Source organism: Clavelina lepadiformis, chromosome 1, assembly GCF_947623445.1.
Source record: "Clavelina lepadiformis chromosome 1, kaClaLepa1.1, whole genome shotgun sequence".
Classification (NCBI taxonomy): Eukaryota; Metazoa; Chordata; class Ascidiacea; order Aplousobranchia; family Clavelinidae; genus Clavelina; species Clavelina lepadiformis.
In genome coordinates this window covers 13,818,044-14,101,196 of record NC_135240.1, presented here as the reverse complement: position 1 = coordinate 14,101,196, position 283,153 = coordinate 13,818,044, and the positions used below count along the sequence as shown (strand labels likewise).

The window sequence follows — 283,153 nt, the reverse complement described above, 5'->3', positions numbered from 1 at the left end:
TCTTTTCAGACCAATCTGGCGATGATGCTGGAAACTGAATACATCAATCGACAAGCAAGTGTTGTGGAAGCTGTGAAGAGAAAGTTGGACTACCAGGTTAGACATCTGGCTAATCATTCGTTGCATTCATATTTCGCTTTCTGTTCCCTTCAGTTCGTTTTCTAAGACTTTTACTTTGACCAGGTTACTGTCCAAAAAGTTGACACCGAACTTACACAGGGACATATGGTGAAGTGGATCGAGAAGAAAGTAATGGAAACCATAACACCAGAAACGGTAACTTGTTCTGTAAAAAGCATAGTGACATATTGATATTTTTGCCATATACTAGCTATTATATACGATCAAGATATAAAATGTATCATCATATTTCTGTTTCTAAACTTACTAAAAATTAGCTCAAATCTTTTTGTTTTTAAAGGCTTTGTTAACGTTTTGTTTTTGCAGCAAAAAGCAACATTGAACGCCTGCATAGCTCAATTAAACACGATTGCATCAAAATAATGGAAAGGATTTTTAATTTCTGTATATTTGAGTTAAATAAAACAAGTTTACCATAAACAAGTCATTTCCTTGTTTCTGTTTATTTGGGGAAGTACTTTTATAATTTTGCAGTCTTTTTAGCCCACTTTACAACTATATTTGAAATCAAAAGATGGTGTTCTCCAATTTATTTATTTTAACATGTGTAGAATAATATAAATATTGATGTGCACATTGCTTTGAGCGTGTGGAGAACTTTTTCAAATAACTAAATCTTAGATAAATAGTATGGAATCTTATAGCGTTACCGTTAAACCGTTGACGCCGTTTGAAATAAATAAACATTTACCAAAACAGCCTCAACGGATAAGCTTGGTAGCAAATTACACCACCCTAATATAACTTGATGAAACTTTTTTCTTGTACCATACCCTGTTTGCGACTTGATTGGTGCGAAGTGTATTTTTCTGATTTATATTCTTGAGGTTGGAAGCTTCCATCCACTTTACGACTCATGACGGCTTATTGAACTGAAGCAAGATGTTCTTTTGTAATAGGGGCAAGATAGGTAATTTGGCACAAATTACAAGGACTTTATGCGTATGGATTAACTAAAATATGCTTCCACTACACCACAGACTACCTGGAGAACTTCTCTGTAATAGAAATAAGTTTTGATAACAAGTGGGAGCAGCAGAAAGAAAGATTAAAACTTTTAATTACTACAAACTGCTAACTATAGATTTGTCGCTATACATTGGGCTAGTTACGGAGTTAGCTGTCAGCACTTCCTAGTATCTGTGAAGTTGAACATATCTTGAACAGCGTCGCTCTTGGGTAATGGAAGATAACTTCCACAGAGTACATATCGACTGGGCCGTTGTTTACAATAATACGCAATTCTGAGAGTTTCACGGTAGAAAACAGAGAAGTGAGGAAATGATGCCTATCGCGAACGCTTTGTTGTTTTTTTTTAACCAAGTGGCAAGAGACCTTTTTCTCTCCAGTTCTGTGGAAACCACCATGATAGTTTAAAAAAACATAAACGAACGAAATACTTTTACAGGAAGGTTTAAATTTTAATCAATAAGAGCACACACGTAAAACTATTTGTGATGCGTATCAGTTCATGTAACAGTTATTGGAACCTGCAAATTATTATCATCGTTACCGTTTTAATGATCTAACAGACCCATAGACAAAAATGATTGAGTTATAAATAGGGCAACCAAAAGTCAATATGGTCAATTTTTTTTTACCTGCTCAGAATGCTATGAAACAAGCACAAAACAAGTTTCAGCTTTGTACGACATGTGGTATAGAAGTTATTAGGTCAGATAAAGTCAAAATGTTACGTTAGGTCAAAATACGGTCAAATTGTTTCGTTAGGTCTTTTTTTTAGGTCAAAATCTATTAAACTTGTAATTTTGTAACCATTTTGTAATATTATTCTTCCGTTTTTCTCTTTTCTTGTACCGCAAACAATTCCAGTCCCGCAAATTTTACTTAGAACCAAAGCCACAAAGAGAGGGAAGGCTTTTCAGCGCGTTTGGTGACGTCACGATGTGACGGCATTGCATTTGAAACTGCAAGTTGTCAATCTTAATACGCAGAAACGAAAAAAAGTCAACACTAGAAAAGCATTTTGTCATTTTTAAATGCAGCTTTAGATTAGAAAGTTGCTGTAGACAGTGTAGAGACTATCAGTATAGCGTTTTTCAAAATGAGGTCAAAATTTAAACGTTTTAGGTCAAAATAAGGTCAAAATTTAAACTTTTTAGGTCAAAATAAGGTCAATATTTAAACTTTTTAGGTCAAAATGAGGTCAAAATTTACAAATTTTAAGGTCAAAATTTAAAATTTTTAGGTCAAAAAACTGGTTGCCCTAAGTTATAAACTACCAACATGACAAGGAGTAAATTCAATCATTCATTTAAAACTTTCAGGGTGATTTGTCACGATAGATGACAAACTGGCTCCAAATATTTTACCAGAATTTGGAAATGAGACCATTTGTCACGACTTTTAGTATGGCACCTCGCAATCAATGTCTTTTCATAGACCTGTCGCAGTTAACATATTTCACTTCATTGCATCACTTTTGTATTGAGCTATTATTACGTTCATTTTGACCTGACAAAATAGGCTATATATATTGGAAAGATTGTAAATACTTAGAATAAACATTAAACAACCCTTTGTACAAAGTCGTTTTTAAGCCACAACAATTCTTCGTATTATACTGAAAACAATACTTGGGTAAGGTGGAAGGAGAAGCTTACAGCAGATCTTCATCGGTTTGTGTTATTGTTACATTGTTCTAGTGCGTGTTGACAAACTGCTGCATTATGCATGCAGGCTATATAAAGCTATTAGTTCAGCTACCACAAATGGTAACATTATGTTGTAGTTTAAGCTACAAGCACTAACGTTTTTGCACTCGAACATTTAAGGATTATAAAATATGTAATGTCGAAAGCCACGTGCACCAAGATTTGATCAAAGTGAGTTTAATTGCCAAGTTGGACTTGCTTTTTACTTTGACTAGTGTAACAATAGTAGCAGATAACGATTACAAAGCCCCGCAACGAATTAAAGATACGTTTGCACAGAATACTGTCTTGCCGATGGTTAGCCTATATAAATTTATAAAACATTGAGAAGAAAAATATTTCCGAAATGAAAATCTACAAACTTGTAAAAACTTTTAATATTTAACAAAGAATCATTACACTGGGAAACAATTTTGAAAAAAAAATTGTTGACTTTGATTTAGGCTAATTCCGGTGTGCTGATTTAAAAAATGCCGCCAGTTTTCTTCTATCACGTCAAGTTTTTGCTCTACAGCATACATCCAAAATATGCAAATTTTCACAACTTTAGCCGTATTGCTTTTCCATACGTAATAGGAATGCACAAGCTAATCATATAGTAAGTTATATACAAGAATGGTTAACTGAATTATTAACCAAAAAAGGCACAGGCATCGATCTAGGTCGATGCTTTTTCCCCCATTTTTGGTTGGAGGATGGAATCATCCAACAAAACTAGATAAGAATGGTAAAATTGAAGTTAGTTGCTTTCCACTTTCAAAAACAGACAAACAATAAAATAATATCTGTTCCTATCCCTGCAGAGTGATGAGTGGTGGCTCCAGGTTCATAAAATTTCACACTATTGTGCAATTTTGCATCAGTAACCGTCAAATGCCTTAAAAAGATGACGACTCTGTTACACCACACGTTTAAAAGCTTGTCAACTGCGCTGACTCAAAACACGTGTTGCCTCGCTTTGAAGTTGTAGTTTCATAAAAGCTTGAAATGTAATTGCTTGATTCAAGAAATATGTCAATAATGTAAATATGGAATCGACAACAGAAAGCAGAAAAGCCTTCGTGTATTGCCATGATATACAGGGTTTACTGGAGGAGTTGGGAATTCCGATCTACAACTCAACTGAATGGCAAATGCAGTACCAATTGCACACTCAGTTAGTCTTCGTGAAGAATACGGACACATAAAAAGAGTCATTGAATTGTTGCAATATCACAAGCACAATTGGATCATATGTGGTGACCTTAAAATGGTATGTTTTCTTCTTGGTCAGCAACACGGATACACAAAGTACCCCTGCTATTTGTGTATGTGGGACAGCAGAGCTCGAGATTTGACCTTAAACCTGGTGATCCCAATATTCTACATAAGCCACTTGTTGACAGAGAGAAAATTATTTTCCCACCTCTGCATATAAAGCTCGACTTAATGAAGCAATTCGTTAAAGCATTGTCAACTGAAAGCAACTGTTTCAATTACCTCGTTTTGGCTTTTCCTGGCCTGTCAATACAAAAAATTAAGGCTGGTTTATTTGATGGTCCACAAATTCGGCAACTCAAAGATGAACGTTTCAGTGGTTCAATGTCAGAATTGGAAGAAAATTCCTGGTTATCATTTAAAAACCTTGTCAAGGGATTTCTTGGGTATGCACAGGCAGAGAATTATATCGAAATTGTTCAGAAGCTATTGGAAAGCTACAAAGAACTCGTAGTTAACTCGCTAGCTCAAAGAACATAGCCATCTTGCTAATTTCCCGGAAAACCTTGGTGCGGTCAGCGATGAGCAAGGAGAAAGATTCCACCAAGATCTGAAGGTGATGGAGGAAAGACATCAGGGAAGATGAAACTTACATATGGTGGCTGACTATTGTTGGAGTATTAAGCGAAACTGCCCACAGCTTGAACATGCCAGGAAAAGCTACAAGCGTTAATTTTTGCCTTAAAACTCACACTTTTTTTGTCCTGCAGAAGCAATATCCGTTTTAAGGAACAGAATAGAGCTGTACAAAGGTTTATTTGAAAACCATTGAGTTACTTTCGGTTGCTTGTAGTTCTTAAAACGTTTTATACAATAAACGAAGATGTCTTAAAAGTTGTACTTTTTTGTGGGTTACGAGACAAAGTGGTGGGTGCCTATAGCTCAAAAACTTGACGTGATAGAAAAAAACTGATGTCATTTTTGGATTCAGCGCCCAAAAGTTAGTCAAAAACAATTGTTAGATCGAAGTCAACAAAATTGTGTTCCCTTGTGTTATTATTGTTTTTACCTTGTTTGAAAATGTTCAAAACTCTCCTTACTGTATATTATATACCACCGGATAATAAATACAGCAGTGTATACAAAATGTGAATGCAGATTAGTGGAATGCAGCATATTTAGCAGCATCGTAAAGAAAAAGAAAATTGTTATTTAATTGTTTTCCATACGCGTTTACCTGGTTTTTCAGTACAGTGGATGTGCTAATTGAGATAACATTGCATGGACAAAAAATATCGTCATAAAAGGCCATAGTAAAGCTCTAGGAAAATCTTTTACTTGCACTATAGAGTAAGAACTTTTTTTATGTATGTCAGTGCTTTGTCGCAGGAATTTTTTAAAATATACCTTTTATAATTTTTTTGGCATTAGTACTTTTATGTTTTCTTCTTAAAAGTACCATTTCTTTGATATGATGAATTTATAATTATATAAAGTACGTTTCTAAATCATTTATCACCATACTTGACTGAGCTGTGGTATTTTTATTAGTTTCTAATTTTCATTCAAGCCAAAGATCTACGTAGTCGATACATAACACTTGGTGTACAACACCACAAAATGTAACAGTGAGGAAAATATTTCTGCCCCGGTTGTGATATCAAACGATTTTACCAATGATTTTAATCACAGCACATGGTAAGTATCAATGATTAGCAAACTTTTGTTATCATCACGGAGATTATATTTTAAACAGAAATTTCAGTGGACCTAAATCTCATTTCATACAGTCTACTTCCAGGTCTATTACAAGTTGCAAACTAAAACTGCTGGATAATTATATTTATGACACATTTGCACTTCAAGACAATGACATTTTTTGAGCGCCCTTTTTGGATTCCATTAACTCATTGCAAGGCGGCTAAGTAAACTCAAATCTTTGAAATTGTCAAAGGCAGTGGAAATTTTTGGTACTCATTTGACGAACAAGTGGATTGCATACGACTAAAGGAAATCAAACTCGATAGGGTTATTGGATTCTGGATAAACATAAAAGATAACCCGGAAAAATGTTGTTCTTGGAACAATGGCGACGCTATTATTACGCTCTACGACAATTACTCCAACCGACCATACTTGCAAGGCGCGTATTGAAAAGCGCAAAGGTTTTGAAGCATATATATAGTTACCTTAGTTGTTTATTATAAATACGATTTGCACATGCTGTAAAAATAAATCTCGTTAAAATCTTAACACTGATGAAGCAAGTTGATGCTTGCAGAGCTGTGTCAAGAAAATAAAAATGAAATGTAACTCTTGAGTGCTATCAAATACTGTATTCTACTGTTTAGTTAATTACATGGTATGCTGAAAGAGTTGTATACCCAGGTCCCGCCGATGAATATTGACGCATGCCTTTATGGTCGCGAATGCAAGCCTTTGTCATACGTTGCTATGACAACCCATCCTTAAAAGGAAGCGCGGTTATTTCTACCAAAAAGTGGATGAACTTGCAGCTAAACATAAACCCGTGTCAGACGAAGTATCGATTTGGTAAGTTGATTGCTTGAACACGTTTCAGCGAAAAGTTACTCACAACTTCGATCGCATGTAATTGATAAAGTAGATTAAAGCAATTGTGCATAATGAATACATATCGACAAAACGGGACGTTTGTGCAAATGTTGTATGTGACGTTATCTGTATTTTTTCCAATTGTGTCAGCTAGGGATGGGCCGATACGAACCCAATCCCGAATAGATTCGCCGAATATCGTCTTTGTAGAAGATTCGGAAGAACACGAATACCAACAATGCCGAACCCGAATACAATATTACTTATAAATCAGCTGACTTTGTTAAAAAATGATGATCTAGTTTCCCGACGAAGCTAAAATAAAGACAACAATACTTACAATGAAGGTCGTTTTCCTAACGATTTTGCTTTTTCAATAGTTTTTTAAACACTGTTTTTTTGAAAGAAAGCAACTTTTTTATCGATTACGTCATGTTACAAGCAAGACTTGACAACTTTTGTTTGAAATTTTATTGTTTGGTTCTAATGCGAATAGATTCGGGATTCGTTCCTGTCGATCTTCATGATATTCGGGTTCGCACGAACCCGAATAATCTTCCTCGTGGCACATCCCTAGTGTCAGCACGTCCAACGTAGAGAATATAGTCGATATTTTATTATCGTGCGGAGCGCTTTTGCTTGACCACTAATAAGTAATAACACTGTCCGCAACGTTTGTGAATGATACGTGTTACCATGTTCTAAAAGGCCCTTTAACGAATGCAAATTGCTATGTTTGATTTTTTTAGGTACATATTAATTTACGCTGCTGCAAAAATATCATATTGTATAGATTTCTGTGTTTCGCATGCTATGTGCAATGATCTCGTCGGTAATGTGTTTTAATGATTGAAATGTATACTTTTGTAAAGTGACATTGCGTGTTTATAAGGTTACATTATATAATAAAAACAAAAATAAGCTAAGTGGGGCATGTTATCTGTAATATTTATCGGATCGTGTTTATCGGACATTTATTGGTCTGTAATTAGCTATCTATTAACCACTTATATAGAATTACTTTCAAACGTTTGCAGTATGAAAGACAGAACTTTTATAAAGGAATAAAATGTATAACTTAGCTCGACAATTACTTAGCAATTTTGCAGACATGTTTTATCTTAAGTCACGACAGAATATATTAATGTGAAGTAATTTTTTAATGGCAGGGCTAAACATAAACTAAAGATTACGAGAAGTGTATTCCCTCAAAGCAGAAACTCTTAATTGGCTTTCTTTGGTCTACCGCCTACTCTAAACGTGAGTTGCAATTACGTTATATGTAATTATATTGTTACTTCAAAGGATTGAGCACATGTCACAGTTTATAAACTTTCGCAACGAAATTCTTATATAAAGGCCAACAATGGCAATGTCGACAACAAAGTTTTTCGACTCAATTTCTTACACAGTTTAGGTAGGTGAAATAGAAATTTAGGGTAGAATAAAACTCTTACGCATATATAATGCATTATTTAGCCTACAAACATCAAGTTGTGTTACACCATAAAACTTTGTCTATAAAATTTAGTAAGAGCATATTTTTACAATTTTATAAAATAGTTTAAAAGGTTTTAGGAAAATGAAGACTTTTGGAATAATTTTATCTGTCCTACTGCTTGGAGTTTTGACCGCAAACGGGCAAGATGAACAAAATGCTGGTGAAATAAGTGGATCAGTTGCAGCAAGAGCGGTCGTACTTACCTGGAACCATGTTGAAGGCGCAACGCATTATCTGGTGCGTAGCCTATGTGGTTCCTTTTTAAAGCGTGTTTTAGTTAGTGTGGTACTTAAAACGACCCTTCATCAATGTTTAGGTTGTACTAGACGGTCAAAGCCAAAACACTACTGACACGACTGCATCATTTGGCGGGTTGGAACCAAACACCCCATACACAGCCGAGGCCTCCGCCTTCGACGCCAACGGAAGCATAATTTTTGTTTTCCCCGACTTTACTTTTGAAACAGGTATATACTGCAGATATAAATTGCTTCAACTTTTCTATATGTAGAAGAGTTCTCTCAAAACTTGCGCACTATCACATATAGTCTATCATACTGTGAACTGTATGGAGTGTGTAGGCCCTATAGCCTACCCTGGCACTATAGTGTAATTGACTACAGTAGTTTACAAGTGTATAGGTTAAATTAAGAAAAAGAGTTTTGAATAAGCCAATAAAATATATTTATTTAACGTACTTGAGCAGTTTTGGAAAGAATTACAAACTTACGCGCAAAAGATATCACTGAAATTTCAATTGAAATCACTTGGGATGAAAGAAATGACACCACAGTGTTCTCAGTTATGGTCAAAGACGATGAAGACGAACTTCTTGGTACTATCAATTAAAAATAAATATATAATGTTTATGATTGGATTTTTTTACATTCTTTATCGTTTTCTATTAGAACCATTTGTCCGCTTAAGCGAAAACACTGCTTTCATTTCCGGGCTGCAACGCTTGACCTTTTACAACATTTACGTAGCACCAGTTGGCGCCGATGGTGTCGGTGAAACTTCAGTTATCAGGTAATTATTTTTTCGGTTGGTACACTTCTTGTTGCTTTTATTAAATATTGTAACTATCTGAATTTTATGAAAGTTTTTTGTTATGATAGACTTCGCACTGACGGAGAAGGCGTGAGAATAGTAAACAGCTGGAAAAACTCGGAAGGATTGTCCGGAGGACAAGTAATGATTTACAGGTGAGCAAACCTTTATATTTCTTCATGTGCTCATAAAACGCTCTCGTGGAATAATTTTGGCACTGACAAAACTAACTGAAACTTTTAGATCTATCAACATCCCAAGAGGACCGTACATGATGAGAGTTTTTCTTCCATGTCCTGCAACAAACATTAAAGTAGGTTATGTCGGAAAAATATTGCCGTATCCGTCGTATCCGTCTTTATAGGAAAAACGAAATAGGAAGTATCTGTATATACGACTTCAATTTTTTTTATAGCCAAGAGCCGACATAGGTCACATAACTTCAATTTTAAGTATATCGAGGATTGTTAGGAGTACTTTAAAACCTTGTTCTTATTAGGTATGGAACGCGGATATTGACGAAGAATTATCCAGCCAAGATGACGGAATATATATCCTCGTACAAAATAAAATTTGGCAAAAGCGAAAAGCTGATATCGGAATGAACTTTTATTCTCTGGGCGACGAAACGTAAGGTTTATGTAAACAAGTGACCAAAAAGATTTTCCCTATACATGAAAGTTACGACGTGTGACTTTTGTACGAACAGCAAACAAACCATAAACACAAATAGACTGTACATATAATTGTTTACGGAACTTAGATTCAACTGTTCAATTGAAGAAGGCAGTGTGAATGTGGAATTTAGTTACAGTGAACCCTCCGCTAGAAACGTCCTTTCATCAAATCAAGGTAAAAACGACAGACTTTTTTTTTAATTGCGCCAACATTGATATCAATTACCAACATACTCGTATAGTCGAATATATAGATAAAACAAGTTTCCACGAGCGGCAGATAAGTTTTCAGTTTGATATAATATGTTTGCTTTTTTATAGCTATACCTGTTTCTATTCTTGAATGGGCTACTATTGACACTGGCATTGTGTCATTGGCTGGAAAGATGAATGTGCGTTTGGATGAAGTATACGACAACGTTAACGCAGTATGTACCACCATACATGACCTGAATACAAAAACTATAGCATGTGTGAGAGTTGAAGGATGAACTACGTACTGTAATTATTCCAGTTATACTTCAAGCATTTTGTATTTCAAGCCGCTGTCAGCAGCACAAAGCAACCAAACCTTCAACATGAAACCCTATCACGGTCAGTTCATTATTGCACTGCATTCTGGTGAAGACTGTCCTGGTGGAATAAGCATAGGGGTAAGCAAAGATTTTCTCATCGTAAGCGTTTTGCCACACGCATATCATAAAACATTGTGCAAACCCACATGAGTCCACATGCGTAATAATAACTAAACCTTGCCGCTTGGGCTGCTTTCACATTTTTAGGCCGTCTGGGGCATGACTCAGAAATCTTCTACTGGCATGGAAGGAGCGCTGCCATCAACAATGTATTTTGTTCAGACTGAGGCTCAGTGGCCATCTAATGAAATTGGTTCGTATTTTTATTCGAAGTATTATGCCTTATTGTTTATAGTGCATTGGTATAGTACCAATAGGCCGTTATCAGATTCTCCGCTATAAACTTTATCAACGCTAAACACTTGAATAAAAACATTCTAATGTATTAGGTTTAATCTACGGATATGATGCCGACAACTGCAGCTCAAGAAATGGAGTTACAACGGAACTTATTGAAGGAGGACCAATTGTTGACGCAGTGTTTGATGCAGAAGATGTTTAAAAAATTTTTATGGTTTAACGTTTATCGCCTATAGCTTAGGAGTATATATTGAAATCGCAGATAACTCTCTTTGTTCATATAATATTTGTTTTCTGATTTGCCTTGTGTACAGCTTATTTCCAAAGAATTGTTTGTTATTTAATTTCTGACCGAAAGTCAGATTTCCAAAACTAAATTACATGTGTCATAAATTAATTTAGGCTGGCTTGCCTTGTAATTTACCCGTAAAATAATTCTGCTGCGAGGACTACATTAACTTATATGTTTTCTGTGCATTTTATATATATATTCAACATATATTCAATTATTACACTCAATAAAACATTCAAAGGAGCGTGGTGAGAGAATATTTTTTGATACAAACTCAGTTGTACCGCACTTTAAGAGTTTCCTTTTTCATTTCTTCATTTTATCTTCGAAAGCCCCTTATTGTACAGGAGCACAGGGAAGTTCAACTCAGAGTTTATAGCATCATCGTATATTTGAGAGACCGTACTTACAAGCTTTTTAACGGGACAAATAAGTTTAACAATTTTTATCCCATTGATTAAAGTATTATCGATAAATGAGTTCTCGGTAAAGTTATAACTTATTGGAATTTTTATGTATTGACGGTTCTATATCAATTTATCTCGTGAAATACGGTCAATTAATTTTAGGTCATCAGGGTCAAAAATTTTAAACTGACTTTGGTGTAGTGGACAAACTTCTACTTTAACAAACAATTTGGCAACCAACATTTTTTATTTTCGGGACACATGATCTTACAATGTTACTTTATAAACATCGCCCAAAAATTATTTCCTTTTCGCTACTATGTACACCACAATTGTCAATGTATAAAACTTGGGAACAAAGTTTTTGTTGCATTGATACTAACAGCTGTCCTCGCGCAATATGATTGTGCGGAATTCAACTCTGACGTTACGTTTTTCGCAAAGCTACAGTATTTTTGCAATTTCAATTTTTCATTTTAGCAGCCAGTTGCGCAAGGTCCACCAAACCATGAGAACAGCAAATGTCTGTCTCTTGTTTTCTCCTTCGTCGAACTACAAAACATTCTTCAATGTTATGACACAAAATGATGAAATGTGTAGTTACCATTTTTGTTTTCTTCACCATGCAAACAGAATACGAAAATATGCTTTATAAGCATATTTCACAAGTGAAGTAACATTTTGCTTTTGACGAAGTAACGCATAGCTGCTATAAGTATGATATACAAAACTAGACTAATTTTTACAGTTACGTCACCACTATTACAGAAAAATATTCTCATAACTAAAACTATGCAGAAAATATCAAGGTTTGGTTTAGAATGCTGGCTACTAAAAACCGTACGCAATTAACGAAACAAAATTGCAATTTTTCAATTGTGAGAAAACTAGAATGTGCAGACAAAAATAAATGTCAGATTTAAAATCAACATCAAAAAGCATCAAGGATCAGTGAAAAATTCTATGCAAGAAAAAATGAGCAAAATTTATTCGCAGTGTTATAACCTACAGTACATATATATTCATAAATCAAAATTTACTGAAAAAATTTTTTCTTATAGATATATTTTCTTTGAGATTCTTATGGTAAAATAGTCCGAAAAATTGTTGTCTAACATTAGAAAAGCAAAATAATTAATTGCAATAGATACTAAAACAGGTTTCACACGTTTTTGAGATCTTGGAGACTGAAGCTTACTGAGTTTAAAATGGAAAATCCATGCCCATGGCGTTGTTTGAATGTAAATACATAAACTTATAACAGTTAAGCAGCAAGTTATTTTAACTATAGCATGGGTAAAACTAATATATCATACTGCATTATGATATCAAAATGGATTTTGTAAAAACTTTAGCGTGATGTGCTTTTCCTATAAATACCTCCGGGTGAAGTTTAATGTAGGCTACATGTAGCAATTAACCGGAGCATTATTGCAATGGTTTAAATTTTATGTGAACATGAACATATTTGAACATGTTTATTTATAGTTACAGGTCGAAAAAAGGAAAAAAAAAATTTGCTGTGCCACTCCCGGCTGCCTACATCGCTCTATTGCAGTCTTGTTCTGTATCCGCCCAAGGGAGCTCAACACGTTTTTACCCATGATCGATAGCGGTTTACAAATTTTGCGTATTAGGTAAAACTAACATGACTAAATATATCTTCCTAAAACATTTTGAAACAAACAGGACATTAGAGCATAAAAATTGCATTCATTTATGTCAGTTTTCGTGATCGTTCCACAATGAGGCTTATTGCCAGAATATGTTTACAAATCTTAAATTATTGCTATTCTAATGAACCACATATGTATAAACTACGCCATGATTTCGAGTTTGGTTTAATGTTTAGCGCTTCCTGGCAGAAAAAAACTATTAGAGCTTCGAGAGGAAGAGCAAGAAAGAGAGAGCTTTGAAAGAGAGAGCCCTGAAACTGATAGCAATAACCACAAAACTAAATCAGCCGGAAAATCAAGTTAAACTGAGTTTGCCCAGCCCTTGTGACGCAAATTGTGAACTCATACTATCGCTGGAAGCATATTTGTGAATCAGCTCATAATGTCATGTACACCGGTGATGTCGAGTCAATTCACTTGCCCTTAGGGCTCAAAGTTGGCAAAATATATGACAACAAAAACATTGCTTTTTGTTAACAATTCGTCGCTTTATCTCGTACAGGTGATTGATTCGACAGTGCTCAAGGAAGAAGACTATACAGATCAGAACAAACAACAACAAATTCAAAGTTGACGACCTGCAAAGATTCAGCAACCACGTTTATCTAGTTTAGAAATTTAACCATGAATCTTAATGCAAATTTAGTTTTTTTGGTTATTTGTTCAACCTCTGTGGCACAGGAATTTGTAGATTTGCCTGCCCCAAAAAATGTCTCCTATATGGTAACGTCGAACGCAGTTACTTTAACATGGAATGCTGTGGAAAACGCCACGTCGTATATTGTAAGTATAAATTACTTCTCCACAGGCAACCGGACTGACTATGTTTCTATATAAAAAAAAGTAAATGAAATTAACTCTTATCGTAGATCAATTTGAGCGGCACTCAAACTAAGGCAACTGAAAACACCAGAGTTGTATTCGGAGGACTTGATGCCAACAGTAAGTACAATGCCACTGTTGCAGCTGCTGATATAAATGGAACCTCATCAACTCAGACGTCATCCGTTACGTTCACTACGCGTAAGGAAAATGTAAAATCTAAACTTCGATATATTGATTTTTCTTTATTGTTGAATCTAGAAATTTCTGGAGCCTTTTTTAAGAATTTCTGAGATAAAAATGAAATAACTTAAACGTAATTAAGCTATTTCAACAGTTCTTAGCCAAGTAAAAAACCTGAAAATAACTGATGCCACCGCTTCTTCTATGGAGCTAACTTGGGACGAGAGTCCGGGCGCTATAAGTCACAAAGTTATGGTTTCGTCCGATGGTGATCAGATGACAGGTGAATAATTGTAATGGTTTGTATGCCTAAAATATTTCATTATAATAAATGACTATTTCACCACATAGATTTTAAGTCAATTCAATCCACGGTCGAGTAAACCCAGGACAACCCATCCAACGTCCTTGGCTTGAATTGTCCTGGGTTGAATTATATACTCGGGTTGAATTGACCGCCCACTCACCGCAAGAAGGTCAGGCAACCAATAGTTAAATCGACTTTGGCTAAGTTTATAGGTTACTGTATGCTGTAACATTTAAATTAGGTCAGCAAGAAATTGTGTAAAATACCTTCAAACCCATGATTTTTTCCAGTGAATATAGTCACAGCTTAAAAATCATGCATTACAAGTTGCTTACTCGTTGTTTGTGCGAAATATAGATACGCTCAATGCGTATATACGCATAACTATTTTCCTGTAATAAACGATTTTGTTTGCAGGTGCAGATGTGTTTGTCGAAGATAACGTGGTGTTTATTTCCAATTTAACGAGCATGACATTTTATAAGATAAATGTTGTTCCCGTTAGCTCTGCTGGCGATGGAGACATAGCGACTATCAGGTAGAACAAGTGCAAAAATCTTGTATTCTTGTAAGTTAGTTTTAATAAAAATGATTTTTACTATTTCATCGGAAAGAAATTGCTATATACCGGCATTAAAAGGAAACGGAATTATCGGAAAACACAGTCTACGTTGCTATTTTTCACAGTTTGTGGTTAGAAATTGACTATATGTTTCACCGCGTAGTCACGCAGCACGTTGTATATAAGCGGTTTAGTTAGTTATAAGAGAATGGGTCTGCAAATAGTCAATTTTAGTAATTCGGGGTTAAATTGAGGTTAGATTTGGATAGATTACTCTGGAATATAATATTTATAGGTTAGGTTAAAAAAAAACTGTGAAAAATAGCATCCAACGTAACCTATGTTTTTCCTGCAGAATATTGACAGCCTCCTCGCTAACTATCAATTTTTCATCGGAAAAAAATTATACCTTCAAAGATATTTTTCACAAATTCTCCTTAACCTAATTTAATTACTAAACTTAATAACCTAAACTTAACGTAAATATACCTAAAATCACCGTACTATTTATAACGCTAGTCAATCACTATCTAGAACTATCATTTTATCTATCAATCACTATCTCGAGTCTAATTTAGCCTAACCGTCTATTCTTAACAAGGGACTGTGTGACCTACTTACCTTGAAATAGTCACTTCAATGTGATATCATAGTAACTTAATTCTAGCCAAAATTTACCTTTTATCTTTACAATTATAAGAGTTGCATGATGATGAGCTCTACCTTCAGTGAAATATAGCAACGTTTTTCCAAGTAGAACTTTTCCAACAGTTTGTTAATGCTTTGTTGCAAGGGGTCGTACGGACGGTTCTGGCGTGACTTTAGTTGCTCGTTGGTCAGGAGTCATGGGTCCTATCGGTGGCGAAGCTCAAATATATCGGTGGGAATTATGTAAATCTCCCGTTGTGATTAGTTACAGCACGTAAAACTATTTGCCCCTATACTAAAACACTGTTGGTAACAAATGTTATTAAAGTACTTTTTCTTGTCTTGTTTTTTTTTACCATGCCAAGAGCTTTCATCTTCTTTCAGACCTTTAACCATTCCTGCGGGACCATTTAGGATGAGAGTGCTTCTTCCTTGTCCGATTGTTCATATCAATGTAAGTACAGTCTGTACAGAGCATACAAGGACAGCATACACAAACAGTGTTACAAGCACTACAAATAAGTATGCTATTACCACAAATAGTGCATATCCATACATAAAGCCCAGAGAGCTCTAGCACTTTTAAATTTTATAAATATTTCAAAAGTTAACACTTCATGATTTGCAAACATGCATTCATCTTTCGCGGTGGAAATAATTTTACGCTAGACATAACTTTTTTAAGTTTTGGAATGCTGACTTAAATCAAGACGCTTCCAGAGCAGAACAAGGGATGTTTGTCATTGAACAAACGGAACTGTGGCAGAGAAACAAGCCTGAAGTTGGTATGACTTTTTACTTTCGAGAAAATGCAGAAAATGGAGAAAGGTGTGTTAAAATAGTTTATGCCTATGGAGGTTTTTGTGGAAGATAAAAATTAATTAATTATAATTAAGTAGTTTACACTCTACACACTACAGTATGGTATATATCTTATCTAAGCTCATAAACAAACGTTTGAATGATATGGTCTTTTAACGGAGAACTATTTTTTGTGTTAAATCTATCTTGATATTGCAATATTGTCTTATTTATTTATGTACAGAACAGCTTGTGAATTTTTCGATGATGACAGCATTACAGTAGATTTTGATTTTGGACAAAACGCGGACCTAATTCCAAGATCTCTTTCCCAAAACACTAGTTTGTTACTTTTTTTTCTTAATGGTTACTGACTATAGCCGTTACAGCCGTTGTAAAATCCTGATTTTGGCGTATCGGCGTATATCTTAATCGGTATATAGGCTATGTCTCACAATGACCGTATTCAAGACTAGTTTATTCTGTAATATAATTAAACTGTTTTAGATTCGTAGCTTATAGTAGGCCTGTATACAGGCTAGCAGTTATACTATAAAGTTTATCTCATTACTCATCGTCATAGCAAAGTGATTAAAACATTGAATGTATAGCAAGACTAACCGTGTAATGCATCACACAAGAAAAATAAAGTAAAAAATTTTCAGAAATTCCCGTCGTTATTCAGGAATGGTGGTCGACTACTGACCAAATTGTCAACACCGGTGGTTCGGTAATCCTAAAACTATCCGATGTTTACAGTGAAACGAACGAAGTGAGTCAGGCTGTATAGTTTGCATTTACACGTATATATTGTGCTATTCAGGATACATTTTATTGTACCGGAAATTCAGTAAACAAAACTTAATATCCTATCTAATTACAAAGACATGTTTTTTTGCAGCGCCTAAACTCTCCTGAAAACTCTACAATCAATCCTAAACCGTTATTTGGAAAATTTGCCATATCGATCGACTCTGGAGCAAATTGTTCCGGCGGAATTACTATCAATGTCGGAAAACCGATTTGTAAAATTTTTAAGTTAGCAATTATATCATACAACGACTACACTCATGTTTTTAGTTACAGCGTAATTTCTTATTATCATTAAAATATAAACCAATATTTTTATTTTATTTTAGTCAGTTTGGGGCATGACTCAAAAATCTGCAGAAGGCATGAAAGAAGTTCCACGCACGGTGTTCTACTTTGTTCAAACCGAAATGCAATGGCCATCCAATGATTTGGGTAAGATCATAGAACAAGCATTAATGTCAGAAAAGTGTTAAATAAATCTGTTCTAGCATAGTTGCCATCTTTTATACTATGCAGTAACATAAGGTTTCTTGAATATTAAGTTCCCTTTGCATTAAAATAATATTATTATTTAATTGTCCTACTACCAACAGTATGGAATTATTTTAAACTCACTGAGCTTGTTTTATAGGTTTCATATATGGATATGATCCTGCTGTTTGTGAAGACAGGGATGGAGTTACGGCAGAGATAATAGAAGGAGGATCGATTGTCGACATTTTGTTTTCTGCTAATAATATATCTTAAAACAACACTTAGTATGAAATTTAAGCTGCTAGTTTTACTAAACAGTTTGGTGTATTAATAACTCTTAATGTTAACGACGTTTTTGTAACTGACTGTCGTCTCTTCGAACTACTTATCTTAAGTATGCGCGAAACCATAATTCCACCACAAGCGTATACTTTTTTGCAATAAATTTATTACGCAAAACGTGAGTTTGGTTATCTTTGATGTGATTTTTTCTGTTGCATATTTGTAGATGAAGTCGGTTATATCTCACATAGTTATTGATTTATCTTTTTACTCATATAGACAAAGTTATTTATTGAGAATTGACCAGTAACTAATTAAGTATAGCCCTAATAAGCAGGTATCCGGCAACCAATTTGACACAAGCAGTTGCGTCTACTGGTGCTTTTAGCTGAAATTTATCCTATTAGTAAGTTCAAATTATGCTTTAAACATCTATTTCAATTTTTAATTAAAAAATAATCTTCGAATACAAACAAAGAATTGCCTCTTGTGAACAGACAGTTAATGCCATGACTGTGGCTGATTTTAAAATGTTTTGGCTTGTAAACAAATAATAACCATGTTTACACCAACGATCTCATTATTGCACGTGACAGTTTGGTGCTGTTTTCATTGAACTACATGCGTTTCTCCCTAACAGAAAATGCTTGTCAATATGTCAGTTATAAAGTAACAAGAAAAAATACAAGAAGTTGTGTGTTGCATGATATTGGAGCCCTTACAAAAACATGTAAATAAATGAAACTATCTAAAACATGGATGAAGTCTTCCTAATTTGGCATTCCTCTATGCGCTTAGGTCAAGAAAAAAATGGGATGTGCTTGCGCTGGCCATGTCGAGGAGCTTCGGTGTTATCTTGCAATACCATTAAATTCAATAGCTAAATTTATACAACAAAATTTAACAGCAAATTACAAACCAACTACTACAAGTTTTAATTTTAACTAAGTTAGTAAAATAAAAAACTAAAATTCCAAATTCTGATACATCGAAAACAACGCTTTTTGAAATAAATAATTATACAGATATACCCAGAAATTTGACGCGAACATGTTTTAGGCTAATCCTTTACAAACTTTTCGATAACAGTTCGCATTTTTTAGCGTCATGAAAATCTTATCAGCACGTGATACAGTACAAATTGTAAACCCTTACCCTAACTCACCCACTCATTATTTCAAATTTTATGTCGGTACAAGAAAAGCTTATGTCCATAACAGCACCCGACAACTTTTCGACAAATATAAAGTAGCAACATAAGCCATCGCCTTATTATGATGTACATCCTATTATCACCAAGCTCCGTTGCTCTACTGTTCTTTTTTCTTTGCCACTTCAACATTCTATTGTTCTTTTTAACAACAGTCTTGTTCATAAAAGCTAGATATTAACAAAACTGGATTTGCTTAGTTTTCATTGCGCAACGTAGGCGGAGCTGGACGCGCTCGTTTTTTTGCAGGTGATCGCGTGAGCAACCTTCATTTTCCAAAATTAACTACGTTCGCGTAAACAAAATAAAAATAGAAACGAATAGAAATAGTAAAAAGTAGAAACAAAATAAAAAGAAATTCCAAAAAAATTATAATAATTTCTATGGAACGTACTGAACATATAGGAGAATTTACTGCCGTGTCAGCTATTAATCTATTTTGCGCGCCCCTAGAGATATCAAATTTGTTTTTAAACGTTATGATGACAACTTACAAATGGAAACTAATTCTGCATTACAACAACATGCAAATGCAATTGTTTATAGATAATGTCCAGAAAAGAGAAAAATAGTTTTTCCTTATTTAATTAGCGCGAGCGACTCAATCAGTTATATTTATTCAAGAACGTGAGTAAAAGCCGCGCACGATTTTTCTTCGACGAGCGTCAGCGTCATTGCCCAGCTCTGAACTTACGCTACGTTATGGATGAGTTTGCCATTACGGTTCATGGCCTAACATGAGGGAGAGCGTGAAAACGTCAAACTTACACAACCAATCACCGTTGCTTAACAATAACTGAAAATCAGAAAGACGAATTTCATCCGCACTACATTTTTTCTGTGCGCACTACTGCTTACTGTCTCACAGGATGGAAAGCATTGTTTTACGCTCAACCGAACTAGCGATTTCATAGAAATTTTGCTTATTGCAAGTTTTTCTTCGTTAGAGGGAGATCCCCAGATAAGATAAACTTGAATGATAAACATATGTTAATATCCATCCTCTATCTATCGAGGACCATGAGCTAATTGTTGTTCATGGTAGGCTAGCTAGGCGGGGTTGGGGTAGTCGTAACGTAATCGTTATTCACAATTAAATGTCAGACGTTAGCATGTACAACGGCTCACGGGTCATGTACAAAAGTGCACAATCACAGGATGCCTTTGTATATTAGACCGCAGCTACTAAAATTATGACGTCCTCTGGTTGTGCACTTGTATACTAGACCATGGCTCGCTACTTAATGAAAAGAGTAGGGTCCCCACTCAGCAGCACTAGCTCTTTATTGCAATCGATACTGGTAGCCTACTCAGAATATTAGCAAGCTTTTATTGCTCTTTTGTTTTTGCAACTTTTCCTTGGGCATAGCCATACCGACTCGCACATTTTGCAAGCAGTCAATGACTTGCCAAGGTGCGGGTGCAATTGCAGTTTCTAAAAATAAAATACACAGTGCTCTTTTTTGTCTAGCAAAGTGAATTAGCCATGGTTGCGCCAAGAGGTGAATTGTCTTAAACTGTTGCTCATGTCCAAGATCTTCGGTATAACTGTCTTGGAATACACGCTGGCAAGAATGATAGTCTAATGTGGCCCCTTCAAAGCGTTACAAATATTAGTCTAGAAATATACTGGAAAGAGATTAATTAAGTAAGTTTTTTAAGTCAGCACCCCTGAGATCTCGGCGAATCCTGCCATGAAATACAGACCGGGTCTAATGAACAACGTGCAAATTTAAGTAAAATCAAAGTAGCTGATGAGCATGAGAATCATGGTTAAAGTTGTTTCTTCGTTGTTAAGTAATAGAAATCAACCTGTTTTTTTTTGCACAAATAAAATTGCAAAAAACATATCAAAAATGACAGTTTTATATTGTGTTATTTGCGGAGATCCTTAACTATAACTTTACTAAAGGACATCCTTAACTAAAACTGAAAAGACTGTACACAAAAGTTATCTCAGTGCGTGATGCCAGCCTGCTCGTACACCGGTCTGGTCATACCCATTAGAGATCGAGAAAAAAGCGCGGTGCCAGGGGCTATTGTTCGTACTGTAATTGATTACGATCATGTAAAGTCTTTAAAGTAACACATTTAAGTAGTGCATGTAAATTCTTTTGTCACATTTTTAATGCATTCTGTAAAAAATAATATTGCTTGTGGCCAATAGTGATTAGTCTTGCTCAACTCTGCAGCCATTGCCATAAAACAAAACTAAGGGGCCACAAAATATCCCCGTATTCTTAAATAAGTTTGAAAAGAATATTGATATTGCAAGTGTAGGTTAGACGACAAATATTAATACAGGCATCATATAAAATTGGCTACCACTATTTTACTGGTAAAATCATCCATTTAAAGCTTGTTTTAACAGTTTTTTTTGTTAACATAACTTAAATTTTACAGCATAGTAACCTAAGCCTAACTCAAAGCTTCATTTTAATCCAAATCTAACTTCAATTAAACCTTAAATACTAAAATCAAGTTTTTGCATACCAATTCGCCTAACCTAACAGCCTATCTTTAACTATGAGCTGCATGACCTATTTTCATTGAAATAGTTACTCTCTATAAAATTGATATGTTTACAGGCCTCATTCTGGATACATAATCGTGACAGGGGTTTGTCGTATTAATTCTATTCAAAGTTAACAGCAAAGGAACGACTTTGTTTGATGCGTATGACTCCTGAGGAACAGTACAATACTTAAAAATGTGTAAGATTCAAATAAAAAAACATTTAAATTGTTGTTTTATTGGATAACTGTATTGATTTTTGATTAGGTTGGCCTTTAATTTATGACATCATGAAGTTTGACTTAGTATTAGACTCCCCTAAGCACTAAAGACATTTGCAGCAGATTTATTTTTTTCCCATAGCAAGCAATTTATTTTAAGCAATGTGTTGTAAACATCTAAAAGAACATTGCAAAATATTTCAGCTTACATACATCATAGAATTGAAAGGAGGCCAGATATTTCAGAAACTGCCAAATGAAATTTTCAAAAAGATCATGAAACTAGAAACATGTCATGGGCCACATGTGCTGGCTGCAAGTTTATTCCTGATGGAGTTGATGCAATTTATTGTACAAATTACATAATCACTTTGCTGGCATGTAATGCTACTGCAAAACTTTTGTAGGCTATAGTTTTCTAACACTTGTATCCAGAAAAGGAAAAAAATTGTTTATTTCTTTTTATCTGTGGTTTTATGGCGAGCAGAACGTTTTTAAATCAGAGAAATTCAATGTAAATGTAAGGTATTTATATATAGGATACATATAATAAAAGTTTAAGTGCCATCATCTTATTTTATTTATTTCACAAGAGTCGCAACAGACAAAAAGTGCATTAATAAACCATCAGTTAGTATAACTATTATCACTAAACTTATTGCTTGTTCAATGGAAAACGATAAACGATGTCAGTTGATAATGGAACTGTATAATGGAACTTTTTCAGTTATACAGACTAAATATAAGCGCTCTTGATGGTGTGTGTAGTTTGCAGAGTAATGATGATGATGATGATGATGATGGTTATTCATTTGAGTTTTGTATTAAACTATGGCAAGAAATATTTTAACTGGATGAAAAACTTGCAGAGTCTAAATTTTGTTAGGCGTGATAAATGTGAAGTGTGTTTTATATATTTGGAATCTTCTTTAGCTTCTTCTTATTATGAGTTTACTTCTATCCAATCTATTGGGAAGAAAAATACCAAAATCCCTATTCATCAGTTCCATGGTTGTTGAAGGAAAAAATAGGTGGATTTCTGTGATATTGAACATTTCTCTTCAACAGAGGGGATATCGTGCAAAAGAACAGAAATGGTGATGTGAACCCAGCCCCAATTTACAATTTCAATAATATATCAACATTTAACAGCTTAGGATTAATTGTCACAGGTTCACTTTAACTTATGCTTAGTACAGGGGTTCTTAAACTTTTTGGCACACGCCCCCCTTGACGGTACCTAAAAATTTCGCGCCCCCCCTCATTGCAAAATAAAAAAGCATTAAACAAAACAACAATTTATTTTCAATTAACTTTCATTAATGTGAAGGATGTAGTTGTTTTTGGGAAACCAAACGTTTAATTCGAGGCTTTGTAGAAGATAATGCACATCTTAGGTCAGCTTCACAGTCAAGTTTGTTCCTATTCCTAGGTTTTGTCTTTATATTCATGAAGATGACGCTGCAAACGACTTGGTCTCAAAGCGTCGTTGCTTAGCTTTTCTAAGCATATCACGCATTGCGGTACGACTCTTCTGTTCACTGTGGTATCTATAAAGCCATACTTCAGATAATTTTGGTCATACTTTCTCTTTTTTCCACTCATTTTGTGTCAATACAATTAGTTTAATTACTAAAATACCAGGTTATTAAATCAATACTAGAATTAAGTTTTACTTCATTTTACGGTTTTAATATTGGCTGACGTTGGTTTTACCCTATTTAAACCAGGTGCGCGACATTACTATTTTTATTATGTGTGGCCGGACACTGCACACAAATTTTCAATCGATAAATTTTCAATCGTTAATGACTCGAAAATTATACGTCGTAAACTGATCGGATATTTACAGGTTAGTAGCAAAAACATCTGGCTTCCTATATACATCATAATTGTAAAACTAAAGAAAGTGCATTTAGTGTAAATTAAGTATTTCTACAAGTGATACATTTGTAAAAGTTTTTCTTGTTATGCCGCCCCCCGCTGTGAGAAAAAAACAGGTCACCGCAAAAAGAGAACACAAGAGAACAGCAAGTCGAGCTAGGAGTGCGTGAATGAGTAAACGAAAACAATACGCTTCAATGCGGAGAGACACCAAATATTATGACGTAACCATCGACGTATTTCAGAATCCAAATTTCAAAAATACAATTTCCATCGTGAACACACTTTAAAATTTTAGTAAAAATGTACCTATAGCGAAAATCAAGAAAGCATGTTTAGACATAGCTCATATAAATTATAATAGACAGTTTGTGATCTCTTGCGCCCCCCTTATGAATGTTACACGCCCCCCAAGGGGGGCGCGCCCCCCAGTTTAAGAACCACTGGCTTAGTAGCTTATACTCATACACATCAGCCTGCACTTCTGAATTTGTTGGAACACGAATCATATCATGCTCTGTGCTCATGGTTATGCTGTGATGTCACATCATACAATCTTGTATTTTACCCCCAATCTTAATGTTTTTTGTTATAAATATCATGTTGGCAATACAGCGTTAAACAAATCTCAAGATATTTTCACTGGTTTAACGATTTAGATTATGTCATTATTAAGTAAAGTATTTTCAAAGGTATTCAACTTCTTGATAAATTTTTGGTTTTAGTGTGGAAAAGACCATAGCCAAAATGCTAGTAGAGAGAGAAAGACGTTGGAAAAAAATGTCAGATGTTTCCATTACTTTTTCATCTCCTACATCACAATACAAGCATAAGAAGAAAGTGGATGTTGGTCGACATATTGTTATCAGAGACCGAAATATTTCAAGTCTTATGCTTACTGAACTTCAGGTACATCTGTTTAAAACACATGATATGGTAGAGTTAGCAATTTCACTGTCTTTTGAAAAATGATTGTATTAGCAACTTTATGTTTATTAATATCGATCATTAATTTAAAAGCAAGCAAAAGTCCAAACTATTTGAAATCGTCGTTGGTGATACAATTGAAATAATGGTAGTATACGAAAATAAGCTGAAAGTGACAGGTTGCATATTGTCAACAGAGCAATAACCTATAGCAATGGATCTCAACCTTTTTAGTCTTATGTCACTCTTCAGAAGAGATGAATATTTTGCATTCCCCAGTGGCAAACCCCACCCCAAAGATGTTCAAAATGTTTTAAAGACATTTATTTCACCAATGGGTTCAAAAATAGCTTAAAATTAACATTTAAGGTTTCCTTTCAACATTTTACCATTTGTGAATTTACCAAGTCAATTAACACAAAAAAGTAATAGCATTTCTTTGTTCAAAAATTATTCATAGATGTTGAAAGGTGAACATGAATAATGCCTTTAAAAACTTGAAGTTGAATAAACAAAGTCGAGGCAGACTGCTTTTCAGAAGCCCCAGTCGAGAAAGGCATAAGTTATAATTTTTTACAAGATTAAGGTATTTCTTTTACGTATTAAGGTGTGTGACACCAAATGCTAAAAGAATTAAAGTGTTTATCTCATCTTCTGCACCTCCTTGTGACAGTCAAGACTAAAGGAAATCTAAACACAATGAGACATCTAATGTATGAACTATAGCAACATTTTTCGGTGCTCACTTTTTTTTAAGACCTATAATGTAGTTTTTTATTTTTTATTTTTTAGAACACGATTGACTCAGGTGCAGCAGGAGAAGAGTTAGTTGAGTTGGGAGTTCGTTTTAAATCTGCTGTTATGAAGGGTAAACATGTTTGCGTTGTCCAGTGGGAAAGTGAAGGGATTGAACGGGACATGGACATTTGCAGAACTCTAAGATTGTAAGTCTGTTAGGATCTTTGGTGTTCAATCAAGGCTTTATTTGTTATTTATACTGCTACTTTCCAAACTAAAAAAATGTTGTTTTCTTGTAACCTCAGGGATTAATTACTAATAGCAGATGACGGGTGACGAAAAGTGAGCGATTTTTTCCAGATATTGCTTCCCACGAGCTGTCCCAAGTGTACAGTTAGATTATGCTGCTCATGTAATCCAACTTGTATTGTTGTTTCATGACATTACCAGTACTCACACCAAACAGGCAGAAATATAAAAAAGGTGGAGCGCACAACTCACATAGAACAGAGTCAATCCAAGCAATAAACAAATGCTGGTTGTTTCAAGTGTAATGTCCAATAAGTCATGTGAACTTACCACAGATGAAGCTTAACCTTTTGCCATGTGAAATGACACAATGGCAAAAAATTTTTATCTTCTTTTAACATTGCAGCCTTTCACTGTCCAGTATCGAACATGCTTGGCTACTGTTCCCTAATGGTTATGTTACCCATACTAATTAAAGGCAAAAAATAAATGAAACAGTTCAAGCTTTAGCACTGTGACAAACAATATGGTTTCAGAGTCCAAGTGTTTACAAAGAACTTTTGCACACTTCTGCACTTCTGGGCTTTGTCTGTACAAAATTGAAATATATATGTATGATATATTATGTGTATATATTAAATTCTAAATTTTTTTTAAAGTAAATTTGAAGTTCCATTGTCACTATGGTTAGTTCAGATATGAATAATTATAAACAAGTTTAAAGGATAGATCTGGATATTTGTTTTTTAACTAATCAGTTAATCGGATTATAAATGGTAAGGATAATGCAACATTTTCTCGAACTACTAATAAAAGAGAATAATAATAAGCTAACTATGATGCAGTTTTGTAACAAAAAGATTACACATGTATATGAAAAATTTACAAATTCTAAATGTTAATTTCGTGCTTTCAGTCTATTTTTAAATTTAATAAATTCAGAAGCGTACACTCAATCTCAAACTTTTCAGCTGATTCCTTTGTAAACTGCATAGATCTCACCTTACACTGCAAATGTTAATACTAAAGTGTCAATGCGCGGAGGTTAACTTGTAATTTTACTGCTTGCATTTCAGTCACTTTGTGTATTATTTGTGCTATAATGGAACAGATTCTCAACAAGTATTTTAGGTCTTGTAGACAAAAAGATGCGAATAAAAGGGAATCAATCATCATTTCTATTACTACAACTTAACTGCGCAGTTGTAGGTTGCCCGTATCTGAAAACAAAGGAATTTCAAACTTGTTGAAATTGAATAAAATTGCATTAACAATTAATGGCACTCCTCTGTTATTCGGTAAACCAAAAAAATTTATCTGGATATGAGAGAGCTAAAATTGCCTCAGTTAATAGATATCCAGATAGCTTAACCCTAGTTGTCACTATGCTAAATGAAGTTCACTTATTATGTAAACGGCAATTTCAATTATTTCCTTTTAGTTATGCACCCAGGATTCGACATAGAGTCATACACAGCCATGTGCTTGGAATAGTGCCCAAATTTTTCTTCCAGATTGATCAAAATGTAGAAAAATTATCAGAGTTGAAAGATATTTTTGATTCTCTTGATTTTGACATGGATCAAGTAGAAATGGAGGATTGGAATATAGATGATAACGCTCAAGGTATTATTGAATTAATTATTTTACTATGTGTGATTTGTAAGCAGAGCTGAGCTCGCTCCTGCTCCTTGATGAAAAAAGCGCGTCGCTCTTCTATATAATGAAGCTTGCTCGTTTTGCTGCTCTCTCTCTTTTCAGCAAAACATTTGAAAGATACTTTCATTCTGGCAAATTTTCAAAAACTGATTGCATTCAAATCTTGTGAATATGTGTTGCAAACAGGAGAATGCAATAAACGAAAAAGAATGACAACAGAAAAAGACTTATGGATTAAAAAGTTAGGTTCATGAGGGGCTATGGCTATGCCCCCTCGCTAAATACGCTAGCGATAGCATAATATGTTATTTGGGAGAGTAAACAACAGACTCTCTGAAAATGTTTTGAGATTTTGACGTTTTCTGAACGGTATTTTTACACCAATCTGCTGAAATAGAATGGTCCCAAAAAAATTTAGAAACAACCCATACAATTCAGTAGTAGTAGGTTTAGCACCACGTTTAGTGACATCAGTGAAATTTTAGTGCTTTCTTGACCACTTGCATTTTATCAAACAAATCTTGGCATATGTCTCAGCGAAGCTTGTATTGGGTAGTCACAGTAGCCATACTCACTTCGCAATAAGTTTGGTAATACCATTCTCTTTCAACATCTACTTTGGGCATTGTGGATAACCTTATTTTACCTTTGCAACTTCATCAAACAGTGAACAACTCCGTACCAGTATGCATCTGGAATGCTTATTTTACATTTTAGGGAGTAGGCTCTTCAGAAAAATTCTCTTGATGCTTGATAACCAGAATAACAAGCAATCTGTCGTGTTTCACGATCAGCCAATTATTTTCTTGACTTTGGTTATTGTTTTATAACAATGCTGTCTTGAGCTTTCACATCATAGTATCGTACTTAATATACAGTACAGTACCGCACTGGTTCTATAGCAATTTAATGTAGCCGATGATGAGTGGCAGAGGAAAAAGCAATGAACGAAAAGATGTGGAAACACCTATCGTCCCCTAAAAACTTAGTCCATTATAGGTGGGCCATGTCCCAATTATGGACAACTGCGTAAATATGTTAGCCTTAGCAAGTCCTTTTTGAATCATCGACGTGTGCAGACGGCTTTCAATTAGTTTTAGTTAATAAAAATAACATTCTTCACTGCGGTTTGAAACTATTAAAACGAAATAAACACGCAATGCATATTAAATGTTGGGAAAATTAAATTTAGACAAAACTTTATTTGATGAATATATTTGCTCATTTGTGACATAATGCAGCTGGCCAAAAAATGGGTGCGGAGGGGGAGGTTAAATCCAGTCAATCCAACACAAGTAAGGAGTAGAGTATGAGGAACGTTTTAGAATTAGCTGATGTTCATTAATTTTGTATCATTAACTTTCAAAGCATATATTGCTTTCGTTGTAAAAATAGTAGTGAATAATATAATCCTTGTAGCAAATCAGTCTCAATGTGAGTAAAAAACTCAAATTTTGTTTTATCCAACCGCTTTTATCCATTACGTGTGTCCATGGCGTTGTTTGTGCAAAAAAAGGATGACAAGCAAGTAACCTTAAGAAAAAAGAGCGCCTGTGGCTCTACCTCTAATTTGAAAAAAAATCTTCTAAAAAAGGAACGCGCTCAGCTTATATCCAACTCTATTTGTAAGTTTTAAATTAACATTTTTATTCTCTTAGCTTTTTGTATAGATTAGCTCGTTAAACTGTTTCCCGCAAATCAATGTAGTACAGTAATACATGCCTTCAGGAAAAGTACCTAACTCAAAATTTAGGTATAAATGATTTCATGGAGCTACTTTGTTTTTGCAATATAATGCAATTAGCCTTTCTGATTTTGAAATTATTTTGTTAATTTCAGCCGATGATACAAGTTTAGCACCAACAATGGCAACAGCTGGGACTAAGAAGTCTAAAATGTCTTCATCAGGAGTGTTTAGTGTTGATCATAGCGCCATGATGGAAAAAATACATCAAAAGAAAAAACTAGGATATAATGGCAACGACAAAGCAGTGGAAAACACCACATGATGATTTTTGACCAGTTGTTGCTTCATGACATTAGATAGACAGCACTTCAACAGTGTACTGTACTACAATATTACTGTCGCTAAACAAGAACATATCAGCTACTCAATTCTGTATCAAATAAATACGATTTTATTTTTACATATGATATAACAGTAGCTTTTAGAAACTTTACAAAATGCGCCTAGAAAGTATTTTGCTTTTCTCAAAAGTTTATAGCACTCATTCTTTCTGTGTTAGATCAAAATTTTTTTCTTGGTTATTTTAAATTATTTTGTTTTCCACGTGTTTATTGTACATTGAAATTCATGGTTTGTTTCCTTTTTTTTATGACACACTGAAATTCTCAAGTGTTATCGTTATTTATATATTTTTGCAACCAACCGAAACATCACGAAAGTTTATTGAAAATTGTTATGCTGATTGGATTTATATAACTTATTGTTGTGAGATATTCTATGGTTTGAATTTTTTAATAGCATTTCTCAGTCTTTGGGCTATATCGTTTGAGTGGTCAAACAATATTTCAAAGTTTGGATTAAACAAATGTTAAAATTAAACCAGCAATTTGCTGTAGCCTGAACCCTGAATTTCATCTGAAATTGTTTCACTGTGAAAAAATTTCGCAATTACTTAACATCTTTTGAAATTGGTACAGTAGGAGTCTAATTGAGACGATCCCTATAATAACGCCACAATAAAATTTCATGTGATAGAATTTGGTCTTTCGTTCATATCAGCAGTAGAAAAGCTTCTTCCCTTTAAAGTTTGTGATTGGAATTTTAGTGCATTAAATAGGCAAAATATTTGTACAACACTTTTCTTCTAAACATTTTTGATTTAATACTTAATTTGGAAATACTTTGCTACCACTTGCTAAATTCCAAAAAAGTTAATACTTTGAACATTCTTAGATACACCAAAAATGGCGGTTAACAGATCTACTCCTGTAAAATATGCACACAACTCAACATACTTCTACCCAGAAATACAACAGAATAAAACTTCAGCTGAGGATACACACTACAGTAATGTTAAAGTTACCAGCGCTGCTAACGTGATAATTTCCCTTGTGTTGCCTTTGAGAGACCTACTGTTCTTACTCTGATACCGAACATGGTAACCTGCTCCCAGTTTCAATGATGAAGCCTTTCTTGCAACAGGTATCATGCAAATTTTTAAAAAAGTAACCACTGTATATAACCCTTGCATTGTGTCCTTCCATGCTCTCTGTGAGGGTATACTTTTTGCAACATTGACAACTATGGCACATATCAGAAGTTTATTAGATTTGCTTCAGTGATTTTAAATTCCAAAAAAAGAGTATGAAACGATGAAATATTTTAATACTGCAATACATGTATCGAAGAATGTTAAATAACTGAAAAAATAAGCATGTATGAACAATTGCACATAGCACTATGTGGTATGAGAACAATATAATTTTATAGTAGATTGCCCTTAAGTTGATGGGCACTCTCAGACTTTTAAAGATAAAAAAAATAAGAATAACATACTATGTGATTGCGAAACATTTGTAAATGGGCTGCATTTTTGAAACCATGATGATCGCCTTGCTTGCCTTTTTGCATGAACATACTAAAGAGTCATTGTATAACATATACTAACAGTTACACAGCAAGGGTGGAATGCAACAAAGCTTGTGATGCTTGAGCATCATTTCCAACCATGAACCAATAGTTAGACAGACATTTTCGTTTTCTTTGTATTTGTGCAACAGTATTTCTAATCATATACCGTATTTTACGGACCATAAGGCGCACTGTCAATAAATTGCTTTAATTAGTTTTTTGTTCATACATAAGGCGCACCCGATTATAAGGAGCATGGGTTACCGTATAAAGCTCATTAAAATACGTTGAGCGCATGCGCATACGGGTTATGATCCATACATTAGGCGCACCGGCTTATAAGGCGCACGATCAATTTATGAGAGAAAAAAAGGATTTAAATTGCGCCTTATCGTCCGTAAAATACGGTACTTTATTGTATACTATATAACAGTGCCGTGCAGCTCTCCATTCATAAATTAATAGAGTTACAAATGCCGCTTGGGATGTACTGATTTTCAAGTCTGGGACTAATCTTAAATAATTTAATTGCTTCAAATATTCAACGGCAGCCGTTTTTAAAAATTAATGGAAAGTAAAATATTAAACCTCTAATACAAATCTTCAGACTGAGCTTATTGAGGAATGGTATCGTAAGAAGTCGCATTGGATTGGGGAAACACAAGACTCACAATTGGTTGCATCCATGTCTGAGATTTTTACATGCAATACCGAAAACAATTCTTCAAAAGGTTACACAAAAATTTCTTTACATTGCACATCAACTTATATAAATTGACTAAATATCATACTAATTTGGCAAAATGTACTACAAATATATTGTGTATTATTATACCATGCACCATCCTTTGATTTAAAAAAAGCAATACAATAGTCCATTTTCTTATTTGGCACCAAACATTCCAATTATAATGAAGACCATACAAAAATCGGTCTCATCATAAACTAATTAACATTAACTGATTTTCATCTTAATTTGTTGATACAACTGAACGTGCTTTTGTGATACTTAATCTATCGGGAAACTTTTAGAGTTCCTCTTTTGTCTGCTGTTCTGCTTGTTGCTCTGCATGCTTCAAGACAAATTGCTTCAAATCATCTTTGGTTCTACTACCAGAGTATTTCTCAATTACATTCCCATCTTTGAAGAGCAGCAAAGTCGGATAACCTTTAACCTGGTAGAAAAAATTGGCCAGGATATAGAAACTGTTTTAATAATAAAATATGCCCAAAATAATATATTTTGTTAACTTTATCTCCAACCTCTACCTCATATTTCTTGCACAAAGCGTTGTTTTCAGTGCAATCCACTTTAGCGATTTTCACTCCCAGTTTCACTAATGAAAAATCTTCATTTGCCAGCTCCTCCCATATAGGTGCTAAGCGTTGACAAAAACCACACCAGGGAGCATAAAATTTCACAAAAGTCACGTCCACTGCTGTGTTGAAGTCAAAATTACTTTCATCTAGATGAAGTAATGACTGATCATCTTCCTGAAATAACATTGTTATACAATACTTTAGTTTGTAAGTATAATGATGTACACAAAAAAAAAATTTTAAGCAACCTTTACCTGTTCGTCTTGTTTGTCTTGGAATGCAACCACTGGTTTTGGGGTTGGTTTCTTCACATTGTCAACTAGCTTAGGTTCAGTTTTTTCTCCAGACATCTCCTTTATAAAACTCTCAAAGCTTTCAATGCTTCTTGAACTCTACACATGAGGGCAAACAGAACAAAATTTATAATGATGAAACTTATCATGCTTTCTTACAGGTATCGTAACTACAGTTGTAAATGCAAGATATACTTGTAAATTAGATAAAGCATGTAAATCTCTGATGATGGCAAATTTGTTTCAACTTTGTAAGTTAAGTTCTGTTTGTTAAAATGAGCTTTTTACAAGCTTGAGCTTGGTTTACCAGGTGTAACTGAAAGATGGCAGGACAATTTCAGACAATAAAACATATAGTAAAGTTATATCATACTGAAAATGAATCATGGTAATGATACTTAATTAATGGACTACATGATGTAATAAACCATAGCACAGAAACGAGCTAAAATTAAAAGGCTTTAATAAAACATTATTTAAAAAGTTCCATAAAACCAGCATCTCTGTTGAGGCATCCTTAATGTAAGCCTTCCTGTGATAATATATGTGAAGCTGTGAAGACATGACATTGTTGGCAAGGAAATGGCTACACTCTTTCAGAGATTTTGGGTAATTTTCTTAATATCAGGAGATTTTTTAAGTTGAGAAGTTGGTGGTAAAGGTTGAGAATCACTGCTTTAGACAGCTGCATACACGTCCACCTTTATAATCCCAATTAAATGCTAACAAATACAAGAAAGAAAGGTATAAGCCCACTAAACCTGATATTTTTTAGTCATTCTGCCTTCTTCAAACCAAAGCAATGTTGGATAACCTTGGATTTTATGCTCTGTACAAATCGTTTTATGAGCAGTGCAGTCCACCTACAAAAACATACGTTTTCAAAATCAAATTTTTATAAGGAAACATTAAAATATAGCTTAGCCTAAAAAATGTCTTGATGTACCCGAGCAATTTTTACGCTGCTTGTGTCATCATCAGAAGGAATATGAGCTTTTGCCAATTCCAACCAAGCAGGCTCTAGTCTACGACAGTGACCACACCATGGAGCATAAAACTTAATGAAGTGAGATCCTTTTTCAATATGTTCATTAAAACTTTCATCTGTTAGGTCAAACAGGCCATCCTTATGTTCAGCAATGTCTGCATCATCCGACGGGTTGATACTTGATGTTATAAACTTTTTCAAAGATTCTATATCTCGTCCTCCAGTGTACCTGACAGGATCTTTGTCCGGAATGTAGAGTTTTAATCTGCAAAATCACGTTTTAAATTGGTTAATAAACCGTTATATAAAGCAGAGCATATAAAAATAAAAACTTCATTCATTGTGGCTGTTGTTTCATGAAACCTCATGCACATGTATTAAGCTTTATACATACAGTGAAAATCTGTTAACTTGAAGCTGGGGAGACTGATTAAATTACTTTGAATTATCCGACCATCGCTAAATTAGTTACTGCAAATTGTTGCAAGTCGGTCGAGGTTGCAAATTTTCATGTCAAGCAAAATCGAGTTAACTTTCAGTCTTCCACTGCATATACAATATATTACTCAACATTAGTGTTGTACATAAGATGAAAAATAATTAAAGCATTTACATGACACTCAGTTGAACATGTGGTTTCAGGGTAAGTAATGATATTGAGTGATATTGCAGTACTGCATGATTTACAACTCTTTCACGGGAGCCATAAGAATTTCACAAAAAAAAATTGACAACTGCAATGAAACAATTTTACATCTAAACTACGATCCTTGTTTTATGTTATATATTAGCGGCAATGTAAATTATCTACTAACGTTAAACTGCTATCAATCAGACTTCTTTTACAAACAACTATTTTACCAAACTTAATTGCTGAATGTGCATGTTTAATGACGCAGTGTGTGACCAAATTTTCAAATATTATTTCTCATGGTCTCATGGTAGTATGATATCACTTTCACGGTGTCACTGTCTTATTTTCCATATATATATGTGATTTACAGTAAAAAGAACATCGTGACAACAAAGCTACAAGTTCTACCAGTTGTGAGTGCGACTGTGCCGTATAATTTTACTGCAATAATTAAGATGCATGACTAAATGCATTCATACCGCTGGTGATTATCCTTGCTTATTCAATCGAGCAATAGTTTTTATCGAAGACATTTATCAATTCACAACGCTAATGTTTCTTTCCGGTTTCGAAAAAAGTCAATGTGGGTCAGGAGCTGTGTACAGATATCACACACACTTCGAATGAGTTACATTCTGAATGCAAACAGGTTAAAGAGGAAGGAAGTGACGCTTTGTGTAGATGTAATTGAACAATGTAATTTGTGACGAACGTTTATAACACTAGTTATGTTAAGAAATTATGAAAGCTTGATAATTATTTATTAGTGAGAGATATGTGCAGCACTACCCAAAACAGATAATATGCAGGTAATATGGATTACTTGCAACTCACGTGGGATATCCAGCTACGCCTTCATCAGAGCAAAGTTTCGTTTCTTTAGTACAATCCACCTTAAAATATTTAAGTCCGGTATAGCCATTAACAGAGTGTTTTGAAACAGTTGAAATATAGCTTTAGTTGTGGATTTTTCTAAATATCATGCATTTATGCATTCAGTTTTTGATCTGACCAATTTTCCAACATTATGCCTGTTGTCTCATATCCTTTAATTGTAATGGTAATGACAACATGTGCAATACAACACCTGCACCAAAGAAGTTGATAGCAAAATGTTTTAGTAAGAACTGAACTTATAATAAGAACTTTGGTTTCAAATCCTCATCTGGTTATTCATCCTTATCAGTATAAATTTTCTTTTACCAGTAATCAAATGGGCTTACCTACCGTAGCGTATTAAGTAAATAATTTCGTATGTAATAAGTAAAAATCTAAAACTGTACTTAATTTTCTTTTGATATTTTTATTTGATACAACATTTTACAAACCTATATCCCTGTCATACCAAGTTTGTGTTGCAATCTTTTATAACTTCTATCTTAATGGAATTTGTTACTTACGAAATTTTCTTGGAGCTTTATAGTTAATTTATATTTTAGGTTGACTTTATTGCTAAAATGTTACATAAGAATTATGACTGGTAATTCCCATAAATATTTCTTTGTCTTGTATTCACAGTTAATGCCCATCATAAAACATATTTGGGGGGTGCGAACATCAAAATTTTGTTGTGCTAGTTAGCTTTTTAGTGGTGCTCAAACGACAAATACATAATATTTATACAACCTTAATGACAGTCACATCACTGTTTTCATCATCATTGATTTCCTTTGATAACTTTTCCCACACAGGTTTCAACTTTTTGCAGTGTCCGCACCTTAAAGTAAAAAGTAGATTGTTGACTGGTTACGCACAGCTGCAGCAAGCATTTGAGGAAACAACGTTGATCATGGAAGATAAATTAATTTTCATTCTAGTATCTAGATTCTAGAACCTGACTGGATATATATACCAATTAGTAGATATTGTCACCTATCAGTCAACATCACGTAAATCATATCGGTAATGTTTATTAAAATCTAGGTTGCCAAAGGAGATAGGAAAGTTACAGATACTTACAAATTTCACCTTGAATTTTAAAAACAATTATGCTCACTATCATCACAACATCTTCTTCATCACACTATCATCACATCATCTCACTTAGTGCTTTGGACAAATAAGGTAAAACGATTTCAAAAAAGGGAACTGCCTACTTTAATTGGTGACAAATAGCCGTGAAAAAAAAGTAATCCAAGTTTATCGTAAACAGTGAACACCGTCCTTTTTCACCATATAAAAACTCAAGATTTGAAGATGCTAATCCTTCTCTAAGATGTAGGTAATCGCTTGGTACAAGTACAAGTTGAATTGTTTTCTGTAATAATCCATTCTTTACCAAAAACAGGTGCTGGTTTTGAACCAAGATTAGTACAGACACTGCATCTGGGTTCGGTTGATGACGATGTGGACGGAAGTGCAGAAACAGAGTGTGAAGTTGATGGAGAAGAAGTGGCTATAGGCCAAGAGGTGTCTATATTTTCTTTGGCGCTTGATGCAGAGAAGCAGGTTTCTTTGGTGTTGACAGAGCAAGAAGGTTTGGCGTCTTTCACCCATGCATGGTGTCTTTTCATAAGACAAGGGTAAAGTCTGATCCAATGGAAGGATCCAATGGAAATATTCCTGTAGCCTGAAACCCAGCTTTGACGTTCTGTTTGGACAAACCATTTCTCTGAATCTCGCATAATTTACACACAAAAAGGCTTTTGCGAAGTGGAACTTTGGGTCCCCAAATGTTTATCCACCCGTTTAGCATACTCTCCCACTCCCATAGCAAGCTACATCCAAAGGCTGTAATTTATCTGTGACGTGAGGTGGCAACTTCACCAGATTAATATGCTCTTCTATTGCTTTTTGTACCATATCAATTGAAACGTGAGTTAAATGGTCATCAAAAATGAAGAGTGGTCTGTCTTTCACCTGGTAGGAAAACCTTTCAAACCATTTGTAAAATATTTCTGTGGTCATCCAATCGTTTTCACTGATGCCATAAAATGTGTCAGGCAAAGCATTTGTTCTGACGACTCTTTCCGGCAAAAATCACCAAAGGATCCAGAATTTTTCCTGCTGCAATGCAAACTGCTAGCGTACTTGTGCAGTCACGACCTGTTCCGCATGTCACATTATAAGCTGTTTGCCCACAAACGCTCACTACTTAGCACTTTTGTGGATCACTGGGAAAACCACTCTCATCATTGTTCCACATTTGCTCCGGTCCACGATTTTTTTCTTTTCTTTTATTATTTTGTCGATGCATTCGTAAAAAAATGTTAAGGACTCAAGATAGCTGACTTTCGTGCTGCGCTAATGAAGTTTGTCCCTCTGCAGCGAGATTCTGTTTTGCTGCATAAACAAGTTTACCCACAGTCTACCTGGCAAATTGTCCTTGAACTGGGTGACTATATTGCGGTCACGCACATATCTCTTGCACCATAGAATAACTGCGCAAAGGATGGGCTAAACCCGAGATTGCAAAGCTTTCCAATACATTGCACTAACTCATGAACTTCCTGATTTAGAGCAGGTTTTTGACCTCTGCTAATAATTGGCTGGTTTTCTTTAAATCATTTCACCTTTTTGTGTAAAACGCTTTCATTCATGTTATATTTGGTATTAAGCTTTCAAAATCAATAAAGAAAAATAAAACATACCATGGTGCAAAAAACATTATAAAATGTGTTTTCTTGGGAACATTTCCCCTGAAATCATCACCAGAATAGGCATAAAGATCGTCAGCTGTTGCATCTGGTGTTGGTATTTCAGAACTGTCATCAGAAAACACAAATTGAATTAAACAAAACAGAAAAGCCAAATGTGCAAGTTTCATTTTTGTTCTTAGATGTTTTTACAGTTACAGTTCTGAAATAAAAGTAAAATAGTTTTAATACAATAGTAATCATCTGTACTTCAAATGCAACATAATGGATAGATAAATATTTGCAATTAAAATAAATATGGCATATAAAACTATAGATGTGTTCAGATATAATAAAGTGCCAATTGTTACCATAACAATTCGATTTGATCACTTAGATATTACGAAGTAACAATGCCATTAATAATGTCACTTAATCATACTACAGATATGCTAGAACAGAGGTCACCAAACTACGGCTCGCGGGCCGGAACCGGCCCGCCACGTCATGTGGAAATAACAGCTGCCCTACAACTGTTAAAGAAAAAAAGTTACCAAACTTTTTGTAAAGAACTGACGTCGCTGTTGAGCTACATGCAACCTGCTAATGATTTTTCCACATTGTTTCTTCTCATGATATCACAAATTTTGTTGCTCAAAACACCAATGTTTCATCAGTGCGATATCTCTGTTTAGGCAAATCATACCAGCCATACTAGACATCATAAGCAGAAGGATTTGGACAGTACCAGTGCTAAATAATTAACTTTTAGGTTGTGTTGTATACTTTACTCTTTAAAATGACTACTAAAAAAAGAAAAGTAGATTCTGAGTGTCGGGTGTTTAAAGAAAAATGGGAAGAAGAGTATTTTTTTGTGGAAGCCAATAATGGTGCAGCTAGTTGCCTGATATGTAACGAAAGTGTTGCTGTTCTGAAAGAGTATAATCTTCGTCGACACTATGAAACCAAGCATCTGCCAAAATATTCGAAGTTAAAGGGGAATGTACGTACTGAAAAGTTTCAATCAATGAAGCGTAGTTTGCAGTGCCAAAGAGATATATTCACTCAACAATTTGCTGAAAATGAAATGGTCACTCGTACTTGACCGCCGGTAGCTTTTGGAGTTCTGTTTTCTTATCATTAGGCCACCACAAATGGGGACAGCCTATGCCAAATTTGGAAAGATGCAATGTTGCAAGAGCACGATGCCCTGTAGTGTATCACAGCAAGGGATAACTTTTCCAGCAACCTTTCCATTTTCATCACAACTTTGCTATTCCACCGCTGACTTTGTTATTTATTGTGCTCAATTCAAGTCAATGGAGATTCTAAATAGTTGTATATCTTTTCGCAATTTGCATCCGGCCCGCAGTTGTTAATCTCGCAGCAATCTGGCCCTCACAGAAAAAAGTTTGGTGACCCCTGTGCTAGAAGATTGTATTCTGTCAATGAAAAGTAATCTAACATTGAGAGCCGATACAAAGATTGTGAGAGTATCATAATAACGCTGAAAAGAAACACTTGAGAAAGCAACTTATTGCTATTGTGAAACTATACGTAACACTAAGCTAATCCTTGTCGTTCGCTTTTCATTTAACATAACAAAATTGGTGATTGTCTTTCTGTTGAACTTAATTAAAAGCTTAAGTCACAGCTTTCAATCAACTATTCTCTGCAAAAATGCAAACAGCTAGAGACAATCTATTTTATTATGTTCCAAACAATACACAAAGTGATTGAAATGCGCCAGCAATATTAAATTAACCTTTGGGCATTTACACTTCCGTACATGCGATGAAGGTAAAGACTGGGCAGCTTTCGAGGGAGGTCATGCCATACCAAATCAACTAACCGTGTAACCAAAAGTCTCATATTTTGCTGAGCTTAAAAGTTAAAGAAAATCTAATTCTAAGCACAGCAAAACTTTTTTATTAAAATTGGACAAGCGGTTTTGAAGTTATAGTATTTTAAAAATGACGAGCAGTGCTTTTTCAGGCAGTAACACTAAAAGTGTAATAACTTTGGTTATGTTTGGAGATAAGACTTGAAACCAAGTTCTTTGGATAGCTTTTTCACTTACTTCCACCTTAAACCAATTTTGAGATTAAATTACTCAAATTTACATGACTCAATTTTTTCAAGTAAGGTATCAAATGAAAGGTCTTTTCATGTAGAATGTCTGTAAAGAAACCACGTAGGTGGTATTAAGTGATATCACCTTCATCAAACAATAACAAGAAAAACCATCTCAAAACTGCGTATTAGAAAAAAACTTAGTTAATAAACAAGATCTTAGAGTTAAATAAAATACCATATATAATCTCCATCCTTCAGACAACCTCATATCACAAGCAGCCAAGCTAAACCAGTATTGTAAGTTTGTAACCCGCATTAGATATGGGCATAGGCATTGATTTTTCAAAAGAAAATAGAAAAGGTGGGACAGAGTGAAAGATTGGCACAACATTATCGTTGTTGTATAGATATGTAAAGCATTATCACAATGTGTTTTATGAAGTGACCTGGCCTGCTTTTCCAAATTGTCCCTAGAAAAACAAAATGCATACTTTTATTTAAATTGTAAATGAAAACAAATTTCTCAAAATAGTCAAAGCAAGAGAAAAAGTTTATCAGCCATTTTGTATTGGTCTACTGCCAAACTGACTGTTCATCATCACCAACAGGTTGAGTAATGCTACAATGGTAAAATACGACACATTCATAGCTTTGCAATTGCTACAAAGAATGAATACCAAGAGCAAAAAATACTTCAGACGTTTCAATTGATACTACGACCGCGCAACATTTGTTATTGATGTTGTTTAAAAGCTGTCAACAAATTTTCAAATATCGCTAAAACTAATTTCGTTATGTTTTTTTAACATCACCCATTATTGCGACGCTTCATTTCTCAAAAGGTGAATGAATTGATAGATTTACGCATTGTCATCCATCACTATTGTATTTTTGAGTTACAACACAAAACAATCTATCAAGAACGTCATGTAAGTTGAACTAGGAAGCACTGTACAATGTAATAGACAGACCATTCCACCTAAAATAGAATGACTTCTCACGCAGAAAGGCCTTCTTATATATTTATATAAGGTAGATTGGCAAAATATGTTTTCATGTAAAAATTTTTTGTCCCCACCACAACAATGACAAAAAAATAAAATGACAGAATGAATTTGTTCACTCACAGGTAAAAATATTAGTTTTTTTCCTTGAAACAAGCTCAATTAAAATAACCAAAAATAAAAATTCATGATTAATCGAAAGCAAATAACATTTGATGTAATTCCCTCGCTCCCGACTCTATAACAAGCATTGTACAATCCTTTAATAAATATTGCTAGTGTATTTCAAAAAACCTGTGTTTTCAAGAAATGTAATTAAAGTAAGTATCTTCCAGTATCATTTTAACCACTTCATAATAACTACTTGATGTTAAAAACAATTGAATTTACAGTCACAAACTCACATTCATTCAACCAAATCAAGTGGTACTTACAACAATTGGTATAACGGAACATGACTGCTATCTTGTCTAAAGTCATCATAAAAATTATTAATATACAAGAAAATATTACTAAGTACATATTAACTAAATACAAGTACTAGAAGACAAATTTACATGGTGTTACTTATTTTTTAAACTTCCCTCAAACTGCGAAAATCAGTGTTGAAACTTCATTTTTTCATTGGTGTAAGATTTCTGACATACTCACATAATACTGACTGATACTAACTGATACTGACTATTTTTGCCATCGATGTCTCTGTTTGACCATCGATATTTGTTGCCATCCCAATCCACTACAAAGCATCATATTTGCATGCAATGTACTCCATAGATCTAACTGATTTTACTGCAAGTTATAACCATCAAACAACTGAAAATACTCCTGAAAAATCAATCTTTATTAATACACTTGTAACCTATCTTGTGGTCCGAAATGCTGGAAACTCCAAATACCAAGGATTGTTCGGCATTCGATTGTTTGCTATAGAAAAGCATTCTGCTAAAAATAAATGAATATTATGCATTGTTTCCTTTGAAATAAAACAGAATTTGATCTGCTCGATAGCAGTTGAGCAATATCTTATCATGGTCTCAACATCTAAGATCTGATCAACAAATGATCTTTGCAAGCTTATTACGAGTTACCAATCTTTTCACAGTATCACCAATATCATCACATGTCGATTTTCTATGTGAAATAGAAAAAAATGACCAATCGGTATCCAAAATGAAATAGTTCTGGTGCATACAGAAGTTCATAAAATTTTTGTAGTTTTTATACCGGGCTGCACAACCATCAAAGAAATATGAGCAGGTTTTAATGAAAGGTAGGCTCTACTTAAGAAAAAAATTGTTGTTTGTTTTTGAACTTCATAGACAAAACTGGTGTTACAGACGAAATCGGTTAATCGCATAGTCAATTTGCCAAGCTTTTTTATGCAATTAACCGATGTATGCGATTAACCGATGTATGCGTTTCCTACATTTTCTCCGCTATTCTCTTTTTTAAACACCGGCGCACGCATTCTTGCATTATGACGCAACAAGTGAGTTTCCTTCTTTTTATTTCGACACGTGAAAAAACGAAAAAAACAAACAAAAAAAACACGAAACAAAAACGAAAATCAATTTTCAATTTTTCAATAACAAGGATTCTATCGGACAGACATAACTCTTTTCGCTTTGCTGGCTGACTACTTCCTGGCATTTTATATCGTACCGTATACGTAGGCTACAGTACAGTACTGTACAGGTATGCTATGTTTCTGCAGTGGTTTGCGCTTTGCGACGTAACAATCCTTTTGACAACAATTAGTCTTGTTGTCCTATTGCGATGTAACAATCCCTAAATGAAACGTAGTTTTGTGGTTCATAATCACTGTAGAGAAGGCCTTTTTTCGTGAAGTTTCACTTTATTGTTCAAATCATTTACGTGCCACTTAACACTTCATCAAAGGAAATATGCGGTTAAGTGATACAAGTCTACAAATCAATCCAGAATTTCTATTCGATTAACTGATTTATGCGATTAACCGTTATGCGATTAACCGTTGAATTTTCTTCACAAGTGAATGGGAATGGTTTGGGATTATGCAATGCTATGCGATTAACCGATATATGCGATTAACCGATTTCGACTGTATATATTAAGTCATCTGGTATGAAACATATTGATTGTTTTTTATCTCAAAATCATTGTCTGCTCTTTTGTAATATATTACAACTGGGTGTAAAGTGCACTGGTTAATGTTCCAATGTCTGCTTTGAATGTCATCCTGAATAAAGAAATTAAAATTTTCAGCAAAATCCAATAGTATGGTTGCAGTGAAGGAATTCATTTCTTGTTTAGTTAGTTTTAAAAAATTTGCTTGTGCTTTTGCAATATATGAATACCTATAGTGAGTTGATCAATTTGGTGGCTAAAAACTTCAGTGAATTCATCAGCCAGTCTGGTTTATGTAATTAAATCTACTCCATATCTTTTCCACTGAAACTAAACACAAAATTGATGAGTGCCCAAAGAAGATGCTCTTACACAGCATTTTGGACACAATTTACAAAATTTAGAGAAGCCAACTTATAAATTGGGTATCTGCTCTAAATGATATATACATTTTACAAATGTTAGCGAAAAGAAGGCGCTTTTGTTCACGTTCATTTCAACTGATGCTCGCTGCTTGTTTTGCTCCTGGCATGTGTCTTAAAAATTCTGCTTCTTTGTAAAACTTAATAACTTTTTCTACTGTACACTGTTTAATTAAACTTATACATTCATATTCCATTTTAGCCAGCATTCCTTTTTCTCTTTTCAAATTTAATGCAGCTCTAACTGTGTAGTCATAAACATCAAACTAGGCCTATACTACTATCTTCTTTCATGCCCAAGAATCTGATACAAATGTCGAGTATTGAATTCTGTCTTTATTTGAGATATTTGGAAGATGAATTCTGTTCTTCAGCTTTTTTTTCTAATGTTTTCATGGGGTTGTTTTTTGGTTGCCTGCAATTTAAATCATGAACTGATACTTCACTTACTTAATCAAAGTTATTTTTTATGCTTTAAACAACAGATGTCATTTTACAATTTACTTCTAATACTTTCTGCTAATTCGACATACCATGACAATTAATAACATATGTAACAGGTCTATACAAATTTTAGTTTTTGGCCGATATGTTTTTCCAAATTAACTTTCATGATAGAAACAAATTTGGTTAACACCGGAAGCTAAATCTATACATTCAAATCTAAGCTAGCCCGCCAAAGAAGAAGTTCTCTGTAATCATCTGTAAAAGTCTGAAAGTTTTTTATTTCTGTTTTCTTTTCGAAGTATGACTGAATGCATGTACTAGGCTATTTAAATTTTTTTGTAAATTAATTTTAAAAATTAATTTTTTGGAAATTATTACCGGGTTAAAGTCGTGCAAAATACTTTCCTCCGTCTGGGGATAAAGATTACCGATATCATACAAGCGTAACGTTATGCTGCGATACTGGTACTGGTACCAATAAATCACTGATTCAATAAATTCGACAGAATTTTGTTAGGGGAATCCCCTTTTTAATTCTTTTTTTTTTTGAACAAACTGAATACATGATACCAGGATCACTCATGCCTAAGAAATTTTACATTAACAAGGACGTAGATTTTAAATCTTCCACTGCATCTGTACAAGATGTTTAGAGTTTAGAGGTATGTTTATAATAACCATTAACGTAGCACCTGAATAAACAGAGTAAAATGGGCTCAGTTTGAACCAATATGAATAAAGCCAAATGGAAATCACAATTTTACTCAAATACACTTTTCCAAACTCCTAATTTTAGAATTGTCCATGAACCCATAGAAGCATAGACAGTTATATTTAATCTCACCGTTCTGTATATAAATTGATTATAAGATATCTGGGTGCAAACCAAGTTTCTAAGTAACAAATTATAATCTTATAAACGTAATATCTCTATAAATAGTCCCTAATAATCTCTAAAAAATGAATGTCGGAAATCATATGCAAGAGGTCTAACCACGGCTCACAAGTTGTTATCCCATAAAGCTGACGCTACCAAGCAGCGAGCTCTTCGATTACAGATTTAGGGAACATTTAGCCTGCCAGGTATAATTTTTATACGAATGTTATTCAATTGATGTTTGTCGACATATGAATTACGTTTATTCCACCGGTAATGTAAATGTTCCTTTTAAGGAGGTGTATGCGTCCGAATTTCTGTGACTTCGTTAGATGTTTTATACGTAGACCCTACTTCGTATGAACTTAAAAACCTTTTTAGATCATGCAACCAGAGGGCAGCATAGTTGTTGTTGTGTTTTAGGCTGGGAATTACGTTTTCAAGTCTAGGTCGCGTGTAGGAATGGAGATAAAATTCGTATGAAAAATAGGAACATATGCTTTTTTAGGCTAAAAAATCCACTATACACTTTAAACCTTGTAATGAAATGGTTGTATGTCGTACCTTAACCTGTAAGGTTGAACCACTTTACTACAATGTTTGTCCGTTGAATTGTTTATTGCGCTCGATGATATAGGCTATGAGTCTCGTAAGGTCGTTGTATGCTTTTCTCAATCTTAGAATTAGTTGTTCAGCTAAAAGCTAATTGTCTTGAAGATGATGACAAATTTGTCTATCTAGATACTGAAGTTCTTCAAGTTGAATTCAACAATGATTGCACAGAAATGACAACTGTATATTCTGATTATATTGAAGCTTCTTTAAGCTAATAAGTTACGTTTAGATAAAACATTGGTACAGCAAAAACATAAAGACTTACATGTTGCGGCGTTGATCGTAATAATAAGAAAACTGATAACTCATAATGCGTACACAATAAGAATGAAGTAATCGATTACGTCACGCAGTGTTATGCTTCGCTGATTCGATGGACGAGAATTCTATGTCTTACACAATCTTATAAACTTATTACATTAATTTATAATATTATCACAACCTATATAAGATGAGCTATGTGAAATATTTAATATTCTAGTAAGAGGTAATCTTACGCATGCGGGTCTACGTGCAAAATTTCCTTGAGCCCTATGACGCTGTTTTCGAATATTTGGATTTTTGATAAATTTACTACAAAAAATAAGATAAGACACTGGCCCTGTTTTCAAACAAATAAGCCTCCTTAAAACAAACTCCTTATGCAACTTCCGCGTAAAAGGTTAATGTTGCGGAAAGTATTTAGGTAAATTTTACAGCATGTAAAAATGTTTGATTTTTAATCTTTGAAAATTTTATTTCTCTCCAGAATTAATGCATGTAATCTTGACACGTTTTGCAAAATGCCGTTCAATTTGACGTGTGCAGATCCGTCAAACAAGCATTGATCTTTGAACCACCTAAAGTTGAAATTTGTGATGTGGCGTTTAATAGTATAGTAAATTATATATACTGTGATCATTTAACCAGTTTTAATCTTCACCAGGCCTCGCCGATTAGCCTCTAGTCCAGTGATTCCCAAACTGTGTGCCGCCACAGATTCTCAGGTGTGCCGCGAATCTTTTTGGAATTTTGGAAAAGAACTGTATAAATATTTAAAATAAGGCATGCAGACAAGCATATGCGACTTAAAAGCTTTCTAGCTGCTTCAATAGCTGAGAAATAAGCACATGTGACGATGAAACCAATTATAGCATTGTCGATAGAGTAGGGTAATTTTTTAAAGCAACATTTCTTCTCTTGTAAGTGTGCCGCGAGCGTTTTCTAATTTTTCTAGTGTGCCACAAGCTGAAAAAGTTTGGGAACCACTGCTCTAGTCTATAGTCACTAGCTGGCCTAATACGTAGCTTGCCGGCTGTAACGCAATAACGCGACCAACGTCATCAATTTATTGAAGATTGGCTAACAGTTTACTAGAACACATCTTCAAAATATACAGGCATACGCAAATAAACATTCATATAGCTTTAAAAGTCACCAATCAGACTTTAAGATTCCTATTACTGTTACATGATTGCGTTTCTGCACTTTAACCTTAAACTGATAACAGGTTATATACAGAACCTCCATGGAAAAATGATACCAGTTCAAGACGGTATGATGACCCAACTTACACTCATATTTCGCTAAATATCTCTATATATCTGATATTCACCGCGCTATTTTTGCATAACGTCATACTTGTCATAAGTTCATTCTCAGTTCACGACAGAATTGTTATCCAATAGGAGAATAATTGTTTGACAACCTGTCCGGTATCATGTTATCCGCCTGACAGTATGAACTCGCAGTATTCGAAATTACGCCTGTGTGATTGACAACTTAAACGTAAGCATGTCTTCAGCTCGATTAATAACCAATAGTCAGCGGTTGATAAATACTTATTTCGTTTCATTAATAATTAAGCAATTGTTAGAACTGACACCCAAACTATAAATCTTCAAGTTCACAAGTCCAAACAATTTCCGGTTTTGATAAGCGCATTGTGCCACAAGATGAAACTTTATTTCTTTAATGCGCTCCTTCAGTGTATATATGTACTGTTGCATGTTATAGTTTTAGAGGGAGTGTTTGGTGATAAAGAAGTATGAGTGATTGAGAAGGAAGTGGATCATAACTGCTCTTAGATAATCTCCTTAAGTGATCGTGAATAAAGAAATGCGCTGTGATGGCAATTAGGAGTCTTAAAATCCTTTTTTTATGGACAGAAATATTGTTATTATTTCTCTTGTTTTTCTGAAGTAACAATGAGAAGCATAAAAGTGAATTAATTAATTAATTATTAATTAATAAGACTCATTGTTTTTGACATTAAATAATCTATTCAACTGAAGTTTAGGAAATTCTAGACAGGATACGCAACCTGCTAATTGTTCTTAAGAGTCGGATTGCAAATTAATAAAATAATTGTGGTATACGCTAATATTATTGTGTCATCAATATATGAAATTGATAGTCAAAATGCTATCCCTGTGCTATCATCTGCAGCAGTGTTTCCAAAGTGGGTTCCATGAACGACGGTTAAAAATCGAAATTTAGTACAGAAATGTGGTGTAATAGCCTACCTAAATTTATTATTAAACAGCACTAACTTATCTATCGGCGAATGGAACATTTTTTCTGTGGGCAACTGTACCCACGCCTTGCCCCTCCTTGACCACGTCATTGTCACTTAAGTTACGATAGTCGTACATCTACTGGACAGGCTGCATTTTTTGTCAATATTCCAGCCGCACCCGCACACAACCAGGCTGACATCTTAGCAGCGCATATCGTATGGGTCGCGGTGGTTTTGTTCTGATTAGTTTTTTTTCTGATGCTATTCAACTGAAACTTGGGGAAATATTGAAAAAAGTTAGCCTACAAGAAATATATCTGGAGTAGACAAAGTTGTCGAGAAACTTCTGACTGATGGAAATTGACCAAAAACGGACCGTTTTTTCAGTTGACCGGATTTGAGTTGATCGGGGTTGAGTTGTCCGAGTTGAATCGTCCGGGGTTGAGTTGACCGGCATTAAGTTTACCGGGGTTGAGTTGACATGAAACCAGGCAAAAACGACAAACATCAAAGCGTTGTAATCAAGAAAACCTAAAAAAGTACAAATTTGAGTACATTACACGCAGATAACAGTGTGCAAAACTGAAAAAATACTTGCCTTGATAAACCAAGCACAAAGCAACAAAAACAAAAACAAATAATTCATTTTGAAAAAATAAACATATAGATTATAGACAGTAAATGAGTAAAGGGAAAATCATACTATACGATTTAAACAAAAACCCTTTAATTGAGACAAGGGCTTAAGAAAAGAAAATATTAAATTACAATGTTATGGTTTAATTCAGTGGTTTTTAACCTTTTTCATCTGTTTCCCCATTTACGCCAACTACTTAACTCAAATTTCCCTCTTTGGTTTTAACAGTTTTGTCGTTAAAGCTTAACTAAACCTCAGTTCTAAACACAATTGAGTGTAGCCAAGCAAACACTTCAATTTGACGAGTTTGTTGTAATGAAATCATTACATTTCTTATACGTATCACAGTCTACGCATTTTAGGAATATATAATACTCCACAACATTAGTTCAAATGTAAGTTGGCCACACCTTTTTGAACGTGTAAGGCTGTAAGCGAATTAGGTAATGGAGAGTGATTACACTGTAAAATGCGTATTAAACAGTAAGCTGTAGCGCACAATATATGTTCATTTACAATACAACTTCTTTCGTGAGCATGATTTTTGTGTACAAAAGATATATAATTTAATTTAGTGCTTTTCAGCCTGTGAGACTGTGCTCAATAGTGTGTATAGAAAAAAATCTAGTGCGGATGACAAACACGGTGCGGAAATCCGTCTTTCTGATTTTCTTTTATTCTTAAGCAACATAATAACAAGGCGATGCTATATCTCATTGCTTTACATTTAGTTGAAAAGTAGTCATCTGGTGCTTTTATGAACACAAGAATGTGCGTCTTTCTTGTATCGACTTATAGAAGTGGAGATTTTTGAGTATTTTAAATGGTTTTGCGCGATTCAACCGTTGACTTTGTATCGTATTAAAAACGGTTTGAGTTAAGAGGATTCTTGCATATTTTTTACTGTGCATATTTAATTTAACTTTACTGCCCACTTTCAGCTCTCGATGTTTCTTTTTTATGCACACATCGCTAATAAAATCTTAAAGATGGATGTTACTGGTGCATGGGATAATTTTACCTGGAGTAACCTGTAGATATATAGCCTACATTCGCGTATTCGCACTATTATGAGGTAGATAATAGATAGGAAAAAGTTTTTTGTTAATACATTCAACCGTATTAGCTATGTACCACTCCATTCACTTGTATATGGAGCATTGCACAAGCCCGTAAAATTGGCAAAGAAATCTTTAACTATTCGATAGGCCTAATTATGGTAACGTGAATGGCATAAAAAAGTTGCACGACAAACTAGTATGGTATCAAAAACTTGATTCTCGAACTGAGGGAAGTTTTTCCACAATTTAAACTTGGTGATGATTTCTCATCGCGGGAGCCTCGGCTACCGATCTTGTCTTCGGGGAAGTTTAGACAGATACACACATTATTTATTATTTTTTTAGTTTTTTCGTTCTATGCGAATTTGGAACTGTTGATCAAGACCCCTGAACAAAAGCAAGCGTTGTTCATACCTTGCTCAAGGAAATTGCAATCGGTTACGCAACTAAAAATCGAATCCGGTTCGCATTGAGACTTCGGTAGTTTAACCCGGACGTAACGTACGTTTAAAGCAAAGTAAAACTCTCAAACAAGTGTGTGTTGCAATTTGTTTCCGTACGGGTCGAATTTGGGTTACAAATACTGACACATATACGGATGTTAGTATGGATTGTTTTATAAAATGTTTAGTTTCAATAAGTAATACCAAGAAAAATTGAACGAATGGCGAATCGCCAGCCTGCCAAACGTTTTACACTTTTACAACTTGGACTGTATCACGTGCGGATGAGATTTTCGTGACACTAAAAAGTGAGAACCGTCTCAAAAAAGGATGAAAAGCCCTGGTTTAATAGTTTTCCCAAGAGAACTTGCAAAATTTCCCACTGCTTAAGAACCGCTGGTTTAGTTAATGATGATCTTGAAGTGTCTCGTTCGGTTGATTTCTTATCTCGTTTAAAACATCGCTTTGTTGTCGCAAACAATGCGTCTACGGGAAACGCAGTTAATCTTTTCTGACACAAAACGCTCTCTGCTCGCGCGGTTATCACGCGTTGCAACATCACCTCACAAAAGACTTATTGGGGAAAAAATCATATCACCGCTTGAGGTCAGAAAGCACAAAAGCTCCAGACGGCTTACATCCTCGTGACACACATAGAAACGTGTAAGATTTCGACCACAACACTGTACGAGTTAAAGATTTGCAACGATGTCAAATTACCACGTCATTCAAAGTTGAACAAAACAAACGAAAGAAACGGTAAGACGTATTTGGTCGGTTCGCCCGAACTAAAAGTTTAAGAATAATTTAATATAGTGAATCGGTTTCAGTTCGGCTGATGCGTTGTTAACTGCAAATAATACAATCGAAATTCTTCTAATTGCCACCTTCAGCTGTGGCTTGTTTGAGCCATGTGTTGCACAATTGACATCAAATTAGGGCGTGCCCTTAATCTTTTACGCAGACGGTTGTGGGCAAGTCTTCTAATTGCTTTTCTAGTGCTAATGCGAGAGAAAAATGGTTTGACCTAAATGACTTAATGAACAATTCGGTTAAGAAATGATTTGAATAAGTAAGAAGACATTTTGATTTCTTTAAGATTATCTTTTCGTAATGTGGTAATTACAATACAGAAACAACAATGCAATGGGATAATTAACTACTTTTAAGACTTTAAAGTCAGCACAAGACTATAGTTTTTGCTGTGGTTTGAGTAAGATGGCACTTTTGTTCGATCTGTTTTTATGTTTCATAGGCCACGTGGTGTTCATTTACTTGTACTGAAATTGGTCACAGTTTTTAGCCTTATACTTAGGCTTATACCAAGTCAAAGTGAGCTAAATTGTTAATTGAAATTCCGAATAATTTTCATCGACATTTCGGTAATTTTCTGAATTCTGGTTTAGAAGCATATTTCCGATATAATGCCTTATAGCGATAGTCTTTGCCAAATTTGCAAAAGTAGTACGTTTTACCGGATCTTTCAGCTTTCTTACAAATTCGCCACGAAAATATATAAAAAGGATTCAAAATTATGCCCACCCTACCATTTGTGAACTGTTTTGAAAAAACAACTGTTTTACATTCTTCTTGTAAGACTATAAATCTAAATATAATGTTGTGTTTTAAGCTGGTATGGTATAGAATAGGTATTCACTTAACTGACGTTAATGAAAGCATATTTTTTAAATGTAATATTGTGTCAACCAAAAATTTATTCTACGAGAGTAAAGTTTATTTAGTTTCCCCTTTTGAAATTAAAAAAAATAGCTTTTATTACGTCATCAACTTTCAGCAGGATGAGGCTGCTACGTGTCAACGATTTGACGCCATATCCGGGTTGCGCAATTTAGGTCATAAAAGAACAAACAAAGAACAGGCGTGCCTTTTACAAGCGATCTTTCGAAGTGTCACGTGCTCACACTCCTGAGGTCCTTTTTCAACAGTGCAAGCTGGTGAGTGGTTGCATTATAAAATCCACTGGAATCTGCCATAAAGTGGCATGTATTTTCGTGATGCTCATTAGAATAATAGTAGTTATTATAGTCCTGGTGTTATTTAAGGCTGGAAGTTTAGTTACTAGGCTGACATTTGTACGTTGATATAGCATAGGTTTTTAGAAGGAATTCGACGTATTTTGCTTGAGTATTTCAGGCGTGTTAGTCAATTGTTAATTTCGCTGTCTAATTTGTTTAAGCTTCTTTAAAAGCATAGTCTACATAATTATAATATTAATTTTCTATGACCAAATGCCGACTCAGTAACTTTAGTCTAAAAACGTTAACCAGCCAATGTTTAGTTGGTATCATAGTGTAGTAAAAACTGTTGGATTGGGAGGTGTTAAGCCTACCCTTTTCACAGTGAAACTGATTTAATATTATCATTTAAATTTGCACTGTTAAAGTTAAATACTTTAGTATAGCATTTGTACTACATTAGCTGCTTTTAATTACCGTACCTTACTAAATGCTATATTCAGGTTAACTTGGTTTCGTGCTTGGGACGTTTAATACAAACAAGACAACATGGTAAAAGAAAAGTCTCATATCAACATTGTTGTCATTGGCCATGTAGACTCTGGAAAGTCCACTACCACTGGTCATTTGATTTACAAATGTGGTGGCATTGATAAAAGAACTATTGAGAAATTCGAGAAAGAAGCTGCTGAGGTAAGTGCCTATTAAAGCAGTTTTTATTAGTCCAGGTATCAACCTCTTAGACTAGCGGCTGGCAAGCTGTTGGCCATGTCCCTTCAAGCAAAATATAATGGACCGCATATGGTATCCTGTTATCAAGTGGATGTGGGCTGAGTGATGGTTTCGGTGTTTTTATTTTATTATCCTGATTAACTTAGTGCTAGCATTCCACTTCTTGTTTTTTTTACCGTCTTAAATAAAGGTTAACTACAGCTATAACGGCAAACTTCTAAAAAACACAACCAATAACCTCCCACTATATTTAGAATACAAGCTTATTTGTATGTAACGTGAATCCTTCACTACCCAACTGTTTAGCAATTGTGACTTGGACAATAGTTAAAAAACTTGGGTTTTCAAAGGGTATTTAAATCACACCCAGCGAAAAGTTATGTACAAAGGTTCAAACGAAACTATAATTTCAAACAATATGTGAAAGCTAAATCCAACTTTCATATCTCATAATGGATTTGTTTAATTTTAAGCACTGAGGACTAAATGCTATAGTGCATACATGTCAAACTCCCGGCACCCTTTACAATAAAACTTGGCCTGCAATGTTATTTTATACATTAAACTATTTCCGGCCCGCAAGATCATTGTACAGTATAGCTTACTTTTTTTCAAGCAAGTAACAAGATTACAACAAATCGTACAATACAGCAGTTGTCCCACCATACGATAGAATAAATTAATTCATTCTAACGCTTAATTTAGGCTGCTTTTTTCATTATTGTTTATTAATTCTTTAATGCTTTTGCGAGGAGATGAATAAAACATAATGATGTAAAAGAAAAATAATCCAAAATATCCCAGTCAAAAATCGTCAAAAACATCAGAAACTTGGTGTTGTTTCGCTGCCTGTTCCAATTCATGTCACAAAACATTCAATTAAGTTTTATCCTTAAGGCTCGCGGCGTTAAATAAGTTTTAATGATGACACCCCTGCTATAGTGTAATCAGCTAGTGGAATTTCAACCCATGCCCCAATAAACGAATGTATATTTTAGATTAAAGGCCGCAATACGACTTGAAATAAATAATGCGAGTTATTTGCAGGTTACTGTATATTGTTGAAACCTGTTAAATGCTTTCACTAGATTAAAAGTTAATTGAAATTGTCCTAATAAGTTTAAACAAACATATGTCTGCTTCGAAAAGAGAACCACATTAAAATTGTTGGTTAGCTAGTAACATTTACTGCATTAAGTATAGTTCAAAGTTTTATGCCGGGCCTTCATTTACTAATAAAGTAAAAATTTGGACGATCTTAATAAAAAAGATGCCTACCACTGTCTGAAATAGCCTATATCAGCTTGCTCAAACAATAAAAAATTATAAGTTTTTAAATGTAACATATTTCTAAAGTCGCATTGTTTTCTCATAAATGCAATCTGACTTAACGGACGTCATATGTGACTTTGCTGGTTAAATAGTAAGAAAGGTTAATGTGCAGTTTTAAGAAAGAAAACTAAGTAGTCACGCAAAAAATACTTGATGACCCAGGTTTGCGTCACAACAAAACGATTTAAGAGACTCAATGAAAGTGCATGCCATCCTAACTCAAGGTTGAGAACTGATAAATTAGCCCATACAACCTGATAACAATGCAGTCTGCGTGTTTAGCGTACTGTATACCCACTTACTGAGCTGTGTTGCACTTAATGACTATGATAGACCTTTTTTGCATTCAATTTTCAATTGATCTGAAGATTAAACAAGTCAAACAGTGTATTTTACTGTGTAATTGCGCACCCAAGTATGCACTTCCATTGGGTCTAAAAAAAATTTGCAAAACACCATTTTTGGTTGTTTGTTGCACCCAAGAGTTTCTCAAACTGCCAATGCTTTGCCGTCGGGATAACAGTTTTTAGTTGCTCGTTTTTTTTCATGTCTTTTTTCACTTCAACTAACTGAATGCATTTTTAATTTCTCAGATGGGTAAAGGCTCTTTCAAGTACGCCTGGGTATTGGACAAGTTGAAGGCTGAGCGTGAACGTGGTATCACCATTGACATTGCTTTGTGGAAGTTTCAAACTAAGAACCATGACATCACCATTATTGATGCTCCAGGTCACAGAGATTTCATTAAGAACATGATCACTGGAACATCACAAGTAAGTTAAGATTGCAGGAGTTAAATTAAAATGTTGCTCCTCACTCGATGCTTGTGAGTTAATAATGCATTGCCGGAGTGTGGTTATTATGTATGCACTTAAACACAACTTGAGTGTATGTATGGAAAATTAGATTCAATTTTACAGCTTGTCTTTTTTAATAATTAAAACCACTTGTTTCTGGTCTTATACTCAAGCTAACTCACCTAAAATGCTCAATCCTTTGTGTTTTTCAGGCTGACTGTGCAGTTTTGATTGTAGCTGCTGGTGTTGGTGAATTTGAAGCTGGTATTTCCAAAAATGGACAAACTCGCGAGCATGCTTTACTTGCTTACACACTTGGAGTAAAACAAATGCTTGTTGCTGTCAACAAGATGGATAACACTGAACCTAAATACAGTGAAAATCGGTGTGTTGAGGCTTTAGCAGTTTAGGGTGATCACTCAAGCTTATATTAAGAAACACTTATTTCATTTTGTGCTTTAGGTTTAATGAAATTGTCAAGGAAGTTACGACATATTTAAAAAAGGTTGGCTATAATCCAAAGACGGTTGCTTTTATTCCAATTTCTGGTTGGCATGGTGATAATATGCTTCCTGCTGATGACGATACTAAGAACAACATGCCTTGGTTTAAGACTTGGGTCAGAGAAGCCAGCAAAGGCAGTGGTAATACTCAAATAGACAACTTAACCAAACTTGATAGAAGTGTTACCCATTTAGGTAAATTAGCGAATAGGGTAAGAAAGTTCTACGATGTTATTTTCTAGCTTGTTTGCAGAGGTCAAAGGCAAGACCTTATTTGAGGCTTTGGATTCAATTGTTCCCCCAAAACGTCCTACAGATAGCCCACTTCGCTTGCCTCTCCAGGATGTGTACAAGATTGGCGGTAAGCTGGTAAATTATTTCTCAAATACCCAACGGCAGTTATAATAATCCTAAAACTGTCCCTTTCATAGGCATTGGAACTGTGCCAGTTGGTAGAATAGAAACTGGAATTTTAAAGCCAGGAATGGTTATTACTTTTGCCCCTGCCAATCTTACCACCGAAGTAAAATCAGTGGAGATGCACCACGAAAACCTGACAGAAGCTACTCCAGGAGATAATGTTGGATTTAATGTGAAGAATGTCTCTGTAAAAGAAATTAAGAGAGGCTTTGTTGCTGGCGATTCCAAAAATGATCCACCAAGAGCTGCTGAAAACTTTACAGCTCAGGTGAAAAACTTAATAAACTTTGTAAAAACAACTCAGAAAAAAAAAAATTTCAAAAACATTTAATGTTCATTGATAATACCTTGCACTAGCCAGTGGGCTTTAACCTGACCTTTCACTTCAAGGTTATCGTCTTGAACCATCCCGGTCAAATTCAGGCTGGGTATTCTCCGGTTCTTGATTGTCATACTGCACACATTGCATGCAAATTTTCTGAGCTGAAAGAGAAGCTTGACCGTCGTAGTGGCAAAAAGATGGAGGATAATCCCAAGTTTATCAAAACCCATGATGCAGCCATTGCAGTTCTGGTACCAAGCAAGCCCATGTGCGTCGAAGCTTTCACGAAGTATCCTCCTCTTGGTAAGTACGCTTATTTTTTATTTAGTTGCTCTCAACGTTAATAAATTACTTTATAATTAGGTCGTTTTGCCGTGCGTGATATGAGACAAACAGTAGCTGTCGGGGTGATCAAGGCTGTGACCAAAAAAGAACAATCTGGCGGTAAAGTAACCAAATCTGCCCAGAAAGCAACGGGCAAGAAGAAGTGACAGACCACGTTGGCCACAACCGTATCACAATTACGTTCTGGAATCGGCAGTTTGTTATTGAACTGTTCACGCATTTACGTTTTTTCTAATCATTCAGTTCGCACGCATGTAGTTGCAGCTGTTTCTTTTGTTACCGAAAAACTTAAGCTAGAAACGCATCGTAAACACTTTCGCAGGAAAAAAGTCCGTTCACCCACTTTTAATCTTTTTGTTGGACAGTGTTTATAACTTCTAGGTGAATTTGCCAATATCGACTGTCGGTTGTGGTGCTTTGTGATGGTATAGATGTGTAAATAAAAGCCTATTACTACGGCAAACTATTCCCCTTCGGGGGAAGTGCAAGAACAAGTTAACTGTATCCAGATTTTCGAGGCCAAGGTCTTTCAGTGCGGAGTTTATCCTAGCTGCTTAGCAAATGGCACGTTAAACTTCCAGGTAACATGTTTTGGTTAGCAAGGATTGTAGGTAAAATTTGGCTTAAACATTCTGTTGCGGAAGATTATTATAAGGCGATGTGCTGAAGTGAAATTCAAAATTTCAGCCAACTTTTTGCTACGGGACTTCGATTACTATAATTGCATTTTTAGTAATTTTACTTCACAATAAAATAAGCTTTTTTACAAGTGCTTAGGTAAGTACTTGTTCGTTGTAGGTCCAAAAAAGTTAACTAAGCAGTTCATAATAATAATTGCTAAAGTGTTCTTGCATGGAAACGCAAAGAGAGATCGACTAAGTTTGCCGATGACAACAAAAATGTAGGAAAATTTCGGCCATCTCAAACCTCCTTGGAAATTATACTGACGCGCCATCAAGGCTGCGTTGCTGCAATGAGACAGGATAAAAAGTGCTTGCACACCTGCTATCATTAATTTTTTGTCAGTGGGGGGATGAGAAATAAAATGCTAACAATTATAACGTAGAAAAGTCACAATTTAGCCAGCAGACAATTACGGGAAAAGCTTAAAAGTGCCAGAATGATGTTAACACATGATAATGACGAATAATGGTTAAATTTTTTTATTAATAAAACATTAGAAATTATTGGAACTGATAAACAAATTTTATATGTAAAAATTAATTTAAAATATAATTCTATTTGGGATAAAATTTCTTCAAATATTTTTTATCATAATAATCAGAAATCGGTGGACAAATATCAACAACCTGGTCATCAGCTATAGCAAGTTCTCTTCTAAAAAACTATCAATATCTCCAGACCTCCAAATATGCTTCTGATACAATTGAAAAGCATGTCTACAAGTTTCAATTTTTTTGTAAAATTCTTTTTTGTTGTTATTGTTTGAATAAGAACACCACTAATACTATCTAAAATATTGGATTTAATGTTATGGAAACAGCATTTACTCCAGTTGTAGTAATACTACGTGATGTTGTTTTTAAGGATAACTCTAAATTTTTATAATATTTAAACATTTTCACATTTAACACCAAAATTGTTTATGATATGAGTTGTATAATTTTTTTAATTCAGAAACTTGTTAAATTATTACTGATTTGATTAAATCCAATGTCACCGGAGGCGCTTTGCATCATCTTTTATATTTTTACAGACATAGTTTACTTTCGGTTACAAATTATTTAATTAAAAAAAAAAACAAATCAATACTGACCAAAAATTCCTTCCATCTCCTTTCCATATTGTTGTAAATTCAACGGTAAATGTTCTGTTGAAGGTAATAATAATTTAATGAATCTCAAAAACGCTTCCGTTCACGAGTAGAACTGGAATGGAAATGGAATACATTTAGTACATATGATAGTGAAAGTATTATAAATATTGCAAATATTAACAGCATAAAAAATTATTGTAGTTTAGTTGAAATGAGTTATAGAAATGAAAGCTCAAGCGATTTATTTTTAATGTTAATCCAAATTTTCTTCCAGGATATTTAATTCAAGTTGAACAAAAACAAAATATTTATATACCAATAAAAAATATAAGTCAAACTGATAGTATTCGATTTTCAATCAAAGACCAAGATAATAATTTTGTTGATATGAACAATGAAAGAGTAACTTGTTATATTCACTTTCGTGAAGCTTGGATATATATATTAGCTATAAAAGATGGTATCACAATAAAAAATCCGATTTAAAAGAAAGAAAATAATCGGGGGAAGTTTTATTAAAAATGTAGACGATAAAGTTACAAATGTTATTAGTGTTGGTTGAAAAATTCTCAACAAAGTACCTGCTGGTGTAAAAAGAGCGGCAATGAAAGCTGTAAAAATGCTGCAATAAAAGCAGTTATGCAAAACAAAGGGGATTCCCCAGAATTACCCATATTATGAGAAAATCCCGACATACGGTTAAATGATAGGTCAAGAGCTATTTTAAGTAATGTATTATCTGGTAATTGTTTTAAAAAACGCATTGATGTGTTTTCGTTTCCGGACGGCTTGTGGAGGAGAATGTCGCTTACTTTTCGATCGAGCCCCACTGCCTAAAACTCAAACGCGTTACTTGTTAACCTGTGTCTACGAACGTATGACTGACATTCTTGTGCGTATTTATGTTTACTTTTTTTGAAAACTTTTAGTCTTACCTCTCAATTTCGACTTGACCTTGTATGGGTATCGCTTAGGAAGCTAAGGTTCTACCAATATTTTCTTGAAAGTTCATCGATGCATTCAAGCTCCTCTGTCGCGACAAAGCAATATTCTTTCGACTAGAGGAAGGGATAGGGTACTAAAAACTTAATTATTCTCTTGAAATTTTTATTTTGTTTATAGTTAAAGAGTAGGCTAGCAATCAGGTGAAATTCGATACCTTTACTCACAGCACTCGCAGTTATGATCTACGAGCAGTGATGCCGTTGAAGCAGTGGTTTCGAAACCTTTTCTACTCGCGTTCTAATCTTTTGTTTCGTGCAGTGTTCTTATGTGATCTTATAAAGCTTATACAGTCTTATAATCTCTCTATATATACCTTACTGAAAGCAAGCTGTAGAACTCACAACTAAACAATAAATGGCAAGAAGGTTTAATGTATACCTCAGGAGATACCAGCTCTCTTAATTGAAACTAAAAATAAACAAAACTCACAAATTTAATACGGCTGTTATACTATTTCACCGGAAAAAAGTACTATTGAAACCATTTTCACAGATTTCTTGTTAACCTAACCTAAATGTTATAACACAGTAGGCTTAACCTAAAGCCCTAAAGCTTAGGGCTGAGGGTTTAATACCTAAATCTACCTTCTGATCTAAATATTATTCTCAACTCATTACAAATAAATAACAACGGACTACTTTACCTGCCAATGCTGTGAAATAGTCACTTCCTTTTTAATGAGATAAATGCACACTGCGCAGTGTGGCAGAAATTCTCCTCCGTATTCTATAGTTTTAATGCAAGCCCGTAGCTAGCCTGCGTTTTCAGACGGGTTTAACAAAATCTAGCAGCAGCATTTGGAGTTCTTTAAACCGTTCAAGTGTTTTCACCGTTTCTGCCAGTTCGGCTAAAGGGATGCCTACAGTGGTCATGTCAAGTTCTTCAGAAGGAGAGTACCTCAGTTTTCTTTGTGCTTATTTTAATTCAAGAATCATTGCAAACAATCAATTAGGGTGTATTACTCCAAAACTCCTCAGCTGCATTTACCACATTTTTGAAACTACTGTACGTTAGAGCATGTTTTATAAATCACACAAAGTGTATAAAAGAAATATGAGTCAACTCCACGAAACAACAAGGATTAAATATAATTAAATTCTGGACTGATATGTATTGCCAGTTGGTTTTTAGTTTGCGTTCTATAAAAACTTTTTATAATAGTATTTTCTAACGTTACGTTGTTTTTGTTTTTTTTCTGAATAATTTTGTAGTGGTGCGAAGTTTTTCTTAAACCTTCAGGTTTAAAACTATAAAACGTACTTAAGAAGAGCGAAGATCTTTGCCCAGGCAGTCCATTTTTACTGAGATAGTCGTTTCATCACAAGTTGTTTTATCCAAATCCATATATGGCATATGACAAAGCACAGAATTCGCAAATGGTATGTCAAATTGTTTGTTGCAATACATTTGGTTGACAGAAAACACGCTGATAAATTCGTTATTATCACAATCCATAGCAGCAGCTTGTCACTGTCAGATCTTTATCATATTTTGCGTTAAGCTTTAGTATCATTTTTAAACAATATTGTTAACAGACAGAAAATCCAATATCATAAACATGTAATTTTCTTAGCAAATTTAAAAAAAATAGAAAGTTTTATTTTGAATATGCAGTTCTTAAGCACAACAGTGTTCAGCGCATGTCTTCTTAAAAAATTAGCTGCAAAATTATCAAAGCTTATAATTTGTCGGCGGACATTTATGCAGAGCTTTGAGAGTCTTCCAATTTGTTAATTTCATGTTTTATTATAGCTGCATAATTGCTATAGGCCTAGTTTGTATTTACCGGTAAATATGTACTGTACAAGTTAATTAAATTGTTGATAATAAAAGTGGCCCACTGCAATATTTGACACGTTGTTTTAGTCCATATCCTGAAAAAGGTTGGGAATCTTCGGTTTCCCAAACATTTATGCATAAAAACCAATTTCGAAAATGCTGTTGAAGTAAAATTTTCGCCCAATCCAGAATTTTTTTGTCTCTCCTGGTGTCCGAAAATAGTTTCGGGACCGTAAACTTTACAAGCGTAAAATATGCGGTTCGTCTTCAAGGTGATAGTTTTTCTTAGTTGGCAATTTCATGTGTTCCGTCTTAAGGATGGGAAATCGATGGCTGGTTGTATCAATTGTTCTTTTGGTTATGTTTTTCTTCGGAAATTACTGTAGTCATGAAATAATCACTTAATAAGAAATTATTAAAACAGATTAACAAAACTTAAAGGTGGAGCTTTGAAATCTACGTTAAAGATTAATACTGTAATTTAATGAAAGCGTTCAAGAAGAATGCCATTAACGTTTCAAGGGTAGACAAAGTCATATAGTATAGAATAAACATAGGATACGGAAAACTTTCCGTTCGCTCACAAAAACTCAGGCACTTCCAAAATTAGCAGTACAGTAGTGCGACACTGACGTATTTATCTCAACTCGCAGATTTCTATACCTTTAATATCGGAACTAACTCAAAACAGTAAACTAAATTACTCTGTTTTAATGTTACAGTTGTTTAGTGGTAACACCTAACAATAATAAACGGTGAAACTAATACAAATGATATAACTTTAAAAGATTATGGCTCGAAGTTGACGATAAAACACCATGCGGGAGATATTCCAACATTTTCGCGATACAAACGGATAAAAATTAACTACAGCAGACTTCAAAATCATAGGTTAAGCCAAGTATACCGGCCAAACTATATTGTGTTAAGCTATGAGTAAACATGCGATATTTAAAAATATTGAACAACTCAAATTCTATTGAAAAGTATTTAAACCCTTGATAAAATATGGTAAAATACAACATAAACGCATACAAATTTTGCTCACTTTAAGAGTACAAGTTTAACTGCCATAAAGAGCTTCTACAACTTGAGGTGAATTGCAATGGACGGTTAAAGGGATAAATCCGATATAAGAAAAAATAACCGGTTAACGGCTCAACATGACATAATTTAACAAAGATTTAAATTTAATGTAACTATTATCAGTGATGGCTATAGCAAGTAGGAAAAGTAAAAGCAAGTTTTGTCATTATTAACCTTTCTTTTGAGGTTTTGTTTGTTTGGTAAGCTCTTTTGGTTAACGTAATATCAATATGATCTCAAAAATACCATTTGTCACAATTAGCTATAAAAATATGCCTTTATAACGCCTTTTTTGAAAATATTTGAATCTTAACTTCATAGATACAAAGAGCGTATGCCGAGTTACCACACTGCTATGAAAACGAAGTAAGAATACTTTTTGTGAATCTCATGCTTTTAAAGGTGATGTAGATTTTGACATCAGTACATTATTGACGAAGTGATTTCGTGAACAAAGAAACTTCTTTAAGTTGTAAGTCATCTTGTAAATAGTCTTCACTTTTCACGTCACTACAACTGCAATTAACCTTCAACAACAATGCAAACAAAAACAAACACTGCGCCCAAAATTTGAGTTGAAACATTCTAAACACTCATCATTTGCAACACTTTGAAATTTTACCCTGTGACTTCATTATAATCGATAAAATGAACAAACATAATGCATAACCTAAAGTTTTTTTTAATTACTTTGCAAAAGCAGTAATTAATGTCCAATGTGTAAAATGTTTCTTTTAGATCAGAGGTAATCTTTTTTGGAGTTTGAAACAAGGATAAGTTGGAGTTTATGACTGGGTTTTATTTACGTCAGCTACGGAACCATTCGGTAGGTTTTCTTTGCTAATGGATTTCCCCAGTTTTTCATGATCTCCATCTACCGTCAAATCTTCGGAGGCTGGCCTGAAGATAAAGTATATTCGTACAAAGCGTTTAAAGCACAAGGTACAGTTTAAAGCATAAGCGCTCGCTTAGATTAGTAACGTACGTAATAATAACGTATAAAGTGAGCCGTTATCAAAATATTAGTTTTCAGAGAACAGAAACATATTTAATTATGCATTTCATCCATATTCAAAAACCTTGGACGTATACCTGGTCGTAACAAATTCCGCAGTAGCACCCTCATCATCTGTATCTTGGTCTTTAGACTCCGAATTTTTACGAGGTTTTGGCTCTGGCGTAAAATTATTTTCTGCCATTGGTGAAGCATCTGAAATGGCAACATTTGCACCATCTGCATCAGATCTATTGTTTGAAAGCTCTGTCTCCGCCGGAGCAAATAAGTCCCTATCATCCTTGTTTTCTTCTCTCGTGAAAACCTTTGTTTCAGGCTCATCCATATCGTTCATAGTTTGATCGTGTAGTTTGTCAACGTCATCTTCATTTCTATCGTAAGACTGTGTGGAGGGGTAAGGAGAAGCTTTGTCGTGCTGGTTTGCTTCTTCTGCATGTTGTTTTTGAGGAATATCATCTTCGACATGCTGATCGTCTACGTTATTAGGAGAAGCCACTTCAGATCTACTGTCAACATCAACATATGCGGTTGTCACTGAGGTATCTGCTAGCAGGGTTCCAACTTCTTCCGCGTCAGCATTATCAGGAGTATCAAAACTTGGCTTATCTGGCTTCTTCTCTAACTGACTTTGTGCAGTCCTTGGAGAACTGCTCTGATCAGGAGTGTTTCCACGCTGCAAGGACTCGTCATCATCTATGTCGTTAACTTCGTATTCTATTTCTTCCTCATCAAACTTTCTTGCGCCACCTTCTTCTGGATCATCAGAAACTTTTACTTTATCTTCTTTTTTATCACTGTTATTATCATCTTCTTTGATTGGCTGTGTAATCTCAGAATCGGTAGTCATATCAGTACGAGCGCTTGTCATCTCTTTTTCGGCTGGTTCGCTCACCACATCATCATCATTGGTTGGAGATGGGGTGTTATTTCCCGTTTCTTCAGCAGGCGTCAGTGAAACTGACAAAGTCGATTCCAAACGATTTTCAGCATCCTTAGAATACAATTTGTATGCATACAGTACAGGTGTTGCAAACCATTATTATCGCTGTAAACATTTTCATACTTAATCAGCCTATACTCTATGCTTATACTACTTTTTTAAGTCTTAACAGCAATAGATCGTTATTATACATACATTTTGAAGCTATGGAAACAAAAACCGGAAAAAACATGAAATCTCTCCTTTAACTTACAATTTATTTTTGCTTAAAACAAACTTCCCGCTTAAATCATTTGCCGTAACAGCAAGATATACGTGTAAAGACAGTTTTATTAGAAATCTCAATATTTCCAGAATTATTAAAATGTATAATTTGGAACGGTATATAAAATTAACTATACTTGAGTAATTTCATTGAAACTGTTTATAAAAAATAAATTTACCAGCTTAGGATCAATCACAAAAAGTTGAAGTTGCAATACAATGCAGATTATTAAACGAATTGCGGCCAACATAACTCAGTTTTTAGACGTTATTGCATGCATTTGTTATGGTAGGAACACTAACTGAAATCAAAACCGGCTCACAAATAATGCAAAAATAAATTTTGTCTAAACTCAAAGATGCTTGAAAACCGAAAAATGCTCTGATTTGAATTATCCAAAAACTTTAAGTTTATTTTTAAAAGACTTAGCGAGAGAATAAATCCAAAATTATAAACAAAACATGTAAAATATCCCAATAACAAGAAGTCCCATTGCGATAGTAGAGAAAATTAGGAAAATAAATTATTTTGTTCCATGCATAGATCATCATCAACATCATCACAAAAAAGCAATTATTTCTACGCCCTGATTAAAACGTATCTAAGTATATCTGGTAAGGATGGCTATATGGAAACACCACTAATCTTTTGCTGTGGTCCATGTCGAGGACTTTTGTTTCAAACGTCACTTCGCATCATCAACCCCACGAGCCTGCGAAGCGTAATAACCAATGTCACACAAGTCTAACTTCACTACCCTCTATTTAAAGCTAAATAAGGAATGTTATTCAACCCTTTTCACCACGGCATCAGTAAGCTAGCTTAAGACATCATCACTTGTAACAGCAGCAAACCGGCACGGCACATTTGTCATCAAGTTCCATATCAAAAGCAAGTTATTGGAATAATAACCTTATATAGCTACTTAATATGTTTTCATGTTCTTAACATGAAACAAAAACCGTTAAAATAAGCGTTAGCTTTGTAAACTGGATCAAACTTTCAAACAAAGTTTGTTAGATTTTATTAGCCAAAGTACCCAACGAGTACAACACTGCTGCAAGCATCGGTAAACATACCAGTTCAGAGATTAATCATGGTAATCATGTAATAATGCAAAAACAAACAAACTCATAAAGACTTCCATGGATAAAGCAAACCGAAACAAAAAACGTCAACAAAGCTTCAATTTAATTTATTCCGTTTGCTACGATATGAATTACTGTGTACAATCTCTTGACAAACTGAATGATAATATACTTTGCAGGCAATAAATAAAAGATATATTTGGAAAATTTATTCTGGATTTGCTGTTAATTGTCTTGAAAGCTTTTTATCAGTCGACAGCTGCTGCATATACTAATATTTAAACAAAAAATAAACTTAAGCTGTCTGATGTGATGCTAAAATGAGGAGATCCAACATTTTCTATTCTGTGTATGGTTTCTCTTTCTACTACGTTTTTGCTCTCTCGCGTTTCTTTCATTCCGTCCTTTATTACAACTCTTTTTCCCCATTACTGGCTGTCTCTCGGAAAACAAAATATAAATTATATGGAGTGTTCAAACTAAACAACAAGTCAATTCAAGAGAAACCAAAATCTTTGCAAAAGCAAGAATAAACACCTACGTTACCTACCAGCGTTTCACTAATTTACGAGCAAAGGCCAACTCTATACTGGAAGAATTTAACCATAAGCATTAAGCAATGGGCGTGACCAGTGACCACTAACACCATTTATCGAGTATTAGTATCGAATAATAAAAAAACAGAACAGAAAAACTATAATAATTCTTACTTCGACATCTGGGGTAGGACTAGATGGTGTCTTTGCTGGGTCTTCTTCCTCACTACTCCTCCCTTCTTCTGGTTGGAAAACAGGAGCACCAGCTGGGACAGGTGCTTCTAGGGCATGGATTGGCGATGAAGCTGTATTGTCTGTTAATAAGTTTATAAGATTTTTTACGAAATAAAGGTGTTTATTGTTATCAAAAATTTTGGTTTAATATGAATGATTTAAAATGTAATGTGGAGTCAAAGATTTTTATATTGTTGTAAGCAGTTAATTACGTAAGCACGTCATTAAATATGACATTTATTTGTGATTTAATTAGCAAAACGAATAAAAATATGCACTAAGGTAGTCTCTTAACTTTACAAAGTTAGCCTACAACCAAAATCAAATAGGCTAGTAATTCCCAAAAACGTATTAGGCGGAAAGGTTTTTATTTTTAAAGTTCGACTTTGGTGACCGCTGAGCAATTTTAAAAGTAGGCAACTTTTAAAAACTAAGTGCTAATTTTTTGCTGTAGTCACAAAGGGAAAATTTTTTGAAGAATTGTTGGATAAATATCAAAGACCATTTCGGTCCCCAAAACGCCTTAAAACACTGGGCAGCAGTACCAAAAGTTAAGCTAATAAATTCGATTGAAATTACAAACTATTAGTATGATGACATGACTTGGCGAACTAATTTATAAATCTTATTGTTTTAAGTCGTATCATCATATCATTAATTCCCTAAAAATCTAAACAAGTTCTGATGATTCAAACAACAAAATGCACAATAATGCACAAACCTTCGGTGACCGGTTGCAAATCACGTGACTCTTCGGTGTTGTCTTCGGTATAGTTGACTTCTACTTCTTGAATGTTGTCATCAGTTGCGAAATTCTCTTTAAAGCGACCAACAATTATTTCCTCATCTTCTACAGTGTCTGCATGGACCTTTTTATAGTTGCAAGGTCGCGATTAAATTTAGAAGCAGTGGAGAACCAGCACAGATCGTAAGTGATCCGGGGCATATAAAATACAAATATGAGGCAAAGATGCGGGATTTTTGCAAAGTGATCCTTCAGTGTCATGATTTTACTCACCTGATCGATAGGAAGATCAACTTTTGTGTCCTCGTTTTCTTGAATTTCCTCGGCTTTAATCTCGTCGGTTTCTGTTCGGAAGACTCCGTCAGCTTCATGTGCGGTAGGAGGGTGAATCTCTTGGTTCGCCTGTGGTGCTTTTCCACCGGATCTTTTCACCTTAACTGGCTTAGCGTGAAAAACGCTGTCTTCACCCGCTTGGGAGGGAGATGTACCTTTAAATTCAAAACAGTTTAAAATGGCTGTCATATGCAAATTTGAACATTTGCTTGCTTCATTGAGGAGAAAAGTTTCTAAACACGTCTGCAAAGTTACAAGCCAAAAGTCTTCAAAAATTCTTCCAGAACACCACTTTTAAAAATTGTCGATGATAACACATGCGACATTGACCTGATGTAACCTAAAGTTAACACGAACAATAACAGACTCATAACCTGCTTTCAAATTAAAGGAAAGTAACTTTAAATTGCAGTTTTAGTATCAACGTCCAGTCTCCGTAAAGCAAGTTATACAGTACGTTGCTTTACATCAAAACAAGCCCACATGTAACTTCACTCACTACAAATTTCTCAGCAAATTTTAGGTAAATAAAGAAACAAGAGCTGAAAGTTGGCAGTAAAGTTTAAGTAAATATGAATTTTTAAATTATGTTTAAAATACATCTCCCAATCATTAGACAGTTACTTTAAAGTCAAGTTTGAAATTTAAGTACAGACTAAACAGCTGAAAGCAGCATGCACTCTATAAAGTACCCACAATGCAAGGTGGTACACACCATACTGCTATCATTGTTTATCTTAACCTGAGGGTCTTTGTGGCTTGTAGTGTTTAGTTCTCAGCGGGCGATACCCTGTAGCAGCGCTTGCACCCATCACAGTGGTTTCCTCTTGCTCTTTGAGCTGTTTTTTGTGTGCATGCTATTTGAAAGAGGTGGCATATAATATAGATTAAACAATTAGTTTGTTGCTGGAATACACCAAGTTGGAAAATATACCGGTAACATTTCCTGCAAATTTACCATTTTTGTGTAAGTTTGTTCGCTCTCTTCTTTCGGGGGTGGTTTAGGCTTATACGGCCTTCTGATAGGAGGCAATGGCTGGTTACTAAAAATATTACCTCTATAAATAACTTAAATTCCTTAAAGTAAATGGCATACTCATTATGTGCATAGTTGTTTTTTTTATCTTTTGTGCAAAGTAAAAAAGATATAAATATGTTTATTACAACGGAAATCGATGCTTACTGTTTTCGGGGCGATAGCTTGTTTTGAATTTGGTAGTCGCCATAAGGAAACTTTTTTAATTTTTCACTTCCTACAGCGACATAGTATTGGCCATTTTCAAGTTCCGATGGATCAAGCAAAAGCTTAAAGTTCATGTCATACAGTCTGCAATGCCAAGCATGAGATTACAGTATATAATACTGCTTAACAATATTGGCAAACTCCTATCGCATGTTTAACTTACTTTCGCACAGCTTGGCCTGTTCTGAGGCTGATTTTTTCAGTAATTTCTCCAAGCACAAGGTCCCAAGTTTTCATGCAACGAGGAATTAAAAGCAAACGCATTGCCGGTGCCCTGGTATCACCGTTGCCATAGACACTACAAATAAATAAAACATTATAATACATTCATAACAATGAATCAATGCGCAACAGAATTTTTTAAGTTCCCTTTTAACCCTTTAACCACTATACGTACTGAAAACTATTCTATAATTTAAGGACAAATTGGTTTTGGACTTGCTCCTTACTTTAACATCAATCAATGACCTTGTTGGTCGTTATGTTTTCCAAATAACTTGTATAGCCCAACGGAATATTACAACATAACATATGAAATCAAGCAAATTTTGTGTAGTACAACAAACTAAAAACAGCAAGTTATTGACACTAACTATATCTGGCAAGGGTCTTTCACATATTTCCGCCATCTTGCTGAAACGTTCATCCTGTTATGGTGATGCTTGAACTACAAAAAAGCAGCTATTTAAAACATGAAGTTAGTTGTAGGTAGCAAATAGTCATGTCAACGTTGAGACAATGCAGCATACATGCGTACATCACAAGCGTCTCAAAGTCTTGACAAGAGATCATTGCTAGTTTTCACCACGTTTGTGGAAGCCATTGTGCTGCTCGCAAGCAAAATGGCAAGGCAGTTTTGTCCTTATGGTTATTATAAAAATCTTATTTTAAAACATGCACCTTCACATCACTTTGCTGCGAAAACAACGACTTACTTTTTCAGACATCTGCAATTTTTGCAACAATAGACGCCTTTTATACAAAATATAAGCATCTGGTTTCCAGTTATCTTTTTTATGAAAAGCCATTTTTTTGCAATTTTTTTACTCAGAAAATGGCAACTAACAAATATTAATAAATTAATAACTCTCCAAACTGACTAATGTGAGCCATAAAAGTAAAAAAACGCAAGCATTCTAAATTGGTAATTTTTCTTGACTTCTTACGGCAGGTCAACAGACAAATGTGGATACAGTAAAAGAGAATCGATTGTTTTCTGGCTTGAAGCCCACGTTATAATCCTGAGTTAAGTTGAACTTAACTGGTAGAAGTGCCACCGAAGTGTACTTCTAGCATGTTCACTTTACTGTTGTTTATTTAATTTTTTAAACCGCTTTTGTATCATGCCAAAGTAATTAACGTTTTTCTTATCCATTGAAAGCCTAAGTTTCAATAGAATAGTGAGATGATACTAGGGGTGATACTACTACAGTACTAGTGAGGTGATATAAAGGGTGGAATGACTTATAAGTGAAAATATCGCGTCGCTTCTTGATTTGGTATAGAAGCAATTATGCTAAGTAATTAATTATCTTGCCATAAAAAACAAAAAAGCCATTTTGAGTTGCTTTATGCAAAATTGTGCCCATGGAGCAACGCACACACCACAACCATAGTTCAAAATGTGCCTAATGCTACCTAAAAACGAAAAGCTTACAAATCTTTGTGTGAAAAGTGTTTAGAAGAACTTGAAAGTCAGGTTACAGACTATCAATCATCACCAATCGCAAAATCTTGATTCAAAGCTTTGAAAAGACTGAGTTTGTTTTCTTCTGCTATCGTCTGTTGTTTGTGCAAGTGACCAATCTTTTCCATTTTGACAGGCTTGGACGTGACAACAAATATAGCTGGTTCAAAATTACAACGATGATAAATCTTTTATTTCGAACGTACAAAAGTTCGAATATTTGTAGAAACAGTTTTCCGTGTACATTCAATTTTTGCCCAATGATATCAAATCATTTTCACTAGAAATGTAAGATGCTGACAAAAGTTTCTTCAGATGAAAAAATACGTTGAAAGAAAATAGCAATGATGCAAACCACTGTTTTAAGACTGCCACAAACAATATGCATATACCATTATAAAATTTGCATTCAAGGACATTTGCATTCAGGCCGTAGCAACGCACTACTATATGTGGTACAGTATACTAAAGACATCATTTCATGGCTCGGTAAGAACCTTAAACTTCGAGTCGAAATAAAAAATGCAACGGAGGCAATGATTCACATTCTTTGTTAAACTCAGCACGCTTCTCGAAGTAAAACAGAACGCACACTTTGAAGGACTCTTGTGAGCTACCCGTGAATGGAACTCGCGGGTAAACACGTCACTGAGTACGGAATGTTTGTAAGTTGCGCAAATGGAATACAATATTTGAACTTCAACAGCGTTGCACATAGCACAATTATCGACAACATTTTCACAAAAAGATTTACCTTACGTTGCTAATTAAAATGCATTTGGCGTTTCTAATCTTGTTTCCAGTGTCGATTCATCAATTCAGTTGAAATACCCGAGTGTCGACAAGGATACTTACAAGAGAAGAATTTTTGAAATGTGATTCGCAAGTTGACAGTGCCACGCCCGTAGTAACATAGCAAAACACGAGAGGTATAGAATTTGCGTTGGTCAGTGGTATTGTGTCAAGCTGTTTACCAAATGTGTGCCATAATAAAAAAAAACGTGGTAATTTAAGCATACATCAAAACCAAACTTAGAACTTTTTGAAAGCACGAACAATCTTTCAACGCCATTAACCTACATCTATGGAATAGGAATGTGTCCAGCTTATAATTGATCGTTTGTTGTGGCTGTGAAACGAGCAAAACGCAGGTACTCATTCGGAACATGACATGGTCGTAATAAACTGCGCACAAGTTTGTCAGCAAGCGTTTAGTTACACAAATTTCCAACTGATCTAACCATAACATGTGCTATTTTCCCAGATTCGAAGACGGAGAGAAGTGGCGCGTTGCAAACAATAACAATCTTTATTTTTGGACCTATAGGTATTCAAGAAGAACAAAAGATTAAACACGCCGTCTCCAAGTCAACTGCTTCTAATATTTCCTATACATCTCACTTTTATAATGCTTACGTACGTGTTGTGAAAACAATGTTGTGTATTGGATACTCGAATTATGTCCACAATTTGTACTAATAACAAAAGAAACAGAAAATACAACCTTTATAATGAGGTCAAATAACTAGAATCTAGTTATTGTTTACAATGTTTAGTTGCTTAACAATACAGTATTAAAAACAGCATGGCACCCGCGAAATTTACTTCTTGATATTGAAAACAGGCTAACAACATAACCCACAATTCAACTCTAAAATGAAGCAACAAAGCTGAGAAGATAAACCACAAAGGGGGTTATAGTAAAACACGACACATGCTCATGCATTATTATCAACTACATGGCTGAAAAACAAAGCTATTTTCACAAGAAATATCAGGCCAAATTTTCATTCCCTGCTGCTTGTGTTTCATTATATTCATTAAATAATAAAGTTGGAGGTAAAATTCACGATAAAAGATACGAATTACGTATATTATTCTACTCAAACTTACCTTTTGTGTCTTCCGATGATGTATAATTAACAAAACAACAAATTTCAAAAACTCTTTTAGAGCTATTTACAGCAGTGATAATAAAAAGCTGTCCTTAAACCAATCAGTTAATGATATGGAAGTGAGTTAAACAAAAACGAAAGTGAATAAACAAGAACATTTTTTAACATGTATAGGCTATTAAAGTTAAAGAGCATCAGAGTGCCATGACGTCCGGAAAGAATTGTTGCTAAACACCATGATGGTCTAACTTTGTATGTACCATAACACTGCAGTCTCAACTTGAGCGAGCTATTTACACTTGATTTTAAATCTTCTTATAAACTATTTACTGGGCTTATTTTGCGAAAAAAGTACGCTGCCATCACTCCATTTCTAAATGTTACTGACCTAGCTCATTTCCGTTTTTTGTGACGGTCAATGTTGAAAGTGACCACACTGAGGGTAATAGTAAATATTCAGTATCAGGCCAAATGGCTGCGATTTTCGGTAAAGCATTTAGCACTTGCACTTGTTTACAACTTATAAATGCTGTCGACTCTTTTTGCTTTGTATACGTTAAAGCTTTTCTAAGCCAAGCTCTGGCTTCCCTAATTACATTTTGCTCGTATTGAACACTTTGTTTTTAATGAATGTCACGTACGAAGCAGCGGGTTCGTAATGGAACATCCTTGGCAAGGTCTGTGGAGTGTCTGGGATAAATAAAATCGATGCAAAAAGCTAAAGATCGACCCATTTTCTAAGTGATTGGTGTTGCAGAAGTCGATGCAATCGAAATGGAAAGCAATTATGGTTGCACAGCACAAGCAGTCTGGCGGCCACGTAGGTCTACAGCTGACATGCTTTTAATTAATAGGAAGCATCTTTGGGTAGAACTGCTTACCAAATGAACAGCCTTTCAACGAAGCAAATACACTCGAACAAAAGCGCTCGAAGCAATAAGCAAACGAGGTTCTGCAAATGTAAGCCGAGTGGCGTAGTAATTAAAAGAGATGGAGCAAATGGATTCAACAGTATAGACACCATGCAGTACACTACAGAAAACATGTTAAATACTATACCTCTTAATATATAATATCTAAAGTTATATTATATATACAGTATAGCGCAATAGAATCTTGACAAACTACTCACATCAATTAAGTTTCTCCGAGGACCAGGCCTCTTTTTATGCCCAATTTCACGATACCTGTAAAGAGAAAAAGAAATCCCTAAAGTCTTCTAATAATGTGGAACGAGAATTTTCTTTAATTTATTTTGCACAACGGTATTGGTGAACTGTTAAAGAACCATTATTTTGTTTGGATGTAAGCGGTAAGCTTATAAGCAGGTAAACTTTTCTCAAAAATATGTGCAATTGCACATTGTACAACACTGCACGTTGTATAGGGTCTAGAAAACTCTCTTGTAGTATAAAACAAAGGGTCGTCAAGTACAGTGGCTGGGTATACCTCCGCTTTTGGGTCGTGAGAAACTTTGTAAACTTGTATAGCGTAAAATTCACTTTAAACTTTTAAATCACAGTTGCTTCCCTTTTTATCAAAGGTCCTTCAAGTAACATAACCCCGTTGTGCAGTGCAAGCTCTGTTCATAACCCCATTTACCCCTACACTATTATGCCGTTAATTTAAACTGTCTTAACACAATTTCGATTTTTCTTCGGTTACGTGGAGTTATTTTCTTGGACAATTTTATGGCTGTTTGATAAGACGTTTGAGGCAAATAAAGTAAATACTTCACGTGTGTCGCCAGACATGACGGAAATTGACGTTAAGTAACTTCTGCAATGAATTTGCAATTATTTGGCGATGAGTTAGACAAATTCCGTTTTATAATGATCATCTTAGTATTTACCAGCACTTAAAAAGCGATAACATGTTGTTTACTATTACATTCTTCCAATAAAGCTTACCAGTTGGCATATATGGTTTGGTAGACCGTTGCCCGTGTTAGTGTTTTGTGCCTTCATTGAAGTGAATTTCAATATTCGATAAACTGGATAATTTAGGTTAGAGTTGCATTGGGTCAAATCTAACATATTGGAATTTTTATTTTGTTCTTCTCCATAGTTGTCACGCATAAAGCAGTTTTTAAAGAGCTTTATATGTAATACGGAAACAGCCTACAGGTCTAATGACCGTAGAAACTTTCACACCCTCATTTTCAAAACTTCTCCTTTGAGAAAACGTCATGTTGTGATTAGTCATGAAATTCGATTTTTATATGAATCTATTAGCGTAATAATTTTGCGAAAGCGTTAGAAACTAAGGATAAATTAAATAAGCTCCGAGCCAAAATTTGTAATAAAATTGATGTACTTATGTTAACAATAATTATTATCCTGTACTACCAGCTTAATGAAGTCAACAAACGCAAACTCAAAATAAGCTCAATACTATGAAACATGTCTGAACATGTCGAGGTTAACTTATTGTCAGTCTTGTTTGCCGAATAACTTTCTCAGGAATAGCTTTATCAATAGCTTACATTGGATTCGACAGAGTTCGTATTAAATTTTTTGTGATGCAGACCATGACTCTTGTAAACCTATTCATGCAAACCTAAATGCAATTTAGTCTATGTATACACAGTTCTTCTGTTTATTCTATGTCAGCTTACATCAATCATATGATTTATGAACTTTAATTGTAATAAAAATAAATTAATGGCGTAATGGCAGCCTCAAGCGCCATGAAAAATATTGATCTATTTCCTAAACGTATATCAGACATCTGTTTACTATTCCCACGTCGGTGACGTTCCTTTACGAACGATATCATAAACAACAAACAATAAAGGTTTCGAAGGTTTCTTTTTTTTAAAACTTTTGTTGGCATATGTTTATTCAGCTTTCCAGCTAAAAAGAGGTATTTTTATAATTCCGTTCAACGTGTTGAGAGGTTCGAGTATGCCAAGCTACATCTCTCGTTTTTATCACTCTTTGGAGGTGTAAGGTGGAAGCTATATGTTTATGAGCATATTTAACTACTTTTGCAATCCTATAAATTTTAAGCTTTGTTACGAAAATTTTGGTTAATATTAAGTGTGTTTGAGTTAAAGGTGACTCACAGCAACTTTGCGCATCATAAGCTTTGGGATATCATGATATCTGTTGCCACAACAGACCTCTGATATTAAACAAAGGGCACTCAATTGAATTCTCTTCCAGCAGGGTATTATCTCTCCTACGTAGAACTAATATTTGACATTTGCCAAAAAGGTTTGGTTCTGTTTGAGAAACAATTTTAAAACTGCTTAAAACGTTTATGCAAGTTTACGTGGTGTGACTTGTGTTTGCCGTCTATCGGATCTAATCACAATAAATTTAGATTTTGAAATAGATTTTCTGAGCTCGAGCAAACGTTTCGAGTTAATATAAAATACTTACTCCAATTTACAAAATCTCCCAACGCCGCCGGCGACTAAGTCCATTCCATTTTGTATTTCTCTTAAATCATTCACTCGATGTCCAGCATTTGGAGTGTAAATATTGCGAACCGCTCCAAATGAAGGTTTGATTCCCATGGTTACCTTCAGAAATTAACGATTTGTTAACAGCCAGCACTAAACGATTTATTATATAAAACAGAGAATTAAGTCCTGATAAAACTAATACTGGATGATATGTTAATGCTATACTAACTACTGCCACGAAACATATAATTATAAGAGTATATTTTTTCTGTCGTTGGAAATTATTAAGATGTTTCATGCCGAAGTGGTCGCACAAGTCTATTTAGTTGCAGTTACAAACAAATCACATACTTGATGGAGAAATCCATTAAAATCTGGAATGTGCTTTCGATTTAGGACGAATTTTCGACCGGCAAAGTAACGGTCGCCATTTACGAAAACATGTATATTCTTTGCAGTTTCCGGTTGCTGCATCTTTATCAAGTTGTGATGTTGTGCTTCCGGGTTGCCAAGATGCTCAACAGTTGTCATTTCGAGTTCAAAGCTCGCCTTTTCGTGACGTAACAATAGATATTGTTACGTATCCCAACTCAACGCTTTGATCAACAGCGAGTCACTAACCCGATTGAAGAAAAGGTTTCTTTTCTACGATATTCGTGCTAACTTTACAGGTCACTGCAAAACAACGATAGGGAATTACTCATCTATACAAACTCACCACCCATTGACGAGAACCTATAAACTACGATAATTCAACCTTTATGAACTACAGATTGTATAGCCTACTTTAATTACGCTTCAAATTTACTGTTTTATAAACAATTTGCCTAGTGTTGGATACGATACAGAACAAATGCAATAACTTGTGCAAGTAACAATGAAGTCCAGACAATGAAAAACGCGGATTACAGGCGGAGACCAAGAAGGCGTGCTGTTATGAATAGTTTATGAACCATAAACAGTCCTTAACCAAAAAATCATTTATTCCCAGTAGTTGACATCAATTAACTAACATTAGCGAGTGGAGAATCCGACAGTACAGTTGTAATTTGGGTAATAGAAAATAAGTTAATTGGTGAAAGCATTGATATATTAACAAACCTGTTCACTCTAGCTAGAGTGATTTGGTGTAATTAGATTGGCATAATTTGAAAAAGACCCAAAGGTCGTAATAAATTTTTAATTTTTGATCGATGTGGGTTGACAGATTTTGCATTAAATTTGTTAGCCGTGAGCAATGCTAAAAAGAAACGTATAAAATCATGAGCTTAAACCTATTTGTATCGTGGTCACCTCGCCGAGTCTACTTACAACACATGATCAAAATATTTAACATCCTTGCTGAAGTACATGGAACTAATGCAAGGTTCAACCAGTTAAAAAAGGTTTAGTAACGCTGATGATAAAAACAGTTAGATAAAACACTTTTGTGTCAGCTTCGATTACTTCACAAAGTTAAAACAATGCAACGAATTAAGCAAACAACCCGTGGTATCGTGTTGCGCTTCTAAAAAGAAAACACTAGACAATGAAAACACCAGCTAAGCAGCCTTTGTTTCATCTAAACCTCTCAGGAAAGCAAACTGTTAAAACAAAGGCGTTCATAGAATAACTAGCTTTTGAATTCATTGGAAGTATGACTGAAGCACAAGTGCCTCATACTTGTCACATCGAATTGATACAAAGCAAATGATGCTTAATAAATTTGTTACACCAACCATAAATAATTTTGGTTTATTAGCTTTTGTAGAACTAATCTTATAACATAAAAATATAGACTGATCGTTTTTTGTAAATCTTAAGGTTAAGTTTATACAAACCGTTGCATTATAAAATTATGCAGTAAACTAATCTAGCTCAATGCCCAATCTAAAAACGTATGGATTACAATACTACTATTATTAGATTGCCGCTATAGGCCTACATACAGTATCAAATATACAAATTTGACATGGAACTGTACGAGTACTAGGCTAAAAACCTGTAAATCTGAAACCGCCGTCATGGGATTATGCCACGAATAGGCTGTATGCCGTTACTGTACTTTACTAACCGAATGAAATACTTATAACTTGTTATCGGGCTGTAATTGCATTTTTATTGACAAAATACACGTAAAACGAATCTAACTGTTGACTCAGTTTTAATAAAGCTCAGCCATTGACCTTTACAACCACGTGTTATGAGCCTTCAGTATCTTCAATGCCACATCATGTGTGGAGGTCAGGCTGTTGCTATCAATGAATGGTTTTATAAAACTTATTGTTAACTTACCTCTGCCATAATCTCACTTCTATAAAAGCTTTGTTTCTATTTTGGATCTAACTACACAAGGATCGATCTGCTACTCAACAAGGCGAACTTAGGTGTAACTTAATTAGTACAACTACGAAAAGTCAAACACACTAGCCTAGACAAACTTTCTCTGAAAGTGCACAAGGACATCAGTCTTTAACCAAACTACCTCCAAATAAGCATTACGACACTTTTTACGTAAAGAATATATTAAGTCACGCTTCAATGACGCATACAAAAGCTCATGTTTTTTTACACCATATATTCACTCGCAAACATATCTGGTTATGTTGGCTGCTCGTTGCCATGACATTTTCCGCTATTAGCGCTACACAACTGAATTTATTTTTACTATGTAGGGTTTTTTTGTTGTTTGGAAAGAACTTAGACGCATTCGTCAAAATTCAGTCTATTGAACGAAATGTATATCAATGATTTTTGACTGATGTTGAATAAAGTTAGTAATATCAGACCTCCTTGGACATAAATTGTTGTCCTCGAACAAAACGATTTGTATTCAAATAGACCATGACCTCGCACCAACTACAACGCTTGGTCTGAAGGAAGACCGCGCCTACGGAATCATATAATACTGAAAAAATTTGCTTACAAAGTATTTTCACCACTATTTTGTTTTAGTTGGCTAAATCGGTTTGTATCAATAAAATATTTCGATGTAATCAAATCAAATATTTTCATATAGGCCTAAACTGTTTATGATTGAAGCAATAGGTTTTAGCATAGAAATCCAACAACAGTAAACAGACGGCCCACGCTTCACAGGTATTTCGTCACGGCTGAGTGTTTCTAATTTTTTTCATCGTATAGTCATTAATCTTGTGCTTCCAAAAGTGACGTTGACTCGTATGTCAATAAGGGGTTTTTGTTGGTTGCTGTTGAGTGTTGATGTCTGGGAAAAGATAGGTGGAGACTATCACAACTCTTTTGTGACGTGGTGGTAACACTAGAGTAGATATGTAGTGTGGTCACTTCTAAGTTTTCAATATCAACACACACTATACATTATAAATAATAAATTCACGAATATCATTAAAAAGATCTCATCAGGGCAAGTCTGAGCAAGCGTGGGGCCCAATGCGAGAACTGATTGCGGGGCCCCTTGCCGAAATTAAATAACTTGATAATAAGGTAAACCAAATTTAAACCTTTTGCAAATAATCTCCCATCAAAGCTTTGCTTTTTGATATACGTTTACCAAAAAATATTTTTTCGACAACAAATTGAGAAATAACGTTGAGATTTGTGCAAAAATAAAATCTAAGTTGTTAACCTATTTTGTGGCGTTAAACAGCGCAGGGCCCAACGCGTACCGCTCGCATTGGCCATGGTCGGCTCAGGAGCCGATTTGGAAACTAACTAGTCTACTTCACATGGTTATAGCGTATTTCTTTGAATACTGTATAAGTCACTAAGTCGCAGTAAATTAGTCATTTTGTAGGCTACGACATATATTCAAGAGCAGCTTACAGCCCTAACAACGGTGGTTTGCTGTTTATAATACTTTTGGCGTCTCACGAGGTAACTCAAGTATAATAAAGAAACTCTGAAATTTTATGTAAACTTATCTTTCAAAGTAGATTACATTTTTCTGCAGTTTGTTTTGCAATTCCTAGTTACAGACTACTACAGGCCTAATAATCTGGCGGGGCTTATTTTAATTTTTTGTTTGACGAAGGCTTACATGCGAATGCAACGCACCAATGTTGTATCTTAATAAGATGACATGATTTACGCTCTACAGGCGTCAATGTTATGCGAAGTCGCGCGTTGTGGCAGCTGTGTCTGAATACTTTTAATACTACGATAAAGGCTTAATTGCAGGTAGCTTAGGATAAGCTCCCAAATGGATATGGTAGCCTACTTTAGTTGTTAACGACTTCAGCTCCTATTCGAGCATTAATTTGGTATTGCATTTGGGCTGCATATATGTAACGAAATTATGTCACGCGTTATTCACAGTGTTTTGTATTTTACCGTTTTTGTGAGTTTGTTCTCTAGTGCGTTGATTGGTTGCAATTACCGTTGTTTGTATCACGTTTTGTGCACTTTTATCTTATCACTAATTTGGCGCCTTGCCTTTTGTACCCTATAAAAGCCGTTCGTTAAGTGATTTGAGTAGGTCGATTTTGGTTTTGGGTCGTAGAGGCTGTTGAATAAAATGAGTTGATTTCTTGGGTTTTACTGGTTGTGTCGCGGTTCACCGTGAATGTGGAAATTGAGCCTGACTGATGATACACGAAAGAAAAAGTTCTGTTACATATACATAGGCTATACTTTCTCTGTTCCTCGTAAATTTGTATGCAGAAAGCATGAGAAATGCCCTTGAAAGACTTTAAAGGGACTGTGCCAATGGCTGGAAGAAACCTAAACAACTTATAAGATATGCTACATGCGATGTTGTTATAATACTCGGCTCCATATATGAACTCTAAAAAACCTGTTGAACAGAGTGAAATCATTTAGCGAGGAATCAGGTCTAAAATTATATTCACAGAAAATAAAACTAATGGCAATCAGCGAGGTCCACACTTTACACTGTAGAGTGTAGACTCACTGTAGAGTCTACACAGCAACGCCAGTACGCTGAAAGTCATTAACACTTCAACTGAAAGGAGACAAAGTTTTTCTTGGAAGTTTTGTCAAACCAACATGACGACAACAAGGAAACTTATAAAAGAATCAGCTTTGCAAAATCAATATCATAAAGACTATATAGTGTTACTTAACAAAATATGGAAATTACGATGCATACGCAACTACGCAAGTGCCCCAAAGTATGTCTGACGCGTTTTTTGTCTTTCCTTTCGCAACATACGGCAGTGAACTATGGATTTGCAAGAAAACGAAGATAACACGAATAAATAGTTTAGAAATGTGTTACAGAAAACTTTTAAACATAGACTGATGGAAAGAAAAGGAAACAAACGTTTCCATTTCCTGTCGTATGTGTTATACGACAGGAAATTAACAAAGACTAGAACCGCAAAGACTTTGCTTTCACGCCTGAAAAACTTCTTATAAATCGTCTCGAAATGAACAGTATAGTCTCATATCTACTTGTACAGTCGATGGCAATGTAGATGGAACTTTCATAGTAGTCCTGCTCCTACTGTATTTAATAAGTTATAGCAATGCTTATAGCCGATAAGGAGTCGCAAACAAGAAAATGCATCAAGCGAAAAGCAATGAAGGCGTAAAACGCCTATACACATAGCTAAAAAACGGGTTCGTGGAGGGGGAGGAGGAGAAGTATGGCCCTCTCCCTAAATATGCTAGTGTTAACAAGTCTTTCTTGAGTCATCGACATGTGCAGCCGGTTTTCGATTAGTTTTAGTAAATAACATTCTCCAGTGCATACTAAATAAATAATAAGTAAATAAACAATGCAATTCCATTAGGCTACTTGGAAAACTAAAGTATAAAAAATACAAATAAAAAATTAAGACAAAACTGTAACTTTGATGAACATTTTTGATTTAAGTATAGCCTATATCACAGTGTTTTTGATCATTTATGGCAAAAGGCAGCTGGCCAAAAAGTGGTGGGTTCCTTGGGACCCGGATTGGAACATTATCTATTGTCCAGCACAATTGCATTAGGATAAAGATCAAGAGGAAGCCTCAAACAGTTAACCAAGGACAAGAAAATAGAATTGAATAGCGTCATATATAATGTATTTAGAGGGGAAGCACCGGACCAGGCTTTCGCCTCACGAACCCAACTTTTTTGGGCCTTAGACATTTTTACGTCTTCTTTCTTTTTCGTTTATCACATTTCTTTGTTTGCGACTACTTATCAGTCAAAACTAATAGATTTTACTCTAAGCTGTGTATGAGTTGGGTGAGATGAGTTATTTGCAATACTAATCAAAGAAAATACTAGAGCTGAAGACGTTAATACATAACAAGATTTGGCCGATGTCAATGCTGTCCAAGTGGAAAAACAGTCCTGAAGCGTAGGAGTATTTTATATTAAACTGCACGTTAAGAAATGTACCGGCTCATTATGGTGATGATTTTCACAAAATTTTATTCAGCTTGCCTTAAATACCCTGTTTAACTGTTGCAAAACTTTATATAATTACAGTCTAACTTTTTATAGAATAGTATTATTATTTCTGTCTGGTACGGGAGATGACCGAGTGTTGTTTATATTGAATAGGCCCATACGTGACGACACATATTTCATAATTTCATAACAAATTCATGTTCTGGATGATTTTTTGTACAGTATTTTATAGTTTGCATATAGATACTGTATTTCGAAGCAATAAAAGTTTTACTAATCAATATGGAGAACTAGCTTGCGAAAAGTATATCGGTGAATCGGCTAATTGACAAGACAAATGAAACCGATAATTGAGAAAACCGTTGCTTAAGGCATGGCATGAACGTTTCCTGCAATACAGACTTCCGGTTTGGTTTTTCTATATGTTATGACTAAAAATATGATACAGTTTCCAGTATAAATTCATTTCAAAATTCACTTTGCGCAGTCCTCGAAAATGAATACGTTAGATGGGTATAGATTTTCAACTGAAGATGCTGCTTGTTTGCTTGACAGTATGTATGGAATTAACAGTGTGAGTATAGAGGAGTTATATAGTTACGAAGACCAAAATTTTCACGTGATTTCAAAAAACTGTGAGAAGAATCCCAAGGTTTTCAGCACACAAGAATTTGTATTGAAAATTCTTAACGAGGAAAACTCTGAGGATGCAGGTTAGGCTTATACTTATTGTTATTAACTTATTAGTTAACATAACAACGGTAAATTCTATACATTTGAAATAGCTAATATATTAGGCTAAGTCATGTAACACAAGTCCGTTATGGCAACATGAAAAGTTTCATTATTTTTGCTGTTTGCTTCAAAATACGCTGGGCAAGAAACCTTTTTGCATTTTATTGGCATATACATTTTTCTGCGATAAATTAAATAATAATTGCTACTTGCTATAAGGTTTAGCGGCTGGTACTAAGCCTTTCGAATTCAATCTTTGTAACTTTTGTAGGCAGTCTTTCCTTTAACCTATAATAAAGCATTTCTTAAACGTCTGATTTAAAGCAAAAAATGGTGTTTAAATTCGGCGGTTGTAACTGAAATTTGATACAAGTTTTGGTGCGGTTTACAGTCGTTCAAGCTTTATAGCCCTTTCATACGGCGCGACTCAGTCGTAGGATTACATTATTGCATTACGTTCAGTGGAGCTTTTCACGTAGTCATGCCTTTGGACGAATGACAAAAGTTTGGGCCACATAGACCTGGGTCTTTCCTTCCGACAAATTAGGTCTTCCAACTCGTGAATGACGTATAATTGTATTGCGCTGTTTATACCGTAACACATTCGACCACACTTCACAAAAGTTGTACATGTTTCAGCACTTTTGAGTTATTACATTTTAATTTATTGTTTTTTGTGTTTCGTTGGCGTATCATAAGTCTGATTTGTTTTATGATTTACATGTGTTTTGCTGTACCCTTTTTTGTATGGTTTGTTGCGTTCCTTAAATATAGATATAGTATTGTTTTGTATTGGTCGCATTTTGTTCTCCGCACCTTCCGATTTTGCTGCCGGCTGCTCTTGTCCTTGCCGATTATATTGAATTCTTGTCGTTTTCCTCATCTGTACATTTAGCTATGTCAGATCATTTCGGCTTTGAGCGTTGGGTCTTGTGTTGGTTCTTGAAGTTGTTACTATTAGTGTGATCCCATATACTGCCAGTTTTTATGGTGAGTCAACGCCTTTTTTTCTGTCTACAGTTTTTGAATACAATAGTACCAAAGCTTGAGGGAAACTTTGGTACCATGGTTCACCGTTAGTGAAGCTATTGATTTTCCAACGCCTGGCTGAACCGCAAAAGTGTTTTGACTAGGAAGAGCAGAAAAATGTTGCCAATAACTGTGTAATCTAGATTCACGTGTAAACCAAATTTATTTTTTTTGGTCATGAATCTGCAAAAAAGTGAAAACGTACAACCATTGATTGCGGTTGTAGGTACCCCTTCCTAAAAATCTATAGTTGTCGGTTTCGGTAAGCATATAAGCCAATTAAAAAGATTTAAAATGAATGAGATTAAACTGGAAAAAATTCTTAAATTTTCAAATACGACCATTGTTCTATTAATATGATTTATTGATTCCAGACAATTCATCCGACATTCAGTTGAGTTATATAAGTTAAAACTAAAATAAGTTAAACTGAACGAAAAAACGTTTCACTAAAGGATAAAGTTTTAACAACTTTAATTTCTCTAATAAAGCTTCCATTTATGTTTGAATCTGAAGTAACCAGTTAATATTTAAGTTATTTTAATGGTAGACGTATTAAACCCTAAGAATATAGTATATATATATAGTGTCTTTAGTTTGTATCCTTCATTTAGTCACATAATTTGAACAGGTATTCAGAAGGACATTGTGCACTATTTGATACAATTGCAACAGGGTGGCTTCAATACTCCTGTCCCTATTCCAGCGGTTGATGGCAAATTAATAAAGATCAAAGAAAAAGGCGAGTTTTTTATATATGAAATTCAAAAAGGATTTTTTAAAGTTTCCTTTAATAGGTTATCACGGGAAAATTACTTACTCGCCGACCTTCTTTATACAGAATATGGTAAAGAATGCCACAAACATGTGGTGATGTTGTTTAGCTTTATACGTGATAAACCACTGCAAGATGTCAAGTTACACGAAGACGAGTTCTATCGCATAGTAAAAAGTATTGCAAAAATAGTAGCAAAAATGAACAAAATGCTTATGGTAAATAAAATTTTAATTCATTGTATTTAAATTGTAAATTAAAACAAATTAAATAATTTGAAGAACATATTAGCCTATAACGGTAAAAATATTGCTTACAAAATTATTTTTTTAGATAAAAAACTTTCAACTTAAACTTGATGTTTTTTCAACTGAAACTTAAGGTTTCTTTATGTAGTCTATATATGGACATATTGCCAACAAAGTGATTTCATTATTAAACCAGAAAACTGTTAACTTCAGCATTTATCTCCATGAATCAATAAACACGCAGGGAGAAAAATCTAACCACCTCAGCAGGACGACCAGTACTTGGTTACTAGAAAATTTAAACGAAGGTAACGTGTTGCCTCGTTTATCTATTGTGAAGAACGACAAAACACGTCGCCTATGCCGCCAGGTTGTGGAGAAATTTACAAAAGAAGTTATACCTCACCTTTCAAAACTGCGTTTTGGTAAGCTTGCGTACTTGCTTGTATTTACAGTACTTTACGGGATATTACGTTTATTCGAGAGAGTTTTTTTGGAAAGCTGTTTGACTCTGCTATTATATACAGGTATCATAAACAACGACATCAACGAAGGAAATATTATCCTTGAGCAAACGAGCGCTTTAAAAAAATTAGATACGAACACATGGAAAGTTTCAGGTAGGCCTACATATATACACAACTATATTGAAGCTATATAGGCTTATTTGTATATATGGGTTCAAGTAATGTTTCAAGCCTAGGTGAAGTGTTTAAAAATATGTTTTTATTTTCAGCTTTATCTCGAGCTCACAGAAATCATTTAAGCGTATTTTGGAAGTTAAAAGAAGTAACAGGCTTGATAAACATCTGTCCATGAAATACCGGTTTATTTTACAGGACTCATAGATTTTGGAGAGCTGGCAGACAGTAAATGCTTGTTTGAGGTTGCCACTCTTTTGGCCCACATGATGAGACACGCCAAAGAACGCCATTTTAGTGCAAACAAAACAGCGTGTCTAATACTAGAAGGATACGAGGAAGTTTTGAAATTAACAAAAGAAGAAAGAGATTGCCTATATCTGTCGGTGAATGCTCGACTGGTGATCCTAATCTGTTCTACTAATTATTATCTGACAAAGATGCAACACGTTTACAAGCGAAGTATAGTGGAAGGCTATCATCGAAACAGTGTGCTCTTGCTGGAACATCTATGGCAAACAAGTAGTGAAGAAATTACTACAGAGTGGTTCAAAAGTGATACGCAGTTGACTAAATAATTAGCAGAAAAGCTGCAGTAAAGTACCCAGAATTCATTTAAAAATTTGAAATAAATTGATATCAGTATGTATAAATTTTCTAATCTATAATAAGTTTAATACTTTGAGCTAAAGATTTTACTTAATGATTGCAACATCGAGAATCTTTATTTGAATTGTTAGATCTGATTTGCATCACTTCATAACATGTTAGACCTACCTTGTCGCGGCAGATATATACGGCCAACGTTCTCCCGCATTTTGAATGTACATTTTTGTACCCTCATTTGATCCAAGAGGTTTAAATGTGGGACCGTATGGCGAAGGGGTCGTGTAAGTGGGGTGGTAGCGTCAGTAGATTTCCGGAAGTATGACGTCACAATTGTACACATTACTGCATTGCTAACATAGCCTAGGACCTGGAGTATATAGAGTGTTTTTGTTTCGTATCTGGTGAATTTCGTGCACATGTTTTGAATCTGGTTCACAGAACCTAGAAGATAGGCTGTATATTTTTCTTTCATAAACAGTTTCAAATCTTTTAAACGTTTTAAAATCAGTTAAAAAACTGTTGAAAAATAAGGAACTGTCGCTGAAAATTCATTTGCAGTATGGGTATGCCATGCAATGCACTAACATGTGTGTGTGTTTCGAGTTTCGAGTTAAAAAGTTTGCGAATTTTTCGATCATTATGGATTAATAGTCATGTTAGGCGGGGTTCAATAAGTTGCTTCGTGCCAACTTTATTGCGGTCGCGGTCTGGATACGGAAGTGGTCGCGTTGGCGAAATAGAATGTTAACATTGCAATGGCAGGATATTGCGTGCCGGTTGAAGTGGTCGTGATAACGGTGTGGTCGCGTTAACGGGGTAGTCCTTAACAGGAGTTCCACCGTATTTCTCGTCTGTAAATCTAATACTATTTGCTATCTGAAACATAAGATGATACTTGTCATTGTTTATATTTGATTTATCTTTCCTACGCACTCATCCGATTTATTTCCTTTTACAGAAAAGATGAAGGTTGTACTACAACACCTACAATACAGTACCGCTAACACAACCTGCAAATCTAGAAGTTTTATTTTTCAATGGAATTAAAATGTTTGCTCGGGCCAACATTTTATGAATTTGCCATACTATTTGTACAATATTTCCTCAAAAATGTTATAGTATTGTATGTAGAGGTGCTTTCTCTCTTATTATTTCTCAATTTATTGCCATTTGAAATCCTTTAACTGTAAGTCAAGGTGTCAAGTGCAGGCATTATCACTTAACAAGTAACTGATTTCGACTGGCAAATCGTGATCACTTTATGTGAAACTTAAGCAAAAGGTTTCTCTATACACCCAATTTACTAACTAACAGTTTCCAAAATTCGTGATTAACACCCAGCCACAATTTATGATCACACTCGAAATCACAATTCTGTGTCAGACAAAACAACAAAATTCTTTAGATAAGTTAAATGTGTACTTTCCGCATTCCTTAACAAACAGAGAACGAATAACTTGTAAATTGATAGGTCATTCTTCATTGTGACGCCTCATAAGTTAATTGATTTTAACATCTATTCATTAATAACAATGGTTGGATTGAGTAACGTGACCACCATGGTAACATCTATTATATTATCACTTTGTGGTTGCCAGATCAGCCAGGGCTGAGCCAAAGTCGATTATATTCTTGTTAGCTTAAGTTCTTGTTGAATGTTGATAAAGAAAAAACATTGTTTTTGATCATTTGAACAAATAACAGAGCAGCTGCCATTAGCTAAAAATTTTCAATCTACAAAGCTGGTTTGAAAATTGTTTTAGGTTCACCCGATGACGTTTGAATTACGTTGCTAGTTTGTTAATTCTTACTGGAAAGCTTATAGGTTGCCCCGGATTTCACTTTGCGCAAAAAGGTGGCTTATGCGTCAATTTATCGCCGCAGAACGGAAATTGTGCCGTAAGGTGTAGTATCATAATCTTTATCTTCGGAATGAGGAAAGTCTTTGCACGACTTGAATTTTACAATTGGCTGGCAATATTGAAAAATGTTTCCAAATGATCGTGAAGTCAGTCGTTCCGAATACAGTCACTCATTCGCAGGATGGGACGCCACACGCATCGTTTTGTGTATCTAACCGCCTATCTCTAACAGCATGTGCCTGCTTGACCTACTTATGATAAAATGGTCACTTTGTTAAGAGAATGCGAGCAATGAGCACGTAATAAGTTGATTTTAGTTTTTTAGGGTTTATTTGAAGTTAGATCTAAATTAGACGGTATATGTAAACTGTTATAAAGTTTAAGTTACGTTAACAAGAAATTGTGGACAATAGGTTTGCAAGCAAGACATATTTCGGTGAAATGGTCACAGCTCTCATCTAAACGTTTACTTGATTTCGGTAAACAATCGAGTAACGTTGATATAATAGAAAAAGTACTGTAACGATAAGAGGCATGCACGTCTAGGCAGGCTGTAATTTAGTTTTGCATGTTATTATATGCAACGACCAACTCCTAATAATCCATTGAAAATGCCAGTATAAAATTTATTTCATTTACTTGTTGTATTGGTCTTTGAAGCATTGCACCCATTTTAAAGGTCAAGGTGAAAAATGTTAATTTTTTTAAACGCAACGTATACATGAGTGTTTATGTGAAAAAATCGTATTTACTAAAATAGTATATCGAAATTGTATGCAATGGTTGGAGTAAACAAACAACTTTTCATGGAAACACAGGCAACCAGAATAAATTGATTAGTACCAAAGTCCACTTATTAGTATTAGTACCACTTCTTTCTATAACTGTACTGCCACAAGTGTTTTTAAGACGTTTTATGAAACTCATGTCATATAATGTTACCCTGAGTAAATAAATTTGACTTTACAAAAAAATGCTTAAATATCATTTATCAAAGCATGCTCCACAACAAACACTGTGAGGGTGGTGATAACAATAGGAAAGGAGTGTATAAAATGTCTGCGTAATCATTGTGAGGCTTTCGTGGAAAGTGATTTGTTATTGAGGACGCTTGTCACAACATTGATAAAAACATTTGTGATTTGAAAGGACAAACAAATCAAAATGAGCCAAGGTAGAAAGGAAGATATGTTTTCAACTATAACAAGAAATCCGGATATCGGTGGGAACTTTCAAGACGAGTCAGTCGAGTCTTCACTTTCATGCGAACCATTTGAGGGTGAATTTTGTGCCAAAGAATTATTAAATCAACCTTGTATGGAAACTTTCGACTTGAGAAAAAGTGTAAGTATTTAAGTTTATTTAAGTGTACCAAATTCTACTACTCTGTTTATGTCGATTTTGAGCAAAAAATATGGAAGTGTGCTGACATAAAGCACGTTTTGTGTACTTTTACTTATATACATGAAACAAGCTAAGAAGGTAAAGATTCCTTAAACCAATTTTCAGAACAAAGAAGACGATAAGAGCGCGGTCGATAATGCGTTGATAGCAAGTGATTTTGAAGAAAGACAAGATAGTATTAACAGTGAAAACAAGGAATTACGTGACGTCGAAAAAATGCCAAAAAGAATCACATCTAGACCGCAAGATCGCGCTATCCAAAAAGGAGGTCATCGGCCAACTGGAAAAAGTAGATTTCTGATTGTTTTTTATGTATTTATTTAGGCTAAACGTTTGTGCTTATTTTTGTTTATTACTCCGGATTAAAAATTTCTCCAGGTCCTAAGTTAAAGACATTTTGGGAACCCCAATCGACTGAACACCGACGTCACTCGTCCGTAAGCGTTACTTCATTTCAAGTCAAACCAACTTATTTTTCTGGCGATGAAGAAAAACTAGTAAGCATTTACCATCATGTTATTACATTTTATGAAAAGCTTTCCTTTCATTATTTGGTTTTATTTTCATTACCATTTTCCTAAGGATAAGGAGCAAATCGACAGGAGTACCAAATCGGGCATGAGACGATATTCATCAACCGGGGATTTACGGAATGCTGGCAGTGATGTAAGTTTCTAATTTCATTTTTGCTTGATATTTGGTTAGTTTTTGCCCTTGTAATTCGGGTAGAAACACTATATTTTTGGCGACGTTAGCAGGCAGTTCTTTATGGATGTAACAATTGTTTTGATTTTAAATCTAAAACCGAAAACCTCAAAACAATTTCAACAAACCTCAAACAGTACCAGCAAAAAAAATTTTGGAATTACAGTTATAAAACATACAAATTTTTGGTTCATGTCGCAAAGTTGTTGATTTATATTATAATATCTTGTACAATTACTTAACTCTTACACTACACATTTTGTTATTTGTAGACATCAGCTAAACGCAGGGTTTTGCCGAATTTATCTTTTTGTAAGGTATGGATCGTACTATGATAAACTTAAAGACAACATACATGTATTGAAAAATGTAACATAGATATTTCATGATATTGTATTTGCCCATGTGAAAGATTGAATATTGTGTTAAAGGTAACAACATAGTTGCGCCATTGCCTTTTCCCAGTAATCTGTTTCATATCATTTAATGCACGTTGGTCAAAAATGACAAACATCTTGCCGCCTGTGTAACCTAGCGGTATGCGCTAGCGTCCCAGAGGAGGTCGTTTTGACGCTACCTCATAGAACACGGCTGTGTTTTGGAAAGGCACTTAAAGACATACCTAAGTGTGTGTAACTGATGGGCATAAAGATTGACTTCGCTCGGCTTCCTAATGACTTAATCCAAATCTTCATCAGCAGGCTTATGCTCCTGCATCAGCAAGTTTAAGTCGGCATACGATAAAAAAACAACATGTTGCATGCATGGTGTTTGAATCTTATAGCATACTTTTAAATGGAGTCGAATAAAATATTTACGACTTTCGATATTTTAAAACCATTTCTATTGTACATTATCTGATTTTTTAAGAGAGTTGCCAGTGAGTCCGACGATGGAGGAGCCTGGTCTGACTCTCAAGAACAAATCAGGATACCCGATGCCCCAATTGACCGACAAACGCTTGAAGCCCAGTTCAAGCTCCTATATCATGAAAACATGAAACTGGATAAGGCTTATGAAGTGTTGCAAGTACATACTAACCACGAAAGCACCTATTTCCTTTATAAAAGTTAACAGAAATGTTGAAAAAAAACGTAATAGAAACACAACCAATCACATCAATTATTTGTCGAAAGTGCTCTTAAATTTATAGGAGAAAGTGCGATCGGAAAGTCCGCATATTCTGTCAAAACAATTTCTTAGTCCAAGAGAAGCTGAATGGCAAAAAGAAAAGATGAGTTTGCAAAGAGAGATACAACAACTGAATGAAACTGCAAGTGATTTTTGATTCTTCCTTAAACTTTCAATATCGACTTTTTGGCTTACTATGCTAAACAACAAAAGGGCAATTTGCGCTAAATCATAATTTTCGTGTAATGGATCAAAACGTTGCAGATAGAGAATTAATTTTACTTGTTGGATTTTACATCATCATCATTTTTTCTAATACTATTTAGATCCTCCTGTTGCGAGAAAACTTGAAAATTGAACAACAACATAAAAAAATATCTAAAGGCGAAACAAACATCACTCTTTCAACAATGGATACAGAAATGTGCTGGCGAGGTCAATTGCAGCAATTGCAAAATGTCAAGGTGTTTGATGTTGTACAGCATGCAACCAAGGCCCAATATGGCAAAAAAATAGATCTTTCCTGCCTAAACTCAGGTTAAACGCATTAAGCATTAGGCATCTTGCATAAATTCTATTTTTTTTGATTTAGGATGAAGAAATTACCCGCTTAAAAGAGCAGGTCTCGTATTGGATGAAACATTCTGCTGGTCAACATGAGAATGCATACGAGTTAAAAAAGGTTAGCACTATTTTTACTGACATTACGATGACACTAATTCTTAAGGAGTTATTGTTTATTAATTATTAAATTTAAACGATATAATGTACCTTATAGTTGCATATGCTTATAAACAACTAAAGGCGTGAAAAGAATTCATTATGTGTCTTGGAGGTTCAGGCTAATATTGCTTTTAAAAGAAGAAAACATTAGTCCGCAGGGTGGCACTTTATACCTCCAATGTTAATTTTTGTTCATCTCTGTAAGAAACCGTTTTGCGTTGGCTGTTTGCTGTACGTGAGCCTTCTGCTAGAGGCAGAAGGTCGTGACAACGGATCGAAAAATTAGCAGTGTGTAAGTTGAATATAAAACAAATGAACATTCGATTGCAACAAATAGTGTAGCCAGCAGTTGATAACTGTATTTGTACAGCCGGTATTAAGGTAGTTTGAGAAAAATGTTTGTACATGCTATAACGAAATGTATTTGTCGCAACGAAAAGTGCACACTTAGCAGTTTTTAAAACGACACTCGACAGTATATTCGTCCTTTAGATGCTATTTGTACAACACATTTAATATCTCTTGTAGTTAGAGTAGCAAGGTTATCGATATTGTGGTAAAAACGCTCGGTGCTTGAACAAAATTGCTAAGTAACAATTACTTAGCTCTGTAACCAAAATAGAAATTCATTAATATGCAGGCTCATGGCGATCAAATACTATACCAGAAAAAACAGTGCAATTTAGGCCTTAAAATTTACGATTTATTAAAGAAACATGTGTGTGAAATTTCAGTTGTTTTGTCGTTGATTTTGTATATCAAAACATGGAGCAAGGAAAATTTGCTTTCCTATCAACAAAACTGAATTATCTTGGTTGATTAGTACATAAAATTTTTATTTAAATCCTTGATAGAAATACATGTCGAGGGAAATAAAGTGAAATACGTTAGTCAGCGTTTTCCTATTCACAGTAATAAAAACAAGTTACTCGACATGGTATCCACGGGACGACCCTTTAGCTTTATTGTTCTTATTAAAGCATATACTGTTTCCATTGTACAACTGTTATGAAAAGGACACTGCTTATCGTCTTAACGGAGCATATAAGAATCAAATGTAGCTACACCTGTACAACAACAAAGTTTGAAAACTTATGTTAGTGTCAGATAAATGCGTTTGGTTAACTGGTCAATGTTGAACCAAAAGGTTATTTCATACTGAATTGTAATGTTTCGAAAACGTCAAAGTGATGTAAGTAGTTACAATATACTTCTGTTTTTCAATAACAATTTCAAATTCGAGTGCTTAAAATCACAATTAATCATGTTAAAACGCTTATATGGACCTATGTGTTTAAACATTTGTTTCTTTAAGGAAAGGGTCGCAGAGCTGGAACAATCGGAAGCTGCCCTTAAATGCCAAATCATAAATTTAGAAAATCAGTTGGTTCAAGCGAAGTCGGATCTTGCTACAGCAAAAACTGAAAATGATGATTTGGGCGAACATTGCAACAGGCTGGAAAACTGCTTAGGTTCTACAAATGGGTTGTCAGTAACGCTGCACGTAGATAGAACCTTTTCTTGAACAGTCCTATTTTTTCAGCTGTACTTGACGCTGAAAAGCTGCTGTTAGACGAGCTAAAGAAAGAAAACGGTCAATTGCGAACAAAACTATCAACTGCAGAATCTGATATAACAACCCTCGCTGGAAAGTTAGCAAGCTTGGCCGATGATAATTCGGCTTTCGAAAAAAAGGTGGGAATGTTTGTGGCTTTTAAACTTTGTTATTTCATGGACAAGGTTTTAATGGCGCTGGATTATAGTTATAAATTCCTGTACTATATTCAGTATGATTTTTTAGATTGCGTCAATGACAAACGAAGCTAGTCAACACAATGACGACAGCAAAAATGCATTGCAAAATGTTATGAAAAACAATAAAAAATGGAAAAGTGAATGCGATGCCTTAAAAGAAAGGCAAGAAAGCACGATATAGAAAAGCTTTATGCGAGTTTTCATTTGCAATTACACTTAACAAACCCATGTTCGCTTTGCTAAGGTGCTCTATTTTGGAAACTGTGAAAGAAAACCTGGTAGAACAAATGAAGTCGTTAGAGGAAGATCATAGCAACGAATCCGATAAGTTTGCCGAAAAGATAAGGAAATTAAACGAAAAAATCATGTAAGCACAAATATTTTTTTATGGTTCTTTATCAAGTTCATTTCAAGAACCACACACTTTTCACATGTCAGCGTTTATTTGCAGATTGATTCAGAATGAACGAGAAAGTTTGAAAGATACCAAGGAGAAATTGGATTTGGATCAGGAACTAAGTCTAAACATGACTGAAAAACTGAATCAGCGAATCAACGACTTGCAAGTAAGCATGTTGAAAGCGTGCGTTTCAAAACAATTCTTTATTTATATTAATAGCGAAGGAGTGCATGATGCAATTGAGCCGTATACGTTAATTCCATTCTGTGCTGATATTCTCCACAAGGTCAGGATAACGTTTTGACTGGTTATATGTTATGTCTTATTTATAAATGCTTTTTGGCAGGATCATATTGAAACATTGAAATCGCAACTTGAAAGCCAGAAGGAAAAACTTTCTGACCTGCAGGATGTCGACAAACGTTTAACATCGGCAACAAAAGATAAGTGCTCATTTGAAGCAGCATATAAGCAAATGGAAGCGGAAAATTATGCCTTGCAAAATCGACTGAAGAACGAACAAGTAAGAAAAGCAGATAAATTGAATAAACACCTAGAAAATGTTAGGTATAATATTTGAAGAAAATCAAAAAACTGAGCTTCATCTCATATGTTGATACTACGACCTGATAATTATTGCTAATCATTACATAATTGTTTAATTTATATAGATATGCAGTGGACGATTTCACCAAAGTTCTTTTATAAACATATTTTTATATCTAGTTCCAAGTACATCAAGGCATAGAATATTCATAGCTGTTCTCCTAGTATTTAATCATCCAAATAGATATAGAACGTACTTGAGCATATTCTGCTTGTTTAGAGAAAATTGATATTTTATCACGGCCACAATATTTTAAATCAGAAACGTTTGGCCGAATCGTTTGAACGCGCCAATATGCAACTCATGGATGAAACTGATGAAATGGGAAAACGACAACGAAATCTGCTGACAGAAAATCAGGCACTGCGTCTTCGGTCAAGCTCAAGAGCTTTTGACGCCATGATAGGGCAAAAACTTCGTGAAAGCCTTCGTCAAACAGTCAGACTGTGTGAAGAAAAACTTCAGGATTTGAAAACGGATGGAGGTCGAGAAGTAATGGAATTTACGCGAAGGCGCACAAAAGTTCAAGATTCTTATTTAGCAGTCGAATTTTCTTTTGAGTTGTTGAACCCGATTGATGTGCATGTGCTATCGGATGAAGATGCGGCCAAATTTTTGAACACTTTTGCCTTGCAGTTGATGGGAACAAATTTTGAAGACCTCCGACAGTTGCAAAATGAAAGTCCACGACTGGATGATATTAAATCCATTTCTCAGTTAACTGATGACGTTAAAGAAAACAGCAGCCTGATGAAATCTATGGATCGAATTCAAAACGTTATCTCAATTCTCGGAGACCAGTGTGTTAAGAGTATTTCTTCAATGTACCAACTCTTAGAAGAGAACAAACGTTTACAAGAGCAATTAGAACAGTCTACAAAGGCTGTCAAAGAAACAACAGCGCTGCAGAAAGACATAAATTTAATTACAAAAAGAGAATCGGTGTTAAACGACGAACTTGGTTCAGTTCAGGTTGCCTTTGAAAAATTATCGGCTAAAACAACAACCTTAGAGCAAGAAAAATTAGAATTAATGAAGGAGGTTGAAAAGTTAAAAGGTAATTCTAATCTGAAGATAATTTTAGATGAAACAACTAAATTACTTGAAGACTCTCAGCTAGAAAACCAAAAGCTGCGTTCTGAAATTAAAACGTGGAAGCACAAAGTTCATGAAACAGAAAAAAGTTTAGAGGAAAAAACTAAATCGCTTAAATCTGACCTCAACTTATCTTTGCAAGCTGAATCGGACCTTCGAGCTCGTTTAGATGCAACTCAGCGTGCTGGAGAAGAACTTATCCTTCGCGTTCATGAAATCAAGGAGGAAAGATCTCGGCTGATTGAAAAACATCGTGATGAAAAAGAAAATTTCACAAAAGAATTAGAAGCTAAAAACAATTTGCTTGATGCCGCCGAGAGAGATAAAGCCAGGGCAAACGAAAGCAACCAAATATTGAAAACCGAAGTAGAAAAACTCAAAGAAGATATACAAGATAGTTTGACCAGACTCTCAAGCAGAGATAATGAGTTTGCAGAAAAACAATCCGCTGTTGATGTTCTAAGCAAACAATACAGCGAACTTGAACTAGAGAATACTGAGTTGAAAATTAAACTTGATTCTGTAAAAACAGAGAAGGAATCGGACCACAGCAATCAGATTAAAATCTTACAAAACGAAAAGAAGGCTCTTTCTGAAAAAGCGGATGATTTGGAAACGTCTGTACAAGAGCAAGCTAAGTGAGTAATACAATAGAACATATTCATATTCACCGCTACAATAGAAGCAGACCATAGATTTTGACATTGCTGCTATCGAGAATTAACAACTAAGTACGATTTATATCGACCAATAAGCTTAATTACTTTTCATTATAGTTGCTTTTTTATCATTAATCTACAGATCAAATTATTTACCTCATTTTGGAGAAGCGCTATTTGTTATTGCATTAATTTTTATGTTACCGCAGAATCATGTCTAATTTGGAATTTAATCTTAAGAATACAAATAATCATCTGTATGAACAGCAGCAAAATACTCAAGAAGAAAGGAATTGTCTGCAACTTGAGATGGAAGAACTCAGGTTCAGTGATTTACCCATTTTCATGCATTTTTACTTTTCTGTATTTGTTCAAATATATTTGCACATTTGTCTTTTTAAATCTTTCTTTTTTTGATGCAGAAAATCAAATACTGAATTGCTGAACAATTTACAAAACACAAAAAATGAACATCAAAAGTGCCAAGTGGAATGCGAAAAAATATTTAAAAATAAAGACGAACTTCAGGTTACTGTTGTTGAACTGAACTCGCTCATAGATGAGCTAAAGAATGAAGCCAGGGAGGAAGCTGAAAAAAAAGACGAGATCTTTTGTAAATGGCAGAAATCAGAATCAGAAAAAACTGAACTTGAGGAAACGGTGAAAAAATGGAAAAACAAAGTGGCCGATTTTGAAATGCTGGCCCAAAAAGAAAAATCGTCAGCCAGTGAAATGAACACAAAAGACACGCAAACACTGATAACTCTGGAGCAACGTTTGGTAGACAGTTCCGCCCTCCTTACACCTAATGTTACTGCAAACTCTACTAAGCAGCATGTTATGTCGCAAACTGAATTAAACGACGAACAAAACAACTTAGATAGCATTACAAAGGAAAACCAGGTGCTACTAGCTGAAATCATAGAGCTTAAACACACTATTGCGGTAATATCGGAAAGTTATTGGTCAAAAAAAGATACATGGAAAATGAATAGAGAAATGCAAACAGAAGCGCACGTGTTGATGGCAAATAGCAGCACATCAAATAAAGCCTCTGGTTGTGAAGGTTGCTCCGAGGCATGTATTTCAAAAGAAAAATCTTCAGTCGACAACACGCTTACAATGGAAAGCATGTCAAGTGAGTTGGAGAGGTTACACAATAAGTGCCTGTTATTGGAATCCAAATTAGCGTATAAAACTAAAAATATATCGATCGACGCAGCCCAAGTTGAAAAACGCAACGAAAACTCGGTACATCGCAAGTCAACGTTTGCCCAAAGGTCAGAACTATCAGAAGACACTGAAAAAACTATGGAAAATCTCGTCGACCTTGAAAGCGACGAAGAAATTTTAGCCAGCGGTGAATTTGCAGTTAAGGCAGCCATAGATCGCGCTGAAAGCTCAGATGCAGAACGAGTAAGCATTAAATCTGCTACAGAGTCTGTTGGAGACCTAAGCATGACTGAGTCTAATCAGGGTCAAGCAATACGAAGTTTGCAGCTCAGCGCGGAAAACTACATTAAAGTGATCGCGGAAAATGCTTTGCTGAAGTCAAAAATACATCAGCTTGAAGAAGATGTAAATAAATGTGCGGGAAATACCGACCTAATCGAAAACATAAGCAAGTTACGCATTGAAAATGGACGACTTCTAAATATGCTGGATCAAGCCGAAATCGAGGCGTGCACCTCGCAGGTACAAAAACAAGTGTATCTTATCAAAACGCGTATGCATTGGGTTGATTGCTACATAAATATCTTTGAGAAATTCAACAAAGCAATAGTCGACGTTTGGGCAGAATTTACCTAGCAGTGTATGGCATTTAACAAACTTCATGTGTGTAGAAGACATTTGACTTTGCCGTGTCTGCTGTTTCAGTACGTTGCAAATTTTTCTCTATTGTTGTTTGGTAGTTGTATAGTGCTTGATTCACCCGTGATGTTATTTTCACTGTGATAGCTCAAAATTGTTTTTTGTTAATACTGTATAGCTATTGCTTAACGCTTGAAGTGGTGTTGTAGTTTCTTTTGACATTGTCTATACTAAAGCGAGTTTAAAGTACTTCAGTACACCAGCAGGCTATTTCACTGTCCTTGTGTACCAACTCAGGATAAACTACAAGAGTTACAAGGAATCATTGATGATCTTCACGCAAAATCTGCTGAGGATGAGGGACGGCATCAAAGCAGTGGAACAGAATCGGAGCTGGATGCAAATTCCTCCGGTCACATAACCGACGATGACAACGTCAAAGAGATAGAGAAGCTCAATGTACAATTACATGTAATCCAGGCACCCACCCTTCGTTGTAAATATCCCGATTCATTTTTATCTTTTTCAGTTACAGCTTAAGGAAACAGAATGCTTGGTCGTGGCTTGTAAAAGTAAAATACAGCACATCGAAAAGCTAAATGAAGATCTTCGTCTTACCAACGGAAAACTAATTCGCGAGCTGGAAGATGTGAAGGCCTCTGTGAAACTTCCGCAACATCCAGTCATTTCCAGTGTTTTGCAGGAGCTTCCTCAGAAAGGGTTAGAGACATATCACTTGTTCATCGATGTGCTTGAAAATGCACGCAAATGCAGTGTGAAGATCAGTTTTACGTATTACTCTATATCTTTTTTATGGGTACAGATTTTCCCAAACTGCCCCTGCTGCGTTTGCGAACGAAGATTGCGTCACTCCAAGGGGAGAAGAGACTGAAAACGAAACGATAGCATTTGATAAAGTGGTGCAAGTATTATGCGATAAAGTGGTTGAAGCCAAAGATGCACTTAATTATGAACAAGTACGTTATTGAAAGAGTTTGTAAGCTTGGTTTGTAAGCTTAATGGACTTCACGGTGTCTAGCTGTTCATTGAATTGCGATGTATTGAAACCCATTAGGGTCAATCTCGTCGTTTGTCAAAAGAGCTCAACAAAACTTCTTCCCTGCTGGTCTCTGTTCGAGATCGAAATGCTGATCTGGAGCAACAGGTGAAGATGTGCGGCTCCATCGTTAAACTTTCAGCATGAAAATTTGTTTTTTCATGTTATGCATTCTCACAGACTTCCTACTTAAATGACCGACTTGAAGAAAAGGCCAAGCAACTTGTAGAAAACCAGAACAAGATCAATTCCCTTGAACAAACTCTCATGGCTAACGAACTTAACTCCAAAGAAACTCTGCGTAGGTTGGTATTTTAGTATCACATTAAACATCTTTCTTTTAACATACAAAATGATTTACGCCGCTATTTTCGTATATTGAAATTTTGCTATAGGTTTGCTGTATTATCTTACTAAGCTATTATTCCATTTCTCTCTTATGCTATACCCAACATATCTTGATACAATTTAATGAAGAATTTTACGTCTTGTAAAAGCAAAGAAGAAGAGCTAGAAAAACTTCAAGAGCAATTATCAACAATGACGGTTGATTTGGAGGCAAAAACGGAAGAGTTTAAAGCTCTGGATGAGGAAAGATTTCGGCATACCAAACATATTCAGTCTGAATTAGATCAGCTCCAAGAAAAATATTTATTATTAAGCAATGAATTCAGCGCCCGTGTAGGTTTTTGAAAGAAAATTTAACCATCTCTTGCACTAAACCGTATATTTTTATGTTAGACACATAACAGCTTGCTGTATGTTTAAGCTACACCAACTAAGTCTGTAAACAAGACAAGACACACGTTTACATAATGTTGCCGATTCTTTGCTGCAGGTCAGCGAAAATGAAGATTTACTTAACAAGACGCAACTTCTTCAAAGCAGAGCAATATCTGCTCAAAAAGAGTTGATGTTAAACGAAGGAAATGTCAATTCTCTAAAAAAAAGTCTTGCTTCATTGGAACATGAAAACGAAGAAAATAATAAAATTCTCGCTGGTAAGTTGTTATTTGCTTTCCACAGAGCAGTTATGTTTTGATTCGCCAAGCCCATGTTTTAATACAATATGTAGATAAATCAAGCGATATCGACAAACTAATCTACAAGGTGCAGGCAGATGAAAGTACAATAATTAAGTTAAAATCCCAAATAAATACAATGGAGGGAACCATATGTCATCTGAGACAAACAATAGAGCAAAGTGGTATGCAAAACACGAGTGTACGAAAGAAACTTGCCGTGCAGGACTAACCCTTTTGAGCAAAGTTTGTCAGTAGCAAACGTTTATTTTTGTTTTTTCCTGTGTGGTGTTGATGTGCGTATATACTTGCATCTCAAAGAGCAAAGCGTTGGTACTTTAAATGTGGAGTTGACGGAAAAAGAAGAGAAAATCGAAGGTTTAAGCGCCAGACTGGAGGAGTTGGTGGAAACAGAAGAAGCACTGAAGATAACGATGGAAAGTGCTGATGATATATTTGCGGAAAAACAAAAACAACATCAAGATGAACTTGAAAAATTAAAGCAAGGATTAAACAGGTGAAACTACATAAAATTTATAAACTTGTCTATAACTGTACTTGAAACCAACATTTACAATTATAGAAAACCAGTCTTCCGTATCCTGAATGTAGTTTATGTTTTTCCGTTTAACATGGTTTTGATTTGTATTGTAACACATGCTGATTGACTGATGAAAAGGAAACCTTATTTCATCAGGTAATGTTTCAGGCGTTTTGATTGTGCAACTTTAATTTAGATCATTATCTGAAGCGAAAAGAGCAGAAATGAGTAACGACGAGTTACAAAACGAAATTAAGTTGTTGGAAAAGGAAAACGTAAAATTAAAATCTGAAATCGAAGGAATTCAAAAAGTAGAGTTTGATGCAGAAGATGAACTGGAAGCGATGCAGGTAACATTCAACAAAACACGTTTAACAGAACATTACTCGTTGCATCCGTAAAAACTTAGCGGGACAAAAGGATAAAATTGCAATATTAAAGAGAATACTTCATCGGTAATATTTTTTGCAGATGGAGCGTGCTTTAATGAATACCAGCTTAGAAAACGCTCGACAGGAAAGTGACGAACTCGAGAAGCAGAATCAATACTTAACGCAGGTCAACGACGACTTAAATGTGGCTGTTGATCAAATGCAACACACCATAGACGAGCTCAATCACTATGTCATAGACTTAAAGGTTCAATGTGAGAACTTCACCCAGGAAGTAGATGAACTGAAAGAGAAGACAAAAGCGTCAGGAAAATCTGATGCACCAAAAACGTTCCATGTCCAAATTGACGAAGAGAAGAAAGTATTCATGCCTGAGCATACCGGACATGCAAACAAAGAAATGGAGAGGTAAAATCGGAGAACCTATTTCTTAATAACTGTATTACATTTATATTTATATTTCTGTTATTTTTGCAAGTAAAACAATTACCTTTTATCACAGACTTCAAACTGAACTGAGTGAGGCGCAAAGTAAACTCGCTCAAGCCCAAAAAGCATTAGAAGAATTTCGCAGAGGTCGAGCAACTTTGGAAGATGAAATCCGAAGAATGTATGACGAACGTGAACACTGGACCTCTAATTTACATTCTCCGCTTGATCCAAGTTTCAGCGAAGGCAGCAAAGATTTTCTCTGTTTTGCTCATCAACTTCAGTATCCGTCGCAGAGGAATATGTTTGTAAATCCTGACGGCGACCCGCGATCTGTAGAACAAATGACAACTGAACGTTTGCAGGTATAGGATGACTTTTTCTCGAATAAATTTTTTTCTTCAGATCTTGAGGTTAAGTTATTTATTACAATATATGCGATTATCAAAAGTTAATAGAGTAGCCTACTTTAAAAAGTTGTATTTGTTTTTAAACTTTCCAGGAGGAGTCGATTTCGCTTCGGTCAGAAAACGAAGCTCTTCGGTCCAAGATAGCCTCTTTGGAAGGAAACATTACCGAAATGACCGAGAGATTGGTTCCTAAGCTCGAGTTGGGTAGTATTGCCGATGAGAGTGAGCACAAACCCAAGGAGGCATACGTAGGTGATGACGACACCGGTCGCTATGTTGACGAGTGTGACGTAGATACGACCAGAGCTTATCAAAGCGATATGGAGAAAATTTTAGAAGAGAAACTTCAGTCCTCTGAAGATGCTGCAGCAAAACTTATCATGCAAGTAAGTTTTAAAGGGAAAATAAAAAGCTTATAGGCAGTAATTTTTACCATGCAATATCAAGAATTTCTTTGTTGCCTTAACGCTATCAATGTTCAATCCAGTCACTTCTAGAATTCAATAATAAGCCAGCCATAAATATTTGTGCTTTCACCTTGTTAAACTATAACTTGCGTAAATTACCACAAGTCGTGTATATCGTTTGTTAACTGGGCTAATAGCCCAAAGTAACTGATTTACTGGCTCTGTTGTACTATGACACTGAGGATGTGTCGCATTCGTTTTAGCAAAGTCTTATCCACAAAATAATAAAATTAATATATCGTGGCTGCCAGAGTTTGATCTCACTGGCTAGAAGTGAAAATTATTTAAATAGATTTTTGTTGACAAGGAGTCATGTCCCGACTTGTAGAGTCAGTGAGATACATGATTGAACCATAAAATCGATGACCTTTATAAAAATTCCAGGTTTTTGTGTGATCAATGTCTCCCGCAGTTACAGTCATCACCACAGTAAATCTTCTCATCCCATTTTGACTGTAAACCTAACCAATGTTCGTCGTTTAAATTTTCGCGCTGTACTCGGTGGAAGTTGCTTTTCGATACAAATTGTTTGAGGCTTTAATTTTGCTCGTTAATATGTGACTAATTTAAGGTACAAGAAATGGAAGAAGAAGCAGAACGCTTGCGTAGCAACTTACAAGACGTTACAAGAAAGAATGAAGATTTACAAAAGGAATTCTTTGGGACCATAAGCGAAAACTTTCAAGCGCAGGTTATAAATAACATGATTAATAGCAAATCATTGCAAGGGACAGTTTATTGTTTGATAGGAATACGCTAAGAATATAAGTTACTACAAGAATATAAGTTTAGTACATGACTAAGTGAAGGAATAAAATGAATTTACTCCAGATCGATGAGCTTAGCCGAGACAATTCTGCTCTCAAAGACGAAGTACAAAGAAAAACTGCAGAAGTGGCTGAAAAAGATGACCAACTGACAAAAACCTCAATGACGGAAACTCAATGGAGGCATAGGTAGAATAATATTGACAGAAATGTGCTTTCGAGTAGTGCGTTGTTCAAATACAATTGAGAACGGCCAAAAGGTGAAACAACTAAACGCGCTTGATTTTGTATTCAGGTATCAGGAGGTACAAAAAATAGCTGACGAGCTACGAGAACGATTACAACGCGCAGAAGCCGACAATCACGACCTGCAAGGCCGACTGATTGATCTTGATCAAGAATGCCAAAGCATGCTCTCACAGGAAGTCGCTTCTGTTGGAGAGGTATACATTTTATATAATATGGCAGCTTTTGTTTGTTTTCTTAACTATTTGTTTGAACAATCGAGTCGCAAAACATGTTCATATTGAACAAAAGCACGTTCTCTATAAGCTGTAAACATTTATTATGTTACAGGGGTACTGATAAGGTGTTGGACAAAATAGGCCCCTAAGCTCGCCATTCAGGGCCCATATATTTACATCTTTAGTGCGCGTTAATCTGCGGTTCCTGTCGTTGATAAACTTCTACTACTGCCGTAAAGCGTATACCACCTTCAAATATTCATCAAACGAACATAAATGGATACTAAGGTGGTACCAAAGTGAAACGGTTTGTTTGACCAGAACCGAAGTGACGCTTTGAAAGCATTGTGATCATAACCCCATTGTGTAATTCCACTAGCGCTTCTAAGTACCACGTATATGTAAAAAATTTTCTCAGTGTTGAAAGATGTTTGGATTTTTATAGATTAGCCATTGCTCTAGTTTATTGTCACGAGGCTTTTAAAAGTATCGCTTACTCGGATGAAAATGTTGTTATCGAACTTATAGCCAGTTGTAAAGCTCAGAATAATCCTGCACTTAGTTTACAAGAAAGTAGCAATATTTCTGCATTTTTTGCTTCGTCTATTATCTTTGAACTGGTGGTTTAGGTCTTTTAGGAAAGGAACTCAAATAATTTGTACAACTTTTATAGGATAGAAAATATTAAACCTAAGAAAACGTACTAATGCATACCGATAGGTGATGGGTGATAGCAATTGTATAGGCCTACTAAGAAAATATCAACGGCAAGTGTTTATCATAACTGCACATTTTTTAGACAGTCAGGTCTACTAGGTTTCCCGACCGCGTTACAATGAGCGTTGCGCTTTGCTATTACATTGGGTTAACTGCAACATCCTATGCTCATATGTTTTTCTAAGTGAAACAACATTTAGATCATACTCGTATGAAACAAATTACGGACTAAAATAAATTCGTCAGATAAGTGAAAGTAAAGAGATGAGGCATCAACCAACATGCGATGCTGAAACCCAGACTATACCGTTGAATGATTTATTGAAAGAGTTAAAAAACGACAAGAAGATCAAAGTTAAAGTTGATTCTTTTACAAGCAATGGTGGTGACACAGGTAAAAATTATGCACTAAAGTTTATTACAAATTGAGTATAATATGCGCTATATGCAGTATTAACTTTTAATTACAATATTAGCTGCAAACAGTAATCATATACATGCAAAAAGCACATCGTTACGTATATGCACACAATCTAATCAACGTGTAACATATAGCAGAAAACTGCATAGGCTATACCAGCTTTTGAGTTATTCAATCGGAACTGTGTCCTTTGTATAGCCTATAGTAAAATTGTAATTTTATATGTACTAACAGAATTCAAAACCGCACGCTGAAAGAATTGAATTTATATAGTGTTGTTGTCGCTAAATTTGTATAGTGTTTATTAAAACGACATAAACGTTCATTTCCTATTGCAGAAAATGATGTATCCGATATTGACAGTTCATCCGATTCCAATCAGCAAATCGCTCCTGCTGCGTCTGCGTCCAGTTCACAAGGAGCTCTTCCGACAGAAAACTTTAACGCAAATCTTGCTGACGACAAACTGCTACAACAAACTATTTTAAATAGTTCATCTACCTGTGAAGGAGAAAAAGAATTTGATTCCGGTACTTTCAATATTAATGTGTTCTAATGCACATGATTCTTTTATTTCTATGTTTTTACAACTTATATTTATCTTATTTTTCAAATAATGACAAACGTGGCGTTTGAAGTCTATCTGTAAAACCACCGTTGTATTTAACGTACATGTCGCTATTTTGAACTACATGTTCGTTATTCTAGTCGCAGTTAATGTTTGCTCTTTTCGCGAAATCGTATTGTTTGCATGTTTACCCAAGAAACTATAAACCGGTTTATTAAACAAATATTTCAAAGGTTTAAAACACAAAGTCTGCTAATTTGAATTAAACCTCACACAGGTTTGACGCATGTGCAAAAAGCGGTAATAAAATTAAAAGAAACGTGCAAATTTTCAACACATCTAATCTTAATAAATCCTAATTTAAAGTTCCTTCAAAACAACATGACTGTATTGCAACGCGTTATATGTATTAGCATACTTACTACTTTCTTTTCAATTTAAAGACTACATTCCACCGCCGTTTACCAATTCTGAGGACGAAGTTACTATTTCCCAAGTAACCGACGCTCAACATCTATCGACTAACACAGTCAAATCGTTGAAGAACGAAATTCTCGGATACCAGCTCATGCTTGAAAAACTGAAACGAAGAAATCAGGTGAGAAATACGTTTTTTTTCCATAAACCTAAAAATATGGAAATATAAAGTTATCATTTACCGCTTTACAATACACACAAGATCGCATCTTGCTATTAACGATTACTAAGCAACATAAATGATTAACTTTGTTTTTTCTTCATTGTTCGAACTGTCCATAGTAACTGCTGTAATTTGAACTGTTCGAGGTTGTGTAATGTTGTGGACTGTTTTGCTGAAGTTTTTGTTATGCAGTGTGCAAGCATAATATATAAGTGTCAGATTACACTTGGTAACTTTTACCAGGCTACACCACACCAACGACGGTTGCTTTTAATAACATAGAACGACTTAATTCCGACCTTCAGTTGTAAGGCAAATTGTGATCGACTGTGACTACTTCGCCATCATAGGTTCAAATCCATTGTAGGTTTGACTAGGCAGGTTTAAATTTCCTTAAACGACAATAAGAAAAGTATTACAACAGGAATTATTGGAAGGATCTGGAGCCGCCATGACTCAAGACGACAAAGAAGCGTTGGAGTGTGAGGTTAATGCACTTCGCGGGCAAGTCGCTTTACTTGAAAGAAACAACCGAATTTTTTCGGACAGGGAACGAAATGAATTGAAGCAGGTATAATGGCACAAACCGGATTTTCAATATTTTTTATTTATGTAGAAAATTCACTGCTTTCATCATTGGTCATAATTATGGTAAATGCCATTTCTTAATTATGACCTGCATGGTTGTCACATAAACCTCACCAGTTTTGTATTAACCTGACACACGAATAAGTGTTTTGAATGGCTCGCTATATACAGTACTGTAGTTTTCCTACCAATCATTAATGGTCATTTGCCTCAATGACAGGACCTTGATTTAGCAAACAAGAGATGTAACAATTACCAAGCTCAACTTCAATCTGTAAAAGAAAGTTTAGAGTTTAGTGAAGTTGAGAAAATTAAAGAGCTTAACAAGAAATTGCTTAAGCAAGTGGGTTTGTGTGGTTGTTTGTTAGTCTTTTGATTTGGTTTGACAGCTGTATTTCATGCTTTAGTTTCATTTTTAGCCTTATTTCGTAACCGGCGCTATCTCACGTATCATCCAAAGAAACACTCTTTTCTTGATTTTGCTTATTGAAATAATAAAATTCAATATGCATGTACAAAAATCATTTAAGCGTTAACATATTCTATGAGGATACGTTGCGATGTAAACCTAGTAATCGCTGCTGCTTTTGGATATGTTGCAAATGATTATTTCTTCAATCTTGCATTATGCATTGACATCGAATGTGAACTACGGTTTTACATAAAGATTGAGGAATTGGAGAAGCAGCTACAAGTATTTCAGTCTGAAGGAGACACCGATGAAAATGATGATTACTCTGATGGGAGCAGCAAATCCAACGGGCAGGAGAAATATGCACGACTTTTAGAACTGGAAGAAGAGGCAGAAGAGTTGAAGCAAAAAATGGAAGACAAAGATGAAGAAATAAAAGGTGATAAACATGTAGCTTACATTTTTAGCAATAAAAAGTAATTATTGTTTTTTTGTATAACAGTTGTAAATTTTTAAAGATCGTGATGTGATGGTGGAAGAGTTGCAGCATCAATTGGAGAACACTAAGAAAAAGCAACGAGACGAAATACAGAAACTTCGAAAGAACAATGAGCAAGAGGAAAGAAAGTTACAAGAGGAAATTGAAGAACTTGTGAGGGATGTGGAAGAAAGCAAAGAAATGATCAAGGTACTTTTACAAAGTCCTATTTTTGTTGCTTTGCCCTCCAGACTTGAATTTATACATTGTTTGGACCTTATGATGCTTTGGGAGTAAGTGCACTTTTGCTCGATTTATTACAAGCTTTTGGTAAATGATCGTTTCGATTTAAATACAGTTGAAGCAAGAGAACTTGAAAAACAAGTGTGACCAGTTAGATAAAAGCGATGATGAGATACAAAAACTAGAAAAAGATATTTTAAAGAAGAATCAAGAAATCGACCGACTTCAGTGGGAAGTGGATGTGCTACGAGTAAGCATAAGCTGCTATTTAACTACGTTAAACGTTTTAAAGTTTTATCAATACGATATTATCTGGTGTTCGCGGTTCTTGTCGATTAAGCCTTGTGTTTTAATATTTGTCACAGAAAGAAAACGATGCATTGCAACAAAGAATTAACAAGTTAAAAGAGGCTATATCTTCTTCACATGATCCAGATATTTTCGATATTACACTTTCTCCAATCCCATCACTTCGCTCACCTTCTAACGTTTCCTTTCACTCACATCCACGATCCGGCTCGGATTCGTCTAGTCCGAAGTTATTGGTGGATGCTCCTGGACGCCAAAACGGTATCAGTAATCGTAGTGCCGATTCAGTTGACTCAGATAGAAATACATCTCTGGAGGGAAGTCCACGACTCGGACGCAGAAGGAAAATATTTTCGCTGAATCATGAGGAGGACACTCCAACTAGCGCTCTTCGGGAAGGTATTGAGGAGGCAAAACAAACGGTTCATCAGATGGGGGATGTTCTTGATACCCCACGAATATCTCCTGCAAGAAGGAGCCGGGTATCCACCCCTGAAAGAAATGTCCAGGAAACAGCCTCTCATCCAGCAGCAACCCAGAAGCATCTAGATGTAACTTCTTCTGCTGGACATAACGGTAGTTTGCAACGCAGTAGAAAGAGAAGTAGCAGCAGTTCAAGCTCTAACAGTTTTTCTGATGAATCTTCATGTACAAATCATGACGAAGAAGACCAAACTTTCGGTGATGCCGCTACTCCTAAAAGCACCAAAGAGACATCTCCAATACACGACACTTTTATTGACGAAGCTAGTTTAAGCCAGCACTCGCAAGCAGATGTTGAAATAGGCCATAATCATGCTAATATGAAAGCAGATATTTTATTAAATAACTCTGCACTACCATTGTCAACGATAACATTTTCTCATGCAACGGAAAACGGCATTACACACAACGAAAGAAACAATCTTGAGCAGAATGAGCTAAGTAGAGCCACCATTCCCTTGAAAAATGAAGTTATTGCTGCAGAAAATATGTTCAACCCAGAGTTGCCTGAAAAGCATGATATTATAAAACTTGGTGAGTCAGCAGATACTCCTGGTGTTTTGACTTCTGAACAAGGTGCTGAAAAGAAAAGGAGAACATCTTCATCTGAATCTGTTACTCCGGTCGCGGAAACAGTGAATCAATCCCAAAACGATTTGATGCAAAAAGTTTCAGAATACTCTTCTTCTGCGGATGTAGCGACTTTGGAAATGCCAGATGTCGGTAGAAACACATTTTCTCCAAATATTGAAGCGATCACCAATGTTGAACCTGATGAAGAGGGGTTTTTTAAATATCCTGCGACAAAAATCGATTCTGGTGTACCAGTAAGTGCCGATACCAAAACAGCTTCACCATTAAAAATTACAACAGAAGTGGACAGCAAAATGGATAACGATCCAGAGGTCGAAAAGAAATTAACTAAACCTCTTCAATCCTCCATTCACGCGCTCCTTGCCAATGATAAATGCCGGTCAAGTGGAAAACAACGGCCAGTCAAGGAAAGAATCAGCAGTACTTCCAGTTCCGAGAGTGACTTTATTGATACTACAGACAGGAGTCTGCTACATTCTTTACCAACAAAGAAAGAATCCAACCTTGATGAAAACGGGAAACATTTGAAACAAATGCCCCAAATTGAGAAAAGTCCGGAATCCACAATTGGTCTACTTCCTGATGATCGGACTGTATTAATGCAGGAAATCTCTAAGGCTCGTGATGAAGCACGGAAGTGGTTTGCTGAAGTTGCGCAATCTGATCGTGACAAGCGACTGTTGGGAAGAAGGCTGGAAGCTTTAGAAAATGAACTTGTTCGTCTTAAATCAATAGAAACCAAGTAAGAAACTTTAATTCGTTTCAGTTTTATCATGTCTAGTTAAGAATAAGAACATTATATTAAAATTTTAAAAGATGGCATTAAAGGTAGAAACAAAGTCTTCTCATATTATATTTACATGAGAATTAATTTAATAATAAATATGGACCATTTCTCATTAGTCTTTACACGTTAATGTATGTTCTTTGAAACTTACGTTTTAACGTGCAGCTACGAGATGCTTAAAAAGTATCAGGAAGAAATGCAGAAAGTATCTCATGATTTGGAGCTTGTTCGTGTACAAGCTGATACTGCCAATAAAAAAGCCGAAGAAGCAAGGGAAAGAAACTCGCTTCTAAAAGCACAACTACTTGACAAGGAAGAGGTGGAAAACCAAAACGACAAGCTGAAACAAAATCTGGAAGCGTTGACAAGGAAGAACGCATCCAAGGTGAGCGTAGATTGAACTTTTAATTTTATCCATACCAACTTTATATGATGTAAGTCATGGTTTTAGAAGCCTTTTTCTTTTCTGAGGTTGCATGTATTTTACAGGGGAAAAATCCAGGATCGCTTCCCTTAAGTGAACTCCAAAAAGTTTCCGCTACACCATCGCACTTAACCGAATCTAAGACCTCTGCTGATCAGAAGCAGCTGCGGGAAATCAAAGATAGTTTTGAATACATTGCTTCAAACGTAAGTAAGCCGTCTAACGTATAACATGTCCTTGTAATAAACGTGATGTTTGACGTAGAAAACTTCATGTAGTTATATGACGTTTGAAAAAATCTTGAAAATATTTTCACAACGTTTTATTACCTCGATTGTTTTTATACCGAGTTCATACTAATCTAAAGTTAACTTCTACTTGTTTTAAAATACTAATAAACTACCTTGTACAACTTTACAGTCTGTATTGTTTTAACAAACAACTACTATTAGCTACTAACCTTTACCCTTATCCCAGTTTGCTGAGCTTGTAGTAAAGAAGCACGATGCAGAGTCGTTGCTTGCACCTAACCAGGTGAGACTGGCTAAAACCTGCTCCTACTAACCTTTTTTAGTGAATTATTTCCTAGTCACCACTCTCATCTAATACATATCGGAATATATTTTCTACAAATAACATGGCAAACTGTAACTTTTTTAGAAGGGACGTTGCTATAATTAACTTATAGTATATGATAAGTGGCATATAGTAACGCTTTGATGTTGTTTCTTTTAGGCCAAGGTTTCCCAGCTAAAACGAAAATGTCTTGAACGGGATCAACTATTGGCAAAACTGTTACTTAAAATACGTAAGCAGAAATCGGAGACCGCCGTAGATGATGCAAGCGACACGCACGACGAATCAATTGCGTCATCTTCTGGACTGGAAAAAGTGTTGGCTGAAGCTGAGCATTACATCCGGTCAGGTGTTGTTCAATCAGATCTAACAACCGACAGTGATGCTTCACCTGAGAAAAAACTTACAATTAGAAGTAAGGATACGGCTGTTGAAGATAACGGTGAGTTTTATAAATTTAAAATATTTTCTTTGTAAGTTTTAACATGGAAATATGATAAACTATATCACAATGAAATTGTTAATAATTTTCTTCAAGTAACTGACAAACCTGTCACCTCAAATTGTAGATTTTCTTCTCCCGCAACGACCTTCATCCCCTTTCCAAAGATACGTGAATCCTCAGTCTTCCAAATCTTTTTTCTCTTCACCGAGTCACAGAATTTATGTTGCCAAGCATGATTACACCCCATCGAAAGCGTCTACTAGTCGTAATGGAGGACACATTCCTACCACACACTCTCTTCTCCAAGATCTTCCACTTCTTTCTGGAGATACCGTGGTGGCTATAGGCAACCCGGATCAACGCAATGATGGCAAAGTATAGCTTCCGTATATGTTTTATTTATCGCATGCATTGCACGTCAAGTATATGTAAAAATGTTTTTTTATGAAATTTACATGCCTTACCACTTTTTGATAGATGTATCAGTTGGCCGAAGTTCGTGGAAAAATTGGCTTTGTTCCACTGGCCCATTTAGTCGCTGCTGAGCAGGTAGAAGGAATGCAAGCTTTTGTTCAAGAAAGAGGAAAAGCCAACAGAAAAAGGGTGAAGTCTTTGTAACTTTTACTGAGTCAAAAATTTCTGATATAGATAATGACGTGGTTTGACTTTTATTTTTGGTTACGATTGTCATGCAGAGCACAACTTCAAGCCCGGAAAAAATCATCAACCTTTATAAAAAACTTGGAAAAGCTCACCTTATGGTGGCAGATAAAATGGACAGGTAAAGGCTAATATAATCTTGCACAGTGCACTATTTCGACAAACTTCATCGTTTTAACGAGGAATTACTGTAGAATAGATAAATTCACGTTGTTGATTTAAAGGAAAGGAAAAATTTCAACCAGGAGCCCGTCCGAAAACGAAAAGTTTCCGATACGCAGACGACATATTTCCTCAAATGATCGTACAACCTCTGATTCATCTAGTCACATCCTTGCAGAAGACAACACAGACATAGCGTCAACGTTGGCATCACCACAACCACGCCCACATATCAAAGAAAAACTATCGCAAAACACAAAAAAGTCGAAACGTTCGAAAGTATTGGACTCCCAAACCAGTTTTACTAGCGAAAGAAGCGACTTTAGTTTAAAACTTTCGAAGAATGAAAAGAGTAGATCTTTCAAAAAAAGAAAATCCTTAGACAGCTCTAAAAGGAAACAGGAACACCATCCGGTGGAAGAACGCTATGTTGCGGACGTGAGAAGAAGCAGCACAAGCCTGGCAGATTCCAGTTTTACATTGTCTTATGATGCACCAGCTACTTCAACTCCAATATTGAAACATCCAAAACACTACAGACCTTCATCACTTCGATCCAAACGCTCCACATCTTCGTGTTCGTTGAAATCCGACATTTTAACTGAAGAACTTCCTAAGGCAACAGTACATAGCGATACGAAAGATCGAAGTTCAACAAAGACCCAATCTCGACGCAGCAATAGCACTTTGAAAGATAGCGGTGTCCGCAATCCATCTGTACTTCCTTTACCCCAACCGCCCACTTTTCTTGTAATAGAAAAAACAATGGGTCAAAAAAGTATGATCATATGCTGGACCCCACCTTTGCTGGATATGGTAAGTAATAATACTCAAGCGTGTGGTGTATCATTGACAGATTTATTTGATGGTGTTGCGTTTTGTCTAGTCTAATGTTATTACATAAATTCACATACAAAATTGATTCATCTATTTTGCAGTATAAATAATACAGAAAATATAAACATATTTAGATATCAAGAAGCAACAATATCCCTGTTGTCGGATACGAAATATCCATCGACAAACAGCGTAAAGTTCAAATTTCTGGGGCTTATACAAACAAGGTGGTTTGGATCTAAATAAAATGTGATTTTTGTAGGGTTCTCAACCGGTCTAATCAATTCACCATTTTCAGGCAATTCTCGGCGACCTGGATCTAACCAAAACATTTGCTATTGAAGTCCGTACAGTTAGTTCGGTTGGAACATTGTCACCAGCTTGTGAAGTGATGTTTTCACCTAACTCTTCCTCTCCGTTAACAACCCCAACATTATCCCACGCATCAATCAATGCTGCCAATTCAGCTCTAAGTGCAAGCGATGTTGAACGACAGCTTGGAGTAAAATTTAACAAACGCGTTTCTGTTTTTTTAGCACTCTAGAGTCATAGAGTAATACATACTTGGCATATACCTTTCAGGATAACCGACGCAGCCCAGTTCGCATGATTCAGCGCGCTACTGTTCTTTACAACTACGACCCTAACGTTGATAGTCCATATAAGTCTCATGAAGATGAGATTTCTCTCAAACAAGGAGATGAAGTGCTGGTTGTGGGTTCACCTAGACCAGATGGATTCTGTAATGTACAGGTGTGTTTCTTGACTAATTTGATGATCGCAATTAAATGTTTTTCAGGGCTTGCCGCACATTTTTAGAATTTTTTTCAATGTTTTTTACTTTTTCCTTGAATACGTATAGTCTCATTCAGTTACGCAAGTTCATGAAGTTACAAACACTGCACATATCATTTTATACCGCTCAAACCTTGAACTACTCGGTCACACTTGATAGTTTTTTTATAATTTCTGAAATTTATGCTATATAAGCAGATTGTTAAAGACGGTACTTAAAACAAAAACGTAACCAGCAGTGAAACGTGACTTAGGGCACCAACCACCATTACCATGCAGCTTCTTCAACAACAACATATAAATTCAAGTGGCACTTTAAAAAATATGAAGTGCTCATCGTATTATGTCAGATTTAAGAAGTTCACTTTCACGAAATTCATTGGAAAGTTCAGTCTAAGTCTAAGATAGCATCTAGTCTAAGATAGCATCTAAGATATTATTTTGCTGTAGATATCTTCTGGACGCATAACCAACTTACAGCAAACATCTTAAAAGGTTTGCTTTTGTACGTTCTGCTGCAGTTTCTAGTTGTGTGTTGAACACTTTGTAGTAATTTCCTGTGAGCTTTACTTGAATTTTGAAAAGTTCCAAAACAGAATGTGTTTTGTTGTTGCATATTGCTTTTACCATTCTTGATAACTTTTTCAACCATTAACTTTGTTAGGTTACGAGATTGATATTGCGATCGTCTCACAACGATTAACTGACAATTACACACAGCCACTCAAGTGTGATACCATAAATGTGGGAGTAGTTTTACAATACTGCTGCCGATTAATATCTAACTTTTTTGTTGTCGATCACGTCTAAAACCAGCATCTTGTATCATTTTAAAAATAAAACGATAACGAAAAGGTATGGTAATTTTTACTTATCACAAATATTAACCATGAATTTTGTTGCTCCCAAAAATGGGGTAAACCACGGATATAATCCGAAAATTGCTTTCAAACAACCGCCAACAGAATGCCATAAGCATTTCGTTGATCGTTGTGAATAACACACTTATAGCTTGAAAGGATGACGCGTTTTCTGATTCACACTTGTTACGTACGTGGGCTGAAGTGATGTTTTTTTCACTAACAACGCTTCTGCTAAAACATTCAACCGAACTACTGGCGTGATTTTTTTCAATACTTCTTTGCATGACGTTTGTATGTATAATGTGTACCATATAAAGTTAGTAATGTTTTTTTGCTTCTCTCATCACTGTAGTAACATTGCTACCATGGAATTTTTAAAACTTTACTAGGTTGGCAGAAGACACGGTTTAGCTCCTGTTGCTTTTTTCCGAAGTGATTGTGACATAACAATGGGCAGCGATGCGTCATCGACCTCAGATGCATACAAAACAAAACGCTACCGAACTGGTAGTCGTCGAACTTCTACAAAGTCGATATCATCACTAAATTCTAGTCTAAGTATACATGAGTAATTTTCGCTATAAATCTTTAGCACTGTGAATTTTTATACTTATTCTACTTGTTCTACCAAGGTTACAAAAAATTGTTATTGTAAAACTTCTATATCGCTTGCTAAGATTATATTTTTACATCTATAACGTATTAGTGCCTTCAAACACAGATTTATTTTACTTTGAAAGTTATTTAACCATCATTTAACTTTCGAATAATTGCATTGCGCAAAGAATTATATCTTTTAAATGAGATGTTTTGTAATGTATATATATATAAGTTGCTTTATAAAAATTTAATATTTTACATAAATACAGTGAAAATATTTATCCGTGGTCCCTAGATACAGTGTCCACCTTTAGGTCATCAGAAAATACTTTTTAAAACTACTTGTAATCATTATTATGGTTTAGTATGGGTTACTATTTCCTGCAATACAAACCACAAATCGGTAATCAAACATGTAGCGAGCCAGCGAGTTTATTACCACCTGGAGCGTAAAAAAGCGCAGACTCTTCACCTTTGATGAAAACAGCTCTCATCGAGGACGCGTTTTCTAATCGAGAACAGAATTATTTCATTACCTGAATATATTCAAAGTAGCCCAAATAATTCCCTTAAACCAATAAGTTTTCGTTTCATTTTCGTTCTTAATTAAATACAACCTGGATCTTATTTTATCGCTTAATGGTCTTCCAGTAACTTTGATTTTATGCTTTTGTTAATCTTACTCTTTTGAGGAATTTAATATGGGCACTGTAATTATTCGAGTTACCAAATGCGAGCATATAACTTGCGTACTGCAAAATTAGTTACCAAAGCTGTCTAACTAGTCTATAACAATTAGGTACTTGCTGATCAAAAGTTAGATATATTTTGTTGGAATCTTTCTCGAGTAGAGAATGTGCCGGTGTGACATCCAAAAGTATTAGAAAGACAAATACTTTGGGTTTTGGATCTTTTGTGTTCAATGTATTTAGCAGTTAGACGCTGTTTGCAGTTAAATGTGAAGAAACCATTTGCTGAAAGGCTAGCAAAGAAAGCCGTGCATTGGTGAGCAAATTGCTAGCTTTTTTCTATTTTCTTCACAAGGGTGTTGTTAGTTGCAAACTTTGCAAATCCCTGCAAGTAAACTATTTAAAATTTGGTCAAATTTTGCATTGATTGTTTTATTACACATTAGATCTTGTAACCAGTTCTCTTGTCACTTCCTAACTTGTTATTGTCATGCTTATAGCGAAGTACTTGCCGTGAACGACATAAGGTAATGTAAATGGTTGTAAGTAACAATGAAATCAATGATATACATCATGGAAAGTTAGTGGTGAGTTTAAACCGAAAAAGAGATGACACAGAGAATTTGCCTGAATCGTTTACTCTGCTTGATAACTGACAGTTGATTGGGATCAGTTTATACTAAAAGCAGCTTTTCCCGGATTTTAGCAGGCCTCTGACAAGTTAAGACCAACAGGATAAGTTTAGGCCTAAGGCTTAAGTGTCAACACTTAAAAGGTTTTTTTAGATTTTTGTGTTATTAACTAACTCTTTAAGTAAGATGACAGCATGTTATCCGATATAAACGGCAAACACAAGGATCTATTAACCTTTTACAACTTACAAATTGAAGCAAATTTTAAGTAACACATATACTGTATACAGTTAGTCTAGTTTTACAACTATTGCAGAGCGGCCCACTATATTTTTTTGCAATAAAAACAGTCAGCTTCGGACTGTCTATCATTTGATTAGTCTAATTTAGACAGTAATGTGGATACTGATTACGGACCGTGACATGCTGTTTCTCTGCGGCAATTTCGTCAGAAAAGCGCACAGCATATGAGGGTTATTTGGTATACAGTGCATGAGAGTTGCTTGAATGTTAAATTACCAATGTTGGAATGATAGGAATTTAAGCCAACATGTAAACAATTTTTGCGCTTTCAAGAAACCTGGTGTCCCTAACGTGCCGCGGTTACGCGTATGTGTCAACCATTGTCGGAATGCAGTGTTGCTGAAACTACAACGATATCGTGTTGAGTTACAGAGATTGTTTGAAGTCTGAGAAAAAATCTGTCTTAGGGGATTTGCTTCGTGGGTGAACAAACACTTAGAACGGCAATCTGAACGCAACGACGCTCTTACAAAAGTCTCATGCCAAGAGCTCTAAGTCATCCATTGCAGATTTAGATATATAACGATAAGGTAGCTTGAAGCATTATATGTTTTCTTGTAACCTCTTAAAATTTGCGTCGATATCGGGGTATTGTTTTTTGCGAATTTTGATCTATTGTAGTTTGGAATGATATAAATAAATTCTTGTGAGTCGATCTGCAACTAACAACTGTAGACCGCAAGTAATCGAGTCACTAAAAGTTTTAGTGAGGCTTTTATCTGCAGCACCTGCGGAAAACCCACGTCTATGAATCTTTGAAGTCAGATTGTCCAAGATTGATCGCGTCGATATTGTAATGCTTAAAGAAACTTTGTTCAAATCAATCAACAATTGCTATTATACATCTCATACTGGCAGCCAAGACCGCTAGATCAACTTCGAATTTAGATGACTGACGCCTTTTATTTCGGTGTTTAGGCGAATTACTTTGTTAGTCTTAACATTTTTCATGACCGTTATTCATTACTTATAACAATGCTGGCGAGGACCAAGTCGCCAGAGCTCATTCTGCATGCCACGTTCATAGCCTATTAGTATTGATGGTACATGGTCACATAACATGCGCAATAAGATATCAAGAAATTCGTCGAAAGGATTTTATGACGGTTATACGAGATTACGTAAATGTAAAAAAGTTGAAACAGTTTTTTTATTTTTCTGTATGTGATCTGAAAGTTTAACAACTAGGAACGAATTTGTTCAGAACGACAGTAACTCTATTATTTCAATAAATTCATATTTACCTTCGCTAACGGCGCAGTATCTTTGTACCTACAAAAATTCCTTGCAGTGAATGAACAGAATATACTGAAAAACACAATTTTCGTGTAATATTTACATTGGCAAACTCTCAAAAGCAAGCCAAGCGTAATGAGGTACGTGGTGGTATTGAACGAATTATTATTATTGGCGCAACCGCGAATCCGATCGAAAAAGTGGGGAAAAAGGGATTCTTGTTGCAGAGAAAAGCTTAATACTTGGCGGCAGACGACCGGAGGATACCTAACAAGGGCAATCTGGTAGCAAACGTCAAAAACAAAAACTACCAGGCCGAAGAATATGCCTGAAAGAGAAGGACAAGCAATGCACTTCAGAACATCGATATTATCTGAATATGTTTGCTGTGGAGCGATGTCGAAGTGAATATTCACTTCAAAAGGTTTTCGTCGCGTAATGTTCGTTGTTAAAAAATTAAAGATGAAGACTTAGGCTATTAAAAGAGTGTTAATTAATCACTTGAGATTTAATGAGAGTTGTGGTTAAAAAGAGCCAATATAAAATTGGTTTTGGCTTATGGGTGTGTGATAACTTTCAAGCAGCGTTAATGCTGAGCCAGAAAAGGTGTATTGAAAGTTGGATAACGTTTGACGAGCAGTGTAACTTCTACCTTTTAACCTTGATCAGACGCAACACAACACAATCGACAATAGTTAAACGGTCACGTCAGTTTGCTATTAATTTCTGCGATTACAACATGTAAGCTGCCAGCGAGATTTGTAGCCTGCCATGTGTGAACTGCACGTCAGTCACTGTTCAAGCAGTCAGTGTGTTGATTTAGACTTCTGAATATAGCAACCTGTTCAATCGAATGGAATTAACGTATGGCGGCAATAAACTGGAGTCATGTCAGTTATACAGTATGCTGTTTTTAGGTTGATTTATCGCACACTGCATGATGTCAACAATTAGAAATGTTTGTGAAAGAAATGGCTCTGTTGCCAGTGCCCAATTCTGTGGTGAAACCAGCCATACAAGCAAAGACAGCATTTGCAAAAGAAATTTACCAAAATCAACATCCAATGTTATTAAGTTGGAAAAAGGAAAACTGAAAATTTTCTCCATAAGAGCCTTTGTTGGCTTGGCTGGGTTAGTGATGTGCGCGCAATCTGCTTTGGCAATCTACAGCAAAAGTGTTCTGACTTCCATTGAAAAACGCTTCGAAATTTCCAGCTCTTTAGCAGGATTTATCGTTGGATCTTTCAATATAGGAAATTTGCTATTTGTTGTTTTGGTAAGTTGAATGCATTTTTATTTATTTCAACATAATAAAGCAACCTGTTCTTTCAAAGAAAAGGGAATTTTCTTACAAACTTGTATGAGAAACAGGTTTGAGGAAATAGAATTATTTTTGAGTAGTGTATATGACAGATTATAGCGGAAATGCGGTAGCAAAACTGACAGCATTAAGAACAAGCAAATGGCAGTAAACCTTGCGCTCGTAGGTAATAATAGGAACAGCGCAATTGGACGTCTAGTGCGCTTAGCACAAATATAGCATGGGACATATTGCACAAAGGGGATTTCGTTAAAAAAGCATTATCTCTGCATGCCACAAGAAACCTCCAGCATAACATTGCGTTTATGTCGCTTTATACTACTTTAATTAAACGTACAACAAAATATAGTTACGCTAATCTATTTATGACCAAAACTGATTTTATATAATAATATAATTTCGCGACTATTGTGTAAAGTGAGTTTGATGATTGTGTACTTTAAAGATCTCACCACAACACAGGTCCCAAGAGTCTTATAAAATTTTGGGATTTTACGGTGTTTGTGGGCGTTATACATTTGAAATTCCATTTTAACAAAGCGTATATATCCACAAACATTTTGCGCTGTTGACATCGCAATGCCGACAATTCTGTGATGGCTATGACACACTATATGAGTTGCGGTCTATTTTTAGTCGTCCATCAAAATAGTCTCCGACGTATTAATTATTGCAGATACACTGTAGTTATAAGGAACATCGTAGCATTATATTTGTTCGTTTGATTTAATGAAAAGCCAAGCAGATTGATATTTTTACAAATAATACGTGCTTATGTCTCCGATTACCTGGTGAACGGTAACCGCTAATATCGTGACGATTATCATTTTGGTCAATTAGCTACATAATTGTTATGGAGTACATATCTGTCACCGCTATCATTCTTGGTTGTAAAAAGTTCTACTTTTGATGTTATGTGGTAAGTTACGCTAAACTTCTTTTTTATTTTCATGTTCCCGTTTCCACTCAGGTAAGCAAGTTCAGTAGCAGAGGTGACAGACCGCGGATTATGGCCATTGGTTCTCTGCTGATAGCGCTTGGCGGTTTTGTTAACTTCACACCACACTTGGTAAATCAACCTTACCAGCCACTTAGCAAGTAAGTGTTTAACTAAGTTAACATGTTTTTCCCCTTTACTTGCAGATTGTTAAAAGGGCGTATACAGTTAATTCACTAACCGACACTTTCAATCTTGCGAATGGGCGATTCACCCAGGTCCCATACCATGTGCTTTCACTATTTAGTTCCGGTTGAAAATGTAATTGGTTAATTACAGATATTACTTTTGAATTGAATAGTCGGAAGCAAGTGAGGATACATTAATCATATATGTACTTTGATTCACTTCGCACTAATTGTAACATGATTCCGCTTTGATATCAACGAATTTTTTTCTTTGACAGAAATGAATCCCAGATTGCAAATTGTGAAGAAAATGTAATTAGTAACAGCCATAACGTGTCTAGTGGTAACTCTAACCTCTATATTGTGCTTATACTTGGAGAAATACTTCAGGTAGGTTTTAGATCTTATCCTTAATCTATAGCTACAATTCGCACCCAGGGGCAATTCACACTGTTTTCTCTAATTTATATTTTAGCATACATGGCAAGGGCACCATTTTTGGTTTTGTTAGACAACTTATTCTTATTACGTTTATATACAGCAATCGCACTTTATACAGACAGATTGGGCATATCCCATATGCTGTTATTATGTTTCGGTAAATCACATAACATCCCAAATCGAGCGCATGACGTATGCAAATGCGTACTTGATGCGTTTAAGCTCTATTCTGAACCAAAATGACTTTGATTTAAAGATTCCGTTGTTTGACATAGCCAGCTGGGTAAGGGGAAACAACAAAATAAACATTTAAATTCCTTAAATAGCAGTTAGATTTAAGTTTCAGTTAGCCAAGATGATATATTAGAGTTAAGTTAAAGTTAGTATGTAATATAATATCTTCCAGGTTTGTTTAATATTAAGCAAGAAAAAGTTTCGACTGTACATTTTTTGCTGGTGAAATAAGCGCTGCATTACATGTTTGTTAAAACTCGATGAAATGCATTATTACGACCTATTAGAAATAAATCTTATTTAAGTATCACCAGCTGGTGCCTTATCAAAGTTATCAGTTGCGCAGATTTATCTCGTGTTTATTTATATTGCCAGCGTAATTCCGATTCGTGGTTAGTGCGCTTTCAACACATGCTTCCCATCAGCTTTCATACTCACATATACCGCACGTGCCACTGCAATAAAGGCAAGTTTGTTCGCGGTACTATGGTCTTGTATACACAGTACAGCAACCTTTTTCAGTCAACGTTGTTGCCTCGGTCAATGACATTACACACGGATGATTAATTTATGGCATTACGCATCCGTTATGAGTGATTAACTCAATAAATAACCAGTGAACCGGAAACTGCTTTCACGCCGGTTTGCGTTATTTCATTAATCATGCATCAAGCTGAGTAAAAATTGAAATTGCTATCGTTTGACTAGAGCCTGATTATGCTGATCCCAGGCACAATATTCCCAAATAAATTTGAATACTGTGCTCAATGGAGTGTCAAATCCTACTGTTTATAGTTCTGTAAACCGGTGAGTACCTGTACAGTATCGGTATACAACGCAACAGATGTCATCAACAATCCCGAATTCATACAATGTTGTTAAATGGAAGTACTGAAGCAGTCAGAAATTTGTCATTCGAAATTTCATCATCGCGAAAACTGCCTTTAGAAAAATTAGGCGGGCCTCATCTATAAGCTACAAATAATGCTATGCATTGTTGTCTGTCTGTTGTCTGCAATTTTGCGTATATTTTGGTGAAGCGCATCTTTTGAAATGTTTTGAAAATTCCGAAACACTTTATTATGATGTAATAAATTGTCGGATATGATGACGTATTTTCCCAGAATGAGTAGTATGCACCAACTTAAAAAATAATAAAACGTTAAATCGAACAAGGTGACGATTACTTGCTTCTAGTAACATGGATTATTACATCATGGCCAAACGTATCATTATCTTCACATCTTTATCATGCGAACAACATCACATTGATGACAATCTGCGTAATTTGCAGGCTGTAATGTGTATCCGGCTGCACTGTTGCAGTAGGCCGTTAACTTAGCTTAACAGGGCAATCCCTTTGCTCTGATGAAGTTAACCAGAATGGGTTAGTGAAGCGTTGGGCAGACAATAAAGTTCTGTATTTACCGGCTGTGTATATTTATTATTATTATTTATTTATTTGTATATATTTGATGATAACTTATACCATGTTTGCCTTAAAGGTTGCCAAATACTTTTAATAAAAAATATTGACATTGAGCAAAGTAATGGCTTTGAATTAATCTTTTTGTACTATAGTTCTTTTTAAGTTCAAACTTTTAACATCGGATTGGTTGGTTCATTTTTTATTAGAATATTAGATTAGTTTACGATAACAATTTTGCGTAAATAGCGAAAGTGTATTGCTTGGATCCACGTTAAAGGTCTTGTTACTTTGTGAATCTAATGTTAAGACAGAATATAACGACCGAACCCTCTTTATTTGGCATCTGGTTAATTTAGGTATCATGCTGGGCTGAAATTGTATCTGCTCTTTTTACGCAATTGCTTTAAAAGTTTGCCAAAATTTTAATGGGATGACTTAGCAGCGACCATCGATGCGTGGCTAATCGTTAGAAACTATGGGTCAAACTTTTAAAACACCGGCCGCTGATTATGTCATCTGTTTAAGCTGAAAAAATTATTTCTTTTCAGGGCATTGGAGCAACTGTACACATTCCTCTCAGCTCATCATACATTGACGATTATGCATCAAAAGAAAATTCACCACTTTATCTGGGTACCACTCTTAACTTACTCTTAATTGTACACTAATTTGTAGCTACCGGTAACTAAGTAAGTTGTCTGTTTGCTTTTAGCATTCCTGAGAAAACCGGAGCTTTAATATAGGCATAGTACTGAGTGGGAAAGAGGGGCCTTTTCGAGAAATTTGTGCAGCCTTTTAACCATTTGCCTGCTTTCAAAGAAAAAACTTTATGATGTTTTGTTTAAGAGTTGTGACCTAGCTAACTCCCAGGTAATAGAAATGCGGCCTTGGACTAAAACATGTTTTCCCACCACTGGTACAATAAGTGTATAAGCAGTTAGCCCGAATTAAGCAGACTATTTCCTGATTAGTTCTTGAAAACTTTGGATTTTTCGATTCTGTATAATTTTGTTCAAAACGAAGCATATGCATATAATTTTAATGTACGTTATAGTGTTTCGAAAGTATTGACGTTACGTTAAGTGTCTTCCTGTCATAATCACCGATCAGTAATTACACCAATTAAGCAATGAGGTATGTTTTACAATAATGGCATGAACCAAACAAATGGAAATAACTTGCATTCTTGCCACTGGCTGGCTTAAAGTGAGCAAGTACGTTATGGAGAAAAATGTAACTATTATTATAAACACTTTTCTAGCTTGTGACCAGTTTAAACTTCGCTTAGGAACGATGTGGCTTTGTCATAGCAGTGTTCACGATATTGTAAATGCTTAAATGATAAAGGTTTAATCATTGTATTAAAACCACCTATATCAAAATCCAAACACACATGTCTGACTGCTTTTTGATTTTCAGGTAACATTTTCCTTCCTGTTTTCATTCTAAATCTAATCCATTTTCATTCAACATTCTTATACTCAGCAACTTGATCTTGTTTCGAAATAAAATATCACAAGATTTCTGAAGGTCAAAATGAACGATAAATTAATGAGTAGGCGATAATAATGGCCTACTAATGTTAGACGCTTCTGAAAAGTCGTTGAAATGTTTTTGTGTAATCATGCACTTGTCGCGCCTTGGAAGTTAGAAAATATTAAAAAGCGACTTTAAAAGAAAGATCGCTGTGAAATTGTTACCGGTACTTACGGTATTGTGTCAGTTTAGTTGTGTTCATTTAAGGTATTTATTTTTGTGTTATGGTCATGACTTTGCTTTGCACATGTTCTTTGATTGAAAACAATTTCATGTTAACTTGATTTAATCGGTTTGCAACGTTCCATGCTGGTATGCTGCAGGTGTAATGCTATAGCTTACATAGAAATAATATCTTGGTTTTCATGTATTTGCAAGCGACGAGTTGTTTTTTTTATGTATAGTGTAAAGCGTACACGCCAATGAACAACTGAGTTAGATGTTTGAATATTATTAGGTGAAATATTCACCTAACCAAATCCAGCGCTATTAGCTAAAATCAACTGTTCGAATACTTTTGCAATTGTGACTAGTAAATCAACACCTATATTCATTGTTGTATAATTGTACAGTGGATCCCATTTCTCAACACTGAAAACTGTAAGCTTAAAAAAGAAACCATGGTTAAGAAAAATATCTTACTCACACAGGAATATCTTTTGTGCTGCAAAACATTGGACCAGGATTTGGTTATCTTATTGGATCGTGGACATCGTCCTTCTATGTCGATTTTGATCGTGTGCCGAAAGGTTTGTGATTTGAATCAGGTTTGTTGGTTTGTGACCTTACGTTGAAAAATTATAATCATACTCACTTGCACAGAGAAGATTCCAATCACAAGCGACGATAAAGACACGTGGATTGGAGCTTGGTGGTTGGGATATATCATCATTTCAGCTTGGGTAGTGGTAGCAGCTCTACCATTATTCTTTTTTCCAAAAGCAATGACTACAAAACGGAATTCTGCCGTTGACACAAATATTGAACCAGAAGCGGAAGGTAATGCATTGATCAACATTGACTCAAATGCTCATGAATGTGCAAACAGTCATGACAATGAAATTATTAATCGAGGAATTAACTCATCTACCGTAAGGAATACATCGGACGAAGGAACGGAATTTGCCGATGTAGATTCAAACAACGATATTGGATTTTGCGCGGGTAAGTTGGAACTAAGTACATACTAAGTCCTATAGGCTTGAACTGAATAATATATCACATTGAATATCATTTTTGCGGTTTTGTGTGTCTGACGATTTTGTGTATTTTAACCAAGAGGAGAAATATTATTTTTCGTTTTGCAGATTTTTGGTTAACCGTAAAGCGATTACTAACCAACCCAATTTATATGACGATTGTCTTTGCCTACTCCGGCCTAATGTTTGTCGTTGGAGCGTTGACCGCCTTTATGCCAAAATTTATCGAAGTGGTTTATCGAAAGTCGTCTGGCTCAGCAAATCTAACTTTTGGTAAGACACTTGTTATGTGCAATGCCAACTATTAAAGTATTGGTCGTTCATATCACAGCCGAGTTTAGTATAGGATCACTGCAATTCCATTCGCAACATAATATATAGAAAAGAAACCATGTCGGGAAAAAACTGTATTTGAAGTTAATACCCGCAAACGCTAACGCACGTTTTTGTTTGCGGTAATGTTTGCGTAACGACATTACTTGGTTCCTAGAAAAGAAAAGGTAATTTGGGATATATTTATTTGGTTCATCATAATCTCAGCATGGTAAAATTGGTGTCAAAAGGGAAAAGTGAATTTCTTGTGCGCTTTCAGACGAGTGTCTTCTCGAGTGTTTTCTTATTTATTTTAGACCAACTTAGGGGTCGAAGTATGTGGGGATTAATGTTAATTCTCAAAGCACTTTGTGCCGCAAGGGGAAGTTGTCTGGCTAGAACACTGTCTGAATTGGTTCGATGCACAATACAGAAAAGAAAAGCTTTGGATATATGTGGGTTTTGTTCATGAGCCGGTGAAAGCATTGGACCGGTCACAAGTGGCACAAACATTCTCCAAAAGTGCCAGGAGTAAGCTTTGTATCTTAAAATACGACCCGGCTCCTTGGCGTCTCATTTTTACTGCCTATGCGTTATCCTGACACGAATGATGTCAAAAATAACTTCCGGTATTATGATGATGTGAGCATGTGAGTTGAACTCAAGTTCATTTCATTTGTCCTAACATGACATATGTGGAGTTGCATGTATACTTATATTCCGTTACCGAATACCGTCGGTTTTTTGTACAGTATAATGTTTTGAAGGGTTTAACAGTTATGATAACTCATAAGATAAAATGTGAGCCCATTAAACTCATTCAAGTCTTCACTGCCGTAGAGAGACTAGCGTTCTTGGAATAAAATAGACAAACTCTTATCCCCACGTACCAAACTTAATTAAATTTAGCAGTTTTCTATTTTGGAAATGTCACCTAAAGTAAACTACACGAACCATTGTTAAAAATAGGCCGTTGGGTCATTAGGTGAAAAACTAACCCTTATTGATTTTTGGCTGCAGATATTTCACAGGAAAAATCGTGCGTTCAAAGCTAATGTTCACAGTTTCTTGTTAACCTAAGTTAAATGTTATAACATAGTAACCTAAGCCTAACCTACACCTACATTCTAATCTAAATCTAAATCCAATAATATCTTAAATAGCTGAAATCAACTTTTTGTATACCCATTCTTCTAACCTAACCGCCTAAAATGGGCTGCGTGATCAACTTATGGAGAAATAGTCACTTTGTTGATTTGTTTTATTAACGATTAAATTGTGGCTAATTATAGATTGAAAGACAGATTAAGTAGGGTGTTATTTCCAAATTTTCATGTTAGTTGCAAAGAAATGAGAAATCCAATTTTGAAAACAGTTCATTTAGCCTATGCTTAAATATAGGAACGGTTGTTGTCTGTGAAAACTTTTTGTATCCGAATTATGTTTATCTGTATAATGCCATGGCATGCTAACTACATAACTATAGCTATTTTTCAATTATATGTAATACTATTCTCATGCCACAATTTTAAAGTCATCTTGTAAAACATCCGAATTATCGACAATTCGTATTTGATGCTATCGATCTTTTGCGTGTAATAAGCTTACAGTATTCTAGTATATATAGTAGGTATGTATGCGATCCAAAATAATTTACATTATGGTATTCTTTTTTATTTCTTAGGACTAGCTGTACCCCCAACCATGTGTCTTGGATTATTAAGTGGAGGAATAATCGTGAAAAGATTTATGTGGGCAAGACCTGGTATTATTAAATTTGTTTTAGTTTCTGGAGCAACCTCTCTTATTCCAATATTTTGTGCCTATTTCATAACTTGCACCGGTAACAACCAGGTAAGTTTTAAATAAAGTTATGGAGATTAAATAAGAAATACCAACGCATGCATTTTGTTTTACTTCTGTATTTCTTGGTAATGTGATCATCATCTGTGAAGGATTGTTTAAATGCGACGGACTCGGTGACTAGTCGTCCATGTGAAACTGAAGATTGCGACGTCTCTGCCATCTTGTTTGTTTTGTTGATGTCGTTGGGTGGTCTGATTGCGGCTAAAATGGTCACTCCGATTTACACGGTCGTTTTAAGGTCAGCCTATGTCTTTTTGTCGTGTTTGATTTATTGGTGTATATAGTAAAATGATTCACAGTAATCACAGTTTTGGTTAGTGGGATTTTCAGGTTATTATGTTTTGGTTTGCCAATATTTACTAATGTATTAAACCATTTTTGCTTTATTTTAGATCAGTGAATCCACAAGACAAATGTACCGCCATAGGCGTCATGTTTCTCATCATTCGCGTTTTAGGTGATTTTGTATGAGGATTTCTTACCTATAGTACCTACTCTTAGTAATTGTAAGCTTTTAAACCCTAATGCTTTTATGAATTTGCTCGGGCTCGGAGAACGAAAGATCGTTCCCCTTGACTTACGATTGAATTGGATTATCTTTTTAGACTTGTAAAGTCCGACAGTTTTTCACATCAACCATATCAAGTTAAACTGTGTAGATATTATAAACTTGTTGTTAAATGGTACGCCGGCGAAGTGATCGGTATCTTCACCATGCATCGTATAAGTATATATCTTCTCTCATCAATTTTAGCATGTTGTTTGGGACGGTAGCTTTATGAGAGTCATAAGTATACTAACCATTAAGGAGTTGCCTGAATGGTTGGTTATAGATTAGCTTAAACATTTCTGAAACTTTGCTTGTTTCTTCTTCAAGAAAGTTCATTCGAATTTCCTACATGTTAATAAAAAATTAAACTTGCTTTGAAATATAAAGGAAAAACGAAAGCATTGATGTGAATCAATGAATTAATCTTAAGCTTTTTCCGTAAGAAAACACTGCAACTTAACACTATAAGGCTATTTATATGTCTTATTTAAATGATTTATGACGGAAATTGCTGATTTTGTTACAAAGAGAAAACCATCCAAATTATTGGTTAACATTTTATTAACCTAGAAATAAATTTTGTCACCCATGATCTCTGTTGAAAGAACAATGAATTTATGAAGTATAACTTGTGTTCAAATTTAGTTTTGTTTATCAAGATGATTTACGATGACTACTGTCTGTTAGCAATGGCAGATAAGTCATCCTGTCCTCGAAAATTGTTTTAACAGGTCAATGTTTTGTCAATGTTTTAACAGGTCTTGTTCCTGCGCCGATAATCTCGGGAGCAATTATCGATGATACATGTGTGATGTGGAATAAAGACTGCGGACAAAGCAAGAACTGTATCAAATACGATATAGATCAATTCAGGTGCGATTTTCCGAACAATATTATTGACTGTGTTTCCTCTTGCCAGTCTTTTTGCTGAAGCACATACGTACAAACATTAGGGCTAGCATGCGCTTTCCATGCTTTGGAAGTTTGCTTGTCCACGTTTTGTAATGCCTTTTTGACATTTTTATATAAAATAAACAATATTTGGTCGATAAATAATATGAATTGAAGTAGCTATCCAATACATATCAAGTATCAAAAATCATATATCAAGTTATTGACCGTAAGAGTTAGAAAAAGTTTTAATTCGGTTTATTGCATAGATTTGTTAAGATGCGTCATCTTGTAACGATGATAAAACATTTTTCATATAGATGAGTGTCGAATTCGAAAATTGTTTTTAAATCTAATTTGCAACGCAGGTTCAACTACTTAACGCTAATCGTCCTGGGAATCATAGCTTGCTTATTTTTCACGTGCCTCTCGTATTTGCTCGTCCGCCGAAAGGAGAAACATGCGAATCCCGACCCTGTAACCAAGGCAGTTACTCTGTGTCTGAGACGTTACATAAAAACATCACGGGATGTCAACACAGATGGAGAGCAACGAGAACGAGCCACGAATGTTTGATGGTGTACTTGGCAACTAGCAAGTGCAAATCTCAACAAAAATGTTAACGGAATGAGTTTCAAGTCAAGTGTTGGATGCTAAAAGTATATACACGCAAAGAAGTAGCTTTTAATCAGCCCCTGCTAATTGTCTTAGCAACTTCAAAGACAGCTGCTGGAATAAAAGCTTTTGCACTCAGCTATTACATGCTTTCATTTCATTGTATTTGTTGAAGTTATAAGTGATGGAAATTTGTTCTATACTGTCAGGAAAAGATTGCGGTATTGCGTGATCTTGAAAACGGTTTAACAACATCAGGTGATATCATCACCCAGTCAAACCACTTTCATTTTATATACCAGGACGATAAAAACCAGATGATTGATATATTCTATGCTTTTTGGTTTTACCAACTACAATAGCGTTTATAATTTCCTTATTGGGCTAGATGTGGCATCGTTTATATTCAGTGGCTCCCAAAGTATGGGTCGCGACCCAAACAAGTGTCGCACCAAGAAGAATCAAAAAATGGGTCGCACCAGGCGATGCAAACCTATGTTTGTAATAAAACACATTTTTCCCCATTGAGTGGATCAGATTACCATGCACTGCTTGTCTGCCATGTGTGTCTGTAGCGTAGGCCCATAGGTACTTGAGGAAAGAGTAGATTGCTGACTTTGCAAACTAATTTAGCTACTGCAAACAATCACCCATACGTTATTCGTTTGAAGCTTGGGTCGCGAGATGTTCACCAAACTCAGATTTGGGTCGCGCTCAAAAAAGTTTGGGAACCGCTGGTTTATAACAACGCATTACATACAGACTCCAAAAGCGTTCTTATCAGTGTTGCTTTCTTTAAGTGTAGCAAGCCGTTTCCCAGAACTTTTAGTACTTTGCGATGTTTAAGTTCAGATCTATATTTCGAGCGTTTATATTTTGTATTGAGCTTCTGCCTCCCATAACCCAAACTCATAGGCGCTTTAAATTTTGTTTTTGAAAATAAATATATTCAAGAAATTGTTTGGTTGCAGTATTTCAAATGATATCAACTTTTCATGTATTTGTAAGTTGCGTGAAAGATGCCGTGATTTTACTTTTGTAATTCATAACATGTTTCACGAAATAAATATCGATGGATTCAATTTCAACGATTGTAATTATAGCGTATGGTGGTATAATTTTTATTTTATGATTGGAAGTAAAGCAACCAATGTATTAAACGTGCTGCTCTGCTTTATGGAAACCTCTGAGCTATTTTATCGTTTATGTACATCTTACTATCTCCTCCAAACGTTTTCCAGAATTGGAAAGTGTTTATTAGGATCACTGAACAGAAGCCTCCTACATGTCTCAAAGGTATAAAGTTAAATTATTCATTGATTTTATTTGTTTATCTGATTTGGAAATGAAAAAAGGAACTTAGGAAAATAGTTTTTCGTGTTTTTATAGATCCTTATCCGCATTATAGTTCAATTATTTTAAGAAGGATATGATAAGATGCATGGAAGCATAAGAAGCAGCATAGAGTTGTTTTCTTAATTTCACGGACTTGCTTTGTACTGTATATAGAGGGGGGTGCTGATATTATCAAACCGGAAAATACCAAAACAAACGAAACGTTTTTTGCCAACGATAATGAAAAACTTTTTCTGACATGCCCATGTTTCACTTATTTATGCATTTGTTCTGATAATGTGATGCATTCATGAAAGACCGTGTTTTGAGTAAATTCCAACAGTTTTTATTGATCACAATAAAGTTGAAACAAGGATTGAATATTCAAATTATGTCTTAATTACTGTTTGGAAGAAATTCACCGGAAAATCATTATTGCTGGTAAGGTTTGTTTTATAGGCCTACTGCTTTGTTTATTTGCTCAGTTCAGTACTTAAGATGTTGTGCAACTGTTGCACTATGAAACAGTTACAATTTGATATGCTTAAAAGGAAATGTTTTCTTTTTTTAAGATGTTGATGTATAAATATTTTATTCAATAAACTAACAATGCTACTTTTGTTTTTTTATCATTCACACAAAAAAACGTAGATAAAACACAATAAAAATGGAAAATGTAAATGTACAAAGACAAAACCAAAAAATCACATACAAACAACATGCATAGTTCCAAACGTAAGTTTTTAGTTTGATTTTTTTTACAAAGCTTAGAATTTTCTGGCGTTGGGCTAAAGGTTGGGACTCGGAAACCAAACGCAAAAAAAATTAATAAGCTATATAGTCAGACTCATGAAAATGATACAAGTAGTGATTTACTAATTAGGTTAAACTTTCTTGCCAATTTTTGTTACAATAATTCCACGAAAATAGACATACAGTACATATACATTGTCACACAGCTCGATTCAACCTACAGACTATTCAACTCAGGACGAATAAATCCAGAATAATTAAACCCGGGTGGACCCATCGTGTATTTGTTGGTTCAACAATCCCTCAGCTGCATTTTCCTGGCATTTTCCTTCAATGGGTTAAATTGACCGATCACGCGAAAGGTGATAGAGTCACTTTTAAACGGCGATATTAAAATCTTCATCCCTAACCTGATTGTTTGTGTCTTAATACCAGTGTGTTGACTTGACATCGTTACACGAAATTCTGCTGTTTACATTCACCTTCTATTAATGCTGTCACCATTTTACCGGAAAAGTCGAACGTTTAAAGTTATTTTTCGCAGTTTCTTCTCAACATAACTTAACTGTTGTAAATAATGCAATGTAACATACAGTAACAATAATGTAAATAAAATATAGTATTATAATCCAAACTTAACCCAAATTTACATGGTAATTTAAATCTAACTTCAGTTAAACCCTAAATAGTTATAGCTAGCTTTTTGCATACCCATTTTCTTAAACTAACCGCCTACCTTTAATAACTGGCTGCGTGACCCTTGCGGTAAAATACAACAGCGTTTGTGATCTTGAGATGGGCAAACCCAGCCCACAAAAATCCATGATCATTTCAGTAACGTCTACAAATATTGACTGCGAATCCGCGGTACAATTTTTATTTCGTTTCATTTCCTATTAAAATTATGACTTAAAGACCTAAAGAAATTTTGACGTATGCAGCAGATAGCGGAACAAACAATCGAACAGGAAAATAGTGTTCGATTAAAACAATAATACTCGCGTCTTGCTGGCGTCTGAGAAATCACAATAAAAAACAATCTACTAAATAAAATGATTAGAAAAAAGGAATCTATAACCATAATCCATTAATATAAAAATCGCAATTAAAACCCGATCAACCAGTCTAATTACACTTGTGAAGCTGCGCTATACACCGCTTCGACGAAATTCCAACAAATCGATTTGAGTCAAATTAAAGAAATAAAATTTCAAATATTGAAAGGAGAATGTTATGACAAAGTAGTCTTTATTGCATCACAGTAATGTGAATGATAAAGTATAAATTTTCTAGAAAGCAACAAACTCACAAAAAATAATTTATTGAAGTAACTGTTTAGAACTGCAAAGCGCAACGTAGGCTGCATCAAAGCTTTTACAAATGTTGAAACCATGCATAAAAATGAAATTGTGCACTCAGTCGATGGAATCGAAAGTGTAATTACGTGAGTAAAAGGGTTTTATAAGCAGTTGACTTGTTTCGTCGGCCGTATGTGAAAGGATAGGCATCAGCAAAAGAGTGGTCAAAAATTTAATGACTGAATCCGAAAAAAAATCTTGATTAGCGTGGGATCAACAATGTGCAGTATTTGATGAAATTCGCCCAGCTCCTTGTTGATGGCAACAAAGTGTACCGGCTGGCTCAGAAGTTAGTTTTGTTCTGGCGAAACACTTATTTAATTTATTAAAGCTTTGTACTTTTCATTGAAGAATTTTTGAATTTAAAGGAGAAAAGCTTTTTTAACTAAATTCTTAACTGCGTTCAAAAGTAGGCCTGTAGACTAATTTGAGAAATTTGTATTGCTCAGGACAAGTGAAAAGTGAAGAACTTCAGAGAATGCTATTGCTTTCCGAATTAGTTTGAATAGTTTTTTTTTGGTTTCTTCTTTGCAAAATTTTATTTGCATGATTCGTGCTGTATCAACTCGGGTATACCAAAGTTGTTCCACTGGCACTGCTTGGACGTAGGCCTACTCGGAAAATTTGTTAACGCAAGTCCAACAGCTGTTTTTATTTTTAAAAGCGGAAATACGATCGCAAAATCGTCAATTGAAAGCAATGCTTGACACATTTTCCAGATGGACGGCACGACACCCCGATTGCTCACCCCTCCTCAAGTTACTGTTACGGGCCTGCTTCTGCACATCCCTAATACTTTCGCTTTTTAAATATATTGAGTACCTGTAGCCCTATACTGATCAATTTTTTGAAAAGAGAATTAAAAATGCCTACATGTTGTTTTATGAGAAAAAGAAAAATCTTAAGTATGATAATGTTTTTCTGTAAGTTCGTTTGGGTTGCAGACCTAAATCCGACGATGCTGATTATTATATGTATAAAGGCTTACCCTAGTGGGTGCTTGCAAAGCAAAAATATTTTCGCTCATGATTTCGATATTGCCTACATATTGGTATAGCGGTAAGCGGTTAACGTAACGTAACAATATAGTACAATACCGTAAAGTGTGCTGATCTTACAGTACTTCGATGTTATAAGATTGATAATTAAATCAATTGGCATTTTGCATTTTTTTTAAATAATGTTTACAGCTTTTATAGGCGTCCTTTGAATTCCTGCATTAAACCCAGTAAAAGTTTCTGCTCTTTGTTTTCAAAAGCAAAGAAATACAAATTTTGGTTGTCAAATGGTTTATTTCAAACTCATTTCCATAGGAGAAATGGATATTTAAAACTACAGCACCATGATCTCAACAGTAATCTGAAGTTTTCGTATGGAACTGCAAAATCAAAAGAACAAAAATTAAATCCTGTTGATGTTGTTTTTAATTGATTTTATTAAACTTACCTTTTTGGATTTACTGGTACTGAGCAACGATGCATTTGTACATGTCGTCAGATATGACACAAGGCTTAACCTTAGCCCAGATGTTAGCTTTGGCGTTCAAATCAGACATCCTGGAGTTAACAGATTCCCAATCGTTCTTTGCGGCGTTCAGATCAGAGCGAGCAAGATTAATAGCTCTTGTGTTGCTGAGAACTGTAGACTTTTGAGACGAATAGGTGCTTTCAAGTCTTTTCATTTTTGTGTACAGTGAGCAGGTGCGTGAGGAGGTTACACTCACGAGACTTCTGGCTGAACTGGAGCGATGGGAAAAGTTATTTGTCCAGCTGTAATATGTACTACAAGGAACCCAATAGGAATAGCAAAACTAAAAACATAAAAGAAACTTGTTAAGTTAAAATAACACGCAGGTAAATAGTTGTTTCAGCAATACATTATGACTAGATTGATTCAGCGATCGACTTACCCATCCCCATGCATGAGCCGAGTAGCATTGCAAAAAGACAAGAGCCAAAAGTAAAGCAATCCTCATGATGGTCAGTGATGTCTAAACGCAGAAAGCTATCGTAGACTACATTTTGTAAAAATAATTGATTGCATTTAAACAACATTATATATAAAAACTCGGTACAAGTTTTGAATTCGATAATTAAAGTTTATTGACTTAAATGCTATTCTTTAATTAAGTTATACAATATAGCAACTCTTCCCCATACTTTTCACTTTGTTTAACTCCAGAATCTTACTTAAATTTTACTGCTGCAATCTAAGTTGAGCTTTAGAAGCCCGCAGTACAGCAATGAGCGAGTAATAATCTCTCCTACTTCTTTTATAGATCAGGTAAACGAAGCCGTTACCATTGTTGCAGATGAGAAAACTCTAAAACAAACTATCGGCTTAGCGATGCTTTGACAGCACATTACAACCACTCATTGGAAGTTAATGGCACTTGCATCTATATCAAACAATAGACGTGCTATAAAAACAAGTTAATGCTGCTTTAGCAACTGCGGAAAACACTTATAAATTGTTGGTTTAGTGCAGGGAAAACTTCAAACCAAGGGCTTCTTCTCAGTTCTGATGGAATTAAATCTAAGGCAGACTATTTTATTTTGGTGGAAAAGTCTTGATTAATCTGAATGCTAGTACGGTATAATGGTTTGCCAGATTTGTTTGTTATCGTCATTGACGTCAAACAATACCGGTTTAGTAAATGCAACACTTAAACTTCTTTCCAACGGCATTGTTTACGAATTTATACCCCAATTTAAAACTAAGTTTGCCATTGGTAAATCGATTTTATTAAATACATATCAATATTCCAGCACCCTCTTAAAGTACCTCTTGGTTTCGGTCACCTTCCCACTGACAGGAACAGCTTAGTTACAAAACCTGCGTATTTTGACCCAATGCCGTTCTCACATGATGCAAAATTGCTGTGGCAAACAGTATGAATACGAATAGTGATCAAACACGAAGTTTGCAACCTCCATTTATTGCACCAAACTGTTCTCCAAAAACGTATTTTTTTCCTGGATTTTTCATGATCAATATACAATCTATACAAGTGAATGCAGAATTTCAAGAAACAAAAGGCAGTGAGGCATTGCTTTTGCATGCATTTGATTAGTCCTGTATTGCGTGGAGATTTAAAGAAAATGGCAGTGTAGTGTTTGTGCCGTATTGTTAATTCATTACGTGAAAATTTACTTACGAAGCTGTGCTTCCTATAATTAAACTCTTGTTGAACAATATAGGCTAAGTATTTTGGCATACGTATTTAATCGGAATGGGAAACTTGTAAGAGCAAGTAATAGCCTTTAACTTACTTGCCAGGCGCAATATCTAGTCGCCTCGGTCGACCAGGCGGATCATAAGGTCGCGCCCTAGTTTATTGCACAAAAACCTCGACTTCCAAAAGTCTTCAATTTTATTTCCTGAACATCTAAAACCTAGTTTTCACAAATGCAATTAAGTTTACTTAAATATTCGTTATGTGCTTGTGCCCGATACAAAAGTGTTGTTATTATTAAATTTATTCTAATCTTCTTTTTTGCGATAGTTTTAGGTTTTATAACTTTATTCCAAATTTATTAATATTACTTTACAACACATAACATGTTTCTGCCAAGTAGCATTTAAATTAAACATTTAGAGAATGCTCTCCTACAGTTACTAGATGTTGATCGAAGCACTCTACGGTTTTAAACTTAGACATACGTTGGCGCTAAAGTACCATTTTCAAGGTAACATGAAGAAACCTAAAGTGCCATTACGGATTTCGGGAACAATACATTATTAATCACAGATCAGCAATTGAAATCTACATCCAACCACATTTCCACTTTTCGACTTCTGAGAACTAACACAATTTCAAGATGTGTAGTATAGCTTAATATTTCCAATATTATGGCTTAATATTGTATTTGTGTAATAGTTTTAATTATTGTTTCAAAAGTTATGTTCTCATCGTTTTTCCGCTTTTAAATGTGAAATAACATTTCGTTTTTCCAATAGGTTTGTTTGACACTGTTTACGTCACTGCAGTATTGTTCTATCGCTGCTGTTGCGGATATCTTATGTTATATGATTACGTTAAAGTTAAAACAATAAAAGGAAAACTAAGATAAAAAATTTACGAAAGTGATAAGTTTTATCGATGGCAACTTTAAAACAAAAACATAAACATGTTTTCGAGCTTGTTTCTTCTCATTTGATCCGTTTGTAACTTTAAAAATTTTGCACAATGAATAGCCAACTCGTTTTATTACTTCAGCTCCATTGTTACCTTTGCTTCAGTATAATTGGAAAACTAAGACAAAGTAATCATACTTGTGAATGAAAACAAGATTAGTGAATTGTTATTTCAAACGTCGAGTTTGTTTATAAAAGTATTGCTAGAATACAAACTCGTCGTAAAATATTTGAAAACCAATTAACGCATTACTTGAAGTTTCAAAAATACTTATCAACGACAACACTGGTGAGCATACAAGGTAATACCTCGATTGCGAGTAAGTACCCCATGTTTTAACAAGAACGCAGGTTGTTGTTTTTATTTCATGTTATAAAACTTATCGCAGAACTAAATACTCCAGTTAATGCTAGAGGTGTTCGGGTGATGTCATTTTTTGGCAAAGTCATGCATGTTAACTTATACTGAATATTCTAGTATTAATTCACTATGGGTCAGAAATTACATTTTCAGTAAAAACTTCTCACTAAAAACTTGTTGTTCTTATAGTCATTTGCCGCAGTAAATTTAGCTTGTGATATTGCATCAAGATGAAAATTGCTTTTCTCGTCGCTTTGGCTTTGTGCGTTCAATGCGCAAGCGCTGGCTGGCTGGTAAGAGCAAAGTATTGAAGCTTCTATTATCTAAAAATGTGTTAGTTTAAGTGATCTTTTATTTAATTTTTAACCACTTGTTCCTTTTCCCAGACCTGGTCAAGTTTCAACAGCCGCATGGGTTGCATGGAAAGAACATTGAGCAGTCTCTCAAGTTATACCAACACAGTCAAACGCGCTGTAGATGGCGACGACTCGAAACTTAGAAGTGTCGAGAGCCAGTTAAATTCCTTTAGCCGAACCATCAGCAGCCAATCAAGCCAAATTAGATCCATCCAAGGCAGGGCATCCCAATTGAGAAGAAACTCGGCCGCTATGAAGGCTCAGATGAACCAAGCTTTCAGCTTGTTTAACAGCCGACCCGAGCTCAATGCATGCTCCTACTCCTCTTACGATATCTTGATGTGCATGCTTTACGGCGATGACGCCAGCAATTACTAGTTATTTCGATACTGGTATTACCTATGCAAATTTACATCCTTGCATTTTTGCGGAATAAATAATGATATCTTTATCTGCTCATTATCGGTATATCATTATGTAATCTACAAATAAACCAACATGAAACGTATACGTTACAAAGTGTATGTTATAATAAAAGGAGGTAGAATTAAATGAAGAAAGGTTATGCAAGTCTGAAACGAGCAGTTTATTTTTAAAAAAAGATGCAAAAAAGATCTTCCAGCAAAACAAAAGAAGGGTACAATCACTGGAACAAAAACTTTGCGAAGTTGGAAAAAACAGTCATCTTAATAGTATTGTGATAACTTTTAAGAACTTTGTGGAAATTGTAGTGTATGCTGTATTGATAGTTAAAGATATTCTTGAGTGAAGAATGAATGTGACTAAAATGTAACATGTTTCCGTTCAAGCGCGCGTACTTCGCTTTAATAAGTCTTGAAAAGTGTTGCAAAATACACGACTCATCAACCTTTTTGCGTTTACAAGTGCACAGAACAGAACGCCTTATGATAATTCCACTTTCGGCAAAAACCCATAATGACTACATTTGTTGATAGCAATTTACAGAAACTATTCCATTTCACAAAAAAGAATCGAAATGTATTGAAAAAGCAAGCGCAAAATATTATGTTTTAAGTACATTTTCAATTAAGCTTATATATATATACCCCAGATATTACAGCGCTTTGCTCCCAATAATGCGGCCAGTGCAGGTTCCCGGTGGTGGTACTGCAGTAATGGCCTTCGAAAAACTTAACCAATATTTGCTCCTGTTCAGCAGTCCAGGTAACCAATTTTAAATTCGGATAATGCAATATAAAAGCATTAAAAGCATAAAATAAAAAGTGTGTGGGTCTATCGAAAATGGAGCAATGGCTAGTTCTTTAACCGGAGCACAAGCGATGAAAATTCATCTGCAGTACATGTGACAAGTAACAATACTAAAATAGTCTTCAGAAATGTATGACCAAAAATAAGTAATTATCTTGTATACATTGTACACTCAAAGGTAGCTTTTAGCCAACTTATGACGCACGTGAATGTGACAAACATGGCGCGTTTTGTGCTGGTTATTTATAACCGCATGCAGAATACTTGGCTACATTCCTTGTAAATGTACAAGATCGTAACAAGTAAGTCTTTGCCCTTGCATTACGCTTACGATGCAGGCTACTATGTTGTGTTTACATGATTTTGATGAAACATCAATTTTCACACCTGTTTTTAGTTAAAATCTACGTAAAAGTCAAAATATTTTGGTAGGGGTAAAATCTTTTTTCTCTTTATAAAGGTTAAAATTATCTTTAAAATGTCACGATACAAAATATATTCCAATGTTTGCAGGAACAAGGCTGCAAAACATAAATAAATATATATATACACTATACAGTATTGGCGAATTGAAATTGCGAAATGTGCGGCATCATTATATTTAAGCGTTGGCCAAGCTGCTGTTTTAGGTATTTCAAGTTACAAAATGTTTCACTAATAGAATTTGTTATAAAGTTGCAAACCTTTTTTAAAAACAAGCTCTATTAGTCGTTAGCCTTAACGCGATGGGAGTATGAAAAATTCATGTATGGGTTCACTTTTTTTGTGGTCTAAGATTCTTGCGAGATCCTAGCGTGGCCAAGTGGTTAAGTTAAAAGGTTCGCCTTGTAATTGTAGATCCGGGTGTAACAAGTCATGCTGAAGTTATTTCTAAAACGTTTTTCTCACGCCCGGCTGAAATGAAAGGGACACTGGGTAACAATAATGACGAATGCAAAGGCGCAGGTTGAAAAAAAGAAACTGACCTATTTATTTTCACTAATGCCCTAAACAAGTAGAACTTTAACGTCTCATTCTTCGCAACTAGGAATCAAATATGGACTCACCCCTCCCAAAGGCTAATTTTGTAGTGCTTGCTGTATTTTTAGTTATGATGCTCTATAATTGCCGTAAATAGATATTTGTTCAAAGTTTATTTTTACAAATGGGTTACGTTAATTTGTATGACTGCCTAAACGTTCTGTTTTTTTTTTTAATTGATCAGGAATAATTGGAAGTGATATTAATCATATCACAGGCTACATATTGCTGTATTGTGCAATCACACAGGCTTTCGTAAGCAAAACAAAAAGTGTTTTAAACTGGTTTATTCAAACTCGTTTTAGTAAATGAGCATTATGATTTATTACATTTTGCTGATTGTACTAAATCTTCAAGGATGTCGTTTATAAAAACCTAAAATAAAAACAATGTCTCATAAATGAATCGAAGTTTTGTAAATTTTACAAATACAGTCTAAGTATCTGAGTGTTTGGAACTAATTCACATTTATACTATATATTTTACAAACACAAAATCCATGTTACGATTATCTGCATATGAAATAACTCATTTCAAGTTACCGTTTGTCTTTTTAGAACTGCTTGGAAATCAAGTGGAAGAGCATTTCTTGTTTGAATGCGCAAGAGTCGGCCTTGGGAACCTTCTGAGCTTGAGTAAGAGCCCTAGAAACCTGGCTTGACAATGCCCTGTATTGTTGTTCGCCTGTTGCAAGATCTCTGGAAGCAGCTGCATATTGGCTATTGAAGTGATTAATGTTGCTCTGGATGCACGCCATGTTGGAAACAAGACGGTTAGTAGGGCTGTGCATGGCGCAAATCTTGCCGTAAGTGGATCCAATTTGACTTCTTGAACGACTCAAGTAATACTTTTGGCTGCTTTCGTAGCTTTGGAATGTCCAGCAAGCCTAAATACCCATTTTTGTTAATCAGCAAAACATTCGTAAAATTATCATACCACTGTTTATATCATTACTTACCAACCAAGCGGCACTGGCAGACTGAGCTGCAAGAAGTACAATAATAGCGACACACAAGAAGCTTTTCATCTCTGTTATGTTTGTCAGACTAATTGCGACTACAAAGATAGAAATAGGGGTAAATAATCAGAAAATATGAAAAACAAAACAGAAACAACCACTAAATATGTATATTAGATGACTGCAACCCACACTGATTCAAGCGGCAATGAGCAAAATACAGTTCGGATCAAACATTTATATAGTTGGTAAAATAGTAGATAAGTTTTGTTGAAATAAAGTGTTATCTTTAATAAACCTTTATTGTGTCAATCTTTGCTCCATGTTATGACAGTGCTTAGTACTGTATTTTCATTCTAAATCACTACTTCACAGACCCTTTCCAGCCGTAACAACTGAGGTATTGTTTTTGGACACCATTTTGCAAAGTAAACACTATAATGAAGAACTGCAAGAACGACAAGCTGTTGAAGTTTTTAAAGCGGCTATGTTGAAATAACAGTTTTGTCATGCCATGGACTACATCTTTGTGTCGACATACGTTATGAAGTATAGTGCTTACATGGTATGAACTGTACAAGCAAATCTCATTTATCCGACCTTTAAAAACCGGAAACCTTTCTATCTCACATGAAATGCTAGAAACGGATGTCTTTCCATACATTTTACCCAATCCAGAATACTGTCCCACTGCAATTTCGAAACGGATACACCAAATCGGTAAAAACACTCTCTAATCCGAACCAATATTTGTCTTAGGGGCAATCAGTAACAATATTCTAGTTGTACTTCAATACAGTTTTTTGCATCTTAATCCAGTGTAATTTTATATGAATGCTATCTTAGGAAAATTGATTTTACTGATGTGATATTATTTCGATTATCGGAATACCTCGCTAAATCGACGATTGTTGATAACGAAACAAAATGACCCTGAATTAGGATGACGAATGGTGCTCGTATGTATAAGGGTGATATAGTGTTCTAATTTCTAGTTTTTAATAAAAGTTTGTTATCACACTGTAGAAAAGGATTGCATTTAGTTGCAGGTTATATTCATGCTTTGTTTCGCATTTTGATGCGGCAACGCCTCTGAAACGTCTATGTAAAGATCTATGTATGTTATTAGGCGCCCACCACATAGTGAACTTCCAGTCTCACATCAATTGAACGGCTTCCCTATGGTATAGTATCATAATCTTCAACTTGGACTCGGACTTGGACAACATCTTTGTGCGAGTTAAACTTGAAGATGATTTCAGATTGCTCCAGCCCCGGTTACCAAGCTAGCCGTTGTGCTAGTTCCGATCGAAATACGTATTTTTAATTATGTTTGTCATTTTGCCAAAGTTGAAATGCTGGAATTTATTTTTCATGTAATCAAGACTCTATACTACAGAAAATTCACCAATTAGATATTCACAGCAGAGATTACATATTAAGTGTTGCTATGCTTAATGCAGAAACTGCGAATAAGGTACATTATTTACTTAGTTTAAGAGCCGCTAAGTACAAAATGCGGAATAAAACAAGCACAAATCTTCTCGTGATTTTAGCAAAGCTACGAGCACTCTCAAAGTATCACTTCACGCGAACAACAAAGATGATTAGGGTAATATTTTAACATGTTTTCATTTGATGTAATGCATGTTGCTTAAACCAAACAGTTATTCGTTTGTATTTTAAACTTTAATTGCAATATCTGAATTTGTTGTTTTTTGTACAAAGAAAACAGTTGAACACACGCAAGACTCCGTTTACTTAAGGGCAAGTTAAAAAATACAGCTAAATGACGCTAAACGAACCGAGGTAATCTAGTTTTGAATTATATTTTTTTAGTTAATGGTTACAGTAACAAACGCTAAATTTTAAATTTAAAGCACGTTTGAGAAGCAGTTAGTTATTTTTGACGTCAAACTTTGGTCGGAGACTTAGACTTTAAGTTAAACTAAAGTGTGACAGACCACCAGGAGGTGTTGAATATCTGTTATTCTTCGGCTTGACTGAATCGTCGACTTGCTCCCCTATATAGAACAAAAAGAATATAGATAGGCTACAAAAATGTTTTATCAGTCGTTTTAAGACTTTAAACCTATTTTGGAAATAATCCTTGAGCCGACGATTACAGAAGATTACAACAGATATAAACTGCTGAATGATTGACGAACAGACAAATGGAGTAAATATATTGTAAAATGACAAAAGATATATCGCCGAATTTACGCACTTATTTTATAGGTTACACTTTTCTTCCTTTTTCAATTTACGACTCCGCCAAAATATTTAATCGATTAATTTTACAAACCAGAAAAACTCCATCCAGATTGATGCATTGCTCTATGCCCACAGTTCCGTGTATATCTTTCTGGCTTTTCAGGTGTCTTGAAGACTTTCACATTGTTACCTCTTAGGTTGCTGCCAGGAATATAGACGGCCTTGATGGTTTCATTACTAAACGACTGCTCTTTGGAAATCTCTTCTTGAATTTTTATACGATCGTAGACAAATGGACTATGAAGAGGACGTTTTAAAAGATTTCCAAGAGACTGAATGACGTTTACCTGAAAAACATATGACTTAGTTATTTCAAGTATTTCAAGAAGAAACAAGAGCACAATCAAAAAACGCCAAAAATGAATTAAAACCTGATTGTCGTTGAACACAACTTTTCCGTGGCAAATGACAGCTACTGGGCCACCATAACTTTCAAAACCTAGAAAGGGGTTGGTGCACTCTGGTTTAGAAATGTTAAAGTTTTTAAGCTTATCATTAAGTAAAAGCTCGTCTCTTTCTCTCCATAAAACCAGATCAGCGTCTGAACCAACTGCAATGTAGCCTTTTTGCGGAAAAAGATTGAAAAGTTTTGCTGCATTTGTACTCGTCAAGGACACGAATTGGTGTTGGTCGATAATTCCTGGTACCTATAGCCCAGATAAAAACAAGAAGTGAGTGGTAATGTGAAAGAAATGATTACTATGAAAAAGAGATAAGTATTGTCTCTGGTTATGTCGATGAATAAATTGGTTTCCTTTGTTGTCAGTGTGCTGATTTAGTACACAAAAATAAAACTTAAATGTCATTTAGCTTGTTTAAACTTCTTAACATGAACATTTAAATCAATATCTTCGGTTTATTTTATTGTATTATATTTTGTCAACCAGATGCAAGCTTTACATAAAACCTACCACACCACGACTCCACAGTGCCATCATACGTTCATATGCACCGCTAGTTCCTGGTGGAATTTTACTGAAATCGCCTTTTGCCATAGCCTTCATTGCGTCTGCATAAACGCAGTGACCACTTGATACACACCACAAATCACCACTGTTTTAGAACAAAATAAATTGAGTTATTGTATAAATGTGCGTATATAAATTTCTAAATTAACTATAACGAACAGCCTACTAAAGAAAATCTTATAAACGACTATGTTTCAGCCTAGATACTTTTCTGATAAAGTTAACAAAGCATACGTAAACAAACCTTCCAAGCGCTTCTAAAAGTTGTTGTTGGGCAAAAGCATGATCTCTCAGCGGAGGCCAGGTTAGTGACGCAGCTGCCTGTTCCCATTTCTGCCGGTAAACCGAACCATTCTGAATCAAAGCAATGGCCAATGCTTGACCATACACAAGCTGACCTGTATTCATCAAATTTTTTTAATCCTAGATTAAGTTAAGTTATTACTTGAAAAGCCTTTTTAGGCTTAAGTATATTCTTTGTTTGCAATTTGAAAAGTTATAAAGTACAATATTTGGTTACTATATAGCTGTACCTTTTCTACGAGCATTGCTAATAGCTTCAATTGATTTTTCGCTCGTTACGTTCCAAAAGAAAAGGGGACATTTCACTACACCTGCTATGAGTATGACTCTGTTCACTGCTTCAACTTCAAACTGAAGAATAAAAGCAAATTTTATCTTAAAAACTTTATTTAGGATATTTACTTAAATTTTAAATTTTGAGTTTAGTTGCCGCGCTGACGCTAAAAATTTTACTATTTTCCATCATTTTATTATGATGCACGTATTTGCTCTGGACGCCTTGCCACATTTGCCCGTCTTATTTGTGGTAACTATTATCGTAATTGTTTATATGTTTGCGACCACCTTCGTCAGCATAATTTTTTTCCTCCCCACATTTAGGGCGAAAAATAAAATGAATAAATATGTTTGTTATAACGTTAAGGAGCTTTTCTAACCGACAGTAGTTGCTTTTGATTACTATACTCCTGCAAACAAAAGAAAGTTTTAACTTAACGACAAATAAGGCGCTATAACTTACGAAAGCTACATAGTGTAATGCTATTATGATATCTTAATGCGTATTTCTCATACGATTACATGTAGGTCTACGAGAAGGTCTTGTGAGAAGTCTACGAGAAACTTTGCAGATACTGAAATGATGTTTTTCAACCTTAAAACATTTGTTGATGGATGAAAGCAACAAAATCACAAAAACAGTACATGACAATCTTTTACAAAAGTTTTACAACACCTATGTTGCTTAAAGCTTGTTTTTGGTCCAAAAATTTTCAGAGTTAAAGTCAATTGCTATTTTCTAAGTTAGTGACAAATCATGTGATAAAAACGAAGCGAATCCATATATACAAAATAATATTGATGGACGTTTATCGTTCATTATAAGTACGTTTTATCACCGATGTTACGTTGGTTAGCGGTCCTATGGTTACTTATTCAGTTTCCTAATCATATAGACTATAACTAGGAAATAACTTCATTTATACAGTACATACGAAAAGTAGATGAATGATTAAATACGCAGCATGCATGTGTCTAATATTTTATCCGCTGCAAAAAAGTAGCAAAAAACACAAAACAAGTTACTAAATTCACGCTTTGTGTAAGTGACTGAATAAGTAAACCACTAACTAGGGAATCGGTAACTAATTTGACACCGGTCAACGAAAGTCATTGTAATCTTTTCCACAAAAGCGATATTACAAGCTATAATACCGTACTTCTTCTCGCCTAGTCTGCAAGATGTCTTCGGGCTGGGTAATTCCTTTCTTTTTAAGATCTTCGGTGCACTTTTTCACTAAAGACCCATTCTCAGCATGCACTAAGGCGATTCCTCCCAAGGACTTGATATGCTCTAATACTTCGTATATCTACAGTATAACATAACCGGATGTAATCGCACAAATTTGTCATGAGCTTATCATTCCGACGCAATTGTTCATACACGTAGCTGAATGATTTTACTGAGATCAATCTTATTTTAGCTACCGCATATAGCTAATTAAATTTGCCTTGTCGGTTTTCTTTTATGTTTTCGGCATTTCGATGGCATACATAAGTTAATTATGCTATGTATAACTTACATGTTTTTGGTCGCTAACACTTATTCACAATCTACAAAGCTAGTTTTACCAAATCCGAAATTTCAACCAAATTGCGGAAGGCTGTTCCTTAAAGTAATTGGAAATGACCGTAAAATGAAACCGTACCTAACAGGCAATAGTGAATGTAAACTCATGATTTATTCAACATATTTACCTCCCAATCGTCCAGCTGCCATCGACCGGACATGTGGACTCTAAAAGAGTTCACTCCTTGCTCTATGGCTAAAGACGTCATGGCTTGTTTTACTTCATCATTCCACTTTGTCACGTCCACGTGAAAGCCTACGTCACAGCAGCTAATGGAGCTGGCTTCTATTCTTTCCTGGAATGTTGAAATCAGCCGTCCCTCATCTCCGCTTACAAAATCCACTAAAATCAACATGAAATTTATTAAAGTCTGTCATTAAAAGCAGGAAAGCAGTAAGGCTAACTACGACACTAAACGTATGATCATGGCATGATACTATGCATTAATTACACTGTTTCGTGCCACTATATACGCAATATCTTTTTACTGACATACTACTGTGCCCATTTTTCTTACAAACAGTGGTAGTGCCACCGAGAAGAGCGGCTCTGGTCCCGCTGTAAAAGTTATCAACTGTCTTGAAATCGCAATCGTGATCCATGTGAGGTGATGAATCGAAGTTCGTCGATACGTCTATTCCACCCGGAAAGACCAACGCACCCTGTGCATCAATTGTTGTTACTCCGCCTGGGATAATGAGATCATTCCCTAATTGCCTGCAAGAAAATATTACAGTGAAAATAACCTTCCCAGCATATATTTCAACAAATTAGTGTAAGTATATAGCTTAATCAGAAAATCAAGCAGATAAAGCTTAAAATTTTGTTGTTAAATAACAATTTGTCTGTCTTACCGAATAATTCCATTTTCTATGAAAATATCGGCATAAAACGATATTTCTGGGTTTACAATCTTTCCTCCTTTAATCAACAGCCGTTCGCTCTAAAAAAACAGGATTTACCTAATTAAATCGATTTTTGTGGTAGAAAATCGAAACACATGCACAGGCCAATTATGTAGAAATATAAATCGATATTTAGAAAAACGATGAGGGCAGAGATTACTTTGTACCTGAAAAATATTTTGAAAAAAACACTTTTTAACGGTATGAGTTATCTTTATTTCTACTATATAAGATCTGTAAATTGGAACCATAACGATGAATCTTAGCCTAATGAATAATGTAATACTCCACAATCCACCATAAAAACCTTGATATGAACAGAAAAATTTGCAAGCCATTTTCAAATTGTTTCGTTAAGTATATTTGTTTCATTTCGTAGTTATTGTACTAGTTGAATGATAATAATTCATAAGTTACACTTATAACAGTTTACTTCTACATAATCGCTTAAAAACGGGTTACAAAAGTAAACACTTTCTGCTACAGGAACTCTATTTAACTTGTTTTTTAGTTTATTAGTTACATTTTACGTATTTTACATTTTACTTAACTTACCGCTATTTTAGGAATGTTTTTTTTTCCAGATTGCAATGCCATCTTTCTCTTTACAGGTATACTGGTATAGTAGAAGCTTCTATGAATCTACTGAAAACTTACTGTTAAACACAATTTTTTATGCACTCCACCAAGCTGAAATAAAGAAATAACTTTTTGGGCAAGTTCATCATACTAATTTAACGAAACTACTCTCAAAGCCGGTATTGGTTCTACAGCATATTCGGTTACATATGACCGTCTTGATATACAGTAGCAAACCATAGATGCAAGTAAAAGGAAAAAGAAAAATAATCGATAGCTTTGTCATTAGGTTTACTGCACTTCCACTCTGCCGCAGTACATGTACAAGACGAACCTATGTCCCATATGTTTATCGACGACTTTCTGTTATAATCAAATATGTCCAAGACATACTCCACAAACTGGGGCATGCTGAAAAACAAAAGTCTTCTGTACTGTTTGCGCAGCAAACTCCAATGTATTGCCAGAAGTACGGTTTCTTATGCAAGGTATAGGTGGAATTTTAATGATCGGGTTTGAATAATTCATCAATGCTTACTGAAATTGCAGAAAGTACTTTTTGGCTATGTAGTGGCTACGTTACAGGGAATTTTGCTTTGGGAAGCTAAGCATTTATTGATTAAACTAGCAGCAGCAGGTTCTGCATTGCTTTATACTTTACTCAATCCTTTCTAGTTTCTATACACAATTTTGTTAATGCATATTTCACTTATATAGGCAAACTTCGACTTTTTTGATTAAATCAAAAAAACGATAAAAGTTGGTTAATGTACAATGTAACAATTTTAATACTTTTTGATAATGTTACAGATAATTAAATTCTAATTACTCACTGAGTGCTCAGCCGTTATTTTGCCCAAAACGGAAACGACTTGACATTTGCTCTTAGTACCACATGTGGCCCTAATCCAACCATTTTTGCGGCCCTCATTAATGCTCTGAAAATCATCAATGGTTTTGTTGAAAAACTTCATTGTTGTCCCCCAACATACATTTCCTATCAAACAAGTGTTATGACACATTAGTGTTTTAACTAACAACATTTTCCGTATTCAACATTATAGAACAGGGTTTCTCGATTAAGACTGCCTGCAACCTTTACCTGTATGAAAAGCGACTGCTATTTTTAAGGGTGTGATAAATCATCGAAAACATGTGTCCCGCATTCAAAGCAGGTAAAGTGACTAACCGGCATATAGTTCGTATAACTGCCAATATGTGTAACAGCTATTATGCGTAAAATACATTGGCACGAAATCCCATACATTTTGTACTTATTTACAGACTTAAAATAATCAGACTTAATTTATGCAAAATAAGAAAAAAGATTGAGAACTTAAGCAATCTAAAAATTCCCTAACAAACTGTTCTAAAGGAGAAGTAAAATTTGATGCGTTATACGCCATTTTAAACCTTGTAAATCCGAAAATCTGCGGTGGAGCATGTCTCCGGACTCCACTACAGCAGATTACTACGTCAATTCGTTTACATGTGATGATTTCAGCAATACAGCAGTCACCAACGACGATGCTGTTCTCATCACAAAAAAAGGCATCGATTCTGAATTATTTTTGACTCAGAATTTTATTATATCTTTTTTGAAGACAAGTTAGTGACTCCGAAAACGCGGTGACAAACAAATTGAGAAGTGCTGTCCTAGAAGGCTCAAGAAGTCACTGCTACTTTTATACAAGGCAGTTGTCACAAATACATAACAATGGTATATATAACTGCTTATTTTTTATAACTATGATGTTATCGGTTTTGCGGCTCTTTTTAAACTTGAGGTTTTCAATTTGGCTGTGACGTTGAAAAGGGTTGAGAACCACTGATAGACCACGATACACTAAACAGTCTCGTAAATGCTGGCAGACCACTTTACATTTTTTTGCTCTCGGCATTTCCATCATTCACAAATATTTGGTGGAGCTTCCCTGATCTTAACTTGCAAGACTTGCAATAAGTCTTTAGCATACTTTTAAACCAGTACAGGATTCTCATTTTTTTCATTCACAAACCGTTTAAACGTTTTTTGCATTTTTGGATTCCTTCAAACAATTTCCAAAAATTTATATATGTTTATAATTTTGGTAGATCATATATGCTAGAATATTCTGGTTATATCTAACCGCAACATAATATTTTGCCGTGCACCGTGCCGAAGAATTTGACGAGAGCTAAAAGTCAACCAAGACTAAAATTAATCCATGAAAACAAATGAGAATCAGAATAATGGCAGCAGATAAATTTTAAAATATCTATTTCATAAAAGTAATTTATGTCCAAAACATTTTTGACTTGCTATGACAGGAGTGATCGTCCAGGTGTGAGACCTGAATAGCGAACGCGTGTATGAAGCGCCACCTTATGTGGTTGCGACTAAGCAGCAAAAACTTGCCCAACGATGGCGACGCTGCCAGAGAGTCGTTGTGACGTTGATGTTTTTTTCCTCTATATAATGAAAGTGTTCAAGATAAACTTGTTGGTTGTTTTTTAAACAGAATCACTTCGACAATGACTCAGTTTCAGCAGGTTGCCTTTGCAAACTTGCTTGCATCGTACCGCACTAAACAGTCACGTAAGATGACACATTTAGTAAGCAGCAGGTTAATATCGTAGTGTACATAAATGTTACTTAATAACCACGAACTTACTTTGGTTTAGTTATATAGCATAAATGAAAAGAAAAAATTCTCTTACTGCATGCCATCATTATCGTTGATAACAATTATATGCCAATTTATTGTCAGAAACCGCATGGTTTTTTGTTCCTTTATACTTGTAAGTTATCACTCAGGGAGTTAATTATTGCATGAGCATAGCACATTTCATTAAAAGCCTTAACTAAGCATTTTGCTATCCACCACGTTGCACAAGGTACAAAAACGGCAAAACAAGCAGCTGACGTTATAGTATTTCGGGAATTTTCTCCCCTTAACCTCAGGATAAACAATGACCAATTTAGGTTGAAACGAAAAACTGAAGTTTTAAACCATAGGATATTAAAACTCATCATCTCTGGCAAACCAAATAAATTTGGAGCGTAATGTTATGGAATATGAATAGCATCAGGCCAATTTTTGTTAACCACCTAGAGTGTATGAGTTTGCTAATTAAACCTTCTACTATGCTATATAATTATCGTGTATGTACAAAGGAGAAAGGTTGGTTGTGAAATAATCGATTTTATAGATGAACTCAATTTTCTCAAGAAAGACTGAATGTTTTCCTGACTTCGTTAAATTTCTTAAACTTAGCTACACTTTTATTGACAAACGTTTTTATGGAGTTCTATATAGTTTTTAACTAATCAATGCATTCATTTTTTTAAACCAAACTTTACCGACAACAAGTCGAATTGTTCGTTACGCTAATGACACAATGACATAATGACAAAAATGAAAATACATGCAAAATGTTTACCGGTAGTGTATAGCTAGTTACCGGTTTTCTGAAAGGTTACTTTCATTTGCTTCTTCTATTCATGAATTTGGTTTTCAGTCAGTTGGTTTCCTATTCAAGTACGTGAAGTTTATTGTATGCGGACGAAGTTATTGCATGTTACAAACAGTATAGTTACTTTCTCATCTAAACATTCTTAAATAAAGATACTTACCAATATTGATCATGTAACTGAATACCGTATTCGATTGTAAGCCGCGTCTAATATTGTATTATTATCATTTTTGTGGCTTGCTATACAAAGGGAGGCTAACATTTTACACACTTTGTACAACTCTATACAACAACGGTATGTGATACACGTATAACAACATAAAACTCTTTTCAAGTGCATATTGTTTGCTGTTTGCTGTATTAACATAGAGAAAAGGTAAGCCATATATTGCAGAAACGTACCGTATTTTAATTGTACTTTTGCGGTATACTGTTTACAGTCAATTCTATACCGCACGTTGCCAGCTTTCACTCCGGTGAAGTGTTAAGATCTGATGTTTGTTTTAGTGCTTTGGTGATGATGAACAGTGTCAAATTCGAGTATTAAAATATCAAAAAAGTCAAAAATACAAAAAAGTGTATACGACTTAAATAAGAAATCTAAAGTTGTTTTAGAAGACCAATAAGTTTAAAATGGTCTGAAAATTTTTATCAAAGATATCCAGCTGTTTTTCGATATATTATCAGTACAAAAAGCTGTTTTTTATTTCAATATTTATGCAGGTTTTGTTCTCGAGTTGATCTTATTCTATTGATGAAATCAATATTTTATACGATTCGGTATTGATATTTTATTTCCGAATTACGACTGCTAAATATAAGTTTGTTATAACAAAGAAATTAGTTTTGAGTCAAAGTTACATGTGAAAACAATGAAGCAAACAAAGAAGACAAGAGAACTGCGAAATGATAAACCAGTAAAGTGCCAATGATTTCTACACGATATCCATCGAACTTAGATACACTGCAGCACCAGCACCAGCAAATCCGTATCAAATCCACAAAGCGTTAAATGTGAAAATCGTGTTGTGCAAAATTAAAAATGGAAATTCTAGTTCGGTTTTTGTGTCTTGTTTTATTTTCAAAACCAAGACTGCACGCTCTTTGTCATTGAGAGCTGGTCGAAACGTGATATGAAACTTTATGTCTTGTCGTGAGGAATCCTTTTCTCGTTACAAGGTTAAACTAAATTATACAACGTTATCATTTAAACAAGAAAAGGAGTAACGAGATTGTTTATGTGTATGAGCATATACTCTTAGGCGTAGTCACGACGATGATGTAATCGAAATTTATATCACGCCGCCATAGAACCGGAAAGCTGTAAATATCTCAAAGCGAAACTAACGTACTACAACGTTATGACAAAAATTGCTCTATATAAGAACAATGAGCCTTAAACGTCGCACTCTAAATTATTTGGCAGGGAAGCAAGTTATTATTTGTAAATTCCCCGATGATACCAAAATTTCTGTTCCGTTTTTCGTTAGTTGAAAAATTATAAAAGTTAATGTTTGCAGAAGGAAAATGCCTTGAGGCTGTCAGAAGGAAAATGCCTTGATTATGACAAAAGCGTCATTTACAGAAAAAAGTTTGATTAAAGCTGTCACGTCTAAACGTTTTTGATTTTTGTTAGATTTCTACTCATAAGAAAGTAGTTGACTGACTTAAGCTACAGTGAGTTTATCTTTAAAAACTGTTCTGGTTGATATAGTTCGAATCGAAGACACAAAGAAGAAAAATCTTAGCCCGTGTAAGTGTTTGTTGTTTTATAGAGGTGATCATCTAATATTAAAAATTAATTTTAGTTTTAGTAACACTAACAGGCTTACTTAAAAGATGATAATTTAAAATGCTTCAGAAATATCGATGTGTTCATAACGTTCCTAAGGATATACAGATTGAAATTTATTTAAGTTACTTTCTCTATCTATTTTCTTTATCTCTTTTCTTCGTCACTATATGGGCAATGCGCATTATTATAGTCTACAGATAGATCCTTAGTTTACAAAAAAACACTGCAAAAACGTTAATTTTAGTTAGTGAGGTATAACTTTGCTTATAAGTTAGGATATATTTGAGCGTAAACATACGATGCACTACCTTATAGTTATATACTATAAAACAGTATTACTTTCCAATTAAATCAACAACCCTCATAATGAGAGAAACGTTTTTCTGGAGAAATAGATGCATACCCATGTAATCATTCTCTTCGACAAATCAGTTGAATATAACCACATGATTTTATTTTTGCAGAATTGTAAGGCTCAAACCAAATATGAAGATATTTGGGTATTTGGTTATCTTCGTAGTGCTTCTTGGAGGGGTAAGTTATTGCGGTATGTAGGCCGAATTCTTTGCATCTTTTGATATTAATTATGTAGGCTAATACGGCAAACAAAATATGGTCTGGTTTTAGTTAAGAATTTTGGCTATGGAGGGGATTGTGGAAAAAATACATAACACGATTAACAACGAACGGTAGTACTTTAAGTTTAGATACCAGGCCTAGATCTAATGTTGTTATGCCGATTATATTCAAAGCTATAATGAGCACATGATCATTATTAATATATACTTTAATCAAAAGCCGTCGAAAATAGTAGTAACGGATGTTTACAGATTACACAACCGATATTGCTGATACTGGCCAAACTACAGTACAATGGTGTGAGGCTTCAGAAACTAATGACGTTAATAACCTGTTGGTCATTATATAAAAGTTCTAAGTACAGTACCCAAAGTACGTCTATCCGGTAATTGTAACGGAATCAACTCAACAACAGGGGTATGAATCAGTTTTCTAAGCAGCAAAAAAGTTTTTCATGTGCGACTTTGCGTATTGAGGCCGTGCGATACAATCAAAGCTGAGTTTAAAAACACGCTTTCCACCTACACTTATTATGGGATTGTTTAATACGCCTCAGGCGTACTAAAACATTACTAAAGATCGTGATTTTAACCACGTTTTGGATAAATGTACTAAATCATAATATAGGCGTGATTTAATATAATCAGTTGACAAATTAAACCATAATTGGGAGAGGGCCGGGAATGGAAAGCATCAGCAATACATTAGTCTTATCTAAACATACCATACCCATTCATGTTGGCGTAATACATACCAAATACTAAACTACAACGCAATGCTGCACAATGAGAATGCATTATAAATTTAGCCGCTATGCAAAATCTGATTTTTGGATTAATTTTCTTTAAAAAGCTGAGGAAAATCCCCCTGCTCAATTTATTTATAAATTTTCTAACAAAAGACAACGTGCATAAATGAAAACTGCTGCCTGGAAAACAACTCTACTGCCCAAGGCGCGTGAAACCCAATTACTTACAAAGTGGATGATGATGATGTGGCTTTCTAAAGAATCCAGCCAATACCAAAATAGAACTTATGATAGAGCTCCACAAAGTTTTAAATATAAACGGGATTAAATACAATTTCAAACATGATTTTAGCAATTTTTATCACATTTCTAAGAAAATGAATGCGTGAAAGCCAACAATATATTTATAAAAGCAACGATTTTATTTTCACGTTCTTCGTGAACGTAATAAATAAAAAACGCATGTATAAGCAAGAACAAGTTGTTCGATCAAGTCATAAAAACACAACTGACAGTCTCTTGATTGATATGGAACAGAACTGAACAGAGCGAAAGGCGAAGTTACAAAAATGTTTATTAGAGTAAAGCTTCCAACTGTAACATTAATTTAACTTGCACTTTCCATTTACAATATAGGTTTGAAATAGCAGACGCTGGCTCGTATTTGGCTAGACTTTACAAAAGTAACCGCCTTAACTTTTGACTCGATCTTAATTACTTGGTAATGACTCTCGTATATATCCTTCAAGAAATATTATACGTATAACATACTCATCAACATAACACTCATAACGACCACATCAGTACCGTAAGGCCGAAAATGAACGCAATGAATAAAGCTTCTTGTACAGAATAACTTCGGACTAGTAAGAATGTTAAAAGTGGAAAAACAGCGTCAATCCAATTTACCATGCTAGCCCACTGAACGTTACCGCGGTATGTCCGAAACGGAGAAAAAGAGAATTTTTCAACGATTTATACAAATTATACGAATATTGTGCAATAGGATACCCTTTTGTATTTTATCTTAAAAAGTTCCCAAAATCGTCAGTTTCCATGAGAAAGTTAAAAATATTTTTTAGATTACTTTTGAAATTTCTAAAAAAACAAGAGTTCAAATAACATAATTGATTATTATTTGCAGATTGATCAAACATTTTCCTGGATACTGGGCGCTCCTACTGATGACGATGTCAGCAATGAACCATTGTACTATGATATGGAAGGAGAAGGAACCACTGAAGCAAACTATATTACTGACCGTTTTGAGACTACAGGCTCTCCAACGATTTCTGAAAGTGTTGAAAGTTCGGAAAATGCGACGGCTTTACCATGGCAAGATTACGAGATAGCGGAGGAAGACAAAAATATGCCATCGCTCAGGGAGGTCTGTTTGGCCGATATCGAGAGAGCGCAGACTTCTATTGTCAAGACATTTGACGCAATTACACTCATAAATGTAAGCTCAACGTTTTATTGTAAAAAAAATTTTAAATTGTTTAAGGTAATCACATTTACAGCTTTTGCTGAACTTTGATTTCTGTCCATATGACCTTATTTTAAGTAATGAAATACAAATAAAATGTAGTTCGTATCATCTTCTTTGGATGACGCCAAGGCTGCTGGAAAAACAGAAATTGAAATACCGGAAGAATTTGTATCGGATGTTAACACTGCATCACTCGGAGTATGTAACTTTGTTTTGCTTATATTTTTGGGTTTACGTTGTGTACTATATCGCGGTACAGCAATTTAATCGAAAACATATGCTGGAGTCTTCTTAAAGTTGCTAGTTGCTTTATCTATATATGGTTATAACATTGAATTGACCGTTTAGTTCCACTTAAAAACTTTACATTATATAGGATTGCTTCAATATGTTGATTGAATATTTCCAAGACACTTCTGTAACAGCAGAAGACACGTACAGTCTTATGGAATCCATCAGAGCAAAGCTTGAAGACAAATTCAGCCCAGATCTTGATGAACTGCTCGACGTTAGGTAAAATCACAAAGAAAGTGTCTTTGATCATATCTGATAGCATTTTGTTTTGTTCAACTTTTGTTTGCTATAGCATGAATCGTTAGCAATAAACATGTTTTTGATAACCCAGTAGATGTAGAGCAGAAGACATGGTTGAGATAGCATAAATTTAACGTCGTTTTTCTAAAATTCATGCATTTATTGGTTTAAAGGCAAGAATTGTTAACAAAGATTGGTTCAATTGAAGAAACAATTACATTTCAAATAGAATCTTTGGCGAAATTATTTGAAAAACTGAGCAAGCTGCAGGTCAATAAGGTTTACGAAGATAAAAACATGGATAAAGAGCTTAGTGTAACCTCCACGTCAGTGTTAAGCGACATTGAATATGGTGACGACGGATCTGTCGATGACACAACCGAGTCTTTTATGAATGAAGACATTGATGATTTTGCCGGTATTGCCGATATTCTTGATCTATATGAAGATACAGAAAATGAAACTGAGGGTACAGAATATGGAGTCAATGAACTTGGTTTAGATGAAGACAACAGCGATGAAACCAACATAAGGGATATTCTAAACTTTTACAACGACACCGACTATACCGATGAATACACGGATGACAACTATTACGACCTAAATCATGATTCTGACGAATATTTTCCTAATACGACATACGATGCAAATGAACTTGATCTGGATGAGAATCATAACGATATCAACGACACCCTCGACCTTTATGACTACACAGAAGGTGATGCCAGCAATTACAATCTCAGTAACGCTGATGAACTTCTTGGAATGTTGACCAATCTTTTCAAAACGAGTAATGGAAGTGTTTTAGGTGGTATAAATAATACACTTGACTTGTATGACGCCATAGAAGACAAGTTTTTTAACACGCAAGATATGAATGACGACACTCAGTATGCGGAGAATAATTATGACGACACACAAAATGTATATGACGATACAGAAGATGCAGATGAAAGTTATGCTTACGCAGAAGATACCTCTGACGACACAGCTGAGTTTGTAAACGAAAATTATGAAAACACACAATATATCTCTGACGACACACAAGCTGTAGACGAAAATTATGACGACACACAATCTACATATGACGACACACAGGATGCAGATGAAAGTTATGCTTACACACAAGATTATACCTCTGATGAGACGGAAGTTGTAGAAGAAAATTATGCCTACACACCAGAAGACAGTTATGTCGACACAGAAGATATGTATGAGGACACAGAAGATGCAGATGGAAGTTATTTTTACACAGAAGATACTTCTGACGACATAGAGGTTGTAGATGAAAATTATGACGACACACCAGAAGATAATTATGACGACACACAAGAAGATAATTATGACGACACACAAGATGCAGACGAAAGTTATGCTTTCACAGAAGATACCACTGACGACACAGAGGTTGTAGATGAACATTACGACGACACACAAGATATTTATGATGACACACAAGATGCAGATGGAAGTTATTTTTACACAGAAGATACTTCTGACGACATAGAGGTTGTAGATGAAAATTATGACGACACACCAGAAGATAATTATGACGACACACAAGAAGATAATTATGACGACACACAAGATGCAGACGAAAGTTATGCTTTCACAGAAGATACCACTGACGACACAGAGGTTGTAGATGAACATTACGACGACACACAAGATATTTATGATGACACACAAGATGCAGATGGAAGTTATTTTTACACAGAAGATACTTCTGACGACATAGAGGTTGTAGATGAAAATTATGACGACACACCAGAAGATAATTATGACGACACACAAGAAAATAATTATGACGACACACAAGATGCAGACGAAAGTTATGCTTTCACAGAAGATACTTCTGACGACATAGAGGTTGTAGATGAAAATTATGACGACACACCAGAAGATAATTATGACGACACACAAGATGCAGACGAAAGTTATGCTTTCACAGAAGATACCACTGACGACACAGAGGTTGTAGATGAACATTACGACGACACACAAGATATGTATGAGGACAAAGAGGATACAGATGAAATTTCTGACGACACACAAAATGCGTATGACGACACAGAGGTTGTAGACGAAAATTATGACGACACACAAGATATGTATGACGACACCCAAGATACCTACGAGGACAACGAGGCTGTCGAGATTAATGGTGAGAAAACATATGACGACACACAAAGTGCCTATGACGACATAAAAGGTGTACAATACAAGTATGAAAACACACAAAGCATGGACAGCGGTGAAGACCCGTTTACTGCGAAAGATACAAAAACTTTTTATAATTACGAAAGTAACGATATTCTTGATCTTTATGACTTCACAGAAAGTGATCCCAGCAACGTAGACGACCTTCCCGAATTGTTGGCCAATCTTTTTCCAAACAGCAATGAAAACCAAGATTTCAGCGATATTCTAAACTCCTTCACTGAAAATGATGAAAGTATTGAGACAATTCAAAAGGACTATGAAAGTTACAATGCCAACTATTACAGTAACGAGGAGGAAACGATTCCGCTCATTGATACCTCCTTCCCTCCAGAAAAAAACATCAGTGAAGATGATACCAAAAATTCTATTGGTTACTACGGTATCCCTGACGACAGTAATGAAATCTCCTCCTCTTTCAATAGCAGGCTTGAATCCCTTGACTACATGGAAGAGAGCAATGACGACAACAAACCTGAAGACGGTGTAATCGAGGAAAAAGTAGAATCCGAAAATTACGTCAATGTTCCGGCTTTGATAATTTCGCTCAGTGTAACATTGTTGTTGTTTTTTGTTATTGTGGTTCTTTTCGCTTGTCGTCGACAACAAATGAAAAGAACAAAGTTTACCACGGCTGGTTGCGTCCACAAAGTACCGTACGGTACAATAAAAAATGAAAGCAACTTAGTCAAAAAATCACTTCATGAGTGCAAATCCGCACAAGTGTACAATATTGAGATATAAATGCAAGTAACATTCTTTGTATTGCACCGATATGATATTCCTGCATTATAAACCTTTACCGTAGTTGTTTCATTGAATCATGCATATGTCATTTAACACACTTACGCTTGATATTATTTTATCATAATCTCAAGTTCTCTATTAGTTTTAGAATTTCTGGAAATGCTTTAAAATTTGTTTGGTTGTGCGTATTGGTTATAATACAGTAAATTTTAAAACTGTATGTTAACAGCCGTTGTGATGTAAAATTAGTAACTGCTAAAGCAACCAATGACAGGTACGTTGAATGTAAATATAGTGGCCCACACGTCGCTGTTTTATCTATATGGTGATTGGTTTTGGCGTTGTGAATTTGGTAAGCACGCTGTTCTATGATCTCTTAATTGTTGAAGTTATACAGCGAACGTTTTTAAATTCACATCAGCAAAATATACATGTTAATATACATTGGATTTAATTTCTTTCGCTAGATGAATCCTGAGATGCAGTCTTCAAATTGAATGTCTCAGCATAAAGCACGGAAAGTTCTCAAAGAATGCGATTGTGCCTTTGATGGTTTGGTGACAGTTAATCACGCGACATTTAATCACGCGACATTTAATCACGCGACACATAATCACTAGGACATTTAATCACGCGACACATAATCACTAGGACATTTAATCACGCGACATTTAATCACACATTTACAATATTTTTTTACATTTACAATTTACAGCAATGTTATGCATAGGAAATGTAAGCAACTGCACTTCGGTTGTTATACGAGCCTGGCACCGACTTTTCTGGTAGAGTTTGCAACGCCACTGAATCGTTCCGTTTGCGTACTCACGGTGTTTGACAAACTCGTACTGTTTGTGCAGCACCGATTGATTCCCTTTCGATGTTAAGCTAAACTGCACTGTCTTATTAGTCATAGTAGCCCTAATGTCCGTTCGCCCCGACATTTCTGGTAGAGTTTGCCACGCCACTGAATCGTTCCGTTTTTATTAGTCATAGTAATGTCCGTTAAATTAAAATAATCACGATTTACAACGGTAAGACAGCGGCAGGCTATAGTATAGACAAAGACACTGTATAAATGTCGTGTGATTAACTGTCTAGTCATAGTAATGTCCCCTGAATTGAAATAACCACGAGTTACAACGGTAAGACAGCGGCAAGCTATAGAGTATAGACCAAGGGTCCGCAACCTAGGGCCCGCGGGCCGTATCCGGAACGAGATTGTCTGTAGACTGGACTAGTCGTTATAGATACAAAGAGATGTGGCGGTCGTGATAGTAAATTGTAATAATTTATTCATTGGCATTGTTCCAGAGTTCCAAAACCGACACAAAACAAGTAGCATTGTATTTTACGGTGTAACGTTTTGATGGTACTTTGGTCAAGAGCTTCGGTGACAATACAGTAGAATAATGTTAGATATTACATAGGTTATACTTTCGGACAATATAACAATTAGACTTTATGAAGCTGGTGTTGATTTAAAGAAACATTATAGAGAAAGCTGGCGCAACGGAGTCAAAACAATTGTCGGGGAGTCGCATCCAAGTGATTATGTGTCGCGTGATTAAATGTCGCGTGATTACGTATCGAAGTCGCGTGATTAAATGTCCTAGTGATTATGTGTCGCGTGATTAAATGTCCTAGTGATTATGTGTCGCGTGATTAAATGTCCTAGTGATTATGTGTCGGTGATTAAATGTCGCGTGATTATGTGTCGCGTGATTAAGTGTCGGTACACCGCCTTTGATCTCGCCAATAAAAATAGATCCCTTGTTTTGGTACACATAGAGTTAAAATTTAATTTTACCAATCTGACTTACACTTGTTTTAAACTATTCTGGTGGCAGCACTTTCTGTCAAAACTAAAGAAAGGTTAGAATAATTATTACATAATATTTAAGAAATCAAGTCAACTTTTCCCTAAATGTCGAAAAAAATAACTACGAATCTGATTCCGTAACTACAACTGTCATGTCAACAACTAGTATGTAAAAGATAAAAGATAAAAAATCTTATGTCAAATAAATAATTAATATTATCAAGGTTTTTGTTCTCGAGCGCTTCCGCATTAATAGATATGGCTCACCCAGAAAAAAGTTTGGACACCTTTGGATTTGGATCAGGATTTCTTGAGAGGCAGAGTACCTCACTTTTCATTACGCTTATTTTCATCCCGGATTCATTGCAAACAGTTGCAAAACAATCATGAGTGCATTATGGCGATTGTAATAGTGAATTGTAATAATTTAGATAATTGGCGTTTTTAATAAGCGGTTGTGTGTTCTCCGGCTAGGAAAAATGTGTTAGCCTATCTAAAATATGTTCGTGTTGTATTACGTTGCTATACATTAGCTGTCCAGCTTAGTTATGACACGGACCCATGTGGTAGAGTAAACTGCTTTTCAAGTGCTTGTAGTAGTAGATTTAGAGTGTTACGAATTTAAAAGTGTTCTTGTAATATGGTTCTATGACGTAAATAGTGTTGTCAAATTGTTACTGGTTAGAAAGGAGATATTTTGTGACACGTTGATATGTAGAACGGGTGGCCTTAGCTGATTGGATATAGCAAAAGGATAAATAGAATTGATTTTGGTTTAATTGTACTTCTGATAAAATCTATCTTTCAGAAAATCTAGGCTTATGAAAGGCCTATCTGAAAAGCGTGTTTGTGGAAATGAAATGATAATTTCTTCTGATCTAGTTGCGACTACATTACGAAATATAACAATTTGGACTTTATGAACGTTGTGCTGACTTAAAGAAACAAGAACAGATATCATAAGCAACGGAGTCAAAAGCGAAATAGACAAAAGAAGTTCTGAATGAACAATTAAAGCCTTTGGTTTTATGTCATCCAAAAACATTAATATAACCCCAGCCATCGCCACAGCATGTTGAAGATCATGTTTGAAAGAGGCCAGATGAACGAGGTCATCTGCAAACAGCAAATGACCCATTCTACTGCTTTCAACCATAAAACACACCTCACCAAGCCTGTGCCTGTCTATTCAGTTCATATAAAGTTATAAACTATGAAAGGGATAGATGAGAGTTCTCAACGCTTGCGGAGCCCAACGTCCACAGTGAAAGGTTCTGACTTTACACTGTCCAAACGAACACAAATTTTTATATTAAATAATTACCGAATCTTTAACTAAATTTATTTCGGAACACAATTACTTCATTTTTGAAAACAAAATTTACCTTCAAAAGAAAGGCACAGCTATGGGAACACGCATGGCACCCCAGTACGCCAACATTTTTATGGCTCGACGAGGAACGTTCTATCCGATTTTCCTCTGAAGCTTCTGAAATCTTTATTCGCGATATATTGATGACATATGCATGATCTGGACCCACGGTTACGATAATCCTTGTCCAATTTTCGGCGGCCCTCAACTCTAAACATTCTAACATCCAGTTGACGTTGGAGTGGTCCAAAACGGAAGTTCACTTCTTAAACAACCAGGTGACGATAATGTAGAATAAAGTAAAAATCTCACTATATCGTAACATACAGATTCTTTTACTTTCCTACACCCTAACAGCTTACGCCTCCCTCATATATGTAAATATATTGCTTACAGTCAAACATTCAGATACTGCCGCATTTGCTCTTCCATTTCAGACCGAGATCAACAACTCATCATGACATTCTCTCCACAACTGAGACATATACTCTGATCTGTATCACCATGCTTTCCAATTAAACCCTTCCATGTACGGTCATCCGTCCAACATGTGCATTGAAGTCTCCCAATATAAGTGTAGGTTCATAGGGTGCCACTTTCTGCAGGGCATTCTCCACTTCATCAACAAACTCGAGATATTGCGACGTTCAATTTAGAGCATATACCTTTACACTAACTTTAGATTCCACATGCACATTGCACACTCGACCTTTTAATGCAGTGGTTCCCAAACTATGGTATGCGTACCACTAGTGGTACGCGAAGGTCTTCCAGGTGGTACGTGAGTAACTTATCACGTTCACACGAAACGATCGCAAATTATCTTTTATTGTCGTCGGCATTAGGTTAATTCACATATATTAGGTAGAGCGTGAAATTTCATCCTATATTCCCTACCGAATACTAATTCCTTAGGGTATTGACGCATTGGATTGTAAAACAGAGTTTCTTTGTGACGAAATACGACGTCATTTGTTATTACGTAATAAATCCTTGAAGTCAGTTTTTGTAATACGTTAGTTGTGCTGTAGCACTGTAGCGAGGGCGGGAAAAGTTCGACTAATTTTTGTTTAATATTCACGAGCTTTTAGTAACATGTCAAAACGAAAGTATAGCCCGGGTTATATAAAGTACGGGTTCATAGCTATCGAACACGGAGGAGAGTCTCTGACGCAGTGTGTAGTATGCATGAAGACTCTTGCTAATGCAGCAATGAAACCAGCCTGCTCAAAAGCCATCTGGAGACAAATCATGCTAACAAGAAGGAGCAAGATGCCAGTTACCTTCAACGACTTGGCGAGAACGTGAAGGGGTAACGTCTGGACAAAAGTGGCACTTCTGAGTATCCTCACACCCGCTCTTTTCTTGCAAAAATATCCACAATTTCCTGTCAGAGAAAGGACATTCCAGTTTCGATTTATTAGTCTTTGGCACATTCGGAGCGAATACGCGTAGGATCTCCAAGAGTCCAAGTACCCTGCGCTGTCCGCGGTCGCCGCCCAAATACGTAGCGAGCGCGTTGGTGGATTTCCGTTTCCGGGCGACCCTTAAGGGAGAATGTTGATGACTTTTCGAACGCGTTCCTTGTTAACCCGCGTGATAAACGATGCGATATGTTTGACATTCTTGTGCGTACTCATGCTTTTTGATTTGGACACTTTTATTCTGACCTCTTACTTTCGACCTGGTATGGGTATCCCTTTGGAAACAAAGTTTCTGCCAGAATCTTTACAAGGCAGTCCAAAAAGAGGAGATGGCATTTGCTGATATTTGAAATTTGTTGTGGGCTTATATATAGGCCTGTGTTGCTAATGTATTATTATGACGCCATGTACAGTAGGCTACGCACATGCTTGTGTTTTCGTTGGCACTTCATACGTCTACCATAACTTTATAGACCTTTTTATTATAATATTCTTGTATTCCGTTTGTATTTAACCTAACTTTATTATGCTCAAACAGTTTAAACTTTTTAAAGTTATTTCTTTCTAAATAAAGTGTGTAGCCTATACTATAATTAAAAATGTTATGACTGTCATATATTTAACATTTTGCTCAAGAACTTTTTTACGGAACTTTATTCTCAGCAGTCTCACTTAAGTGGATAATAAAAAATACCAAAAACATTATAAATAAAACACCTGTAGGTAATTAAAATAAACACAAAATGAGTTTCACAACCTCATAACCGGAACAGTTAAAGTATTCCCACTCTGCTTGTGGTTTGTGCTATTGCGTCCTTGATCATTTTTAAAGGAACGAATGCGTTTTAGTCCATTTGCAATCAAATGTGATGGTGAACGGGCTCGGGCCCGGCTACGATGAGTCAAACCATCGCGACAGAGGTGTAAGAATGGCTCAGAACCACCGAAGTTCTGTTCTTGGAGTTTCATTTCAGGACCTTGTCCGCACGAGGTCAGACTCTCAACACTACCGGACGAACTTGTGTTGGCACTACTGCTGCAACTACTCGAAAATATCCCTGTGTTGGGAACGCAGATTGTCTCACTTAGTCCCGCACTCGTCAGTATTGCGGCAGAAAGTCCGCTGGCGATGTGACTAAGTTGCTTGTTTTTATTGTTGTTGTTATCCCTTGGGTAAGCTTTTGGGCTTCTATCGTTATTATTATTTTTGTTTATTTTTCTACCCAAACGAGGAGATAATTTACTGATGATACTTCCGTGCCTTGGCGTCTTCTTGACTCCTGGAAGGAAAAGTAATTCACTTCTTTTGGAATCATCGCCTTCCTCTTCACTGATGGCTGGAGAGCTATAAGCAGAATGTGGCGCGGCAGAAATATTTAGCAAAGGGATGTTGGCATTTTTGTTGCTGGCAGCCATCGCAAATGAGTTGGATCGAGAATGACTTTTACTTTTTGCTTGGTTGCAACTGGCCCATCTTTGCAACGTGGTCGAACCGGGGACATTGAAGTCATCAGTATCTTTGCCAGGGCCGGAAAAACTTCGTCGTGGTAAACGGACTTGTGTTGGTGGTGGTGTAGAACAACGGGAAGGCACAGGGGAGGACGGGTAACCAAAGCCTGCCATGCCTACAGCAGCAGCAGCACCAGCAAATAAATGAATGGTATCTGTGTCGCTAGTGGGCGTGCAAGTTCCACTCGAATTTGGGACTCTGTTGATCATTTTCGACCATCCTTCCCGGGCTGACGTTTCAAAGAAATCGCTGCGAAGTTTTCCAGCCAACTCGTAACCTTGTTGCTGCGTTACTTTTCGAACAAATTCCAAATCACCCTTGTTGCCAACAACAACCATTGGTGGCACTCGTCTGCGTATAAATGCAATTGTTGTTAAGCGTAAGAAGCAAATAATGTTATAAAACGGTGCATATTGTGATAGTTTGCGGTACCTGAAAGACGCCTGTAGGCATGCAGAAAGCTAATAACCTTTTGTGTTAATGAACAAACTAGAACGAAAATATTCACCTTAAGTCTCTATCTTCACCTTCCCCATTCTTCTCAATTATCTTCATAGCAGTGTCTCGTAATTGCTCAAAGCCTTTCAAGTCGGTTATGGAGTAAACCAACATTACAGCGTCCGCCCAACGAAAGTAATGCTCGATCATGTTCAACCGCATTCCCTATAAAATGAAATGACGAAGTTAATAGTGCATTATTTCAGACAAGTTAAGAAAGTTTACAAACACATTTCAAAGGTGACTTACTAGGCCGCCTCCATTTCATTAAAATAAAATAACTGATGGTAAAAACCGTTAAAATCACAAACCTTTTCAGAAGTATCTTGAATATTGACGCGAAGAGTTTCTCCATCTACATCTGCGACTCCTTTGCAAGTCATATCTGTACAAAGATAATAGAAATTATAATTATCTGAGGTATGAAACCATTGATATACTCATTAGATCGGCGTAAACTAAAGACTAAGAGAAGGCTTCATATGAAAAAATTCCATTAAATTAAAACGAGATATACAAAATATGGGAATTTGCTTCAAACGAGTATTTTTCTACAACATAAAGCGGCAATGAAATAGCAGCAAAATTTCTTGCATAAACAAAGCAACGGAGTCAATAAGACCGAGATCATCTATCAATTAGTGCAGTTTATTTACACTCCATATAGCTGGTGGTATATTCTACTTCTGTGTGCTATACTGAGGACAGTATATCCTTTTTTAGAAATATCACTTTAGAACTTTAATACTTCGTTCGGTCCAACATAGATTTTCAACATGCGTTGAGTCACAAAACATGAAACACTAGCACCTTGGCACTCGCGACCTTGCCAATTACCAGCTAAAAACGGTATCTAGTTGCAAAACACCACTCGAGCTGAGTATTGTTCTACGGAGTATAACCTTCGTAAAAAAGTTCCAAAACTGTTACGTCAAGACTATTACTTTGACTCATACAATCTTTTTACAATTGCACTTTCTACTTTATCGCAAGTTTTGTCTTTTCATAATACGCTATAAAAAATGATCACACTGTAATCTGAATCATGTAATTACTGGGTTCAGTTGAAATAAGTCAATAACATCAAAAGCGATTTACAGACAATTACGTCAATTGTTGATATGATACGACCACCAGGTCCGCCAAAATTTTAAAGCATTGGTTTCTTGTTGTTGTTTCAAATTTAGAAATCGTACATATGTTGAAAATATAGGGCCGGCAGCCACTTTTAAAAAGCTTTCGAGCGTTTACAAGTTAATAAAGATGCCAATTTATTTTAAATAACTCGTTTAAAAACGTTTGATGCAAACTTAGGTAGTTTATCAATAAAGAGTAACTTGTTGCTTGACGTGTTGTCTAAAGAAACTATATGCAATCACTAAAATAATGATCGCTATACACAATGAGGCATGGGATGAAACTTAACGCAGACAAAACTACAGAACTAAGAACGCGTTGATCAATGTCGATAACGTAATATTGACTTTTTATACTGTAATGTAGAGAATCAATATCCTATGATAACAATAAGCTAATGACAATGGCAAGCGAACATATACAAGGACTGCAGTGTTATTATCACAATATTAACTTCCGATAAAAGACAGGCGTGTTTCATTTATATTTTGAAAGACTTTGAACTAAAACGTTTGCCTTTTTGGCAGGAATTCACACCAGTTCAAATAGTAAATGGGAATTTGTATATACGTCGAAATGAAGACAAAGCCGTGACATCAAAATCAATACCAAAAAATGTTTCTGCCATTAATTAAGCCATTTAAACGTCAATCTCGTAACAGAATTAGTATTGCTCTCAGAACTTGCACTTTAAGATGCTAAGTCTATTAAATGACCTAAGAGGCATGGTATTTAGTGAGTTCAAAACATGACCGCACCTTCTTCAAGGTTGCCCACAATGTTGTTGTTGGTGGTATTGTTGTTTGGGTACATTAGTTGATTAGTGTATACAAAGTTACACACTGAAGACTATACATGGGCTCGACCTACGTAATTGGCGACAGTTAGGCAAATCGTGATCAGGCCAAGTTGATTTTGAAAATACTCAAAATCGTGCAAGCTAGTTGATTGTCAACGCTTTGAAAACTTCCGACATGCAGTAGTCATACATGTCTATGCAGTATTCTCAACTCAAACATTCGAGTCCGCATTTCACAAATTTTTTCTTTTGTACGTGCACTGTTTAAGGTATCATAACATAGTTAAACATCACGCAGAAATATATACATCCTTAGCAGTTTAGCAACCACATATGAAGGTAATTTTCAAAGCTTCATCAGTTATTTTTGTACGGCTACGTAATCTTCGTGACGTTGACATTAACTATGTACTGTATATACTAAATTATCTGCGCTTTAAAATATTTCCTCAGAGGCTAGCTAATGATGAATAGTAGAAAAAAATAAACGGAAACAATTTTTGTCACCCACAGCTGCGACGGCTATTTTATACTATACTATATTTATTCTACAACACAAATAGCTAACATACCACTAATTCCACCAACCATCCAGTAGTAAGGCTCTTTAACTGTCAGTTTTATAATTATAAGCGGGTTAAAATTTTTATAGGAATTACAGTTGCTATTACAATGCCAGTTATTATTATGAAACAAATGAAATCCGCCATTACAAGCTCGCCAATTGCTCCGAATCCCAATTTCCTAATAAGTCATCTTTGCGGAGAATGAACTAAACTCTATACTACAACAGTATTGTTTCGACGTCATACGATTGTCGCTTGGAACAATTAAAAGTCAAAATTGAACTTCACTTCGCTTCATCAAGATGTTTTGCTTCTTACACAGTAGTAGGGTAGTGAAATAACCCTATGTTTTATTTAGTCCTTCGAGAAACTTTTGGGATGTAACTACCGTAAGTTAAAATTGTGGACACTTTAGATTTTGTTCGTACGCCAATTTATCACAAAGACAAACACACATCGATCACAATAAGGTTCGTAAAAATATCAGTTGTACAGGACACAAGCTAATAATCTTCAACGACTCCGCATGTCCATCGTACTAAGTGCAATGAGCAAAGAGTAAAATCACATTATCGACTATTTGCGATCAAGAAATTTATATGTCGGTTTTGTGAAAGTTAGTTCACCTAACGTTTACGTTCTGCTGAATTACAGTAGAATGGTCTATTTATCAAATCCAATTTTTCGTTACTTGTTAAAGCGAATATACAGACGATAGAGTACGAATGAAAAACTTGACATAGCAAAGTTGCTTGAACTCATGTTAATTTATTTTCAAGACAACATCAAACAGATTTATTGGCACCCAAGCCCGTCGAACAAAGTCGACAACACAAAATTTAACCACCGTCCACTAGCTTATATCGCATTATTGCATTCTTGCTTATATTACATTATTATTACTTATATTGCCATTTCACAGTACACCTGAAGAAGCAAGCTTATGCTTGCGAAAACTCGTGGTTTCATTTCCGAATGAATTAAGCTTTGACAAGAGATTTGCATGCCATGTGGCAATGTATCGCGATTGTAGCTTTAGCGTTTTAATTGCAGTCGTCACAAGCTTGAACTCCAACGTTGCCATAAAATAAAATAAAATTGTCTCTTCACTCTAATCTGCAAATAGGCCTATTTGCTTTGGAATGGAAACAAAAGAGAAAATTTACTTATTTTCAGTTTTAGAGTTATGAGACATTCCGGAAAAGCTAAGCTTTGCTTTGTCGCTTTTGCGTTTGTATATGGGAAGAAATTGTGTTGGTCGAACTAAAATGGCATTTCCACAAGGAATTAGTTTACGCCTCGCTTTCGTCATAAAGGAAACATAAACCCGTAAAGCTTATCAAAATCTGAACAAAAATAAACAACGGTAATTCAAAGTATGCACATATGCCAGACATAATAAAAAACAGACTTGAGAAACAGGATGTTTCGCATCGAAACTTGCTCTGCTAACCGCTGTTGTCGGCATACGAGTTGTGCTTGTACATCAAGCATGAAATGTGAAGTGTGCTAGAACGTATGTGACGTCAAAAAGCATTATGACGTTGTGAGGAGCGATACAGCTAAGTAAACAATTTTCAACGTTACGTCAAGATTTCCAACACACTATTTGATCAGAAGACTATTTGCCGTTGGGGTCATATAACACAAATTATTTAAGTTTTTGGGGTCTTTTATGTATTGTGCGGGCCATGCGAAGTTTCTACGCTTTTTTCAAGACAAAATTTTGAAAATCACATCATTTCTCGACCGTTATCCTATACGTCTACAGTGCCTGCGCAAAGTTTTAATAACAGTGGCATCGTTCGAATGTTTTCAACTATCGGCTTACTTTCAACTCAGCATGAGAACAAATGGAATGGGATGGAAAAAGTAATGGAAAGTAAGACACTGTAAAGACTTACTGCACTGTGAAACAAAGCACAAGATTTTTTTTAATTGAAAGCGGCTAATTCGGCTTTGCTCAGTGGTCTTTCGTATAAAACAAGTTTAAGTAAGTTGATATATTAAGAAAGTTTGTAAGAAACTTATGCTGGAAGACCTGTGTTTAGACTAAAGAAATTAATTGACAAGTTACTAAAAACCCAACCCAAAACTTCTTGTAAACGAATAAATGTAATGACATTTTACCCACTTACAAAGCGGTACTTCACGCAGTTAATTGCAACTTTGAACAAGAAATGTGCGCAAAGATGAATTATTCCACTTTTAAAGACAGGCTCTTCATACGTACTGATCATACCATATACTAGAAGGTGACTCCTCCAAAAAAACTACAAAATTTGTGTTTTAAACAACCGTGTTTCTAAGATATTTGCGTCAGAAACATTGAAAGCCGGGAGCAAAACCTTCTGGAATATTAATTTTAAGACACGGTACATAGTTATTTTTAAGATTATTTGATTTATTTATTATTAAGATTGAAATTATTTTTAAGACACGGTACATGGTACAAAGTACACGGTTAAATAAAAGGTGAAAATGCTGAATCACCGAAAATCAGAAAATTTCTATCAAAAGCGGTTAATCATTCTACATTATTATTGCCATGAAATATTTACCTCTAAATTTTCCTCTAAAGCATGTTTTTTAAAAATAACTACGTGAAGTTTGACGAAATCGTTGCGTGCGCAATTTTTAATTAATTATACAGGCCAAGTCCCCAAGAAGATTTTCGTCACAACTCGAATATGTCGGCCCCATATACGTGGTTAAACCATGCGATAAGCTTTTGATGTGACGCGCTTATCTCAAGCGCCAAGTTCCAACCAGAAGCACGCTTAACTGGAACTGGGCCTTATTTACGCCCTTTGCCCGCTTAGCTTAAAAAAAATTTGCGAGCTTTTGAAAATATGATACTGTTAATCATTCGAGAAAAATAACATTCAATATATTCAACAGTTTGTATAAAAATAGATGTTTGTGAGTAAATCTTATTTTCACTTAATTTATTTAAAAAATATTGAATAGAAATAAACCGTATACCTGTGTTCTCGACGTATTCGTTGATGAATCGTTTTGTGAGAAATCTCACAACCAAAGCTGTAAAAGAAAGGTATCAATTACGTGGAATCTTGTAACCTCGCAATCTAACTTTGACGCGCACTGGCACACATGTAATTTACTACAGGAGAAATTTACAACTTTCATATACATAAGCGAGCAGATTCATATTGGCCATATAAAAGAGAGTATTGTTAATCTTTTTATAATTTCAATGTACCGGATAGGTTAATTGACAGTTGATGGAAAAGACAAAATGCGGAACAAGCACAATTGACTATAAGAAAAAAGTAGCAATTTTAATCCAAAACAAACGCTACTTAACATGACGAAGCGTTTCTTAAACATAAAGTGTCAGATGCCCAAATATGACTTGGAAAAATAAAATACCCATTCTAACGATTTAGCAGCTTCAATTTTAATAATCGAATTTTTGTTATGTTCATTTCATTGCGGCATAGGCTACGTGCTTGTTTGAAATGTCGTGGTAGATGGATATTTGAATCAACTTCGCGTATCATCCTTTATATTTTAACCAGGGACGATTTTTAACAATGTATGGTTGTCTTACCTGATTTACCGACTTTTCTCGGGCCAACCACGACCAGTTTAAACTCTCTATATCCGCTAGTAGTTAGCACGGAACGATTTGTTTGTAATTCTACGTGCATAGTTGTGGATAGCAACAGAACAAGCAAGTTTATGTCAATGAAAGCTTTCAGCAAATCCAATTTCCCTACAGATATTTTTTGAAGTGGTTCAATTTTTTCTGTGAAGAACAAAGAGACTTTTTAACTCTCATAAACTTTGAAGTTATGCCGAAATTCAACAACTTTAACCTTATCAGGCCTCTCTGACAAGATTATCAAACGGCTAAGCCTACCCCACTGAGCTTGCTATCGCTTTTTCTGCTCTGTATTTGCATTGTTTGACCCGGCCAGATGCCCTCAGATTTTGGTACACTTGTACAGCAGCAATTAAACTCGTCTGGTGCGCAGAAAGCAAACATCATTTCATGTAGCCTCTAAGTATAGTGCCATTTCCTGTGGTACGCTAGTATTGAGATACGAAGCTTAAATTTGTGAGCAGCGGTAAAACTTCGCCATTACCTTTATGCCACATATTGAAAATAAAAGCTGGAATTAACTACTTTTTTACCTGCTACTATTTTCTAAAAATGAATGATTTGTCATGATAAAGCTCTTTTTAGACACTCAAAATGTCTTTAAGGGAAATTATAAGACAACGAAACATTTTCTGTTGTCGGTGTTTGCGTAGACGCCCTTCCTACGTCAATGTAAACGTGGTTAAAGCTGGTTAAAATGTATCACGATCAAGTTGCCAAAAACCTTTAAACGGGAAAATCGCCTGTAGCTATGGACGGTATACTTAATCACAACTATTATTAAAATTGCTCCACGTGACAAGCACACTTTTAGTAACAAGTTGTACCACCTTCGGTGCCGTCTTGTTTTGCGAGGCAGGGTATACGCGATAAATCCCTAATGCACAAACGTTAGGCAAGACACACTTTTACGCTGGGACAACAAATGAGGGATACATGACTCTTTTGTGATGTAACGCCAGATTTCTCTTCTCAATAACGCGCAACGGATCAGAGTGTCTGTGAGATTTGACACGTTCACACAATACATGTTTTTCACGGTGACGACCAACTTGAAATAAAAGTATGCAGCACATACTATCTGCCCTTAAGTACCCGCTTTCAGCCGATTAAACAAGCCATAAAATCTTGTTTGCACTCGATTTGCTTTCCTTAAACCTACAGTAGAAGCGAAGTTGCAAGAAAGAGCTAAACGATTATTAATTATAGTTTTTAAGAACAATGTAAAATTAATCACAGATTTATTGGCGTTTATTCAAGGAAAATAACATATTCCCTGGAATGTGTTTGAAAATCGTATATTACTGTTAAAGTGCTGTTAATTGAAAATGTGAGCTGTTTTAATTCCTTCTGTTTTTTTATACATGATTTTAGTCAACAAACTAAAAATTGCAACCGCTAGAAGAGGATTGTTTAAGATTCACCTTTTAGACCACTCACCGAGCATTGCACGGGGATTATTATTGTTAGTTTACAGTGAATATTTGACGTTTTTAATCGATCGAAGTTTTCCTTAATTAACAGTTTACTAAAACATTTTGTTTGTGCGAGTGCTGTACAGTAAATACAGTAGGAATCAATGGCTCACATACTATGGCAGCAATAAGCGAGTGGCCAATCTTTCCGTTAAATTTGTTTTCACTTACGTATACTGTACTTCACTTATCAAACGCGTGCTTATAACTATATATAAAAAATTACACTCAAACAAATCTAGAGTAAAAATAAGACACAAAACCTGTCAAGCTTCTGTTCCATGTAAATTTATAACTCAACTCAAATCCCCTACAGGGTCAACATCCTACAACTTTCAAAGTATTTTGCATTAAAACCGCTGTTTGCAACAGCAGTTGACTACACACCTTTGTATGACCAAGCTCTTAGAAGATAGTCTGACAGCAAAGCAAACAGCAAGTTTTTTCTCAACCAGAAGTGCAGAAAAAAAGCGTTGCCATATTGACGTCATTTAGCGGTGGGCTCATCGCACTACGTCACGTCTCTGCCGAATGGGCCAAAAAACCTACTCAGTAGTGACAGTTTTCATGACTTGGTATTTGCTACAGAAAAATAATACACATTTTCCCGTTGGTCATTTTAGTTTCTATAATATATATTATTTCCCATTCCCGAAACAACAAAACAATAATTTTATTCTATAGGTGATGTTCTTCAGCTTGCAATATCATAGCAAAGTTATCATGCAACTGTTTTGATGGTAAGGCCAAACTATGCTCAATGTGAGATTTGTAAGCGTCAAGTGTACATATTGGTTTCTCCTGTAAAATGTGTTATTTCGACCGAGAAGAATTTATATGAGGTTTTAGTAAGACTTAGCTTAGCACATACACTTAGCAGTATTTTTTACAAACTTTAAACACCATGGTAATCTATAAAGCCAAAAAAGTATTTCCAAAAAGTATTCTGAAATGTAACACAAGTTTAAAAAATGTGGGATTAACAATGGGAAAAATTACGTGTAGGCTTACCATAAGACGGAAAGAGCTGTCACAAAATATAAATTCTTCAAAATAATTTATGTATGTCAGAATTCACAAGTTAAAGATAAACCCTTTCCAGACAACGAAAACTATTTGCGGTTGCCATGTTCTTCGGTGGAGATCTTGCACTGATGGCCATACTAAATGTTTCAAAGAAGCAGGTTTGTTGTAAAAAAATTTTAATTTAAAACGTTTAGAATGCATGAGTGACATTATCACATTATCGTTTCATTTTACACAGCTGTGTTTGTTGCAAGAAAATGACAATTAAAACATAAAACTGCAGGGCTTATTCGAGTCTTACTAAAAATACTACAGTATATAGGCTATTAATTTTCAAGTCTAATGTTTCGTTTTCTATGTATGTGCTAATTCGTAGTAAAATTGTTGATGGTCTGACAACATTTGAAAGAATTTTCTCTTTGGCGCATTTCAAACTTTTAATTTTTGTTTTGCATGTTTTACTTAGGCAATTAGCACATTACTAACCGCCATAGCTACAGGAATGCATTATAATCTTAAAATATCCTTTTTTAAGTAATTTAGTAGTGAGTTTTCACCATTCATGTGTAATGCGTGATCGAATTAAAAATATGAGACAAAGTAATTACTGCACCCCGAACGTGACGTGACACTTTAAATCTGGCATTGTTTCAGAAACGTCGATTTTTATCTTCTACTCAAGGATAGGATCTAATCTACATGTATCATACACACCCACTATTTTTCTTCAATCATGAATCTCAGTAATTGGCCTTCACTCTGGACAATTATGGTCTTGCATACCTCCCAAACAGCTATTTTCTTGACCGGCTTTGTTCTGTTTTCTCTTTGTTATGTAATTCAATGCAAGCAAATACGCAAACCAACATTCAGTGATGTTAACGCACGAAGCTTGCGGTTTAACCACTCATCAAACAACTAAAGAGTTGACAAAGTGGCTGTAATTCGCAACGTACAGATCTGGATTTCAAGAAATGTGGCAATAGATTTTTAGGACTAAAGGCAGTAAGCACTGTCGAAATTTTTAGTTAAAATACATTTGAATATGGTTTAGGACAATGTTTGTAGATTTCAGATGGCTATAAGTGTAAACGATTTACTAACTTGCTTTTGTTGCTTGACTGTTTTGACCGAGAAGATATAAACTTAATTATAAAAGTAAGACTTTATTATGTCAGGTTAAATGATTTATGTAATAACTTACGAATGTATGTCAACATTCGTTTGTCTACGAACGAATGTAATTTTATCGTTTATAACGTATGGCTTAATCAACCACCATTTATAGCAAGTGCCTACAGTTGTTTTTGAGGAAGTTTACATCGTTTTGAACATTATTTGTTATAGTGTCGGTTTTTTGATGCCTTTCTCGATCCTTCAGCACTTAGAACTGACATTGTAATTCCACGGAAGCGTCTAGATTATACAGTACTTCTTGGCTCATACGACAGTATTACTTTTTGGTTTCATGTAAAACACGGAAAACAAAAATTAAAACTTTGAAATGCGCCAAAGAGAAAATTCTTTCAAATGTTTTCAGACGATAAACAATTCTACTACAAATTAGCACATACATAGAAAACAAAACAATTAGACTTGAAAATTAATAGCCTATATAGGCTACTGTAGTATTTTTAGTAAGACTCGAATAAGCCCTGCAGTTTTATGTTTTAATTGTCATTTCCTTGCAACAAACACAGCTGTGTAAGATGAAACGATAATATGATAATGTCACTTATGCATTCTAAACGTTTTAATTTTAAAAGTTTTTACAACAAACCTGCTCTTTTTTTGAAACTTTTAGTATGGCCATCAGTGCAAGATCTCCACCGAAGAACATGGCAACCGCAAATAGTTTTCGTTTTCAGAGTAAGGTTTATCTTTAACTTGTAAGTTCTGACATACATAAAATATTTTTAAGAATTTATATTTTGTGACAGTTTTTTCCGTCTCATGGTTCATAACGTAGGGTTTAATCAACCACCATTTATAGCAAGTGCCTACAGTTGTTTTTGAGGAAGTTTACATCGGTTTGAACGTTATTTGCTATAATGTTGGTTTTTTGATGCCTTTCTCGATCCTTCAGCACTTATAACTGACATTGTAATTCCACGGAAGCGTCTAGATTATACAGTACTTCTTGACTCATACAACAGCATCAGTTTTTGGTTTCTTGCGAGAGTACTTTTTTCGCTTGAAAGAAACTTTACATTCCGCCTATGAGTGGAGTCATTTAGATCCAAAAAATGTGTAGTTGAGTTGCAAAACAATTGGTCGCTAGTGAAGAAGTTATTTGCATTTTAACATCGTCGTAATGGTCTGGTAAATAGAACATATAAACCGAGCTCATACATGAATGTTTGAGTTCAGTTCATAAGACTACACGATGAGTATATAACGCTGCTTCTTCATTGACACGGTGTTGGGTAGGCCTACATTTAAGTAAGTAAGCTAATTTAAACTACAAAGCGAAATTTATTTCTGATTTTGTGAGTAAGCTTTTTCTTTTGAAAACGAAATACTTTGTTGATATTACTCATGCTATAGAACGGAATTAGGCCTAATACTAAACTGTGATTAATAGTTTGTGCTGACAGAAATCGGGAGATATACTAAATACAACGATACATCTTCATAAACCCTATTTTTGCATAAATAACAAGATGCACACCTTCATATTAATAATAATTATAGATTAGATTTAGATTATGTATATCACAGACTAATTATCGCTGTTCGGCTTAACCTACCACTTTCGAAATTTAATAAAAAGATTCTTATAACTTGGAAAAATTGTTTTCAGTATTGACATTGTTAATGTACAAAGGACGATATAGGTTGTTCTATAGTAATTTGGGAAATTTACAGAACTTGACTTCAAATAGCCTTTAGCTTATGCTAAAATGATAGGCAAGCCAGAAAGTTTGGAGAAGTCCATATTGTACCATTAAAACTAATTTATGATTACTTGTCAGCTAACAGAGTAAAGCTAACAAAGTTTTTCGTTTGACTCAATCTAAGGATTGTGACGTAGCCATACGGTGAGATAAGTCGGTTATTATAACTTAAAGAAATTTAAGCATTATTTTGTCATGGTTAAGTATGGAAGGGTCATCAATGCGTTATATTTGGCAAGCGTATTTCGTAGTGACGTGATTCCGTGCATAATTTTTACTAGTTGAGTGCAAAATGCTGTAGTAACTTTACGCCTGATTCGTCGGTAATTACATGAATTTTGTAAATCGTTTTACTCGCGAGGAGCACGATGATAAACAACCTATCGTGTTAGGTTTTGCAGTATTATACTGTACCTAATTTGGAGAGAATGGTATCTTTGCTTCTGGTTCTATGTTTCCTTTAATTGTATTAAAAGCTAATTTCTCTCTGCCTAAGTTTAAAAGACTTCATAGTTAGGAGCCAATATAGTTGATCAATATTTTATTTAATCACCGAATGCAACAAACACTACGTATTCAGCTGCTCACGGCAACTGAGAAGTAGGCAAATGGCTAAACGGCAACCGCCAGCACAACAACTGGGCTTGCTCCCAGCCAAGATTGCCTGTAGAGAAATAGCATTAAATGACCAGGTTTAAGCAAAGATGGAAAAAAGGGGACATAATTTGGCAGCCATCGACACAAGTAAGAATAAAAGGAATACGCAAAGACAATATTGCGAGCACAAAAAGAAACACTAACACTAAATTAGTAGTAAAGTAGAAAAAAAACACGCTGCAATAAAAAAGTTTGAATGTAAAAGTTTTGTCTGTATGTGGCAAAAATTTTTGAAAACGTTGCAACATGTGCCACTCATAAATGGTCCGGCCAAATCGACATGATTTTAAAAAACATTGGGTGAAGGAAGTGGGATGAACTGAAATCGATGAAGGAAGAAAGTTTGCTGCAATATGTTGGTATTTGACTGTCTGTTTTTTCGTTTTATGTGGGCGCCACTAGTAAATTGGACGCGATAATGTAATTGTAAATTGAATGCGGATAGAAAGATAATATCCCTAAGTGTATCAATTCATTGTAGTACTGGAAGCCTAGCTGTACAGCATTGGTCACGGTCACATACAAAATAACAAACAGTAAAGTTGCCAATTGCAAGTGTTATCTTCCAAATAGTGAACGGCTTGATGCCAAGAAACTGTGATTCCCTGGTGAAAATAAACAGAAAGATTCAAAGATTCGGGGACATGTTAAAACGTTTTGACATCCTCTGTTGGCTTCAACTGCTTGATGACGACGTTTTTTCTTCTATTTTTGTCGAGAAAATGCCTTCTTACTGAGTTGTTGCTAAGACGGTCATGGTAGCGCAAATGGAAAAACGTTGGGGAAATAACAAAGCGAATAATCGAAGAAAAAATAGGAGCAATGCGAAAAATAGACTATTTAAAATCAAAGGCTGAAAATTGGACCCACAAACCGAAGTCACTCTTAGATCATCAACACTTAGCGCTATGTACTATACAAAGCATGGTAATTGCATGCCAAACAATGAAAACAGCCGGTTTACCTTTCGCATTTATTGCAGGATGCCTTTAAGTAATGTTGGAATATTAATCCCGAGGTTCAACTGGCACTGCGAGTTCATTTTGTCGAGATCCTTTCGGTCGCCGTACGCAAGCGCCAAGGCTGCCGCCTGCAGGAAAATAGAAAAACGATGATTATCATTTTAAAGAGGAAAGGATTTGTTGACACCATCACTTCACAACTTCAAGGTGCCGCGTGGTGTGGTCAAAACCATCTTCTCGCAATGATTTCAGTTATCCGTGAATGCAGCAAAATATGTCTGGGAGCCGACGCACCAAAATGCGCGTAAAATAGCTTCCGTTGGGCTATCCAACTCTTTACGTATTTATAGGCCATCGTAGCCACAATACTTGCCAGCGAAACCTATAAAAATAGTTTTAATCTAAGAATCTCATACATCATGCCAAAGTTCCTTGCATCGCGGCTTCGCCATTAACGCACGCTGACAAATTCTGAGGGCCTGAAAAGTTTAAGTGAGTAGGTTAATTTTAGGTATCGAGGTAAGGGAAGTTCATATAAAATTCTTGTACCTTCAAATGCCTGCCTTCGGCGCAGTGCGCTGCAACAGCCCTTACAAAACAAAGTAGAGCGTTATATGAGTGTGCAGTCACATTGCGTAAATCTCATATTTCCTAAATTGCACGTGCCAGTAAATTAGCGTAGAATGCTTAACGTTTTATCGTGATTGGGCAAGTGTATGTGACTCACATCTTCCATAGTTTGGCGTAACAGCATCGCTCTTTCGATCCAAAAGATGAAGTTATCCTCCATAGAAGCGATGATGTAGATGTATTATCACGGACCTTCAAATAATCTGCTGCCACTCTGTAAAGATCCTTATAATTTTGTGCATAATTAAAAATACCTAGCTGCAATGACATTTGAAATCAAATAACTCAGACAATTTAAGTATTGGAATATAAATTTCTGAGTAAGATTAATCACTATCTGCGTACATGTGCTATAAATAATATTCAGGCAATCACCTTGATACCAATGGAAGGTTCGCAGGCATTAGGTCAGTTAACATTGAAAAAGCGACTGAGGCCTGGCCGTTGGTGAAACATTCGAGGTATATGGAGACAACCTGAAACCACCACTTCATAACATATCAACTTGCAGGATATTTACAAAAATTTAAATAGCATTTTTAAATGCAGCTAATCTGCCAACAGCCTGACCTAAGCCCTATCATGCAGAAATAGCTCATGGAAAAGTGTGTTATAATCTGGTTTCAATGGAAGACTGAATTGGAGTCCAAAATAACTGACCATAACAAACCTGATTGTGAAATGTATAGTCACTGTAGGAGGGCTTGCCCGTTACTACATTATTATCAGAACAGATGGAGCTGTGGTAGACGCATGGCATAGACTGAAGACACCTTCGCACGATCGATGTAAACCTCTTAAACCAAATAATCTGCTGACGTTGATCGGCGACTGAAGTTTTCTCTGCAGCACTTACGGCAGTAGCGGTGGACCGCAAATGCAAAATATAACTGGAAAATGCACACAGAAAACACTATTGAAGTATTAAGCTTAAGCAAGGCGAATGCACTCGAATTGTATCGGCAACGAGTTCTGTCTTTCGATCGGTGCAAAGTTGCTGCCATTGAATACAAATTAGACGTTAACAAACCTTAGGCTAGGCTAGAGCATTCGGCATAGGCATATATTCTTAAGGTTTAATATTTTTCAGTTATCGATTTTTTACATATATAGAGTAATAATGGCAGACAGATGACGTCATTTTCAATGCAAAATTAAAATGAATTGCAAGATATTTCATTAATCAAAGGGAATTTTTGCAAATTATCAAGTTTCTGCAGAGCAATGCAGACAATTAACACAGAATCATCTCAATCAAAGTTTATGAATATAAGCCAGGTATTGGTACTAAAATCAATTGAAGTGTACAATTCAATGCTAGCTTGATCAACTCACTATAGCCAAATCGTTTTTCTATCTTCAACGGATGACACGCTGTGAATTGCAGTTTCGTACAGGTCTGGAACTTTGTGGCTTTTTTCCGTTGAATTAAAATCAGATTGTTGCAACAAGTTGGTCAACAGACTGGGAATAAAAACGAACGCAACATAAACAAGATCGACCTTAAACAATACAAATATAAAGAACTTGTTTGGACAGACCAGTAAGATAACCAGAGGTATGTCTTCTCTCTTTCAACTTGAGCCGTTGTGACGCCATCTCGTAGCTTAAGCTGGGCAGCGGTTTTCAAACAAGCATCATGCTTGAGTAATTGCTTGTATAACTTGTAGAGAACGACGATTGACAGACCTTCTCGCCCTGAAAGTAGAAAAACACTCGTTACATTTCGCTAATGAGCATCAATAAAAACAAGATACGCAACTGTTCTACAACCGGGCACGGCGCAAGGCTGCCACACTGAAGCGCTTTGGTACTTAATGATAGACATCTAACTCTTAAGTGTTAATGATGACTAACACGACTTTCTGCAAACCTTCTAAGTCCACCAAAGCAGAAATGCAGCTTTCCAAGTATGTCATGGCCGCTTCCAAGTCCCTGCTTTCACAATTGATCTGATATATGGCAGCCTTATATGCAAGTTCAGCCGACTCTGGAAACCGGGTAACCGCTCTGTCGAATACCTGTAAGCCAAGTTAAATTCTACAATAACCATCATTTTATAAGAATACAAACACGTGTAAAAAGGTTTTTAGCGAATAAACTAATGTTGTATATTGAAAACAAATTCGTTCTACACATGATTATCGATCAGTGTCGTTGAAGAGCAATTTAACTGGCTACATATTTCTTCGATGATATTTGTTGTATTGTTCAGATTGTTGAACTGCTTTTAATACCTTTAATTAAAATTACCTGAGTGACAAGTGTGGTATTTTGGCTTTGAATGAACAGGTCCGTCCAAAGCAACCAAACGTTTTTCTCATCTTCGTAATTTTCCGAAGAGTTATATACATTGAGCAATTTCCTACAAATTCATTCGAAAGATCGTGAACAAAGATATAAAGCCTATTAGATGAGGGGCTTGCGCTAGCAATTTTCCACCCACGCCCGATACAAATCGGGCTCACAAAATAATTATGGTACCTTAATGTGCTATGTTTGAAGTCGTTTTGTTGCATAATTGCGAAGACGAATTTAATACGGGCAAAAATTTAGTGCACTCATTCCACATAATGTCAAACATTCAAAGTATTAACAAAATAGAATTTTTGCACTAATGTAGCTTACTCGCATACGGTTGCTACTTCCTCCCAATTATCTAATGACGCTTCGAATTTAATAAATGAGCTGTAGATGGGCAACAAAGCTGACGAATTTTGGGCACTGTCGTTGTTGAATGAACAAGATTGTAGTGAAGCTGTGAAATCGCAAATTACAAATAAAGTTAATGCTACTTTTTGCTTCTGCACTCATGGAAGTTTAGCGCCATAACCAATAGACATGTACAGAAATGCATTTCAAATGTACTGTGAGACCTGACTTACAAACTTAGAAAAACACCTGCTTGTAGGTAAAATAGTAGCAAGTCTAAAATTCCGAGAACTAATGTAGGTACGTGAGACGTAAATAACACAGTAATCGGTCATTTTCTTGCTTCGAAACTTCGAAAATCAGATTACCTTTGAAAAAAGCTCGTAATTTTTGAGGAGGCTGAGAGAGTTTTCGTGACGATTTGAACGGAATGATAACATCAGTGATACCGGTCCGCATGCCAAACATGTGGGAGCTGCAGAAAATTGAAGTAAAAAAATTTCGTTATGTTATTATACCATTTTAAATCTGCTCAGATATCATTCAATGACAACCGCACTTCATATTTTACGCACAAAACCCACCTCAAGCTCTGGTCGTATAAAGTGGCAGGTAATTTTCCAAATTCCATCAAATGAATATAAATGAGCCATAAGCTGCACATGTGAGATTGTCGTAATGGAAAGAAGTCGTTTATCGCACTCGCGTTTTTTTTTAAGTCGCTGAGATTTCTCAGAACCGTCTGCGTAAATTGACCAAATTAACAACTGTGTATTGTTCAAGCTAGAGCCGTGGTTAAAGTGTCAGGTCATGTACCTGGAGGCCAATTTTTGCATCTGCTTTGCCTTTGCTTGATAGAAGTAAATGGGTATGTTCCGCTACAACTTGTACCAACCAGGACGAGTAATAATCAAACTCCAGAATTGCTGGGGCGTTTTCCAAATTTTCTAAAAAAAGGCAAAGTCACAAAGCAAAGTGTGATTTTATCAATATTATTGTATTGTCAGGGTCGATAACCCAAAACAACATGATGAATTCATAAAATACCTTCTGCCGACCAAATATCTTTACGTGTCATGAGATTCTCGGTCAGCTGTTGGTAAAGCGCAAGCAATTTCTCGAGCGACCAATTCCACTTAAACACCTACAAAAATGTTATGACGTTCATTAATTTAATGACGAAATGTGAAAAATAAAATAAGCTCCTTAATGCCAATGACAAATGCTGAACGCCGAGTTCGTTTTTCCCCACCAAAAATAATGGTAAATCGTCCTCGGGCTGAGGTAAGTCTTTGAATGCATTGTTTAGATAGGATAGCGGCACCGAGTATCAAGCCCAGTCCAAATAATAACGAGCCTTAACCCTAACTTCTAACCCCACATTACTCATCCAACGGTAAATGCCGTTTATTGGAAAATAAGTTCTACAGACCTCATCCCAAATGCACTTGGAAAGCGGAAGTAAAATGACAACTTGATCCAACACAAGAAGCTCGTCCTGGTTGTGGCAGGTATCACCATCATGAAGCTGACGCAACATAGGGATGTATGTGCTCCACAGTGCCTCCGACTGATCATTTTCCTCAATTCCGATGCAGAGTGTATGGAGGGCGAGCTTAATGCTGTAGAGACAATTCAAGAAACTTGAAGCTGATTCAAAGGTTGCTAAAACTGAATTTAAAACGATCACAATTAAACTGAAACTACTTCTGCAGCATGGCACCGTATCTGCTTGACAACAACTATAGCAAAATATAACATAATAGACATGTAGCAATAAATTATACCCAACCAAAAATACATACAAATCATGGTTTTCTTTTTGCCGAGTGCCCCGACTATGTTTGAAATATGCTTGAGCCAGCTTAATTCGAACAGCTTCGTCTTTGGGTTTGGTTCCCAACAGTACATTTAACCTTTCTATGTCTGACCTATGTTTGTCATTAGCTTCATAATATCGATATTCTGAATCTTCAGCGCCAGTAAGATGAGAAGTTGCTGAAAAAGTAGAATTTAAGCTCATGTCATTCAACTGTCAATATATATATGTCATCTACTTTGCACGGCTATTTTTACAAAACGTGTAAACGGTGTAATTCAATGTTGTTTCGTGCACTTGTCCTCACAGAAATATTTGAAGTAGTTCAGAAATAAAAAGCTAACCTTCCTTTTCCAAAGAACCATTTTCATCTGTTTCCATGACATCAGCTTCAGAATCTTCATCATCATCAGTAGCACTGACATTTTTAACTGAAGATTTCAGACCAAAATTTCTACGATTGAAGACTGTTGTGTATGGATTCTAAACATAAACATTCACAATTGTTTCTTTAACTGTTCTAAAAATAATTACCTTCATCTACGCTAACCACTTAAAGGATTAGCAAAATATGACAAGAACAAAAAACAAAATTGTAACAAATTTATCAATTGTAAATGTTGCTTACTACCTTGCTACCAAGTGCACGATTGATGAGATTTGACAAGGTGTGGCAAGTTTCTTCAACAGACCTTGGGCCAGTTTTTGAATTTCTTGAAGAGCAAAGGTTTTCCACTGTGGCTTCTGCAGCCTAAAATCATATATTTCACTAATACTCCTCAAACTGAACAATTTCTTTCTAAAAGCAACCCAATTCATTTTCACAAACGTGTATCTCCTGTTCCAAAGAAAACGACAAAAGGCACAAATCAAACCAAAAATTAGCTTGAACCTTCAGTTGCACATCAAGTGGGTCTGATGGTTGAACTGGATTTCCATCGGCTGATTTAATCAGAGTGGGACAATAAGATAAAAGATCAAGATAAATTTCATTTCTATCTACCACGGTATCCGACAAATGTTGCGCTCGACAAGAAGAGTCGTGGCATTTTCCAGTCAGAGCGTATCTTTATGAAACATATGAAATTTCCAAATGATTGTGAAATCAACGATAGATGATGAGATTTCCTTACTAATTACTAATTAGCAACTCATTATACTTACCGACATAAAATTTGATGCGGGTTTATTTTATGAGAAAATGTTTGGGATGTAATTCTCAAATTTTCATGGGAACAATAGAACTGTGATAGACGATACGATCGAAAATATCTCAGTGGACTTTCATAAGAAGGACGCTTGAAAGAAGTAGTTTGTTATAAAAATGAGAGTTCATAACAAACAGTGACTGTTAAATTGAAACGAACGTTGTTGGCACCTTGTTGATAGCAAGATACATTATTTGCAAAAGGATGACTACCTCAGATAATTCATAGCGTGGCGCATTGCTCAACATCTGGTTACTGGGTTGAACAACCTCCCCTGGATCAAACTTCCATTTTGAGAGGCATTCTGGAAAAAAGCTTTAGTTGAAGATTGAATGTACATCTGAAGATGCCAAAGCATTTTACGACAAAACAATTTGTAGTAACTCATTTTTAATTTGAGAGTGAAAAAAACATCTATCTACCTGGTATACAAAACACTTGCAGTGACACATTTTGTTCCACCAATTCTTCAGCATCAACATTAGTCCAATGCTTTGCCAGAATCTTTGGTAGCACTGAACTCTGAAACTTTTTCAACTTTTCTCCGCTTAAAATGGGCAAACTGCAAGTTATAAAACAGTGTTTTGTTGAAAAAATACACTTTCATCCACACTGATAGTACAACATAATAAAATGCATTTATTCTATTACTACTTCATGATTCATTCATGCGTCTTACTCTTGCTTTCTTTTTTCTTTTTTGCTGGAAGTAGCAATTTCTGAATCTTGAAAAACTACCACATCAAAATAGTTATTTTATAAACAATAACTTCTCTATACAGCAATTCAACTTTTAAACATAACAGCTACTTAAGAGCCATACATCTATGAAATCTTACAACCTCTGCTTCTTGGATATTATCCAATTAAAATGCAAAAAATATTGCGTTTTGCTTACCTGCTGATGCTGCACCAGTCGATGATGTTCGTCGTCGTTTTAATGAAGGAGTGACAGGTGTTGAATCATTTTGATCTGCTAATTAACCACATTATTACAGTATTTTCATAGGCACACCAAGTGATTAAACACACAGTATAAAAACGTAGATAAACCTTTATTAGAGTTCGAACTTTCAGTGGTTTTAATGTTGCTCTGAGATCCTGCATTGTATTTCAAGGTTTCTAAACTAGAGATCAGTGCAGGACTTTGTGTGTTGATTTTTGTGGAGGCTTTTCCAACAGAATTATTTGTTGTTTGAACTTTCATCATAGATTGCATAGCTTTTTCTGAGGTTTTCATTTTTGGCACAGGATTAGTGGATTTAAATGTCACTTTTTGCTTTAAACTTTTTGTACTGAAGTTGTGTTTTCCCATCTGATGATTAACTTTTTCTGACTTCAGCAGATGTGAAGCTCGTTCTAAAGTTAAACTAAACTGTGTTAGCTGATTAAAAGAAAAAAGATATATGGTAATCCCATATAATTTTTTTAAAGGATTGTGATTTGAAAAGTATGGAAATGATAGCAGTTTGATGAAACAGGAAAAGTCTTCAAACAAAACATTACTTCGTGTGCAATTCAACATAACTCACCAGCATTGTGTTTTTTAATCATTTTCAGCTTCATTTCCATATGTTGCAGTCGAGCTTTCTCTCTCTGTATGGCAAGTTCACGATTCTTGTCAGCTTCTTCCTTCAATCCTTTGTGTCTATGGTGCTTGAGCTTCTTATGTAGTTCATTGTGCTGCAATAACAATACAATTTTACGATTTTTAGAAGTACCATTATTCATATAATATAAAATAAGAACTTCTTTCATAACAAAAATCACAATTAGTTTTAATAAAAAACCAGAGATTTAATCATGCTTGAGTTAATTGTTGACAGCAGTTATAACAAATCAATCTAGAGCATGATGTAATGGACAATTTCTCTTATAGGATCATAAACAAGAAATGTTTTGTAATTTTGATTCTGTGTTTTGAGTTACCACAAAGACCATCGCCCCTAAGACATCAGCTACATATATGCAAAGCAAATGTCATTGACTTTACATTGCTTGGGCCCATTTTATGTCAGTCATTCTCTGCCGATTAATCGCCTAATTGGGATGAATGAAGTGATGATGTCTCAACATTTTTTTAGCGACATTTATGGATGGTAACTACCATGATTCAAGATCACCACAATAAACATTGTTGTTCAAACTGACATCTCAACCGAAGACAATAATTTGTTGAAAACCATAAAACGTAAACTGAACAAAAAACGAAAGAAAAGATGTTGATAAATATTTGTTACAGAATTATGTGATAGTGCGGGCGATTGCATAATCGTAATTACGTTATTTGTAGCTACATAACTTTTGCAATCACGTGAAGGTCTAATTCAATCAGTAACCGTACCTTTACTATTTTTTCATTGTCTGCCTTTGGTTGACTGGCTACAATGGTAGATTTACTTGGTGGCAACGCCTGCTGATTTTTTCCAGTTATCCTGGAGCTTGTTCCAGACGCATCAATATTAGAAGAATGATGTAAGGGCTGAAAAGACTTCTCTTTCTGTATCTCAGTTTTGAGTTCTTTGATTTTGTGTAAATATTTGTCTTCAAGTTTCTGACGTTGCTTCATTCTATTGACTACTTGAGCTGCATTTGTGTTGATCTTTTCCATAATATCTTTCGATTCTGCAAATTTCCTGTCATGCAGCAATAGTAATAATAAATGCATCAGTCAAGTAAGTTTATCCATTACTACAATTTAACTAAAGATCATTAAATTTTTGACAAATTCAATACAATTTGCAAACTAACACCTTCAAAATGTTATTTCAATTAAAAAAATTGTACTTACTTTTCAGCAAACAAAATCTTATTTTTGAAATCTTGAATTTCTTTTTTAATTGTTTCTAATTCTTGCTGCTTGAGTTGTTTTTGCTGTCGAAGGCGTGACACAACTGCTCGATCTCTTTGAAGTAATTCTCGTACACGCTTCAGTTTGGTATCACACTCCACATAATCTTTTGTTGCTGCATTTTGCTGCTTCAAATTGGTTAAAATTGACTACATAAGGTTACATGCAATGAGATGGAATGCACAAATTATTAAAACAATAACTTATGTAAGTAACAGATTTGACTACTTACTTGACCACCTGGTGAGACCACAGTTGCAACATTTTCAGCAGATATGTTAAATGGTTGCACAATGGTTTTCTGGACGGCATTGTTGTTCATAGTTGATAATTTGCCAGTATCTGGTTTCAATGAAGGTTTTTCATCTTTTACAATGGTCTTCTTTGTTGAATTCAAATTATCAGATTTCATTGATTTTGATGACTGAGCTCTGAGACGTTTGATTACGGTGTTCAAGTCATTTGAAAGATCCATATTTTGGCCATGAGCCACTCCATGTTTATCGTTTTCTTCATCTGAAGAAGAGATCAGATTAATAACCACTGGAGGATGGGACAGCCGATGTTGTGCATACGAAGTTTTTGTTAAATCAACAATTGTGCCTGCTCTCAATCCCTTACTTGTGGAGGTGGGCTTTACTTTGGAAAGTTGAACTTGCTCAGTGATACTTGTTGTAGTCTTGGAGACAACTTCCACTATTTTCTGGTCTGAGTTATTAGATGAAACTGTACAACTTGTAGTTGGCTCCAACACACTTCGCTTTTCTTCTGAAGTACTAGGTTTGAAGTCTTGGTTGGATATTGCTTTACTCCATGTGGATGTGGTGCTTGCAGATGAAGTAGATGCACTCGGAGGCTTAACTATCACTGGTTTCTCTTCCTCAGTTGCAGCAGTGGTTGCAGTGGAAGAAATCGCAATAACTTCATGTTCATTGCTTATTGTCCTGGTCAAACCAGACTTCAAAACACTCTTAAGAATTTTTTTCCGACGTCTTTTACCTCCTCTTCTTCTCTTCTTCTTTGGTGCAAATTTGTTCAATGGTAATTTTGAATTTGAGTTAACCTGCCGGCAAGGATCTTCTTTGTCTGGCATAGTCTTCAGCTTGGACCTTGTTTCTTGTAACAAAGAATGACCTACAGGCTGCACAGGCTCTGCAACAGGCATTTCTTCAAGACAAGAAAAAACCTTTTGCTGAGAAGGGATTGTTGATGTTAAAGTTGATGTGGAAACTGTGAAATCGTTTGGTTGTTCCGTTGATAGTCCTACAGATTGTTGTAATTTTGATAACTCTTTGTCTTGAGGGCAGCAAGGTGACAGAAAACAAAAACACAAAAAAATTTAAGTTAAAATCAACTTTATCTGCCAATCAAAGAAAGATTGTAATATTCAGACATAAAGAACAGCAAGATACACTATGCATCAGTAACCTAGATAAATACTAACAACAATTTCATCAATAATATCAATAAATAAACACTATATATATACATGAAATAATGTACCTGATCCTAAATTAGTTGGTACAGTTGATAAACTTTCAGAAGACTCGTTTACAAGACAATCTTTAAAAGATTGAGGTTGCTGTTGTTGTACAGTGCCCAGTCCTGGCTTTGTAGACCCTGCATACGAAATACTAATCATCAAATACCTTACACAAACAGTGTTCAGTACAAGTGTCCAGTACCACGTTTAGTTGCTGATTTTGCTTAGTTATTAAAAAAACAAAAGAAAAGAACTTTACATCTGCATACCATTACAGCTTAACTTTGAGATTGGTATTCAAATGTATAGAAATCATATTTTAAAACTAAAAGTGTTTTGGCAATCAGGATTTGGAAGAATTGTACTTTACAAACTATAAAATGACAAAAAGGCAATTACATGATAATAAATATGAGTGCAAATGCAACTATAATTATTTAAAAACCAAAGTTCTACAACTGGATAACACTGACAAACCTACCCACCTTGCACCTTGTTAACTTTAGGCTTTCGGGCTATTGTTTGCAGAAGCTCTTTTCTCATTTCATCTTCATCTTCTGATTTAACATCTTCACCAATGCCAACGATATTCTGACAAAAAAGCAACAAAAAATTTAGTGGTATGTTATTTTTCTACTTATAGAAATACTTATATTCACAAAAGAGAAAGGTGCTTTTCGTAAAGACTACAATAAGGACTCTGTGTGTGCATTGATTCATGTAATCATGTACAAATGCATTTATGCATACATGCACATACACATCTGCATACATAGCCCTTATTGATCTCGTGTATCAAATTAACAATCTGTTCTGAGTAAATAAAGTATTAACAGATAACCAATTTCACATTTTAAATAACTACAAAAATAACGTATGTAAAATTTAACCAACTTGGAGCAGATAGAAAATTTTCTCAGCCCATTATTCAATAACTATGCATAAAAAATGCTGTAATGCACCACTACTCTGTAATAATTCAAATACATTTCAAGACTAGACCAAGGTTAAGTATTTACCTTGACTGATTTTTCAAGCTTTCTTTCTGATAAAGAATCCAGTGGGACAGGAACTGAACTTTGAATATCTTTATCTAGTTCAATTCCAGAAGATTTTTCTTCCTCAATAGGCATGCTGGATGTTGCGTAACTTAAATCTGTTGCCATCGCTGGAAAGGGATCGGACACAACAGTTGGGTCAAATGCATGCTGAAATTCAAACGGAGAACTAGTGTTTCGTATTAAAGCATCATCAGGCATTGGCGAGGATGGTGATTCTGTAGCATATTCTTCCTCTTCTGCATCCAATGGTTGAGTGATAGCTTCAGTAATGGCAGCAGCAAGAGGAGCCATACTTTCCTCAGCAGAAAGGTCTTCGTTTCTACCTAATGGCTGATCCAAAAGTTCCCAGATGCTCTCTTGATTAATGGAAGTGCATGCTGCATCATAATCATCAGTACCCGGAGGCAGTGGTGGCAGAGGAGGAGGAGACATAGGGGGATGTTCTTCATTAAAAAATGATCATTTACTGAAACTTATTCGGTAAACCAACATTATAATTGCTGTTTCAAAAACATTGAAACTACTGTTTCACTTGATCTTTAAACATGATTTAATAGACATCCAGTTACCTGGGTCTTCATCATTCAAGTCATCAAGATCCATGTCAATTTCATCATAGTTGTCAGATGATGTTTGAACCTGGAAAAAGTCCAATATGATAAAAAATATTCAGCATTTGTTTAAAGTATTTGTACAAGTCCTTCAAAGGTTTAAGTCAGTCGAGAAAGCAGAAGTTTGCCTTCGTAAAAAAGAAATAGAGAATTTTGATTTTGAAATTAAACTAAAACATGAAACCTATCAATTTCATGTAAATGTTTGCAAGTTATACAGCATGATCTATTTTAAATGATATTTATTTTAAGTTAAATAGTTAAGTATTTGGGAATTAGTTTTTTACTAAAGGTGATAATAGTAAATTTTTAAAAAGGTAATTAAAAGTCATATGCAAACAAAATACAAATTAGTACAATTACAATATTTCTTTATTGCATGACTAATATATATCCACCTTGGGTTCATTGACTTGAGTTTTTTTCCTTTTCAGTTTTTGTTGTTGCTCATTCAGTATGTGCATGAATATCTTACAACTTTGATCATTGTCTTCCAAATTTCTGGTCATTGACAGAAAAATATTGAAAATATGCAAGTAACCTTAAAAATTTTCATGTTTTCATTTTAGCTAAATGTATTTATCGATCCAATGAAAGTGAAAGCATTATTTTCATTTAAATCAAGTACAGTATATACATTTTAGTTTCATTACTTTGTCAGTTTACTTAAATTATACCTTTTAAGGTGAAATTTACTAGAAATTCGTTGTTCATTTAAAAAATTGTGTCACACAAATATTTTCACCATATGTCTTTGCTTTTTTATGATCCAAGATGTGTGATTATATTTAATTAATCAATGAATGCTCTACCAAGTTGCATATCAATTATGCTAATATCGCAACTGTGATATGTCGTACGTCGATGGTGATGCCAGTTTGTATATAACGCTTGTGTATAGCCGCAATGACACACTTACCATCAGGAAGTTGTAGAAGAGGCCTATGGGTGAAAAAATAAGATTTCCCAGATTATGTTAAGACTCTTCCATATGGCTTTAAAAAACCTGCTTAAAACAATCAGACGGCAGCATGGTTGGCGTTGTTTTTTAGCGTGGGAATTCCCCTAGCAGTTGGGGCATTTCAAAGTTCCAGGTTGCGCGAAAAACTTGTGAGAGAAATTGGCATGATAAAGTGGGAATTGTGTGTTTTCAAGCCCAAAAAATGCATTTTTGACTTCGAGCTTATGTAACAGGGATATGTGATTTTTGCCATATTCCGGTATGAGATAGTATCAGGCAAGCCTAGTTCACATGAAAAATTTCAGGGAGCGGTTTTCAAGTAATTACATTTTGAATAATTTTACTACATAAAGAAATATACAAAGAAATTGACGTTTTTTTGATACCCATACGCCTCCTAGAGCGTTGGTGTTCATCACATGGTGTCAGAAATAAGCGATTACCTGCAATGGATTCCCATAATTTGCCAGAGCGTTCGCAGTAGCAAGGACACCTGGCCGGGAATTAGAAAAGATTCATCAGAGGTTTCCTGTTTTATCTCACTGCATTTGGGTACAACAACAGGGCAAACAAAGTAAGAACATCGTTGTTGATGCACGTTCTGAAAAGTACGGCCAGAATCTGCATTTGACGTTCAAGTTCGAAGATTATGAATTCTTCACAAGAGGTCAAGCTGAAGGTGAGCACTTTGATCAGTTAATTACAGCACTAAAGAATCAAGCTACAAGCTGTGACTATAGCCAATTAGAAGATTCGTTAAGTTGGGATAGATTACCGTAGTCTGTGGTATCAAAAGTGATCACTTGCGAAAGAGACTGTTACTGGAAGGTGACATTACATCAGAGGAACCAGTTCAGATTTGTAGTGCAGTTGAAATAGTGGCAACCAACCTGCAAGTGCTCAAAGATGACGAACCACATTGTCTTAATGAAGTTTGCCGTAAGCCTAGTGTTGCAACCAAGAGACATAACCATCCAGTTATGTGGGCTACGTGTAAATCTTGCGGCTTGCAGAGTCTGATTGTCCAGCTAGAGGCAAAATTTGTTTTAAATGTAAAGAGAGCGACCATTTCTGGTATACCGACTGGTATTGATTGCGGGATGTTCACATATATAGCGAGATTTATTCCCGACTGCCAAATCGATCAGCAAACCTTTACATGAAACCTTCTACGGCCCCAGTTAAGTTCTTCGACCCTAAAAAGATGAGTAAGATTTCTGCTGACTCCTCAAAGAATGGCTTAGGTACAGTTTTGTTACAACAGTATGAGGAAGGCTGTTGGAAACCTGCAGCATACATAGCATGTGCAATGACTGATGCAGAATGCCGATAAGCACAAATTGAAAACTGCTAGTGATTTTATTTGCTTGTGAACGTTTCCGATAGTACATTTATGGGAAAAAAGTCATTAATCTCACTTTTTTAGAAACAATTAAATGATTGACCTCTCAGAATACAAAAAATGATGATTCGATTGCAACAATTTTACTTCATGCCAGCTTTTACATCTGAGAAACTGATGTTTATCGTCGACTTGCTTTCCAGAAGTATCAACAATCATCAACCTGTTAATTTGTTGAGTTATGACACAATAGAAAAATATGTCGAACTGTTCAATGTTCAATTGCTTGTTCAGGACTTTTTTTGACAAATCATGAAAATAAATCCGCCAAGGATGTTAAGCTAAGTCAACTCCTTGCCTATGTCAGTTCTGTGGCTTCGACATAGAAGAAAACAATGCAAAGAGTTAGCAAAACCGTTTTGGAACTACCGAAATGAGCTGTCATTAGTTGATGGAATGGTCTTAGGTGGGTCAAGAGTTGTTGTTCCTTCACTTTTGCATCACAAAATGCTGCAAACGGGTCACCTTGGAGAAGCAAAGTACAAAGAACAGGCGCGAGAATTTCTGTTTTGGCCTGGGATGTCGACAAATATTCGCAAATTTGTCTTGTTGTGCCCATTATGTGCAACTTATAGAACACAACAGCAGCGCGAACCACTACAACTTTACACTGCCCAGGATTATCCTTTTCAAAAATTGGGAGTCGATTTGCTTTTTAATAATCGTAAAACCTATTTAGTAGTTGTTAAAAGTCTCGCTTTTATCTTCTACTAACACAGCGTCTGTGATAAACGTTTTACGTTGCATATTTTCACAGTTTGGAATCCCAGAGATCCTGATTTCGGACAATGGACAACAATTTTCAAATCAAGAATTGTTAAATTTTGCTCATGATTGGAGCTTCAACCATATCAAAGCTAGCCCACATAATCTACGGTTAAATGTCATTGTAGAGAGAATCATTTAAACTGAAAAGCATCTGCTGAAGAAATCATTTACTGCCAACAACAATTTTCAAGGGACACTGCTAGAATTTCAAGGAACTCCCTTGCAAAGTGGTCAAGCACCTGCTCAATTGTTGATGGGATGTCGCATTCGCAACTGCTTCAAAGAAACCTCTTCAAAGTAACTTTTTATATGGCCCAAACAAGACTGACAACATTTCCAGGAGAAACAGAAACAAACGCTCTTGCTGCAAAGGAGGAAAAAAGAGGCTAAAACCGCTCAGTCCATGCACAAAAGTGTCTAGCTATGACAGCATGAAAAAGCAATGGGACACCGGTAGAATTGTAGATTCTCTAAAAATCTCAGAGTGATATTTCTCATTGATTGGTTGGTCTAGTGTTGGGTATTAAAACAAAAATAGCATTTTATTTTCACTGATGAGAAACTTTCACGCTTTATTAAACTTTGTTGATGCCAGAGGCTTCAAACGAAAAGACTGGAATTTGCCCTATCAGCCTTAACCATGTCTTTTAACTTTGCTCGACGCAGTCTGTCATTTTGGGCAAAAATTAAAATCGTCCAATAGTACAGAATATGTCTGGCCCTCACACATGAAAGAGAAAGACACCACCAAATGTCTCGAAAATATCTATTCGATATGCAATACCATACATGCTCTGAAAAGGTGATATCACCTTCCACTAAAAACATTATTTCTCTGAACCTCATTTTTTTTCGTTAGAAACAAAAAATTCAGATACTTTTTGAAAACACTTCATACACTTAGCAAACTGTTTAAATTTTATTATGAAACCTATAATAAATCACCAATACTAGGACTGTATACCTTAGTTCACGTAGAATAACTTTTTCCTGCTTGGCCTTTTCCCTCATAATTTCCTCACCAAGTGTGAGAACTTTTGGATCAGAAAGATCTCTTGGTGGACTAACCCATGTATCACTGCAGTATAATTGAAATATATAAAAAGGGGCCCTAACATTGCATTAATTAATTATTAACATCATTATTTTTTCAAAGTTTTTGCAGTTTTTATCTAAATTGTAAAAACCTGGGCATAGAAGTCAGCTTTTTTCGTGATTCCATCAGAACTTTATCAATTATGGAGTCGATTGAAAATTGTGAGGACCCTGACATAGATGATTCAACTGAGTCCTTGGTTGTGGCTTTGGAAGACTTCAACTTTGATGAGCAGTATGTTGTTGCAAAACTAGTTTCCTTAGCATTGTATTTTTTCTACAAAACGAAGATGCATTTATTTAGACCAGGGGTTCCCAACCTTTTTATGTTCTCGTACCACTTAGCCACCACGGATTGTCAACACGTACCACTATTTTCAAAACAACTAATTTTATCCAATATTCGCACAGCAGCATTATATTAATAACAATGACAGCAGGGAGCAAGATCGACAAAAGTAGCTTACTGAGTGCAGAGAATTTAGTACGGAAAGAAATAAAAGTGTTGTTCGCATATTTTAGCAACTCAAAATTAAATTGTTATACTACTATACTGTATATCGCATGCAACGGAGAGCTGCTCGCGTACCACCTAAAAAGCTCCCGCGTACCACTAGTGGTACGCGTACCACCGGTTGGGAACCCCCGATTTAGACAGTGCTAAATACATATGTGCTTTCAAACTAAAAGAACATAAACATCCTTGTTACTTTCAAGAATACACTGTTAAAATAATGTTTATACTTCTGATTTATTTTGTTTTTTCTTTTTCTTTGCTTTTGTTGAATTTCTTTGGTCTGGGGTAACATATTCATCATTGACTATATCAACATTTCTATTATATGCTGAAGACAATGCAACAAGGCGAAGATTTAGAAGTTCTTCATCATCTTCGTCCTCTTGCTTACCATCCTGCAAAAAAATGATGACAAAATGAGTTGTTTTATGTCACCATACAAGTTGCTTGGTTTTACTGTGTCCAAAAAGTGCAATAATGACACTTCATTGATTTTTGTAGGAAAAATGTGTTGCAATTCTAGTAAAAATGTATTAGTGTAGTATGAAACAAATTCAAATCTATTACTGTTTTATAAACACTTTGATGATTAAGTGATGCTTTTATAAATGCAAATTGAAATAGTGACAAGCATACCTCCTTTTGATTTGCATCAGCAATAGCCATCAAATTTTCCACATTTATAACTTCGCCAGCAGCATTGTCTAAAAGAGCATTTGTTTTACAACTGGCAAAATTTAATTTCTGGTTGCTCTCTTCACTTGTGAACAAGCTATTTGAATCTTTTTCTACAGCTGCCTGATTAACATCAACATCATGTAAAGGTATTCCACTTTTGCTCTCTACATCCGCAACCTCAACATCCCCCTTGATATCTTTTTCTTTGTCACCAACTTCAATTTGTCCAAGTTTCTCCTGAACGTAAAGCAAAGATATGAATTTGGCGATTTCAACTAGCAATCTTGTAAAAAAACTCAGTTGTGTGCAGTTTGGTAAGATATGAAATTACCTTTTTAAATTCATTGTTTTCATCTTGTTCACTGAGAGAGATTTTGACAGGTAGTGTTTCAGAATCGCCCTCATGAAAATTTTCCTCATATGGTTCACATTCAGCATTGATATTTTCATGCTCATCATAAACTGATGTTGAGCGTTTATCAAGAACCACATTTTTTAACTTGTGTTTCACAAGCACATTATTTTGTTCTTCATTCTCAGCGACAATTTCTGCGTCGTGAGAGGGATCAGTAGTCATGCTCAGGAATTGGACTTCCTTAGAAAATAGCCTGTCGGGTGTATCTCTTTCTGAGCTCGTGGCTGAGTTGGTAACAGCAGTTTTATTTAAAGGTTGAACAAAATTTTTAATGGCATCTTTTATTAACATGACTGGAATACGTTTTCCGTCCAATTCAATAGTTGAATTATCAAGCACTTTTACAATGGGAGACTTTTCTCTTTGTCCAGGATAATCTAGTGACAAAAAATGAAAATACTAATGTGTTTATAATATAATATAATTTGATTCTATGAATTTAAATGTATCACAATGACTATATTGATTAAAATTATATTACAAAGATTTGAAGCCTTAAGAAAACACAACATGATTTAGTATTTTAAAAGAAAATTAAACCATGATCATTAATCACTGAAAGGCATGTTCCTAATAAGGTTGTACTGACAAGCAGGTTGACTGATTATATTGAGCAATCCGCCATGATGCAAAGTTGGCCAGCAATAATTAATCAAGACATAACTACTGTACATGGAAGAAAAGTGGTTTTAGTTTAACTAGTAGGAAGTATCTATTAAAAATGATCATATGACATAGAGAGCAAGGAGAGAAACTTGATTACGAAGAAAAAGCACAAAAGAAACATTCTATACATAAACTACTGACTAGTACTGTGTAACGGTAATGTATAGTTATAGTGCATACACATTTGTTTACAGTTAGTAGGGATGAAAAACATGAAAAAACTTGGGCACATGTATGAGAACCTGAGCCTTTGACTTTAACGTTTGTTAGTATCAGGGCTGAGCCCAACGGTAATAAAACAAACAAAGAAGTTTTAGTATGAGCAAAATGCCTTAACGGTTATACAGTAAGCTACGTTCAGAGTAAAGGTGCAAGGTATATTAAAGTTCCATCTCATATCTTTCTGTGCATGGTGTGGTGCCAATCCCCTTTTTTGGGCCTTGGCTACGTAGCTCATTGAGTAGTGTATGCCACAGTAGGGCTACTAGGGGGCTGGCCTTTTGATGACACTGTGTGTTAACTTCTTTCTCACTTTCTTTCCCACTTTATTTGAATACCAACTGAGCTGAGATTACCATTTTTAAAGTCTTTGGTTTGACCTGACTCAGAAATCAAACCCAAGTTTACTGTACTGAAGGCGGACTTTCTCACCACTAGGACCAGGGTGGGCAACTTTTTTCAACTCAAGAGCAGTTGAGGTGTTGAGATTTTACGATTCATTAGAACTTATGACGTCATAATTAGTTTGAGCGGTTATTAAGTCTCATATCTGTCTACTTCATTGTAAAAAGGTTTCACTGGTAGGAAGTTTTAACCAAGTGATATTTTTGCCGTATTTTTTGAGTTAAACGAGTCTCCAAAATCTTGTAATTTGAACATTAGGCTATGTTAAGCTTTACAGAAACTCTGCACAGATCACACAATATCCTTCTGCAGGCCAGATGCAGCTGTGGGTTGCCCGCACCCGCACTAGGCCATCAGGTGGGTTAAGGTCTGTACATTTAGGCCGACACAAAATATGAGCTTGGTCTTTTAGAAATAAAAACTGCCAAAACTAGTATATCATCCTAATGCGTGTAAGTTGTAGGTTTCAAAAACAAACGATCTGGTAGATTGGTTGTGACGCTCTGCACAACAAGTAACAATTTCATGATGGCTACAGAGAGTTTACACTGTACAAACAACTGCAGGTAGCCAACAATGAAACAAGAGGGAGTTTACATCAAATTAAACTGATTGTATTTGATTTAGTTTGGTAAGTGATAATTATCTGTTACATGCTCACACAGCTTTTTCACATTTCTATCATTTAGTGACTTTTCACTTTTGGTTAATTCCATGATAATGTTGCAAAGTAGCAAAAATTGAATCAACAAAATATAAAAATAAATTTATGTTTATGTTGGAGTATACGCATATGCCTTTCTGAAAAATACCCTCTGAATTATTATACTTTTTGTATTTTATATATAAAAGCATTTGTGTATCTGGTATGAAGTCTTCATATAAAAATGTAAACTTCACCTCTTCTTATAACATAATTTGTTTTCTAGTGCTTAGTACATAGGATAATTATTACTCTTTTTGCACATATTATGAAAGTAAGTGTTTGCAAAAAAACATCCGCCAAGTTCTACTCACCTTTCCCTGCATACAAATTTAAGGTTAAAAAAAGACAAAAGCATTTGTCCCGTCAGTCACAAAAATTGCACATATAGTTTGATAAAAAATGCATTACTGATATTATTGTTTTTTTTCCACATAGCTATCTTCTACATTAAGCAGGACATTCTCACAACTAAAAGCTTTTGGCATATATATCTTAACTTTAAATTTGTAGGTGAATTAAAACTGTCCCGTCAGTCACGTGACCGACGGGACAATTTTTGGTCTGAACAAACATGATTAAATTTACCAAATTTACTTTTCTGTGTTTGGACAAAACTATTTGTTAATTTGCACCAAATCCCAAAACTGAACAAAATGTGGCACCCAAATGATATTGAAATTGAAAGAATCCCCAATACCAGGGATGCACACTTTTTTGAATCAATTAAGCCATACGAAATTAGGTATGCTGTGCATTCGCTTGTGAATAATGAACAAATGGACTGTTTTTCAATTATTGGGTCAAATGAAGTGTTAGTTCAGTCAAAAGGAGGAAATGATAAAGATTTTGCTATTGGATCTTGGGTTAAAGTAAAATACTAAGCAGAATACTTTTATGGGCTTGTAATAAATAAAATAGCTGGTGAATATAAAATACAATGCCTAAAAAAATCAGATAGTTCATCTTTTAGTTATAAACTAGAACCGGATCATGACACTGTTTGGTATACCAAAGATAACATTCTTAGTCAGATGAAAGATGTAACAATTCTTATAAATAGCCGAGGAATGTATAAAATAGTTTAGAACATATAAAAATCAGGTGCTAAAATATATTGTTATTTTAGTTTTAAAGTTTTCTAGCTTTGAGTTGTTTACGGTTGTTGTTTGGGTTTTATTTATGTTTACTAGTTCAGATGCATTTCTTCAAAAGTTTCAGGGCATATATAATTTATTTGTAAGTTAATTTGCAAGTTAAAATGATTTTATGGACGACAATGTTATTTTTATACAGTGCTGTAGAAGTTTATTGTCATGTTTTTACAACTTGCTATTTTGTTAGTTGTTTGAATTGTCAATTAGTATTTTCAATATTTTACTGCATGTCAAAAAATTTGTTATTCATATTAAAAAACTAATTAAATTTTATTTAGTTTCAGTTGTTAAATTGAGTAGATGATTTTATTTAATACTTGATCCAAAAACTGTGAGTGTCCGTTTATTACTTCAGATGTTGTCCCGTCGGTCACATACAAAATGTCCCGTCTGTCACGTACACAATACACTATAATCTTGTACTTAGTAATTGCAGCCAAAGTTCGAAATTAGTTTAAAGCACAGTTCGGGTCAACAATGAAATCTACAAGGAAACACCTTGATTTATCAAATAATGAGATAGAAATTTGTCATCAGTTACACTGTCCCAAAAACACATGTTAATTTCTGTCCCGTCAGTCACGCTAACAAAATGTGGTTTTCAAAACTTTTACTATATTATTTTACAAAAATTTATGATGCCATTTCATAACATGCAACTACCATTAACTGAAAACACATTTCCTTTTTTCCAACCTTATATAAAACTAATAATAATGCATTTATAATTTTAAAAATTCTATCTTTTGTCCCGTCAGTCACGCTGGAATTGACCTTTTGTCATTATTGCTATAGGAGAGAAAACTAACGGTTATCGAAATTAAGTTTTAAACAGGGCCAGTACGCTATGGCTACACAACTGAAGAAATAACCATGCTTGTAGTGGGGGTTGACAGTGCATTTCATTATGTAATATAAAGCGTTAATTTCTTTAGAAATAATTTTCTGGCAGCAATTTACTTCTTGTTTATTTGAATAGGAAGTTAAGTTTGGATAAACCTGGGACTACATGTTCGTAAAAAACACTTTTAAAAGATAAGGCTCATACCGAGGTTTTGGGTTCAGGGCTGTGTTCATGCTCAGTACATCTCCAGCAGTTAACAATAAAAATCTATAGACTGTAAGTTATTACAAATTTACCAACAAAAGAAAATTACTGATTTACAGACGATAAATCAGTGCAATCTCATTTTTAAGTTTAATAGTTTTAACAAGAGAAAAGTAATTAATAAACAATTTATGAAAGTATTGAATATAATGTTTTAGTTTTTACCTGATTTTTGCTCTCTTCGTTGTCGTATAGCATGAGCAATTTCTTTGCCTTTACTTTTGTCAAATGGTACTGCTCTCTGTTTCCTAACAATTGCAATACGTGTTCAGGCAAAACAAGCAGTGTGTAGCTAAACTGTTACAATGGCTTTAGTTCACAATACAAAGTTATGAACATTTTTACAATTTTGGGTTGAATTTGGTATACGTAGAAGCATTTACAGGCAACTTGTGAAAATGCAATACAATGTAGCTTAATATATACATAAATATATATATATATACATTGAAGAAAAAGTTTTTGTGAATTGTCAATGTTAATTGTCTTTGTCAATTTTAATACATTATTGGCTATACTTCAGTGTATACTGTACAGTTTATGGTTCAATGGAAAACAATTCCTTAACAAACCGTTTGTGTTGTTTTAATATTTTATCAAATGATTCATCTTCCCTAACAACTGGTATCCTTGATGATGGTTTAGAATATTCTTTTCTTCTATACTTCTTGCTGACGTTACTGGTACTACAAAATTACCACCAATACATGCATGAGTTGGCTTCAAGCATAGTTATAAGAGTAAAGATTTGTCAATTGTGGAGATGTGCCATTCTTAGTAAATAAGCCGCATATTATATTACAGTCAAAACTGTCTAATTGCATAGTCAATTTGCCAAACTATTTTATGCGATTAACAGGTTCTGTTGTAAACAGTAGCCTAGATGTTGTCAGAACTTCATCTCACACATTAACTTGAAAACAAACTGTTAGATACAATAACTGTTTACGCAATCATCGTTTACTACTCATGACACATGCAATCAAAGTATACTGCATGGTTTGTGATAATAAGGCATTGTTGCGTAATCGGTGAACGATTTCGAATGTAATAGATATATAGAATTGGTAAGCATAATACAGTTAACCATTAATGAAGTATATATATACAATTGCACCAACCTTGAAAATTCTAATGTTGCAACAGGTTCATCTCTCCGTGATCTTTTTTCTCTTGGTGGTTCAATTGCCAATGTATTAGCATTTAATCTTCGGCGAGATATTTCTGGATAACTTGGTAATGAAGATTGCAAAATGGGTCTTAAATCATTCATATGATGATTGCTATACGATGGTGGGCGCTGATGAAATGGAGCTGGGGGCTCTTGTTCAGGAAGAGATGGTCTATAAGATGGTCTATCAATGTTTCGATCATAATGAACTTGTCTCCTTGGAAGATCGGAATAACTATAAGTTGGACGCATCAAGGAAGAAGGTGAGGGTGATCTTGGAGCATGATAAACATGCCGTTCATCCAATCTTACACAGTCAGGGCGATCTGGTGGCCTCTCTTTTTCACGTAAGTGTAGTAAACTTTCTCCGTGATCTGAACGAAGTGAGTATGCATATCGTGAATTACTAGCGTTGTATCCAAGCCCTGCAGAATATGTCGATGGCTCTGGACGACCAAATCTACGATGATACATTGCAGCATTTATTTCTTCTGCTGAAAACTGTCTACGACCAAGATGCCTCCTTACAGAAGGAATATAAGAAGCACCTATAAAAAATAAAATCACTTAAAAAGAACTCTTACTGTAACAGCAAGTGACTGCAGGGATGGCAAAACATGTAAAAGTCAAGCCAAACGTACCAAAGCACAAGCCCACAGAAAAGAGAATTAGTTAGTTGTTTAAGTCAAATTCAAGTCCAAGTAATACCACAAATAACATCTTTATTACCTAGTCTGTTTAATATATATATAACAAGTCTTTTAAAATTTGCAATAGAAATTGCTGTAACCACCACCCCAAGAAGAACAGAAAAAGTAGCGTGAACTCGCTACACAACACATTTTTGTACACAGGCTTTTATGTGTGGGATGAAAAACTCATAAATATTACAAGCCATTAAACTGCATTTTCTTTCCGAGAAGCACTTAGGAATAGCTCAAAAGGAATTGGAAGTAAAAAAAAGCATCGCTTACAAGCGATTTTTATTTATTAAAATAAATTTTCAGCACAAATTAAGTCATAACCATCAAGCAAAGAGATACAAACAGATCCTTTACAAATTTACAAAAATTAAAATTTTCTAAACAAAATTAATTTAACCAAACAAAGAAAGCATTAAAGTAGAGCAAACGTAAGTAGCAGTTTCTTTTCTCATTGAAGGTTTTCCCAGTTCCTTCACTAATTAGCATAGTAGAAGTCATTCCAAACAAGCCCAAACACTTTTTAAGAATAGCAACAGCAGTAACTAGTACTACCAGTTGACAATTATACCTGAAATCTCATTCCGCAAATCACCAAATTGCTGAAAGTGAGCACCGACAGCTGCAGAAAGTGCTTCTGATATATCATCTAGATAGTAAATTTTTATGAAAACCTCTATATTATACATTTATAGTTAAGAAATTGTTACTAAACCAGGATACTTTAACACTAAACTAAATACAATATCAATATAGAGTTCATACTTTTATAATAATATAACATATGTTGCATTATATATTATGTAAGTATATATAAGTTGTATGGTGTACAAGTGCTGCACACACAATAAGAAGACATTTCGCACCTTCATCGAAATTCATCATTAGTGAAATATCCAAAATTAGTTTTCTTTGACAGGCCAATAGATATATATATTAAGGATAATTTCCACAATAGTTAAATATTAAAATGCTTCTTGATAGACAGGCAGCAACAATAGCAAGAATAAACACAATGCTGATTAATAAAAATATACACTAGATAGAGATGCAGTTCTGATTGATTCAATAAAATGGCAAACATGCCATGTCAAATTACAGCAATACAGTATAAGTTTAGCATGTAACAGCATGTATATAACATGTATGTATAACAACATGTATATAACAGTTTAGCATGTAACAAAATTCGCATGAAATCTTTGTAGGAAATATAACATGAGTAGTGAGAACTTATATCAACGGAATGCTAAAAGTATCATAGTATACTTGTTTAAACTGTTTCAGCATACGAAACTCAATATTCCTGCTAATTTATTTATTTTAATTTTTAAAAAGAGGAAGCACCAGCAGTAGAAAGTGTCAGTCAGTATTCAAATGCAATGGGATAACGGAAGTGAACAAGCGATGCGCAGAATTTTTTTGACCATAATTACAAAGAATTATTTTGAGAAAAGTAAGTTTCACACCACATACTGTACAGTGTATGAATGAAACCCAGAATAAATAATCCTTATGTCACAAAATTAATATGAAACAACTTCAGTTTGATTATTTTGTAAGTTTGAAATCACATTCTTTAATAAATAAGAGTTTATGAGCAGTAAGCAAAAACATTGCATATCAATTAAACAAATTATCCAATAAGCTTTTCTCTTCAAACTACTTTACAAAAAATTATTCTCCAAACTTTTAAACACAACATTATTAAAATGCGTATTCATTTAAGAAGAGCTTTAGCAGAGAAATGCCAAACCCTGGATAATTGTATACTGTTAACATATACGTAATCTATGCAAAATCATCAAACATAAAACAATATCTATAGACACTTGTAGCTCAGAGTAACATACACCAATAATCGTCTATATCAGTGATAAATGAATAAATTACATCAATGCAGTCAGCCTTTTAAAAGTGCCTTTATTTCTGTTGGGGCTAGATCTGAATAAGACGTTCCATCAGGACTTTTTCCATTTTTCTTAGCTCCCTTTTGTAGTAACAACTGAACAGCCTCATAGTTTTCCTCCCATATTGCCACAAGAATAGGTGTAATTCCAGCAGAATTTGATTTGTTGACATCAGCTCCTTTCTCAATCAAGTACTTCATAACATCAACATGACCGTAATCAGTAGCAACAACCAGAATTGGAGTTCCTTTGTCAGTGCAATTAGGATCAAAGTCAAGTTCTTTTAAAGCATCCATTTCCCCATTTCTGATAATCCATGAAAGACGTTCGTCAGCCGTTTCACCCATAGTTAAACCTTATCTGGTAGGCTTTTAGTGCAAAGTTATTCTGAAATTTTGTAAAGAAAAAATTACTAATTCAATTTACTAAAGTACAATGTTCATTTTGTATGTATTCAATAATTTTAAGTAGCATGAAAGATGAAACATGTTCCAGTAATTCTAGCAATAACATGGTTAAAAAGTGTGATTGGCCGTCTCTTAAAAAAAAAGTAGAAAATATCCACAAAAAAAGATGAACACAGTCATCATTTCATAACACACATATGATTGGTGCATAACCTACAACATGATGGGATTAGTTATTCGGGAGTGGAAGTAAAAATTCTTAAACCATGCATTTTCCCTACTTCTTCTTTCAATGCATTGGTGACAAGTTTGTGTTGCTGAACGACCCGGACACCTTCAAATTCTTCTGAATATATACGAATCTCATACATGTCACCACAACCACCAGATATGTCTGTAACCTTTATTGTATCTGCTTTAGGAAATTTCTTTCGTAACACAGCATCAATGTGCATTTCTCCTTCAGAGAGTTTGTAATTTGAGCTATATCGCTTTAATGGCTGCATGTCAAGCTTGGTTGAAGTTCTTGAATTGTCAGTAAAGAGCGAGAGTCTTGAACAATGATAGCTACATAGTCTCTGTTGCTTTAAGCTGTAATTAGAGGACCTAACTATAGCCAACATGTGTTGATGGATGCCAAGCCACTTCACCCAACTCCTTCCAAGTTTCATGTAATTTCTAGTGCTAATCATGTTGATGATTTATTTCTAATCCTAACATATATATGCACAGTACGACTTTGCAATCATTTCTGTTAATACATAACAATAACAAAAACCTGACACTTCAGCAAAATTAAGACACTCGCACATGTACTAAGTGCAGTAGGATTGGGATGAGTCGGATCCAAGGACAAGGATTTGCTCAAATATTGGCCAACTTTCTATCGGTACAGTAATTGTTTGCATATTTGGCGAAAGTTATTTAAAGAAATAATGATATGAAACACGTAACCCTTTTTAAGACAAAAATGCAGTGCATAACAGGAATGGAAAACTTACACCATAGTTTGTGCAGCATTAAGATTTGCCACGGTTCCAAGTCACCACATTTTCATAAGCAAAGCAAAACTGACAAAATAAAACCAAACGCAATAATCAGTATTTTACCACACAGTTATCTGGTTAATGGTTATCGTCTTAGTTATGATACTGTGTACCTGTGCAATTTAATAAATCTGCAAAAATGGCCCACTGCCTACACTTGATTGACAGGTGATGGATACACAGGCAATAGTTCAATTGTCTTGGTTTATCGCAAACTTCGAGCAAAGGCCTCAGTGGCAATGCCAAACACTTACCAAGTAGAACCGTCACCTCTTTGTTTCGATTAGCAAAAAAATATATATAAAATTAGACACGTCTTATTTTTTTTTTCCATAACTGATGAATGCATCGGTATTTTACTCTTGCATGGAACAACACACAAAGGCCAATTCACACAATATGGATGAGGTTCAAGTAGTCATATCCAACTGTCAGCAGAAAAGAATTGAACTACATACGTTCAGATTTACTACTTAGACGTTATTACATCTTACGATAATTAAAAAGCACTGACCGTGCCCTGCAGTACACGGTAGGAGATAAAACAAACAACGGCAGGAAGACGCGTAAACCATTGATGATGTATATTAAGTCAAACTTTCAATAGCAACAACCTTGCAGCTTTTTTTGCTGATATTCTGTTAAATAAGTGCGGAACGGATAGCGGCGATAGCCAGATAGTGATGCCGTTGATTTGTAAAGCAAAAATGAATTTTAAAAGTAAGTTTTATTGCCTGTAAATGCAGTATAATGCACCACATTTACTTTCATGCTAGGCCATGTGATCAAGAGTCGACTACAAATTCCACGACCAAATCTTAATGATTAAAGATTCAGACTCAGCCAGATGGAGTAATTTTAGTTTCATTCCAACCTTAATACTAATTATACATAGATGCATACAAATATCCGTGGATTAAAGTGGGACAAACAGCTATGATTACAAATATGGTAAGGATTTTTTACAGCCCTAATTTGTCATCTAAAATTTAGTGAAAGTTTGCAGTTGACAAAAACAATTTGCACAAGAATCCACTTGCCATTCTGCAAATCAATTGTGGGCAGTGTGCCAAATTCCAAAGTTACTTATTCGGTTGGCAAATGCAGTATTTTAATTAAGATGATAAACTCAAACTAGATAACAATGTGTCAAAAAACAACCAATCATATTGCATGAGGTCTCATTTCAAATGTCATGACTTTTAAACGCATGTTGATTTTGCATAGTCTTAAATCTTTATGCTGCACAGTGTCATTGCTTAAGTCTGATAGATTTGTATATGCCCACCGCTATACATTGCATTGTGTTGCCTTCTTTCCCAAAAAGTCTTTGAGAAAATACAATGTGGCACTTTGTTGCCAACACGAGCAGTTAAAACACTGAGTCTGATGAAAATGTTAACCACAATGCCGCATTGTTTATATTATATTTTACCACAGAAGTATGGTTTATATTAAAGCAATCATTTTAAAGCAAAATCAACAAATCAACCAAACGAGATACTTTAAAGCATCAAGGGCATAGGCGTTATGTATGGGTCTTCCAGTTATACGTAGGGATGTACAAAGTAGAGTAATTTACAATTCTGCAATATTTTAGAATAATTTTTTTTGAATGGTATTTTTGAATAGTTTTAAACCAATAAGAATTACATTTGTTTTTCACAAATATCTCGTATGAGAGGTTCTTTTATGAGATTCTTGTTGTTGGTTGCCCATTTAGTTGAGTGAAAATACTTAATTTGGGCATTTTCCAAGAAATTTACTCTATGATCAGAGTAAATTTATCTAAATAAAACATTTAAGGATGAATTCACACCGATATTTTTTGACTAAAAGATATTCTGTTTGTTTAGTTTAAACAGTTCCCTCCCTCACCGACTTAATTAACTTAGCAAACAAAATAAGAGCCCAAGCGAAATCTCTCTGGGGATAATACAAAATCGCCGTTTGAATGCTCAATTTTCTTTTTACTTTAGTTACTTTGCTTTGCGTGCAATGAACAACGTCAACCTTTGACTTCAAAATAATATGGGACCTTTCAAAACTAGATGCAATCTTTAAAAGCGAAAATAAATTAATTGTTTGTAGACTTAATCTTTATTTGCAACATCTGGTCAACATCAAATACGTTGTTGTTTTATTTTGTGCGTCTTTGTCTGCAATCTTATTAAGCAACTTCTAGTATCATAACTGCATTACAATATCACCCGATGTGATACAAAGACGGCTTTGTAGTAAAGGCGAGTAGTTTTGTTTTGTCTGCTAAGGTGGAACTTCTTACAAGTTCTTGATACTAATTCGAGAAATTTTATAACTAAAAGCTGAGCTACACGGACTTTAAATATATCTTATCGTAACATTGCAGTGAACTATGCATCACTGTGCAAATGTGACGATAAACCAAACGTAATAACAAATTCAAAAAAGCAAGGTGTAATTGAAAACCAACTTTCACACCATTTTATACAACTGTATTTTCTAAAATATACTGCTTAGAGGTGTTCAAATCTTCCTTGATTGCCTTTTTCTATTACTATGCTATCACTGCAACAAAATTATTCTTTTTGCTGTACGTTTGAAATCAAAAAACAATCTATATTGTGTGTCACCATTTATGACTTATGTTTGTTTGATTTCATATTTTATTTATATTATAATATTTTATTGGAGCAATTTGGAGGCCTATTAAACATTAATGTAAAAATTTGTGTTTAACACTAGAAGGACGGCAATTTTCGTATACCTAGAAGGACAGAGTGCGTTAATTGACGCAAAAGGTCAAAACGGCGCAAATCTAACGTTTTTTGTTGAGAAAACTGTGCTGTTGCTCCGAAAAAACTACTTCTATCGCATGTCCGCTTTGTGCATTTTAATTAACAAAAGCAATCGCATTGAAAATACAAGCACTCGTGTCTAAACACTTCTGTTTCACGCAACTCCTTTTTCTTCTTGCACTCTTCCGGGACTTCTCTTCTTTTCTGGCGCATTGTCCCTACGAGGCTGCACTTCTTTTCTGCAAGTCGCAACGCCAGGTCAAGTGAGGTGAAAAAATTATCGCAAGTGACGTTGTAACCTCCTTGAAAAAGCGGAGCCATGAGTTTCAGTACAACGTCGGTGGGCACACTCATGTGGGGGCTCCTTGCGTCATCTTTTCCAACGTAGGGAAAACCGTTGAATAAATATTTGTTTTCAACGTCAACTGCCAGCCAGAACTTTAGACCAAACTTGTCTGGTTTATTGGCCATATATTGGATGAACTTGCAGCGTGCCTTACACGGCAATAGTTGCTCATCCACAGTTATCTTCCACTGTGGAATGAATGCTTTTTGGCAGTTTGATATAAAACTGTTCCAAAGTTGTGAAGCGAGTGCAAATTTATCATGCAATAGATTCCTATGCCTTTCCGTCTTCAGATCGAAGCGAAGGAATCGTATGAGCTCCAGAAACCTGTCTCTTGCCATGGTTTGGGAAAACATCGGACATCCCCACGACCTCCCCCACAAACTCTTCACAGGGAAGTTGCGCCCTCCTATCACGCCACGAGCAACCACCAAGCCGACGAATTTATCTAATTCATCTAATTTATCTAACTAAGAAACTCTTACTACACTTACGCTTCGATAAACTTCAAAAATTCCGAAATTAGGCTGCGCTTGTGACGAAACTACTCTGTTTTGCGGAAAAGTTGATTTGCATAGTTTGTCGACACGTTTGTCACACCTCTGTGTTGGCAGCTGTGACCTAATTCGATAAGTTACCTGTAATTATCAGCAGAAAGAAAACAATGCTCTCTATCGCGAGAACTGGTTTTTGTACTGTGAAGTAACAATGCGTCAATTGACGCACCCCGTCCTTCTAGGTAGTGACCACGTTAATTATCTCTACCGGTAAAATAAAAACTTCATATTCATGGGTTAGTTACCTAACACTAATGTAGGAAAAGTCAGGAAATATCACGGTTTTGCGATGCACCACTTAAAAGTTATAGATGCACTTAGGTTGAAAATGCGTCAATTGACGCGCCCCGTCCTTCTAGTGTTAAACACGCTTAAGTTTTTTTATCCTCATGCAGATTTATAATAAATACAGAAAAATTGGTTGCAGGAACGCATACATTCAATTTAAATAAACAAAGAATTAAGGCTGTAATGCATGCCAAAGTTTCCATTCATGCACACACAAGTCCTCATCAAAAACTACCAAACTTTCCTGACAGCCCATGGGGAGCCTCACCACACATCACTGATGACCCAAATCTATATCAATTAGCCTACAGACAGGTAAATTCATGCATAACTACTACCCCAATTCTCTTAGCCACTTATTCAAGAATTATTTTTGCGAAATACATACAGTACGATATATAAATATTAGGATGGAAAGTTAGTCCTGTTAGTTAAGTTAATTAGTTAGCCCATCACAATTGTGTGATTTTACGCGCAATCCACCCAATTTCGGAGCTTTTCTCCGAAAATCCGCACGAAACAATTGAATCTGCGGTTCTTTTTGTAAAAATTTGTAATTCCTTCTGGAATATTGCGAAGCACAAACTACCGAATAGTGCCATCACTCTACTTTCTCACTTTTTCACAACGGCATCGTGCTAATGCTATGTGATGAGGCTAGAATTGTGCCAAACCACAAAACTTAAAGGTATTATAAGATGTCAATAGCCATAGCAAACTTGGAACAACTATAGAAATCTAACATCAGCTGTTGTTATGAGTTTATAGTACGAATTAATTTTTTTATCGTTAAGTTTCAACAGATTTTTATCATGAACGCTCTTGTATAGGCGCTACAGCTCTAGGATGCCGCCGAAATTGCATTGTTACCCACATAACTTATATTGTTAAATTGATAAATTTTAGAAAAACTGTATTGCGTGGTAAATAAAGAATAGGGTACAGTCGAGGTGCCCAACGTTTTGGAGAAGTAATTTAACTCATTTTTTACAGTACTGTATATTGATTGTCAAAGTTACTAGCCACTACTTTATTACAGAAATTTAGCCAACGCGTAAGATTACAATTGCACATATGGTTCTCTAAAAAGTTAAGATCGGAATTGCTGCAGGGGAAGTGCTGTTAAGGTGAATGTGTAGGCCTATATTGTGAATTTTCATGTAACATTTTTTATGTACTTATTTAGTTTCATTTATTATTTGCACATGATGAAAACCTTACTTTTCATTTGATATGTCATAGAATTTGGGGAAGCAAACTTCAATCACCTCAAGGTCTTTCGTCGCGTCACGCCAAGCAACTGTTAATTAATGTTTAATTGTGTTGTTTATTTATTTATTACTTGAATGGCGAAAAATAATTTTCTCTCTTTCAGTCCGGCTTGACGCTACGCAAGATCGATAACATCTCATGGCCAAGCGTCCAACCAATGCATGTTAGGCAGCGTCTATTTCACTGGCTGCCGGTTACCGAATTTGGAAAAAGCTACTTCGGTAAACGGCTAACCGGTTATGTAGCCTATACACTTACTTGTTCACTACTACACTATTCCGGCATACGAGTCCCATCGTTAGCCAATGCGGTACCGCATTACTTTCTTCTCCCCGTATAAAATGAGAGTGGTAAACCCAAAAACGAAAATCTGCTGGTCACCCTATTATGATTCAGCAACTTCGGTAAACGGACGCCGGTGAAATAGTCACTTCCAAGCATGTTTCCCTTGGCTGCTTGGGCAAGGCATTAACGATATTATTTTTCATTTTTTATTCAAACCAATTAGGCTACCGATAAATATAAAATACAAAATTAACTATTTTGAAATCGCTCGAATCGTAGCAAATTTAATAATTTTTTAATCTAGAGTGATTGATAAACAAGTATATTAAGAAAATGTTTGAATAACTTTTGCGGAAAGTAATTTCTCGCGTCGTTATAATTGACGCATATTTGGCTCTTATTAATGCAAATGACGGTTTGTGAGCGGTGAGGACCAAAATGAAAACAACAGTTAGTTTGAATATGAAATGAAAAATAATGCCAGCAAATTTAATAATTCTTTAATCTAGACTCTAGAGTGATTATTAAACAACTTGCTGCAAAACGAATTTGAACATTTTTTGCGGAAAGTGATTTTTCGTGCCGTTATATTTGACGCATAATTTGGCCTTTATCAATGCAAATGACGGCTTGCGAGCGGTGAGGACCAAAATGAAAACGATAATTAGTTTGAATATGAAATGAAAAATAATTCCAGCAAATGTTATATCTTTTTATTTTAGACTAGAGTGATAGATGAACAAGCGTATGGAAAAAGTTTTTGTTTTGTTAATGAGGAATTGTATTTAATTCGCGATTAATTTAGCAACATATTGAATATACTATGCGAAATATTTGGAAGGAATAATGGGATAAACTGGCAAGATAAGCCGTATATTTTTGACTTAAGATGTTTTGTTGCCAACTGATGCATATTTTGTCGTTCATTTTATTTCCAGCTTGATTTGACTAAATTTTATTACACGCCAGTAGTAGACGCCACGTACAAATGAAAAAGTTGAGTTGGAAAAAGTCAGGCTGGCTTCACCTGGGTCCATTATAGCAATTACGCTGGCTTAGGGAAGGTTAGGTTAAGTACACAGTGTCACTTATTTAGTCTTTAAATCCATTTGAGAAAACTGAGTGCACGGAAGTTCTGTCCAAGTCATTAAGTGCAAAATAACGCAACTTAAGTGCGGCACTGAAGCTCATGAAAAGCAGTATTGAGTGCGCAAATACCAAACCCTGCAGAATGGCTACTTAGGCCTTCCCCCAGAAAGCAGTCAGCGCAACTATCTTATGAAGCCCGCATAAACTTAAGTTGTAGCAGGTTATATTTTCTAAAGATTTGCTGAAAAATGTTTTTATTCTATAAACTATGAAAAAAGTAATTCATATACGGTAACCTAGATGAAATTAGTTTTCATATTACCAAGTAAAAAATTAACAAAAAAAAAATTAATAAGAAAAAAATTAACAAGTAAAAAAGCTTAACATTCAGCAGAACGCACATAATATGTAACAAAACAATGGAAATGCTGCTTCCTTCATATATGAAGATGTCGCATGCCTGTGTGACATTGACAAAATAACATGACTTTTGGACCTGAAAGGAACAAACAAACCTGGTCAATGGTAAACTAGATGAAATTTGTTTTCATATTAAAAAATGAAAAACGCCGACATATCTGCCAAACTTTCTGCAGAATGCCGAAAACTACTTAACAAAACAATGGAAATGTCGGGGTCTAGTAAGGAAATGGCCAAAATTACATAACTTTCTATTAAGAAATCTGTTAAGGGATCTTGAAATTTAAACTTGCCATTTTTCTACCGTGCCAAATTTGCAATTACACACATATATATATATATATATATATGTGTGTGTGCCTGCATGCAGCGGACCTTCCTTTTAATTGTAAAACAAAAGTGCACACTTAGTAAATCTAGTTATTTCCCATATTATGATTTTGCCAATATGAACAGTGCTAATTTTCAAAACTATATCTTTCAATTACAACTTACCATGCAATGACATTAATTGATTTAATAAGATATATACGAGACAAGATTTATAGGACTACGCTATATTGTACAGTACATGTATAGGCAACATACAAATGCAGGTGCCAAAAAGTTTACAATTACTTGAATTGTCTAATTTATTTAAAGATCAATTGAGCATAAGAGATCTTGAACATGGATAGAAGTTTACTGCAACAGAGGGAAGCTTTTAAAAGGAGAGCACTTGCTCAGCCAGTTGTTGAACGCAATACTGTCCGAAGGGAACCTACCCCTGTTCAAAACAAGAAACCACCAAAGCCTTCCACCCAGCAATCATTATCGACGTCATCTTTATCGTTATATGCAGCTCCGGCACTGAACAAACACAAGTTTGCCTTGCTGGCTGACATTGTAAAACACATGAAAGTGAGGCATCAGAATGGCGATACACATGCACTCAATTTGGATGAAATCCTTGAAGAATGTGGACTGGAAACAAAAATTTCAACTGTTCACAAAAACTGGCTCTTCAATGAAGCGTTACAAAATAATCCTAAAATAACTGTTGTAAATGATGGTCCTGTGGATATAAAGTTTACTTTTAAACCAAAATATGCAATAAAAAACAAAAAAGGTTTATTAGAACAGTTAGATAAACATGACCAAATGGGTTGGGGTGGCATACTGCGTGACGACATTGAGGAAAGCTTACCTCGTGCAAAAAAGTGTATAAAAGCTCTGGGAAATAAAATTTACTTTGTGACCCGGCCAGACAAAAAAGAAGTTGCGTTTTATAATGATCAGAGCTGCGAAGTTGTCATTGATGAAGAGTTCCAAAAAATATGGCGTTCAATTGCCGTTGACTCAATCGATGATAATAAAATTGAGGAATATCTGAACAGTCATGGAATCACAGCTACACAGGAAAATGTTGTAAAGAAACCAGCTGTGCAGAAAAGGAGAAAGGTTAATCGCAAGCGTAAATTTAAAACACACAATGAGCATTTAGATGGATTACTTGAAGATTATTCATCTGAAAAGAAGTGATTTTTTAAGTTTGATGTAATCTGTTTAATTATAGGCTGTTCCTCATTTGCATTATTTATCAGTTTATTTTTAGGCAATGCAGTGACTTGTATTTTTAGAAGAAAAACTTTGTTGGATGTTTTGTTTTTTTACAGCCTACTAGCAACCACATTTATGATCGCATTTTGCGTGCAGTATTTATTATCAATATTACTGTATGCCATGTCATCTCTTCTCAGTCCCAGACATGACAGCATTTTTCAGTTCAAAAAAGCTTTCTACTTTATGAAAGTAACTTATATTTCATACAAAGAAATAAAAATATATACATGGCAGCAATGCTGGGAAGATAATAATTGGTGTTTTAATATGATGCATTTAGTTTGCTTCACGTATTTAATCAACTTTATCACTTTTGTGCTGGAATGATTGACCTGTGTGCATAGCTGATTTACCTTTTAGAGTCTGTAACATTCAATTATTGTATATCTATTCTAAACATTGCATGTTTGGTTTTACTACCAATTAAGTTCTAAAAAGTACGAAAAAGTTATACCGTGCAATGCATGGGTTAATCACTGGTTCTTGAAACAACAAAACTTTTATTATGTTTGTTTTCTGTAGATTAAGGTTTTCCACTCTTACAGGTACATACAATACGGACTGAGTTGTATGTATCGCAAATAACCCTATGGAACCCATTAACAATGCATTAAGTGAAGCTGTCGCTGCTGTTGTCAATAGCTTTAAAAAGCACTCTGATCAAAAAGATGTGGATGTTGTAGAAGCTTTGCAAGAATTTTGGCAAATGAAACATACACGTGCTGCAAATTTACACCACAGTGCAACGGTTACATATGAATTTTTACCAGTTCTGCCGGCCATGCCCCCCTATGTATGCTATGTAACTCTTCCTGGTGGTAGCTGCTTCGGGACATTTCAAAGATGTGAAAGCGCAGAAAAAGCTAAACAAAGTGCTGCTAAAATTGCATTAATGCACTCTGTTTTTAATGAGCACCCATCCAGTTTCATAAATAAAGCAACCATTAAAAAGGTTATTATGGATGCATCTGCCTCTTTTTCATCACGTGGCAATGAGTCCAGCAAATCGCTGCATGTGTTTAAAGAAATGTTACAGTCACACAGTGGAGAAAGTATGATGTCTTTCCAGCAGATTATGACAGTCTTCCAGTTGTTGCAGTGGAATGGGAGCTTGAAAGCAATGAAGGAAAGGTGTTGCTCAAGAGAGGAGGTCATCCAACATTACTCCCATCGATCTATTGACATTCATCTTAAGAATCAGATGGCTCTGGGTTGGGTTACAAGAGAAAGAGACTATCCTGGAACTCTTATTGAAGAGTTGAATAAAGCTCAAAGTGAGATTGAAAATGTCCGAGTTGCGGGTCGTGAATTAAGATTCCATAAAGAGAAAATTTCCATTTTATATTTAGCTCAAGCGGATCCAAAGTTACGTACTAGTGAAATTACCTTAAAGTAATTGTATGGTAGTTATCTTTGTATGGTTTGATTATGAACTTTTGGAAAAAATTTTATTGTGTACGATGTACATACAAATATCTTGACGCTATGTATAAAGGCCTGTTGACAGCATTTCATACTGAGGTTACTTAGCATTTATGCTAGTTTCATTAGTTAAATATGTGTGATGCATTTTGTCCTTAAAAACCAGATTCAGTGTTTACTTTCAGCAATTGGTATTATGTTCTATATATATACATTTGTGTTCTTATTTGCACGTTCAGTATTGTGATTATTGCAATATCTATGAATCTTATGTTAATGTTACTGTTTACTACTTTTACACTCTGAAAAAACAAAGAAGCTTATTATTTATATATACCATATCTTTAAACATGAAATTTTACCTCTCACCGTAATGTAATATTATTTTTTCTTTAAGTTACTCAGATAAGGTATGTACAATGTTTTCGTATTGGATGTTTTACTCGGCAGCTAACTGAGTATTGGTTCAAAATGATCACAAATGAGAAACATTATGCATTTCATGTAAAAGACAAGCTTTTACCCATATATTTGGTATATTTTGTTCGCTGTATAACTTGTGTATATACGTATATCATAACTGGTCAATGGAACTTTCATGTTATGTGTATAGTGTCGGAAACTGTCTGGTAGTGGTTAGGTTGGTAATGTGTTTTTTGTTTTGTGTCATATTCATGCCTTTGAACAAGCTTTGTGCTTTTGTGAGATAAAATTTACAGTTTCTTTAAATATTAAGGGCCTGCTGCAGGGGGAAATTACTTGGGTTTATGTGAACTCAAATAGTCAAATATGTAGATTGGCTCAAATGATACCAAATTTATATCTATAGGCAAGTAATGATAAAATTTATGCTAAAACGTATTTTTTGTTTTGGAAAAATATATGTGCTTAAAAGGTGAATGAAATCTTTAATTTTATGACCTTTGTACTAATGATTGCTTTCGCTCCAACTAAGCCTTAAAAATTAGATCCACACTTTTCACTAATGATGAATTTATAGGTACCGGTAATTTTGTATTCAGGTGCACCAGTATTAGTATGGTATATGTTGGCATAAATCCTTAACTCATGCAATATTTGGCAAATCTTTTCAAATTTGGATTCATAATTATCCTATCCTTAGTAGTTACATGTTTATAATGTTATATGTGTGTTGTTTTTTAAATTTTAAGGCACTTCGTGAATATATTTGTAATTATACTGCGTCAGACACTTTGTCATCTATGGGCCTGACTCGCTAATCATTTATGATTTAAACTTTTTTTATAAACAAGCATGCAATAGGTTTTGGTATTTTTTGCTGTTTTTGCGTTGAATTGGTTTCATTATTTTTTGTATTTGTTTACCATGTAGCAATAAGATTCTTAAGTAAGTTCTGTAGTCAATTTGCTAGCTTGTAACTTGTTTATATTCAATGCTACTAGTTACTAGTTTCCAAGAATAATACTAAAATCGAAATTCCGGTGTTGCTAAATGGCTTATATATTTTTGTAGAAATGTTAAATTTCAATTTGGACAAACACTTTTTACTTGAAAATGTTTAGCCCAGTTCCAAGAAAACTCTGTGGTTTAATGTTTGAAGTTTACGTATATATGTTTTTTGTTATCTAGAATTTATATTTTATGTATTTAAAGTTGCATTGAACTTGAGTTATATGTATATCTCATATCAGTATGGTGCTCCATTTTTATTTTAGGGATGCTATACACCACGCTATTGATGGAACATTTGCAGTGAATATACATCTTAGCAATGTAACGATCAGGTTATAAAATCCAAATGAAAATTCATGTATGATTTCATCGACATCAAGAAGAATATATTCAAGATGCTTCTCCAGTTCAGTGAATTATTTTAACAGGCTCCAATACCAACCTGAATCTGTCAATATGACAGATTTTGTAGAAAAACAATTGAATTTGCTTGAAGTGGAACATCTGGCTGAAATTGACGAAAACAACACCGAAAGAGCTAATCTTTCTGTTAAAATTCTGCAGAGGTATGTGTAACTGTAAGTGTTTTAAATTGCTACCTAGTACCTAACATAAATTTATTGTAAATTACAGAGGATTTGTGAAGATGATTATGAAAATTGCCTTCTGTTAGGAGTATACATTTTAAATTTTCATCATGATTTGCACATAGCATTGTTTTTTAGATGAAGTCTTATTTAAGATGTTTAATTTGACTGAAATACCTATATTACAGAAGAGGCTTGTGCATTCCAAAATTGGTGATTAATTCTGTGAAGACTGGACTCTACAGTAGAACAATAGCTTCATTTTCATTGCGTACAATTGATAAAACATTCCCTTTCAATTTACTGTCCCAAGGTATATAGTGCTAATTTTCTAAATATGAATATTGTGTATTAAAGGAAGTTAATACCATATTAATGTTGCAACATATAGCATAATACTTAATATTTTAGGTGATATTGTAAAACTTAACTACCAATCACAACAAGAAGAGAATGAATGGTCTGACTGCAATGGCATTGTTACAAAGACTTCAGAGAGGCAAATTTCTGTTGCCTTTGATGGCATTGGGAACAGAAGTTTCTTAGATAACTTAAATCAGCATGGAAATTCTGTTGCCTTGATAAAAGTAGCGAATAAAGTTACTTATGAGTGAGTGAATCATGTATCTTTGTTTCTTATTGCTAAAATGAAGTAAATTGCAGCATATAATATGGTCAATTTTGATAAAGCATTGTATGTCAACCATGAGTTATGAGTACTAACACAGTAACACTAAAACTTTATCTCACAGACGTTTAAAAAAGGCAATGAAAATGTTAGATTCATATAGTGTTGGTCCAGCACAGCATTTGATTGAAATTTTGTTCGGCAATGCTAGTCCCCTTTCTGGTAAAGGACCTGGTAAGTGTATACTGTATATATCTGAACCAAGGATGCGTTAGAGTAAGTATTTGATGCATCCTTAAAAGTTTTTTTTTCAAACAAAACCGGTACCGGTGAAAAATAACATTTGCAACTGTAGACATTACTTTTCACAATGTGGAACTTAATGAATGTCAACGACAAGCTGTTAGTTTTGCCTTGTCTCAACGCAATGTGGCAATTATTCATGGACCACCTGGAACGGGAAAAACAACAACTATTATTGAAATAATTGCACAGCTTGTCAGTTCAGGACAAAAGGTATGAGTCGTATAACCAGTCGGAAACTTAACTTTGTTTCATTTTTAATATATGCCTTTCTAATCTATCTGCCTACTTCTTTAGTCAGAGGCCCCCCAACCTGTGACTTCAGGCTTATTGCACGCCCTGTTTTGATCACAAGTTAACTGTGGTTTTGTTTTAACTGTGTAATTTGTGGCAGCACAATGATTATAACTGTACGAATAAAAATTAAACAAACTTGATTTTTGAAACTTCTGGTGGTCTTTTTCTTTTCTACCATGCAACTTCCAGCTTCTCAGTATTTTGATTTTGGAGCCTGTAGTTCAAATAGATTAAGGCCCAATGTTCTTTATCTACATTACATGGGTGTTATGTATTCATTACAAGTTGTATTATGAAAAGTTATGAAAAATAGAATGTTTTTATGCTTTCGATCAAATTTTGTTTGCAGATGTGGTAAATATGTATATTTTATTTAAATTTCCCATTTATGCTTACCAATTCCTTAAATTGTTTAAGGTTCTGGCATGTGCTCCTTCAAATGTAGCAGTTGATAATTTAGTTGAGAAGCTGACAGGCATATCTATGAAAAATCCTCATGGCAAAAGTAAGGGCACAGTCTGAATGGTTCACCACCGTGATTGGTAATACACTCTGTGTGTTATGTACACCTTGTTATGTCTAATTTTTCTTATTTTGTTTTATTTTCTTAGCGTCATCTCAATCAAAAAAAATTAAAGTTGTAAGAATCGGGCACCCGGCTCGTATACTTGATCCAAAGCTGCAAGAGCTGTCATTGGATGCTCTCATTGCACGTGGTGGTGCCGCAGCTATTATTAGGGATGTCAGATCTGACCTAGAGAGAATTCATGTGCGTTTTTAAAAATTCATTTAACTATTTTTGTTTTTATTGGTAGTTTGCTAAGTATTATTTTTTTGTGTCGGTATCCATGTATTGTATTTGTGATTGAAAAAACTGTTCGTTAAATTTGTTTCTAAATTGTGAAAGAGCAGTAATCTTTGAAATTTTGACTGGAATGACATGAACAGTATTAGTGAGATATTCATGTTGTTCAATCGTACGCCTATAACTGCATGTTGGAAGTGTTACTGTTATTGTTAATTTGTCAAAGATTTTACCAGTACTTTATTTTGAAATTTAGTAATCCTCACCCATTGGAGAAATTTTTAGCAATGCAAACTGATTATTGAAATGCTAATCATGTTTTTGAATTTAGTAACTATGTTTTTAGCTTAAACTTTCTCATTGTCGTGATAAAAGTCAACAACAATCTATTCGTAAAGAAAGAAAATCTCTGCTGGCAGAATTGAGGAAGAGAGAGAAAAAGGCAATTGTTGACGTTCTATCACCTGCTGATGTTGTTTTAGCTACTAACGTGGGTAAGTTATCTGCATAAAATTTTATGAAAATACACCTAGCATGTGTTACTGCAGGTAATTGTCATTGATGCGATATCTTTTGCTGTAGCTTATTTGAGTATAATTTGGTTTTTCAAGAATTAACGCGCTCTTCCAAGAATAATGATTTTGGATATTTTTTGAGAGAATTAAAAAGAGCATACTAAAATGGTTCTATTATTGTATTCCACTAAAGGTGCTTATCCAGGTGGTCCAGTTGGTTATTTAGATGAAGGTCATTTTGATGTAATAGTAATTGATGAATGTGGCCAAGCGCTAGAAGCATCTTGTTGGATTCCTTTGCTAAGAGCAAGAAAATGCATTTTAGCTGGAGATCATTTGCAACTTTCACCTACCATAGTATCACATGAGTGAGTGTAATGTTATCGTACAATTATGGTAAATTAATTTTTGGTGACAAAGTAATTATTTAAATCTCTTTTTGTGATATCTGCTTTTTGTGCGATATTTTTATAGCTTTTCATTATACTAACCGGTTTTTCTTGTTATGTTATATTCAACTAAGTTTAACTTTGATTTTACTGTTTGGTATTAACAAAAAGGGCAGCAAAGGAAGGCTTGTCACTAACTTTATTGGAACGTTTAATAAAGTTACATGGTAATTTGGTGGTTCGAATGCTCACACAGCAGTACAGAATGCATGAGCATATCATGGGGTGGTCTTCACACCAAATGTATGATGGCAAGCTTACTGCTCATTCTTCTGTTGCATCCCATTTGTTAAGGTACTACCTGTCAACGCCAACCACATCTAATGTAATTGATGAAGGTATTAGATATCATAACAACAAATTATATTATTCTTATTTTCATGTGTATATTGAAAAATTATTTTTTTTATAGTGATATGCCTAATGTTATCAGCACTGATGATACCAAGATACCAATGCTGCTCATCGATACAGATGGATGTGATATGAATGAGGCAGAGGTAATTTCCAAAAATACATGTTAATTCTTTCTTTAAAGTTATTTAAATCTGTTCTAGACATAATATTTTAAACATGTTTTCATTCAGATAATTCTGATAATTGTTTCTGTTAACTGAAGGAATGGTTTTACACTGGCTCTGTGTAAGATGTAATGTGTTATATAACCTGTAACTTTAGCTTTTCAAAAGAGCAACTTATTAATTGCACAGTGTTTATAGTCAGAGGAAAGTGATTCCAGAGCTAATGAAGGGGAGGTCAAAATTGTCTATTTTCACGTTATGGGTCTAATTGATGCCGGCGTTGCTCCAAGTGACATCGCAGTGGTATCTCCATACAATCTTCAGGTAGATTTGTTAAATCTGTTCTGCCATTTTTTTAGTGCATTCGGTTTTAATAAATATTTTGAATTAAAGGTTGACATACTTCGCAAGTTGTTCCGTGAAACTTATCCACAATTGGAAATAAAATCTGTTGATGGCTTTCAGGTTTGTATTTTAGTATAATTTTTGTAATGGTATAAATAAGTGCATTTAATATGGTGAAGCTTGCAACCAATGATTTTAGTTCTTAATTTTGGTTTTAATAGAAAGATAAATGAGGTTAAATGCAGTATGCCATAGGGTCGAGAGAAAGAAGCTGTTGTATTGACTCTAGTTCGATCAAATGGTCAAGGTGAAGTTGGATTTTTGTCGGACAAGCGTCGACTAAATGTAGCTGTCACTAGAGCAAGGCGTCATCTAGCTGTTATTTGTGACTCTGGAACTGTTTGTCAAGATGATTTTATAAAGTATTATATTTTAAACAACATAGCTGTCACAATCTGTTTCGTATGCACTAAAGGTTTAAGTCTACTTGTTCATTTGTAATGCAGAACTCTCGTGGACTATATTAATGAACATGGAGAAGTGCGCACTGGCTTTGAGTACGCACATTTGAAAGAGAAGGAAGCTTTTGACGTGTTGGCTTCATTTCATCTAAATACGGCAGCTGCAGTAGAAGCTAGTAAACCTTCTTTAAAACTTGCCAACAACAATACTAATGTAAGCTAATGGACCATATGTATCATATTTTGTTACTTGTAAATTGAGGGTGGGCCCAATTAAAAAAAGGTTTCTATTTGTAAAAATTAATAGATCAGCGCTTCTCACAGCTATTTCAGGTAACAGGAAAGCATGCCTAAATGTTACAAAACAAAACATGAATATCCTGAAATGGTTCCTATTATAAACACTTATTCTGAAAAACATTGTTTTTGATTTGACTCGTTTGTATTATGTGACTAAAAAGAGTTTGTCGGGAAAATTGTTAGTGAAAGTTTGCCGCGAGTTGAAAAAGGTTGAGAAACACTGCAACAGCTTTTGATATTCATTTGAAGCCAAATCTGCTGACCAACAAATTATACCTAAATTTCTGCCTTGGTGAATGAAAGAAAACAACTAGTATTTCGCCTAAATACAAAATGACTAAAAATTAAAACCATTCCTTTACTTTTTAAAGTTAATGGTGACTGAACCGTGTTAACTTAGTATATAGTATTTTACTTATTTTTAAAGTCGTTATGAAATCGAAAACTTAGATGATTTGCTGTTGGTTTATCACTTCATGCAAAATAAATTGTTTACATCTGGGAGTACAACACATTTTGTAGAACTTTAAACATAATTTTCGAGTTCATACTGAATTCCGCACATTCTCGATATTAATGTTAATGTTAACTTGCTTGAATGAGCTATAGAGGTAACGCTATTTTTTTGTGGCAAACAATATTAACTGAAATTACATGATTAATGCAGCCCACAACAACAAAAAAAATTGAGAAAAAAGCTTTCTACAAGAAATCTGACTCTACATCTTCAGCTGTTTCTCCTTTGCCACCACACCGAATCGACTTTGATGAACTCATAGAAGAATATAGAAAAATTCTAATCAAATACAAGAACTTTTTCTCAAAAAATGAACAACAGAGTAAAATAGAAAAAGACAATGATCTATCTTCTGCCTTAGATATTACAGTTTCTGGGGATAATCAAGAAATAACTTTCCCAGCGTGTTTGACAGCCGCTGAAAGAAAAGCTGTTCATACTATCTGTGAAGAAATGGGCCTTACTCATGTTAGTATGGATGAGGGTATGTCAAGGAGAATTAGTGTGGGCTACAAGTCGTCAAAAGATGTTGCAACAAACAAAGACCATTTGGATGTTGGTGACATGAAAAAGCTATCCCTTGTGAAGGAAGTTCTCTCAAATGAAGAAGTTTCGATCAGACGCAATGGTAGGTGTGGCAATGTATATTTTGTTTTAAATGATTTTTGGTTATTTTCAATCTGACCAGTGATTGTGAAAAGAAAACTTGTTTGTGACAATAGATTTAGAAGAAACCCATCATTTTGAGAATTTACTTAATCCTGGTGCCAAGTCTAAAAGCGATAAACTTGTCCCATCACCAAATACTAAGCTTGCCATGTGCGAAAAATGTGGTAAAGAATTGCCAAAGGATAATCTGCAAATTCACCTGCTTCACTGTGAGCGTATTATGAGATTAAAGCAAAGAACGAAACAGGAAGTCATCAAACCAAGCAGTGCCAAGCCTTCTAAAGTTGATAAAGCAAAGAAAAAGAATCAAAGGACATCACAGAAGAAGGTCAGTTTTTTTAGATATGGTTAATGATTGATTCATTAATAACGTATTTTGCTACTAACTAAAGATAAATATTCACGCTTGAAAAAAAACAGAGATTAATTTTGTTGATTGCTGCTTACTAACATAACTATCATGCATAACATTTGATATATGCAGGAATCACAAAGCAACGACTTCGATAAGCTGATAAATGAAGCGATGTCTTCGAACCGAGCATGCCAGCATGACAATTGTACATTCAGTGTAACGACAACTGGTCAACTGTGCACGATATGTAAAAGGATGTTTTGCTTAAAGCACTGCATTCCTGAGGTAAGATACGTTTCTTCTCCGGTTTCATTGCTGATATTACGGTACAATATTTTGCATTTTCACTGTATTGTAATACTCTGTTTCCGTACTTCGGTACGACTGATGCCTCTCAATTGTTTATATCAGGGCTTCCCAAACTTTTTTGCTCGCGACCCCTTTCAAACTTCTGAAGTTTTCCGCGACCCTTCACGTTTAAATTGATTAGCAGTGCGAAATATACATTAGTCATTACTCATTAGTGACATTTATTGAGATGCAAAGACTGAATTCAAGCAACCAGTACTCAAAGCCTACCGGTACTTACTACTTTACACATAGCCTATGTAGGCTACTGGAAACAAAAAAGCACACACATTTATTCAGTGTGATTGGTGCGACTGCTTTCTGCTACAAAGCAAGTCCAGCCGTGGCTCAATATATGTTAATGCTGGTCTCAAGGCGGTTTCAATGTTGATTAGGCTGGAACGATAATTTGTTTTGATTGTATTTTGTACTTCGTGTAAAATTGGTATACGCGGTGTGACCCCTGAAGTTCGTTACGCGACCCCCAGTTTGGGAAGCCCTGGTTTATATGAATGCATATTTTAGTCAAATTTCTGCAAGTTGAAAGCGTGCTTTCAAAATCAACTTGAATACTTTTCAAACAGGCGCATGGTTGTGGAAATCAGGCTCGAGCTAATGCACGTCGGCAGATATCCAAGGATGGCATATTATATTCCGGAAGTGGTGTACCTGATCGGAAGCTCCCCGCGGAAAAAAGAACATTTATTAAAAACAAGTTATCATCCAAAATAAAAGACATGGAAGACTCCAGAAAAATAACAAAGAAATCGAAAGATACGAGATAATTTCATCTAGATTTTAGAAGCTATATTGGCATTAAGCGTCTATAGTTAGCTTTGGTAAAACTTTAAGTTACAAATATGATTCCATTCATCCAAATGTATGTTTTGCGAATTTTTTCCGCAAGTTTTAGTTTTAACACTTGGGAGCTAATTAGGACGTGGTATTTTTGTCTGTGGAAATAAATCGGATTTCTTAAGGTACTCGCCCAAGAATATGTCCAATATCTAAAACTGCTGCACGTAGATACGGTACTTGGATCGCAGTGGTAGTTGTTGTTGCTTGTACTTTGCTTCATTGTACGAAATGACCTTGGGTTGTTCCACCAATATGACGGTCGGGTATCGGTGGCTGTTGAAAGCAACTAAGCCGTGTTATGCGCAACAATAAACGGAACCAGAGTTTATCTATTTAAGTGTCAAGTTACATTGTCCTGTATTATTTCGTTTCGGCGACAATATCCTATGTCGCAAATGGGCTGTAATTTTTAAATGCAATTTGCCACTGATGTTTACCCAAATGAATAACTAAAAGAAAACAGTTCTGGTACAAGAAATATAACAACATAAAGAAACCCCAAATTAAAAAACAAGAAAATAAACAGTTTTATTATCGCATTTTATTGTAGCTTATTGAAACAAAAAGTTTACATACAACTTTATCACCATGTGCAGTTTATTCTAGTTCAGAAAAATTACTCTATAACTTCTTCACTTAGCCCAGTGACTTATTTCCCGCTGTTATGTGACCGCCATTTCACTGTGTTTGTTGGTGGGATTCCTGTCAGACGCTTCTTGTTGTCTGTGGTTCTGGAGAAAAAGTAGCCGCAAGTTGGTTTACCAAGGCTAGCAAAGGGAGCAAGGGAATTGGCGTCTGTCATCCACATGGCAGCTTTAACACTATCTGGTTGCTTGGGCGTTTTCGTTGGTGGTAGAACGCAATCGTCAGCACCATTAACATGCTCAGCTGGAATCGTTAAATCTGTGTCCAAGCGAAATGCCGTAGGTCTTCCTGCTTTGCCCTGAGATGGCTCCTGGACATGCAAATGTCGGGAGTAGTATAAGTGCATGATATCCTGCGTTTCATCTTTAACAACTCTATTACTAGCGTTCATGGGCAGCCATACAGTTCCAAACGGACTGGGTTTTGGAGCCCTTGCGTAATAATTCAGCTTGACATGCGGTAAGATTCTCAGCCCAACCTGGCCGGTCGAGGCTTTTTGCTGCTGTTCGTCCATGGCTAAAGGCATTCTTACTTCTTTAAAAGAATATCAACACAATGTTTTCTCAACGAAGTGTCACCTTCGGTGGGCTTAATGCTTGTCTTCTCCCTAGGTTATATTTTGCAAACTTCAATCGCCCATGAGCTATTCGGTAAACCTTTCTTCAGAGTTCCTCCCGCTAATGCTTGCCTTCCTTGGAGTTTTGAAACGTTGCTACTGTAGTTGGAAACCGAAAAAATTAAGTCTAGTGATGCTACGTGATAAATGTGACGTCACAGAACAAGACAAACGATTTTCTTTGAAAGGGGTTTTAAGTTTCATCTGGGCCAATATTAATAAAATACTGTAGTTATGGATTCTTACAATTATTGTATTATACACTTTCTATAATATTCGATAGTAACTTCACACTGTGCAGCTTGCTATATAGCATTAACCCATTTTGCTGCCACATCAACATTATTTTTGCCATGTCGTTTTCTTCTATGACATCACTAGCGAATGCTTTTGCGTTTTCACAAGCAATTTTTATTTATTTTTTAAGTAACTGATTATTTTGTAGAAAAGGAATGGTTATATTTACCATACTATGCATTTTATGCATGTGAATTATATTGTCAAAGCCTCGGCTAAATCTGAGTAAGGCCGTGTTTAAAGTTGTAACGAAACACTTGTCAAGTCCAGCCGAAAGTTCCGTAAAAAGTAAAATGTCTGCAGCTTGTCATGAAGTTAAGCAATTATCAACATGGAATCATCACAAAATCTCCCCGACTTTCCTCAGTGAAAATGTAATCACGCCATTGCAGTTGCCAATTAGAGACACTGTACCAAGGAGCTAGTAAGTTTTCTGAGTATGATGTTTTATGCCACTATCCAGTATCGTTAAGATTCTAGATAGCGAAGTCGACTACATTAGGCTATACAATATTCTTCCTTACAGCATAACTTCAGGGGGTACATCTCGCCGTTTTCCACAACTAGATTGGGGCTCATTCAACTATGACAACCGTGAACAAAGAAAACTTTCTTTCTTGGGAAGAGATTCCAAGAAACTACCGGAGCTTATTTTTCCAAGAACTCATCGGCATTATCTATCGAGCTGTGGCAAAATGCTGTAAGCATATCGCAGGAAAGGTCACTACACTACCCAAATGTGCAAAGTGCTTGTTGTATTCCTTTGCAGAAATGGTGTTGTACAACCGAGGAAAATCACGTCACTATTGAGAAGCAATCTTCGTCAGAGCGATGAATTTATTCTGCCTCCTCATCGTTGCACAAATCTCGCGTAAGTAAGTGTCGTGAACTAAAGTTAAAACTTCAAATTTTTAGCTACTTCCGCCTTTTGCCAAGAGCTTATTTCTTCATGATCTTTATAACTTCATTAGGTCAATGATTTCTAATTAGGCTATGATAATTTCTGAGACGTTGGTATTGTAGCCTATGTCGGTATCATTGTTGTGCTGTATAGCCACATGTGTGTAGAAGCATGGGTAAAATCAGTCTGAGAAAAAAGCTGTCACCTTATAAACTGAACAATTTGTTATCGCGTCACAAAGCTCAAGTTTCACTTATCTGGTGGTTATTGGCATTCGTTTCTTTTATCATGAAGCTTGTTTGTGTATGTCTAATGTGAAGTCTGTTAGTTAAACACCTACATTTTTGTGCTGTTGTCTTTAAACTGCAGGACAGGTGAATAGAAACGAGTTGTTTTGAATCTATACTGATATCTTTGAGTTTTTTGAATGTATTTCCGTTTTTATTTTACAGTATTTGAAAATTTGAAAGAATTATTTCGAATTTGTTTGAATTTATCATTTTATTTCTAATAATGGTCATCAAAACAGGTAGCAAGTGACTTTTTGGGTGTAGGCAGGGCGTTGCCAGAAGGTATATTTTGAGTGGACAAGATTTTTTGGTGTCATTAATTACGTCATAAACTTTGTGAGTCACGTTGGAGATTGCGAAAGCCATCAATCGCGCTTTTAGGACCTCAATTTCTTTACAAGGAACTTCGAGAAATATACTGTATTTAAAAAAAACGATGACAATTTTTAAGATTAAAAAGTTGACAAAACAAGTTAATTTATGCTGATATCAACACCATAGAGTGTAATCATGACATGTTGCCAGAACGGCATTGACAAATTCAACAAAACGTCGTTGCGACCACGCACAATCACAGTTGTTCAATTGTGTCACTTTTTTTTTATTGTGCCATCAATATAACAAATAATGCCAAAATGGATTTAACCGAAATTTCCCCCAATTACTGTAACTTACATTCCATAATGACTTAAAACAAAAACAACACACAAAGACTGAAAAAGCCGGTGAGCACAGCAAATTTATTACAAATGAAAACGTATGTGATTCGTAGGCTACATATGGTGAAGCCCAACTTAATTTGGAGTTAATAAATGAACTTTCATCGAACATGTCAGATCAACTATGGTGCAACATTAGTATTGCAAACAGCTTGAGAACCAGGCGCTACGATTTCAACATATTCAACGGTTAGGAATAATATTTTGAAGTGTCTTTTGTACTTTTTCACTCCGATTTGAAGGCCCGAATGTTAAGGAGTTATGAGGTGAGCTAAAAGAAACTATGACGTAATATTTTCTCAAAGCTCGAAATGATATGAGAGTACAAAAGTAAAGGAGATTTTAAGTATCTTTTAAAGATTTACTATTAGCTAAAGTGTAGAAACACGAATTAATTAACCGAAATCTTCCAAAACCTTTTCGTTGACAAAATTTGGGGCAAAGACGCCTCTCGCCCTCCACCCCCTGGCTACGCACCTGGGTGAAGGGTTAGGGCTAGGCCTACCACTTGAACTGCCAACAAGTAACCAGGGAACAGTTGACCTGCTTCACTTTTTGAATAAGTAATTCATCAAGTAACCAGCTTTACGCCAGTCATTCGCGAATCGCAACCAAATCATAACCATGGGAAATCCTATTAACCAATTTTAAAACGCAAACGTTTTTTGTTTCCAATAAAGGTTTAGCTATTTGCGGACATTATGAAAATTTTGAAGTTTTTTACTGACTTTTGGATGGTTTTATAAATTTAAATGTTTGAATATATTGCTTTTGATCACAAAAAATATTTTCTAAATGAAGTACTGTAATAATTTAATTTAAGTAAAAACTTGCTAACAAATTAAATGTGGTGACAAATAAATATTTTTGTGATGACAAGATCATTGTACAGTAATAGTTGCGTCATAAATCCTGTACACACTTATTAGAAAGAAAACATAACGGGAATAAGTACTGTAAATTGTTTATTTCAAAATGCTGCTTTTGCACGTTTAGATATCAACGGATTGATTGGGGAATGTTCTAAAAGTATCAGGTTGATGTCTCAAAATGCTCGGTTTTATCAATGTTCTTACTCAATATTGAAGCTAAAAAAGCTATTTTTGTTTCATGATTTATGACTGAAAGTTACGATTTGCGTTTCAAAGACACTGTTTACAGAGTCAGAAATGTATGGGCACATTTTACATTAAAATCTGTTCCCATTACAGAATGATGAAGGAAGAAAACCATTTTATTCAAGAACCTTACAATTTCGTTACCATGTCTCGCAATGAATTATTTCCAAAGAGCCGAGGAGAATACGATAGTGAGTACAAGATTTAATCTAAAGGCAATGCAATGATTTTTTGTGTATAATAACCATCGGTAATGGTTTTGTTAATGACATATATACTTACATTATTACTAACCGAGGTCTTCGGTAATTTTATCTAAACTTTTAATACAGATAATTTCCTCAGTTTTTACCAAATGCAGTAACACTAACATGGCTAGCCTTTTTTCATTGTTATGGATCATTGAAATAGCACCATGTCTCCCGCACGAATTTCGTCAGCGAGCTCCTTTGTCCGAAATGACAAAACAAGGTTTAAATGGTGTTGCACATCGTCGATACAAAGTCTCATCTTATTCCAACGACTACAAAACACCGCACTCAAAAGATCAAGGTATGGATTTACTACCGCCTATCGAATGTTCACCAAAATTCACGTTCACTACACTCATACTGTACACTGTTGTATTTCCAAACAAGGTTCCGAAAATTCTCTGAACATTGGACGAAGAAAGAAAGTTGAAGAAACACAAAGATATCCACTGGAAAACCAAGAAAAACATGCTGTAAAGGGTCAGTTATGAAATAATAATAAGATACCGTCTTTTAGTAACATTTTCAAGATATTTGCTGAAAATAAGTCCCTCTAACAAAATGTTACTACTGTATAAACTGTCACCAAAAGTTATGTGAATTACTTCTATGCTTTATCTTTCTATTACATCATATACGTTGTATGCTTTTAACTCGCAAACTATGTTCCACCCTATACTCGCAAATACGTTTACGTAAATAAATGACATAAAGGTGATTCTTTCTTTGCAGGTCTTTGGCCGAGTTGGCCTGCAGGAAACAATTATATTGTAAGCAACGTCACAGGCCAAATAGTAGAAAAGCGAGATGTCAGATCCTTGGATGACTTGCGCGATTATCGCAAACATAAAATGTTCTGCAATTACAGGTTTTACAAAATACTGCTTTTATATGAAACTTTGAGTTTAGTAGCAAAGATTACGTTAGCTCAGATTAGAGATAGATTTTTACGCAGAATTTGAACGTTACGTCACTTTCTGTAAATAACGTCCTCTTCAGCACACCACGTGGAGACAAGAAAGTTTTGCCTGCAGAGTCAAAGTTTCTATCTTACGCAAGCTCAGAGTATGCTCCTTTGCAAGACATTGATATGTACGGTTGCGACTTAGAGAAAATTGGAGATGGAAACACAGACCGAGAAATACCAGTTGGAACAACTCAATACAACTCGCTTAATTACAGGCAGCTGAAGCGGTAAGAAGTTTGCTTGGTGCCACCATAGTGTTTCCATTCCTTTGGGTATCGTCTTGCGTAGCTTGCGTAATTTAGCGTGCAAATGCCTTCATTTTTGGGTTCAGCATGCTTCAGGCAAATCGTCCATTCGACAGCTTCTAATGCCTTTTAACAGATTACTTCGTCCGCGAAAGGTTTGGTGTGAGGAAGATACTATGACCCAACCATCCAACAAAAACATAGAAACCAATAATCAGAAAGCTCCGCCGATACAAACGCGACAAGTCACAGAAAACATGAAAGAGTGTAGTTATCGAAATCATTTGAAAAAACTTCAAGATTACCGAGAACAGGAAAACTTGGAATTTGCAATGCGACAACGTTGGGTGGCAGATAAGGTAAATTTATAGCTGAGAATAATGTACTTATTGCGATAAACCTGTGCATGTGACCATCAAAAAAGACTCTCAATAAATATAAATTGCGCTTACCCTTTGCTTCAAGAGACTGGGCTGCTTATCTGAACATGTCATCGAGTTAGACTCTGACACGTCACCACCTCATCCTTCGCCATCAAAGTCTTGTAGTTCAGATTTAAGTGTAAGTATTTGATTTAAGATGCTCATTGCATGAGTTTTTTGTTTTGAGCAAACAAAATGTAAAAGATGACTGATGTTTGAGGTGGAAGAAGTGGAAGACGATACCGAAAAAGACCAACACCAACGCAAAGTACAGTTTGGTGATGTAAATATTGCTTTATATCCCAAAGAAAAACCAGAAGTCAATGAAAAACCCCAATATCACTTTCGTACCCCTTACTATTCGACTAGAACAAACTATGCAGCTGATGGTAAGTAGTACTTTCATTTTTATTTCAAGTTTGATAATTTAAAATAGCTTTATATATGTATCATACTTCTCAAACTATGGTAAATATTTGAATGATTCCTACTGGCATTATACTTGTTTGGAAAAAAACGTCTTGTTTATTACAATGCATAACAGGAGAAATAGAAAACCCAGTAGTGACTTCAGATTTCCGTTCTGTTTCTTTGGAACTTGCCCGAAGCACGGAGACCGTTTCCGGATTCTTAAAGTCCATGTCTTCAGCCGAGGAAGCTAAAAAGCGTGCTTTCGAGAAGGCAAAGGAAGAACGACTGAAATTCGCCGACTTGCAGAAACAAGGATCTAAAGTAAGTTGTTTACTTGAACACTTATTTATCCTTCCTGCTTTGTGAATTTGTCATGCTATTTGCTTATACATATTTCGTACACTAAGATTATTGTTTACTTTATAGTCTATTTAAAAAAATTATCTATAGTATGCCTAATGGCCTAACTCTAATAATGTTCAACAGGAGCATGAAGAAAGATGCACTTTGCTTGATTCCACTTGTACTCTTTACAAGCCTAACATCAAGCTACCTCCTCACAAATTATGGACGTCATTGCAATACAATGGAAACAGGTAAGCCTTGGGTCTTTGTACAATTATTCCAGAGATTTATTCACGTGCGATATGTCTTCAGAGTTCCTGATCGCATAGGTGTTCGTTTTAAGACAATTGCCTCCAAAAGATACCACGCTGTTCATCATGAAATGATCCCCGACCCTCGTGATTTTCGACCTCCTCTTCGGAAGAATAAGTTTCTCGGATACCACACATCCGTGTTCCGTTAGAGTAATGAAATCTGAAGGTTTTTTTGCGATATTAACTCGACAACGATCCGATGTTACAATGCAGTACGTGCAATAATAACACTATAACATGAACAACTTTACAACAGCAATGGTTGATCGGTTGCTTGACTTTCCTTACTGTTCATAATTAATTAATAAATACTTTATGGCAGGAAACTTACTTCTAAATATTTCAGATGTTCAACCACCAACGTTTGGTTTCATGGGCGGGTCTGCACAACGTTGGTTACATATAATTGCTATTAACCTTAAACGCGAGTATACACAATTAGAAAAGGCGTTAATTTTAGCTTACGGTTTCATAAGACTAAAACTATGCTGTATAGCCATACAGCGTATGTAGGATGGCCTTTCAGTTTGACAAACGGCTATAATCTCATCAGCATAAAACGATTACAATTAGGTATCACATGCTTGTTCAAGATCATCCAACCTTCGATCATGTTTAGTGTGCATTTTTTAGAAATGATTGAGTGACAATATGTCATCTATATTAGCTTATTCAGAGAGATACATTTCAATCTTTGATTGCATGATAACTGTTCGTAACTTTAAATTAAGCTAAACAAAATAAACATGAGCTAGAACATAAATTTACAATCGAAGTGTTAGATGCAGACCAGTGTTAAGATGTAGCGGCGTTAGGCAGAGCTATATGGTCGTAGCTGAACAAATAATAATGGACTAAGGCAATATTCTTCAGAACACATGTCGTAGTCTAAACGTAACGTTTTGCAGCTTAAAAATATAAATAAGCCAAGCTGCGGGACAAGTGCAATGTTTGCAAGTTTAAATTGCTTGACAACCTACAGCAAAACATTTTTTTCCAAAATTGAAATAAGTTTTAAGACAAAGCAAGTTAAACATAAATGTTCACGCACAAACTAAGTTTAATAAAGCAGTGACTAATGTAAGCAGACAAAGGAACTTCATCAACAATATTTTCTGGGCTTTATGAAAGGCAGATGAAAATTTTAAGCGAGTTGCGAATCCAAGATAATGTTTGCAGAGTGGTGTATTATTGCAGTTTTAAGTGGACAAAGTAGCAATTGTAAGCGGCGCTTTAGTAGGTCGGATTGGCTGGGATAACGTCATCTTATGGCGATGAGTGGGGTCCACAAAGAACTGATCTCGTCTTTTTATGCTCCTGTTGTACCAGGAAAAAAACAGTTAAAATAAGAGACTCCATACCACAGAATGACCAAACAGAATATTAAAGGATTCTGACCTTGCCACGTAAGGCTTAAGTCGCTGAAGGCGTTCTGTCATGTTTTCAACGCGGCCCATAGAATGGACCTTAAAATCTCGACAATAGCCGTTTTCTTGAGCATTTTGTAGTCCACCCATTACCCAGCCTTCCCTGTCCTTCCCTTCGGGATTCATATCGTAATGCCTAATAAAATATCTCACAGGTTAATTTTTTGGAAAATGTTTAAAGAAATTTGCTTCAGAACGATATCCAATGTCACCTCATGTTATAATTGGATAGATATCGCGTTGGGTCTAAATCTTCAGTTTCAAGATAGCGGTCATTATTTTGGCAGTGACCACTAAGTTCCTTTTCCCCCATGTTTTCACGTTCCAGTAATTCTTCTTCTGTGAAATCTCGTCTCTGTTTCCCCTGTAAAATGCTTAACTTAAAAACATTTTATTCGGACCCATCTCCGACACAGGATGAAAATTCTTACAAAGTTACAATCATGTTATAGTAGCCTAGATACCAATTGTAAACGCAAGTCATGTACTGTAGTACTGTACCAGGAATGTAGCCGACGTCACTGATTTCATGTTGTGAGGATGAAGTAGATTCAAGTATTCAGCAGGATCATTTTTCTTGATTCTCTCAGCAACGAGGCGTGGAACATTATTGATACCAGTATAGGCATCTCTTGGTATCCTGTGGTTGAAGAGACGCTTGAAGTAACTTTCAAGTTATATGTAAGCATTTAACCAATAAGATGGCTTCAAATGTCAACTAAATTTTGAAAACAAAAGTATTGAGTTGTTTGATGTTGAAAAAGCTTTGTTAATTAAAGACTTAAGTTAATGCATTAACAGTTTAAGATATATTGGCATACAATAGTAGACTACACATTAATGACCATTTGGCAAAACGTGAAAGAAAAAGCAATTTCAGATCACATCACCTGCTGGTATATAAGTTTCCACTTTTCTCCCTGACAAATCCAGTTTCGTGTGATGACCTTTTAACGATGTCTGGCAAGGGTTCTTTGCCACCGGCATCTTTCCATAAGTTAAAGCTTGTATCAGTAACGCTCAGCCCGGTCGGACGATCCGTGAGTAAACCCTACGAAATAAAATAAACTTTGCATGAGTTGATGCATCAAAGATGCTGCAGTGACAGTTGCAGTTTGACTGCCACAGTTTACCGGCTGTTTATTGGTATGTGGATCATCAGCCAGATAAGTGATCGGTTCAATATTCTTATTGTGGGTAAAGCCACTGTCTTCGTTAGGACCTACGTCTTTGAGGTGAATGTTTACTGTAAAAATATGAATAGCTATTGCGAAATGTTTGCGAATTGACGTACAGAATAGAGAAGATCAACAATAAAATCGAAATTACGTGGGGCTGTTGGTTCGCCAAGGAATTTTGAGGCAGTCTCGCTCTTCATGTAAGCCGGTCCCTGAAAACGATTAAGCGTCTAGACTAGTTATTGATTAACTGTGACTTCCACTTATCAAACTTTTAAAAAGAAATTGCGTTCACTATAACGACTAAGTATTTGCTAGAGCAGTGTGTTGTGTTTAAACGCGGTCCTTCGATTAATCGGAAGCAAGAACTTTTTTACGCGTTTCTAAGTTTTCTTATTTTAAAATACTGCTCACGTGGTCTTTGTTCTCTTCTTCAACTGGATCTTTAGCCTGAATCTTGTGAAGGAGTGCTCTGTGTCGAGGCAACAAACCTGGACGACTTAAGCCCCCATAACGTCTTTTGTCATAGAAATTTTGCCTGATCTGCAAAACGTTACAAACTTCTATTGACAGTAGTCGGTTTCCAAAACTTATCACTTCGCATGAGCAAGATACCTCCACTGTATCCACTTATTGTAGCTAAATGCGTTATAAGCTATACAGTACTATCATTCTCACCTCTGCAACTGTTGGAACAGTAAGAGGTCGCTCCCTGATGAAACCGCTCTCCTGTTTGCTTATAACAACGCTAGGGAACTGGTCCTTTCCGTCAGATCCTTTTGTTGCACGAAAATGACGTTTTGTTATTGTTTCGTAGTTGTCCGACAGCAGAAACCTCATAACATAAGAATATTAAAGCTGCACTCTGTCGACGCATTGTTTTAAAGGCTGCAGCGTTATGAAACTCACCCCATCACAGGGTTGTCAAGGTTGTCCAGTGATCGATGGTAGTAGATTTGAGGCCTAAAATTTGATGAATATCCAGTTCCAACGTGACGACCCAAACGCGGCGTGAAATTTTCTCTTCCATATTCCGTTTCGTATCTTGTGTGATAGAATTTATTAATACTGGCATCACCTCCATGACTTTCTTTGATATGATCATTTACTGGGCCAGTGCGCAGCTTAACCATTATTAAAAAGAAAACTTTTTTTACAGCAAGTTAAACACTCTGTTCTAACAGATTGATTTAATCAAGATGCCTTGTGACTATACTATATCTGTTCTGGTTAACTACCCAACCGCTGATTGTTACAGTAGTTCTTCTAGCCCTATACTGGAACGTTTGACATAATTTCCATCAAAATCTTTAGCTTAAGTCCATGTTAGTCATGGTTTATTTAAGACAGTTTAGTAGTTGGCTTAAAACGTAAGTGGCGGCGCTTTACATAGGTGAGCGTCGAGTCGCGTAGCAACACGATCAGCTGTCGATTGAAAGAGGGCTTTATTTGAAGAAGGGCCTTTTCAAAGAGAGCTATTTAACCAGCGCCTTTCAAATCAGACAATAGCTCTCACAACGAGCTAAGGTGGCGAACACGAAATAGTTTACCTAAATAATAACGAATTGTACTATAAGTGTTAATACATAGCAAGAGTTAGCGACACCATCCATTTAACAACGAGAACAACGGTAATTTTAACACAATTATAGTAACAGACCAGCAAGCTATTATTTCTTCCATTACAAACATGTTTACTCATCACGGTCGCCTTTCTGTCAATTATTTACGCACCTTCGTAAGTTATACCGGTAGATAAGATATTCACCCATTCAAAGCCGACATGCACACAAACGCTTGATAAAAGCTGGAAGTGTAAGATAAACGCGATCCGAATTAATCGTCAAAAATTTTGGTATTAGCTCCTTCTGAAATGCTGCAAGGCGTCCTGATTAAGTGGGCTAGCCTTCAACTTCTGCATAAAACTCACGACGCATACATTGAAGCAAAAACTTTAGTAACGTTTTGGTACAGAAGCGCATTTTGGCAAATACTAAGAAATTACACGTCCAACAGGGGCGAAAGTATACATAATGGAACGAAACAAATTACAACCGTCATGATTATTAAACCTACAGCAGCCTACTGTGCAACCATATTGAAAACAAAATTATTGGCATGTTTTAGGAGCTTTCAAAAAAAATGTCAAGACTCACGGGTATATATAAAAAGATTGTGCTTATACCAAATGAAACTGATCAGGATGAATCAATCAATTAAGTAAATGAAAACAGTAGGTTTTGCTAAAATATGTCTGCCAAAAAATTTGGTCGTGTCGTTAAGAAAAGTTTCGTTAAATATGCATGCTTGCAAAACATTCTTGCTCAGGTAGTATTTATTGAAAAATAATACTGATAGTAGCTGTGAAACCTGAAGCTACCCAATTCCGAGGTTGATGCCAAAGCAAATTAAAATTTGCTCAGCTGTTTACTCAAGTAGCAACCATATGAGAAAATAAAGAAAAATCGAAACTAAACCCTATGGGTAATTAATGAAGTAACAATAGTAACAATTAACCACCACGATCATGGTAAAATGCATCGTCTAATTCTAATAAAATAATGCTTAACACAATGTCAAAATATCAAAATTTTGGCAGCTTCAACGTTTGCAACTGCAAGGCAAACAATTGAAGGTAGCGCAAAAATATTTACAAACACGTAAATGGTGTAGTTTGAAAGATTACGTGTGTGCAAACGTTCACTTCGACATTCCAAGATGCATTATTTTTCTAAAAAGACGAGGTCCACTCCACCTTCCCCTAAACAAAATTTAATGCAGATTTATTTAATGTGCTAAAATGTCCATGATACTGTACCACGTAAATGCTGAGAAAAGCATTCCGAAATTACTTCAGCATTTGTGTCCAATAAAGATTTGGAATGACATCAGCTTTCACGTGGAACATCGTGCGCCTTTCTTTTCCTTGATCAAGGGGAAATGTCTCCAAAGGATTTAGATCAAAGTCAAACTCAGCCATTATGCAAGACTTGTAACCAGTTATCAATGGACATGAAGTGTAGCCGTCATACCTATGGCAAAGAAAAATAATTAAGTTTTAACGCTTAGCCTTGAAACTAAAACAAAGAACTTTTCCAGTTATTTCTGCAAGCTTTCTGAGTGCTCAGAAATAACTAAATAAATAGTGGAAATATTGTCAATAAATTAATTATTATTGGAGTAGAAAATTACTCCTAACTTGTGACTTACTTTGGCACACACTTTCCTCCGTCTCTCACACTTAAAAGATTGGATGCTAATATTGCATTCTGGCATGCTGGAAAATAAATTCAGACGCGTATACCCTTGGTAACCCACAAAAATCAATCTTTAAAACACATTAGCTTGAAAAAAAGTTATGCACATTTGAAAACAAGATAAAGTGCATTATGGATTACCAACGGCGGCAGCTGTTTTGGAAGTCGGAATGTTGCTGCAATCTCCAAGAGCAAATACATTTGGATAATTTTTATGTTGGCAGGTTTCTTTGTGGACATCAACAAATCCCGCCGCATCAGCAAGTTTGGATGATTTTAGAACTTCATATGGAGACATTGGGGGTGAAACATGAAGCAAATCATACTGCGAAAATAATTTTCATATCAATACTCAGCGCTATGTTATATAATATATATTGGGGGTTGAGGTTTTGAAGTATGATTGCACCACTTTAGTATCACATTACTACCTCAAACTATTTCCTGATTAGATGACAAAAACTTTAAATATATGAAATAAAAACATGTTTACTTGAAATGTAAGAAATTCGTCTGGATTGGCAACTTTTTGGAAAACTGCTTCCTTTGTGTCAGGCTTCACTTCAATTAAGTTGATGCCAAAGTTAGTGACAATGTCTTTTTGTTCAATAACCTGAAAATAGAACATGAAAGAAAAAATAACAATTGTTTTGCACATGGGTTCTTAAACTGGAATACAAATATCCCCATTGGTACATCTGGACTTTTGGGTACATTAGTTCTGAGAGATATTGTCTTTTCATTTGTGAGTGTAATTGACTGAATTTAGATGTGGTACATTTTCCACATATTCTCATAGTCTTCAATATCTTTCAGAAGTTGGAATGTTGGAATTGCGATGTTTTACTTTTGGATAATGCACTTTACAAGTGCTAATTATATACCTCTACCTGGCGGTGTAGCAATTGAGCTCACCTGCCACTCACTCACACCATATCTCAATGGGTGTAAGAAGCTTTGAGCTTTATAATTATATGTTTAAACTATACAGAGTTTGCACTTGTGTTGTAGCGGCAAACAAGTTGCTACAACAAATTCAACATGTTTAAACAAGCATTAAATTTATCGAATATAAAACTAAGCTATTTATGTCACAACTTAAAACAATTAGCACAAGAATGTGCATTGTTGAAAAAACAAAGCTATTGGAAGCACTTATCCACAAATGTTAGGGGTACACCATACACGAGAACCTTTAAAAAGGCCCCAAATGAGCAAAGAGTTAGGAAAGCGCCGTAGCCAAAACCATTTTAGCTTAATAGAGTTCCAAGCACTTAACCTATTCTCTTTGGCTTTACATTATGCAAATGCTTACCTTGTTTAATGACTCTGCATATTTTTTCACAGCAAATATAGAAGGCCCAGCACTATTGAACATTATGGTTGCCTTTTCCCGTTTTCCATGCTATTAAATAACAGCAAATACACCATTCACAGTTAACCCAAATTATCAGAAGCTTTTATCATATGTTTACAATTACATAAAAAAAGTATCTCTTGAAAAAACAATATTGTAGAATACATTTTGAAAGTAAAAGCTACCTTTCTGAAATATTCATCTGCAAGATACATAATCTTTTGGGGAGCGCCTGGACATTTTAGTGGAGGAGTGGGGAAAGTGAAAATTGCATTTCCTGACTGAAAGTCCTGCAAGGCAGCAAATGTCTTCTGAACAGTGTGAGCAGAGAAATTGCTGCATACACCTGGTGTGTCAAATGCTTCAGGCAATCCCTTGATCTTATATGCAAAAATGGAACAAAGTCATAGATTAAATACAATGGATCAAAAAGAATACTAAGGACAAGCCTAGATAACAGATGCACCTACAGGCTATCCACTTACTAAAAAGGTTTTGTCAGTGCTCACCTTATCAAATCTCAACTGAATGCCCAAAGCACAAACCAGATATTTGTAATTTACCTAAAATGAAAAAAAGATTTGAAAATCTATACTTTACACAGAAAATGGTACTTGCATGTTGATATAATGTACTGGTTGCTGAATAACAAGATGCGACTTTTGATATTGCCCTATTCTTAAAGTAAAAAGAATGATATTTACAAAATAATGGAATGTCTAGTTTACCATGCTTTGATACAGTGAATGAAACATGAAAATAAGAAGAAACACTTGTCTTTGTTAGATTGAAGAAAAAAAAACTTAATTGCATTGATCACTAATGTTACATGAATTTCCAGTACACAGAATCTACAATAAATTCTGAAGTAAGTGCTTGGTAAATTTCAACTATGGCAGCAAATTATCATGTAGTAGGAAAATAAAAACATAACAGTTGTCATTGCAACTACCAATTAAACATTAGTAATTTCAACTCACTTTTTCACCACTACTGAGTGTAACTGAGTTGTTGTCTGGGTCTATTTCTTCAACTTTATCTTTAATCCACTTTGCATTAGGTGGAATGACATCTTTTGTTGGCTTTCCACTTCCCGATAATGTTTTGCAACCCGCTCCAACAAGTGTCCAAATTGGCTGATAATAATGCATCTGCACAAACGGAAACAAGTGTAGAAGGTAAGGATAAATTTCTTTTTTGACAAAATCTTGATTTTTAATCATCTTCACAACATATATAACCAATAACGTCAGAAGACAAAACTGAGAGAAATACATATACATGAATTCATACTTCTGATGGCTCAATAATTGCCACTTTGTCTTTACCCAGAGCCCGTGCCAATCTGGCTCCAGACGAAATTCCACCAGACCCACCACCAGCAATAACCACTTCATAAGAACTGGCATATCTGGGATTATAACGCTTTGTAGCACAAGCTCTTTTAAGAAAATTGGCAATATGGCCACGACAATGGCCTGCAGTAATACCCATAATTATCTCGCATACAAGTTTTAACCTCTAAAAAACCCACTACCTTGAAAACAATAAATATGAAGGCCTATATAAATACAGTAAAATGTATCATATATAGGCTAGAATATTGTAAATAACGTTAACAGCAACAACAGCCGGAAATATTGTACTCCTGGCTATTTTAAGTGACTGAAGCTATCAGATAATTAAACACAATTTAGTTAAATTATTTTACAAGCTATAAGTTATTACAAGCAGAAAAGGCATACCAAAAATGTATAAAAACTCTGCTTTTTACAATCTTAAAACAAACAAACAAACATTCTTAAAAGTATTCCATATTAAAGAACCATACTTCACATTTGATAAAATGCAAACAATATAAAAGGTTTAACATCGTAATACGCTATATTGCACAAAACACATTGGAATTTCTTAACCTATCAATGTTCTACGATCATTTCTAAATACAATTAGTCAAAATGTGTATATTACGATGCTGCAAAAAAATGCAGTGATAAATTCAGAGCAGTATTCCAAGTGCCCTTGTTTTTAACAAAAGAATTCGTCTATATCAATCACGTTTCATTCCAAATAGTCTGCTAACGGGAGTAACATTTTGTCGTCTCCTTTCACCAAATGAACCACGCCTATCCACCACAGGAGATTGGACTACAGAACTAACCGTAGCTTGCCTTATTATGGCATGATCAACAACTTGATCAAAAAATCTACTGAGTTCAACTGCGTTTCCAGAACCAGCAGCAATATACTTCGATTCAATAGTACTAAGATGTATTTCTTTGCAGCCTATTTCATCTGCATAGCTCTTGCTTCTTGATATGATGAACTGGCGCTTTTCTGCATTAAACTGATCTAATTTTGTCCCAACCATTAGGACAGGTATTGAAAGAGGAGAATTGTCATCTCCACTATTTCGACTAGCAGATGAACCAACCTTAATTGATGATAGTCCTCCAGTTGTATCCTGACTTAGAGCATCATTAAGCCATTTTGACAAATTTTGCAGCGATTTAAGGTTCGTCAGATCATGAGCCAATATAATGCCATTAACGTTGTTATAGAAAATATAACGACTAGTGTTATGGCTTTTAGAAGCACCAATATCCCATATTTCAACACAGTACGTTTTCTCTTCTGCAGTTCCTTGCTTGAAGTCATGCAGCTTTATTTCAACAGTACAGCCAATTGTATAACCAGGAGTTTTACTAGACTGATTATGGCATAATAATTGTGTAAACGATGATTTTCCTACTCCAGAATCACCCAAAACCAAAACTTTAACTTTGAGATTTTTCTCTATGACAGGCATTTCCTTTTAATACATTTAGAGGAATTTCCTACCTGCATGTAGAAGTAATACACATCATTTTGGTAGATTTATGGCATATTTTCAAGGCAAAACACTTACTAAAATAAATCAACGCACTGTCGCATGCCAAGCAATATATAAGTGGTTAGTATCTCGTAGAATCTAGTATGCTTTCCTTATACTATCTTTGGATTTTTACCTATTCACAAACAAAGTAAAATATTTGCAGGTTTTGTACAAGTCTTTGATAAACTTTCCGATGGACACACCTAAACTTGGATCTGTTCAATACCTTACCCAAATCCATTGGAATAATAAATTACGTTAAACCTAATTGATATAATTGCAAGTCCACGGCTCTAGCCACTACACTACAGAGCTATCTGTAAGTCATGAAAAACAGTTTAAGGTTGAAATTTTGTTCTAATGTAAAAATGTAAATCTAATGTAAAAATCACAATATCCAATCATTTGTCTAAAATAAATTTATTACAACAAACCAACAAGATTTATTAAGCATAAAGCAGTACAACTTAACTTTTATTTTGAGTTAATTTGCTCAACACTAATCTACAGCATCAATTGTAAAAATTTGAAACTGGGGAAACAACCAGAAAGGCCAGAAGAAATATAATATTCCAGACCAATTTTAGTTTTTTAATTTAAGGGATTGACAATAATGTTGTACCAAATTTCGAATTTACAAACTTACTTCAACCGTTCCCTTAAGACAAAAAATAGGCTGCCACTATTTCATCGTAAAAATTGTGCATTTGAAGCTAGTTTTCACAGTTTCCTCTTAACCTAACTCAAGTTTTATAACATAATACCTTCAACCTAACCTAACCTAAATCTACCTTCAAACCCAAATCTAACTCCAATAAAGCCTTGAATAGCTTAAATAATTTGAATTGCATGTTACACATTCTCCTTACCTAACCTAATCTTTAAGAACAGGTATACGGTGAAATAGTCACTTTCAAAAAAAATTCAGCATTCTCTAATACTATAGGCTTGACGCTTGATAATGAAAATATGCAATGCTTTGAATAAACCTTAAACAAGTAATAATAGCCTACTTGTTTTAAAACTTATACACAAATTACATGGTGACGCCATTCCACCATCAAATTTATGGGCCTATAGGTCTTCACGACAAGCAATGGATTCATTAGACTGTTAATCTACATCTTAATTGGTACCGTACGTAGTGCAATTGCAATAAACTTTTACAACTTCTGTTACAAGCAATTTGTTTTGAGTAACTCTTTTCCATCTTTATCTGAAGCCTTCAGCAAAATATCTCTCAATCTCTGTATCTTAGCCAATTGCAAATGCCCAGAGGAGTTACTTTTACTTACTTGCACTTCAAAATGCTAAGATCGAGTCTAAATAGTATTTATGGAAAGGACTAAGGAGCTCAATGAACTAATAGAAAAGAATTTGCATTTACTAACTCCTTAATACTTTATCCAGCTCTGATAGTTTAAAATACACGAAAGAAACGATAGGCCTGTAGAAATATGGCCGCAGTGAAAAACAAATGCCGACCATGGCCTAACCGTTCTTTCGCACGTTCGCAGAATAACTCCAGCTTGACCACCAAAGCATTTGAAACAAACATGCTGACTCAATCTGCTTCTAAAGGGCTATTGCTATTCTTCACGGTACAATGCTCAAAAGTTAATGAGCAAACAGAATATAAATAAAAACAGTAAAAAACCACGAAATATCTCCAAAAAGTGACTAGTTATTTCACAGTGAGGTCACGCAGCCTTAAATGATTGCAAACGATGGGCAGCTTGATTAACACATGTTATGTTTCTGTTGTGAAAAATTTGGACCTCCCATTGCGAAGTAAACAAATGAAGTGACTCAGCGGAATGCTACCATTGAAAACATTTAGCGAATGCTGTCGGGTCCTGGGAAATTTTAGCCTAAACATGCACGGGAAGTTGTTAGTTCCGTAAGCTAAAGCGTTAACGTTGACTGTTTAATTAACATATTTAGGCTGCAGTAACCAAAGCTAATCAAATTCAACCTGATTAAAGTCTATGCCATCTGTACTGTATTACTTATTTTTCGCCATTAACTGTGAGGAGCGAAAGTTACGATGCTATCCGTTGTAGTTGTAGCACAATAAAACACATGCTCACGAACAGTAAACGAGCAGGAAAAAGTGGTTAAGTCCAAGGGCTTAAAACATGAAAGATAACAATGACACCATTGTGCTATAACTGTATGACCTATTAATTAAAGCAACATCGGTAATGCACTCTACCCCGTCACATGCACGTACTTGTATGCCATAGGCGTAGTGCGGTGACTGACTGATGCAGTCCTGTGCTGGATTCGTGTGACGTCAATGGTGTATTATTTGAACGTTCTTATGTCGCAACTTTGCTTGGTTGCTCGTGTTGGTTTGACCGCAAGGGTAAGGTCGGTAAATATTCAATTTTCTCGCTTCCTGCTTCACTTAGAAAAAAAAAACGATTTCGCAGTTAGAAATAGGAATGTCTTGTCTTCTTTCAAATGTTTCAGTTGTCGAAATCAACCCAACCGACGTTGAGTAATAGCAAACACGTGCTTTTTTCCCTTGGTTTCTGTCCAAAGAGGCAGGAGAAAAGGGTTCAGTGGTCGGTTTTTCGCCCCTGCCGCGCCCCCCGGAGGTTATAATCTTTCCGGTTATTAGTTGTACATTCTGTGACCCGTCTGTAGACCCCGCCGTTAAAAAGCTCGTTCGATTTGTGACTCACTGACTGACTGAGTAAATCGTAGAAATATAAATGTAGGTAGATGTCCTAGATTTTTGTTATGTAGCCTACAGGAAGCCAGCAGGATGACGATTTCATGTTGAAGGTAACCTGTATAGGTTGTCAATAGCATTTTTGTCACAAAGCTGACGTAATGATCTTTTAAGTAGGCTAGCAATAAACCTTATGAACACTAAATACGTTTAAATTGAGATATCGGTCACGTAACACTTTTTGATGATAGCTGTTTCGCCTATCTTTTGCAATGCAGACTTTTTGGTGGCCTTATCTATATTGAGAAACAGTGAATTTTGAAAGTTTGTTTATATTTTGAATACATACCATGCACATAATTTATCCACAAACATTCTAAATAAGAGAAACAGTCGCATGGCCTATATCACTGTCTACTGGTAGTCCGATATATAGGGTACCGTACCATTTTAAGTTAATTTCAAACTTAAATAGTAAAATAGGCCTATTTGAATTTCACTTTCTTTTATCTACATCTGACTCACCCCATTCGTCTACTTTCCGCCTATTAAAATGGTCCGGAGTTCGGGAATTTTTGCCATTGTAATGGTTGAAAGTATGCCTTTCTTACCCTAGAGTAAGATATATGCCTTTGGAATGGGGAGAATTTTACTTCGGCACAAGTATGGTTTGTGAACCACATTCGTCTATTTTTCTGCCCATTAAAATGGACCTGCTTACAGCAATGGGGTTTCCCACAAACCATATTTCTGCCGAAGTAAACATCTCCCCATTCCAAATGCATATGTTTTACTCTAGGGTAAGAAAGGCATACTTCCTGCCATTCGAATGGGAAAATATTACCGCATTTCCACCCATTTCAATGGGCGGAAAGCAGACGAATCGGGTGTCTGACTAGGCTATTGTCGTTCAGCAACTTTGAACCTTGTCCCATAATATGGCAAGATAATCACATGGTTCATTTAATTTGTTGCATGCTTTAGAGTTGGACTGCAGGCTACAGATCGACTGACTTTTGAGTGGTTTATCACTCAGGACTTGTCCGACGTTCGTCGGAATAGATATATGGGTCCGTAACCTATTCTTGTTTGTTGAACAATAGTTGAACTCTTGCCTAAAAGTAACTGGATCAGTGCCTGTAAAAAAATCTTTCCAACAACGCATTTCTCGCGCATGCGCACAACGTATTGTGCAAAAGGGTCTACCAAATATATTCTTACAAGCAGGCGAGAGGCAAAATTCTGTTAAAACTTAACTTAACTTAGCTAAAAGTCATAAGATTTTACGTGAAGCTTGTCTTATCTGCAAAGCTATCAACATACAGCGATAACACGTGACAAATTTAATGGTTAATAAGTAATAACAAGAGTGTACTGTATATGGGTTGGGTTTACTGGCCGTGCAAACCAAATATATAGTGGTGGAACCAATGTAATTTATACATTGCACGTTTTAAGCCCTCATGGCTTTGCCCCCTTCTCCCGTTCATTGACTGTTAGTGAGCGTATTTGTTTGACCAGTCTACAACGAGTTTAGCACCGTACTTTTCGCTCCCCACAGTCAATGGCGAAAAATAAATAATGTAAATATATGTAAGCCCACCCACTTTACATGGGCAATGGTCAGACAGGTTTTACTTGAAATAAACAAAACTAAACGTTTATATCTTTTCTAACGTTCGCATTAACTTCCTTAGGTTTTCGATTGGAGATATAATGCTTCACAACTTGTTTCTTTGGCATTGTTGTGTAGGCCTACATACCGCATAAAACACATCAATACCTTATATATCCACATATAAATCGGTGTTGTGGCAAATGTTAAATGAAATTTGACGTAGGCTACATATAAATATTTATATTACATATATAATATATGTGTAGATAGCTTTTCATAATTTTTGCAATTCCAGGTTAATCCAAGAAAATCATTACAACTAGATGTGACGACGTCTAAATCAGTAATATCCAAGAGCAATTATACATCGAGTTTATGCATTTACATTAATTTATTTTATAAACCAATACTATACGTTCTGATAAAGATCAACAGAAAACCCATAAATTGCAAAAAGTTACAAGAGTTAAATGTTTTTATGTAATGAAGTTTGGCAGTGTTTTTGTGCAATGCTCCACGTGAACATCATAATATATTATTGTATAAAAACAAATGTCATAACAACATTGGGCGTAGGTGAAAAAGCACTATCTACTGAAAAACAACCATAATACAACTATTGAAAGGTTTACAACTTTAGATGAAATTAAGCCCTAAAGTGGAAAGGTTTATGTAAAACAAATGTTGGACATAAGCATACCAACATGTAAAGGTAGGTTAAACATTATGCATCAACAAACGCTTAACACAACATTATATTAATTACAACAATTAATGCAGTTTCAGTTTCTCCCTCTTAACTTTTGATGATAGTTGCTTCTCCCAATTCTCAATGTTGACAATACTGTTTTTAATCCAGCTTCTTAAAGTTGGCGAGATGGGAACCAACTCTTATTTTTTGCAGCTGCATGAGAACAAGATGTCGGTTTTGCGTTTATTTTGTGAATGAATGCCATATATAGTAAAAAAGACTACGTATGATTGTTGAAATTATTAATACTAATAGAGACTCACTTTGATTTGAATGAGAATTTACATAGAAAACCCGAGCACTTGAAGCACGGTTTCGGAAATGTCGGTAATTTGGACAAATTTGGAAGATCGATGGGAGGGAGAGAAGGTGTGGTTGTTGTCGTAGTTGTCGTTGGCGTTGTTGAAGGTGTCAAGAAGCTTAGTTCTGGAATATCGATGTTAAGAAGCTGGGCACAAGCCTGCAAGTTTCGGTGACGTGTCATTTCTTGTTAAAAGTGCAGCAATAAGGCGTTTCGATTTAGCACTAATATACTCACCATAACAGTTTCGCAGAGATGCATATATTTGTTACAACTTTGTTCCAAAGTCATTGGCTGAGAATCTGGAGGTGGAAAAAGATGGCTTGAAAAACGACGTCCATCATCGTTGAAAATCTCTCGCTTTTTCCTGCGATCCTTCACGTATAACAAAAACATTAAGCTATAGGCAATTATAAAATGCAATTTAATTGTCTTACATAAAAGTTAACGGGCAGGAATCGTGTGGTACCGTAAATCATCTAGTTCTTACGTCAGTTACAATGATATCACGACGAAACAACTTTAACACCATGGCCGCATATAGCCATAAGCGATATAAATTAGGCTACTGTTATAATTATAAAATTGAAAACAAGGTCACAAAATAATTTTGATGAATAACGTTCACAATCATATGATGATGATCTTTCACACAAGTGATTAATCCCATAAAACGTTATATCATATTACCTCATTAACCACGCAATTTATGATATTTTTTGACAAGCCATGTCCAGAGAGTAATCTTTTTGTTCTATCTTCATCCGATTCATTATCAAACTCACCGTTAACGTTCTGGAAGCTACCACCATGATAGGGAGAATGACAACCTATGTGATTACAAAAGCTACATTTATAATATTAATCGATAATTTGCACGTAGAACCCAATTATTTCTAAATTTTGATAAACTATAAAAAGTAGCCTAAAATACTGTATATGAGAAAACAAAATATTCACCCTGGCAAATCTTCAGCAACAACAATGTAAAGCATAACACCATGGAAATATAATGAAGTGACTGACACATCTTGTTTTCGGAGTTTTTAACACGATCAACTACTAGTTTTATCTTTCGTTCTCAGGTAAACGCAGTAAGTACACTAAGAATTTCCTAAACACATCGAAGCATGACAAACCAATCCAAACAAAAACTAATGGAGTGTTAAATTTCTTCCAATATTTTCCTATAACGCCTAAGTATTTTGTTCATATGGACTTTAGTTATGACTCTTTTATTGTTTAAGTATTTTGCGCTTTAAGTACCTGATCGTCACTGCTTTGTAATACAACAATTGTCATAAGTCCAATTCTGTGTTTGTACTTTAAATTTACAGCAAATGACTGTTGACCACATGCAGCAGGCAAAGATATGATTTATGAATTATTATTTTAGAAAAACCATTTCCTTTTAGTTACATTATCAAACCTGTTACAAAAATCCAGTAAGTTATAACATATTTGCCTTGTCCAGATAGTCAAGTTATGGTATTGCTGTAATACTTAATCTTTGCGGATTATTACACTTTTTGGTTATGGCTCAATGATGTAGAGAAAAACCAAAACACCAAACATTTTATTACCGTAAAGTTTCGTATATGTGCGTTGTGTAGCATTTTGTTGCACCATATTAAAGTTTGCAGTAAACAAATTTCTTACGCTATTTGCTTTGTTGCGAACATCACTTTTTTCTGAAAACATCGCATACAACTGATAAATGTTGGCGAAAATCTTTGTGAAATTAGCTGTTAAAGTCTTCACTTAAAATGTCAAGTTACTAAAAGAGCAGAACACAAAAAAAGATAAGTAACTTTGCTGCGTACATATATTTAAACTCAATTTCACTCAAGTATAGTTAGTGTCTTCTTCATACTGTTTTCAAACTTGATGTTAAACATTTTATAAGGATGCTGCTGCATAACGATTTATTAATAGCTGAAGATGCAGCAAGATCGTAAACAACCTACGAGCACTCCTTCCACATCAGAATAAACGCATTTTTGGCCATGCTCATACTTTATCTAAAGTTGCGGCTTTGGAACTTTCTGAAATCTCCTTGTCTGCGATATCTCTTCTCATAAGCGTAACTTTTAAAGACCAACAAATTTTTTCTCTTAACTCGAAGGTTTAGACTCGGGAGAAAAACTTTGTATTGTTACACTGATACCTATGCATTGACGTAAGCGTCACGCTAAACTACGCATGTAACATTGTATGTGAGGCATTGATATTAGCATCTTCTGTCGTGGCATTTTATGTCATCATGCGTAATTTCCTAGTCTCGCTGGGTGCCGAACTACAATGGCCTTTTCACAGCATTTTTTCATCAAACCAGCATATTTACAAACCACGCCAGATGTCGTTACATATCTCTATCACGGCCGGATAAGCATAACAATTTTCAAAACAGTTTCTCTACATTATGTCAACGTGTTTAAAGAAGTAAAACTATTGATACTTGTTTGCCAAATATCTGTACGGCGTAAGCAGGATGTATTTCATAAAGCCCGAATAGGGTTATTTGGTGCTATTACTCACAACAACAGTATGATATCTTTAAATTAAACTACTAGCCGGTTGCTTGTTTGCCAAATTATACTTCACATGCGCAAAACATTTTGTAGTTGCCCGGAAGGTTGTAGCTAAGGATGCCATTGTGTAAGCAATAAGGTTAGAAAAGAGCTCGCCTTTGGCAAATCTAGCCCAGTACCAGTAGCATATTCTGTAAGGAAGTAGTTTTACTTAAAGCGAGGGGCAAGTCCAAAAACAAGTTAATCTTATATACAACACGGTCTGCGATTATCAGAGGTGGGTAGTCGTTACTTTGAAAGTACCATCGGTAACGGTAACGGTACTTGGAAAAAATGTACCGACGGTTCCGGTAGTCAGTATTATTTTAAAAAATAGTTCTTTACATTGTCGGTACTCAGTACCGGTACTTTTTGTGTAAATGATACTGCTGAAAATGCAATGTTTGCCGCTATTACAATCTCGGTAAAGGTTATTACAGATCAAAACATATGTGACGTTGCTCGCTTACAATTTTACTTAACATTTCTAGATCAACAGATGCTAAAATTAGTATTAAGGATTAATTAATATGCATTCTTAATAACATAGTTGGTAAAATTTTGAAATAATCACGTCAAAAGTATCGAGTACCGAGACCGACTAAAATTTCTTGAAAAAAGTAATTCAGTACAGAGATTTGGTACTTTTTTGAAAAGTACCGACGGTACCGGTATCGGTACTGAAAAAGTACCGCGGTACAGTAATTCGGTGCTATACTGTAGTATCGCGGTACTACCCATCTATGGCAAGTATACTGTATGCCGCGTTACGCTCACAAACCGCAGAGTTTGCCACTCTCCATTAGTACAGAGTTAAACAAAAACACCAGACGCCGGTTAACAAAGCCTTACCCAGGCCATTTTGGGCAAAGAAAGTCCGGTGGGGTGAGAGTCGGCGTAAGTGATGAAGCTAGCCTGATGAAGTCTAGAAGAGCTTTTCCGCCACTCCACATTCCATTTATGCTCAAGAAGCTGCGTATGGTACTGCAGTGCGAAGCGTAGCAGCTTCAGCCTGAGGCGGACAGTTTTGTTATTAGTTCAGCCAGGGATATACCGCACTGTAATTTTGTTGCGAAGTGACTCAAGACGGTGTCAGTGATACGTGGATGAGTGATCTGTTCAAGGTTACCCCGATAAGATATTGGGGAAAGAACAGAATGGCACAGCCGTATCGTTGATGTTGCCTTTAAGATAACGTTTTACTCCCTTCTTTACAGTAATTGTTTTTAAGGTGGAAGTTTGCCGACACTATTATGGATTTCTGAACTTCAATCTTTATCTCTGAAGTTAACCCTTACCCAGCAAAGTAGCCATGTGTTGGCAAAAGGCAGTAGTGGCTCTAGGGTGAGAGGAGCAAGGGGAGGCTCCCCTATTTTTATAAACGCGCTCTTAAAAACAAGCATTGCATACGAATATTATTGTCAACTAGTCTAAACTTTTTCAGAACTGAAATCATTCACTGGTTCAGGCTAATTAGAAGTTAGCTGTATGAACGGTATTTAAAATAAGTGAAAGTTGTGTAAATCGAATCTGCGTGTGAATTGGTCCCCTTCGGCTTTAAAATTACTTCATATACGTAGCTTGATACTCAAACCCTCACTTCATTTAAGACATTTTGCCAATACGAAGAAAAAGTTTTGTTCTCTGCTGGCAAACCTCTGAGGTATTAGGCGCTCGATAGCAACAAATAAATGAAGGGTATGAGATCTTGGGGGCCATAAAGCAAAATTTAATGAGCCATAGACTGAAAAGAAATGCACAAACAAATATCAGGCACTTTGTTTTTGAAAGAAAAGTAAAATTTTATGCTTTTTAGACCATGTAAATTCAATCAACGGGGAAACATGCCCCCGGACCCCCTTACAATGAATTACTACATCTTCCGTAATTTTGGGGCTCCTTAACTGAAGTCTCGCCATACCTTCTAATTTAAATAGTCTTCTTTTGCAAAATTGAATTCAAAATTTTGTTTGGATATACTATACATCGAAACGTCCTTGAACTTCATGTATAGTTGATAATGATATACCTTTTTGGATTCCGAGAGTGTGTTTTCAATCTCCGAATTACTGGAGCTGCACACGAAAGCACTCCTTTTTGATCGCGCTGTGTTGAGAACTGTCACTGGTCACAGGACCGACGATCTTTTTAAAAATTGGAACCGATACTAATAAGAGCGCGCGCTACTTATCTTCTCTTTGCTCGTTTCTTGAAACAAAAACCGCTGTAAATTTGATATAGTAATGGATAGAAAAAATAAAATGTTTTCTATTAACGAAATGTTGACTTTGAGATAAGTTGATTCAATTCGCAATGGTGCAAAAGCAAACTAAATGCTTGGTTTTTGTCTGGTATAATGCTCTAAAAGTATTATTTTTCCCTACAAAAGTAAATCTTATGAATGCATATCTTAGATAAAGATGAGGAAATTAACAAAATGATGTTAATCTACTTACGTTTCGTTAATATATTCGACGCCGAGTCGCCAATTTCTGCCAGAAGATTATGCATGAAAACATAGCAAACGACAATAAAAAAATTTAACCTGGAGGTTCAACCGTATTGTTCATGTAATGCCCAGAGTCGTAACCAAGTTCTCAAACTCGAGTCGCAAGTCAAGTCATTTACATATTTACGACGTTTTACGCACCATACGCATCTGTAGACAAATAAATTCATTTTAAATTACGCTTTAATGTGTTCAAACAACAGTCTAAGACTCTAAGCTATTCGTTTTACCTTCATGCTGAAACGTTATCAAAATGAATTGACTCGATTTAAGTCGAGTCATTTGAAACATTGACCCGAGTCAAGTCAAGTCTGTTTTGTAATTTCTCAAATCAAGTCAAGTCTTCGGAAAAAGCGACACCACTCCGGTTGGAGATGAGTCATTGATTCAAGACTGACACATTACTACTTAGAAATACCATAAAATACTAATAACAAATGTGTTTGCTAGATTTCTATGATGCCACATTCTTGTTTCATACCATAGTACTCGAAAACATCATTTAGTATACTGTATTATGTTCTTCCTGTTGCGTAACAACCGTAGATAAACTGTGGTTATACTATTTTTTTGGTTGCAGCTTGCAAGTTTTTGCATGACTATCGGATTAGGTAATTTCCCAAAGCTATTTCCCTGAAAGCTTTGATTAAATCTAATTCAATGGTTGGCAAACTGTGGCCCTTCAAGCAAAATATAATGGACCGCATATTATATCCTGTAATGAAGTAAATGTGGGCTGAGTGATAGTTTCAGAGCTTTTCCAATATGAATTCCTTTAAGCTATAATAAAAATTCTTGAAATATGTTGCATAGTTCTTATTTTGCAGTGGTTTGAATCCTACGCACTGGACTAGTTCGATACGAAGTCACATTACGTGGCCAACGTAGTAGGCCTATGCAATGAAAAATGCATAATAGTTTCAATGGTATCTGGAGCGCATTTGAATGTAATTATTTGGTTTGTATTTAATTTTACTTCATTATTTTAAACATCCCTTGACGTTTCAAACAAAAATAGCCTATGTAACACGCCACGGATTACATGCAAACTCTTATGCATGTTACGGTGCATTCTTCGCTGACCGGATATCTAGACGTCATATCGGACAAGCCCAGTGCGTAGGATTCAAAGCAAAACAGAACAGTAACTGGACAACGTATATTTTCAATTTTTTTTTATTGCTTAAAGGGATTCATATACAATTAACCTGAACAAAATCTTTACAATCCAATGTCCAGAACGTTTGTAATTTAAAAAAAACTAAAAGTGGTTTAACAATTTCCATTGTTAAGTCTAAGTGATTGAAAGAACCTTGCCACCCAAAAAAATGGCGGCGGTAACTAGGAAAGATCTATTTGCCTCAGTAAAACAATAAAGATTATGATACCATACCAATCACCTTTCGTTGTTGAACACCTTCCTTTCTTACACATATGGCTTGATTTTTTTGTCTTCACCACATTTTTGACGAAAAATGAAATGATTGATTAACAATAATAATGATCTTACTTTTCAGTAATTAAGTTTCAGTGATCAAAAAATATTGTCACTCAAGAAAAAAGCAGCATTAACTCAGAAAGGGTCTATCTTTGCCAGTGTAAAATATTCATTGTTGCAGTTTTACTCCATAACATTATATTGTATTTTTTCTATTGTTAGGCCGAGGCTTATATTTTGTCAACATATTTCCATTTTTAATGTAATAAGTTACTTTAGAATATTGTGCAAACTTATCACCCAATTTTAATTCAATCATAATTTGTGCTCCCAATCCAACCTTCACATCCAGTAATGGCAACAAACCTTGTAACGGCTATGTAAATTTTTTATGTTTGATTGTATATTTCCACACACAATATTTCATAGTAAATTGCTTTTCCACTTTGTAGTTTCCTGTGCGGTGTATGGGTGCTTTCATAACTTTGGTTTCCTTTAACCTCAGCTTGTATAGAGTATTGGAAAATTAATACTTGAGTACCATGAAATGGTATTTAAGCCAAGTACTTTACGTACAAGCTTGTTGATCGACAGACAGATTAAAACGTATAAAACAGTTAAAGGGTTACCAATACCTTGTTTTCAGCTCAACTTTCGCCTCTTCAAATTTTGTTATTTTAAGAGATGAATTTTGGGCTACTTTTGTTTTCAACTTTGTGGATTCATCTTTTTCACCCCTTTGTGGAAATTTTAGTATTTTATAGTGTAATATGTAGTGTTTGTTAGCGTTTTTTTGAGGATTCAATTTATCCACCTTGTGTTAAAAAAGATTCAGTTCCACAGACTGTATTTATAGCTGTTAGTTCATAGTTGTTAAACCCTACGGACTGCTGTCCTACTCCAGTATGATGTATTGGAATGGAAAGAACTAAAACTGATGGAAATTCATAAATTATGATGGATACATCAAAGAAGAAGGTAAGTGCTATATAATTGAAAGTGGTAAAGCTTGGCATATTTCAGAATTTTAGTTAACATAACTATGATGCAAATATGTTACGTAATTGCATAAGGACTATTGCATTATGAGAGCTCTGGATATTGCTTGCTCTGTGACCGCATCGTAAGTCTACTTAAGTTTTTAGATAAATGTTTATGCCAGTGCAGTTGTATTTACATTGTTATTTGAATCACAGTCTTTCATAACAAACAACATTAATCCTATGTTGTCATTTGTTTTTCTACTCGATCTATATGAACACCATCTAAGTTTAAAGTATAATAATTTCTATACTTTTTTTGTAAATTATGAGATAAAATAAATTGAATTACAGAATGATGCAGCCATGCCTTTTTAGGGTGACAGACTCTTACATACATTTTGTGCATAGGCTAGGCATGCCATACCTGTCAAATTGGTGTTTAAACGAAATAACTTCATGCACCAGTTTACCACGCAAAAAACGTGCCACTTACACTCGATATTTTCTTGCACTACCCCTACTTTATTAGAGAATGGACAGAAATAAGATGTCATGAACAAAAACGTATTGTGAAGCATAAACTTGACATGACACTTACTTGGTTGGTTTTTCTCAATTACCGTAAGATATACATTTCCATTGACATGTTGTGAAATATTCTACAATGAGAAATAATATGACGTATTGTTGTGGACTTACTCCTGTACCGACTACTGCCTTGTCGTGGCAGAGGAGCTTAAGTGCCTTGATAAACTTTCAAACTATACAAGAGGAAACTCTGTTTCCAAATGGATACCCATACCAAGTCAGGTTGAAAATGAGAGGTCAGACTACAAGTGGTCCAAACAAAAACACCATGAATACGCACAAGAATGTCAATCATATCGCATCATTTGTCACATGGGATAACAAGGAACATGTTCGAGTTTCAGGGACTAATTCGAAAAGGTAACAACATTTTTCTCACTAGTCCGTGGCTGGCAGATTGTTTGGATGAATGGATTCCTTTATGAGGTCGAGTGTGCATGTTGAAGCTAAAGTTAAAAGGTCAAAGCCTCTTTTGTATACAGATATCTGTCCCAAATTCAACAACACAATTCACAATATCTCGATATTATTGATAAATTGGGTGCTGCCCCACAGAGGGTAACACCCAATAACTTTACACTTCTATTGGGAAACTTTAATGCACATTTTGGAACTGATGACCATACGCGGAAGAATGTGATTGGAAAGCATCTTAAATAGAATAGACCTTAACTAGAATAGAAGGTGTCTCTTACAGCTATGTTGCAATACATTCTCAGCATTATGAACCTTTTTCTAACACAGAGATGTGCACAAATATACCCAGTACAGGGATAGTGCACAACAGTAGTTTGATAGGTTTTTGTAACGAGTCAGCCAAATTTTTTTCTTCTATTTTTGGTGTTTAAGTTGTAATGGAGTTGAACTGGACCAGTGGTTGTCAACGTTTTACACCAGCGGACCGGTAAAAATCACCAAAAATTTTTATGGACTGGTAACATAAAATCGTACTGTAATAAATGCAACAGATTATTACGGTCATTTTGTTAACGCAAGCTGTTATATACTTAACAAAATGAATATCTTTGAAATTACAAACAAAATGCCAATCAATGTACATACAAAACTCAAGTCACTGAATAAAATTATTGAGAAATCTGGTACTGTTTCATTACTTTATTATTACATTGTTATACTATTGGTATGTCACAAAGACGTTTTTCAACACAATGGATAAACATACTACGCGCTGTATGCAGAGTAGCTGTTAAAGGCTGGGCAGACAAAAATAATTAAAAAGATTCTTTTTAGCAGAGGAAATGTGTCATCTAGCGGTTGGCGGGCCATCTACTGATGACACGATTAGAGAAAGTGTAAACCATTTTCAGTAGATAATGCTACCTAAGTGTACATGTTACAGCTAGTTTTTATTTTTGCTGAGTGGACATTACAATGCTTATTTTGTTGATGCTTAGTATTTATTTTGCGGACCGGTAACAAAAGCTCTGCAGACTGGTGCCGGTTCGAGGGCCAGCTGTTCATCTGCTGCGGGGTGGCCTTCTAACCAAAGAGGAAGATATCCTCGGATGATTGACAGAATACTTTAAAGATTTATTGAATTCTGCCGCAGGACACGCAGTGTTGCTTGTTCATCCATGTCAGAGCACAACAGATCAAATTTTCACACTTGAGCAAGCTTTCCAAAAGTCTTGGAGATATACTCAAAAGATGTCTACACCTGCTTCGTTGACCTCGAAAAAAGCATATGATTGACTTCCTTGAGATAAGTACTGCAAGAATATAGTATTGATGATAACTTAGTGGTAGCCATTAAATCACTGTACAATTGCCCTAAAGCTTGTGTCCATTTGATAGTGTAAAGTCAAAACCTTTTACTGTGGATGTTGTACTCTACCAGGCTTGGTGAATAGTGTGTCATACTTGAAAGCAGTAGGATAGTCATTTGCTTGCAGATGATTTCGTTCTTCTGACTTCTTTTGAACCTGATCTTCAACATGCTATCGATCATTTTGCAACTGTTTGTAATAACTCTGGGTATGAAAGTAAGCAAAAAAAACTGAGGTACTCTGCCTCTCAAGAAATGCTCACTGCAAATGTGTGGAGAAACATTGAAACATTGAAGCAGTAGAGAAGTTAAAATATGTGGGAGTGCAATTCATGGGTGATTGAAGACAGAACATTGCATTGGACACTACCTAACAGTTTGCTCACAGATGTAGGCTTTAGAAATGTTTTTTTTTTAGAAGGGTTCGTGGTGCAGCGTTACTAGATCAATTGCATAGCACAGAAATCCACCAATCTGTAAATGTTGAGGCCTGATTTCTTCGAATTGAGAAGTTCCAACTACTATTATTTGGTTATGTCACCGGAATACCTCAGAAAAGACTTGTAAATAAAGTCATGCTTGTCACACCAACTGATAAAATACCAGCTGGTTGACCGAGAACCAGGTGATACAATTACATCAACCTACTGGCATGGTCATGACTAGGTATTCCTTTAGCTAAACTGGCAAACCTACACGATAAAAGATTGCATACTATTTAGGGAGCTCCTAGAGCTGCTGCCCCCACAACCCTCCTAAGAGGAAAAAGTAGATTTTGAAAAGAGAGGGAGTTGTGGACTTAAAAAAATTTAATGGATAGAAAATTTTGGTAGCTTTTTTGTGCTGCAATAATGACTTAATGATATAGAGCAGTGGTTCTCAACCTTCTGATCTTGGCGGACCCCTTTTGGTGCTGTCAAAGCAGTTGGCGGACCCCTGAAGTTTAAGCAAACTAAGGGTTCTGAGACTGCACTTAAAAGTTGCTTTGCTTAGTTTTACTTAATAGTCTTGGTGCACAACTGCGCTATTCATTCACAATAACATCAAACTATGCGGATATTTTTATTTATTTCAAAGCGTTATCTATACGTTGCTCACAACAAGCTGCTAGTTACAAGCTAAAACTGAGAAAGCGATTATGTGCAATCTCCAGCAACTTAAAATCACTGTATCCAGCTGTCTTCTCGTATAATCCGCAATCTAGTGCATCACAATAGGCCTTCCCTGCGGGTGATAAATCTCAATAAGCTTTCGTATTGTCCCATCACAATAGGCAATTAAGCAAATGTTCCAGCCTATTTCAAAAAGCAATGATAAACAGCAAAAAAAATTTTAAAAACTCGTACTTTATGTTGCAAATTTTGAAGTTCTCGAGGACCCCCTGAAAACGTTTCGCGGACCACCGGTTGAGAACCACTGATATAGAGTAATTCGCGGAACATGATTTAGGTTCTTTACAAAAGAGATAGAAACGGGTGATTGACTATAGTGATGCCTTGTAATATCATTATATTCTATGAAATGTAAAGATGCATGAATGGGTCACATCTTTGCATTATATTTTTTTTCTTGTATTAGAAATCTCTTTTATGTTTGCAAAAATTTTACAGTATTTAAACCCTTAAGGGTATATTGTTTAACCTACTCCCAAAACACATCATGTATGACAAACCATTGGTCATCAACATCTGGTCATAAATACTAACTCTCTTGCCAAAATAACAGTATGCAAGAGCTGGGAGGACGTATCATATAAGCATCAACACACAGTCTGAGTAAGTTATATCTGCATTTAAGAACTAGGCGTCTCTTTTACATGTAAATGTTGTGCAAAGTTCAAAATGTTAAGGAAGTCAGCGCCTATGTCGCCAAGTAATAAATGTTGATCGTATAATTGCAAAGTGGACATTTCACAACAGTGAAAAAGCCAACATTGGACAGTTGTTTTTATCTATGTATATATATATATATTGGAAAAATATTTTTTTAGGTCAAATAACCTAACAATAATTTGCAGGTTTTCAGATTGAATATTTGATTTTGGCAGTAGTTTCCAATTTTACAATGGTAGTTTACCGTCAACTAATTTATAAATCAAAAATGAAATTTGTTTTTATTCAAATACGAATTTTATACAGGCCTCAAAACTGACCGCAGGGCGTTACAAACTTATCCGTCCTTGTCATCCAAACAGGGGAGGTGACATAGATGATTTACCTAAAGCTCAATCTGAAAAACCAGAAACTACAATATCAGCACAAGGCCAAGTAATACAAGAGTCTGGCTCGGTAATGAACTCCAAATAATTTAATGTAGGTTTGAATAAACTCTTTTAGATGTGAAATACCGTCACTCTGAAAATATTTTCCTATCGTGTTTGTTATTTAGGGCCAAAGAATTGGTCTACAACCGCCAAGCAATGAAGCTGTGAAGCAGGAAATTGATACTGTGACTCAATATTTGAAAAACTTAGGACTTGTTGAAACACTGGAGAAATTTACAAGTGAACTTTTGCAGAACAATGACTTACCATACAATCCTTACCCAAGTTACATCAAAAGGTTTCGTCGTTTGGCGGAAAGGTATCATAATTATTTACCTTTACTTCCTGATTAATTGTTGTTCATACTTTGTATGTTGTATGGTAGTGGTAGTTTAATGCAAACTATTATTATGATTATTGGTATAAACTTTTATATTTTTCATACAAACATGTTTTTTTATGTTTTAGTTCTCTGTTAATTTTAGATTTCATGTGATGAAAACTCCATTGAGTGTAATTAAGCGGCGGTTGGATGCTCCAGTGTATAATGTTGGTCAGGGTATATTGTATGGCATAAAGAAACCTAATACCAATATTTGGGGACTTCAGCATATTGTAGCACTTGTGAATGCCAAGACAGTTGAGTCTTATAGACACATGATTGAGTCATCAACAGTTATAAGTGAAAATATTTCACAAAAACTAAACCAGCAGGTATTTTCAAATGGACCAAGTTTTGTTGTCCTTTAAGTTATAACAACTATTAATTAGTATTTTATTATATGTATGGGTTACACTAAGGTTAGTTGGTATTTTTATTTGATGTCGTCGGGCGAGTCAGTACAAAAAGTATATTAGGCTTGTAGATTGGAAATCGTTGGCTTAAACAAACACTTTTATTTCTCATTTGTATATAATTGTCTCACTATAAATTGTTCATACCTTTTAGTACTGTAAAAGCCATGTGTTGCAGATATCAATATTTACAACTCTGTGTGGTCCATGCATCTTCAGTCACTCTTTTTACGAAGATTGGTCTGAAATAGCTGTTAAGTTGACTGTGTTGGTGACTGCAGCTAAAGATATGAATTCTGCTGCAAGAACATTTGCACATATCTTGGTGGAAGATATAAAGTTAATAGAATCTCACAAAATGCACCATTTTACCGGTTGGTGTCTTTTTAAGTTTATGTATATATATATACTTTATCACCCTTGTTGTTATGTACATCTTTGTCCTGGTTTTGTTTTGAAGATATGTATTTGAAATGTTTTCCATGTTGTGAGTTGGTAGTATATCAGTATAAATTTCTGCACTCTTTTAGTGTGTTTATTAAGCTAATTACTTTTTCTCTATTATGTGCAAATAGAGTAGTAATAATAACCACTTATATCCTGCCTACACTTTTTTCATTTTAGAATTAATTGTGCCAGTTGAGGAGAAGAACGGCTGGAACAGCATTACTTTCTCAAACTCAGAAATAAAAGATTCTCTTTCAACCGACTTGCTTCAAGGAAGTGACTTTTTTAAATTTATAATTCTTGCTGCTGTGGCAAGAAGGCGCATTTCAGTGAATTGTGTGTTAAACCAGTCAGACACAAACACTAAACCCAACTATATTCCTGTTGTGAAAATGTACCATATGATGTTTTTGCAAACAAATGCACCACAAAACACAGTGGAGCGTGGCAAGTAAGTGAATGTGTGAAAATAATTGATTATTTCTTTCCTTTTTTAAATCATGTTCAGCAATTTTGAGTTGAACTTGAAGTACCTAACCAATAACAGCTTTGTAATGGCAGAGCAGATTAACTGGTAGCCGATTTCCATAAAATGATGGCATAACTGATTTAGGAACTCTTGGTTAGATCTCTTGAAAAGACAACCAAAAGTTTACCCCAGCTGGTGATGTCCACCCTTCCTTATCAAGCACTGTATGAGGGTTTGTTTCTTGACCGTTCTCAAGCCGACTTGTACATTACCACATTTCAGAAGCATTTTAAGTTAAAAAGTGAAGGGAGTTCCAAAACTACCACCAAACTTGATCCCTTGCATCGGGACATTTTGGGCAGTGTTGTACAAGTATGTATTTCATATATACGAGCTCGTAATTTACAAATACTCTGCATGATATTGATATGCACAATGCAATTCAGTTTTGACCTAAATCACATTAATTAACAGAATATATACAGTCAGACGTCGTTAATCCAGACCACCTTTTTTGTCGAAAAATGTTGGTTTAGCAGGTATAACCGAAATAACAATAATAATAATAATCGAAAGAATTGTATTGAAGATCCAATTGCGTCTAAAATGAATGATTCTAGTTAAGGAATTTAGAAAATTGGTAAATGTCAGTTCCCAAAACAAATATTGAAGTGAGATACATATGAAAACTTGACCTTCAAGTAGGTAGCGCTTGTCATAATCCGGGTTAGTGGGTGTTTTTCTATTGATTTGGCATATTCATTTCTAAATACATTTGTCGGAGTCAGACAGCAAGGTTTCTTGTTTAAAAGGGCGAAATACATGGGAAGAAATATGTTCCTAGCAGTTTCATGTTGGATAGCGAGGGATTTCATTTTTTGGGGTTCAAATAAATGACATCTGGCTGTATTTAGGCTTGGCAGCTGAAAGTGGCAAGCAGCGTTTTAGAGAATGAAGTTTTTGCTACTCTTCACTACATGTTATTGATACACTTAACACAAACTAGAACAAAATCATTTGCCAAACACTTGGAGGAGGATTTTGCTATTCAGGTGTGTTATTAATAATATGTTCAGCAACCATACCATATTTGACTGACATTTTTATGCTTTTTTAACAGCAGAGCCAAACAAAAAAGCATACTATCATAAATCGGCCAAATATTATTTTAAAATCATTTTTCATGCTTATAAAATAAAATTGATATTAAATTATATCATTAAAAATATAATTTATTGTGGGTGTAGAAGTCCGACCAAATGGATTTTTTCTTGATTACAGATTTCACGGTGTTTCAGTGGATCTTTATTTCGTATACATAAAGCACTTTCTATTGCACCAAGTATTCTGAGTCTAGTAACTTCCTTTGCTGCATCTGACATCTTAAAACATCTCATTGCAAAATTTCACAAAGAGCTTGTAGATGTTGTTGACAGGGATATGTGAGTTATATAAGTAAAATACATAAACTTAGTGTAATGTTTAAATTCCATCATAGCTTATTATCAGTATGGTTCGTGTAACAGGTTTACGTGTCCTTTCATACAATAAAACAGTGGTAATGATACGGTTTTGTGATATTTGTGGTGATATATGTGTGTTATTTGTGTAAACAGGAGCACTAGGTCAACAGAAATGAAACTCCTGAAAGAACTGGTAGTTTCCATGACCGAAAACTATGGAAATGCCAGTTTGAATCCTAACATGTTGCATCAACTCCAGCATTTTATATTGTATGTGTCTTTAGGCTTGGCTGAAGATACAGTGGAACTTTTACCGGCAGTTCTGGTAAGGCCTTGCTGATATTACTAACATGAAAACTAAGGTACTACTTGAAGTATTATGATATGTAACTGTTAGATTTAATCTATTTGCACACTGGTGAGCAATACAAGTGATTAAAATAAGACGGTAGTTCTATGCATAAGAGAAAAAATGTACTATAGAGTCAACATTGCTCATTTCTGGCATGTGGAATTTGTAGAATAATACAAATATAGATGTTTAGAATTACAGAAATTTTATTAAAAATCACATTCTGCACTTATAGCAGCTTTTTCACTTTTCAGCCTTACACAAGCATAAAGAACTTTTTGTTAGTATCAAAATGTATAAAACCTTCCTACCTTGGAAAGTTGATTGCTTTGGTTTTTGGTAATCTGCATTAATATACTTGTGCAGGCTATGAAATCCCAGATTAACTTACTTTATCCCAACCAAGTGCCAACTAAGTATGCTTTCGAAAAGCTTAAAAATCAGCATGGCATACAAAACACTTCTTGGATTGAGTCTGATAAACTAAGTGAGTTGGCTAATATTTTACAAAGGTTACTACAACTGTTTTATACATAACTGTGCAGCTTAGATGCAAACCCTTTACTCTGTTGGGCATTGAGCATGTGAAGATTATATTCATAAAAAAATATAATAATGAGATAACAAAAGTATTTGAATAATTTGTAGAACTAAACAAAGAGATCTGCGATGCCAACAGCCAGGCTCCCAAGAATATTGCAAGGCATTACTCTTTGTTCCAGTATTGTGCTGACATTCGCATTGATGAAACATGGAAAGAATTTCTTGAGCGTTTGTTACTTTATGAAGATCACTTACCTCCTAATCCGTATCCCATCCTAATATCTTTACTGAGAAGATCAAGTATGAGGTAAAATCTTTCATACTAAAAGAATGTTTCTTTGTAGTATCATATTTTATTTCAAATAGTGTCTAGATTTTTATGTGAGATATTCTTCAGGAATTTTTTTGGTAATTGTTTTATTTATTTCTATGCAAAGTGTGCAAACATTATTTGAAAGCACCCGTGCAGTCGTGAGCCGTTTGCAACAACATAAAATTGTTGCTGTTGATGATGTAGCCAATATATATAACGTCACAGGCACATCAGCATATGGACAAAGTGAGTTTTACTAGTTTGTTATATGTATTTTGTTCTAAAACCAGCTGGTGTTAATGGGAAATTTTTGTGTGCAGGGCCTTCCCTGCAGTTCGTTCATCCTTTGGGATTTCGTCAAGTATCAGATGTTGTAACAAAACTAGCATCCTCTTCCCCAGGTGACACTGTAGCTGGTTTACCAGTGTTGCTTGGGAACTTTTTGGTATGTTGAGGCTGTAGAATGTATTTTTTACACGTTTCTACTTGCATTTATGAAGTTCTGAATAATTGTAATCTGAAAACTGGCAGAATCAGTATAAAAAGCACTGAACTTTTTTATTTTGAGGCAAAAATTCAAGTTTGTTTTGTTTTTTGTGAATGAAATATTTCCTTTGGTAATGCAAAATAATTGGCACCATAAAAATATCTCAGTAATGTTTCTGCATTGGTTTGACCTTAAATGTATTAAATTACTCTGTCATTTGAGCGCTTTTTTATTCGTTAACATAACGTTTCTCTCGTGGCAGGTTGTCTTTTGTACTGGTATAACACTGACCAGTTGTTGGTACGGTAACATCAGCCCTTATTTGGGTACATTGGAAATGGATGAACACTGCTACATTCAAGGTCCAAAAAATCAAATCAATCAAGCATCGGCAACACTTGCGCGAAAAGGTTGTATTTTGTTGAAAAAGCAAAACATAAACATTTAAAGTATATGATACGATTATTCTATTTTTTAATTGTAATTATTTTTTCTTCTTAATTTATTTTAAGTAAGAAACATAATTGCTAAAATTATAAATTGTTTTATAAAATGTTTTGTAATCTTCAACACATATTATTATGATAACATAAAATTGTTAGACTTCCAAGCAACATATATCTACCATTCTATCGTACAATGTTTAACTAAGAGTGTTGTATGTTTGCATGTAGTATTTTCTGATCTACAAACATATCGCAAAAATGGTGTTGTTACATACCAAGCTCGTTTTGGGGAAATTGTTATGGATATTAAAAACCTCACAACGTCATCCACCAGGTGCTTTGCTTTGATGTTAATTTTTCAAATTTGCCTATATGTAAAATATTGAGAACATTCTACTGTAAAAGTCGTTCTTGTGTATGCAAAATAACACTGTTAGCTAAGTTAAAAAGAAAATTTGGGTTAAAAGAAAATTTTTGCAAATGACAGTGTAGGTACATTCCTTGGCACACTTTATGATATTTCCAAGATTATTATCAATAATTTTAATTTCATGGGATTTTTATTACTTCCAGATTTGAAAGCGAATTTATGGCAGCGGTGAATGGAAACAAAGTAATTCAACTTATTGTATATTTCCCTCTTGCATGGAGATATATTTTGGTGAAGAAACGTTTTCTAGTTTACTACAAAGACGAGTTGAGCGGACGGTAATAATGAAGTCTCCATTTGAACACGAATTTGATTATAACCTTAGTTGTAATTTTACATATATGCTGTTATGAACTTGAAAGAATGTTGAAGTAAACTAATCTGTTCCTGATTTAGTACTTCGCCCATGTTTAAAATCTCCACAACAACTGACCGAAGAAATTGTACGATTTTTCTGGATCCTAACGATGCGTCGTATTGCTTGCGCGCTTTCAAGTCGCCGACGATGTCGGATGATAAATCTATCAAGAATTTGTGGCATATGCGAGAGTGGCCACAGGTGCTTCAAAAACTCATTGCGCGTTCCCAAGTGTTTATGGCTAATGATCTTGGTTCGTCAATCAGTTCTACATTGACTGAGAAGGAAGCTCATGCAATTCTTGCCTTTAGTTGGAGATATTACAACAGTACACCAGGACAGGTAAATGAATAAACCATGCCTACATTTAATGGCTTTAAACCTTCGCGTTAGATTACCTTTCTAGATGTGTCGGGGGTCACATATAATGGAACGCTTAACACTAACAACTTGACTGTAATGTGTTGAATGGTTAAATTTTGCTTTTACATTTTGTTTTAGGTCGATTATGTCATGTCATTGGTGGATGGTCTCAAAGCAGTCGTATATTTCATTGCTTCTTCCAACAACGGCAGTGCTGAGCAGTTAGCACCTTTCAATTCCAAACTCTTTGAGGAAATGTTTTTTGACTGCAGGTGATTTATTTATCAATTAATATGGACAGTTGATATTCTCTTTGCATAGCAAAAACAAAAAAAAGATAATCTATCTTATTTATGGTATGATACAAGCGATATACATCTGCAAGAAAGAAAAGTAAATAACTCCGCTAATTTAATTGCTCGCAAAGGCGCAGTTTTTAGAAAATGTTTACGATTTAGATGTTTTACTCCTTCTGAAGAGTCTCCATAATACCCTAGTTACATTCTACTAAATTAAAAATTGATTAACTAACGTTGCACAGAAATAAGTTAAATGAAGTTGTTGAGCGTGCATCCTCATTGAATCCAGCCTCCATGAGTTCACTTCTCTTGAAATTGATGGATAATGTCGCATACAAAGACAGCTCAAGTGGCCTTCGTGTCAACAATATCAAAAGGGTGAGTTACGTAGCCTATGTTTAAAATCTTATAGAGTTTACCATGCATAGCAATTGAAAGTACCCGTAGACAATTTAATTAGATTATACTATTTTCAATAACTATTTTTCAGTCTATGGAAGCACTTCGAGATGTTAAAGGATATCTATGGGCAATCCGAAACTGCACTGCGGACGATTTGCTGGAAGTTTCTCCGCTGGTTAAAGATTGCATACTAAAGTTGTAAAGGACTTTTATTTTCCAATGAAGTAACGTTTTCTTAAAAAAAACTTTTGCTCAGGTAACTTTAAGACTTCAAACTTTTTGTACATTCTTGTAGACGTTTCGCATAATTGTAGCCATTATGTATTTTAAACTGTGTTTTTTTGTTGTTTGCACTGTTTGAGGTGAGGTAGTAAATCAATGTATTTGGTCTACTTCTATTTTCCGCTGTTTTTTGATATACAACATTTGCCATTTTTCAGTTATGCAAGTGAAGTTTATTAAAAGTTGGTTAAAATTCTAAATTTTCGTTCTTGGCTAATGACTGGAACAATCAAAACCACGAAACGGGAACGAATCCATTCCACCACAATCTCTTATCACAGTATCTTGTGGTTGACATCAAGCCAAGTTTTTTTTGCGTTAGTGTTTAATATTATTTGTCTAAATTCATTTTCAAGACGGCAAAGGTACAGTCTAGTTCCTCCAATAAACAAAAGATTTTAAGCCAACATCAGTATTTAGTTACAAATCATAAGTCTGCTGCCTTGTTAGCTACCTCCAGGAGCAAATCTATTTCGTGTCATTATTTCAACATCTCCGTCTCTTTGATTTACCGCTTTTGCTGTGTAATGTAACTGATTGTCGGCTTGGTAACGGAGTGTTTAGAGATCTGGGTTCGCAGTGATTTGGCCTGTGACACAGATTGCTGGGTCGTCGTTTAAATCAGAGATCTTCGGCTATTCAGACATCGAGCAGCCACTGAGTTGTGCTGGCGGTCAGAACGCAGACCACGTTGCCTACTAAGCAAGAAGTTCGGCAGATAGACCAGTAACTAATTAGTGAGATGTGACTCGGTCTGCAGTTTTCTCTGTTCTATACTCACTCGATTTGCTAGGTAGGATAACCTAAGCCTTAGGTCCTAAGGGAAGATGAAAAAATTCGGGGTTGTTTGGAAGTTAATGAATGTTAACTTATTAGTATAGGTAAGATCATAATCTTCTTATTCATTACCACGATCAAAACACATGTTTCAAATTTGGAATATCTAGCACTTAATGCTGAAAAATAAGCTTACCCGTTTATAGGCTACTTAAATTTTTCGGAGTGACAATTTCACCGTATGTAGGACGTGCAGCCTGTCATTAAAGACAGGGAGTTAGAAGAATGTGCATAGAAGAAGCAGATTTTGGCTATTTAAGTTTTTTTAAAGTTAGTTAGCTTGAGATTATAAGGTAGATTTATGTTAATTGTACTAAGTTATAAAATTTAAGTTAGGTTAACATGGAATTCTGAAAAATAGCTTCGAGCGCACGATTTTTTCCGGTGAAATAATGGCAGCCTAGATTTTTACTGCGATCGGTGCTGAAAACTTCGGTGATACTAAGTTTTTGTTGAAACTGCGCTAAATAAATTAGATAGTTTTTCCCGAAAATATGCATAGCCTACGTTTAGCATTAGCCAATATACACGTGCTCCGTATTAACGTTACTTTTCTAAGACTTTGAATATTGGCTTACATTGATCTCATCATTATTGTTACACTTCGTTAACTACGTTTCGCTGACCGCTATTGATCTCATTCACTTTCCAACGAATCTAGCCGATATACCTATAATGTCTTTTCTAAGACATGAAGCTTGCTAATGAAGGTTTACTGCATATCTGACTTAGTGTATCTGCCTTTGTTTGTTAGTCATATTCTTGCAATATTCAGAAATGAGACCTCAAAGCAAAAATCCATTCAAGCCCATGTAGCATGGATTGCGTGGCCCACATGAAGAGGGCGGCCATTTTTGGCTTAGAGACAAGATTTAAGCAGCGTCTCTATCATCTTTCAAGAACATTTGAAAAAACGCAGTTTTGCACAACAGCTCGAATTGCATTGTCAACCAGCGCTGTCCAACAGCACATATTGGCGGTTAATCGATACTTTTTTCAATGTGATTTTATTTGTTATAAATAACTATAATTATTTCTCGCCTGCTATACACAGCATTTGGCGTTGATCTCAAATTTAGAGACTTGACTTGCGTCGCAATTCAAGTCATTTACATTTTAAGTAGGCTTACCTGATTGATTGACCGTTATACCCTTTTCTTTCAAGCCATACTACTCTGTGGTGCCACCACGGAAACCACTGCTTGCTTACTTTGTCAATCACTGATGTTTCTTCGTCACTATTCCAATATTTCTCACACATGATTGTGGACCGTGTTTCACAAGTACTGCTTGGGTGGGCATCATGCGCTCTCTTGGAATTCAACACAATCTGACTACAGTTCTTTAACTGTTCAGGTGAACCTAAGCGCTGGTTTCACAAATTGGGTCTTATTATCTTGACCAATGACCATGCGCCATCGTTATTTCCAGGATTTGAAATGTACACCGGCTGAGTTATTTTTTTGGCCACATTTAAAGTCTCCCAGGTGGTTTGTTTTCTGGCTCCAAACTTGCTTCTTCTGCTCCTACATCCAACTATCTCGGTGTCTGCCAAGACTTCATTAACAACCTTCAGTTTACTCTAACGAACACTCATACGAAATTCATTTAGTCCTACGTTCATCCGGATTTGAAACATTGTGACCGTGTTTATGTCCAATGTGATCATGTCAAACGAGCGTTGGAACGCCCTTATGTTGGTCCTTTACCGGTCTTGGAACGATACGATAAGTACATTTATATCACATATATTTGGCGATTCATGCATGCATTTACCGAATCATGTACATTTAGCGAATCATGTACTTTTGGCAAATCATCTATACACTTGACGATCCATGTATACTTGGCAATTCATGAAGACGTTATGCGATTCATGCGTACTTTTGTAGAATCATTTAGTGTTTTTAGAAATGATGTTGGTTCAGCAATTTGTGTATGTTTGTCTAATCACGCATGTATTTTGCAAATTGGTTTGCCCATTTTTAATTTATGAAGAATAATTTCCAATCATTTGGCCATTTTATAATTTATGGTATAAGTCACATGATTAAAAAAACGGACATTTGATTAACAAAACTGCAACCCGATTAAAGAAAACACCATTTGCCATTAGGCATTGTAACTTGCCAACAGCCAGTTTGCTTTATAAAACTGTGGTGTAATTTTAAATGCTGTAAAACCATTTTAAAAATTGGCATATGAATCGCGCAACGGCAATCACAGAAAAGCCCGTTTGAATGCCGGTTTTGACGTTTGGCTTGTTGTTTCGTGATTGGAATCTATCAAATTACGTTTGATAACCCTCCAGTCAAAGTATGAAAACAAAATATAATTTGCAAAATTGCGATACAATTTAACACTTTGCTATTTTTGCGGCGTTGGCGTTCCATACATGTCGTTATAAGAAAAACCAGTTTGCTTGAAAAACCTTTACCCTTCTGGTTTATCCAGAGATTTTATCTTCATTATTTTTGGTGCTGGAAAACGCTGTTTCCATTGCCTTTCAAGTTGTGTCGTTATAATTATATTTCTGCTATTTACCGCGCTATTACATAAAGACATACTTTCTATAAGTTTATTCTCATTTCACGGTATAATTGCAGACTTATCGAAGAATAGTTGATTGACAATTAGTTCTGTAAACATGCTATCTACCTTGCACCTTTCAACTTATTGTACTAAGATAATCTCATACTTGTCATCCTATTTGTAAACATGCTACTTACATTGCATTATGAGCTTGCCGAATTCGAAATAACTCCTATGTGATTGACAACTTAATTGGTAAACATGATTATCTGCACGTTTGACCTCGTATTAACAGCATTATTTCTCTAAAAATAGACAATGTTGATTGACATTTATTTCCCTTTGTTGAAAATTCTCTTATTGAAATTATCCCCTGACCTGTAAAACTTCCAGTCTAAAACTCCAAATCATTTCCAGTTATTGATAAACGCATTGCGCCTCAAGTTGGAATTCTATTTCTTTATTATCTCCTTCAGCGTATGAATGTATCCTTGCATGCTATGATTTTATTAGTTTAGTATAAGTATATTAGTATCAGTATTAGTATCAATGTTTAGTACTAGCCTTGAATATTGAGTTCATCAGTATCCAGTTTAGAGTTTTAAAAGTTCAATGAATGAGAAGAAATAGATCGTAATAACTCTGTGAACAATTTCCTTAAGCCATTGTGAAGAAACACAATTAAAGTTGATTTGTGACCAACGCGGGTAGATTCGTCAGCTAGAACAGGGCTTCCCAAACTGGGGGTCGCGACCCCGCAAGGGGTCGCGTAACGAACGTCAGGGGTCGCAGAGCGTATACCAATTTTACACGAAGTACAAAATACAATCAAAACAAAATATCGTTCCAGCCTAATCAACATTAAAACCGCCTTGAGACCAGCATTAGCAGATGTTGAGCCACGGCTGGACTTGCTTTGTAGCAGAAAGCAGTCGCACCAATCACACTGAATAAATGTGTGTGCTTTTTTTGTTTCCAGTGGCCTACATATGTGTAAAGTAGTAAGTAGGCTTTGAGTACTGGTTGCTTGAATTCAGTCTTTGCATCTCAATAAATGTCACTAATGACAAAGGTATATTTCGTACTGCTAATCAATTTAAACGTGAAGGGTCGCGGAAAACTTCAGAAGTTTGAAAGGGGTCGCGAGCAAAAAAGTTTGGGAAGCCCTGAGCTAGAATATTTATCTTGCTCTTCCTCTCGATAATTTTAGCTAAAATTTTTTTCATCTGTGAACATAGATGATCGATTATTTCAACGGCAACAGTTTTACTGTGTAAGACACGACACAATTAGCTTGCTGAACGTCAATCAAACTTTCAAAGTCTGTGAAAGGTTTGTTATTTTTTTGCCACATAATACGCTGTTCTGAAAACTCGAGCAGTGAGTTGCAAAGCAGTTTGTTGACTTTTTACATTCAAATTAAGCAATATGCGAATAGTGATACCGTATTTTCTTGAATAGAAACCGCGGCTACTATTTTTTATTTTTGAAGGTTTTGTGCGGCTTCTATTCGAGGGCGGCTTCTATTCGATTTTTATTACCTGAAGTACCGGTAATGTTGATTACGTGACAATAAAATTCTGCGCTTTCTTTTGACAAAAAGGTTTTATTCTGTTACTATCCGATCACTACTACAATGTGACAACTGCTGTTTTTCGCATGTGCAAGCTCTCAATGACAGCCTTTATATTACACCGAAGCGATTTCAGCATTGTCTTCTGCTGTTTCTATGCGAGGGCGGCTTCTATTCGAGGGCGGCTTCCATTGTTTATTTTTAATCAAATCGTGCGGTTTCTATTCGAGGGCGACTTCTATTTAACACTAGAACGGCCGAGGTGTCGAAATCGACACTTTTTGAATTTTGATGTATATTTTTTTTTAGTAAAAGCAGTTGCAACGATATAAAATTTTCAGTAGCTTCCTAACTTTCTTGAAAGAGTATGGATAAGTAACATTTACCGAAATTTGATTTTCGATTTATTTTTTACAACCTGTTATACCTTCAACGGCCGAGGTGTCGAAATCGACACCAAGATGATTTTAGAGGTTCAGTAGACTACAACATCTTTTTACTTCGCACGATTGCACTTGCAACTATCATATACTGCAGATTAGCCCAGTTTTTATCTTTTCACGTGATTGTTTATCTCCTTTAGATACAGCTTTTACGGAGAGTTTATGACATCCTAAACGTACTTTGTCCATGTACATTTGCACAATAAAAACTCGCTTTGCTTTGCAGCGAAGGCGAACTGTAAAATGCACACGACAGTTTTTGTGCAACGTATGGATTGTATGCCATACGCTATTGGCAGAGCCAGGCTATAAAATGTACAGTAGGCCAAAACAAAACAAGGTAGGCGTGGACGTTTTCGACCAAACGGCGAGAAAATACACAACTCATGCAGCAAGTAGACGATGACCTTTGGCTGTTTGGACAAAACTACTGGACATTGTAGAGCTAAATTCCTGGATTCTGCACAGAAAATGTTTCGGTAGCAAAATCGGCCGACGAAGCTTCATACTCCATCTTATGGAGGGGTTGAGGGATGCTTACGCGGTGAAGCGGAAGCAGGTGGTCCAAAGAGAAGTGAACCCAGCGCAGAGAAGACCATCTGGAAAGCGAAGGAAATGTGCGGAAGAAAGTCGTAAAATTATATAGTTACAGTTTGAAGTCGCTGCAGCAGGCCAACTTGCGGAGTGTGTTGTAACGGCGACTGAAAACTTACAGAATGCAAAAACTGCACGACGTAAATAGATCAACATGGGTCCTGCTGTAAACTCTAAAGACAGTTATCATATTGTGTGTAGGAAACATATGAGCTTTTTCTGAAATAGTTAGCGTTTTGTTAAGATACCTACCATCAGAATAATGATTGTTTATGTTTCAACTCATAAATATTGTTTTTTTTCGTTTCTTACAAATGTGTGCAACGTCATCAAAGGTCGAATTGCTGTAGATATGCTAGTTTTTGTTTCTACTGAACAAGCAAAATACATCCTAAATTCATTACGGAAGTATTTAGTTTTGAGTTTTTCGCTAAATTAATTCAAAAAGTACATTTTTAATGGTTTGGTGACACTTAATCACGCGACACTTAATCACGCGACGCTTAATCACCGACACATAATCACTAGGACATTTAATCACGCGACACATAATCACTAGGACATTTAATCACGCGACACATAATCACTAGGACATTTAATCACGCGACATTTAATCACACATTTACAATGTTTATTTACATTTACAATTTACAGCAATGTTATGCATGGGAAATGTAAGCAACTGCACGAAGGTAGACTAAAATCTCGCTTGACAGATAACGGTCAACTGTGTTTTGCACGCGCAGTTTCAGTGTCTTGTACCGCATTGGAATAGAAGGTTGAGTACCAGCAATTCCTTGCAGAAACGTTGCACGTTGCATTTGAATGTCTTTTTCAATTCCCTGTATGAAAGTCCACAATGTCGGGTGGTGGCATTGAAAAGCACTTGGAGACCAAAATGCCAACCTTCGACTGCATTTGTGGTTCTTGCAATGCAACCAGCCCCGGCTTCGTAATGATTCCAACTTTCGATTGGAAAGATGGCTGAGCCGTAATTTTCACCACGTCCCGGACGTCGTCTGCCTCTGATATATGTGTGTTCGAAATACGAAAGCAGCTCAGGCATCTTCTCGTGATTGGGCATGCTATCAGCTAAGATCAGAAATGACTCGACTACGTCAGAGGAAGGGACCATGGCTAAGGCTGCATGGTAAACACCGAACAGCTGTTCTTAATTCGTCATTAGACTCCACAGAGAGATGCACACGAGCTTGAATTACTGAATTTTCCTCACGCTTTTCCGACATCGAAGTGATTATGTGTCGCGTGATTAAATGTCGCGTGATTAAGTATCCAAGTCGCGTGATTAAATGTCCTAGTGATTATGTGTCGCGTGATTAAATGTCCTAGTGATTATGTGTCGCGTGACTAAATGTCCTAGTGATTAAGTGTCGGTGATTAAGCTTCGCGTGATAAAGTGTCGCGTGATTAAGTGTCGGTACACCATTTTTAATGATGGTGTCGTTTTCGACACCACCGGCCGTTAGAGGTAAACTTGTTTTCCGGCCGTTCTAGTGAAGGGCGGTTTCTGTTCAAGAAAATACGGTAGCTTCTTTATGTGGTTGGGAGTTTTTGTGTTCGTAAATCTTTTTGCGCAGTGATGAGAGCTGAATCTCTCTCGTGCTACCATAAGAAGTGGCATTGCCATTGAGTAGAAATATTGACACCACGGGATGCTTTTACTCCCAAATTATTTACTTCACGACATGGAGTACATCCGATTTTTCCATTTATAGCGTACATCCAACTTTTTTCTAAATTCCTCGTATTGTTGTTCATTCCATACTAATGGAAAAACAGTTGAACTAGTTTTTTGAACAAAAAATGGAATCACCTTGACCTTGATGCGTTGGTTGGTGGTCACTGATTGTGCTATTTTAGGCGCTAACATCGCTCACCGTTTTTTAAACTTTAGCTGCTCTTTCACTCAATGTTTCTTTATTATTCTCATTTCTCTTCCAATACTTATTAATTTTTCCTTGCATTTTCGCTTTATTTATTATCCTAAGATCATATTTTTTAGCTTTGCTTCAGTCAAACCTGAAAATAAAGTAAAATAAAAAACCAAATATAGTTTGGCACTTTGAAGGTTAACTTTATATTTTTCTACAAGAGCAAAAAATACTTAATGACGTCACAAAATAAAATAAAGTCAATTGGTAAATAAAAAGAAAACGGGAACGAAGCTGTATTAAAGTCAAATAATGGATATTTATTTATAAAGTCAGTATCTCTGTTAATAATAATAAGGCAGTCATTAATGCAATTAAAGAAGTGATCGAATGGTGGGCTGATCCTCAATTCTGCAATGAAGGCGGTTATTAGAAATTAATTTTCGTAATACGGTGTTGCGTAAGTCGTTGATGTTATGGCCCGGTGAGTTGAAATGTATTAGTATTTTGTATAAGTATTTTGCGATTGCTTGGATGCATGTAGATATTACGTCACAATTGCGTTGGTTGTTTCAAAGCAGACCTTTACCTAGCAATTGTGAAATATTTTTTGCGATTTCGCTGTACACCTGAAGAAGCAAGCTTATGCTTGCGAAAGCTGGTGTAGAAAAATATAAAGTTAACCTTCAGAGTGCCAAACTATATCCTGTTTTTTATTTCACTTAAAAATTTGGTTAACACGGTTCAGACAACATCAACAGAAAATAAAGATTATATTTTTTACCAGTACGCCGGACCGGCAACAATTCTTTTACCAGCACGCCGTTCCGGCTTACTTTTACCACTGATTAAAAGTGATATTTAATTAGATTCTCAGTGTTTAAAAATATATAAACTATTCAACTGAAGTTTAGGATTTTCTAGACATAATTCGAAACATTCTAATTGTTCTTAAGATTCAGATTGTAGTAAATTAAATATTTATGGTACCGTGTAAACCAGTAACCTCCAGTGCCAAGGGATTATTAGATGTCAGCTAGATGGTAGCTAACACGGTAGGTGCCATATACCCACCTTTCCGTTACACATGTATTAAACATCTTGTAATGAAGAGGAGTTGTATGGGACGTGAACTTGACAGGTTGATCCACTTCACTACAATATTTGCTTGTTGAAATGTTTATTGCGGGTGATGATATATGAGTCTCACAAGGTCGTTGTCTGCTTTTCTCACCCTCAGACTCAATTGTTTACCTTAACGGTTTATTGTCTTGTGAAGATGACAACAAAGTTGTCTAACTTGACACTGAACTTCTTCAAATTGAATTCAACAATGGTTACACAGGAATGACAACTGTATATACTGATTATATTGAAGCTTCTTTGAACGATTAAATTTTCACAAATCATTAGCACAGCAACAGCATAAAGACGTCCATGTTAGAGCGTTGATCTTAGTAGACTTAATGCATTGAACAACTGTGTATACTCAAGCTAATAATTTTTATGCTACAACTGATGATAATAATAGACAGGCACGATATTTATATCACGACTTAAAACGGTAAACAGGAAGTCATCGGCACGATATATTTATATCACGTTTCATAAAGCCGATTTCCGTAAACAAGTATTCTATGCTGCATTCGATCGGTATACTATAATATCTCCTTATCATCACAATCTTATAAGCAGTAGTGTTACTGCTTCTTGTTCTTGGTTATTTGTAATAAGTGTAAAGCACTTATGAAAAAAAATTTCTTGTAAACTATTTCTATTGTAATATTAAACCGGTGTACCGACACTTAATCACGCGACACATAATCACGCGACGCTTAATCACCGACACATAATCACTAGGACATTTAATCACGCGACACATAATCACTAGGACATTTAATCACGCGACTTGGATACTTATTCACGCGACATTTAATCACGCGACACATAATCACTTGGATGTCGGAAAAGCGTGAGGAAAATTCAGTAATTCAAGCTCATGTGCATCTCTCTGTGGGGATGGCGATGTGGATTGCTTTTAAGGTTGGCCTAAAGCCAAAGGCTATTAGTCTTTCTTTTAGAACTCCCCGACATTTTTATCATCTTTTCACATTTAAACAAAACTATAACTCCAATTCAGTAATGAACAGTCCAGAAGGTAAAACTGATATTATGTGTAGAGACAAGAAGAGGAGATTTTAACCAAACCTTATTTTTTATAGAAGCACATTAGCCAATCAGGAAATAACATGTCATTTTGCATTGCTACGTATAACCTATGTAATATGTAACATTATTCTATTGTCACCGAAGCTCTTGATCAAAGTACCATCAAAACGGTTCTGACGTGAAGAAAAAACTTTTTACCTATTACCTTTCTTAAAACAAAGTTTTGCAAAAGCGAAGTACACCACATATACGCATATATGGGTATCGCGACAATTCTAATGATAATTTAAATTAAACCGTCAAATTCAGAAAACATTGGTTTAAAGTTGACTTCCACCAGCTAGAAACTCTATGTTTTTAGCCAGAAATATCACCAACACGATGACAGTCATCGTGTTGAACCAGTTGACCGTTATCTGTCAAGCGAGATTTTAGTTTATCTTCGTGCAGTTGCTTACATTTCCCATGCATGACATTGTTACCTAGTGTGTACGGTAGCCGATACTGTAAATGTGTGATTAAATGTCGCGTGATTAAATGTCGTAGTGATTAGGTGTCGCGTGATTAAATGTCCTAGTGATTATGTGTCGCGTGATTAAGAGTCGCGTGATTAAATGTCCTAGTGATTATGTGTCGGTGATTAAGCGTCGCGTGATTAAGTGTCGCGTGATTAACTGTCACCAAACCATTAAACCAGAGGTGGGCAAATGTATTCAATGGAAGAGCCATTTGCAGAAAATACAACTACCAGAGAGCCTCAAAATTATTTCAATACAAAAACGGTAAATAATACAAGTTGACTAGTAAACGCATAGTTTTCTTCCCATTCTAGATTAAAACCTCTGTTTTCATCTTCACATTTTCGTTTTTTTCTCGCATTAGATGTCATCGTTTTCGTTTTGGAGTGTATTTAAGTAGACTAAACTGAGCTAAAGCTTATACTGTCTTAGCATTGAAATTGTGTTGACTTGCTGTTAACTAACTCTTCCGATTCTATGTCTAGTGTTACGTCATAAACGAAATGCTGGCCTAAATAAAGAAAAAGAGAGAAACGTTCATAAACGGTACTCTTGGTAGCCTTCACAATTTTTTCGGAATTTTACGATTCGACTAGAAGAGCCACAAAAAACATGCCGGCGAGCCGCAGTTTGCCCACCACTGTATTAAACCCTTTCGGCTGACAAAAGGTTAGAGTGTAGCGGCCTGGGTGGCATTTTTAATACCATTACTTCATTTCTTGGAAAAGTGTTTTCTAGATATTGATTGAAGTTTATGAACTTGTTTTTTGATAACACTTCAACTGTCGTTTGATATTTGGAAACTTGCTCTGAATAACTTCGTGTGAACACTCTCTTTATTGCGTTCCGAGGTTGTTTCCAGCACTGGTGCTGATAAGAAATCTTTATTGCAAATGCCCGCTTCTTAACTTTATACTGAATCTTTATCTAGTTGTCAGCTTTAACTACATGTATCTCCCATTGCCAACGAATTGTTTTCCTCGCTGCACATGTTCTGAAATGCTGCGTTTTTCTTGTCGAACATTTTCACTCCCATCGCTTTACGTTTTATAAGCTCGCACTTCTACCATCGAGCAGAGAGGCAGATAGAGAAAATCACTGAAACGAACAGATGCGCTTTCTACGCTAGTCATGGTGATTGCAACTCTATAGACATCTTATCAACAGTGGTATTACTATGTTCTTGATTATGCGTAATATTGAGAAAGTGTACAGCATCTACAATAAAAACTTTTCCTTGTAAACTATTTCTGTTGTAATATTAAAACCTTTCGGCTGACAAGAGGTTAGAGTACAGTATTCTAACCAAATGCAACAATAGAGTCAGATAATTCAACAGGTAAATTAAATTAACATAAGTTAAGTTAAGACAGATAAGATTAGCTCTGCAAGAGTATTTTAACCGCACGCAACAGTAGAGTCAGATAATCCAACAGGTAAATTAAGTTACGATATGTGAAGTCTCTTCAGATTAATGTTTATAAAACGGATATCTCACTTTTGCACTACAAAATCAGGATCAAACATTCAGGGGTTATTACGTCATAATTTCTTTTGTATTACCTCATTTATACTCCTTTCCATTCATCCTGCAAATCGGAGTACAAAAGTCCCTATTAAACTTAAATAGATTTCAGCATGCGCAAGTGTGCATTGAAAGGCAAGCATATAGCCTACTGTTTTTTAAGCTTTTAGGCCTAGGCTTTTTGCACATTTTTTTAAAAAGGAGTTTGTATTCAGCTTCTAACTTTGCAAACTTTCAAATGCCAGCCTGGTCCTGGTCGTACACCAGTCTGGTTGTACCGAAATGTTATGCTGACCGTTCTGTCGGCTATCGTTTTAGTGTTAGCAACCGATTATGGTTGCGCTGCATTTGTTATCTATAAACTCCTGCAATTTTTCACAATAGCAATGATGGATCGGATACGTTCAGATATAGTTTTTGGTAACATGTTAGTGCAAGCGCTTCCCTGAGGAGAACAAGAAAATAATGCTGAGTCAAAAAATATTACAAACGTGTACAAGGTAAAAAATTCAAAAGCTGGAAAAAGTTCAAAAATGGAGAGATAAACGATAAGCAAAATTACTTGGAATTTGCTACAAACTACATGCAGTTCTAACTAAATGAGTCTTATTTTGAACAAACAACATGTGTTTAATTAGGATTGACTTGTTGTTGCTAGGCCTATCCAAATTCTAATAAACTGTATTTATCAGCTTAGTAGTTGTGGATTTTATATATATTTAAGGTAAAAATATCCTAAAATTTGCATGATCGTAATCACTTACTAACAATGACAGAATGGTCAGCTTGTTGCCATGGCACTGTTTTTTTATCAACTTTAACAGGATACAACTGTTCTGGTACCAACAATCCCCACAGCATCCCAAACTTTCCTTTTGTCCGTTCTTCTGTATAATTTTATGGTGGAAGGAATTTTATTAGTTCGGACTAAAAAAAGATTTTTGCAAGACTTAAAATTGTCAATCAACCCCTCGAGGTTTTGCCACATTTGCCCGTCTAATTTGTGGAAATTAATATTATCATAACTGCTAATATGTTTGCGAGTCAAAACAATTTTTCATCCCCCGCATTGAAGACAAAAAATAAAATGAAATAATGAGTCACCTACTAATGAGCCATAATGGGAAGTGTGGTACCTGCATGCATCATGGTGGAAAGTGTGGCAGCTGCACACAGAAGATACTGCTTTGTATATTTATTTCATCTGTTAATATCCGTGTTTTTAATGTTAGGAAACATGTCCTCTACATCTTCCTATGGTGTAGTTGTTTTGTTGTTTGTGATATTTTGGTTTTAAAATCGTTAAACTTAGGAAATCTTTTGTGGTTTTGGTGACAATACTAAACTATCATGTTATGCAGATCTTATTATCTTATATATATATAGAATTTGCAATTCTATATTTTTGCTATCTTACATTTTTAAACCCTTGGGCTTTGTCCATTTTTCCTCCTTGTTATTTGTTCATGAGCATATGTTTTATTGTGCTGTAACTACAACGGTTGGCATCATAACTGTTGCTCCGCACAGTTATTGGCAAAAAATAAGCAATACAATACAATTCAACATTGTGCTCGCTAAATTTCTTTATCTTCACGCCAATTTATAATAAACAAACAAAAAAAACCGGTTGTTTCAAATGGTTTAAAAGGTACCACTTGGTTCGAGCGGTTCAGGTTGGACAGATGTATCTTTTGTGCCAAGCGTACTTCAGGGATTGCATCATGACGTAACTGCTGAAAAGCCTCGGAAAGTGTAGTGGGTTTAGGTAATTAATGTTTTATTGTCACACTGAGCTGTGGGGCTCCCTAATAAAATACCAATGCAGTTTTTCTGAGCTGAGAAGTAACATTAAACTAATCCTATAATACAACAGTTCTGTAACTTTTGACGCAGAGATCTTGAAAGTACGCTAGATGCAAAGGATATATCTGTCCAACCTGGACCATTCAAACCATTTGAACAAAGTGTTACCTTTTGAACCGCTCTAATCAAGTGGTGCCTTTTGAACAACACGAACTACCAGGAGCGGAGCAAGGATTTTGAATCGAGGTGGACATTTTTAAGAAGTCGCTTATTGCAACTGCATCTAGCATTAGGCGCTATACAAAATACACTTATTATTTGCTCTTTGGCTTTGATATAAAGATATGA

General features: G+C 35.3%; 28 protein-coding genes and 2 long non-coding RNA genes across 53 annotated transcripts in view; 16 read left to right on the top strand and 14 right to left on the bottom strand.

Annotated features, from left to right (window-relative positions):
* LOC143466975 (ATP synthase subunit b, mitochondrial-like) overlaps nucleotides 1-720 on the top strand; it is a 3,951-nt gene extending 3,231 nt beyond the window's left edge. The window contains exons 6-8 of the mRNA XM_076965003.1: nucleotides 10-96; nucleotides 184-276; nucleotides 448-720. Of these exons, the coding sequence (XP_076821118.1) occupies nucleotides 10-96; nucleotides 184-276; nucleotides 448-504 (237 nt within the window). The 3' untranslated portion in view covers nucleotides 505-720. The remainder of the gene's footprint in view (nucleotides 1-9; nucleotides 97-183; nucleotides 277-447) is intronic.
* Nucleotides 721-8,149: 7,429 nt separating this feature from the next.
* LOC143451263 (uncharacterized) lies at nucleotides 8,150-11,286 on the top strand. Its single transcript, XM_076951706.1, has 12 exons — nucleotides 8,150-8,325; nucleotides 8,405-8,555; nucleotides 8,795-8,923; nucleotides 8,997-9,117; nucleotides 9,207-9,293; nucleotides 9,382-9,451; nucleotides 9,638-9,768; nucleotides 9,902-9,990; nucleotides 10,137-10,243; nucleotides 10,358-10,468; nucleotides 10,598-10,703; nucleotides 10,840-11,286. The coding sequence occupies exons 1-12, from the start codon at nucleotides 8,170-8,172 to the stop codon at nucleotides 10,950-10,952; spliced, it is 1,371 nt and encodes a 456-aa protein (XP_076807821.1). The 5' UTR covers nucleotides 8,150-8,169; the 3' UTR covers nucleotides 10,953-11,286.
* A 2,274-nt stretch (nucleotides 11,287-13,560) lies between these two features.
* Nucleotides 13,561-18,199, top strand: LOC143469141 (uncharacterized). The gene is made up of 12 exons (XM_076966722.1): nucleotides 13,561-13,908; nucleotides 13,995-14,148; nucleotides 14,285-14,413; nucleotides 14,855-14,975; nucleotides 15,793-15,879; nucleotides 16,032-16,101; nucleotides 16,333-16,475; nucleotides 16,693-16,790; nucleotides 17,114-17,220; nucleotides 17,350-17,457; nucleotides 17,588-17,693; nucleotides 17,893-18,199. The coding sequence occupies exons 1-12, from the start codon at nucleotides 13,750-13,752 to the stop codon at nucleotides 18,006-18,008; spliced, it is 1,398 nt and encodes a 465-aa protein (XP_076822837.1). The 5' UTR covers nucleotides 13,561-13,749; the 3' UTR covers nucleotides 18,009-18,199.
* A 3,609-nt stretch (nucleotides 18,200-21,808) lies between these two features.
* Nucleotides 21,809-30,143, top strand: LOC143465502 (uncharacterized). 2 transcript variants are annotated; one of them, XM_076963841.1, is made up of 5 exons: nucleotides 21,809-21,941; nucleotides 24,572-24,755; nucleotides 25,566-25,717; nucleotides 27,202-27,386; nucleotides 29,259-30,143. In XM_076963841.1, exons 2-5 carry the CDS (start codon nucleotides 24,594-24,596, stop codon nucleotides 29,426-29,428), a joined length of 669 nt encoding a protein of 222 aa, XP_076819956.1. In that variant the 5' UTR covers nucleotides 21,809-21,941; nucleotides 24,572-24,593; the 3' UTR covers nucleotides 29,429-30,143. The 2 variants fall into 2 exon arrangements, with proteins under 2 accessions (XP_076819956.1, XP_076819948.1); XM_076963833.1 differs by lacking the exon at nucleotides 21,809-21,941 and adding an exon at nucleotides 22,805-23,059.
* Nucleotides 30,144-30,692: 549 nt separating this feature from the next.
* Nucleotides 30,693-38,070, bottom strand: LOC143447588 (thioredoxin domain-containing protein 5-like). Its single transcript, XM_076947759.1, has 8 exons — nucleotides 37,843-38,070; nucleotides 35,879-35,969; nucleotides 35,087-35,145; nucleotides 33,577-33,883; nucleotides 33,392-33,493; nucleotides 32,592-32,729; nucleotides 32,287-32,511; nucleotides 30,693-32,192 (listed from the first exon to the last, which is right to left on the bottom strand). Exons 1-8 carry the CDS (start codon nucleotides 38,016-38,018, stop codon nucleotides 32,046-32,048), a joined length of 1,245 nt encoding a protein of 414 aa, XP_076803874.1. The 5' UTR covers nucleotides 38,019-38,070; the 3' UTR covers nucleotides 30,693-32,045.
* Nucleotides 38,071-51,848: 13,778 nt separating this feature from the next.
* Nucleotides 51,849-56,936, top strand: LOC143446506 (elongation factor 1-alpha-like). The gene is made up of 9 exons (XM_076946165.1): nucleotides 51,849-51,970; nucleotides 52,495-52,684; nucleotides 54,649-54,828; nucleotides 55,065-55,237; nucleotides 55,315-55,496; nucleotides 55,609-55,716; nucleotides 55,787-56,043; nucleotides 56,166-56,400; nucleotides 56,461-56,936. The coding sequence occupies exons 2-9, from the start codon at nucleotides 52,541-52,543 to the stop codon at nucleotides 56,586-56,588; spliced, it is 1,407 nt and encodes a 468-aa protein (XP_076802280.1). The 5' UTR covers nucleotides 51,849-51,970; nucleotides 52,495-52,540; the 3' UTR covers nucleotides 56,589-56,936.
* A 4,717-nt stretch (nucleotides 56,937-61,653) lies between these two features.
* Nucleotides 61,654-78,015, bottom strand: LOC143456004 (uncharacterized). 3 transcript variants are annotated; one of them, XM_076955134.1, is made up of 15 exons: nucleotides 77,757-78,015; nucleotides 76,104-76,157; nucleotides 75,834-76,031; nucleotides 75,457-75,599; nucleotides 73,203-73,257; nucleotides 69,082-69,155; nucleotides 68,652-68,786; nucleotides 68,429-68,572; nucleotides 68,204-68,288; nucleotides 67,988-68,102; nucleotides 67,186-67,400; nucleotides 66,889-67,036; nucleotides 66,108-66,247; nucleotides 63,182-64,095; nucleotides 61,654-62,989 (listed from the first exon to the last, which is right to left on the bottom strand). In XM_076955134.1, exons 3-15 carry the CDS (start codon nucleotides 76,011-76,013, stop codon nucleotides 62,875-62,877), a joined length of 2,463 nt encoding a protein of 820 aa, XP_076811249.1. In that variant the 5' UTR covers nucleotides 76,014-76,031; nucleotides 76,104-76,157; nucleotides 77,757-78,015; the 3' UTR covers nucleotides 61,654-62,874. The 3 variants fall into 3 exon arrangements, with proteins under 3 accessions (XP_076811249.1, XP_076811251.1, XP_076811250.1); XM_076955136.1 differs by lacking the exons at nucleotides 73,203-73,257; nucleotides 75,457-75,599; nucleotides 75,834-76,031; nucleotides 76,104-76,157; nucleotides 77,757-78,015 and adding an exon at nucleotides 72,069-73,135; XM_076955135.1 differs by lacking the exons at nucleotides 73,203-73,257; nucleotides 75,457-75,599; nucleotides 75,834-76,031; nucleotides 76,104-76,157; nucleotides 77,757-78,015 and adding an exon at nucleotides 69,424-72,043.
* Nucleotides 78,016-81,630: 3,615 nt separating this feature from the next.
* LOC143472265 (hydroxylysine kinase-like) lies at nucleotides 81,631-87,091 on the top strand. Of its 2 annotated transcripts, none has more exons than XM_076969962.1 (7): nucleotides 81,631-82,519; nucleotides 84,202-84,312; nucleotides 84,412-84,563; nucleotides 84,838-85,018; nucleotides 85,121-85,213; nucleotides 85,433-85,759; nucleotides 86,802-87,091. In XM_076969962.1, the coding sequence occupies exons 1-7, from the start codon at nucleotides 82,303-82,305 to the stop codon at nucleotides 86,888-86,890; spliced, it is 1,170 nt and encodes a 389-aa protein (XP_076826077.1). In that variant the 5' UTR covers nucleotides 81,631-82,302; the 3' UTR covers nucleotides 86,891-87,091. The 2 variants fall into 2 exon arrangements, with proteins under 2 accessions (XP_076826077.1, XP_076826078.1); XM_076969963.1 differs by having other exon boundaries at nucleotides 81,632-82,519; nucleotides 85,433-85,620.
* Nucleotides 87,092-88,705: 1,614 nt separating this feature from the next.
* On the top strand, nucleotides 88,706-117,434 carry LOC143444274 (uncharacterized). Of its 9 annotated transcripts, none has more exons than XM_076943462.1 (57): nucleotides 88,706-89,049; nucleotides 89,215-89,398; nucleotides 89,488-89,606; nucleotides 89,692-89,775; nucleotides 90,087-90,131; nucleotides 90,685-90,843; nucleotides 90,968-91,087; nucleotides 91,272-91,409; nucleotides 91,538-91,627; nucleotides 92,984-93,140; nucleotides 93,212-93,363; nucleotides 93,470-93,585; nucleotides 93,668-93,790; nucleotides 93,875-93,989; nucleotides 94,170-94,346; nucleotides 94,692-96,163; nucleotides 96,394-96,507; nucleotides 96,607-97,322; nucleotides 97,407-97,879; nucleotides 98,029-98,061; nucleotides 98,294-98,455; nucleotides 98,526-98,716; nucleotides 98,820-98,973; nucleotides 99,072-99,161; nucleotides 99,234-99,358; nucleotides 99,551-99,734; nucleotides 99,892-100,054; nucleotides 100,129-100,260; nucleotides 100,397-100,592; nucleotides 100,813-100,966; nucleotides 101,088-101,416; nucleotides 101,511-101,802; nucleotides 101,940-102,233; nucleotides 102,886-103,005; nucleotides 103,146-103,270; nucleotides 103,377-103,524; nucleotides 104,509-104,656; nucleotides 105,022-105,213; nucleotides 105,695-105,849; nucleotides 106,316-106,462; nucleotides 106,700-106,822; nucleotides 107,147-107,330; nucleotides 107,410-107,579; nucleotides 107,728-107,862; nucleotides 107,978-109,740; nucleotides 109,951-110,170; nucleotides 110,275-110,415; nucleotides 110,687-110,743; nucleotides 110,945-111,227; nucleotides 111,355-111,605; nucleotides 111,708-111,833; nucleotides 111,926-112,011; nucleotides 112,115-112,868; nucleotides 113,024-113,116; nucleotides 113,188-113,391; nucleotides 113,472-113,642; nucleotides 114,937-117,434. In XM_076943462.1, the coding sequence occupies exons 1-57, from the start codon at nucleotides 88,870-88,872 to the stop codon at nucleotides 115,117-115,119; spliced, it is 13,212 nt and encodes a 4,403-aa protein (XP_076799577.1). In that variant the 5' UTR covers nucleotides 88,706-88,869; the 3' UTR covers nucleotides 115,120-117,434. The 9 variants fall into 9 exon arrangements, with proteins under 9 accessions (XP_076799577.1, XP_076799581.1, XP_076799574.1 ...); XM_076943466.1 differs by adding an exon at nucleotides 114,135-114,179 and having other exon boundaries at nucleotides 96,607-97,879; nucleotides 114,937-115,073; XM_076943459.1 differs by having other exon boundaries at nucleotides 96,607-97,879; nucleotides 98,532-98,716.
* Nucleotides 117,435-118,809: 1,375 nt separating this feature from the next.
* Nucleotides 118,810-130,608, top strand: LOC143444275 (solute carrier organic anion transporter family member 2A1-like). The gene is made up of 12 exons (XM_076943468.1): nucleotides 118,810-119,283; nucleotides 120,299-120,426; nucleotides 120,732-120,843; nucleotides 123,106-123,190; nucleotides 124,744-124,842; nucleotides 124,916-125,257; nucleotides 125,401-125,565; nucleotides 127,289-127,458; nucleotides 127,560-127,708; nucleotides 127,863-127,927; nucleotides 128,779-128,893; nucleotides 129,280-130,608. The coding sequence occupies exons 1-12, from the start codon at nucleotides 118,945-118,947 to the stop codon at nucleotides 129,485-129,487; spliced, it is 1,977 nt and encodes a 658-aa protein (XP_076799583.1). The 5' UTR covers nucleotides 118,810-118,944; the 3' UTR covers nucleotides 129,488-130,608.
* Nucleotides 130,609-134,244: 3,636 nt separating this feature from the next.
* On the bottom strand, nucleotides 134,245-135,040 carry LOC143444123 (uncharacterized). Its single transcript, XM_076943248.1, has 3 exons — nucleotides 134,882-135,040; nucleotides 134,419-134,782; nucleotides 134,245-134,350 (listed from the first exon to the last, which is right to left on the bottom strand). The coding sequence occupies exons 1-2, from the start codon at nucleotides 134,945-134,947 to the stop codon at nucleotides 134,429-134,431; spliced, it is 420 nt and encodes a 139-aa protein (XP_076799363.1). The 5' UTR covers nucleotides 134,948-135,040; the 3' UTR covers nucleotides 134,245-134,350; nucleotides 134,419-134,428.
* A 2,562-nt stretch (nucleotides 135,041-137,602) lies between these two features.
* Nucleotides 137,603-138,334, top strand: LOC143472859 (uncharacterized). Its single transcript, XM_076970027.1, has 2 exons — nucleotides 137,603-137,763; nucleotides 137,857-138,334. The coding sequence occupies exons 1-2, from the start codon at nucleotides 137,701-137,703 to the stop codon at nucleotides 138,202-138,204; spliced, it is 411 nt and encodes a 136-aa protein (XP_076826142.1). The 5' UTR covers nucleotides 137,603-137,700; the 3' UTR covers nucleotides 138,205-138,334.
* Nucleotides 138,335-140,348: 2,014 nt separating this feature from the next.
* LOC143473190 (uncharacterized) lies at nucleotides 140,349-141,195 on the bottom strand. The gene is made up of 3 exons (XM_076970069.1): nucleotides 141,035-141,195; nucleotides 140,619-140,962; nucleotides 140,349-140,451 (listed from the first exon to the last, which is right to left on the bottom strand). Exons 1-2 carry the CDS (start codon nucleotides 141,101-141,103, stop codon nucleotides 140,630-140,632), a joined length of 402 nt encoding a protein of 133 aa, XP_076826184.1. The 5' UTR covers nucleotides 141,104-141,195; the 3' UTR covers nucleotides 140,349-140,451; nucleotides 140,619-140,629.
* A 1,501-nt stretch (nucleotides 141,196-142,696) lies between these two features.
* On the bottom strand, nucleotides 142,697-148,048 carry LOC143469968 (dihydropyrimidinase-related protein 2-like). The gene is made up of 11 exons (XM_076967795.1): nucleotides 147,887-148,048; nucleotides 147,281-147,369; nucleotides 146,944-147,143; nucleotides 146,554-146,768; nucleotides 146,016-146,165; nucleotides 144,810-144,930; nucleotides 144,521-144,674; nucleotides 144,220-144,361; nucleotides 143,680-143,955; nucleotides 143,340-143,595; nucleotides 142,697-143,058 (listed from the first exon to the last, which is right to left on the bottom strand). Exons 1-11 carry the CDS (start codon nucleotides 147,926-147,928, stop codon nucleotides 142,973-142,975), a joined length of 1,731 nt encoding a protein of 576 aa, XP_076823910.1. The 5' UTR covers nucleotides 147,929-148,048; the 3' UTR covers nucleotides 142,697-142,972.
* Nucleotides 148,049-148,250: 202 nt separating this feature from the next.
* On the bottom strand, nucleotides 148,251-163,486 carry LOC143469980 (uncharacterized). Of its 3 annotated transcripts, none has more exons than XR_013119248.1 (3): nucleotides 162,686-163,486; nucleotides 148,744-148,907; nucleotides 148,251-148,321 (listed from the first exon to the last, which is right to left on the bottom strand). It is a non-coding gene; the product is annotated as an uncharacterized LOC143469980 (long non-coding RNA). The 3 variants fall into 2 exon arrangements; XR_013119250.1 differs by lacking the exon at nucleotides 148,251-148,321 and having other exon boundaries at nucleotides 148,679-148,907.
* Nucleotides 152,955-159,927, top strand: LOC143469942 (uncharacterized). 2 transcript variants are annotated; one of them, XM_076967793.1, is made up of 7 exons: nucleotides 152,955-153,119; nucleotides 153,626-153,695; nucleotides 155,633-155,947; nucleotides 156,077-156,175; nucleotides 156,354-156,490; nucleotides 156,685-158,675; nucleotides 158,850-159,927. In XM_076967793.1, exons 2-7 carry the CDS (start codon nucleotides 153,648-153,650, stop codon nucleotides 159,473-159,475), a joined length of 3,216 nt encoding a protein of 1,071 aa, XP_076823908.1. In that variant the 5' UTR covers nucleotides 152,955-153,119; nucleotides 153,626-153,647; the 3' UTR covers nucleotides 159,476-159,927. The 2 variants fall into 2 exon arrangements, with proteins under 2 accessions (XP_076823908.1, XP_076823907.1); XM_076967792.1 differs by having other exon boundaries at nucleotides 152,956-153,119; nucleotides 156,685-159,927.
* LOC143469995 (uncharacterized) lies at nucleotides 160,081-161,787 on the top strand. Its single transcript, XR_013119253.1, has 2 exons — nucleotides 160,081-161,259; nucleotides 161,525-161,787. It is a non-coding gene; the product is annotated as an uncharacterized LOC143469995 (long non-coding RNA).
* Nucleotides 163,487-164,696: 1,210 nt separating the features above from the next.
* LOC143465863 (uncharacterized) lies at nucleotides 164,697-172,373 on the bottom strand. Its single transcript, XM_076964379.1, has 5 exons — nucleotides 172,181-172,373; nucleotides 171,592-171,648; nucleotides 166,416-166,489; nucleotides 166,115-166,269; nucleotides 164,697-165,957 (listed from the first exon to the last, which is right to left on the bottom strand). The coding sequence occupies exons 1-5, from the start codon at nucleotides 172,278-172,280 to the stop codon at nucleotides 164,847-164,849; spliced, it is 1,497 nt and encodes a 498-aa protein (XP_076820494.1). The 5' UTR covers nucleotides 172,281-172,373; the 3' UTR covers nucleotides 164,697-164,846.
* A 5,785-nt stretch (nucleotides 172,374-178,158) lies between these two features.
* On the bottom strand, nucleotides 178,159-204,539 carry LOC143470765 (uncharacterized). 6 transcript variants are annotated; one of them, XM_076969042.1, is made up of 46 exons: nucleotides 204,399-204,539; nucleotides 204,104-204,181; nucleotides 202,782-203,379; nucleotides 202,233-202,346; nucleotides 201,826-201,908; nucleotides 197,319-197,779; nucleotides 196,946-197,224; nucleotides 196,537-196,704; nucleotides 195,885-196,069; nucleotides 195,662-195,775; nucleotides 191,965-192,067; nucleotides 191,525-191,594; nucleotides 190,914-191,398; nucleotides 190,380-190,485; nucleotides 189,915-190,031; nucleotides 188,644-189,707; nucleotides 188,352-188,539; nucleotides 187,905-188,196; nucleotides 187,093-187,243; nucleotides 186,614-186,919; nucleotides 186,459-186,536; nucleotides 186,240-186,294; nucleotides 185,983-186,122; nucleotides 185,773-185,864; nucleotides 185,517-185,650; nucleotides 185,245-185,419; nucleotides 184,984-185,103; nucleotides 184,697-184,835; nucleotides 184,339-184,531; nucleotides 183,966-184,155; nucleotides 183,581-183,677; nucleotides 183,350-183,480; nucleotides 183,118-183,275; nucleotides 182,902-183,008; nucleotides 182,510-182,639; nucleotides 182,135-182,246; nucleotides 181,755-181,902; nucleotides 181,423-181,579; nucleotides 181,217-181,345; nucleotides 180,552-180,771; nucleotides 180,257-180,357; nucleotides 179,979-180,095; nucleotides 179,801-179,840; nucleotides 179,668-179,730; nucleotides 179,254-179,379; nucleotides 178,159-178,894 (listed from the first exon to the last, which is right to left on the bottom strand). In XM_076969042.1, the coding sequence occupies exons 1-45, from the start codon at nucleotides 204,415-204,417 to the stop codon at nucleotides 179,263-179,265; spliced, it is 8,124 nt and encodes a 2,707-aa protein (XP_076825157.1). In that variant the 5' UTR covers nucleotides 204,418-204,539; the 3' UTR covers nucleotides 178,159-178,894; nucleotides 179,254-179,262. The 6 variants fall into 6 exon arrangements, 5 of the variants coding, with proteins under 5 accessions (XP_076825157.1, XP_076825179.1, XP_076825154.1 ...); XM_076969064.1 differs by having other exon boundaries at nucleotides 178,159-179,379; nucleotides 188,644-188,927; nucleotides 189,033-189,707; XM_076969039.1 differs by having other exon boundaries at nucleotides 178,159-179,379.
* On the bottom strand, nucleotides 204,506-206,000 carry LOC143470801 (myotrophin homolog). Its single transcript, XM_076969078.1, has one exon. The coding sequence runs from the start codon at nucleotides 205,787-205,789 to the stop codon at nucleotides 205,436-205,438; it is 354 nt and encodes a 117-aa protein (XP_076825193.1). The 5' UTR covers nucleotides 205,790-206,000; the 3' UTR covers nucleotides 204,506-205,435.
* Nucleotides 206,001-213,433: 7,433 nt separating this feature from the next.
* On the top strand, nucleotides 213,434-216,054 carry LOC143470728 (general transcription factor IIE subunit 2-like). The gene is made up of 2 exons (XM_076969000.1): nucleotides 213,434-213,729; nucleotides 214,572-216,054. The coding sequence occupies exon 2, from the start codon at nucleotides 214,599-214,601 to the stop codon at nucleotides 215,448-215,450; it is 852 nt and encodes a 283-aa protein (XP_076825115.1). The 5' UTR covers nucleotides 213,434-213,729; nucleotides 214,572-214,598; the 3' UTR covers nucleotides 215,451-216,054.
* Nucleotides 216,055-216,108: 54 nt separating this feature from the next.
* Nucleotides 216,109-218,650, top strand: LOC143470736 (LIX1-like protein). The gene has a single exon (XM_076969011.1). It carries the CDS (start codon nucleotides 216,121-216,123, stop codon nucleotides 216,925-216,927), a length of 807 nt encoding a protein of 268 aa, XP_076825126.1. The 5' UTR covers nucleotides 216,109-216,120; the 3' UTR covers nucleotides 216,928-218,650.
* LOC143470700 (DNA-binding protein SMUBP-2-like) lies at nucleotides 216,966-226,677 on the top strand. Its single transcript, XM_076968973.1, has 19 exons — nucleotides 216,966-218,953; nucleotides 219,163-219,287; nucleotides 219,386-219,584; nucleotides 219,727-219,836; nucleotides 219,958-220,118; nucleotides 220,620-220,707; nucleotides 220,814-220,971; nucleotides 221,354-221,501; nucleotides 221,716-221,890; nucleotides 222,083-222,265; nucleotides 222,384-222,471; nucleotides 222,691-222,816; nucleotides 222,886-222,957; nucleotides 223,093-223,259; nucleotides 223,344-223,512; nucleotides 224,266-224,743; nucleotides 224,838-225,112; nucleotides 225,269-225,424; nucleotides 226,072-226,677. The coding sequence occupies exons 1-19, from the start codon at nucleotides 218,748-218,750 to the stop codon at nucleotides 226,270-226,272; spliced, it is 3,285 nt and encodes a 1,094-aa protein (XP_076825088.1). The 5' UTR covers nucleotides 216,966-218,747; the 3' UTR covers nucleotides 226,273-226,677.
* A 171-nt stretch (nucleotides 226,678-226,848) lies between these two features.
* On the bottom strand, nucleotides 226,849-227,724 carry LOC143470756 (uncharacterized). The gene has a single exon (XM_076969030.1). The coding sequence runs from the start codon at nucleotides 227,514-227,516 to the stop codon at nucleotides 226,995-226,997; it is 522 nt and encodes a 173-aa protein (XP_076825145.1). The 5' UTR covers nucleotides 227,517-227,724; the 3' UTR covers nucleotides 226,849-226,994.
* A 190-nt stretch (nucleotides 227,725-227,914) lies between these two features.
* On the top strand, nucleotides 227,915-234,141 carry LOC143449332 (uncharacterized). Its single transcript, XM_076949489.1, has 14 exons — nucleotides 227,915-228,327; nucleotides 228,430-228,603; nucleotides 228,673-228,774; nucleotides 231,025-231,122; nucleotides 231,343-231,483; nucleotides 231,570-231,662; nucleotides 231,915-232,050; nucleotides 232,182-232,376; nucleotides 232,531-232,753; nucleotides 232,860-232,955; nucleotides 233,037-233,205; nucleotides 233,361-233,548; nucleotides 233,714-233,823; nucleotides 233,885-234,141. Exons 1-14 carry the CDS (start codon nucleotides 228,197-228,199, stop codon nucleotides 234,033-234,035), a joined length of 2,007 nt encoding a protein of 668 aa, XP_076805604.1. The 5' UTR covers nucleotides 227,915-228,196; the 3' UTR covers nucleotides 234,036-234,141.
* A 117-nt stretch (nucleotides 234,142-234,258) lies between these two features.
* On the bottom strand, nucleotides 234,259-237,835 carry LOC143470709 (stabilizer of axonemal microtubules 4-like). Its single transcript, XM_076968979.1, has 10 exons — nucleotides 237,401-237,835; nucleotides 237,170-237,326; nucleotides 236,906-237,034; nucleotides 236,643-236,703; nucleotides 236,447-236,559; nucleotides 236,204-236,364; nucleotides 235,815-235,953; nucleotides 235,526-235,677; nucleotides 235,285-235,449; nucleotides 234,259-235,203 (listed from the first exon to the last, which is right to left on the bottom strand). The coding sequence occupies exons 1-10, from the start codon at nucleotides 237,622-237,624 to the stop codon at nucleotides 235,086-235,088; spliced, it is 1,419 nt and encodes a 472-aa protein (XP_076825094.1). The 5' UTR covers nucleotides 237,625-237,835; the 3' UTR covers nucleotides 234,259-235,085.
* A 592-nt stretch (nucleotides 237,836-238,427) lies between these two features.
* LOC143470719 (sulfide:quinone oxidoreductase, mitochondrial-like) lies at nucleotides 238,428-242,636 on the bottom strand. Its single transcript, XM_076968988.1, has 10 exons — nucleotides 242,399-242,636; nucleotides 242,086-242,256; nucleotides 241,615-241,668; nucleotides 241,291-241,485; nucleotides 241,064-241,153; nucleotides 240,242-240,361; nucleotides 239,890-240,073; nucleotides 239,702-239,768; nucleotides 239,344-239,523; nucleotides 238,428-239,252 (listed from the first exon to the last, which is right to left on the bottom strand). Exons 1-10 carry the CDS (start codon nucleotides 242,597-242,599, stop codon nucleotides 239,192-239,194), a joined length of 1,323 nt encoding a protein of 440 aa, XP_076825103.1. The 5' UTR covers nucleotides 242,600-242,636; the 3' UTR covers nucleotides 238,428-239,191.
* A 6-nt stretch (nucleotides 242,637-242,642) lies between these two features.
* Nucleotides 242,643-244,345, bottom strand: LOC143470745 (rab-like protein 3). The gene has a single exon (XM_076969022.1). The coding sequence runs from the start codon at nucleotides 243,912-243,914 to the stop codon at nucleotides 243,156-243,158; it is 759 nt and encodes a 252-aa protein (XP_076825137.1). The 5' UTR covers nucleotides 243,915-244,345; the 3' UTR covers nucleotides 242,643-243,155.
* A 4,305-nt stretch (nucleotides 244,346-248,650) lies between these two features.
* On the bottom strand, nucleotides 248,651-251,411 carry LOC143470142 (uncharacterized). Of its 3 annotated transcripts, XM_076968084.1 has the most exons (6): nucleotides 250,597-250,840; nucleotides 250,291-250,444; nucleotides 250,021-250,160; nucleotides 249,568-249,705; nucleotides 249,293-249,489; nucleotides 248,651-249,182 (listed from the first exon to the last, which is right to left on the bottom strand). In XM_076968084.1, the coding sequence occupies exons 2-6, from the start codon at nucleotides 250,358-250,360 to the stop codon at nucleotides 249,170-249,172; spliced, it is 558 nt and encodes a 185-aa protein (XP_076824199.1). In that variant the 5' UTR covers nucleotides 250,361-250,444; nucleotides 250,597-250,840; the 3' UTR covers nucleotides 248,651-249,169. The 3 variants fall into 3 exon arrangements, with proteins under 3 accessions (XP_076824199.1, XP_076824191.1, XP_076824207.1); XM_076968076.1 differs by lacking the exons at nucleotides 250,291-250,444; nucleotides 250,597-250,840 and adding an exon at nucleotides 250,914-251,411; XM_076968092.1 differs by lacking the exon at nucleotides 250,597-250,840 and having other exon boundaries at nucleotides 250,291-250,565.
* A 5,248-nt stretch (nucleotides 251,412-256,659) lies between these two features.
* Nucleotides 256,660-269,323, top strand: LOC143463185 (uncharacterized). 2 transcript variants are annotated; one of them, XM_076961594.1, is made up of 21 exons: nucleotides 256,660-256,825; nucleotides 261,343-261,492; nucleotides 261,593-261,786; nucleotides 261,953-262,181; nucleotides 262,441-262,636; nucleotides 262,887-263,160; nucleotides 263,337-263,550; nucleotides 264,093-264,230; nucleotides 264,460-264,620; nucleotides 264,795-264,966; nucleotides 265,360-265,480; nucleotides 265,642-265,843; nucleotides 265,974-266,095; nucleotides 266,170-266,294; nucleotides 266,599-266,746; nucleotides 267,011-267,116; nucleotides 267,356-267,490; nucleotides 267,609-267,912; nucleotides 268,072-268,205; nucleotides 268,475-268,610; nucleotides 268,723-269,323. In XM_076961594.1, the coding sequence occupies exons 1-21, from the start codon at nucleotides 256,802-256,804 to the stop codon at nucleotides 268,834-268,836; spliced, it is 3,399 nt and encodes a 1,132-aa protein (XP_076817709.1). In that variant the 5' UTR covers nucleotides 256,660-256,801; the 3' UTR covers nucleotides 268,837-269,323. The 2 variants fall into 2 exon arrangements, with proteins under 2 accessions (XP_076817709.1, XP_076817717.1); XM_076961602.1 differs by lacking the exon at nucleotides 256,660-256,825 and having other exon boundaries at nucleotides 261,378-261,516.
* The last annotated feature ends 13,830 nt before the right edge of the window (nucleotides 269,324-283,153 follow it).

Bases quoted from the DNA above. Each gene is read 5' to 3' on its own strand.
- LOC143472859 (XM_076970027.1), top strand. From the start codon at position 137,701: ATGAAAATTGCTTTTCTCGTCGCTTTGGCTTTGTGCGTTCAATGCGCA. The intron at 137,764-137,856 runs GTAAGAGCAAAG...TCCTTTTCCCAG, and splicing joins GCGCAAGCGCTGGCTGGCTG to ACCTGGTCAAGTTTCAACAG.
- LOC143469942 (XM_076967792.1), top strand. From the start codon at position 153,648: ATGAAGATATTTGGGTATTTGGTTATCTTCGTAGTGCTTCTTGGAGGG. The intron at 155,948-156,076 runs GTAAGCTCAACG...AATAAAATGTAG, and splicing joins ACGCAATTACACTCATAAAT to TTCGTATCATCTTCTTTGGA. The intron at 156,176-156,353 runs GTATGTAACTTT...TACATTATATAG, and splicing joins TTAACACTGCATCACTCGGA to GATTGCTTCAATATGTTGAT.
- LOC143469141 (XM_076966722.1), top strand. From the start codon at position 13,750: ATGAATCTTAATGCAAATTTAGTTTTTTTGGTTATTTGTTCAACCTCT. The intron at 15,880-16,031 runs GTGGGAATTATG...ATCTTCTTTCAG, and splicing joins GGCGAAGCTCAAATATATCG to ACCTTTAACCATTCCTGCGG. The intron at 17,221-17,349 runs GTGAGTCAGGCT...GTTTTTTTGCAG, and splicing joins TTTACAGTGAAACGAACGAA to CGCCTAAACTCTCCTGAAAA.
- LOC143470736 (XM_076969011.1), top strand. From the start codon at position 216,121: ATGGAACCCATTAACAATGCATTAAGTGAAGCTGTCGCTGCTGTTGTC.
- LOC143470700 (XM_076968973.1), top strand. From the start codon at position 218,748: ATGATTTCATCGACATCAAGAAGAATATATTCAAGATGCTTCTCCAGT. The intron at 222,266-222,383 runs GTACTACCTGTC...TTTTTTTTATAG, and splicing joins GTTGCATCCCATTTGTTAAG to TGATATGCCTAATGTTATCA. The intron at 223,513-224,265 runs GTAAGCTAATGG...TGATTAATGCAG, and splicing joins TTGCCAACAACAATACTAAT to CCCACAACAACAAAAAAAAT.
- LOC143470709 (XM_076968979.1), bottom strand. From the start codon at position 237,624: ATGGTTAAGCTGCGCACTGGCCCAGTAAATGATCATATCAAAGAAAGT. The intron at 235,954-236,203 runs GTGATGTGATCT...CTTCAACCACAG, and splicing joins GGAAACTTATATACCAGCAG to GATACCAAGAGATGCCTATA. The intron at 235,204-235,284 runs GTCAGAATCCTT...CTGGTACAACAG, and splicing joins CTTAAGCCTTACGTGGCAAG to GAGCATAAAAAGACGAGATC.
- LOC143470756 (XM_076969030.1), bottom strand. From the start codon at position 227,516: ATGCCTTTAGCCATGGACGAACAGCAGCAAAAAGCCTCGACCGGCCAG.
- LOC143465502 (XM_076963833.1), top strand. From the start codon at position 22,908: ATGAGTTTACTTCTATCCAATCTATTGGGAAGAAAAATACCAAAATCC. The intron at 23,060-24,571 runs GTGATGTGAACC...TTTTGGTTTTAG, and splicing joins CGTGCAAAAGAACAGAAATG to TGTGGAAAAGACCATAGCCA. The intron at 27,387-29,258 runs GTATTATTGAAT...TGTTAATTTCAG, and splicing joins TATAGATGATAACGCTCAAG to CCGATGATACAAGTTTAGCA.
- LOC143470728 (XM_076969000.1), top strand. From the start codon at position 214,599: ATGGATAGAAGTTTACTGCAACAGAGGGAAGCTTTTAAAAGGAGAGCA.
- LOC143449332 (XM_076949489.1), top strand. From the start codon at position 228,197: ATGTCTGCAGCTTGTCATGAAGTTAAGCAATTATCAACATGGAATCAT. The intron at 228,328-228,429 runs GTAAGTTTTCTG...TCTTCCTTACAG, and splicing joins GACACTGTACCAAGGAGCTA to CATAACTTCAGGGGGTACAT. The intron at 233,824-233,884 runs GTAAGCCTTGGG...ATATGTCTTCAG, and splicing joins TTGCAATACAATGGAAACAG to AGTTCCTGATCGCATAGGTG.
- LOC143470142 (XM_076968076.1), bottom strand. From the start codon at position 251,031: ATGTTTTCAGAAAAAAGTGATGTTCGCAACAAAGCAAATAGCGTAAGA. The intron at 249,706-250,020 runs GTAATATGATAT...TTATACGTGAAG, and splicing joins TAAATTGCGTGGTTAATGAG to GATCGCAGGAAAAAGCGAGA. The intron at 249,490-249,567 runs GTGAGTATATTA...CGAAACTTGCAG, and splicing joins ATCTCTGCGAAACTGTTATG to GCTTGTGCCCAGCTTCTTAA.
- LOC143470719 (XM_076968988.1), bottom strand. From the start codon at position 242,599: ATGGGTATTACTGCAGGCCATTGTCGTGGCCATATTGCCAATTTTCTT. The intron at 241,669-242,085 runs GTGAGTTGAAAT...TTTTCATTTTAG, and splicing joins CACTCAGTAGTGGTGAAAAA to GTAAATTACAAATATCTGGT. The intron at 239,769-239,889 runs GTAATCCATAAT...TTTATTTTCCAG, and splicing joins CAAAACAGCTGCCGCCGTTG to CATGCCAGAATGCAATATTA.
- LOC143444275 (XM_076943468.1), top strand. From the start codon at position 118,945: ATGATGTCAACAATTAGAAATGTTTGTGAAAGAAATGGCTCTGTTGCC. The intron at 120,844-123,105 runs GTAGGTTTTAGA...ATTTCTTTTCAG, and splicing joins TACTTGGAGAAATACTTCAG to GGCATTGGAGCAACTGTACA. The intron at 124,843-124,915 runs GTTTGTGATTTG...TCACTTGCACAG, and splicing joins TTTTGATCGTGTGCCGAAAG to AGAAGATTCCAATCACAAGC.
- LOC143473190 (XM_076970069.1), bottom strand. From the start codon at position 141,103: ATGAAAAGCTTCTTGTGTGTCGCTATTATTGTACTTCTTGCAGCTCAG. The intron at 140,963-141,034 runs GTAAGTAATGAT...ATGGGTATTTAG, and splicing joins CTGCCAGTGCCGCTTGGTTG to GCTTGCTGGACATTCCAAAG.
- LOC143444123 (XM_076943248.1), bottom strand. From the start codon at position 134,947: ATGAGGATTGCTTTACTTTTGGCTCTTGTCTTTTTGCAATGCTACTCG. The intron at 134,783-134,881 runs GTAAGTCGATCG...TTATGTTTTTAG, and splicing joins CGGCTCATGCATGGGGATGG to TTTTGCTATTCCTATTGGGT.
- LOC143469968 (XM_076967795.1), bottom strand. From the start codon at position 147,928: ATGGCATTGCAATCTGGAAAAAAAAACATTCCTAAAATAGCG. The intron at 147,370-147,886 runs GTAAGTTAAGTA...CTGTTTTTTTAG, and splicing joins AAAACATTCCTAAAATAGCG to AGCGAACGGCTGTTGATTAA. The intron at 143,059-143,339 runs GTTTGTAAAATT...TGTTCTATATAG, and splicing joins ATCTGGATGGAGTTTTTCTG to GGGAGCAAGTCGACGATTCA.
- LOC143470765 (XM_076969039.1), bottom strand. The intron at 186,537-186,613 runs GTTTATCTACGT...GTGGTTAATTAG, and splicing joins AAGTTCGAACTCTAATAAAG to CAGATCAAAATGATTCAACA. The intron at 185,104-185,244 runs GTTCAAGCTAAT...ATATGATTTTAG, and splicing joins CACTTGATGTGCAACTGAAG to GCTGCAGAAGCCACAGTGGA.
- LOC143446506 (XM_076946165.1), top strand. From the start codon at position 52,541: ATGGTAAAAGAAAAGTCTCATATCAACATTGTTGTCATTGGCCATGTA. The intron at 54,829-55,064 runs GTAAGTTAAGAT...TGTGTTTTTCAG, and splicing joins TGATCACTGGAACATCACAA to GCTGACTGTGCAGTTTTGAT. The intron at 55,238-55,314 runs GTGTGTTGAGGC...TTTGTGCTTTAG, and splicing joins CCTAAATACAGTGAAAATCG to GTTTAATGAAATTGTCAAGG.
- LOC143444274 (XM_076943458.1), top strand. From the start codon at position 88,870: ATGAGCCAAGGTAGAAAGGAAGATATGTTTTCAACTATAACAAGAAAT. The intron at 90,132-90,684 runs GTATGGATCGTA...TGATTTTTTAAG, and splicing joins CGAATTTATCTTTTTGTAAG to AGAGTTGCCAGTGAGTCCGA. The intron at 113,392-113,471 runs GTAAAATTTAAC...TATACCTTTCAG, and splicing joins ATGTTGAACGACAGCTTGGA to GATAACCGACGCAGCCCAGT.
- LOC143463185 (XM_076961594.1), top strand. From the start codon at position 256,802: ATGATGGATACATCAAAGAAGAAG. The intron at 261,787-261,952 runs GTATCATAATTA...TGTTAATTTTAG, and splicing joins TTTCGTCGTTTGGCGGAAAG to ATTTCATGTGATGAAAACTC. The intron at 264,967-265,359 runs GTAAGGCCTTGC...ATACTTGTGCAG, and splicing joins AACTTTTACCGGCAGTTCTG to GCTATGAAATCCCAGATTAA.
- LOC143447588 (XM_076947759.1), bottom strand. From the start codon at position 38,018: ATGAAACTTGCACATTTGGCTTTTCTGTTTTGTTTAATTCAATTTGTG. The intron at 35,146-35,878 runs GTTGTATAAATA...AAATATTTTAAG, and splicing joins GTGATGTGACTGTCATTAAG to GTGGATTGTACTAAAGAAAC. The intron at 33,884-35,086 runs GTGAGTTGCAAG...GTGATTTTGCAG, and splicing joins GGCGTAGCTGGATATCCCAC to ATTAAAACTCTACATTCCGG.
- LOC143456004 (XM_076955134.1), bottom strand. From the start codon at position 76,013: ATGACAACTGTTGAGCATCTTGGCAACCCGGAAGCACAACATCACAAC. The intron at 68,289-68,428 runs GTAAGCATCGAT...TAATATTTTTAG, and splicing joins AAGCTATCGCCCCGAAAACA to TAACCAGCCATTGCCTCCTA. The intron at 64,096-66,107 runs GTAAGAATTATT...TTGTATTCTAAG, and splicing joins GTCCTACCCCAGATGTCGAA to GATGCTGAAAATCGTTTGGA.
- LOC143465863 (XM_076964379.1), bottom strand. From the start codon at position 172,280: ATGCACGTAGAATTACAAACAAATCGTTCCGTGCTAACTACTAGCGGA. The intron at 166,270-166,415 runs GTTTGTGATTTT...TTCATTTTATAG, and splicing joins TTCAAGATACTTCTGAAAAG to GGAATGCGGTTGAACATGAT. The intron at 165,958-166,114 runs GTGAATATTTTC...ATTTATACGCAG, and splicing joins GGTGAAGATAGAGACTTAAG to ACGAGTGCCACCAATGGTTG.
- LOC143470745 (XM_076969022.1), bottom strand. From the start codon at position 243,914: ATGCCTGTCATAGAGAAAAATCTCAAAGTTAAAGTTTTGGTTTTGGGT.
- LOC143451263 (XM_076951706.1), top strand. From the start codon at position 8,170: ATGAAGACTTTTGGAATAATTTTATCTGTCCTACTGCTTGGAGTTTTG. The intron at 9,452-9,637 runs GTAGGTTATGTC...TGTTCTTATTAG, and splicing joins GTCCTGCAACAAACATTAAA to GTATGGAACGCGGATATTGA. The intron at 10,704-10,839 runs GTTCGTATTTTT...CTAATGTATTAG, and splicing joins GTGGCCATCTAATGAAATTG to GTTTAATCTACGGATATGAT.
- LOC143472265 (XM_076969962.1), top strand. From the start codon at position 82,303: ATGAATACGTTAGATGGGTATAGATTTTCAACTGAAGATGCTGCTTGT. The intron at 84,564-84,837 runs GTAAATAAAATT...ATAAACACGCAG, and splicing joins AAATGAACAAAATGCTTATG to GGAGAAAAATCTAACCACCT. The intron at 85,214-85,432 runs GTAGGCCTACAT...TTTATTTTACAG, and splicing joins GAACACATGGAAAGTTTCAG to GACTCATAGATTTTGGAGAG.
- LOC143470801 (XM_076969078.1), bottom strand. From the start codon at position 205,789: ATGGGTGAAACGGCTGACGAACGTCTTTCATGGATTATCAGAAATGGG.